This window comes from Melanostigma gelatinosum (assembly GCF_949748355.1).
Source record: "Melanostigma gelatinosum genome assembly, chromosome: 17".
In the NCBI taxonomy this organism is placed as follows: domain Eukaryota; kingdom Metazoa; phylum Chordata; class Actinopteri; order Perciformes; family Zoarcidae; genus Melanostigma; species Melanostigma gelatinosum.
The window spans coordinates 5,040,776-5,324,479 of NC_136650.1; the positions used below are offsets into that span (position 1 = coordinate 5,040,776).

The window sequence follows — 283,704 nt, forward strand, 5'->3', positions numbered from 1 at the left end:
CGTGCCCACTGTTCGCCCACTGACTACACGTATATGATGAAAAATTCCAAAAATCCATATATATCAATGACAATTCCATACAATCAAAAAGATAGAATGTTAGGAAGAATGTAATTTCTAATCAATACTACTTGCTTTTTTTGATCAGAAAAAGTAGATCAAGATTGAGAAACCCGAGCTGCATATCACAGGTAAATAAAAAATGTTCACCTGAGGTCCGATGGAGTTTATGATGTAATCTCTCTCCTCTTCGCTGATTCGACGGTGCGTGCGAGGGTCATTTGATACAAAAGCAAACCAAAAGACCGCCCACAGACAACCAGCACCCCCTGAGAGAGACATAGAGAGAGAGAGAGCGAGAGAGAGAGAGAGAGGGAGAGAGAGCGAGAGAGAGAGAGAGAGGGAGAGACACAGAGAGAGAGAGAGAGAGAGAGAGAGAGAGGGAGAGACACAGAGAGAGAGAGAGAGAGAGAGAGAGACACACACAGAGAGAGAGGGAGAGAGAGAGACACAGAGAGAGAGAGAGAGAGAGAGGGAGAGTCACAGAGAGAGACAGAGAGACAGAGAGAGAGAGAGAGAGAGAGAGAGAGAGAGAGAGAGAGAGAGGGAGAGAGAGAGACACAGAGAGAGAGAGAGAGACACAGAGAGAGACAGAGAGACACAGAGAGAGACAGAGAGACACAGAGAGAGAGAGAGAGAGAGAGAGAGAGGGAGAGAGAGAGAGAGAGAGAGAGAGAGGGAGAGACACAGAGAGAGAGAGAGAGACACACACAGAGAGAGAGAGAGAGAGGGAGAGACACAGAGAGACACAGAGAGAGAGAGAGAGAGAGAGAGAGAGAGAGAGAGAGAGAGAGAGGGAGAGACACAGAGAGACACAGAGAGAGAGAGAGAGAGAGAGAGAGAGAGAGGGAGAGACACAGAGAGAGAGGGAGAGAGAGAGAGAGAGAGACACACACAGAGAGAGCGAGAGAGAGAGAGAGACACACAGAGAGAGCGAAAGAGAGAGAGAGAGACACACAGAGAGAGAGAGAGGGAGTTTCATTGGACATGGTGGTGAAAAATGAAAGGTAAGATGCTAGTTCTTTTAGAGTTGACACTGAATGCCTGATGTCACAACTAAATCAAACTGCTCCATATGTATTGTCCAAAGAGGATTATTTATTATTTTGAAAATACACTCAGAGGAAAAGTAATATTGTCACTGTCATGACACAACGAGATACTGTATAATGCTATAATATCAGGTAGCAAAGTGAGATAAGTAAATCAAATTGTTCTTGTTGAGCAATGCTAAAACATTACCGTTGTTAATGTTAAGATAAGACTTTACTAGCTTTATTTACAAGCTAGTATATAAAGTAGTTAGAATTAGCTCCACCTTTACCAGCTGCAATATTAGAGACGCTTCCACGTGAATGCATCAATAATTATAAACCAGCTAAATATTATGTATGATTCTTCCTACATAATGAGTACTTTAAAAAACTTTTTTTACTTTTGGAATTTTAAGTTTATTTTGATTTCAATATATTTGTACTTTTACTGAAGTAAGATTTTGAATGCAGGACTATTACTTATAACAGAGTATTTCTACACTGTGGTATTACTACTTTTACTTAAATAGGAGATCCGAGTACTTCTTCCTCCACTGCTTTTGTGTCTTAGTATTCTACAAATGACTACAACCGATTTCTGTGTGTTAAATAAAGCAGCTACTATAATTTGATCACATCTAATGCATATTAATCATTCATATCAGATTTTACCTTTTGCACGTTTAAATTTGTTATTATTGTGCAGCGTCTACCACCCTGGCATCTTTTTCTGCGAGAGACTAAGGCCGTGGTTACACTTTTGTCATCCGACCATGTCGAGTCTGAACGCTCCGAGGCTCGCATTAGGATCCGCTCAGCCGGACTACATGCCGAGGTGGCCTGGCTGACTGAGGTATGTGATTGTATTTGGGTTTCCCTCCCTCACCACAGAGGTAGAAGACAGCGGGCCAGCCTAAGGTTTGGCAGATGTAGCCGGTGAGAGGCAGAGCCACAAAGGCCCCAAAATTGCCTCCAGATCCAGACAGGGTCAGCAGGCGAGAGCGCTCCAGAGGAGGAGCCCACCGAGCCCACATGGCCATCATGGCGGGGTACGTCACACCCTGGAGACACAGGCGGTGAGACAGGACGAGAGTGAGACGGAGAGGCAGGCAGCAGCCTGTTTTTTATGGCGATATAGAACGTGGATGTGTAGCAATCAGAGGTTTCAAATGTTTCTTTTGCAGTAATACTTCTGGGATGTAAAATAGAGCGGAAGTGATTAATCTACAACTACAATGATAATCAATTGATCACTTTCTAGACCAAACTATGAATCAAATCACCAAGACAATAACCAGCAGATTCATTTTTAGAAGAAACATTTCTGAACATTCAATGAATACTGTGTAGAAGTAATACAAATGTCAAACTGGTCCGGAGTAGCCTCAATCATAGTCAATCTCACAGATTTATCAGCAAATAAATGTCCAGTACTCTATTATTGCTGTTAAGTTCCTCTGTAAACGCACAACATCGTAAATCATATTCCCCCACAGCCTCCTGCACAACTCAACACAGTCTTACCTCCCCAAAGCCCTCCAACGCTCGCAGTGCAAACAGCCAGTATATGCCCATCTTGGCGGCCAGAGGGGTGAGCATCGTGAGGGCAGCGGTGCCCAGCACACCTGAACCCAGGAAGATACTCCCCCCGTAGTGACCGGACAGGTAGCCGCCGGGGATCTGTGTGAACAGGTAGCCGAAGAAGAAGGCCCCCAGCAGCCAGCCCTGAGTCTCCGAGTCCCACGGGTACTGGGGGATCTGGGACAAGAGGTGTTTTTTGGTAAAAAAGCATTCGGACAGTGTTGACAGGCCACACACATTACCATCTGATGTAAGATGACTTTTCACCAGCTGGAAAAGGTAGATAGAGGTGGTATACAATATGTCTCTGTTAAAAATGTGTAAAAAGGGTCAAAGCGGATAGAATTGAGATCCACTTTCATTTATGGAAAAATTTGGATATTAATCTGAGATCAGGAAAAATGCACATCATTTGATCTTGAAGTCCCTGCATTATTTCCCCTCTGTGGTGTCTCTTATCTATCTTCTTTTAACGCTATTCAGTCCCATAAGCAGAGTATTTCTGACATAACTTACTTTATTTAAAGGAACAAACTGACTGACATGTTATCTTGAAGTGGGTTACTTATCAAAAGAGCTTTGTCCCAAACTACACACATGTAACATGTTGAAGAATCAGTTAATTGGTAAAAATGTATAAACTGTCTGTTACCCCCACAGGTTGCAGGAAAGCATCACTGGTGTTTTCCGACCCCGCCGGCCGTGGACAGGCACTGATTACGGAGCTGTTTTGGGCTGATTCGGTGTTATTCACCATGGCTACCATGGCAACACTGACGTTGACACGGAGACCGTAGACCACCGAGAACCCAAAGAACATGAGGAAGGCCAGGTTGAGGCGAGCCGAGCAGCACTGGGGAGGCACTGTCCACAGAGAATACAAGGACTTTTACATGTAGTCTGGACTGTGTGAATACCATTTCAAATATTTCAGATAACGTTAAGAATGAAGGTTCTATTTTAGAAACACATTCAGTTGTCTGAAAAACACACTGCGAAAACAAAACAAAAAACCTGACCTTTTTAAAATGAATTGTTTCAATTCACTTTTTTGTGCTTTGAAGGACCAGCCTGTGTTCATTAGTGTGTGATCACATGAAACTAAGAATTGCTGTGTTTTCGTTAGCTTAGAATGAGCGTTTCATAACGTCATCTAGCGACGGCCTTTTGCGCTTTTACATTACCTCGAAGGCCACCGTAGTTGCAATCTGCAACCTCACCAATAGATTCCACTAAATCTTACACACTGCTCCTTTAAGGGTAAATACAAAATGATCTTTGTGTACCCTTTAATGTTAAACTGATATCCACTCTCACTCTACTCTACTTTTATTTTCGAGTTTTGTCTCGGACCACTTGAATTAAAATATGCTGAAAGTTTATTATGAATTTTTGCCTCAAATAATCTGCCAACTCCAGTTTTAACAACACAAGAGTCATTTGCATTAGATTGTGTTCATTTGTAAATCTGAGACTAACCATCCTGTTTTCTTTTTTTGCAAACTTACAGTCAAGAAGACCATCTCCTGTTATTCATTTATAAAGCTCTAAAGTTGAAGCTTCCAACCTCCAAATCTCTCCACTGATAATAACTACAGTAAATGATCCACTAACTGTGTAACTTTAGACGTCTGTCATGTACTAACGTTGGCAGAACTGGTTTCAGGTACGATGCAGCTTTTAAATTGAACCGCAAACGGCCCTCAAACTAGAGTCTGGCAATCCTCTGGGAGATGTTAGGTTTTTAATTCCTGTTTATTGTGTAGTTGTTTTCCTTCTATTTTGCTGATTGTGTTTTTATGAATATTTCTTGTTCAGGTATTTTTTGGAAAGGATACCTTAATCTCAATAAGACTGACCAATTAAATAAAGATCAAATAAAAAAGAAAATGATTTTAAAAAATCATAATTGGCAGTCAAGTCTGGCTCTGTTAGTTACAGTCTTAAAAACAAATACTATTGAAAGAACTTTGAACTTGTCTTGAGAGTTTTGGCATGTTTGTAAACCCAAAATCTTGATCTAAATACATTGTTTCTGGCTACAAATATAGCACACACACCAGCATCGTTCTCGATGAGGGGTTCACTGTCCTCGCTCTCGTCCAATGGGGCCGAGTTGATGGAGCAGCCACTTGGTAGCGACATGGCACTCGGCTGACCCGGGAAATATTAAGCCGTAAAATGATGTCACTGAGCCATGGTGTCCCCGAAACCTGCTGGACGGACACAGGTACTGATCAGAAGACATGGAAAAACACAAAGACGAACACGGAGGATGCTAGATCAACACATGACACGGGCATGTATATATAGGAAGACGGCACGACACATCAGCAGATTTTAACAGGAAGCTTGATAACACTGATGCACACAAACACACAGGGACGCTTCCTGATTTCACGAGATGTTGGAAAAGTTTCACCAAACCTGCAATCTGACTGAAGCTGAGAATGGATCCACTTCAGACCGAGGTGGACAGATGATGAAGATAAAGCTCGATGAAACTGTGAACAATCAATAAAAAAGGTCACACAATAACAACAGACTGGTTGTGTTGTTCTTCTTCTATCCTCAGAATATATACTGTGATTGATACACGTCTGTTCACAACTGTTGGTTAAAACTGCAAAATGTACACCATCTTCAACTCTGGGATATTATAACGGGTATTTTCACTGTTTCCTGACATGTTATAGACAAAACAATTATTCAATAATGGAAATAATCGTTAGTTTCAGCTCTAATAGAATGGAAATAATTAGTCAGAGCAATAACTCTTTATATTAAGTGCTATTATACTATATAGAGTGGATTTGTCTCCAGAGGTAATCATTTTTTTTAGCAGAGGATATAACTGCTGAGTCACTGTTCAGAGTTTCACTTCTCACACCTGCTGCTGTGAGTGACGACTCGTGATGTTGCTGGCAGCAGAAAACCTTTTGTACAAACAAATGTAGGAACTGAGAACGATATACTTGTCTGAAGCGTTCCAATATGTTTTCAGGGGCTGGGCCGGGTTCCAAAGGTAAAAAAAAAAAGAGGCAAATATATAGTTTTCAACCAAGGTCTGAGGTCATCACGTCAATAAACAAGCATATCAACTTTCTCCGCTTCCTCTGGTGGTTTGATGGTGACACTGCGCAGTCTCCACTGGAGTATCGGATGAAAGTACATCTGTTTGGAGCTGTATCCTCACCAAGTTGTGCAAATTATGCTTTGAGGAGAACTGCAGATGATAATGTCCAACATTTCCCTCCAGAAGTGACAAATACAGTCAAACATAGTTTTTATGTGGATGACTGCCTGACATCCATGGCATCAGAGGAGGGGGCACTGCAAATGATCAAAGATTTGAATGCTCTCTGTCATAAAGGAGGATTCAATCTTTCAAGATGGATCAGCAACAGCCACACAGTGCTGCTGTCAATAGCTGAGGACAAAATACCAAAAGAAATGGTGGAACTGGATTTGGATACAGACCAACTTCCAATGGAGCGAGCACTAGGACTAGAGTGGTACATTGAAACTGACACGTTCAAGTTCAGGACATCACTACAACAACAGCCAAACACCAGAAGAGGCATTTTGTCAGTGGTCAGCTCACTTTATGCCCCTTTGGGATTTCTAGCCCCATTCAGCATGCCAGCCAAGCTGTTACTGCAGGAGCTTTGTAGGAGAAACTTGGGTTGGGATGACGCTATTCCCCACTCTTTCGCTGAACAATGGTCTAATTGGCTTGAGGACCTGCAAAGGATGTCTGAGTTCAAAGTGGACCGCTGTATTAAGCCCAGAGACTTTGGAGAACCTGCTACAGCACAACTTCACCACTTTTCTGATGCCAGTCAAGTTGGCTATGGAACTGTGTCTTACGTGAGATTGGAAACTGATGATAAAGTACATGTTGCATTTCTATTGGGAAAGGCCAGAGTTGCCCCACTAAAGCAGACCACAATTCCTCAACTGGAACTCACAGCCGCAGTTCTTGCAGTTCGTGTGGATAAAATGCTTCGGAAGGAGTTGCAACTCAAGCTGGAGAAGTCGGTCTTCTGGACGGACAGCACAACAGTCCTTAAGTATATCTCTAGTGAAACCAGACGATTCCACACTTTTGTGGCAAACAGAACCTCTTTCATCAGAGAAGCAGCAGATGTAGATCAGTGGAGATATGTGGGTTCCAAGGATAATCCAGCAGATGAAGCATCAAGAGGAATGAGAGCTGAGGATTTCCTGAAAGGCAGGAGATGGATAAATGGACCTGAGTTTCTCTATCAGTCAAAGGAGTGGCCTAAACTTGATGTGAATCTTGATGTGATGTCTACAGATGACCCAGATGACCTTGAAGCTCTCACACCAAACCACATTCTAATGTTAAAGGGCAAACCAATCATGCCACCAGGACTATTCATTCAAAGTGATCTATACATCAAGAAAAGGTGGAAGCAAGTACAGTACATGGCTGAACTCTTCTGGAAGAGATGGATCTCTCAGTACCTGCCTATGATGCAAGAGAGACAAAAGTGAACAAGGCCAAGAAGAAGCCTCACTACTGGAGACATTGTCCTTGTTGCGGACTCCACAGCTCCAAGAGGATCTTGGATGATGGGGAAAGTTTTGGAGGCAAGACCAGATACAAAGGGGCTGGTGCGGTCTGTGCGACTTCAAACCAGGACCAGCATTCTGGAGAGGCCGGTGACGAAGCTCTGTCTGCTTTTGGAAGCAGCAGACTAAACATCATGGACTGATGTTTTCTCGACCTCTATTTTCTCTCTCTCTCTAATCTTTCTTTTTGTTGTAGGTGTTGTGGCAGCCGGGGTGGGCGAGCCCAGGGAGTAGTGATGGCAGGAAGATACTACAGACGACCAGAGAGAAATGGATTGCACTTTGCACACGCCCCCTTAGTGCCAGCAGGCAATCAGCGCAACAAGGCACACCTGAGAGAGCCGGCCAGGGGAGCTTCATGGGCGGATATAAAAGGAGAAGGAAGATGTGAAGTCGGGGGAAGTAACTTAGGTGAAACCATTCAAGACGGTGAGATATTGTGAGACTACTTAGCCAACGACCCTGGAACGGAAGACTACCCCAACTGGATTGCCCCCGGCTACTGACCCCTGCTTGGAGGAGAACGACGCCCCTGCCCCATCCCTGGACCGTACGAGAATTGCGCCTTGTGTATCAGACCCCGGAACTGCACCTAGACCCTTCTCTTGCTTAACGGACTTGTATTGGCTGTGTGGCTGCTGTGTCGTTTCCAATACCCCAGTAAAGTATTTGATTGCCACGTCTTTAAGTCTCCGTGTCTTTATAAGTATTGCATATTGTCCAGTAACACCCCTGACCACCCCGGGGCTGTTACATTGGTGGAGAATGTGGGCAATCTAACCGGCTTCTGGACAATATCTAATATTTATATTACGCGTCGTATCGACATCAAAATGTCCGCGCCCAACCCTGTGCAGGAGCTTCTCGCAGGTCTCATAGCCAGCAATGCGGAGACTCAGAGGAGGCACGAAGAGGCACTGCAGCTGCAAGTACAAATGCTGCAACTTCAACAGCAAACACAACACCAACACCACCAGCAAATGGAAAAATATATGGAGTTGCAAACCAACCAACAGGAAGTGAAACGACTGGAGCGAGTGAATCCCTCGCGCTTCCTGGTCAAACAAACAGCCAGTGACGAAGTGGAAGCTTTCCTTCTGACTTTCGAAATCACTGCAAAACGTGAACAATGGCCCGAGGAACGGTGGGCAGACTTGATCGCTCCTTTTTTGACGGGCACCGCGCAACGGGCTTACCAAGACCTAGCCAATATTTCACCCGTCACCTACGCAGCACTGAAGGAGGAAGTGCTTCAGCGTAGCGGGGTGACTCTTCTGACAAAAGCGCAGCGATTTCATGAGTGGAATTATGATGCCACCCTCTCTCCAAGAGCGCAACTATATGATATCACGCGGATCACTACCGCCTGGCTGATGTCGGAGCCCCTCTCATTTTCCCCCCTTGATCGGGTAATCATGGATAAATTACTGAGGTCATTACCGTTTGAAGCAAAAAAATTGGCAGGACAAAAAAATCCCCGCAGTCTCGAGGAACTGACTGAGGTAATGGAGGGCTGGCAAGCGGCGCAGGCTCTGGTGCGTGGGGGAAGACCGCCCAAGATGGAAATAGCCACCCGGCCCCGACTGTTGAAACATGGAGATTCCCCACGAGAGCCGGCCATGAGGACCCCTCCCGTGGACACCCCCCAGCGCAGATCCCTGTTAACCCCCGACACCCGCAGGTGTTATGACTGTGGTGAGATGGGACATATTGCCTGGAACTGCCCACAGCGGGGGGACGCCCCCATGCCCACAGCTAGCGAGACTAGTCACCCCTGTGGACTACTGACCACCTGTTGGGCCCAACAGGGCGATTTGGCCCCACTCACCCCAGTACGAGCGAACGGGCATGACGCGACCGCCCTGGTCGACTCCGGCAGCGCCGTCACCCTCGTCCGCCCCGACTTCGTCGAGCTACCCTATCTGAAAAGTACAGTATCAGTCACCTGTATTCACGGGGAGACCAGAGACTACCCCACCGCGATCCTAGAGCTTCACACCACCCAGGGGAAGAGCACCGGACCGGCAGGGGTGGTACCCGACCTACCGGTGGACCTCCTGATCGGAAGGGACTCCACTGTCTTCCCGGGGCTATGGAGAGGCCTGGCCAACGGGAAGAAAGCCCCACCACGAAAACCGCACCGCACGCCAGGAAAGTTGTGTGGGTTCCAGGGGGCCGACCCCCTGAGCTCCACGTCCCCCCTCTCAGAAGGCGCCGCCAGCGCCGCCGTCCGGGCCGCGGAAGCCGCCATTCGTCCAGCCAGGGAGGAGGACCCTCTTCCAGCCCCCGAAGAAAGGGATCCAAGCCAGGCCAGTGAGGACGCCTGGGCTGATTTGTTCCCACTAAACCCCGAGGACCAACCCCTGCCTGCCCCTCTAGCGGGACGCTTCGGGACCGCCCAGCTGGAGGACGCCAACCTCCAAAATGCCCTGCGACAGGTGTCCGTGGTGGACGGCAAACCCATGGATGGGGTAAGACAAATAATTTACCCTCACTTTGCCATTAAAGCTAATTTGTTGTATCAAGTGGTAATGAAGGACGGGGCACCCCTTGAGTTGTTATTGGTGCCCCGCCCTTTTGTGTCGGTGGTGCTCCAGATGGCCCACACCCACCTGTTGGGGGCCCACCTGGGGGTGGAGAAAACCCTGGACAGAATCAAGGCCCGGTTTTACTGGCCCGGGGTGAAAAAAACGGTGGAGGACTACTGCCGGAGCTGTCCTGACTGCCAGCGGGTCGCCCCCCAGCCGCACCATCGCAATCCGCTGATCCCCTTACCCATTATTTCAATTCCCTTCAGTAGGATTGCGATGGATTTGGTGGGACCCCTCCCCAGGTCCAGTAAGGGATTCCAGTACATCTTGGTGGTGCTGGATTACGCCACTCGCTACCCAGAGGCCATTCCCCTTCGGACCATGGCCACCAAAGGTATTGCCAGGGAATTAATGATGTTATTTTCTCGTGTAGGCATCCCGGACGAGATCTTGACTGATCAGGGGACCCCCTTCATGTCAAGAATCATGAGGGACCTGTGCGGGCTAATGAAGGTAAACCAGTTAAGAACGTCGGTATACCACCCGCAGACAGACGGCCTAGTAGAGAGGTTTAATCAGACCCTGAAACGGATGCTCCGGAAAGCCATGGAGGCAGACGGACGTAATTGGGATCAGCTGCTCCCTTTCCTCATGTTCTCCATTCGTGAGGTTCCCCAGGCCTCCACGGGATTTTCCCCCTTCGAGCTGTTGTACGGAAGACGGCCCCGGGGACTCCTCGACCTGGCCAAAGAGGCCTGGGAACACCAGCCATCACCCCACCGTACGCTGGTGGAACACGTGGAAGAGGTAAGAGAGAGAATGGCAACAATTTGGCCGATGGTTCGAGAACACATGGCCGAGGCCCAGACTGCCCAAGCCCGGGTCTACAATAGGGGAACCCAGCCCAGAGAATTTAGCCCGGGGGACCGAGTCCTGGTATTAGTCCCCACATCTGAGTGCAAATTCCTGGCTCGGTGGAATGGACCCTATGAAATAATGGAAAAAATAGGAGAAGTGAACTACAGGGTAAGACAACCAGGGCGACGACATCCAACAAAGGTGTATCACATTAACCTGCTAAAAAAATGGGTGGCCCGTGAGGCCCTATTTTCCCTCTCTCTCTCTTCCCCTCCCACCACAGGAAAGACGGAGGCAGTAGAGGTCCCCATGGGAGAGCAGCTGACCCCCAGCCAAAAGCAAGACCTCCGCGAGCTAGTGGACCGATTCCGGGACGTCTTCTCCCCAGAGCCGGGGTACACCGACCTCATCCACCATCACATACATACCGAACCTGGGAAGAAGGTACGTCTCAGGCCGTATCGGGTGCCAGAAGCCAGGAGGACCGCCATTGAGACAGAGGTACGCAAAATGTTGCAGGCGGACATAATCGAGCCCTCCAGAAGCGAGTGGTGTAGCCCCATCGTCCTCGTCCCCAAACCTGACGGCTCAGTCAGGTTCTGCAATGACTTCCGCCAGCTCAACCAGATCTCCAAATTCGACGCCTACCCGATGCCACGAGTGGACGAGATGATCGAACGGGTAGGGAGTGCCAGATTCATTACCACCCTGGACCTCACGAAGGGCTACTGGCAAGTGGCCTTGGCCCCCGAGGCCAGAGAGAAGACAGCCTTCGCCACCCCCGAGGGGCTGTACCAGTACAAACGGCTCCCCTTCGGTCTCCACGGGGCCCCACCTACCTACCAGAGGCTGATGGACCAAGTCCTTCGGCCCCACCGAGAGTATGCCGCGGCGTACCTAGACGACATCGTCGTACATGGGGAGGAGTGGGGGACCCACCTGCGTCGGGTCGACGCCGTGCTCCGAGCCCTGAGGGGAGCGGGGCTAACAGCTAACCCCAAAAAGTGTCGCCTCGGCCTCCGAGATGCGGATTACCTGGGGTACACCATTGGGCGAGGCTGCGTCAAGCCCCAGGTAGGGAAGGTCGAGGCGATCCGGGAATGGCCCCGCCCCCGCACCAAGAAACAAGTAAGGGCATTTATTGGACTGGCGAGCTATTACAGGCGATTTGTCCCCCACTTTTCCTCCCTTGCAGCTCCCCTGACGGACCTAACAGGAAACCGGCTGCCAGAGCGGATCCAGTGGACAGCAGAGACAGAGGAGGCCTTCGAGAACCTCAAGAGGGTGCTGTGTTCAGAACCAGTGTTGGTGACCCCGGACTTTGAGAAACCGTTGGTGGTCCAGACCGACGCATCAGAGACCGGGGTAGGCGCCGTCCTGGCCCAAGTACAAAATGGTGAGGAACACCCGATAACCTACATCAGCAGAAAACTCTTGCCCAGGGAACAGAAATATTCCACAGTGGAAAAAGAATGCCTAGCCATCAAGTGGGCCCTGGGCGAGCTCAAATATTACTTATTGGGACGAAAGTTCACTCTGGTCACCGACCATGCCCCATTGGTATGGATGTCGAGAAATAAAGAAAATAACGCCCGGGTCACCCGCTGGTTTCTGTCTCTGCAGCCCTATGCCTTCTCTGTCGTCCACAGATCCGGTGCCGCTCACGGAAACGCCGATGCCTTGTCCCGCAGGGACGCCTGGTGTTCCTGGAGCAGTCCTCCCCCCAGGTCAGATTTAAGGGGGGGGGTGTGTGGCAGCCGGGGTGGGCGAGCCCAGGGAGTAGTGATGGCAGGAAGATACTACAGACGACCAGAGAGAAATGGATTGCACTTTGCACACGCCCCCTTAGTGCCAGCAGGCAATCAGCGCAACAAGGCACACCTGAGAGAGCCGGCCAGGGGAGCTTCATGGGCGGATATAAAAGGAGAAGGAAGATGTGAAGTCGGGGGAAGTAACTTAGGTGAAACCATTCAAGACGGTGAGATATTGTGAGACTACTTAGCCAACGACCCTGGAACGGAAGACTACCCCAACTGGATTGCCCCCGGCTACTGACCCCTGCTTGGAGGAGAACGACGCCCCTGCCCCATCCCTGGACCGTACGAGAATTGCGCCTTGTGTATCAGACCCCGGAACTGCACCTAGACCCTTCTCTTGCTTAACGGACTTGTATTGGCTGTGTGGCTGCTGTGTCGTTTCCAATACCCCAGTAAAGTATTTGATTGCCACGTCTTTAAGTCTCCGTGTCTTTATAAGTATTGCATATTGTCCAGTAACACCCCTGACCACCCCGGGGCTGTTACAGTGTCAAGAAGAAGATTAACTTTAGGTCATGTTTATTGTAGGAATAGCTCGTTTGAGAATAATAATTGTGATATTATGCACAATTAGGGGCCGGAATGTTGGAGCTATTTATTTGATATTGTAGTTTGTTATTTCATTTATAAGTAGTATTGTTTAATTATTGTAGATGTTTCATATATTAAGATTATTTTTCTCTTTAATAGTAATTTGTTTAGTTATATTATTTTTTGGGTAATTACTGTGGGCACCTGTTGCTATTTAAACGAGGAGAAAGGTAGGACCAGCATGCACCGGGGTGGGCATATAGTTTTTACCAGCTACACAGGACAGGAGAGACAGCACGACAGAAGTTTGTTTGCTTGTTTTATTGGCTTTATTTAATAAATACACAAAAATGGAATCCTGCTTGGACATTTTACTCTCTTCTGGCTGCGTAAGGATACCGACCACGGTGCATCAGTGGCGTTTGATTATTATTTGTTTAAGTTTGATTTAGCCGACAAATGGCCACTACAAAACAGTTACATGAACCTTTGGTTATCACTACAGCTCATCTGTCTCATCAATCTCAATGATTTTCACATTTCAGGTCAATACATATTGTCTGAGGAACATCAACTACCCAAAACTTTGATCCTAACTTTACCTAATATGCAGCCTAGCTTTGAAACCTCTACAAAACGTATTTGTCAGCACATACAAGGAAAAGAGGAGCGAGTGAGTGACTGTACTTGAAGGACATTTATGTGGATTAATCTAATGATTATTGTCTCAATTAAGCAATTAATCCTTTGGTCTATACCAGGGGTATTCACTTAAAGTTCAGTGAGGTCCAGTTAGAGAGAATTTCCTCATCCAAAGGTCCGGAACACCAAATAATGTCTTAACTTGCTCTATGATTTAGTCCCATGTATATTGAAGTAGCCAACAGTTGTATAACGTCTGTATGTAGTCAACATCTGACTGTCAAATCAAATAAAGAAAGTTCAATTGAATAAAATCTAAACAACATTTATTGTCAGATTTCAAATTGAACTGGAGTAATTATAAATAATATATACTCTAAGAATAAATAAATGTTCTCTTATTTCAAGTAAAATGTAGGCTGAATTAAAAAATAAAATACATATCAGTAAGCTTTTGAAAAATGTGACTCTTAAAATAGTACAATTTTAAGTACTTAAATGAATTTAACTGAACTGTCTTTGCCCTGCAGCTTTAAATTGTGAGGTGTGAAGTGGTCAATCAAAACAGCCACGATATGCATATCATTTTCATCTTCTAACAAGAGAAATGTATGTGCAGGGACTTTTATTGCGGTTATTAAACCACTTGTTTCAGCTCTATTCCTCTCTGTTAACATCATTGTTGGACAGTAAATTAATGTGTTAGGATTCTGATCATTTCGGTCTCTTCGATCGTTTATTTTTTGTACCTTCATTTCGGATGTGAGTGGGTACGTTTGCTCAAAAAATGTGTGCTTTGTCTCGTAGTGGTGCTTCACATTACCGCTTCTAAACTCACTCCATGGTCTCTGAACATATGAGACATACTGGTTTTGAACTGCCTGTAGGAAGAATGAAGATATACGAGTCTGTCCATTCTTGGTTAAAGACTCTCTCTCTGGTCTCTCTGTTCAGATCTCTTCTGGGACTATAATCCCATACAAGGGCTGGGTAACTGCATTGAACAAATCAACAACTGGATGTGCCAGAAGTTTCTTCAATTAAACAAAGATAAAACAGAAGTAATTGTTTTTGGTACCAAGGACGAACAATTGAAAATCACCGCTCAGCTTCAGTCACTGATGTTAAAACCCACAAACCAAGCCAGAAATCTAGGTGTAGTTATGGATTCAGACCTCAACCTGAACAGCCATATCAAGACAATTACAAAATCAGCCTACTATCACCTGAAGAACATATCAAGGATTAGAGGACTTATGTCTCAACAGGATTTGGAAAAACTTGTCCACGCATTTATCTTCAGCAGACTGGACTACTGTAACGGTGTGTTTACAGGTCTCTGTAAAAAGTCCGTCAGAAAGCTGCAGCTGATTCAGAACGCTGCAGCTCGAGTCCTCACTAAGACCAGGAGGGTGGATCACATCACTCCAGTTCTGAGGTCTTTGCACTGGCTTCCTGTCCAACAAAGAATTGACTTTAAAATCCTGCTGTTGGTTTACAAAGCACTGAATGCTTTAGGGCCAAAATACATCTCTGATCTGCTACTACCTTATGAACCATCCCGACCCCTCAGGTCGTCTGGGACCGGTCTACTTTCTGTTCCCAGAGTCAGAACTAAACATGGAGAAGCAGCGTTCAGTTTTTCTGCTCCACATATCTGGAACAAAGTCCCAGAAAGCTGCAGGTCTGCTGAGACCCTCAGCTCATTTAAATCAAGATTGAAGACTTTTCTGTTTGCTGCTGCCTTTAATTGAACCACGTTCAATTCATATATTAATCAATTTCCTGCATTTCTGCATTTTACTACTGAATTTTATTTCTTACAGTTTCTTTAATTGTTTTTAAATCTCCTTTTCTTTTGCCTTATGTTTTGATGCTTTTAATGGTTTTATGTGAAGCACTTTGAATTACCTTGTTGTTGAAATGTGCTTTACAAATAAACTTGCCTTGCCTTCTTAGAGAACACCATGTGAAATAACTTCTCTGACTCACGTACTTCTCCAACTGTTGTCTCTCTCCTGTGTGTGTGCAAATGTCACTGTAGTTGCGCTTATAGGAATACACATACAGTATACGATTTACAACTCATGTAATTGGTCGGTGTGTTTCCTGGACCGCTGAACGAGTGCCGTAAAGGCTGGAAAAGCTGTGCCGGTCGAAATAAAAGCGCTCTATAATATAATAAAAGGCGGTCCGCCTATTAGTAACCCCTGGTCTATACCATTTTGGAAAATAGTGAGAAGTAAAATATCGTTACAGATTAATTTTCTGACTGTCAACTTAATCGATTTTCAAAAGAAATGCTTCGAAAAATGATTTCCTTCTCAAGTTGTTTTCTTATTTCATTGACCTTTTTTTTTTTTTTTTTTACATTTTCTTCTATATGTTTCCGTTAAATTTCAAGTGATTTGAGTGTTTTTCTGGACTTACTCGGTATTGTTACATTTTCTGTGTATTTTAAAGTTGCAAATCTCAGTTTTAAAGATTTGACACAAATAAAGGTTATTATTATTATGACACGTAGCATTTATTTTGGCACATTTTAAAATGTCTTTACTGATTATTTACAGGTCTTTACAGATATCGATACGATGACCGACATATTGAGCATCTCTTATATATTAATTTGGGCTACGTTGCAAGTTTGTCTGTCTGACAAAGCATGTTTTTTAACCATTCCCATGTGACTCATGTCTGCAAGCGAGTGTATGCGTGAGCCTCTCATGAGATCCTCAGAAAAACGTCTGAAGCAATTAATGCATTATGTAACTAAAATGTCCCTTTTCTTTCTCCTTGTCCGGGGTGAACTTGGGATGAAAAGGTCAATTACTGTGGAAACATTTTAAGTTTTCAAGTGGCATTTTTAAGTCCCATTGTCAACACATATCTAAATAAATAAGGGCTTAAACATCCATCCTCTAACAATTACTATGTATCATGGTCGATTAACTGGTAAATGATTTATATTATTAAGATAAACTAAAAGTTACCAGAGCCCAAAGTAATGTTATTAGATTGGTTATATTCAAGCAAACAGCATAACAAATTATGACATGAAACTGAGAAAACTGGTTTGATAATTAGGTCTCGCTACACTAAAGAACACCACAACACTGTCAAATGTGTGTAAATACTGTAAAATCTAATGTACTGTAAATTTAAATATAATAAAACAAGTGGAAATTAAAGTGCGAAATGTCTTTGTCTATAAATGAAAGAAAAACATCAGGAAATACCAAGAGCAACCTGTAATGTATATAAGGCATAACATTATCATTACATTTTAAGCTAGTTTAACAAGAAAATCATCAATTATTGGTGAATGTCTTAGTTAGTATCTGTTATGTGCCGTGTGTATATAACATTAACCCTGTACAGCTCCGTGTTAGCATAAGACCGCACATGACATGACGTCAACCTGAACCTGCTAGGTAAGTACAGTGACGTTGTTATATAACTGCAGCTATACAGCTCAACTAGCTATAACTGGTGTATTCATGTTTAACAACAACTTGTACGGATATTTCCGCAAATACATCTTACCTTGTGAAGATGTTTTAAACCAGACACTTAGTTAAGAAGGCATGAAAGTAAAAATTAATGAAACATGTAACGTAGCATCTAAAATGTCTTTATCTCAGCCGGTGAGGCGAGTTGTGTTGTGTTGAACAGTCACATGAGCAAAGCTTTGCGGAAACGTAGATCTATAAAAGAGTGGACTGCCTTTAGGCTGTCCAGTTAAGACAGCTCATGGTCTATAGATCGACTCTTGGGATGTGACGTTGGAGCACGTGACCAACGCCGGGCCCGCCTTCCTCTCGTGCTCAAGCTTCCGTTAGCTTGTTCTAAAAAATAAATATAAAACAAATAATTTCAAATTTCTTTTCACAGCTGTCCAGTCGTATTTCTTCATTTAAGTGGGCTGTTCGACAAATTAAAGCTAGCCCACAAGGAAGTAATTTCTGGATGCCATCCGCCAAAAAACAAAAAAGAAGAAGAAGAAGGAAGTAATTTCCGGCAGCTGTTTAAATGTGTTGTTATGGCAACGAATGTCCTGTATGTTGAAGCAAACATACAATCCAGCTGACGTCATTGAATCACCAACCACAAGTCAGCCGTTTTAAGGCACCTGTAAATTATACAGGTATCGTCGCAGCCATGGCCCACTACCGAGTGAGTATTTGGTGACATACTTTCTGTAGCTAGCTGTTATTGTTACTAGCTAAATGTTATAGTTGCTGTTGTAAAGCGCTAGCTAGCTAGCTAGCTAGCATAACACCAATGTGCCCCCTGCTTGTTGGGATGAAGCTAACGTTAAAGGCACAAGTGTAGTTATTTAACCACAATTATTTCGCCCGTGGATGAAACCACGAAGCAGTGTTTTGCAAACCTATGTGTAGCCTTCACTCAAAAATATTTGTCTTGTGTTTCAGGCCTCAGAATCGAAGCGAGAACAATTTAGAAGATATCTAGAAAAATCGGGAGTCCTTGACACTATAACCAGCGGTATGTACACAATGCATTGGGAGACCTTATTTTATTAGCATGTAACGCTAATCGTGCAACCAATACAAGGTGTTTAACCCACGCATGCGCTCACTCTCCACCGATATCCCTGCGCTGCTTTATTGCCATTTCATTTGTCTTCTTGCAGTTTTAGTGGCACTTTATGAAGAGAATGACAAACCCGACAACGCACTGGAGTATCCTTTTCTCACGTGGACAGCATTATATAACGTTTAGGGGTAATACACGAGTGTTTCTGTGCCTTTAATGATGAAATCAAGCGGATTAGTTTGGTCAACTATTATGGTACATTTGATGAAATATATAGACCAAATAATATCCAGCTTATTAAAACCAGAAGGCCTTGTGTCTGCTTTGAGTTGAACTTCTTCAGGGTTTCCTCCGGGAACTATCTGAGAAGAGTTGTGGTCCCTGTTGTAATAGTCCTACAGCTAACATGGCAACAGAAATGGGAAAGACTCAAACTTTGCCGTTACAAGCCCCCTTTTCCACATGCACTTTAACCTGTAAATGCAATGGCAGTTCTCCTTGATGGCATACATTTAAGAATAGAAGACTTGGACCTTCCAAGATTTCCAGACAAGGAAGCAATATAATTCCTGGAAAAAGTTTTCAGTGTTTTACAGATTTATCACACAGTCAGTGAATATAAAGCACAGTATTTCCCCTTTGAAAGCATGTAGGTATGTTTGAAATGTCAGCAATACTGCTGGGGAGATACACAGCCAATCAGCTGGAATATGGCTTTTAAAACCTGTAAACAGACGTTGACCTTAACCCCCGGCACAGTTTCATAAAGCTTCAGCTCGATGCGACTGGTCCAGAGTCAGCGGACGCTGAGGCTCTTCGCATGGAGCTGGCTGACCTGCAACAGAAATGCAACATTCTCATGGGGGAGAACAAAGATCTGAGAAACAGGGTGAGATGTTAGTAAAAGTCCACATTTACAGATAACCAGATAACCGTGTTTGAGTGTGCTGCTGCTACTGTGACCTCTAACCTCTGCATTAATATCGTTTTCCAGCTGATACAGTACGAACCATCGCCTGAGGAGGGGCCAGCAGAGTAGAACGGAGGGGTTTTGTCATTGCTTTCTGGGGTAAAAAACAAAAAGAAATATTATTCAATTTTAAGGGTCAACAGTGAATCCAAAATCACTATTTCTTTGTTACGTATCAACAAGGAACTTTTGGTTTGTCATAAATAAAAATAAATGTTCAGCATTTGCAACAGTCCTTCTCTTGATGTCCTACATTTACGATTGTTCCTCTGTTTTCAACCAAAGGATTCTGTTTACATACGCAGCCATTCATCTGAAATAAATACATGAAAAAATAATAATTATATTTTTTTAGACTGGCCTTTCATTTTTAGACATTTTAATTGATATCATCTGTATTACATAAGTAAGAATACAAAAGCAATAATTCAGAGGTTGCTGCTCATGTGCCCAAAGGGAAGGTCTGATAAATGACAGCACATTAAACACCATGTTTTTTTTATTCATGTCACTGTAACAAGGCAAAGATATTTGAGAGACAGCGAGATCCTTCTTGTGGCACTGGCACCTCTGCGTGACTCAACGTCAGTCTGCGTGACTCAGCGTCAGTCTGCGTGACTCAGCGTCAGTCTGCGTGACTCAGCGTCAGTCTGCGTGACTCAGCGTCAGTCTGCGTGACTCAGCGGCAGTCTGCGTGACTCAGCGGCAGTCTGCGTCACTCAGCGGCAGTCTGTGTCAGTGACACAAGCTGCCAGAGAGTGACGCAGGGTGACGCAGGGTGACACAAGCTGCCAGAGGGTGACGCAGAGTGACGCAGGGTGACACAAGCTGCCAGAGAGTGATGCAGGGTGACACAGAGTGACGCAGGGTGACGCAGAGTGACAGAAGCTGCCAGAGGGTGACGCAGGGTGACACAAGCTGCCAGAGAGTGACGCAGGGTGACGCAGAGTGACGCAGGGTGACGCAGAGTGACACAAGCTGCCAGAGGGTGACGCAGGGTGATGCAGAGTGACACAAGCTGCCAGAGGGTGACGCAGAGTGACGCAGAGTGACACAAGCTGCCAGAGAGTGACGCAGGGTGACACAAGCTGCCAGAGAGTGACACAGAGTGACACAAGCTGCCAGAGAGTGATGCAGGGTGACGCAGGGTGCCAGATACGGATGTATTTAATGCAGGTTATTTCATCTGATATTTGATGTTGATGGTTAATTTGCAACCAAGTTGTATACATCATGTATTTACTTGTTATTTGTATGTAATAGAAAAGTGAGCATGTGTAGTTCATGAAGCAATAAATAATGACAATTGAAAAATATAGAGAGATGTTTGGTTCATTCTTTTCAAACACTAAGCCTAATTTACCGAAGTCATTGATTTAATTGTCTCACTTAAATCCTGAATTGACTGGTGAACCAGAAGAAGTTAAAAGGCCAAGATGAGAAGATATAATGTTGGTCAAATACTGTGGTCCAAATAAAATTAATTCAGTTTTATTGGCATTGAGATATAGAGAGTTTGACTAGAATATTCAAACAATTCCGAATCTCACAAGACAAGAGCAAAAACAAGATGAATGTGTTCTCCTTTCTTCGTTGCTGTCATGTAAACTGTCTTGTGACCCCTAAGATTGATCTCTGGAGCTGTAGGTGGATGCAGACTGTCAGAAGTGTTACTATTTTGAAAATGTATCACTGATTGTGTTACTATGGTAACTGAAGCAAGGTCCACTGGAGGCTGTTTAATAATAGAGTGCAGTGATGAGATGAACGTGTTCTACATTTATAATATTAGTAATTTCCTGCCACGTTTTTAATATTTTGTAACACTATATTGAACGTAATTTTCTTTTCTTTCTCGGAACTGAATCACGCTGCAAGCAATCGGTCCATTTTGTAGCCTCAGATGGCTTAATTGTTGCTGAAAGAGCACTCTTAACGTGCATTTATTAATATAGCTGTATAGTAGTAGTGTGATGGCAATAACAACGAAAATAATGATGTGGCCTGCTGTACATGTGTTAAGTAGTAGCCTATGTAACGTAGCCTATAAAACAATCAATACATATAGTAACATATACTAACAATGATAATAATATACTGTGTTGTCAAACTTGTATTCAACTTGTTTATCTGCTTTTTATATGTTGTGCTATATATTGTGATGACTTCCATAACAGGACAACTACGTTTATTTAACACAAGTAGGAAATGGCATTTAACACGCAAGCTATTTAAGTAGAACTTCCACCGTGCTACCGCAATACAGAGTGGACATGCACGGCCAACTGACGTTGTTAATACGGGACCCTAACCTCCATGGAAGGAAAATGTGTGACAATTAAATCAATGACTTCGGTAAATTAGGCTTAGTGTTTGAAAAGAATGAACCAAACATCTCTCTATATTTTTCAATTGTCATTATTTATTGCTTCATGAACTACACATGCTCACTTTTCTATTACATACAAATAACAAGTAAATACATGATGTATACAACTTGGTTGCAAATTAACCATCAACATCAAATATCAGATGAAATAACCTGCATTAAATACATCCGTATCTGGCACCCTGCGTCACTCTCTGTCACCCTGCGTCACTCTGCGTCACTCTCTGTCACCCTGCGTCACTCTCTGGCAGTTTGTGTCACCTACTGACATACATATACATATAAGCAGAGGAAGAGTGAAGCTATTTTCAAACATGTATTTTTGGATTGGACATTTTATGGGTTTTAATTTTAATTTTAATTTTTTATATATATATATATACTTTTAAATGATAATAAAATGGATGATTTATTTTCATTATTTTAGCCGATTGTTGTAAATGACTATAAAATTAATAATTTGGAAAGTGTATTATGTTCCATTTTGTTGCAAAACCAGCAAAATCATACTTAAATAAAATGAATGAGAAACAAAAAAGTACAACGTACTTACTCTAAGGATGCATACAGAGAACAGGGGGCTCCGGTGACTCAACTAAAATCATAAAACTGATTTATGGAAGCTGATCTGTAACAACAATGGGTGTTCTCAGGAAATGTGTCTCCGCCCCCTCAGCTCCGCAGCTTCTTGACGGTTGCCGAACTATGCTCGCCTGCCACAGCTGAATCTTTCCGCTGAGTGACACAGACTGCCGCTGAGTGACGCAGACTGACGCTGAGTGACGCAGAGGTGCCAGTGCCACAAGAAGGATCTCGGCCCTGCACAGATATTTAGCACTTCTCTCCCACGTGACCCATCAGCGTCACTGATTTAAAAGTATCCGGTTGCGTAACCGCACGTTGTGACCTGAAACAACATTATAGATTTGCGGTTCAGTTTTCCATTCCCCCCTAATCATTCAGACAGTCGAATCATTAAATGTCCATCTGAATCTCTGTAACAGACCAGTGTACTAAGACTGAACAGTCCATTGTGGTCTGCTCACCTGGTAAAATCTGAAAAGTGGATGTTGGATTGCAGAGTTATTGGAAATCAAGGTTGCTTCTTTGGAGTCGATAGCATAATCTCCACAGCAACGAGTAACAAAGGCCTTTTGTGCTTGTTTCAATGTCTTTAAAATAACTCTAAATGTGTGAAAAGTGCCCACACCTGGCTAATCAAGAGTTACTGTTGCCATGTCGACGAGCGTACAGTCTGTTTATATCTGCAGATCAGTTGGGGCCCTTCTGCTGCTGCTGCTCACCGCCGACACTCTGCGGTTCGGAGAGGAAGCGATGGGGCTTTTGCTCTCCCGGCTGTGTCGAGACACTGAGCTCAGCTCCCCTGCGGAGTCCGGGCTCTGAGACCTGCTCGGCCTCTTAATGTCTGATTTGGAGAGCATCCTCGCTCTGGGTCCCACGCAGCTGCTGTGCTGCTTCATGCTGTTGTTCCCGTGGTAGGAGTCTCCGCTGTCCGAGCCGTTGCCCTCCACCAGCGTTGAGCAGTTCGACGGTGGACTGACCCTCTGCGACTCCCTCGCAACGCCCGACATCGTTGTGCACGATGAGGCGTCCGCCACGGGGTGGGTGGGGTACTCTGGGCTGGCGCACTCCATGCGCTCACGACGGGGTGAAGACTGCTCCTCCTGTTTGTCCGCAGGAGGGGAACGCGTCTCGCTGCTCGTGTTGTTGGAGTTGCTGTTCTGCTCCGTGGGGCTCGGCACTCCCTCCTTGCCGTCCTTATGGCCGTCCGGCTTTGCGCCAGGGTCCCCTTTTATCGGGACGAAGGCAAAGGAGGCGTTAAGGAGAGGGTAGGTGGGCCCGTTGCCCTGCATCTTCAACAGCAACGTGTATCCACACGGCGCCGTGGGGACCGTGGTCTTGCGACCCACGGACGTGCCTACGCAAACCTGATGCACGACCGAGTTCTTCTTCGACTTGTCGACGTAATACTCGTCGAGGTCGGCCTTCAGGTGCGGGTAGTAGTCCAGGATGCCCGTCTTGAGCTTCTTGAATCCCAGGTGCATGATCTCCAGGAGGCTGAGAAAGAGCGAGAGGCAGGCGATCCCTTGCATGAACACCATGAACACGGTCTTCTCGGTGGGCCTGGAGACGAAGCAGTCGACCACGTTCGGGCACGGCTCCCGCTCACACTTGTAGAGAGGGTGCAGCCGGTGTCCGTAGAGGAAGTACTGACACACCATGAAGCTGACCTCCACCACTGAGCGCGTGATAATGTGGACCAGATAAGTGCACAGCAGAGAGCCCCTGAGCGGAGCCTTGTTGAGCTTCCCCTGCTCCAGCTGCTTCATCTCCTTCTCGATCCTCCGCCGCACCTCCACCAGCTCCGCGTCCACCTCCTCCAGCTCCCGACGGAGAGCCACCTTCTTGCAGTGGCGCTCCTTCTCCAGAGCCCGCAGCTGGTAGATGGCGTGGCCCATGTACACCAGGGAGGGCGAGGACACGAAGATGACCTGGAGCACCCAGTAGCGGATGAGGGAGATGGGGAAGGCCTGGTCGTAGCAGACGTTTCGGCAGCCCGGCTGGTCGGTGTTGCAGATGAAGTCGGACTGCTCGTCGTTCCACACGTCTTCCGCCGCGATGCCCAGCACCAGCATCCGGAATATGAACAGGATGGTCAGCCAGATCTTGCCGACCATGGTGGAGTGGATATGCACCTCCTCCAAGATCCCTCCAAGGAAGTTCCAGTCTCCCATGTTTTACATTGGCAGAGCTGTAACGGATGAGGGAATAAAAATCAAAGTTATGATTGTTGATGAAACCTGATTAAAGACTGGATTTCAGAAGGCGATAATAAGGTTGATATTTGGGAGTTTTAAAAATCTGATGATACAGATGGCAATAAAATGGCTTTAATTAACCATTTGCTCCACAGTGAGTATTTTTTTACACTTGCTACTTTAAGTACTTTTCTGATAGTACTTATGTACTTTTAAGATCAAAGTTTGAATGCAAGACTTGTAACAGAGTATTTCCACACTCTGGTACTAAGATTAAAGATCCAAATACTTCTTCCACCATTGCTGAGCACCTTAACCCCAACCCATCAGACATGAATTAAAATGCTCCAGTACTAATCTTAAATTGTTGCATTAGGCATTTTGTATCATTTTTATGTACACTAACATTCAGCAGCATTTCAATAAAACGATATAAGATATATTGGTAACATTGGGCATCACCAATCATCTCAGAATCAAATACAAATCAATAATTGTAATGATGTTTTTATTAAGAAACAGTTTTTTCCTACAACAAAAGACACAATAAAATGCACCGTATGACGCTGATCTAATTAGCTCACTGTACTAATGTAACAGGATGACTTTAACAAAAAGAGTTAAGTCGACTTACCTTTCATCTTGGATATGAAATGTAACATTAAAGGCCTTTTGGCAACAACGCTGCTGAAAGCAATCCTACAAGCACATCGTTTATCTTCTTTATCCTCTTCTAAAAAGGTCAAACTTTCAACACCGGGAGAGACTTCTCCCTCCACTGTTGGTGAATGCTGGACACTAACAAATGATCCCTGCTGGCTGTGGTTGTTCACAACTTATAGCCTGTGAAAGACAGAAACGATCAATACCACTGCTCTGTTGCCATTTACCTCGCAGCGGTATGAATGGACCGACTGTCAGTTCCTGCCCAGTCATTAGGGGTGAAATGTCGCAATTTATACCAGTTTGCCGCCTGTTTGCGGTTGAACCCTAAAGGACCCTGAACTGGTTTGATCCTCCGCATCACACGGGACAGAAGTGGTGCACTGGGTTTGATAAGAATCTTGTGAAGTGCAAGAACACGCAATATCCTGATTTAAATTCCAACCCTTACATTGAAAGATCATTTAAAAATGCTAGATACTTTCTCATTTACAAAAATATGCTGCAAGACAGCCTTGTTAAACTAATGAGTAGTGTGGTACGAGCTCGCTGCTCTGCGTTGGTTGTTGCGGCTCGAGCTGAACAACTTACATGATTAATCGGTCAAACATTTTTAGAAAATCAATAAATCGTCCTGAAAAAAGTGCAGTGTGTAGGATTTGGCGGCTTCTAGAGGTGAGGTTGCAGATTGCAACCAACTGAAACGTGCTCCCAGGTTCTACGCATGGAGAACTACGGTGGCCGGGAGGCCGACACCGAAACGTGAACGGCACTTTCTAGAGCCAATGTTCGGTTTGTCCGCTCCGGCCTCCTGTAGAAACATTATGCCAGTTTTGTGTAGATATGAGCGGCTCATTGTCAGGTCATGAAAACACGATTCTTATTTTCATGTGATTCTATTCCAAAGAACACACAGATAATAGTATCAGATTCCAGTACTGCCAAGAGATCCCGGCTCAGCTACATCCTTTGTTGGAATTTGTTCCAAACCCTCAAAATCCATCCATCCTTCCTCCGCTTATCCGGGGTCGGGTCGCGGTGGCAGCAGGCTGACCCAGACTTCCCTCTCACCCGCAACATGTCCCAGCTCATTCTGGGGGATCCCGAGGTGTTCCCAGGCCAGCTGGGAGATGTAATCCCTCCAGCGTGTTCTGGGTCTTCCCCGGGGTCTCCTACCAGTTGGGCGTGCCCGGAAAACCTCCAGTGGGAGGCATCCTGATTGGATTTGTAACCATATTAACGGTTACAACATCTTCTATCTGAAATTGAACCGATGTACAGTCTTACCTCCGGGTATTTATCTTCTGGCAGCTCTACTTTAACCAGAACCGTTTAGGGACCAGCTCCATGAGCCACTACACGTCCGATCAGGACATTAGCAGATGGTCTCGCTAACTGGTCTGTTATTATAATAATACGGTATTATTCACATGCAATCTCACAAAATACACTTATCTTCATCGACTAATCGTTTTGGAAAATAGGTTAATAATTTCCACTACAATTTCCTTCTTCAAATTGTTTGCTTTGTCCAAACATAAACAAAAGACTAATTAATCAATTACAAAAATGATCGCACATGTATTTTCTGTCAGTTGACTAATCAATTCATAATCAGTTCAATCAATACATATAAGAGCTTGATCAGTTGTTCCTCCACGCGGAGCCATCAGGTACAAACACAAAGATCAAGGAGCCGGCACCACAGACGTAATGCTGCAATCCAGTGTTGCTTACGCAGTTGGAAAAAACTGCACCCGCCACCCCCTCCGTCACTGATCAGCCTTCACATGTGGCTCATCTGCAGCCCAGCTGTGCTCATATGTACTGTGGAGTAAATGCGGTACTATCCTGGTTCAGTTGGTTCTGAAGTCGTAACTAACCCTGAACTATATTCCAGCTAATCCTGATGAAGGAACTGACATTAAGCCGCCATGCTGCCATTGTACTTGTTTCATCAATGTTTGTTTTTTTTAAACAGAGATCAATGGGGCATGTCCGATTTCATCCATGATTGCTTCTTCACCATGAATCTAATTTAAGTTGTTCCTCCCAGCTACTGATCCATTAAAAGGGAATCAATGTTCCTGGCTGGACTGGTCTGTTTTCCATGCAGATGACTGCAGACTGATTTAACGCTCTCCTTAAACTCCCGAAATAAAGTGACGTTTCTTCATCTTCAGTGGGCCGAGTTGGATCTACAAGCAGAGTTTACAAAGCGAAGTCACACACCTTTTCCTTATACTAATGTTATCCATTTATTACTCAAAATAAGAGTTTTCTTCCTACTAAAGATAGAATATTAGGAGAATAAAACATGCAGTGATGATTCATTCTGGAAAAACAACACAGTTGTGCAAACACCAACAAGAGCATTTTGTTTCTCCTCTCACAACTGAAATTTGGAGAAAGGTTTCCAAAAAATAAAACACCTTTTGGAAAAAACAAAAGAAAAAAGAAATGTAATCATACAGAAAACACCACAAAAATTAAACGGATTAATGTACATTTTTAACAGTTTGTGGTTAAAGTCGCATGTCGACAACATCTTACAGCAGTGTTCCCGTGTGTTTCAGCCTCATTACTCGTATACTTGACACTACTGCTGATCTTCTCCCAACACAGACCACACACTTTACATTCTGTTTTAGGTTTTTCTTCCAGGCAGCCATTGACTCCTTTTCTTAGGATGAAAATCTTTACTTTGTAGTGACTTAAACCTGGAATGTCAAGTCTGATTTTTTTCAATCGTGTATAGTTGCTGGGTAAAGCTGTGCACTTCAAAATCAAAATACTGTCTGCTACTTTGTCAATATGGGTTTTAGAATATTCGTTTGATTTGACATCAAACACACAGAAACGCTGGTTTGGTTCGCTAACAGACTGGATTAAAATACTGAATGTTCTTTTTTTGCAAAAATGGGTGCATAGGGTTTAGAAAACAAAATCCTCAGTAACCGTGTATAAAAAAACACAATTATTCCTGGCCGCCTACCACTGAACACAGAAACCGCTGACTGTTTCATATTTCTAAAATCGGGAAATCTCACCAATACTATTTTATAAAACCAAGCAAAGCACCAGCATCGTTCTTCTTAAAATGGAGCCGCGAAAACAAGCTTTCTACAAATGCTTCAGTGGATGTTACATTCATGTCAAAACAAACATTTCGACAGATGCACCAGCTCTGGTTAATCTGACAAGACGACGGATAGAAAGGGGGCAGCGGGTGCTGTTCTAACGGCCTCCCGACTTGCGTCCGGCCCAGGATCGGGACCGAGAACGGGACCGAGAGCGTGATCTGGATGCGGACCTGGAGCGGGATGGGGTGTGTGTCCGTCGCACTTCTTCCTCGGGGTAATGGGAAGTCGACGCCGGGTTGACGGCTTCTCGCGGAGATGCGGATTTGGAGCGTGACCTCCCTCTGGACCCTCTCCGAGGCCTCTGCCTGTATCTGAAAACACACGATGAGACCACTTAAGACACCGATTGTCTAAACTCCTGGGCACTCACCCGTGTGTCAAATGCTAAGACAATTCGGTGTGTACCCGACACACAATTATCTCAACAATTTCACTCCAACAAGTCTGCCAAAGTGTATTTGTACAGCAATACACACCAAGACGACCAAGATAAACTTCTCTCAGCCAGCGTATTAAATGAATTATGGGAGCGCTGCGTATTTATGCTATGCTACAAAAGCTAGCTGCGTGACGAGGCGCTGAGCGTCTATTCGGCTAAGCGCTGCACGTTTGGCATTTCTTTTATAAGAGTCACTTTTTACCCAGCCATCCAATCACAGTCGAGGAGGGGCGGGACATAGAGCCTACTTCAAAGACGTGATCAAATGTGTTGTATTATGAGTATGTTGTCATCTTCTTGAGAATGTTATATTGTTTACATTGTCCACCTGGTTGCCCCCAACAGATGCAAACCCCCGTCTCCACAGTCAAAGAGAAGCTCTACCTTTCATCCTCGCGGCTCCTGCTTCTCCCTCCATACACCCGTCCACGAGACCTGAAGGCAGACATGAAAAGTTTATTCTCCCCTTTTCAAACTAATATTCATGCACAACAATTGTGAGGAATACGTCTGCTGAAAGTAAAACTCACTCGCGAGGACTCTCGGACCGCCTGCGGTGGCGATCGTGAGAAGGGCTGCGCGATTTGTATCGCTCGTTGCTGCGGCTGCGCGAACGTCTGCGTCTGCCATCTCGATCGTGGTCGTCGTGCCGGGAAGATCTGCTCGGAGATCGTTCCTTCGTCTTCATCTGATTCGGTGCTGAAGAAAAGAAAAAGTGATGAGGATTAGAGCCCTGAGCAGAATGCACAAAACATTCCCACAAGTAACAGTTGTTTTATATTTTTGTGTCTCACTAAATTTGGATTTAAAAGTGCTTTCTGACAGGGTTCACCTCTATAGACGTGAACCATTTCCATGACCAGTTTAGCTGGTGCCTGCAGTCATATATGCACTAGAACAGTGATTCTCAACTGGTGGGTCGCGGACCCGTTTTCAGTGAGTCTTTGCCTGACAAAAAAAAATAAAAATGTTGTGATTTTATTTTGAAGGCCATTTTTTATGCACCGGAATTATTCCAACATTTACGGCACTTGTTCAGCAGTAAAAACACCGACCAATACGTTGTGAATCACATCACGTGATGCAGCTCAGCCACTCAAATATGGGTATTCTGACAAGTTTCCTGACTTGAGTGAGATGTACACGCACTGTGACACACGGGGAGAGACGAGGATACAGAGAGCAGAGCAGGACTGTTGAAGTGAGAGTTGTGAAAGTCAAATCATAGGATGATTTCCAAAATAGAAAAATGTCCAGAGAGACCAGAGTCATTAGACTCTGACTGGACAGACTCAGAGGTGAATTCTTCAAACACTAATTTCTCTTTTCAGAAGATGATAAAAAATATAATATTGTGGATTTATCACTTCACCCTGAATTTAAAGCGGCAGGGCAATTCACTGAAAATAATTTTTCTAAAATGAATTTATGTCATTTATTTTTTTAATCCAGACATTATTTTACTTGAAATGAGAATATTTGTTTATGTATTTCTATGTATTATTTATAATCCATCCAGTTCAATTTGAAAACTGAGAATAATATTTGTTAAAATATAATTGGTGTACTTTCTTTATTTGATTTGACAGTTGTTTACTACACAGAGACGTTACTACCACTAGACTTCTCATACATTCATACACACATTTTTTTTTTTAAACCTTTATTTAACCAGGTAGTCCCATTGAGATTAAACATATCTTTTGCAAGATGTAAGTAACAATACTACATAACATTAAGGAGCAGTTTTAGTTTTTTATGCTTATGTGTTGCTAAGAAGATGGGTCACTCAGACCCCAGAAGATGGGTCACTCAGGTATAGTTCCATCATTGTTCAAAGTCAAAGAATAACTTTGATGTTAGTTGTAATGAATAAATATATTTTAAAATAAAGTACATTTCTCTGGCATTTAGTTTTCTACTGTACCGAAACGTGGCTCCACTGTATCGTACCGAACCCAACCGTGAACTTTGTGAACCATTACACCCCTAATATATACACACACGCGCACACTTTGGGACGTGGCTTGTCATTAAGGAGTGATGGTGCTTTTTACTATGTACTGGCTCTGTGGCACTCTGAGATTAAAAAAAAATAAAAAATGAAAAGTGCGTTACAAATAAAATACATTATTATTATTATTATGGTGGGTCCCACCGCCAGACCAGTTGAGAACCACTGCACTAGAAGATAAGTACCGGTACACACTGCATGGCTGACAATAGCTCCCCTCAGGTGTGCCAGTATGAATACCTAAATGGAACAGGAAACACCTGCAGAATATTTCGCCGGGTGATAATCTTTTATCTTGCTACCACAGCGCGTTGCTGTCAAATTTCATATTATTGTTCATTTAACTCACTTCAACTATAAACACCCTCCATTCCACAGCCTCATCTGACCCAAACACTTGATGACAGCCCGACAGTAATTGGTTGCAAAATTAAATATTAAAAAACGTTTCAACACTTACTCTTTCTGTCACCCTGGGCAAACTGGATTTCAATCTGCCGGCCACAGACCCACTTCCTGTCCAGGCTGTGAAGGGCATCTTCTGCATCACGTACATCCTCAAATATGCTGGCTGGTTAAGGGTTTTTGTTTGCTCGCATTTTTGGTAAGGCCACACAAACTCAAAGAAGGTTTTGATTGTTGTTTTTTTTACTCTCAGAGGGGCGAAGTAGGAAAAGGAAAAAAAAATTTCTGGTAAAAATACATGTACGGTAAGAGGGATTCATCAAACATTTTCTAATTTGTGTGGCCTGATTTAAAGGACAAAACAGTTTATAATGAGCATAGATTACGTATTACTTGATATGGTATAGCAAATTTAAAAAAGCAACAAACAAATACACCTGTAGATTTTTTGTAGAGATAAAAGATGAAGCAAGTTTTTCAAACACATCAAATCATTTTCTGAGGGATCAGGACGACAAATGTATTAACAAATCACAAAACAATTAATATTCGATTTAATTACGTTGATTAAATATGTCATTGATGTCACAGGGAAAGCTGATTTGGTGTCATGTCAGATTTGTGGATTTGTCTTGTGAGGATACAAAATAATTCAGACTTGTTACCTTTGCCCATGCTTGACTTTGAACTTCATCTTGATCTTTACACTCTTTAATCGACTCCCACAGGGACTCAGGTTTCCTGCTCGCCTTTTCCTCTTAAACCTCTTTTCTTTTCCAAATTCTTTGCCGCCATATCCAAGCTTTGTCTCCGTTCCCTTTTCCTCTTCATGCTTTACTTTCTCTTTTCAACCTTTTCCCTCCCTCTGATCCTGAAGGTCTGTGTGACTTGTCTTTACTTCTACTCTACACGGGTCTTTGTTACTCTTTGTGGCCGATTCCACAACTGGATGCTTTTACATTTTCTGAAGCAATAACAGAGAAATAAGTTTGTTAGATATTCAATCAAATTGAGTGCAAGAAAAACACATCACAAAAACACATCTTCTCAGCTGAAAAGAAATTGAAAATGCTTTGTTAGCAGGAGCACACATGCACAGTAAACACTCATTGGGAAAGGATATTGAATGTATGCAAATCCTCTTGATCGACGTGTATAGAAGTCAAGTGGGATGTAGACATCCACTATCGGCCCATAGCGGCCAAACTCACGCCGCAAATCCTCAGGCCTGAACACCGTAAATACAAGTATGACTCAACTGACCATCACGGGCAACTCTACCTACATCATCAACCAGTAGCAGCAGCTGGGAGAGCAGCTGACGAGGGCTAAAAAGGGACAGTTCACCACAAAACACTGTACGAATTATTATTCTGGAGACAGTTCTGTCAAGTTTTGGGGTGAACTGACTCTTTAAGATACGTACACTATTTTGTTCAACATGCAATTTAATGTAAGACGCAATAACTTGACATGAGCAGATGCAGCAGTGTTGGTCAATTTGTTACCACAATGAAGAGAAAATCTTGATGAAGACTCGCACTGACATCATTTTTAAAACATTCATACACACCGCTTAAAATGGACATGAATGTCATTTTTATCATATTACCATTTTTACAAGTTTCCAATTACAATTTTATTATTCCAATTTGTTTTGTTTATTTATAATACCTTTTGGGTAACAACAAAAGCTCTTCATTAAAAGTTACTTTTACAAGCACATTGTAGTAAAGAAATGACTATCACTGACATAAACTAACTCTTGTGTTATTGTTCATAAACCTTTATGAGACCAAGTAACGTTGAGCAGATTATATACTTTACATTAGAGTAGTTTCAAATGCTTTGTGATAACTGATGTATGTCCATGTTTAGTCGGCATTTAAATTACAGCCAATCATTACAAAGCATTTAACCATAACGCTATAATAAGACTCTTACCGTTAACATATAGCACGTCAGAATTAATTAGCTAATTTAAAATAACTGTAACCTGACGTCAGCTCGTCTTGTTATAATTGAAGTACAACCATCTTCAATTATAAGTTCAACTTTATTTACCTGCACATTATGAAAAACAAATCTACTGAAATATTGAATTAGCTGGCTAATGTTGCTACGTTAGCTTATTTTCTAAACATGAAACATGACGGAATAACAATGCAAACAAAGAAACGTTACCAACAAATTAAACCTCAACAAATACGCATTGCTGTTACAGATAGGGTTTTATTTGCAACTATAGGAGCTGCAGCTGCAAAATATTTCAAACATAAAGCGCTTCTGCACGCTGGTTTAACGTAACCTGAGGCTTCTCGGAGGAGGCTAACCTTAGCTGCTAAGCTAATTCAGCTAACGTGAGCTAACGTTAATTTGCGATGCTTGCGTTAGTAGAGGATCAGTGGTTCTCATCGGGTCAGTGTGGACTCACCTGGACTCATCGGAGATGTTTCTGACGAACAAAGACGTGTTTGGGGGCCTCATGTATTTGGCCATAAAGTTACACTCACTCAATAAAGGAAATGTTTTTTAGGAAAGGAGAATCTATAGTGACAATATCTGTTGCGCATGCGCACTTAGAAAGCCTTCTGGTTCTTCCTCTCCAACAAAATCGGGTAATAAATACTCACAGCGCTCTCTGCCGTTTGAGCTCATCACCCGCAGCTTTGGATGAGTTGAATACAAACCAACCATTGATGGTGTTCACATCCTTTACATAAGTGAAGGTAGTATACCACACTGTGAAATACCACACTTCAAGTAAAAGTCCTGCAATAACCCTGAAATGTAGGCCTACTTAGAGTACCCTATCAAAAGTAAAAGTATTCTTTCAAGATATTCCCTGTCAACGTTTCCAATATATCATTGTTTTAATATTACTGCTGCATTAATGTGCAAGTTGAATTTTATTGTTGTAAATGTTTGAGGTTGTGCTATTTCTTATATACTTTATATATACTGTTGGGTGATGTAATAAAAAGCAAACACATTTTCTTCAGGTTTTGATGCATTTTCCAGCTGATCTAAGAATATTTTTAAATATTTTATTTTGCTTAAGAAGTAGGAGAATTATCTCAATTAATATATCCCCCAATTTGGATACATGGTTTTCATTTGTACTTTATTTAAATTTGTACTTAAGTAATGTAGGTTGCACAGTTACATTCCATCAGTGATGGAACATGTTGGTTTATTTCATCATTCAATTTATTCATAAAAGTATTTGAAGCTTTTTTTTAAGGTTTACATTTACTTTCCATCATGTCATTTCCACATGGCTCCCTGCTCGAAGCTGAGAAGTTCTAAGAGGCCCCATCAGCTGCCAGCTGTGGATCAGATGTGTTTGCTCCTGCTGATGAAAGTTACAGGGCCAGCAGTGATAGTCTGGAACAGTGAGGAGGCAGAGACAGAGAGAAAACACAGCACTTTCACATTAATAAAATAAAAAATAACTCACTTATTGTATAGGTTTCTCTCTTGCACTTAATCCCTCGGTGTTACAGCAGTTTTAAAAAATAATTATATCCACTGACCTCAACCATGTCGCCCCCTTGGATCTCACGGACGGAGGTGAACTTTTCAGTCTCAGCAATCAGCTTCCCGTTCTCCTCTCTGACAGTGCACTGACCAAAAACATTGCATGGGACAGAAGAGACATTTTTAAAGACGAAACTCCCTTTAGCCAAGAAAATAAATAAAAAGTGCAAGTTAAACCATCCAAATATGTTTTAAAATGACGCATATATCCCATTAAAGGTCCCATATTGTAAAAAGTGAGATTTTCATGTCTTTTAAAAAAAATAATAGAGCAGGTTTAACTCAGATAGCATCAGCTGACAGGAAGTAAACATGGACCCAAGCTGTTGCCTGCAACACAATTTCATTTAAGCGCGCTAAAACAGAGCGCTTCAGACAGACAGGGAATACGGGTGTGTTCAGACAGACAGTATGAGGAAAATAAAGGGGTTTGTTTCAGCATTAAAGCCTGTAAACGTGTAGAGAAACCAAACACAAGTATGAACTTGAAAAAGAGAACGATGAGTCACCTTTAAAAATGCACAGAAACAGGACCGGAGCCTACATAGACCCTGCATGGAGACACTTTTCAGGGGTCAAATTTTGGCACCATCAGCTGACGTACAACTATCACGTCTTCACTTCTGTGCTCATAATATACAAGAAGAGTTTAAAGGCTTTGATTACCTTCAACTTCCTGCCATCCACAGCAGTCATCTCAGACTCCTTCCCCAGGCTGAATGAGTAGACTTTGGTGCAGATGGGGGTCTTCATCGTGTAGGTGAAGTCTCTGCCGTTCTGCTCGATCACCAGCACCGGTTTGACTTCCTTTCGCATTTTGACAACCATTTCAGGTGCACCTTTAATGCATAATTTAGAAAAAATAAAAGATGCACGCATACATAAACGAATAAATACATTAAATATTCTTACCTACTACTTTTAAGAACTCTTCGAGGTTTTCCTCAGAATAAACTTTCCAGGTGCCGCTGAAGTCCATGTCTGCCGGTGGCGTCGCTTGCCCGAGGATGTTTGTCGTTCTTGTTGTCATAATCCCGTCACACTCAACTGCTGGTTGGCATGCCGGGGACTTCAAACTCCCTGTTATTTGGACTGGGATTTCCACTGAGAGCCAGGATGTGCCGAACAACAGATGTGAAGAAACGTGTGGATGAAATATGCTTTCTTCTTCCAAAAATTCCACAAAATCTCTGAATTTAAGCAATGGCATATTCTTTATTTTACACAGTAATTAAAGCTCTCCTTCGTTTGAGAACGTTTATGACTTTTGTTTTTTTCAAAATAGAAAAATACTTCGACTGGATACCACACAAAAAGCAATACGTTTTAAGGCAAACGTGCAGGCAGCAGAAGCTCAGGCAGTCCAGTGCAGATATGAAAAGGCGATTCACCTCTTTAACCTCAAAGTTACCAGGAACACAGATATGCAGAGCCGTGTCACACAACAAAAATTCACAAACTCCAATACTGCTGGAATGTTACAGAAGCTCACAAAACAGTCCCGGTATGAATCGAGACAAGTGGAGCACATTCTGGACAGAAACAGCTATTTTCTTTCTGCAGAGGCCATCTGTTCATACATCTGTTCATACATCTGTTAATACATCTGTTAATACATCTGTTCATACATCTGTTAATACTGTGCCGCGTCGCAGTCCCTGAGAAAACACCGACCAGTCATGCAGCAATGTTAAACGCTTGTTCACAGACCTCGAACAATATTTGTTACAGTTTCTTCTTGACTTTTAAGGTATTTTAATATTCTTGGAACCCCAGATTTCTGCTTTCTACTTCACCAGGGTAGCCTGATCGATAACAATATAAACATCTGCGAGTTTTAATATCATTTATAATACGTGTAAGAATATTTTTAATATCAGGGCATCAAATGCCTCTAACATCGAACACATCTTTGGTAGTTCTCTGCATCAACGCCTTGTTGCTAAAGACACATCGATGAATCGATATAGCGATAGTAATATCACATCAGGTCGAGTCGTTATGTGCTTTGAGGGAGTAAACTCCACCCATCTGGTGCCTCAAGCTTGTTAAAACAAGTGATCTTCTATTTGATGGAAGTCGGCTTATGACACACAAAAATGCTGACACTCTGCTCACTTCTGGCTGTAATATAATCCTGAAATGGCGAATGGCCAGTGGTGCATGCTTTGGTAATACGTTACATGATAAAAATCCTTATGAACTTCTGGAAAACCGTCAGAAATATCAAGCTTTGCTACATCAGGGGTCTCCACTCATTGGGTGCAACAGACGACATGAGATCCATCCTCTGATTTCAAAAACTGTAAATGCTGTGCTTCATCATGAGAGGTCCTCTTCCTTGTTTGGACCGGGGTCACTGAGGCAGCGTGATAGTTTCAGTTGGTCCTGCTTCTCCTGCTCCTGGTCCGGCACTTTGGCTCCGAGCTTGCCGCTCTGTTTGGGCCTCGGGGGGGATTCGCTCAACAGGCTGACGGCGTCGGGGGGGCTGGGACGCGGCTGAGCCGCCTGGCCTCGGGGACTCTCGCTGTCATCGTAAGTGTAAACCCGGTGTTCTGGTGGATACAGACGCAGTGCGGCGACATATTAGTGATTAAACGGTGTCTACGAGCAGCTGCAAATTCATTAAAAAGTGATTTTTTTTGCAGCAGTTTGGGCTTCAGGGAGTGAGGTTCTTTTGGGATGTTTGGGTGAGTTTGTGTCTCATCGCTTGAACATTTACTCAAGTACTATACTTAAGAACAGTTTTGAGGTACTCGTACTTTACATGAATATTTACATTTTATGCTCCCTGAGAGTCATTAAAGCACTTTTTAAATGAGCGCCACCTTTACCAATAACATTATGATCCAGTAATATAACATATATGCTTTTACAATGTACCTGCATAATGACTACTTTTACTTTTGGTATTTTAAGTATATTTTGATGCTGATACTTTTGTTCTTAAATACTCTGCTAAAGATCTGCAAGGACAGATCTTTAACAGAGTACTTAAACATTGTGGTATTGCTATTTTTACAAAAGTAAAAGGATACTTCTGAATACTACTAATAATTCGTTTTTTTATCAAATCAATTTCAAGATATGTACTGAGCAGGACATTTTACAGTTGAAAAATGTACTTTTCAACGCTGTCCGGTGGACAAACAATGTAATGGCGACACTGTTTTGTTGTCAACTGAGGTGCATTCGTATCAGATCAAAGTATAATCTTGGTTTAGTTGTTATGTCATCACATAAAATCAGCTGTAAACTATTACTTTAACTGTTACTTCTTCTCTTTTTGATTTCACATCCAACACTCTGTTACCCAGAAACACGTTGAGTGAGAGAACATTCATGACTTCACTGTGACTCTAAAGCTGTGTGTACAGGTGGACATCTCCACGAACACCTTTCATCATGCGATGAGATGAAGTCTGACCTGGTTCAAAGCAGACTTTTCTCACTGGCGGTGTTTCCTGGCGGTTTGCAGGAACTGTGAGGTAGTGACTCATCTGTGAATGCGACACAAGCGTTTGTCAGGATTGACTTAATTTCATAACTTAATACCAACTAATATTCAGAATCCTGAAATCAAAGCCAGCATAAATAAGGTTCAAAGAATGAACTCGTATTAGAAAAAGTACTAAATCTATAAATAAGGTCACATACAGCAGCTGAACTCTAGAAACAGACACTCTTCTATCTTGTATTTTCACAGCGGTGTTAAACTCACCCTCCTCTCCATCGCCACACGCTGCTTCCTGAAGCGGACTTCACTCACGTTGTCCTCAAACGGGTCGATGAACAGGTCGTGTCTGCTGTAGGAGCGAAGCTGAGGAGAAAAACAAACAAACATGAAGGACATCACCAGAATACTGACTTTGTGACAACATCAAAACCTGCATGAAAGATGGACCTCAAGTCACATCCACCAACATCATTTCCTACCCTCTGCCGGGTGTTCTGCAGGTTTCCTCGCAGAATCTTTCTGATCTCTTGCTCTCGACTCTTGGAGATGCTCGGGATGGCCCGTCCTCTGGCCGACCCTCTCGGCTGAATGTTTCTGTGGAGACACGCGTCTCATTTTACCGCTGCTGACGACAACACACTTTGGGGGGCTTAACAGAAATGCCCCGAAGTGAGCATCTATACTGTTGGTTTGTAACCTTATTGTCGGTTTGTTTCAATACTTTTCAGAGGTAAGCGTACTAAATCATAAATAAATACATTTAGTTTTTTTCAAAAGTAACGTCTGCATGTTTTCTTTTTGCTCCTGTCATGTTTAATAATCAAAAGATTCTTGGTCCAGTCCAAAATTATTATATTCAGAATAAGCTTTTGTTGCCATGTAGATTTTCATATAAAAGGGATTGGCTTAGTATTTTGGTGCTTTACAACACAGACACTGAAAGAAAAGGAAAAAAGAATTGTAAGTAGTAAAAAATTTGAGTAAGTGCAATGTGCTGAGTTCATGAAATATATTAAGTCAGAGGATATTTTGGTACCATTTGGGACAAAAAATGTCAAAGAAATACAGATAGTCAGTTCTGAGAAGTTCTCTTACCACATGAATAGTCACAACAATGTCTCTCTCTAGAACAAATGTCTTGGTTGTTCAGGTCCGTCAGCACTTTTCTTTGATAGAACCACTCCTAGTCTTCAAACTCAGGACTAAGTGGAGAAACCCAATCAGTCCCCTCACGACGACACTTACTGCATGGAGACGGAGGACAGGAGCGTGGGCAGCTTGGCGGCGCTCCCGCTCTCCACCAGCATCATGGCCTGTTTCATCTCCATCTTGTTGTAGAAGGAGATGAGCTGAGGCTCGGTAGAGCGCTCGCCCGCGATCAGCCACCTCTTCACGTAGGTCTTGTTGAAGCGGCTCAGCCTGAGACCAGCAGAGAAAGCACACGTGCACGCGCGCTTATAGAGGCTTCACTCATCGTCAACAACACAGTGATTCTAACTTCTGTCGCTCAGATTTTTCAGTCTTTCAGTTAATTTCCTTCTATTATCATTTTTCTATTTTACATCCTCAAAACTCAACTAAAACCAGAATTTTGATGCTGCTAAAAGCTCATTTCTTCGTGCCGTTTTCTTATGAAAGACCGTAACAGGGAAGAGACAGAAGAAAGAAAGTCATACTTGTCTTTCCAGTGATGATGTCCATAATGACCACAGATGTCTTCGATTCCCGTGAGGAGGTGATCCAGGAACTGGAGACAAAATGAGTTGTTATATGCTGTTGATGTGCTGCATGGAGTATCTCAATGATGAACAACACACAAATTGAATGTTCCCTCTGTGGAAGGTCGTCAACACTAAAGTGATTGATGATCGACCCCACCTGTGTGTGAATCTCCTCATTAATTGACCCTTTGCCGTCCTTCTTCTTCTTCACGGCCAGAAGCTCCACCAGAGGCCTGATCGTCATTCCCTGGAGACACAAACAGGAAGTCAGGTCATGTTTGTGTTCTATATTGTTCAATGTTTCCTCAAGTTATGTATCGTAATACTGCCTGTCCCACTTACATCAATACAATTTTTCCTAATCCAGTGATTAGTTTTGCTAAAAGACGCGACTCATCTGCGCCGCTCTTCAGCAAATACAAACTTCTAGCAATTTCTAATGTGGACATATGCCGGACTTGTGTATTCATGCGTTACTATGTAAATCTAAATCATGACACGTCTTCCTCAGACTTTCACTCATATTCCACAAGTAGCTGAGGACTTTTATCTTGAGTATTGTTTGACGTCACAGTGGAATACAGAGGACCATCTCTTTGGTGAAGTTTTCGAACACTTCAGGGATTTTATTGTAATGTATCTCAGCTGGTAAACTTAAACTTCTATGTATTTTTTTAATTTTCATCAATTATTGTTTTACTGCTTTACCTTGAAACTTTGATGAATTATTATCATTTTTGATGACTATTGATATCTTATAGGGGGAAGTATCTTCATAAGCCATTTTTGGCAGTTCAAACATTTTTACTGGGTTATTATATACGTGTATATGTGAAAATAAACAAATAAACATATAAATAAAACTTTGTTTTCATGATTTACACTTAAAAAAAAGGAAGTTGCAATTCTATTCAGTTGCCAAGAGATCAATAAAGGTTACTGGTTACTTATAAGAGAGGAAAAAAACAGAATTATTACAAAAAAAAGAAAGAAGAAATCTAATTCCTGGTTGCTTGGTTCAACATTTTCTACAAGTAACTTTATGTCGAATAAAATACTGAAAGGCAAAGGTTTGTCACCTGCACAATGACGGTGAAGAAGATGACGGTGATGATGGCGGTGAGGAACATGCTCTTCATCTTCATCTCGTCGGTCAGCAGGAATCCCAGTGAGAAGGCGATGGCACCTCGCAGGCCACCGTAGGCCAAGATGAACTGGTCCTTTTTAGTCAGCTTGACGATGCGGAATTTATTAATGATATACGTGAGGCCAATGACTCCTGGAGAGCACAACAACATGGTGCAGTTTATAAAGAAGACTACAGTAACACATGTCGTTTTAAAAAAGTGTTGCCCTCAGTGGTGAAGAAACATCGTTGTTTTAGTTATCCGGTTAACTCGGACACAAGTCCCTGTCTGACCGTGTTTTGCTGTGCTCACCCAGCACTCTCGACACCAGACAGAGGACCACGGTGACAATGACGAAGGTCCAGTTCCAGGCGTGAGGACCCGCCACTGTGGAAACACCGAGGAAGATGAAGATGAGCGTCTCGCTCACGCTGCTCCACATCTTCATGAAGTATTTGATGGTGGTGTATGACTTGTGGGAGACGTTGGCCTCCACGTACGGCCGCATTATCACGCCACATGCTATCAACCTGTTAGGGACGGGGAGGGCACACGGAGAGAGTGTCACGGACGACAAGGAGTGAGGTGAAAGGTTTGAAGCTGCATGGAACAGGATTTCTACAATTGTTACGAAGCACGATGTAAAGAGCGATCACTTCTCCACCTGAAGGAGCTGATAAAGCTAAATACTGAGAAATATATGCTCGTCACCCTTTTCATTGCTGAGAGCTAGCTGAGAAGAAGGCTGGTTCTTCTAGTTGAACTGTTCTTGTTTTTCTAACATGCTGTAAATTAGAAATTAGAAAAGAGTCAGGCCACCCGTTTCCCCCGATTCCAGTCTTTATGCTAAGCTAAGCTAACTGGCTGCAGCTTTAGAATTTAACACTCGGATACAATCTCACTCTATGAATGAGTGTAAATGTCAAACTAAGCCTTTTTTTCTTTTCACTGTAGAAGAATAACTATCCCGAACACGCAGGAGGGAATTATCACAAACTCACGACATGATGCCTGACAGGTGGAAGACCTCAGCGGAGAGGTACGCCATGTAGCTGTAGAGGAAAACAAACAGGGGCTCGATGACTCGGGTGTGCGAGGTGAAGCGGGAGGTAAAGGCACCCAGGAGGCCGTAGATGGCTCCCACCAGGATGCCTCCCAGAGACACCACAAAGAAACAGATGACGCCGAGGAAGCCGTCGGCCACGGTCACGGTTCCTGCGTGAGAAAACTCCTCGAACAGGTGATACAGAACCTGAGCAGAGAGAGAGAAACACAATTACTGAGTGTTCTGTGTTTTATTCAAGGTAAAAACTCTTTACAGGTCTCAACGGTGTACTTGTCATCCTAGTGGAGCAGGTCATGTTCTCTTCTTCTTTCCTACCGTCCTTACTACCTCACTTCTTTGCTTCTTCCATTCCTTCCTTCTCTCTTTACTTCCTCCCTTTCTTGTTAAGATAAAGCAGTGGATTTTGTAAGTAAAATCTCAATTGATAATGTAACCAGCAAATCCAACCGTAAGCTGAATGTAGTGGAGAAAGTACAATATTTATCTCTGAAATATAGTGGAGTAGCCTTGAGGTGCATAGTACGTGTACAAGTACCAGCCCCTCCGGACTTCCCTTCACTCACCACGGTGACGGCGTCGTTGAGCAGCGACTCCCCGAACACCAGGATGTACAGCAGCTCGTTGATGTGGATCTCCTCGAACACGGCCAGTACGGCCACGGGGTCCACGGCCGAGACGATGGTGCCGAACAGCAGGCAGGACAGCAGGTCCACGCTGGCCAGCTGGGTGCCTTCGATCTGACACACGCCGTAGATCATCCCGCCGATGAAGAAGGCGTTCCACAGGGTCCCCACCACCGCGAACATCAGGATGGTGCCCATGTTCTCCGTGAAGGCCCGGATGGGCAGGAAGTAGCCGGCATCGAGGATGATGGGAGGCAGCAGGTAGAGGAAGAAGAGCTTGGTGTCGAGGACGGGGGTTTCATCTTGGATGAATTTGATGATGCCGCCCACCAGCAGACCGACGCCGATCAGCAGGCAGCTCTCTGGGACAACGTTCGACACTCGGGGCATCATGTGAAAACCTGCAGACAGAGAAAGATTTGAACATTTTACTTCTGAAAACTAAAAGAGAAAGACAAATTGTTGACTTCTACTCCTTCTCACAAAGCTAAAGCTAAAGCTATTCATCACAGTTCTTAAAATGCTCAGGAGGAGATCTCAGGAGGTCTCTTAAGCTGGATAAGAGTTGCCTGTCAGGATGAGTGTATTCTGTCAAGTTATTACTCAGAAAAGGGAAGCTTTCATCTCTTATTTGCGACTGCTGCTTTCTTGTAAGCTACTATCTCCAATCGCAGAATAAAACGGTTTACAACCACAATTAAATTCATTTCATTATACCTAACTCGGCTCTTTGGAGCATTTTTAAGGGTTATTCTCAAAAGCTTAATTAATTTGGGACCTCAGGAGTTATTTTTCAAATGAGCTGAAACATTTTATCACCGACAAAAAGGCAAAAATGATCTGGCTCCAGCATCACACATTGCTGCTTTTTCTCTGTTTTGTATCATTGCAAAAATGAATAAAGAGTCAAATAAATGCACAAGAACATGTTTCATAACTGAAGTAGTGGTGTCGGTGAATAAATATGCTACAACAGGATGTAACACTCACTGCAGGGCATAAACACACACGCATTACTAGAGTCTACATTTAGTGATACATCACTGCGTGCATGAGAGCAGCCGCTTGAGACGGCCGTAAAAACAAGATCCACTCAGTCAGTTGTGCATCACTGCAACGTGAAATACGTGCTCATGAAATATAAAACGTGTTGCAGCAGCAGGCGAACAAACAGGCCGGAAATATGTGTGTGGGATGAATGTGATGTTTTTAATGTGCATTTCACTGGGAACTCTTCACTATTGGCCTTTATTGGACGTTACTGAAATGAGCAACCGTGGGTGGCAACTAGCAATCATTTTAATTGTTGAGTCATCTGTTTTCGATTCATCCTGCAGTCTATTAAAATGTCAGAAAATAGTGGAAAATGACCATCACAAGTCCCCAGAGCTCAAGTCAACGTCAAATAGATATATTTATACTTTATTTACAATGATTATTGTACAGTGAGGAGCTGAAAATCCTCACATTTCGGAACATAAAACCAGTGTTGTTTGAGTGTTAAATAAAGGGCTGATACAGTCGATTGATGCTGAACAGGACTTTGTGACTGCTCCTTTAGTTTCATATTTGTCTCTCAGCTGAATGAGGCCTTGGGCATTCAGCCTCCCGGTCATGTGACCTTGGGGTCGAGGCTGCTGTCGCGAACGTTTTTTCTGCGGTCAGTGTTCCCGTGTGCGGCCGTCCTCGCCCCCTCCTCTCTGACTCGGCACACTGGGCTGCTTGTTATCGAGCAGTGCATTAGCACAGGAAGTCGGACCGTCCCTCGTGGACAACAGCTGGAGGGAGCAGATAAGACGCCACAGGGCTTCTCTCAGCCAATCAGACTCACCACTACCCGGTGTTTACACACCTAACATGGTGGCATAATACCATAATAAAAGTCTAAATGGATCATTATTTGTGCTTGTAAAATGTGATATTTTGTCAATTTCTTAAACGTTCCTAAAATGTCACAGTCTGGTTGGCGGCTGGTCAAACATGTCATGGGCGGGATCGCTGTAAAAATAGTACAACATAAAACACTATGTATAATTACTCCAAGTAATAAAAAACGATGCACAATAATAATATATGATGAAGTAATTGAGTACAAAAAGACCATTAAAAAAAAGATTTAAATAGTTGGAGTTTATCAACATATAAGGAGTGTTGTGTACGAGCTAAAGTTCAGAGGCCAGCGATGGCTTATAATAAATCTGCACAGAGATACATTTAATCCCTCCAATTAGCCTGAACTGCTGCTATGAAACACCTCTTGCCAGGGCTGAATTTAAACTCTAATCCTTAACATTTGCTTCGTCTACAGACAGGCGCTCACACCATCAGGCTCGTCCTAAAATAAGTTTGTGTGGCACGGAAACACCACTGAAGCAGTTTGTGAAGAAACTCTCAGCACTCTGTTGCGGCCTGCAGAAGGTCTATCCAGTCAGTGATGTGCCTAAGATGACCCTCGGCTTACTAAGGCACATAAAAACACTGCAACCAGACAGTTCTTTCTAACAAGAAAGAACTACTTTTATTTTGTGTATGATAACTGAGCAGCTGGTTGTTTGTATATTCAGTTGAACATCCTCAGTCATTTGTATCACTGCTGTTTTTCTGTATTCACTTGTGTCTGATGTTTTGTTGCAGCTTCTCTCTTGACCTGCATGTCATTTTGTTACACAAATAAACCATTTCACAAACTTTAAATCTGAACCGGTTTTGGAGCCAACAAGCCCCCTTCATTCTATGATGATATGGGAGTATTTGATTACTGTGGCAACAGGAAATCCTTCTCTAATGTGTGTCACATGTGTCACTCACCAAGTTTCATGAGCAGGGCCAGGAGGATCCACAGGGCGATCTCAAAGGGCTTCCTGACGTGGTCGTAGTTGAGGGAGAGGACGGGGAAAGCCTTTTTGTGGGCAGTGGAGTTAGTTTGATGATGGGAGTCCTCTGGTGTCTCTCCGGCTGCATTTCTCCGCGTCTCGTTGTTTCCAACATCACGACTCGCGGAGGCGACGGAGACGAAAACGAGCAACAAAACGCAAATGATCCACGTTAGAGGCGGACCAGTGGAGCTCCTCCGGGCGGGACGGAGCTTAGCCATTTTCGGATGGTTTGACGGCTGAACTGCTGCTCAGCTCTAGATCCAATGAAGATGAAGATAAGGATAGTACGGGAAGCGAGCGTGGTGCGCAACGGAGAAGCGCGCACTTTTACGCACAAACTCCCCGGGCATCTTAAAATGACGCATAGATATAGAAGAACAAATGATGGTTCATTTTGCAAACAAACGCTGCTGTCATCGTTGGGATAAGTTGTTGCCCTAATTGTTTCAGACCCGTTATTCTCTCTTTCAACGAAAGTCTCACAACTTCATCAAGTATCATCACTTCATCAGGCAGAACTCTCTCACGCTTTTATCTCTAACTTTACAGGGCGGCTCATCTGAAGCCGAGCCGGAGAGACAGCGACGTCTGCTGGAGCGGCGGACCACTGCGACCACCAGGCAGCCTCCGAGAGAGAGAGAGAGAGAGAGAGAGAGAGAGAGAGAGAGAGAGAGAGAGAGAGATGTATTTTATTTATCCCCAGGGGGAAATTTGTATGTTACAGCAGCAAGACACACCAAGAAGCAAAGTAGCAGAGTAACCAAAAATATTAAGTATTAGAAAATGCACAATAGAATAACAGAGTAGGACAAATTAAATATCAGAATATAGAAGATAAAACAACAAAACTGCACAGTATATACCATGAAATAGAATAGTGTTAAATTAACTAACTACGTGAAGAACAGTAGTGCAAAAGTCAACCCCAGCAAACAACAGTGAAGCAGTGTGTAGTTATGTGGAGGATGATCTGGCCAGAGGTGATTTGTTGTACAGTCTAATAGCAGAGGGCAGGAATGTTCTCCTGTATCTGTCCTTGTGACAGCGGAGCTGGATCAGTCTGTTGGAGAAAGTGCTCCGCTGTCCCTGTAGTAGATGGTGGAGAGGGTGGTCCGGGTTATCCAATATGGATAATAGTTTCTTCAGTGTCCTCCTCTCCACCACCTCTTCCAGATTGTCTTGTTTGCAGCCAATGATGGAGCCGGCCTCCTTAACTAGTTTGTTAAGTCTGTTGGTGTCTCCGGCTCCAATGCTGCTCCCCCAGCAGACTACAGAAGTACAGTGCACTGGCCACAACAGACTGGTGGAACATCTCCAGCATCTTGCTGCACACGTTGAAGGATCAAAGATTCCTCAAGAAAAAGAGTAGACTCATCCCCTTCTTGTACACAGCGTTGATGTTGGTCTTCCAGTTCAGTCTGCTGTCGATGGAGACACCCAGGTACTTGTACTCCTCCACCATGTCCACATCCTCTCCCAGAACTCTCAGCGGTTGTGGAGCCGTCGTCTTCCTCCTGAAGTCGACCACCATCTCTCTGGTCTTGGTCACGTTCAGACGCAGGTGATTTCTACCGGCCCACTCCACAAAGTCCTCCACTACTGCCCTGTACTCCTCCCGTCCGTCCCTTATACACCCGACCACTGCAGAGTCATCAGAGAATTTATGCAGATGGCATGACCCAGAGGTGTACTGGAAGTCAGTGGTGTACAAGGTGAACAGGAAGGGAGACAGAACAGTTCCCTGTGGGGCTCCAGTATCACTGACCACCCCATCAGACAGCACACGGCCCAGTCGGACAAACTGTGGTCTGCCTGTGAGGTAGTCAGTGATCCAGGAGACGGTGGATGCGTTCACCCCCACCACCCGCAGCTTCTCACTCAGCAGCACTGGTTGGATGGTGTTGAATGCACTGGAGAAATCAAAGAAAGTGATTCTCACAGAGCCACCGGTTCATCCAGGTGCGACTGAGCTCGTTGCAGCAGGTAGATGATGGCATCGTCCACCCCCACACGAGGCTGGTATGCAAACTGCAGAGGGTCCAGTGAGGATTTCACCTGCGGTCAGAGGTGGGCCAAGACCAGCCTCTCCAGCACCTTCATCACATGGGATGTGAGGGCAACCGGCCGGTAGTCATTGAGGACAGATGGTGTCGTCTTTTTTGGTACAGGAACCAGGCACGACGTCTTCCACAGCACCGGGACTTCCTCCTGCTTCAGGCTCAGGTTGAAGAGCTGTTGCAGGACATCAGACAGCTGGATGGTGCAGGTCTTCAGGACCCTGGGGCTGATGCCATCAGGTCCAGCAGCCTTGCCTTGGTGGAGTCTCTCCAGCTGTCTCCTCACCTGGCCAGTCGTCACAGAGAGGGGTAACGTCGGGCTACATGGCTGTGGCGGAAGTACATTTACTCAAGTACTGTGCTTGAACACAAGTACAACATACTTGTACGCTCGTATTTCTGTTTCACATAACATTCATTTCTGCTTCACTACATTTCAGAGGAAAGAATTGTACTTTTTACTGTATTTTATAGCTAAATACGTTTCTTTTCAGATTAAGATTTTACATAAAGTGACTTGTTATGATGTGTTGTTATAGTTTAAACAATCCCAGTTACTACATTAAAGTACCACTCATATGAATATGGCATCCATTATAAGTATCCAATGATATAGTGCTAAACGCGATAGCTTAATGCTAAACGCCGATCTATTGCCTCACAACGGCTCTCAACATGGTGATAGCTGTGCTAGCGGCTAGCTAAATGAGCTAACAGCGCTAAGAGTGCAAACAACGTGCACTGGAAGGCACGCGCAACCGCCAGGCTACTTAAACAAAATCACAAAAAAACACAAACTTAAAGGGACAGTTCACCCCAAAAATCAAAAACCCTGTCGTGCTGTTTATTGATCTAGATTGTTTCGGTGTGAGTTGCGGAGTGTTTTAGATATCAGACGTAGAGATGTCTGCCTTCTCTCCAAGAAAACAGGACACGTTGGCACTCAGCTTGTGAAAATTATATCTGAAAAAGTCAAAGGCAATGTTTCCTTCCACAAATCCTGACCCGGTCACTCAAAACAATCCACAGACATTATATCGGAGAGCAGACATCTCTACGGCCGATATCTCCAACACATTAGCAACTCACACCAAAACAATCTAGATGAATAAATAGCACTATGAGTAGGAGGAGAAATATGTATTCTGGGATGAATTTAAGTTTTTTTTCTCACTTTTAATAGTTCTACTGTAAGTACATTTTGCTGTTAATATTAATTAAAATTGTAGTTACTGATCTGAATACAGTGCTACATACATTGTATGATACACATTTCTTTTGGGATTTAAAGAAAATGTGTTTATTTACATGTTATGTAATTTACATGTTCACACAAAAAAAGCATCAGCTCAGAGGTGCAATATCCATATTCAGTCACCATAGTTCATTCTTACACTGTCATAAGATGCATTTTACACCATATTTTGCAGTTGCAGATGTTTTTTTATTTAAGAATATAGTTTGTTGAATCATGACAAGAGGAGTCTGCTGCATGTTATCCAGAGAGGATCAATCTGTGTCGATCTGCAGCCAGAATAAGGAGTCGATCTGCTCTTCAGTCATGGGTCATCACGACTCTCAAACCTTTCATGAAAAGGGAATCAATGTTTGGATTGTGTTTTACCAAGGGACAATTACTGGCTTCTCACTGGTGTGTCTCTAATTTATAAGGTTGATGAGTTTTTAATTCCTTTTTTTGGGGGGGGGGGGGGAATGAGCTATACTGGTCTCTCTACTGTCCTGACATGATTCTAGTTTTTCTTCTTCAACTTCTCAAATAAAGTAAAGTATAACAAATTGTTGTTTGAAATCGCTTCCAGGTTTAGATGAGTTTAGAATAAACACATGATTCACAGCTTACACATCCTCTTCGTGTCTGTCAGACTCTAGTTGAGAGGATTTAGTAAAACCAACAACAGAGACTGGTTCCCACAGCGCCACAGCTCCTCCTCCAGGCAAACAAATTGTCAGACGGCTGTTAATGTGACACAGAGGAGATTAGACAAGACTGGACCATATTTAATTGTTTTTTGATATAGTTTGTTAGTTATTTGAAAAATACACAGTCTGTTTCTGTTACAACACCACTAAATGTATAAATATCCTCTCACATACAATTTTGGGATTTGAGGATGATAAAAAGAAAGGAAAATATGATAAAGTTATAAAATCCAGGATTTAATGTAATTTTTTAGTTACATTTGTTCCTAAGTATGACACAGCTACCCAATTGGTCTAGTCTTGTTTATCAAACCTGCATTCAGTGATTTCTTTTAGGCCACTTAAAGCAGCAGAATCAAATTATGACATGTCATCATCTTTTAGGTTTATACCTTGAACTTTTTAGGAAATACATTTACATATTTATACATCCAGCAGACAGAGCAACAGGGTCATTCATTTGGAGACGTGTTTGTGTCCACCTGATTAACGTAAGTCCAATATTCATTCTATGAAAACAAGGATATGAGAGCAGTGACAGTGAACCAAAACAGTAAAGTTGCTGTAAAACCAAACAATCTCTGAAAGACTCTGTTGGTTAATCACTACGAGTTACTTCACATTAAATACAGTCAAATTTCTCTTGTCAATATAAGTTATGGTAAATCCTGCTTTGGGCCAGCGCTGCATTGTTATAATAAAGGAACCGACATGTTAAAGAGCCCTTAAGCAAGGCATTAAACTGCTGTTTCCTATAGGAAAGGCTTACTGTAATATGTGTAGTCTAATTAATGTGAAGTAAGTATACAGATCTCATTCTCATCTGAAAATGTATCTCATGATGTCAAAGAACATGTTCACTTTCAACTCGCAGCAAAAGCACTTCCCCCGTCTGAGTTTCATCCACACCAGCAGCTCCATTCAGACTGTGCAGTCTCCCGACTATTTCTGTTTCCCACCAAACTTTTCCACGTGGATGAAGCCTGAGAACCCTCGGGGCTGTTTTAATGTTTTAAAAAACGCTTTAAGAACATATAGAAGTCAGCATGCAGATGTCAAATCTGTGAACATATTTATTTGAGGATTACATCAATTTGGCAAATTTGTTACGATACAAAGTCAATCATTTTGAACGTGTCTTAGTGGTATTTTACATTTACATACATTTCTACTGTACTATAAAATGCAGGAAATAATTACGGCTGCAGGTCAAACTTTAATGCAGAGATCCGTGTTGACAAATGATATGCTCATTCATTGGATTAGAATACAATCACTGGTGAAGTTAAGGGCAAGCTGCACAAGATATGCAGAGTGGGCGAACTACAGGCTCACTTATATTTGCTTATAAATGTTGAGATTGCAAAAAAGGGTAAATAGTTTGACTTCTTGACAAATGCTCCTGCTGGAACTGAACAATGACTCACATTTTTCCTCCTGGGACACTTCAATTTTTCCTTTCAAGCAACACCACAAAACTCATAAACTCTCTCAACCTACAAAACCTCAAACCCCTCTGCGATGTACACAAACAAACACGCTGTCACACGAACCGCCCACAGAGCCACTGATCCCAGGCAGCTGGGTGTTTCAGATCGACTCTCTCTGCCATCTGCCTGGCGCTGTACAGAGACACTCCCATCCCCACCGCCGCCATCGTCATGGCGATGGGATCGATGCGACTGCTCTGTGGCTGCATCCGGACCTCACCTGAGACCTGCCTCTGCACACAGGACGGACAGAAAGATGACAACAGACAGTAGTTAAATACACAGAAGTATGATCAGAGAGCAGTTGAAGTTGTAGTCTGCAACTTTTTTTCCCCAGATGAAAACAAATCTTAACTATCTCAACATCTGCTGCATGAATATTGGACAGATATTCCTCTTCCTCTCAGGATTAATTGCAATAACTTTGGTGACTTTCTATCCAGTGACATCATCGGGTAAATCGTATAATTTGTCCAATACTTTGGTTTTTGACCAAATACCTGCTAAAATAAGGATGTTCCCGTCAGCCTCAGCTGTACTTTGTGTTTAACGCTATTTAGCGAATGCTAGCATGCTAACAGGTTAAAATACAATGGTGAAAATGGTCAACATTACACCTGCTAAACATCAGCATGTTCGCTTCATTGTGAGCATATTAGCATGTTGACGTTAGCATTTAGCTCAAAGCACTACAGCCTCACGGAGCTGCTAGCATGGCTGTGGCTCTTAGTCTTGTTCATATTTGGCACCAAAGGTGGAAATGGTCAACCCCAAATGTTCTGCCCTGAGTGGCATTCAAATTGACAAATAAACAATCATATGTCTTTTTCCTTTGGACATGTCTGCTACTGTGAATTTTCCCGCCTAAATGCCTCCTGTTCATCTGAAACTGTCTGTTCTCTTGTAAATCACTGCGGCATACAGATGTGGTGAGACAGTCAATGTCCGCTCAGCTCAGTACAACGAGTAGTGAGTGACTCTGTACTGTGGAGCCTCACTGTTAATGAAGCAGCTGCATTTAAGGTGCTGCTTCTGACCGCCATTAGTTCTGTCTCATATAAGCGAGTTCGGCATGTTGCTGGTTTCTTATGGCATCATGATGTCCTGGAACTTCTCAGGAACCTGTTATAGCTACTGCGTATAGAATTTATTTAAAAAAAACTCAGACTTTGGCACCCTGTAATGGTGGTGCCAGTATAAGAAAAGTTTCTCTTCCGATCAGCGTTGGACACGAGCTGTGAGGTCGAGTCTGAACAGGTTATATACCCCCCCCCCCGAGACACGCTGCATCAGCTCTCTGTAAAATATTGATTGACTCCCTGAATTCAAAGCATTTAAGAAAGCTATAAAAAGCTATACAAATGTATGAAGATAATCTGTCAAATATGAACACCAAATATGTTTACTTTCACTGAGTGTATTTATTTATTTTTGTGCTACAACATATTTCTCTGTGTGATACATTTGAGTGAACAAGATCTACAGAGACCAGTCAAATGAAACACGGAGACCGAAATAAAAGTGAAGTGCTCCGGGTGGTTGTGACCCACCTGGAGCAGACGGAAGTATCCTGGTGTCAGTCTCCCCAGTCTGATGATCATTTCTGCTGCTGGAGCTTCTCAGACGAACCAACAACCTTCCTGCAGGGACGAAAAAAAATGTCACTACTTCTCCACAAGTTTATGTTTACAGTTGTAGTATTCCAACACTTTTCTTTAGTAGTAAGTATTAAATGTCAGTCTGAACTTTTTGATCTGTGACTCCTCTCAGATGATCAGAGTGAATTTCTCCTCTCAGATCATTTCATGTGAATATATCTCTCAGGATCTCAAGATGTTTAAACTACCAAGTACGGCAGGCTTTGTTGAGTGAAGTCAGTCAAAATGTTCACATATTTTATCTTCTAGTCTGTTCCATTTATCATCTTATGAACCCTGAGATTCATCTTGAGACCCTTCAGGAGGACCTCGACCCCTGAAACCAAGGGACCTAAAGAAGATGTAATGACTGTATATATTTCATCTGTGTGAAATATGAATATGAATAACCCGTCAGTGCCGACAGAAGCCAAATTAGTTATTTGTAACACATTTCTTAAACACAATGAAGTTGTTCAAATCAAGCAACAATATCACTGTCACTGATGAAACTATCAAGTGCTTTAAAAAACTTTAAATGATTGACGATTTAAATTGATTTGATTAAAATGTGACCATAAAACCAAGCTAGAGATTTTTAGGTTGTACCAAAAAAACAAAGAGTTATTCATCAGTCTTTATGTGAGACAAAAGTCTTTCTCATCCTCACCTTCATCAACGGCTCCAGCAGCTCAACGCCCCCGCAGACAGACAGACAGTCAGACAGTCAGCGTGTGAAGCCCCTCAGCAGCTCGAACAAACAGCGGCAGCTTGTCGCACTGAAGAGGGCTCCCGTGTGTCCCTGCTCCTTTGTACAGTGTGAACGTCCCAGTCTGACGGGGGCTCAACACACTCACACACTCACAAAGCTGCATCAAGAGCCGCGGCCTGTCAGAGACCATTTGGTCATCCAGCCGGTAAAATGGTGAGAGCAGAGAGAGAGAGAGAGAGAGAGAGAGAGAGAGAGAGAGAGAGAGAGAGAGAGAGAGAGAGAGAGAGAGAAGAAGAAGAGGAGGCTCTGTGCAGCATGTTGTACGTTTGAAGGAACATGTGTGTTAATGCGCTGCAGTGACTTATGTAACCCAAAAACACTACAGAGAGAACACTTTTCAACAACTGTCCTAAATGGACCTTCTGGGTGCCACAAGCTGCCAAACAGCAGGTAGCCTTTCACAAACGAGGATCAAGCTTCAGTGGAGATAATTAGACTTTATTTCATCTTTAAATGAAATTGATATTTTGCTGTTACATAAGGCCTTAGTTTCCATGATGCCACATTTGACTGTTCAGGGTCTCACTGTTCATGTCGCCCCGTTAGTTATAGATACAATGCTCGTAGGAGAATGAATGCATAGAAAGGTTTTAATGATATGTTTAATCATCTGACTGTTGTGGGAGAAAAAAGGTTTACAAATCAAAACACGTTTCATGTTATCTAAAAAAAACAAGTATGTTGTTTTATTATTACATACATTTTAACAGCTAGTACTGCCACAAAGGCCAGTCAGTTTGTGTGTTTGTCTGTTGAATGGGTGGACTAGACTACAAGCTGCTGATTGTGCACATCAAGTGACCTCATGTCTGCATTTGAGTCAAAAGCAACACTGGGAATGAAACAGAGGCCGTTAGAAATAAACATCTATTCGTTATAAATGTGTGACCGTGCTGCAAAGTTTGGTTTGTGTCGTGTTGGGTGTGCATTCAAGTGTACAAGATAAAATAAATGTGCGATAACAATGTAAAGGGCATGTATGAAACATCAGTCTTTTACAGATACGGTGCTGAAGTATTCTGGGTCCTGACTTGTGGCTCCAACTTGGTCCTGACCCGCAGCCTTGATGGGAGCTCTGGCCAGAATCAGTTTCACTCCTGCGGGCCCCTGAGCGCTTGCTCTCTCTACAGACGTCACCTGCCCGACGACATGCTGAAACACACAGCAAGACATCACGGCACGTGTGAATCATCAGTGAGTGCGTCTCCCAGTTGTCCTGCACAGCTGGTGACTTAAAGGCACAATGAGTAGTGTTGGAGCTATTTATTTGATATTGTATTTTGTTATTTCATTTATAAGTAGTATTGTTTAATTATTGTAGATGTTTCATATGTTAAGATTATTTTTCTCTTTAATAGTAATTTGTTTGTTTCTATTATTTTTTGGGTAATTACTGTGGGCACCTGTTGCTATTTAAACAAGTAGAAAGGTAGGACCAGCATGCACCGGGGTGGGCGTATAGTTTTTACCAGCTACACAGGACAGGAGAGACAGCACGACAGGAGTTTGTTAAGTAGTTTGTTTTCTTGTTTTATTTGATTTATTTAATAAACACACCAAAATTGAATCCTGCTTGGACATTTGACTCTCTTCTGGCTGCGTAAAGATACCGACCACGGTGCATCAGTGGCGTTTGATTATTATTTGTTTAAGTTTGATTTAGCCGACAAATGGCCACTACATAAAGTAAAAACTACGCCCTTGGACTAAAGTAAAAGCTTAGCTCTTGGACTCAAAGGACCGATCCCACCACAGCCACAACTGGTTGGATCGTTTTTGGATTTCGTATGGATGATCAAAGAGGATTGTTTCATTCATCACTCTTGGATTCAATATCAGCGGGACAACTGCTTTGGACCGGATCAACACAGCGCTGAAACATCTCAGAAGAAACGGGTACGTGATACGACTGCCGTATAGGAAGACGGTGAAACGAGTGGAGTTTAAAAGTCTGTATTCACAGTGATGTACGTGCTTCTGGATGTTTAAGCCTGACTGCGTTGAATCGCTACAAATGGACATTGCGCAACACCCGCGCACCACTATCTGCGGCTTTCATTCATTAAAAAGCCCGACTTCAGTGTGTGTGTGTGGTGAATTGGAGGAGCGGCCTGTAAGCGCCTTTGCTGTTTGTTGCTGCACTTTACCTGCATTCACGTCCGACGGATTTGATTGATGTGTGACAAGCAGTTTGGAAGAAGTGTTCAAAATGTCTGACGTTCAGGCGACGGATGTTGAAAGGCCGTCAGCAGGAAGAGACATTAAAATGACTTCTAAAGGCTTGGAGTTCTACACGGAAATGTACCAGCAAAAGAGGACCGCAAAATGCAAACAAGCCAAAAAGTGTTTGAGAAACATAAGTGATTTAATGACTTCCAATAAAAATGTAAATTCAGTGAATGCTGAGCTTTTTACATTCATCAAGTGTTACCAAGATGCAAATGACATGCATACATCTTTTGTGAGCTTACCTTTACCTCAAGATGAAGTTACAAGGCAAAATCTGTACTTCAAAGAAAAAATGACAATGTTCTATGACTTCACTGAAAAGGTAAAAGGCTGGCTGTCTGAAATGGGTTACCCATATGTGCAGCCATATAAAGATTCTCTCGACCACCAAAGTGTTGCAGATGAAATAAACCCTGAAGATAGTGCTTCTAATGTGTTAAGTGTAAAGATGAACTCTGTAAAGACACATTCCCAGCTATCACGGATTTCATCAACATCATCTGCACGCATTAGAGCTGAGGCTGACAAGGCAGCTCTGATGGAGCGCGTTGCTGCTCTAAAAAGGAAACATCTAATCGAAGCTCAGGAGGAAAAGTTGGAGAGGGAAAAGGAAAGGTTGGAGAGGGAAAAGGAAAAGTTGAAGAAAGAAAAGGAACAATTGGAACTTGAAACGGAATTGGCAGCTACAAGTGCAAAGCTTCATGTCTTGGAAATAAATTCATCCCAGCGTGGCTCAAAATGTTCAGACGGAATGAACTCTTATGTTGAAAGGAACAAGTTCAAAGAAGCAAGACTATTAAATCCCCATGCCTACACCTTTGTTCCTGTTGAAAAGGATGTTATTTCTGTGTCTGATCCCATAATGCAACCACAGGTTGTTAGGCCTAAACAAAGGTCAAACACACAAATTGATGAGATGCTCGTAAAGACTGATTCTCCAGGTCAAACGACACAAACTGTGAATGAAAGTCAAGCAGGACTTGTGCAACCTCAACCCCATCAGAATGACATTGTAAATGTGATGCAAAGACAAAATGACATCGCTGCTCTGCTGGTCCAGCAAAATCTGTGCTCTGTCCTGCCTGTAAGAAACATTCCTGTGTTTGATGGAGACCCTCTTCAGTACAGGTCTTTTATCAGAGCTTTTGAAAATGGAGTGGAGGAGAAGACAACTAATTGGAGTGACTGTTTGCACTTTCTCGAACAATACACCAGGGGGCAGCCAAGAGACTTGGTGTGCAGTTGTCAACATCTACCTTCAGATCAGGGATACCACAGAGCCAAAAGTCTTCTCGCAGAGCACTTTGGAAACGAATACAAAATTGCATCTACGTATATGGAAAAGCTTCTCAGCTGGACGCCTGTTAAAAGTGAAGATCTTAAAGCATTGCAATCATTTTCCCTGTTTCTTCGAGGATGCTCAAATCTAACAGAGCAAATGATGCATATGAAGGAACTGGACCTACCATCTAATATGAGGAGCATCATCTTGAAACTTCCTTATAAGTTAAGGGAACGGTGGAGAAATGTTGCTTGTGATCTGCAAGAGCGACGTGGCCGGAGAGCACTGTTTGAGGATCTTGTTGCTTTCATTGAAAAACAAGTCAGAATTGCCTCAGATCCACTTTTTGGCAACATTCAGGACTCACAACCTACCAACTTGAAGGTCTCCAACGTTAGTTACTTGAAGCAAAGGAAAAAAGGAAGCAGCTTTGCCACCAACGTTACTGCAGTGAAAGAAGGAGTCATCACTCAGTACACAGGAAACAAGACGGCTTCCTCTCTTCACAACTGTCTGTTTTGTAAACAAAGTTGTCACTCATTGGATAAATGCTCACAGTTTAAAGTTAAAGGACATCGTGATAAAATTAACTTTATCAAAGAACAGGGTATTTGTTTTGGTTGCCTGAAAGTAGGCCACACAAGCAAAGACTGCAGGAGTCGCTTGGATTGCAATGTGTGTCACCAAAAGCACCCAGGAGTCCTTCACATAGAGTGGCAAGACAAAAGAACAACCTTTCAACAAGCCCAACAGTCTGTGAGCCCTCCAAGTGTCTCAACCACCATGTCTCAAACCTGCGGCCATATCGGGGCTGGTTATGAAGATAATTCCATCTTTTCTATTGTCGCAGTCAAAGTCAAGAGCCAGAGAGGTAACAAAACGGTGCAGACATATGCCTTCTTGGATCCAGGGAGTTCTGGCACATTCTGTACAGAGGACTTGGCAAGAAAACTGAACTTGAAGGGTAAAAGGACTAGTATTCTGCTGAGAACAATGAATCAAAAGAAGATCGTAAATGCACATATTCTGTCAGGCCTTGAAGTGTCTGGTATGAGCACAAACGATTTCATTGAGTTACCTGATGTTTTAACTCAAAGGAGCATGCCTGTTTCTGCACTCAACGTCCCACGGGAGGAGGATCTTGATCAATGGTCTTACCTCAAGGATGTTAAGCTCCACGACATTGACGCAGGTGTTGAGCTACTAATTGGAACTGATGCTCCAAAAGTGATGGAGCCTTGGGAGCTGATAAACAGCCAGGATGAAGGACCTTATGCGGTCAGAACCAGAGTTGGTTGGGTCATTAATGGTCCACTTCGCGGCGAGAGCAGTAGGAGTAAGAGTGGCTGCCCTGCTGTAACAGCCAACCGAATCTCTGTGGAACATCTGCAAGGAATGCTGGTTAAACAGTATAACCATGACTTTAATGAGAGATCATCAGAGGAGCAGATTGAAATGTCCAGAGAAGACATCAAGTTCATGAATGTTATGAGCAACACAACAGTATTAACTGGAAACCATTACTGTATTGACTTACCTTTCAGACAGGAAAATTCTGTCTTGCCTAACAATCGCTGTGTTGCAGAACAGCGCCTCCGAAGCCTGAAAAGAAAATTTGTCAAGAATGTTCCATTTAAGGAGGAATATACCGCATTCCTAAACAACATGATAACTCAAGGATATGCTGAGATGGTACCTGCTGATCAACTCGAACAAAGTGATGGAAAGGTGTGGTATATCCCTCATCATGGAGTCTATCATCCCAGAAAAGGCAAACTAAGAGTTGTTTTTGATTGTGGAGCAACTTTTAAAGGGACATCACTGAACTGCCAGCTCTTGCAGGGACCTGATCTCACTAACACTCTTATTGGAGTCCTCGTCCGATTTAGGCAAGAGCCCGTTGCAGTAATGGCCGACATCCAAGCCATGTTTCATCAAGTTCGTGTCTCAGAAAAGCACATCAACTTTCTCCGCTTCCTCTGGTGGTCTGATGGTGACACTGCGCAGTCTCCACTGGAGTATCGGATGAAAGTACATCTGTTTGGAGCTGTATCCTCACCAAGTTGTGCAAATTATGCTTTGAGGAGAACTGCAGATGATAATGTCCAACATTTCCCTCCAGAAGTGACAAATACAGTCAAACATAATTTTTATGTGGATGACTGCCTGAAATCCATGGCGTCAGAGGAGGAGGCACTGCAAATAATCAAAGATTTGAATGCGCTCTGTCATAAAGGAGGATTCAATCTTTCAAGATGGATCAGCAACAGCCGCACAGTGCTGCTGTCAATCGCTGAGGACAAAAGACCAAAAGAAATGGTGGAACTGGATTTGGATACAGACCAACTTCCAATGGAGCGAGCACTAGGACTAGAGTGGTGCATTGAAACTGACAAGTTCAAGTTCAGGACATCACTACAACAACAGCCAAACACCAGAAGAGGCATTTTGTCAGTGGTCAGCTCACTTTATGACCCTTTGGGATTTCTAGCCCCATTCAGCATGCCAGCCAAGCTGTTACTGCAGGAGCTTTGTAGGAGAAACTTGGGTTGGGATGACACTATTTCCCACTCTTTCGCTGAACAATGGTCTAATTGGCTTGAGGACCTGCAAAGGATGTCTGAGTTCAAAGTGGACCGCTGTATTAAGCCCAGAGACTTTGGAGAACCTGCTACAGCACAACTTCACCACTTTTCTGATGCCAGTCAAGTTGGCTATGGAACTGTGTCTTACGTGAGATTGGAAACTGATGATAAAGTACATGTTGCATTTCTCTTGGGAAAGGCCAGAGTTGCCCCACTAAAGCAGACCACAATTCCTCGACTGGAACTCACGGCCGCAGTTCTTGCAGTTCGTGTGGATAAAATGCTTCGGAAGGAGTTGCAACTCAAGCTGGAGAAGTCAGTCTTCTGGACGGACAGCACAACAGTCCTTAAGTATATCTCTAGTGAAACCAGACGATTCCACACTTTTGTGGCAAACAGAACCTCTTTCATCAGAGAAGCAGCAGATGTAGATCAGTGGAGATATGTGGGTTCCAAGGATAATCCAGCAGATGAAGCATCAAGAGGAATGAGAGCTGAGGATTTCCTGAAAGGCAGGAGATGGATAAGTGGACCTGAGTTTCTCTATCAGTCAAAGAAGGAGTGGCCTAAACTTGATGGGAATCTTGATGTGATTTCTGCAGATGACCCAGAGGTCAAAAGGGACTTAATGGTAAATGCTATCATCAAGGATTTGGAAAATGCCACCAACCACCTGATCTACTATTTTTCATCTTGGACTAGACTAAAAACATCTGTGGCTTGGTTTCTGAAGGTCAAGGAACGTCTCTTGTTATTGGGACAGAAGAGAAAGGAGTTTTGTGCTTCTGCAGGCCTCAGAAAGGACGATCTGAAGAATCGGGAGCATGACGTGGAAAGAAAAGTTCAAAGCTTTAAAGCCACACTCAAAGGACAAAGAATAACACCTGAAGATCTTGCTAAGGCAGAGCAGTCAATCATTCAATATGTACAACGACACAAGTTCAAAGCTGAAATTGCCTCACTGAAAGGATGCTTTAAAAACATCCACAAAGAAAGTCCGCTGTACAAACTAGACCCAGTAATGGATGATGAAATTCTCAGAGTTGGTGGTCGGCTGAGTAAAGCAGCACTGCCAGCAGAATCCAAACATCCAGTTATTTTGTCCAAAGACCTGCATGTATCCACGCTGATTTTGCGCCATATCCATCATCAGCTGGGACATGCTGGAAGAAATCACATGCTGTCAAGGTCACGGCAAAAGTACTGGATCATCAATGCAAATTCCGCTGCCAGGAAAGTCATATCTGACTGTGTTGTTTGTAGACGCAACAGAGGAAAGCTTGGTGAACAGAAGATGGCAGACTTGCCGGAGGAGAGAGTGTTGCCTGATAAAGCTCCTTTTACAAATGTTGGAGTTGACTATTTTGGGCCCATCAATGTTAAAAGAGGAAGAAGTCTTCTGAAGAGATATGGAGTGCTTTTCACCTGTCTTACCAGTCGTGCTGTGCATTTGGAAGTGGCATATACACTAGACACAGACTCCTGTATAAATGCAGTACGAAGGTTCATCTGTAGACGAGGTGCAGTCTCCACTATCAGGTCGGATAATGGCACAAACTTTGTTGGAGCCAACCGGGAGCTGAAGGAAAGTCTGGCTGTTCTGAATCATGACAAAATTCAAAGGGCTTTGGTCCAGGATGGCATAAAATGGAACTTTAACACCCCAGCAGCTTCCCATCAAGGCGGCATCTGGGAGCGCCTGATTCGTTCAGTGAAAGGTGTTCTCACCTCAGTTCTGCAACAGCAAATTCTGGACGATGAAGGGCTCCAGACTATTTTCTGTGAGGTTGAAGCAATTCTAAATGACAGACCCATCACAAAAGTCTCAGATGACCCAGATGACCTTGAAGCTCTCACACCAAACCACATTCTAATGTTAAAAGGCAAACCAATCATGCCACCAGGACTATTCATTCAAAGTGATCTGTACATCAAGAAAAGGTGGAAGCAAGTACAGTACATGGCTGAACTCTTCTGGAAGAGATGGATCTCTGAGTACCTGCCTATAATGCAAGAGAGACAAAAGTGGACAAGGCCAAGAAGAAGCCTCACTACTGGAGATATTGTCCTTGTTGCAGACTCTACAGCTCCAAGAGGATCTTGGATGATGGGAAAAGTTTTGGAGGCAAGACCAGATACAAAGGGGCTGGTGCGGTCTGTGCGACTTCAAACCAGGACCAGCATTCTGGAGAGGCCGGTGACGAAGCTCTGTCTGCTTTTGGAAGCAGCAGACTAAACATCATGGACTGATGTTTTCTCGACCTCTATTTTCTCTCTCTCTAATCTTTCTTTTTGTTGTAGGAGTCAAGAAGAAGATTAACTTTAGGTCATGTTTATTATAGGAATAGCTCGTTTGAGAATAATAATTGTGATATTATGCACAATTAGGGGCTGGAATGTTGGAGCTATTTATTTGATATTGTATTTTGTTATTTCATTTATAAGTAGTATTGTTTAATTATTGTAGATGTTTCATATGTTAAGATTATTTTTCTCTTTAATAGTAATTTGTTTGTTTCTATTATTTTTTGGGTAATTACTGTGGGCACCTGTTGCTATTTAAACAAGTAGAAAGGTAGGACCAGCATGCACCGGGGTGGGCGTATAGTTTTTACCAGCTACACAGGACAGGAGAGACAGCACGACAGGAGTTTGTTAAGTAGTTTGTTTTCTTGTTTTATTTGATTTATTTAATAAACACACCAAAATTGAATCCTGCTTGGACATTTGACTCTCTTCTGGCTGCGTAAAGATACCGACCACGGTGCATCAGTGGCGTTTGATTATTATTTGTTTAAGTTTGATTTAGCCGACAAATGGCCACTACAAGTAGGCTATTCCTAAAAATCAATATGTAGACTCATGCAAAAAACACTTGTGAACCACTAGAAGTGTGTGGCGGTATCTGTATTTGAGCTGGCTTGTTTGTTTTTTTGTGTCTCTGACCACATGCCAGAATGTAAACACACATCCAAGATGAACCTCCCGGAATGGCGGACACAGCGTAAAAAAATGCAAAATATATCCAGACTAAATGCCAAGCGGACAAAGCTCGTTACAAAACGAGTTTGTATCTGGGGTCGGCTTCAACTCGCTGGAGAGCACCGAAAACCCTGGTTGAGCCGGGGACAGATCCTCCTCGTTGCTCCTCTAAGAGTTTGTAGGTACATCTGAACTGATTATACTGCCAGGAGTTATTTTAAAAAGTACTATTTTTTACAGTCTCAGTATAATTATGTATACTCCCTCAAGTGTTGAGTTATATGGCTTTCAAAACAGTTTCTGGCTCTTTTTGTGAACCAGACACAAGAAATGTCCTCAAATTACACCGCAAGACATTTTGATAAAGAATTTGATTTCCAAACCTTAAAATTCAAATGTCAAAGCAGTAGTATAATACCTATTGCCTTCTTTCTAAATGTATCCTCTGCTTCTCTGCTGTTATCAGCGAGCGTATTAGGGACACTTTACAGCTACATTTCTTTTTCTGTCTGTAACTCGAGGCAAGATGAGTGTCGGTCTTGTATTATTACAGTTTTCCCTGTTTGCCAGTGAAAGTCAGAAAACTTGGTTCAACCACCTTGCTGCACTGCAGGTTGTATCTCCTAAAGCTGTTACTGACTGTGGGCAGTACAACACTAATATTTAATGTTGTGTGTCAGTGAGAGACCTCTGTTGGATGGACCGCAGCATCCTGGTATTTCTCCCTCTGTGCTTTCACTTCCTGTACAAAAAAACAACAACATAGTTTTTCAAATTGATTCTTTGCCACATGAGTGATGACTTATATCTGCGGATGTTCAAAGATAAAAACCTTCAGGATGTCATTGTTTGAAGTCTTGGAAACGTAGCGGTCCCATGACTTGGCTATGAGCTCCCGCTGCTTCCAATGAGACTTAATCTGCAACACAAGGACAGCAAAAAAAAAGGTGTGAGTGCAACTGATGAACAAAAAAGAGATGTCTGCTGTGTCAAGTTCCAGAGACTTACTTTTAGTATCAATATTCACCAATTTAGATTGACAAGAAAGCGTTATGGCTGCACTCTGTCTAAAATATGCATAAAATGCTCATGAAAAAGCAACCTACTCACAGACACTTGTGGGGATACATTTGTCAGAAGTTTGTGCAATAGTTCATGAGAGAAAAACAACATATCTACACCAACACGTCGACTCTAGAAACACGTTTTGCGTGCTTTTATTCAAAGAAAATATCCTTATTCAGCTGACATTCACAAACTTTCTACTCTTTGCGATTAGTGAATTAAACTCTCAGCACCTCGGTGTACATGAGCTCCTCCTCGCCGATGTCCTCCTTCCGCTGTTGCTTCAGGATGCTGTTCTGTTCCGCCGCGACCCTCCTCGCCGTGTCCTCTGCAGCCTTACAGATGGTACTCAGGGCCTCCTCGTCGGGGGTGATCGGCCTCACGCCGTCCGAACTCAGCTCCCTGCGGATCTCGTCCCACACCTCCCCGACCTACAGCACCGCGACACACGCCCCAAAGCTCATCATGTTCCTGTGTCTGAAACACAAGCCTTTGCTCGCTGTTTGCGATCATTTTAGAGTTTAAATATACATCTTACATATCATAAAAAATCAAAGCCTGTACGATGAGAATTTTGACACATCTTATTTCTCCAATTATTCTAATAGTGTAAAAATGACACAATCCTGTTGAAACCTGGTGACAACACGACTAGTTTCATATCCGGCACATTTTCTTTGCTCAACAAGCAGCAGCTCCACCTTGAAGTCCAGGTATCTCCTGACGATGCTCAAGGCCGCATAATCTTTCCTGGACAATCCAGGAAGGTCTTGAAAACCTTCAAAAGTGACAAGTGATGATTTTTCACAGCATAGTTTTAGAAGTTCAGCACATATTGCTGTATGCAAATTTACTGTAGCTCGAATTTTACTTTCCTGGATTAAGGTAATTGACAAGTGAGATGATCATGTGCTGACCTTGCATGTCAAAACCACATCTGTGTAGTACTAACAGATTGATCTAGATCCAAACTTACAGACAGTGTGGCTACATATTTGGCTGTATAATGTGACTTAGACTCCAGCTTCAAGGCAACATGATATAAAAAGCATTATCTACACATTTACAGATGTTGATGCGATGTTACAGTACGTGACACTGTGTTTACTGCTTGAATTCTTTCAGAACTTTCTAATCTTTACCAAGTTTGCAGAAGATGGAGTAAATCTTTAACCGCAGGTTCTCTGACACCTCCAGCACTGCTGCACTCGGTATGTTAGCAGGAAATGACAGCTGGGAGTCCTCCTGATGGTACTGACTGATGATGGGTCTCTGGGGGTCTTAAAGTCAAAAAGTGAAAAAGCATAAAATAAGATACAAGGGAAAGATGTATAAATATGAGCCACTGCAGCTTCCATTAACGTAGAAGTTTTATCAGACAGGATTCAAAGTGGGATTATTGTTTAATCCTTTGATTAGTGGTTGTCCGGCTCCGAATCAACAGTTTTTGACACTTAGCACTTTGTCCTTCAGTCATATGAAAAGTTCGACTGGCTCAGAGAATAAGTTGAAAGGTGTTCCTTATTAATGGGCTTCCGTTTACTCTAACCAACAGGTCCGTCTAGATACACGTCACTGACATACTTCAGAGATGTACATGCATATACTTCCTCAAGTCTTGTCACTGACTCGTTGTTGTTAAAGGTCTCGTTGCAGACTGACCTGCGATCCCTCCGTCTTGGTTTCGGCTGACTTTCAGCTCCTCCTCCTCGTCCCTCCACAGCTGCAGCAGGAATCTGGAAGCGGTGTGACCGCCGGCGTCCCTCCAGCTCAGGATGTGAGACAGAGTGTTCGGGTTGTCACATAACTCCAGCAGGGTGGCGAGGACGTTGCAGTGTACGCATCTGGGGCTCGACTGTTGGGGAGAGAGAGAGCGAGAGAGCGAGAGACGCCCAAACAGTTTCATATCAGTTCTTTACATTTAGGTGTTTATGGACACACAAATACAACGATAACTTCAGTTGGAAGTCAATCATCCACTTACACGGAGTAAGTCCAACAGAAGACACGCCCCCTCTTTAGCCAAAAAGTAATCTTCTGTGGTGTAGCAGCCCACAATACAGGACCTGATGGGATACACACAAACTTTCTCAACAGTGGGGAATCAGCGAGTCCTTTCCTTCCTGTTTGTCTACCAAAATCTCCAAAATTAAATTTTACTATATTTACACTACAAGTGTCTCAGACTGTTCAGAAAACCATACAACGTAAAAGCCAAAAGCGTGTAAAGGGAATAATGATGATATATTGTTAGAGTGTGGAGATGAGAGTACAGCATGTTCTTAACCTTAATTTAGTTTATTCCATTGAAGAGGAAGTTAATACATATTCCTCTGGCTTAAGTTTGAATTGAAGAAAATGATCAACAACATTCATTCCCTCTTTTTAATGAAGTTCATCTTTGTGTAAAAAAAAATTAAAATAAACAAGAAAAGTTGAGGTTTAGCTGCACTGACCGCACGCAGTCCACTGTTGAGAGGATGAGCGTGTTGTGTCCCAGACCGCTGTAGAACTCGTCGCAGCCTTTCTTCAGGAAGTGAATCGCCATCTCTACGACCTCTGACCCAAACAGCTCCTGTGGTGCGACAAAACAGGACCGCTAAGAGGAGATACTGTATGTCACGAAGCTGAAGCTGAAAGTGTGATGTTCTAATCCAGTGGCGGCTGGTCAATAGAGGGCCATGGGGCATGGCCCCACCATGAGCCACACAAAAACAATCTATATATATAATTATAATAATCATAAATTATACAAATTGTCAACATTTGTGTTTTTGAACTATGGAATGTACCCAGTAATGTGTGCAAAATATGATATCTACGCAAAATATATGCTTTTCCTGCTCGTCCTCTCCGCCTGTGTGCTCTCTGCTCGTGCTCTCTGTCTGTGTGCACGACACTCTGAGAACGCGCAGCTTGGGGGCCTGATCGTTTTGGCCCAAAAGAGACGGGTCTATGAAGCAGTTTAGCCAATTGCTGATTCAAGATATAATAATCCTTTATTTTATATAGCGCTTTTCTAAGTACTCAAAGATGCTTTTACAAGGATCCATGCACACCATTCGCCCAGTCATACCGGTGATGGTAAGCTACGTCTGTAGCCACAGCTGCCCTGGGGCAGACTGACGGAAGCGTGGCAACTAATTTGTGCACAACGGCCCCTCCGACCAACACCAAGGATTCACTCGCATTCACACCAAGCATTCACCATTCATTCCTTGCGTGTTTTTCCGAGGTGGGGGAAACCGGAGTGCCCGGAGGAAACCCACGCGGCCACGGCTGAGAACATGCAAACTCAACACAGGTTGTACCAGGAATCGAAACCAGAAACCTTGACTGGGAAGCGAACCCAGTACCTTCTTACTGTGAGGCAGTGATCTTAACCACTCTGCCACCGTGCCGCCCATATAAATGAGTGACATACAATTTAGCCAATCAGCGCCCTCAAATAGATTCAGCTTGGGGCCAGAACGATCAGGCCCCCCTCGCTGCGCGTTCTCGTCAGGAGAAGTCTCTACAGGCGCCCGCGCCAGCGCCAGCACTCCTCCTCCAAGACCCGTTTGAGAGGAGAACTTTGAGGAGATTCTGCAGCCAAAGAGCTGATATCAGATCAGCCTGACCTCACAATCAGACAGCAGACTCGCGGGAAAGGGAAGCAGTACATGCGAAGCTTCTGTACTAGCTGAACACCAGACAGGTTTGGCTAGCTGCATGACGTCATGCTAATCATTTATTTAGCTTTTTAAAACAACGGGGACGGATCCAGCACGGACAGTTACAGGAGTGAGGGATGAGGAGGTAAGGAAACATGAGAACACCAGGGTAGGGAGTGAGGGATGAGGAGGTAAGGAAACATGAGAACACCAGGGTAGGGAGTGAGGGATGAGGAGGTAAGGAAACATGAGAACACCAGGGTAGGGAGTGAGGGATGAGGAGGTAAGGAAACATGAGAACACCAGGGTAGGGAGTGAGGGATGAGGAGGTAAGGAAACATGAGAACACCAGGGTAGGGAGTGAGGGATGAGGAGGTAAGGAAACATGAGAACACCAGGGTAGGGAGTGAGTGATGAGGAGGTAAGGAAACATGAGAACACCAGGGTAGGGAGTGAGGGATGAGGAGGTAAGGAAACACGAGAACACCAGGACACACATGGAGAACTCTGTCAAGCTACATATTAGACAAAGTGAACATCTTTTCTTCTACATAGTTGTCCTCAGTCTCATCTGCTTAACTTGGTCATGGAGGCATCAACATGTAATAGAGATGTTAAATTAACAGTGAAAACTCATCATAGCTTAATTTAACATCAGTATTCATAATTACACTTCATGTTTACTTCTCCTGATCTTTACCTCCTATAACAAGGTCCATAGGGACATCTCAATAAATGAACATGTTATATTATATTATATAAGTGTTATTTACTGATTGTTTTTGTGTTGGAATACATGTTAAATATTTAACTGCCAAGTAATAATGCGTGTTTGATACTTACATTTTTTTTGCATTAAATCATACTGGGATGCTGAAATTGATAAGATGGCCCGACCTAGAACATGTTCCACCAGCCGCCACTGTTCTAATCTGAGCATGACATGACATCTAGCTGAGAAATATAAACACAAAGAAAGTAAAAATCCCATTGGTGTTTTCACTTGAAGCACAAATGAAAACATATATTTATTAATGTGTTTGTTAAAGCAGCTAAGTTTAGATCTTAAGAACAAAAACTTGCCCTCTTGTCCATCTTTCAAACGGATTTGAAAGTCACACAGTGGCTTTAAGTTGAACTAGTTGTCTCAAAGTGACTTGTGTAATTCTACAGGTTAGTTACAAAGTGCTTTTATCAGCTTTACCTTTCTGTACATGTCGTTCTCACACAGCGCTGAAAGTATCAGTTGAATATCTGACTTGATCTCCAGGGTGAGTACGTCCTCCTCGTCAGGACTCACTTCCATCTGCATCAAAATCCCTGAGAAAATACGACGGATAGTCTGTGTTGACTACGCTGATTAAAAGGGCCAGTGTGTAGGATTTCAAAAGATCTATCAGCAGACATTAAATATGATATTTATAACTATGTTATATAAATAAAATAACTAGCCCAGAACGGAGGAACCACACACTGGTTCTAGAGAGGGTCTTTTGTGTTTTTACGTTACTTATAGGCCACCGTAGTTCTTGGACACACTTGTGAAACTGCGGTAACGTGAGCCGACGAGTGCAAAACCGCATTACCTCCAGCTGCCGTCTGACTTCCGATTGCTCCTAAAGTAGTGTTCTTACAATAATGATGGCCTCTGATCAAGATGAACGGCGTTGCACTTGGCGGCTCACGTTGCCTGAAGTGGGAACAATTCTAAAGTCTTGGAAAGGGAGGAGTGAGTGGAGGGGTGTTCAGTTGGTTGCAATCTGCTACCACGCCGCTAGATGCCACCAAAATCCTATAACACTGTCCCTTTAAGTTAAATGTTTCTGCTGATGTTGTGCACGTTTTGATTGAATCTACCCAAGAACTGGTTGATGGTTCCTTGATCACAAAAGTCCTGGTTGACCGAGTCTTCTCCTAAAGACGTTACAGATCTCAGCACCCTGACACAATGTCGCATCTGAGCCTTCATGCTGCCTCTTCGTCCTCCGTCATGGGAGCCGTGACCCTGACCAAAGAAAGCATCTGGAGAAAAAAAATATAACAAGTGTACCGTTATGTCACGAAAAAAGGGCGAATACACCCAAATGATTAACTCTGCAGGTGCAAACATTGTCAAGGGGTTATAGTGTCTGTTGTCAGTTGACCTATAAATACTTGCAAAAACACAATAATATATAATTCATTTTTTTTAAAACCTGTTGCATTTTAGCTTTAAGCTGATCCACAACGTCTCAGAGTGAGAGAGAAGGGGCCTCAGTGTTTTGATCAAGGCCACCCTGACAGTACACGTGAACATTGTGTTTGACCTTTGACCTTGCAGATACAGGACAGGACTTCCTCTGGCCTCTTGTTCGTCTCTCCACGCGTCTTCTGCAGCGTCCTCACCTTGAGCAACGCAGCGGTCCAGCAGGAGCAGCAGACACGTGCTCCCCTTATGCGTCGTGTAGTCGGCCAACATGAGCGGAGCGATGGTGCAGACGGTGGCCAGCGCTTGCAGCTGGAGCTCCTTCTGCTGCACCGAGGACCACTGAAGCGACGCTGACCGGCGCTGAGACGAGGCAGCGGGCGGCTTCACGAGCGTCAGCAGAGCCAGCATAACACTTTCCTCTTTATAGAGCTATAGGAGAAGAAAACATGTAGGGTGTTCAAAATGTCACCTTTGGACTGAGACAATACTGACTGTGTGTGGCACTGACCTGCAGAGCAGCAAAGTCCTTCGACATCAAAACCAACAGATTCAAAAGCAACTTCTTCATTTTCAGGTCTTCGTTATTGTAGGCGAGCTTGAGGTTGCGGACCAAAGGGTTGGAACTTTTCACTAAATCATAAAGGAAGCAATTATGTTATCGTAAAAAAGGCTACTGTACTCATGAATATTCATATTGTAGAAATGAAATGTCGAAGGAAAGAGTGGCCTCACGCTCTGGAAACGTGGCCAAAACCACGAGCTGTTTGGCAAATAAACTCTCCTGAAAATTAGAAACACAATGTCAAGCAACCTGTAGTGGCACATTTCACACATCTTCTAAATGTGCTGGGCAGTTATGAGTCTATGAATATGATCTTACAATAACTTATCCCGTACTCACAATAAGCAGAGAACTAGGACTTTCTGCGATGAGAGTTGTGATCACAAGCAGATCGTTTCTGAGTTGGAGGTCAGAGTTACGGGAGCCGTTCATCAGCTGCTGAAGAAACGCTTCTTTCAGAGAACTAAGTTACAAATAAAAAGAAAGTAAGAAGTCTCATATCTATTTGTACTGAATGAGCACAAACCTGCCTCATGTAAATTCCTCTAGACGGTTGTTGATCAATTTATCCCTTGTTCATCGCTTGCCACATTCTTAGCTTTTTAATTATACATTTTTATCATTTTGTCTGCGCAAATACATCATGGCATTTTTCTTTGAATTTTGAAAGTTCAACTGTAGCCCTATAATAAGTCTATAATAAACTGTGTACCCAAAAAACGACACTCAGACCCGTAAGGATAAATGTGTACCTATTCAAACCACAATGTATTTTATTATATCAGGCTTTCAATCTTGAGACCCGGATTCGAAATTGCACTTCCTTACTATATTCCACCAGATAGAGATATTTTCTCATGTTTCCCTATGGGGCAAACACATGCTACTTTCTTAGTTTCCACTAGGGGCATTGCTGCTGTTGTTGTTATGGAGCACTGCAGAGTTTGATGCAATCAGAATCAACGTTATTGCTAATCATTGACATATTCCAGAAAGTGAAAAAAAAAATCCCCACAGCATTTAGTAGACAGAAAATAATTACATTTTGTGGGGTGGCATGTAACAGTGGCATGATGTAAACAAAATGGCAATTCTGTAAATGAATAAATATTTGGTCGTTATGATCAGGACTGACGTTGGTTAACATTTTTAACTCAGTAAAAGTGGAAAATAACATTAATATATCATTTTTTCGATGACTTTTTGACACATACATTTTTGTGCTTGAATGACACCGTAGCAACTTCTTTTACAGATATGCGGAATGGATAAGAAGATGAAGTAAACAAAAGGTAATTCAATGAAATGAACTCTACAAGCACACACTGTCCTCATCAGCCACATATGGAAACAGGAGACACGTACATGACACACTCCATGCTGCTGAGCTGAGCAGTGACCTCCTTGCTGCCTCTCTCCAGCAGGTTCCAGAGGATTTCGGAGGAGCAGAACAGGACCCGGCCGGACGGGTCGGGTTCGTTCATGTGGAGACAGATCGTCTCTGCTCCTCGTGCATTCAGTATTAACGCACAGTTCATATCTGTGTTTGTAAAATGAAATGCGATTAATGTGAGTGATGATAAAACAACCCATTGACCTGCTGACATTGACACGAGGACACTTAAAATCACAGTTTTGATTGTTTGTCTGATTGTTATTTGGTCATGAGATGACGTATGCGCTTGAGAGCTGCTACTTTATCTAATGAACGAGGCTGGATTGACATGTCTGACTGATCCCCTCCTCCACAGAGTAAAAGCACTCACTGACCAGAGGACCTGGAGAGGATCTGAAGTGTCTGCAGGAGCTGCAGTTTGATGGCGGGCTGGTTCTCCAGAGCGGCCAGGGAGAGGAGCAACGTCTGAGCCAGCTCACTGCGCTCCAGCAGCTGCAGCCTGTAGCCTGGAGAGGTTGGCTGAAGCCCTGCAGAGACAGATTTTATTTTTAAAGATAATGACAATAAAATAAATGACCTGATGAAGAAGCAAACTCAAGAGAAGAGGAGAGAAAATTACAAATACGAAAAACGAAAAGAAGGGCATCTTAACAGGAAATTGGGGGTATACAAGTACAACACTGATAACAAAAAGTGATAGAAAATTTACAAAACCATAATATTTGGACAAAATTAGGACATAAGACTGGTAGAATAGCAGTTTTAGTGGAAAACAAAGAATAACCTACAGAAAAATATATTCAAAAGAATATAAAAAATACAGCCAACTGATTTCATGACCAGTTCATAACAACAGCCTTTTGATGTATCAGTAAGACTGAAGAAGAAGAAGAAGAAGAAGAAGAAGAAGAAGAAGAAGAAGAAGAAGAAGAAGAAGAAGAAGAAGAAGAAGAAGAAGAAGAAGAAGAAGAAGAAAGAGAGGGGTAAAACATGAAAGAAAGAGAGAACGAAAAGGAAAGTAAGAAAAGAAACAAAGGCACAAGCATGCCACAACAGAAGTCATGAGAAAACCTCACTCAGTGAAAGTCTAGAAAATCGGTTGCCAGAGGGGAAAGTCCGAGGCTTTGGCTTTGCAAGACGGTCAGTACCGTCAATCAGCTGTTTAGGAGCCACACAGCTGTAGAATGATTTCACAGACTCAACCGTCTGCTGTCTCACTTCAGCATGGGACACCCTCATCAGACAGCCTGCCAACAGAAACACTGTCAGAGCCACTCGTCATCACCTCTCCTGTCCGGAGAAACTGGACCCAATCAGTCTTGAGCAATGTAAAGGAAAAATGTAACTAAACACAAAAATAACAAAATATAATAATACGGATAATAAGGACTTTGTTATAGCTTAGCATTAAAAAGATTCGGCCGCTGCATTTCAAGCCCCTCCAGCATGTGAACCGAAACACTGCATTACCACACAAAGGTCATTTAAAGATGTTCACTGTGATGATCTATCGTAAAGAGTAAGCCCGGTGATATTTGACATGTATTTTTTTGTCAACAAATCTCTTTGTTATAAATACTCACCAAAATGTGTATTTATCCGCCACTGAAAACAGTCCTACCAGAAGCTACAGTGATGAGCTGTTTTAGGAAATTACTTATTTTTTTAAATTCTCTGTAACTTCGTGACTTGCTTCTGAATATTTATATCTTTAGAAGGAACCAATGGGCTTGGGGCTGTGTGCCACGGACGCTCTTTCTGCGAGTGTCCTTAAGTCTTGAGTCTCTTCATGGGATTTTTTAACAGTAAGAAAAAAACATAACACCGCCAGTCTTATCCTTTAAGTTTCAAGTCTACAAATTCATTTTCATACCATATTGAAAGAATGACAATGAGTGGCTGCTAGGAGGTAAACAAATGACTTTGAAAATTGAAAATTGCAATTAAATATATAACTATGAAATGACTTGATCGTGATCTGTGTACCCATGTGAGAGAGGAACTCTATGACGTCCTGAGCGTAGTTCAGCTCATCGGATGCTTTCTCCTTCAGGAAGGGAAGCCTGAGAGGAAGCAAAACTACATGTTGCTGTTCAGAGTCAGACGATGTCACACAAAACAAACATCAGTCTTTTCCACGTAGGCTTGATATATCGGAGTTTCTTACCTACAAATATGAAGTGCCTCACACAGAATGGGCACATATTCCGGGTGATCCGTCACTTTCTCGGCACAGATGTTGAGTATTTTGGCGATGCATGTCAGCTCCTTCAAGAGCTTGAAATAAGTTAAGAAGATGTAACACTTTGGCAAAACGTATTTGTAGATAAATCCCAGTGAGGGAGGGGACGTGATGGGACAAAGATTCATCATGATAACCGGGGTTATTTCTGAACACGGAAAATGCTGACAGACAGCGATACAGCAGCAAATTAGAGCCTTGGGAACACCATTTGTCTTTGTGTTCAGGTTGCATGAGAGGAAAATCTATTTCCATCTTTGTACCAGGGGACAGTAATGAGGACGGTTTGACAATCGGCTGCAGTGTGTGACAAATGAGAGAGCTTTATTTTGGAAGAGATAGACTCTTCTAAGAGAAGTCTGCATTATCAGAAGTGTCTATCAGAAGACTGGATCCAGAACAAAGGATACAAAGCCAATTTGGCTTCTCTTCAGTAGCTTCTTCAGGACAAAGAGGTGCCTCTCCTTCAAGTTAGCCTTTAGTAAAAAGAAAAACAGAATGTACAGTATGATTACATATGACATAACATAAATCTGAAAAAAAGTCGGATAACATTCAAGTTAAACTTACTGTCAAAGGATCTTCAAGAAGACGGATCACCTTACCGAGTTCAAGACTTTTAACACCGACCTGTTGAGAAATTACAGTTTAGGTCTAAGTTCACACTGTCTTCTGTCTTCTTTGGCGGCAGACATACTTGAACACAAGGTTGTCACAATAAATAATAATGTGTATTCTAAAGATGTTTTTTTGCATCAAAATGTCCAAACGTGAAAATGTGGTTGCATGTCTCAGTCTCTTTTTAAGCCAAAGTAATTGTACTCTGGAAAAATCATAATCAATTATAATATTTAGTTAAGTTCAATGCATTTTATTTCCAAACCCTTACTCCATTATAGAAGTAAGAGGTAAACTATTGTCCATAGCATATGAATAAGTATTTCATATCAAACATTTTGTGATGCTTTAAACCTTATTATAATAACCCAATTCAAAGCTATGGCAATACAGGTCATATTTGAAATTGCAACAGGTCATCACCACACTTCTATGTCAATATGTGATTTTTGTGATTACTAAATGTGATACTAAATGTGATAATACATCATATATCACAACATTATTAAACATGAGTTATATCAGATTAACTGTATATAATGGATACAGACAAATCAGCATGGCTGAATCAACTCACTCGGGGGCCGTAGGCCAAAAATAAGTCCCCGTCCTCTCACTGCACTGTAAATTGACCCTGTTGCCTCTAATTACCCATCAAGTACAGTGCACACATCAGACTACACATGGCATCACATGGCCTCTAATCCCCAAACCAACCCATACTCCCATGAGCCACGGCTACCTGGCCACGGAGTTGCTGTCTGCTGATTACTTTGAGAAAATAAAGTAACTAAACATTTTTGGGGAATATACACTATGTGAGCCTAAACTGAAATAATAAAGAAGCAATCTCAAAGTTTTCTATTTAATTGAATGACTGACAGCCACCATCTATCACTGAAGGAGGTAACACAATGGTGATGGAGCCTATGGCCCACTGATGAAAGTATTGCAATATTTGAATATTTGCAGTATTATGAACTGTTACAGCTTTTCTCCACTGTGTGCACTCGGATATTCAACTATGCACTCAATTCTACATTGCGCTTAGTTTAGCAGCCTGGAGTCTTTTAGTAGATGCATGGGCTTCAACATTTTAGAATTGTGTTCATAGTTCCATTCTGTGTGTGTATCGAGAAAACTGTAAGTTTTGTCACCAGAGACATTCATTTCATGATAGTGCAAATACCGGTATATATATATATATATATATATATTACAAATCTTTCATCAGTAAGCTATGGGCTCAATCACCATTGCGTTACCTCGTTTGGATATAGTGGCTTAACAGACATTTTTTTAAGTCTTTGAGATTGCTACTTCAAGACTAGTCTTGGCTTGAGACTGGTTTTAGAAGGTCATGTTAGTCTAGCCCAATTAAGCCGATCAAGGTAGGCAAGTTCGCCACCTCTCCCCTGTTAGCCTGAGGTGAGAGCTTTGTTGCTAAGCAAAAACATTGTATTACTTTAAGCTACATTTTTGATAACTATTTCAACAGTTTACATAGACTGTAACACTATATAAGAATAATGTTTATCAATTACCTTTAGCTTCAGTTGACCACTTCAATTGTTTATCCATTACTTTTTCCATAACTATTTATATCTGTTACTTGTAGTTGTTTTAAGCTAACCTTTTTAACTATTTAAGCATTACTTTTTGCTTTGAGCTATCTATTTCAAATGAGTATCCATAACTTGTTTGGATTATTGAACGATATTCTGAACACTAAATTGTTTCTGAACATCTTGAACAATTCAAACCAACATGTATTTGTGCCGTTTTACCGTCTTTGTTATTTTCAACTAAACTCGGTGTCGCTGTTGCATCTTCTGACAGAGCACCTTTTTAAAAGTGAGTTTTAATTGTGGCAGAGTATCGTTATATTGTAGCATTAAGTGAAATACCTTAATACTTCTTCCACCACAATATATGCGTATTAACTGAGAACCAGCGTTACATGAAATACTACATGAAATACTTCATATAACCTCGAATGAGTTACAGTAACTGTTTACCTCTGGAATATGTTGCTTCTTATCCGATGCTCTTGGTCTGATTCCAGGAAAGTCCAGTTTTCTTCTGTGCACATGTTTGCCTGAATCCATTTCCAAAATGTATTGTTGCTTTAAATACTCACTTTAAACATTCTCGGTTCATGTGAACGTTGCTTCGTCCAAGTTTACTTTCTAACCTCGGTATAAAACAACGAGCTACCTTTAACGGAAAACTGACCTGAACCCCGAGTTGGTTTCTAGTAACAAAACTGATAAAATGAAATAAAGAACGTCAGTCCTCCATCACCTGTCTGCTCCTTTTACGTTGCTCGAGTCTGACGGCGCAACGTTACTACAGTTGCCGTGGTTACCGTGTAGGACGGCGAGCAGCGGAGCGCAAAACTAATCCTAAAACATAACGCCCATTTCCTCTAAAACAGGAAGTGGTATTCCCGCAACAACAACGCATTGATTTCCCCCCACAACAATAAAAGAGGTGACGAATACTAATAATTTAAGAAAGCGTCTCAGAAGCTCACATTAGCGGAGAAATAGCCACCGTGTTTTTGAAGAAACACCGCGGCCAGCCATGCTGTCGGACGCAGGTCAGTGCTCGTAGCGCTCTGCTACGCATTGCTAAATGCTAAACGTGACAAGTGGACATCGTTTGGCTGGTTTAAATAGCTTGCTAATGTGTCGCCACCTTTGCTGTGTTTACTATCAATATAATCTCGTGCTTCATTCACTATGGTCAATTCGTAATTAGTTCCGTTCCTGTTATCCGTCAGAAAGAGCCCTTATCAGTCGTAATAAAGGCCCCATTTGACCTGAGCTGCACTGCATTGTCCACTGTTGAATATGTACATTGTTGCCACCAATGTTTTAGACTATCCTGGGAATGGCGCCGGGAATGCTCGACGAGCAAGGAAGAGGAGCTCCGGGGAGTCCCCGGGGGACGGGCAGACCCTGCGCTCCTCTGGGAGGCAGATCAATGTGCGGGTGAAGCGCACCAACAACCCTCCACCTGGACAGGTAAACTGCAGCGAGCATGCTCAACCGACTGTCTGTCTGCCAAACACAGCCGTGTCTCACTTGTTCCCCCTCTTTTTGTGCCAATTTAGTTTATGCCCGACCGATCTTGAGTTTGTGTGGCTGATGGTGATATTTACCAATATATGAGCCGATATATATGCAGTTGTATGTTCTTTAATCGACAGTATAGACACAGAGAGTGACACAGTGTAAGGTCTGGCCGGATTTAACCCGGTGATTTTGTGTTTCACATGGTAAACGTCTCAGCCCTTCGGCCACAGTGTCATAAGAAAACACGTTTGATAAATAAGGTTTTTAAAGAATTATGACCCAGATACCTACTAATAACGTGAAGGTCTGTAAAGTTAAAAAATGAATAAATGAATAAAGTTGAGTGAGATGACTTTCTCCACACTCTCTTTCTAGAACAAAAGAAAAGCCACAGACACCGAGGAGGAAGACGACCAGTCTGAGAAGAAGTACAGGAAGTGCGAAAAGGCTGGATGCTCTGCCACGTACCCAGTTTGTTTTGCAAGTGCATCTGACAGGTAGCATGTTTCTCTGTATAATAGAAATCACATCTCAACTCAGTTGCTCCTTTTTTAGACACAGACTGAATTCTTCTGTCTCTCCTCAGGTGTGCTAAAAACGGATACACCTCTCGCTGGTACCATCTGTCATGCGGTGAGCATTTTTGCAACGAATGTTTTGATCACTACTACAGAAGGTAATGTTGACAGAACAACTACTCGCATAACATCAATGAACAAAGTGACCCTGAAACTGCCGTTGCATCGAGGCCATAACATTAACTTGTTTCCCCTCCTTTGGCAGTCACAAAGATGGCTACGAGATCTTTGCTTTATGGAAGAAGGTGTGGACTAGTAACGGGAAAAGCGAGCCCAGTCTTAAAGCTTTCATGGCAGATCAGCAGCTACCATTCTGGGTCAGTTCAGACGGCCTCCCTGGTTCCCGTTAACCAGTTGAACCCGGTTATCCATGTCGGTAAACACAGTGATGGTCATTGGGATGTGTTCCTTTCAGGTTCAATGTACTAAACCGGACTGTAGAAAGTGGCGTCAGCTGACCAAGGAGATCCAACTCACCGCTTCCCTCGCAGCCACGTACCGCTGTGGAATGAAGTTCAACAACATCAAGGTAAATAATAATCAACAGGCCACTCACAAGCATCATTTCTTAAAAAATAATAATAATATTATGTCTCTGCCTGCAGAGTGAGGGACCGGACCAGTGCTGCCAACCAGAGGACTTGGTAATCTGCTGATCTGTGTTTTGTTGTCACAAAATCAAATGCAGCTTGTAATGATTTTTACCAAAAAAAACTACATCCAGTGTGCGTGCTCCACTGAACAATACAGCCTCTTTAACCCCATGCCGTGTCGTTCTCACAGAGGGTGGCCGAGGTGTCTGACAGCTGGTGGCATTCCATGTTGATCTTGCCGCCGTTGTTCAAAGACAGTCCCGCCGGCCCGTTCCTCGCCTCCTACTACCCTGACTGCGTGGGGATGAGTCCGTCAGGCGCCGCCAGCAACCCGTCTCTGTCTGAGCTCAGGGCGGATCACTGCAGGGCCGTCCCGCCGCAAAGTAAGTCTGCGGCTGTGAGAGGAAGAATGGAACGTTCCTGCTGGAAATTGGTCATCCTCCTATTTAGAGATATCAGTCTGAAGCATGTAGTAACCATTGTTTTTCGCCTCAGTTCCAGGCTTGTGTCCGTACTTCCAGCCCTTCTACCAGCCCAATGAGTGTGGGAAGGCTCTGTGCGTTCGGCCGGATATGATGGAGCTGGATGAGCTTTACGAGTTCCCAGAGTTTTCCCGTGATCCCACCATGTATTTGGCTTTGCGCAACCTCATTCTGGCCTCCTGGCACAAGAACTGCAAGGTACGCTGCAGACACCAGTGACTTGTATGTTGTCACCTGTTTTCGGTTTGTAAATAGCTGGTTGTGGAGGAATATAGGACTCTACAGACAAACGGCTTCTTTGTTTTTTCTTAAAGGAGGTGCTGACTTCCCAGAAGTGTGCCGTGCACATCATCGCCCGGGGGCTGGTGCGTGTGCGCTGCGTGCAGGAGATGGACCGGGTGCTCCACTTCATGACCAGGAAGGGCCTCATCAACACAGGCGTGCTGGCAGTGAAGGGGCCCCTGCTCCCCGAAAGACACTGCTCTGTGAGTGTCCTCATCCTTACAGCGCACATCTCATGTCAAAGCTTTTTTTCTCTCATAAATTCGGTTAAGACTTAGAGTCACATTTATCATCTTTGCAGAGGAACGTTATCGTCATCGGCTCCGGGGCTTCAGGGCTGGCTGCTGCACGGCAGCTGCAAAACTTTGGCACTCAGGTAAGTGTGGTTAGCTCTTCTCTGACCTCCTGTCCCCCCCCCCCCCCCCACCCCTGTACCCTTCCTGTTCGCTCGTCACAGTGCTGTTTGCACTCTTTGTTGTCATCGGTTCACAGGTGGTGGTGCTCGAGGCGAGGGAGAGAATCGGAGGCCGCGTGTGGGACGATACATCTCTGGGGGTCACCGTAGGCCGAGGAGCTCAAATCGTCAATGGCTGCGTAAACAACCCCATCGCCCTCATGTGTGAACAGGTAAGAGACGTCTGGGGGAGGAAAAAAAAAAGAATCTTCATATGTGCACTGTGGGCTTTTCGTTTGAGCTCTTCGCTCGTCTGTTGCAGATGGGCATCAAGATGCACAAACTGGGGGAGCGGTGTGACCTCTTTCAGGAGGGGGGGCAGGTTACCGACCCGGCCATCGACAAGCGCATGGACTTCCACTTCAACGCCATCCTGGACGTGGTGTCTGAATGGAGGAAGGACAAGTCACAGAGCCAGGACACACCGCTGAGAGGTGCTGGGGTGTTGTACCCGAACTCTCAGCAAAAACGATTTCATAAATAATAAAAAAACAACAAGAGTGGTCAGCTTTAAGAGATATTTCATGTATCGGTGTTTATCTCCACAGAAAAGGTCCAGGAGGTGAAGAAGAACTTCCTTCAGGAGTCTGGAATCCAGTTCAGTGAGCTGGAAGAGAAGGTGCTTCAGTTTCACCTCAGCAACCTGGAGTACGCCTGTGGAAGCACGTTGGACCAGGTGTGGAAAAGTCACACTAAAGGAATTCTGGATTTTTCTCTTTGTTATAATCGACTGAAGAGTCTGTTGCCATTACATTTTACAAAATCCATGCTGGTTTACTGCTATGAATACATCCTACACGTCTGCCTGTAGAATCAGTGAACATTAACCAAAGAAGATAACAACATTGTAAGTGTTTGTGTGTTTGAAGTGGGGAGTTATTGTCTTTTTTATTGTTGCATAAAGGGAACTCTAGATTCTGCATTCTGCACATCTAGTTTGTGTGGGTTTTGGTATTGTGTTTTCACAGGAATTGCGATGGAAATGTTACATTTATTTGATTTTAGGTTTCGGCAAGATCTTGGGACCACAATGAGTTCTTTGCCCAGTTCTCAGGAGACCACACGTTACTCACCAAGGGCTACTCCGCTTTGCTCCACAAACTGGCCGAGGGCCTCGACATCCGCACAAAGTGCCCGGTTTGTAATTCAATCTATTACAGTCGGCTGCTGCTTTTACCATTCTTACTATACGTTGAATGCTGCATCGATAAATCTCAATGTTAAAAGTCAGGTGGTGTAATTTTTCTTTTCTTTTTTCAAACCCAGGTTCAGGCCGTTGATTACTCGGGTGATGTCGTCAAAGTTACCGCCTCCAACGGGTCCCAGTGGACAGCACAGAAGGTAAACACACCTTGATAAATGTTATAAAAAGTATATAATATGAATCATTTCAAGATGTTATCCAAGAAAACATATGATTTCAGAGACTGTTGCATGTGTTCAATGCTGATTAACACGGTGTCATGTTACTCTTTTAGGTTCTTGTTACTGTCCCATTGACTTTGCTCCAGAAGAACTTGATTCAGTTCCACCCAGCGCTTCCTGAAAGGAAAATGAAAGCAATCCACAGTCTAGGAGCCGGCATCATAGAGAAGGTAATAACTGTTTTAATGTGTATTTGGGATTCATGGTTGTAGATGAGCACAGGATGTTGGCAAATTAATTTTTACATTTAGTTATAAGGCAAATCTAACAACAGTGGCCTGCTGATTCGAAAAGTTGCTTTCGTGTAGATTCTTAGGAATAATATTTAAAAACGTCTTCCAGATCGCTCTCCAGTTCCCGTACCGATTCTGGGACAACAAGATCCAAGGGGCAGACTACTTTGGTCACATTCCACCAGGTCCCGACAAGAGAGGCATGTTCAGTGTCTTCTATGACTTGGAGCCACAGGTCTGTGTTGTCTCCTTATTATTCACCCTGCAAGACAATATCGCACCGCTCAGAAAACATATTTTATATTCTCTGTCAGATACCTGTTCCTACCAGGGAAAATAGGTTTGAATTATAATGTTAGACTTGTGTGTGTGTAGGGGAAGCAGGCTGTCCTCATGTCTGTTATCACTGGGGATGCTGTGCCTGCTGTCCGGGACATGGAGGACAAGGAGGTGGTGTACGAGTGCATGAAGGTGCTGCGTGAGCTTTTCAAAGAGCAGGTAATGCCGTCACTTTTGATGTGCAACCCTGTCACATTCAGCTGAAGCGTGACTGACATTTACTGATGCTTCTTCTTCTTATTATTATTATTCCATTCGGGGTAACTGATGAACAGTAAGACCAACAGTGAAAGTGCCGGTAACTGTTAGTTAAGCATGAAACGGCCCCTTTCAGCAAGAATAGTCCCATGAAATTCAGTTCAGGAGCTAAATGTCACTTTCCACATTCATTGAGACCCTTGAAAAGTGAAGGGCTTTTATAGACATGCGGCAACACAAGGACATCGTTTGTAACTTACTACTTTGCTACTCTGATGTTTGAATGGTTGTTAAAAAAAGAGAAGTAAACCTCCAGCCATAGGCTACAAAGGCACCGGCCAGGAACTATAATCCAGGAACTAAACTTAGACTCTCGTTCCTTCAGTCGAAACGCATGTAAAGTCACAGTTCCTAAAAAAAATTCTAAAATTCACTGCACATTTTCTCTCAACAACCAAAATACACTGATTCCCTGTTATAGTTCAGATTTACTTGTATTGTTTGTGGGTTTTTCTCATTACTGTTGTTAATTGCTGTCCGTCATCCCGATAGGACGTCCCAGAGCCGCTGCATTTCTTCGTCACACATTGGAGCAAAGACAAGTGGTCCCAGATGTCCTACAGCTTTGTGAAGACGGGGGGAAGTGGAGAGGCCTACGACATCCTCGCTGAAGACGTGCAGGGAAAAGTGTTCTTTGCCGGAGAGGTGACGCTGATTTGACCTTATTTTTTTTTTATTTTATTTTTTTTACAACCAAATGTGTCTAGATATGGCTAATTATTTGAGATTTATTTGCTTTTGACATTATTGGAAAGTTTTGGACTTTCCCCCACTGCATTTCCCATATCAACAGGCCTCTTCACAGCAGACTGAGCAAGAACAGCACAGGTGTTCTAATGACATTAATGATGGCTCTGTTCTATTCAAGTGTCTTTATCAACCACAACTGTGGCAGTGAGCCAGCATGCACAATACCAGGAACCTGAGACCAAAGCAGCTAAATGGAAATAAGGCATTCATGTTATTTACACCTGTGTTTTGTAACATTTCAGAATGAAATGGACACAATTGAAACTAAAGTTTAAAATAGAGGTTTGACAAAATAATCTGAACTCAAGTTCCACATACAGTGCTAGCTTGTTTCCAACGGGGAGATAATGGTGATTAATGAGATTTAAAAACCTAGTAAGTGGCCCTTGAGTGAAGATTATTTTCTGAAACTGAATTACTACTGTTTTACATTAGTTGTTTTTTTTGTCACCAGGCCACCAACAGACACTTCCCTCAGACTGTGACGGGGGCCTACCTGAGTGGGGTCAGAGAGGCCAGCAAGATGGCTGCCATGTGAACTCTGTCGGCCCCCCAGCACTCTAAAACACCAGCACGGACACACGGGTCGCACTGAGCAACAGACCGCTAAACAACTCTGACTGCGTTAAACCCGAATTGCTCCACTTGAAATGATATTTCGCTGTACTGTGATGTGTGTGTGATCAGGTCAAGTAGGGCTTCTTAGGGCCTGACATTTTTAACACAAGAGAAATGTTAATTCTGAGTTTAATGCATGTATGTTGCACTTCTGTGATGGAAGTGGTCAGAACATGTCATTTTGAGAGGTTGGGGTTGCATGAAACATTGGTAAACTCTTATCGTTTAATCATGAATTAAGTCAAATTGAATCTCCAGGGATTATGTTTCTCGAGATTACATCATAATACATTTTAAAAGTTTTCTTTGGGAGTTAGCTACCAATGTTTTATACGGCTTTAATGAATTTGCATTATGTGAGATGTATTAGATATACAGTAGGAGTACTTCTGTGATAGCACTTTTGATTTAAAAAATAAGAGTAGTTCATGTGTAGGAAAGGTTGGACAGTGAGTATGATCAGAGGATTGTCCCACTACTGTCTCAGGGATGTGATCAAGACAGCAACACCCAGCAGGAAATGATGGAAGAAAATAATGATTGTGAATGGGTACTTCTGGAAAAAATAATAATGAAACCAACCTAAGAATAACTTTCATTAGCTCCTGAAGGTTTGATTCATGTTGACTAATGACGCTTTTCCTCCAGGTCCTCATATCTCTGGATCTCTACATCGAGATGATCACTTCCTGTTTGTCCAGCATTACAGTGCTTGAGTATTTATCTTCTATGTGTGTAATAAACGGAGCTATCAACTGCCATACTGACCGCTTTCACTTGTGGATGAAGGTTTGGCTCCTCGAATTGTTTTTGTTATGTATGTCAACCTATTCTGTAAAGTCAACTTGATTGACTTATGACTCTCCAGTACTGTTATGACTGAAGATATGAATGGAGCGGTAACAAGTAGTCAATCAATTAGTGGATTTGTTGAAAATGAACCAGCGACAATTTAGACAATGGAATCTTTTTGGGCCTTTTTCTTCTCATTTAAGTTTGTGTCCATGACTTTGAGTGGCCCGGAATATAAAACAGATCGAAGTGAACTTGACACTCCTGAAAACTTTGTAATGTTACTTTTGTTAAATACAAATGCAGCTACTAAACTGTATTGCTAATTGCCTGAATGTGTTGAGTCAGCAGCAATTTTCACAGTAGAAAACAGTTTTAAAAACGAGGTACGTCTCAGATTAACGTAAGAAAATTCACACGTTAAAATCGGAGAGGTATTTATTTCAAATTCCTGACCGTGAGATTGTTTTGTCAACTGCTGTTTTCAAGGTAAAAGTGAACTTCAAAAGAAAATGTGAAATGCCTTTGATGGAAAGAAGGAACTTGACTTTCTTCATACGTTTACATTGACTTTAACCAGCAGTGGAAGTACAGTGGCTTTATTTTAGAGTGAGAGGAAAACATTACAGAGAATACTTGCAATAACTTGAATGAAGAAATACTTGGTCTATGTACAGTAGACTCTTTCTGTTGCTAAATGCTCAGAAGTTGTGGATGACGATGGACTCCCTGTGCTGGGGGCAGACGACCTCGTCAATGTAGAGACAGTTGGCCTTCATATCGATGCTTTCCTGCAGCTCCAGCTGGCAGCGAACCAGAGCCCTCTGCTCCTCGTCTGACTGGGCCGCTGCCTCGTGCAGTCTGAGTGAGCAGAGAAAAAGAGACCTGTCCTGAACGGATGCATCTCTAAACATCCACCAACACAGGGAGGAAACTATTTATGAAACTGGAATCTAGGAAATCCACCTGGTGGTACTTTCTGTGCGTTTCAAAATAACGTTTTCTACTGCTACTCCTTTAATTATACTGTCATACATGCATTCTTACAAACTTGAATTGTTTTATTTCTATATATTTTTGTGTAAACTAGCAGATGCAATGGCTGTGTGTCCACACTGGCATCATTAAACCTCTTGAAAACATGTCTTGCTTTGTCCCTCTACATCAGAGGAGAGTGTGTCCTGGCTTTACGTGATGATGTGAGCGGTGAGCTGCTGGACCTCGGCGAGGAGGTGGGACTGTGCCGCATCATGGCACCGCTCTTTGCCGGGCCTCTGGTGGCGCAAAGCCAGCCGGGCCTGGACCAGACTCAGACCTTGCTCGCTCTCTGCGATGGCCACTCGCAGATTCTCCCCGATCCTCTGCTGGCTGTCAAACTCAGACAAAATCTAGAGGGGATGGAGGCGTCCCGCCAGGGTCAACCAGTGTTTACAAAGCTTAATTTCAAACAATAGCACATTATTACTCAATGAAAGGATAATAACTAGCCAATAATATCCTTATATAATAAATGTTCGTTAAAAAGCAATGCTGACCTGATAAATGAAACCAAATCTTTGTTTACTCACTCCCTCTCACATATACACCATACACTCATCGGCCCTACCTTGGCCAGCTGATCCTCCATCTGGCTCTTGCCAGACTTGATCTCCAGGACGCTCAGCTGGAGGGCTGCCGCTGTGGCCTGGACCTGCCTCTGTATGTCGGAGGCAGTCTGCTCCAGGAGAGACTCCACCAGGGAACGCAGTGACAGAGAGTTGGCCAGCTGCTGCTCCGCTTTGGCCATGTTGATGTCCGAGATGTTCTGCCACTGCTTTGATGTCACTGCCATGCTGAGAGAGAAAGAGAGAGAGAGGGAGACCTGGAACTAACAAAACGTCCCTTTTTCTTCCCAGATCTGCGGGTCAGAATCTCAAATCGACACGATAGTTCACCTCTGCGGAACAAGTTTGGTGTTGGACCTCTGCAGGTTGTTGATGGAATGGTGGGTCATCAAGGCACAGGAGTTGTCAATGCACTGAGCCTCAAATTTCTCCTTCAGATCCTTCTCCAGCTGGTACTTGGCGGATCGGTTCAGTCTGGAACACAAAAAGACATGTTTTGTCTTGCTTTTACTGGCAACTTTATATACTGATTTGATATTATTTCCAGGTTTCAAGTCATTAAAATCACTATAAAAGTTAGAAAATCCAAAGCATTCTTTTGAGATCCCCTTCATAGATCATAGCCAGTCCATCTTTCTTACCTTATCTGCTCAGTGATCTGCTCCGCTACACTCAGCAGAAGGGAAGCCACTCCCTCAATGGCCTTCGTCTCCTTCAGCAGCTCTCTCTCCACCTTGTCATGTAGCCTCTCAGAGGGGGGACGTTTCCTTCTGCAGGACGCAGGACAAAAACCTCTCTCACACTCATAATGCAGCTGCAAGTTGTTGTTTTTATATGTAGGCTTCTTAGTCGGAGAAAGTGGTGCGGAAAGATGGACTTCAAGACACTGAAAGCTAACAAAAGCTAACAAAAGCTGCCAAATCTAAAAATAAAAACATTATAGATTTTTCTTCCGATTGTTCGAGATCCTCACCTCTCCTCCAGACAGACCACGGTGACTTTCAGAGGCTCTTCGCAGGCCTTCAGGGCTTTTGCCACTCTGCTCTGCAACGCTTCGAGGACATCAATTTCCACAATAATCTCCTCCAACTTCAGCTCCAAACCCTTCTTCACAAACTGGACGTCTCCGAGCCGCTGATCTGAACAGCGGGAGAAGAAACCCGACAGGTCACCCATGTGGTCTTTGCAACATCATCCTTTTAACACATCTGTATTCCCCCACTCACCTAGTCGCTTGCCGTCATCATTTGGCATGCGTTTGCATGCTTTGTCAGTTTCCAGCATTAGCCTCGTGCATTCTGCTCTGAAGAGCTCCGAGCGGTTCCGCATAACCTCAAAATCCACAAGATTGGGTCCAGCACCCTGCTGGGGAATGTGGTCCGGGACAGACATTACTCTCCACTGGGGGTCACTGTCAGCATGGGCTGGTAGGAAGAACATAAATGAAGAAATGGTTAGAAATGTGGCTGCCTCATGGTGAAAGAGACCTCAACCACATGTACCAGAGAGATACTATACAGGTTTCACTGAACATCCACGCATCATTTATGTTAGAAATGACAGAAATGAATAGGAGCACTAGAAAACACCCAGTGCAAACACGTTGCTGAACGGAAAAAGCATTGGACATTGAAAACATTGCAAAATGGCATTTGAGAAGCCCATTAATCTCCAGATAATATAATATGGATTTATTTAAGGCTAAGGTAGTGGCATTACCAACACTAGAGTCTTTGTCTTTTCATTTGTAGCATGCCGTAAATATAGACTACGAACTTAAAAGCAATGAGTTTATTCTTAAGTTTCAGACACAACTACTTGAAGATGAAATTAACATAGCTGCTGTATTGTAAACAAAATTAAAATATATTGCAATTAGTGTCTATAATGTTGAAGCTCGGATTTCTGAAAGATCTAATTGGTTACAGGTGTTTCAGGTGCATTGTGGGTGCAGGTGAGTAATAGGTTTGAGTGTGGTAATCCAATCAAGCTTTGAACTGTAGATTATATCCAATTATATTGCCTTTTATTCAGCGTTAAATATGTATTCTATGTTCTTTCTGTGGGTGAAGGCGGCTACCTTTCATTGATGTAAAATGTCAATGATGCTAAGCTAAGCTAAATGTAAGCTTGTAATGTTGGCTAGTTATGGAGCAACGCTATTTGTACTGTTAGGCTACCGTTACATGAGTTCACCGAAACTTTTCTTATCACTAATAGTCGATAAAATCGAACACCGAAACATTTCTCAAGTTTTCAGGAAACCAATGGCACATACCTCGTTACTGGTGGATGAAAAACAGCCAAACGTATCGATCAGCATCGACGTCGTTTACGTCTCAAATGTAAATTGAACGAAACAAATAGTTACTGCGGCAACGAAACAACATGGCGGACAGTCGGTAGTCTGTTCTGATGACCTCCAGTGGAGGAGGAAGTATTCAGATAAACACTAAACCACACCAACTACTCTGCTGTGAGTGAAAGTGTATACCAACTACTACTAAGGGAAAAAGTGACATTTAATTTAACGTTAATTGGTGATTAAAGAAGGCATTGGAGCCCCCAAAGTCCCTTAAAATATTTGATTTAATAAATACAATCTTTAACAAATACCATATTAAAGCACTTCATAGTGAATAAAAATAAATTTACCGACACTTACCGAGTCTGGCTGATTACAGCTCTGCGTGGGTGGCGCTGGCAGGAATTACATGAGAAATCTATTTTCTTGGGACATATAAATAATAATGGCCACTTTTGTAAGAATATTAAAGTTGTGGTATTTCCAACCCTAACAATATTGAGACACATCTAATAAGCCAAATATAATTACAAACATATTTGCATGCAAGTGTAGAGTGACTCAAGATTTCATATAGCAGAGGAAAATGCAAAAACGTCCTAATAGAAAACCTAAAAGAAATTAGCTCTAATATATAAAATCTTCCCCCCCCCCCCCCCCCCATAGTCCCTCTTTGTTGGATTTTAAAGGAAATATCAGACATAAAAATTGTATTTAAAGCATAATAAGCTGGATAAACAAATTCTTGGCACCAAATGGCAACATCAGGAGATCAGCTTTGTAATCAACTCATTCACACTTTTATTTTCCAAAATTAAAAACCTAATAGTCACTACATGGCCTTTTGCAGAGGGACAGATACTGGTGAGACTTGCATGGCAGCACCAGAGGGAAATACTTCAGGTAAGACCCGGGGAAGGAGGGAACGGTCAGTCTCAGAAGCGACTAACGCGTCGATAGAGAGGGGTGTCAGTCAGGCACTTCCCACATCTCAAAATAAGGCATCCAGATGAAGAGAATGATGGAGACATAGCAACAGAAAGAAGCAGCGTCCACTTCCCTTTGAATGAAAGCTCAGATGTTGTTTCTATTGTCCTGGGTTGTTCAATCAATCAGGATTTAAATGGGAGACGCATGTCACATTCAAACCAAACAATCCATAAATATCCAGTGTGTGAAGAAACTCTACACTTCACACCTGACATCTGTCGCAGGTGTGCTGCAGAGCTTCAAATATATTCACTGGCTGACAGTTATCCCCAGGAATTATAGTTATGAACTGAGGTGGGAGATCTTTACTTTACTTACCCACTTCCCTTTTACAGAGCTTAAAAAACAATCTCTCTCTGCCTCCGTACAGTGAACACACAGGCCTCACACATCAGCTCTCCCCTCATGAAATACATGACAGTAACATTAACGCATGGCTGAATTAACTACAGTACAGTGATCATTACTTATGGCATATTTCAACAAGGCCCTTTCACGTTGATTTTACTCAAACTATGTGTAGGCCAAAACCAATGTGCTCCGCTGTGTTTCAATTTACAGCTTCACCATCTACACCAGGATGTGGGAGGCACCAGTGATTAGACATTTTCCCTCCTCCTCTGTGTTACATGGTGCATATGACATGGAGGGCGGAGCCGGGCTCAGTGGAGTCTCAGCGGGCGGAGGAGGGAGCTGCCATCAGTACTGGAAGGAGATGACGGAGTTCACTTTGTACACGTGGTACGATCGGTTCCAGAAGACCCGCGTGAAGTAGTTTGTGTAGGGCGAGTAGTTCATCTTTATCTCGTGGCAGAATCTCCCGTGCTTGGAGAAAGAGTAAATATCCCCTTTGTCATAAACCACCTGAATGAACGCAAAGGATATGGGACATTAATGAGAATATTAATTGTATAATTTTGTAAAAACAGATACTTTCCAAGAAAGCTTTTGCAGAGCACTTCCATAATACACAAGCTTCTGTTACAATCAATCATGATGGGAAATACACATTTACTTTCTTGCCGACAGTTAGATGAGAAGGTTTTTGTACGCATTAAAGAAACGAGATACGAAGCGAAACTAAATTGTTAGACAGAGCCAGGCTTTCTTTATGCTAAGCTAGGCTAACTGGCCGACAGTGGTAGTTTCATATTTACCGCAGACATGAAAGGTGGAATCAACTCTTCCATCTAACTCCCAGATAATAAGCAGACGGTTGCAAGTGCTGTATCTTAGCTGCTCCCGTGGTATTATTCCCACTGTATGTAATGAGTTAGAGCGCCACAAAACGCCACAAAAACAGAATTAGCACTTTGCTTCCGTGAATGAAAACCTCACGATTTTGTTACAGTTTTACATTGGAGTCTCTGAACACTTGGTCCGACAGAAAATCATTCAAAACCTACTTTGATAAACCTAAACATCTTGATTTTCAACATGCACCATTTAAAAAAGACATTACTGGACGCACAGATACAGCTTGTGCTGAACGAGTGTTGACTCACGTGTCCATTGGCGATGTCCAGCAGGTCTTTGATCAGACAGCCTTTATTGAGACTAAGCTCGTTACAAATAGACTCCTCGATGATCACGTAGTTTGCCTTCTGAGAGGTCAGAATCTTGTAGATGTCCTCTGCAGACCTCATTGAATACACCTGGTAAGTCTACAAGGAGATGAATAAAAGGATATTAACAAATAAATTTAAAAAACTGTGTTCGCTAGTTCAACTAATCTGTGAGGAGGAAAATCTAAATATGTTTTGTCTTTTTTGTGTGTTTACGGGCATTTTGATGCCTTAATACACGGTGTCTTCAATGGACTCCGAAGCTGATTTAGTGAGAGACTTAGGATGCCTCAGTGTTCTACTGAACGACTAAGAAGGTCTTTCGTTCCAGCAGCAGTCCGATACCTTTAGAGGTTTTTATCTTTCTGATGTCGATCATGTTTTATATGGCATTGTCTGGTGTTATTTATCCTTTGTAATATGTTTTTGTCTGCTGTGTACTGTGTTGTTGTGGACTGTGTCGCCTGTATGAGTTTTTGGGTGGCAAAAGAGTTTCCCCACTGGGGATTAATAAAGTTTTCTAATCTACTTTAATTAGAGACCCAGCAGTATAGAGATGAGAGACAATTATAACTTAAAATATCACATTACTACAATACATTTTGGAGGAACATTACAACGGATTCAATCTGTTCCATGAATCACCTCTCTACAACCCAAGGACCGGAGATATCTCCCTTTGCTTAAAACTGACCGTACCGTCCTAAGTTGTGTTTTTCAATTACTTTCCAGTACCAGGAGGAGTCTCCTTTGTTTTTCCTGAAGAAAAGAAATCTTTCCTCTCACTCACGTCTTCAGTCCTCCTCAGCAGGTCGATGTCTGAGTAAAGCGGTAAACTGGTCACAGCTGAACCTGAACACAACTTCACCGTTCCCAACAGCTGAGGGCTTCCTGCAAAGACTGCCGCCACGGGAGCCTGTGACCTGGAGGGCCAGAAGAAAACGTGATGTGCCACAATGAAGACTTTAAAGGATATCTGTGAAACTACAGAAAGGTCGGGTGACCCACTTGATCCAGCTGATCAGCTCGACTGTATCGGGATCGTAAAACTCCTGCACGTCCGACAACTCTGCTAAGACGCGAGGGCAGTACTGCAGGGCAGAAGAGAAGATGTTATGTGTCTGTAAATGTCCAACATAAAGAGCTTCACAAGATGAAGAGCTGAAATATCTCACCTCCCTCCATAAACTGAAACCAATGATAGTAGGAACCGCTGTGCTCAGGATCATAGACTGGAGAGTAGAACGACAATTAACACCTTAAAGTCCAAGTGATTCGGCATTTATAATAAGTGATGGGATTAGGCTCTTCTGCAACTGTATCTAATAATAATCACAATATTAACTTAAAATTCCCTTTTGAGTGAATTTGACGGGAAAATATGCATTTACTTTTTTCATTTAAAGAGCACGTTTGCTGTGAAAAGTGAACCTGAGGCCACTCACCAGTACTACCGGGTGGATGGACTTCAGTTTGAGCCACTTAAACACAGTCATCCAGAGGTCTGGAGAACACACGCCGAACGCTGTAAACATGCAGACGTACGGGGTCCATAAATACTTCATCCTGCGGGGAAAAAACAACACAGTCGACGTCTAGTTGTGCCAAAACTGAGCAGAAACAAACAATTCATCAATGCTTCATATAGATACATATTGACAATCCAAATTCTAAACCGCATGTTTACGCTGATGAACGTACCCATCAAACAGCAGGGCCAGGCCTCCGAATAGCAACGTGTGAAAAACATGATAGATGACCTCCGGCTGCTCCCCTATTCGCCCGTCTTCAAGTCTGAGGTTCGTTTTCATTGGCTGGCCACTGTATCAGAGTAAGAATGCTTTCAGCATCATTTACATCAAGAACCATGATAGAAGCCCTTCACAGCAGAACTCCAAGCTGTGATCACCAGCTCTGTCTAATATAACCTGAAAAAGACACCAAGGAGTAATGCCATGTGCATAGACTATATGGTATATAAGGTATTTGTGGACGGCCATTATGAAGCCTCCAGTTCAGCGTTTTGGCGGTCACCATCTTGGCTTTTAGGAACCAGTGAACGGAAGTGACCATATTTGGACTGCGGAGGAGTGATGTGACGCTGTATACAGCTCTGGTAGTGACCTGTCAATCACCATGTAGCCCCACCCTAAAGCATACTCTGCTTTGTGGTCTGTTTGACTCTAAATGGACCATAATTTACTAAATGAACATCATGCTGTATTGAAGAAGACTTGAGAGATTGAGACCATAAACTCATGTTTACTGAGGTAATAAATCAAGAGAGAAGTAGAGTCATTTTCTCATAGACTTCTCGACCAGAGGAGACGCCCCCTGGTGGTCAGTAGAGAGAATGCATTGGCTCCACTTTTCAGAATCTGAGGTTGCCGCCTGGTTATGCATCGTGTTTGCTTTCTAACCTGAGTCTTCTGTAAATGGTCTCCAGGGTGGACAGCAGACACACAGTGAGCACCAGCAAGTAGAAGGGAAGCACTGAGGCCTGCGTCAGTCGTAGAAATAAGTCCTGACCGGGTGTCTGGAAACTCTCTTGGCACAGGAGGAAGTTGGTGATAAAGTCACTGCCATAAAAGAAAAACAACATTGAGATAAGATTATACGGACATACTGACTAATATGGATGTTGTTTGAAAAAAGGTAACACACCATGCCACCACTGTGCAATAGCCTGCATTGTAAAAGCTAACTTTTAATGCAACAGCTGTGACTCACGTTGTCATGTTGAGCCCAAATTTTACTTCAAGGAATTTCAGAATGAAGTCACTCTCACTTACAGGTGTAAGTTTCTGTGAATGAAAAACAGGGCTGATTACCCGACAGTCATCATGGAATACATAACTAAGGGAGACAGCTGATCCATGTTCTTGTCCTCGATTATACCTTGACCAGATAACTGAAGGTGATCCCAGTGGTGAAGACGAGGTAGAAGTGGAGGAAGAGCTTCATGACCCTTGCCACAAGAGGTCCCATCTTCATCTTTTGCTGCATTAGGAATACAGCAAACAGCAACAGATGGTGTTATTCTATGTTAAAACGCAGAAAGTCATACATTTTTTATGATAAAATCCAGAAAGAAATTCTTGTATAATCTAGTTTCAATGATGAATCAGTTGTCACTGATGATTATCTGTTAACCAATGACGTAACAAATCGTGTGAGCAGTAAAGCTCACTCATCTTGGATTCTATGCCAGTTCAAACAAACACCTGTGATGTGGAATTCCACTGAGCTCTGACATGAGGGAGCAGCTAACTCTACCTGGAAGTACCTCGCGAGCACTGAGCCAATCAGGAGGCTGAGCAGAGGCGAGCTGAGCAGGGCCGGGTTCTGAAACTGGAACAAGTAGGCCAGGAACAGAGCGCCGAGGTAAGCTTTGTGAATGTCGGCATTCTTAACATCGCAGAGGGAAGTAGGATGGAGGGAAAGAGAGAAGAGGGAAAGGAAAAAGTACAATGTCAGGATCTCAACATATTGAACATACAGGTGTATTTCAGTTACATTTGTTCTTGAAGAATATTTCAGCTCATTATAACTAAAAACAACTGTATTTTGTTTTTTTCCACATTTATAAAACACTGGTCAAACGTTTAGGATGAATTCATGTTTAGAATATATGAATAATAAATGCATCAATCAAAAGCTTGAACAAATAAATTTCCTCAGTCCACAAAACGTGTTGTTTTTAACTATATAGAGCAAAAAAAGCTTAAATGTAGTTTGACATTTTGGGAAAGTTATTCTGACACTGTCTGAAGGAAACAGAATTGAGCACCTCTAAAGCTCAGTGATGAACACATTATCTCTCAGTTGCTTCCTCACACAAAAAGCAGAGTGTAAAAAATGACTATGTGTGGTTTCATGTGCAACACTATTATTCTTGATTAGCTGCGATGACGGATCCTCACCTTACGCGCTGGCACCAGGTCAAAAGAGTCCAGTAAGAGAAGACAGAGGCCTTGGATGAAGAGCACATAGTGGCTGTGCTCCCAGACCAGGAGGAAGATGAAGGTGGTGGCACTCAGGGTGAGGTAGCAGCACATCTACGGAGGAATGCAGTTCATCAGTGTATCAGTGTATGCAAACGCTAACTTGGAAACAGTAGAGGGTTATATATAAAACTCGTTTCGTGAGAGGCTCACCTCGGTGGCAGAGCTGATGTTATTACTCAGGAATCCAGTCAAAGCTGCAACCTGGCAAGAGAAGTAAGGCAGAGCCCAGTTGTCCCGCAGAGGGATAGCGTAGTCCACTTTGGTTGTATCCGGTCTGAGGAAGAAATGACATGAGTAGAGTGGACAAGTCCCCATAAAACTGAAGGAAAACAAGTGAAACAGGAGAGTACTATAATGGTTCACCACTTAAATTTGTCTTAACAGCGGCGAGTGTCCCATTTTTAAGTCTGCTCTGTGACCAGAAAGTCAGAGCGACAGGGAGAAAAATGGACAGAAAGGATGATCTGATAAAGTCCACAAGAGAGGGCGGCAACTTTACCGTGCGGACTGACTTTGACGGCAGGGTTCCTCTCACCTGTTGATCACATACCAGGACACGGTCAACATGCCGGCCACCCAGGTGCCGCTCATCACCCAGCTACACACGAACAGGGCGGTGACATAGACGGCCTGCAGTCCGAAAACCGCTCCGACGTAGAAGTAGATCGGCTCCACAAAATCCTGAAGGGAGAGACAGAAACGGAAAGCTGCCACCACAGACGAGGCCAAAATCATATGAGCAAGAAGATATACACACTATGTGTACGGTTTGCTTTAAATGGCTGTAGAGGGACTATGTCAATGCCAGAAATCGTGTACCTAATGACGGTGTGATTATTAGGTGACCAGCCCTAGGAGGCATTTTACATGATAAACCACTGAATCTGACAAAAGATACATATGCAAACTGACTTTGGCAGTACCACAGTACAAACTGATGCAAAGCAGCTAACGGTCAACTGTTTTCTGTCTCACTATGCAACAAATCTCTGGCTGAAAGGCCTTCGGGCCTATGACATCGGTCTGCCAGTGTTTCTCTGCTTTGATACAGGGTTTAGTACTGGTTTAGCACCTTTGTTCTTAGAAAGAAAATACTCATGCACGCTTCCATTGTATGCATTATCTGATAAAAATACGACACAAATATGTTGTAACATGGTCAAAACTGACAATGGTTTTATTTAATGTAATTTAAAAGGAGCTATAGGTGACATTCAGAACATAAATATACTGTAGCTGCAAACAGCTATTTGCTATGTAAAGATATAGTGGAGTAATGGAGTCCTGAACAGAAACAAAGATGACTGTCGGCCCTCCTCTTTCTTCCCCTCCCTCCATTCGTGTCCCACTGGCAAGCTAATCCCCGCCACGCCTACATTTAGTTGATAGCCTCTTTAACTTCAATCAGATGCTCACCTGGCTGCCTGTGACTCTGTATATGAAGCTCGTGATGAGCTCTGGATACAGTGACAAACGCTCCACTGCGTTGATGGTCTGACCCGAAACGGTCCGGTTATCTAGCATCAGCTCATAAAACCCTGGAAACCCAAACCACATCAGCACAGACTTGATTGACAAGGATAGGGTGATATTATTAGCCTCTAAAGTTAAGTTAGTGTTCGTTTCAAAGTTGTATTTAGTTAAACATTTTCTTTCCTTAATAAGAAGCTCAAAGGACACCCGTACCTCTCTCAAAGGACGGTGCCGTCAGCATGTGCTTGTAGTAGTAATAGTAGAGCCCGCTGCCTCCCTGGAAGGTGATTTCTCGCTCAACCTCCTGAGAGACACGTTAGAGAATTTTAGAATTGAAATGTTTATGGCAGCCACGTGTCAGCAGACTCATGACAAACACGGTGTCACCCACCTGTCTGATGGAAAACCAGAACTTCCTGTCATGATACAAAGACATATACGTGGCATAAAGCACCCCACAGGCAACTGCTGCCAGGCATCCGAAGAACAGCCTCGCAAGGCGCTGCAGTAAACCCGCTGCGGAGCAGAAATATGACAATGAACATCACAACAATACTTTAGTAAGCTATAATGATAAGTGTGTATTTAAAAAGGAAAAAATATTCATATCCTGCCACGCCATCATCAAAGGTTTATCGAGTCAGTGAAGAAACTAGTGTCTGTTTTTGTTTTAAATCACCATTATCTCCGGCAGGAGAATCATGCGCTCAGTCGCGTGTACGTGTGCGTCTGTGAGTGTGCACCTCTGTGGCTGTCCACGGTTAACCTCTCCTGCTGCAGCAGGCTGCTTAATATTTTGGTTGCCCGGTTATGGCTGCATGCTCAAGGAGCTCTCGTGGTTACGGTGACTCACACTTTCTCAAAACACCTTTCATTACCTGTTTTATACTGCCATTGACTGCCTGCCTGCCGACTCCTCACTCACTACTCTTAACCGGCCGGTAGGGGCAGTTAGACGGAGGGTTAGCCAATAGTTTGTTGTATTCATTCAATCACACAGTACAGAAGTGGTTGCTGCAAACTATTAAGTGCAAGATCAGTGTAGGGGACTTACATGCAGAAGAGCACTTGGATCTTTTGACAGAGGACTCGGGTCGGTTTGATTCGTCCTGTTTCTGCTCAGCATCCTCTTCTTTCACTTCACCCTCATCTTTCTGCTGCTCGTCATCTCCATCTCCACCTACGGACGCGCTCCCATCATCCACTGCGTCCAGCGGCTCTCTAGCCTCTGGTCAGGTGTAAACACAGATCATGGTTTAACTTTTAGCTTTGTGACAGCATATTACAGGTCAGACGTGTTTCTATGGGCAAATTAACTGATGTTAATGCATGTTTTTTTGCACAGGAAGCGACCGTGTGTTTGGTTAGCAAACCGCTAAGTTAGCTTAACTTACGTGTAGTCTCCAACTCGAGCTCATTTTGGCGCTCGTCCTCTTCCTTTTCTCCCTCCGAAGAGTCTGTTTTTCGACATCGTAACTCGGTCATGACGAAATTAAATTAGAGGAGTCGTCTGACGTGTGGCGACAGCAGCATGCTAGCTAACAAGCGGCTAGCTCTCAACCCAAAACTCCGCTTTGAGGTGAACTAGGCAGGTGACAAGCCGAGCTCTTCGCTTCCCTCTTTTTAGCGCAACTTCTCTTGTTTCAAGTTGTAAACTAGCGGTTGAAGTTTCGGTGTTTGCGGTGTTAACTGTGTGCAGCGCTACAGGCAGCTGCTGGGATGTGACATAGCGGAAGTTCCGGATGCGGACAGGTACAGAAACCAACGAAGAAGAGAGAAGACCAAACTTTACTGCAGAAGAAAACTGTCAAATGTTCAATATTCTTGTGTTTTATTGTTTTGAAAATTATTATTAATTTAGCTTAATGAGGAACAAAATATATAAGTAAATAATTGTAAATTTAACATATTTGGGGAAAACAATCGAATTGGCCCCTAAAGGTTGTGACGGACATATTTAGTATTTTTGAAGATAAAATTATTTGTTGATTAATCGGGAAAAAAAAAATCCTTTACATTGATTAACAATAAAAAACAAGTTTCAACTCTTTTTTTAGTGACGTTAAATATTAAATCTTAACATGATAACCGACTTGCCTGTAAAGTACAATCAAATCCTAACTGGAGAAAGTGTGCAACTGATGTCCGGTTGTTTCAAGTTGAGAGCTGATAATCCAGAGTAAAAATGAAGAATAAAAGACCCTGATTCACGGCTGAAGAGCTGCTGAAAGGCCTCCTGAGACAGTAATACAAGTGACTTAATATTCAATCTCACTAGACTGAAAATGACCAGACAAGAATAAAGAAAACGTGTGGGTGGGTGGCAAATAGAGACCGACTTATCTGTTATGAATGTCACAGTGAAAGCAGTTTAATCCAACACAAGAGAATGTCCCTGCGGCATGCTAAGAGTACACTTCATATGGAAGCAGAGATGTAACTTAATATCAATGAGCGGTAAATTATTTTCTTTTTTCAAAAACATTAAACATACCTGCAAACTCATGAGGGGTGAAAAAGGTGACTAGCCCGAAACCCTGTCGGCAGGGGGTTGGGGGGGGTTTGCGCTCCAAGAATCCGGAACATAACGTAATTTAAACTTTAACGGAGGGAAATAAAGACGCTGTAGACATCTGAACGCTGATTGGCCACGACGTCGCATTTTCTCCTCGTCTCACTCCAATCTGAGAAATGCTGGCCTAGTTGACCCCCCCCCCCCCCCCTGAAAAAAACCCTTCACGTGTATGATATATTTTGATTCAAAACGGCGAATTTCGCCGAAAAGCGACAACTTTGCAGGTATGATTAAAGGAGAGGAGGAGACGGGCTATGCAAACAACAGGCACACAAAAGTGAAATAACATCAAAGACTGTGCATAAAATGTTTTGGGAAACTACAAAAACTGGTCCCAAACTTAAAAACGAGAGTAAAAATATCAACACCTTAAATGAATATGTATGCACTGTATATAAAAGACACTTAACATGAACACTAAGTGTAATTGTTTTTTCAAGAGGCGCCTCTCTGAGGGATTTACTCTTTAGGAAGTCCTTTAAACTTGTAACTACTAAGTGCTTTGAAGTTGGCCGTCCAGCTGGAAGGTTGCTGCCTATTCTTCTTCAGGTGATTCCTCAGACTCCTCCCTCGACGTCGTCTTGTCAATCTGTGTTTCTGTGTCAGAGTGCAAGAGCTATGTTACTCTTTATTTATAGGCTCTATTACAGCAGCAATAATGACTCGGTTATGTGTTCAGTACCTTTCCTGGTTTTGTTCAGGCTCCCTGCGTCCCCAGCATCTTCAACATCACACCTCTCTAGTATAATGTTCAGGATTTTGGTCACTTGTGGGTGTTTAGCTGCCTTGGTTGAAGTTTCATCGTCTGAACTGTTCCTTGAAGACTCTGAAAAATGATTCATGAAACACAAATACATGATAGAGAGTAAGCAAATGCTTTGAATATTTGTTTGTCCGGTGAAGGGTTTTGTATCTGATCTACCACAGTTGCTTTTCCTTTCTGTCACCTAGCCAACACTGGCTGGGCCGGAGTCCTTACCTGACTCAGATGTCTTTCTTGGCTTTTTGGGAGTTGCGTTTTTCTTCTTCTTCTTCTTCTTCGGAGGTGAAGCCTTCGGAGGTGAAGCCTTCGGAGGTGAAGCCTTCGGTTTATTTTGCGATCGTTTGTCTGTGCGTTTCTTTTTCACCATATTAATCAAGGGTTCGTCATCTGAACTTTCATCGGAGAGTCCTGCAAAACAACAGTGACAGGAGCAAGGACTTGAAAAAAATCCTCTTCAAAATGATAAGTTTTGTTCATCGTCATGATTGCTGCTACGGTACCGTGTCTCTTTCTTGACGCAGTTGCTTTCTTTGTGTTTTTCTTCTCTGGCTTCTTCTTCTTGGCAACGAGCTTCACCAAGGGCACGTCCTTGTAGTCTTCGTCGTCATCGTCATCATCATCATCATCATCATCATCATCATCTGAGCAGCTGTCTGAGGATGAAGGGTCTTTCAAAATCGGAGTAGTTAGTACTAAAATGAGATTATTCTCTCTAGTCGCTGTGATAAAAGTGCTGCCTACCTTTTCGTGATTTGTCTTTAGGTTTAGTTTTCTTGCTGTTTGCTGCATTACTTTGCTCTTTAGGAGTCTGCGTCTTCTTCCTCGTCACTGCTGCCAGCGGTACATCATCCGAGCTGCCACTGGAAGCCTCTGCATATTTAACTAGAACAAAACAAGGATTTTATATACAAGTGCTATGAGAAAAAAATCATTTCAGATGACTTTTGGTTATCCCATTGGAACACCTACCCTTTACCCTCCCTGCGTTCCTTTTGGATTTTATTACCGGCAGAGTGCCAGAGGCCTTTCGCTTCGGGTAAATGTTCTTGCGGAGTTCACTCAAAGGCTCATCGTCCGAGCTATTATCGTCATCCAGCGATTCTGCGTCAGAAATGGAAGTCAAGAAAATAAGCATCTGCTGCAGAGCACAGCAACTTTCCGTTGATGCTGCATATCCAAGGAGATGAAATCCTCTCACCTTTTTTCTTTGAATTGACAGTTTTCTTTGGACGCCCTCTGGAAGTCTTCTTTGCAGCTTTAGAGGACGTTTTGGCAATTTTTACGAGTGGCTCATCATCGGAGCTATCTTCTGAGTTCATATCTGAAACAGTTGCATATATCGAAAGATTTAAAGCCATGCATTACAGACAAAACAAAAAACACAGCTGAAATATGGTTGATGATGTGGTAATATAACCACCTGTTTTCTTGTCATTTGTGCCATTAGACCTGATTGACTTGTTGCCTTTTTTCTCCGTTTTTTTAGCTGGTGCAGTTTTCCTTTTTATCAAAGGCTCGTCATCTGAAGAGTCACCCGAAGCTACAACAGGAGAAGATGTAAACAAACAAAATTCAGTGCCTTTTGCTTTTGATTGTCACAAATATTGTTTCCGTTTGATTTGATGTCCTCACCACTTTTGTCCTTTGCTGAGTTAGTGCTGGATCTGTGCCCGTTTCCACGTGACTGTCTCCCCTCCCTGCGTGGCTTCTTCAGGAGCTTTGAGAGAGGCACTTCATCATCAGAGCAGGAGCCGCTGTTTCCTAATCAGAGACAGGATGGGATGAATACCATGAATTACATCTCAAGTTTGGCCTGCTAAAATGATCATTAAAGTTCGACAGTACATTCAGACCCATTAAACTCCCCATTTTCTAGTTTGCATATCCTGATTTTACTTTAAGTATTTTCCAGTACCTGGAGCCAACTCATCAGTTGTCTCAGCAATGTTGAACAATTGTAGTTAACTACACTTTTAACTGATAATGAATGATCGTAAACTTGGCATGCAAAGTTTTTTTTCTTTGGCAAATCAAGTAAATCATGTAAAATTGTTTCCCCAGTGTTATTGTCCATCTACAGAGGAATTAAGTCATTTTTTTATTCATACTTAAAAACTGGACGTCTATAAAGGCCAGGCACGTTTGTGAATGTTAGATTATGTTTATGATGCGATTACTTTCATGGCATTTGCATCGACATTATAGATTGATAGGAAATAGAATGACAAGCTTCAAGGTTACAAGGTTCATGGGTGGAGTCAAACCAGTTATGTCACATGTACACAGTACCATTTAGGCATCCATATATATAACGTAACGATGGCCTGCCTCGGTCGGCGCTAGCTGCTATTGGCCTGTCTCGAACGATTCCGTCGTGACGCCCTTTCCGGTCATTACGCTGTCATTTTCTTCGGCGATCGCCAACCAAACGTAAATAATATTAATTCATACATATCAAATAATCTATGTGTCAAATTTCATGAATATATATGGACGTTTATATGTCTAAATACTATAGGAAAGTGACTTTGATGAGAGAAAGCAGAAAGAACGCTCGGGCGACGCTAAAACAGCTGAAACGGAAATTAAGGAGCTTTTATTGCATCATTTGGAGTTGTTGAAGCGTGATATCTTATTGTGAAGGACAGAACTACGGTCCCGGATGTGTTGACAGCATTGATGGTCATTTTTGCGACCCTGGAACAAGCGAATATCCCCGAAAAACCAGCAGCAGCCAGTGTTTACAACGAGGATAGAAGTTCGTACGGATTAGGCCAAGAGCAGTGCACGGCTAATTCACCGGTGTTAGCATCGTTTTAACGACTCTGGTAAAGGCAAAGCTAACTGTAATAATTACAACAACATTTCGTTTGAAAGGTACGAAGTTTAACTTCAGTTTAACACCATTAAATCAACTGAAAACATTACACGATCATTTTTATCAACATTGTAAGTGAATTGTATTGAAACATTAGCTAAAAACTGTCTGGTTTGGGGTACAACTCCGTTATGTGAATACCATTGAGATATCAGATATGTGGCCAATGTTCTCCACTAGTTACTAACTTCAACAGTAAAGACTGAAGTTGATCTACTAGCAAGTTTATTAGCATTAGTCAAAAAACTATGAGGGGCAGCTCCAATAACTCCAAAATGTATCTGCTTTTTAAATAATACTTTTAATAAACCTCGTAATAAAAGCGTACTCAGTATGCAGAATAGAACTTTACCTGCATAAGAACAGAGCAGCATTTATATGTTGGAGCTGGTTGACTTTTAGCTACTTTTATATACTGTGGGATCAGTGGCGGCTGGTCAATAGAGGGCCATGGGGCATGGCCCCACCATGAGCCACACAAAAATAAAAAAATAAAATTATAATAATCATAAATTATACAAATTGTCAATATTTGTGTTTTTGAACTATGGAATGTACCCAGTAATGTGTGTAAAATATGATATCTGCGCAAAATATATGCTTTTCCTGCTCGTCCTCTCCCCCTGTGTGCTCTCTGCTCGTGCTCTCTGTCTGTGTGCACGACACTCTGAGAACGCGCAGCTTGGGGGGCCTGATCGTTTTGGCCCAAAAGAGACGGGTCTATGAAGCAGTTTAGCCAATTGCTGATTCAAGATATAAATGAGTGACATACAATTTAGCCAATCAGCGCCCTCAAATAGATTCAGAGTGGGGCCAGAACGATCAGGCCCCCCTCGCTGCACGTTCTCGTCAGGAGAAGTCTCTACAGGTAACTTGGTCATGGAGGCATCAACATGTAATAGAGATGTTAAATTAACAGTGAAAACTCATCATAGCTAAATTTAACATCAGTATTCATAATTACACTTCATGTTTACTTCTCCTGATCTTTACCTCCTATAACAAGGTCCATAGGGGCATCTCAATAAATAAACATGTTATATTATATTATATAAGTGTTATTTACTGATTGTTTTCGTGTTGGAATACATGTTAAATATTTAACTGCCAAGTAATAATGCGTGTTTGATACTTACATTTTTTTTGCATTAAATCATACTGGGATGTTTGCTGAAATTGATAGGATGGCCCGACCTAGAAAATCTTCCACCAGCCGCCACTGTGTGGGATGCTTAATCTATATGTAGTATATTTTAGAAGCTCGTTATGTGTTTTTCTTTTTACGTGAAATTAGTCATTTCAGATGAATGTGGTGGGGCATAGTATGTAAATATTAAAGAATATTAAAGTAAGTCGATGATTTGATCAATGTAACATCCCCCATTTTAACTGTTCTGACAGATGTTAGCAGCACGGGTGTCAATGCTTTGTGTCCAAGTTGTAAATAAGCTAACTTGGCTACAACGCAGCCCGATAACATGGCTGCCTTCTCAGCTATAATTAAAAACAACATTGTTACTCTAACTACCTGGGGAGTCGTGTGCCACATCAGCTGTGCTGCAGTCCATCTTGTTGTTAAGTACAAGTTAGCCAACGCTCTTCATCAAAATCGCGCCAAGATGGTGGTACCGTGGTTAGCTTCTTCTTTCAGCTAGCGCTAAGTTCGCAGTTTGTTGGTTGTTGTTGTCACCAACTGTTAAGCCTTCTGGTGCGCGAACGTTACACTCCCTGTGTCCCAGAGGGTGATAAAACAAGTTGTCTAGAAACCAGTTTCTCCCGTCATAACTGGAAATATGTCACGTTTGGTTTGTTTTCTTCCGTTTCTGTTTCGGAAAGAAGGGCGAGTGTTGATGACGTTTCTTCTTCTTTGAATTGTATGGTGGCATGAAACCGTGAAGCTGCATACCGCCGCCTACTGTATCGGAGTGTTTAGTATGACATATCCCAGCAACTATTTAAAAAAAAAAACTTGGATATTGTTGAGAATAAAACTCAGGTTGAAGAGAAAACTCAGGTGAACAGACTTAGGTCGAGGCGTTTAGCTCAATTCAAGCAATAAGGTTTATTTGTAACAGAAGTATTATGTCCAGCAGTTAAACGTGCACGGACCTATAAAAGTTCACTCTGTAGGAGCGAATGAAAAGCTAAAAAGGCTCTTAGACAGAGTGCGCATGCGTTTATGTATAGGTCCTCCTTTTGGAGCCTATTGGTTAAAGCAAAGTTGGAGGCGGATCTGTTTCTAGCGTTCAAATGGCCTGATGGAGACTGGGCATCTCCGCCCACACTGGCTCACGTCCGGATCCCGCCTTTTCTGGAACGTCAGTGTGTGTGAAATGTTGATGTAACAGCATATTGTTATGTTTGGCCGACTAGATAAGCTAGGCGCTAGATATGCTCTAGTCTAACGAGCAGACTTATAAACGCACTGTTACAACTCCTTCATAGTGTCATATTGCTTTTCAGAGAATTATGATGATAAGTTCATCGTAGATGCAAAAGTATACTTATGTACAATATGTTATGTTGAACATTGTTGCTCCTGAATGGATCACAGCCAACCCAATTATGTTCAACACAGCTCATGTCCTTGGTCATGGTGCCACAGCACTTAAAAGAATAAACTTCATCATTCTCAAAATTCTGACCCTTTGTTTTTTAGTAACAGCATTTACTTGTACTTTTACTTTCAATGAACAGGTTATGATGTTCATTTAATGTTCAGGTTATGATGTACATTTAATATCAGAAAATTACTTTTGACACTTAAGTACTTTTGTACTTAAGTACAATAAATATCAGATACTTTAAGACTTTTACTCAAGTAGTATTCTGACTTTTTACTTTTACTGGAGTAGTTTTCCAGTAAGGTATCTTTACTTTTACTCAAGTATGGCTTTTGAGTACTTTATACACCACTGACTATAGGCATAATGCACTATAAACTGTTATGTTAGACACGCAGAAGAAAAGGATAGAATCAGTTCTGCAAACATACATTGGGCAAATACCCTTTTCAAAAGTTCAACACAATGAGTAGCCGTTCTAGAGCTTTTAAGATTTACTTTCAATCTCAATTTGTAAACTAACATGGAGGAAAAATACTTTTTAGTGCACAGAAGACAACTGGGGAAGAAAGTGTAATCAAATCAAAAGCTCCAAAACAGTCAGTGAATTGACCTTGTGGTGAGATTGTTTTGTTAATTGCTGCTTCCAATGTTTCAAATAAACTTCTAATAGTTTATAGGTGTATACGTGACATGTATGTACTTTATTCTGTCATTTTTGCAGGCTGAACAACATGGACTTGGTATATGGACCATTGGGCCTGGGTGTCGTAGCAGGACTGGGCTGTGGGCTCCTGCTTGGTTGGCACCTTCGGGCTCGCCTGGGCCCGACATCCAAAAGACTGATTACGGCGATGGGGAACGGCTCTGGTGAAGCAACAGTGATGGGAGAAGGAGGCGAGTTCAAGATGATACTGGTGGTCCGAAATGACCTGAAGATGGGTAAAGGGAAGGTCGCTGCCCAGTGCTCCCATGCTGCTGTGTCGGCTTACAAGCAGGTTCAGCGCAGGAACCCTGAGCTCCTCAAACAGTGGGAGTACTGCGGCCAGCCCAAGGTGGTGGTGAAGGCCCCCGATGAGGACACTCTGATCGACCTGCTGGGTCATGCCAAAGAAGTGGGGCTTCCCATCAGCCTGATTCAGGACGCAGGAAGGACTCAAATCGCCCCCGGATCACGCACCGTGCTGGGTATCGGTCCCGGCCCAGCTGATCTGATTGACAAAGTCACTGGACACTTGAAGCTCTACTAGTTTGGGCTACCATGAGTTTATATTTTTATAAAATAATTTACTCAAATACATGTTAAACTACTTTGATTTTTGTTGTGCAGTGTTGGGCACTTACAGTCATCATTTTTGTTGACTCTTGAATACCAGTAATGGCTTGGTGTATTACTCTCAGATACTTGTGACAGCGGCAAAAACATCACAAACACTGGTCATGTTCAGTCCACCTATGTCTGAAGACATGATGCTCAGAGCAAACGGATGGGTATTGTTGATCAGAATCCCAGCACAATAAAATAAAAAACACTTCATTGCAGACATTTTGACTTGACAAAGCAGGAAAAACCAATGGCTGTGAGCTGGTATGTAAGATAGCAGTGCCCCGACTAATAAATGAAATGTTGATACCTTTGCTAATCTGCAATACACGAGTGTCCCAAAATCTCTTTATACAAGTAAAGACGAATCCTAATCCCACGAAATGAATTCAGAAATTGTCAGTTATATTGCAAAGCTTTCATCAAATACAATGGAGGTCACTGAAATGAAGTTCGACTTGATAGTTTGCAGTAGAGCTGGTTACATCAGTGTCATCAATATTGATATTCGACTGGATGGCATTTGTATTTAATAAAATCAAAGTATCTAAATATGTTTTCTAGTCTTAGACGCTGCAGTCCAGTTGACCATGCTGATATAATTTGTTCCAGATAATCCTATCCATGTAGTCTTATTGTACATCTACTGAACAATATTAAATTACAATCTTCCAGCTGTTTTGAGAAATAAAAAATGTTACGAATGACTAACTCGCCTTTCTAGTCTGCGTTACTCCTAGCACCCATTGATTTGTATCACCAGAAGGTGCTAGTACTACATCCTTGCGCATAAAGTGAGCCAATGCTGCTGTTTAACTGACCCGAGCATAAGAAGATAGACATCACACAAGGTAGACCAATTAAGAGGACCATGTTGCAAGTCATTTCAACACTACAGTAAAATGGCATCCAGCTGAATAAAGAGCTCTCGAACAGTCTCCATGAATGAGACGAAAGTCATTATTCCAAGTGCGAGTAATAAACGTTTCTACAATATCAAACTGGAACACAAACTACAGCATCTCATTCAGCTGCACATTACAGCTGATGGTCTCACAGCTCAGTATTTATCATTCCCATCAGAAGCATAACATCATGGCCCTTTAGTTAGGCTGAATGTGCAGCTATGTCAGTGGATGTAGTGTAAATGTAACTCGCAGCTTCACTCCTGCACAGTACAAGTAAGACACAATCAGACCGTTCTTGACAAACAAGAAGCCTTTATTTTTAAGTGGAAAACAAAACCGCTGTTTCATTCGTTAGGATCCTGATTATGCACAAAGTATCTCAAGTGCACAATTTAAATCCAAGGTAATTTAGATAATATAAGTTCAAAGGAGTTAATGACTGATTTCCTGTATATACGCAAGCCTTTGATAAAAACTTCAAATTACCACAAGTCCTGTGATACGGTTTCTGAATTAGAGGAGCGGGTCAACTGAAGAGGTCAAAAGATAACCCTCAACAGGACACGAAGGAGAATAAAGTTTGAAAAATCGCTCCTGCACACTAACAGTGAATGATATCCAGCAGAAACAAACCACAGCAGTAAGAGGGGGCATGTTAGTCAAACGGGTCTGCAGTCCCTCCTGAGGTGGCATGGTCCCACATTAGAGCAGTATTTAAAGCACATGGAAATATCGTCTGAACACAAATTTGTTTGGAGAGTCCTGCATAGGCTTTGCAGGGAAGAATCTAACTTTCCTGTAAATCGTATGTAAAATACTCTTGTGTTTTCAGTGTGGGGACATGACTGGTACAACGCAGTGTTTCAGGATTGTGGTGACGGAAGCGGCGGTCTCATGTTCAAATATAGAAGAACACAATAGCGTTTTTTTTGTGTCTGAATATACAATAATTAAATGCATTTTACAGTCGGACAGAAGAAGCTGCTCACACACACGCATCAAGAGGAAGAGGTTCCACATTAATTTTCTTTTCACTACAGAGTGCAAATCAGATGCTTCACAACAAACCTTTTTTTTCTTCTTTTTTTTTAACTGAGAAGACTGCTCACAAGCCCCCCATTGTACATAAACCCTTTCCCATTCAAATAAAATAAGACAAAAGAAAAATGGATCAAGTCAATACGGAATGTAAGAAAATTTATCTTTGTGATTCAATCTTTTTCTTTGACAACATAAATAAAAATGAGTTCTTCATGACAGTTTAAAAAGGGGTGAGAAAAAAAGGGGGTTGTCTGTGTTATTCCCGGTGGGGGGGGGGGGGGGGGGGGCAGAGAGAGACACTAATGGTCTGGTGAAGGACTGAGGGATGGCTGGTTGCTCCAGACTGCATGTGGAGAGAAGGGGGCGGGGTCTTTACATGCCGTAGCCAAAGCCTGGCTGAGCTGCTGGCTGACTGTATCCTGCAGGCGCCTGGTAGCCGTAAGGTTGCTGAGGGACCACCGGTACGCTGGGGCCCGCTGTCAGCATCAACTGGGGCGTGCCTGCAAGAAACACACACAGGTAAGTTTCCAACATGTAACTGGTCTGTTTTATTCTAACCAGAGCCAGTGGAAGATGTTTTTGAAGCAAAATTTAACATTGGTCTCTATGGAGCAGAAAGTTGGTTTTATTCTCAATTAACGGCTTCTGTGTGAAATGTGGAAATCTGTGGGATTCCACAGTCATTTTTCTACGAAAGGACAAGATTAGCTACTTCTACATCCAGAAATTATGCATGAAGAGTGAAGATCTTAGTGAAAGTCTATAATGCTATTACTCTCTCTTTCTTTCTTCTCGCTCTCTCTCACTCATTCTTTCTTCTCCCTCTATCTCTCTGTGTGTCTCTCTCTCATACAGTCTTTCAGGTCTTAGGGATCCACCCCCCCACCCACACACACTACTACTACTATTACTACTACTACTACTACTGTGATGTTAAATACTACGACCAATACTACAGCTATTACTATGACTACTGATACTACGTCTTCTACTACTTCTTCTAATTTCTAATACTTCAACTACTAATAATACTTCTACTACAACTACAACTTCTACTACAAATATCACTACTACTAGTACTTATTCTAATGCTACTAATACTTCTACTAATAATACTTATACTACAACTTATACTACTACAAATATCACCACTGATGAATTTTTTTAAGCCTCAGAAACTGTTCAAATATCAAAATGTTCAGCTCTTTCAGGAGAGGTGTGATATGACTTTTCATATTTGTAATCTTTAAACTCTTTGAATTATTAAGCTTTTTGCAATTCGTTTTTGAATTGGATATCTATTTTCAGCAATGTTTTTGCCATCAATTTCAGTTTTCAGCATTCCAACGCATTTTCAGCAGGAAATGCTTTTTCTAGTACTAATTATAATCAACACGATTGTTTTGATGTAATGTTGTAAAGAAGATAACACTTTATTGATTACTTGGTGAAATTAACAAGCAGCACAGCAGATAACGTATATATCTCTCTCTCTCTCTCTCTCTAATAACCTCTGTTTATGTGTGTCAGACATTATGATTATGTCACTTTAAAACATATTGGCTGTGCATAAAAACAAAAGACATAACACACATGTGACAACACATTGGTGGGCATCACACTCACAACATGTTCTCTTTGTGCTAATCACTATATGGGCCTTGACAGGTTGCACGCTCCAGTCTGAGACATTAAAGTGCTCACTATTCCCACTCCAGCGACAGCGACGCCAGCAGACACTACTGCGTTCAGTAGACCTTTGGCACAGCGAAACCACCGACTGGTCTGAGTCTCAGCAGCTGGAGCTGGCAAGACGCTTCCTTCAGACTTGACATCATTGTCATGCTGAGCCCCCTTTAGATCCTGCTCAAGGTCATTGATTTTGGCCGACTTGACTTCATTGTCATCCTTAGAACATTATTAGCCTTGCAGTTCTCTCCTGAACGCTTCGTCTTGAAAAGAAGGATTTCACATCCTGCTTCGCTCTTCACGTCCTGCTAGCATTCTCTGGAGTACAGTGCCTTCTAGTGGCTTTAGTGGCAACATCATTGTTCCCACTAGGTCTGTTACTTAGAAAACTATTGCTGGAATAAACAAGTGTGCTCACTTTAAAACATATTGGCTGTGCATAAAAACAAAAGACATAACACACATGTGACAACACATTGGTGGGCATCACACTCACAACATGTTCTCTTTGTGCTAATCACTATATGGGCCTTGACAGGTTGCACGCTCCAGTCTGAGACATTAAAGTGCTCACTATTCCCACTCCAGCGATAGCGACGCCAGCAGACACTACTGCGTTCAGTAGACCTTTGGCACAGCGAAACCACCGACTGGTCTGAGTCTCAGCAGCTGGAGCTGGCAAGACGCTTCCTTCAGACTTGACATCATTGTCATGCTGAGCCCCCTTTAGCTCCTGCTCAAGGTCATTGATTTTGGCCGACTTGACATCATTGTCATCCTTAGCTCCCTTTAGCTGCTGCTTAAGGTCATTGATTTTGGCCCACTTGACATCATTGTCATCCTTAGCTCCATTTAGCTCCTGCTCAAGGCCTTTGATTTTGGCTGACTTGACATCATTGCCATGTTTAGCTCCCTTTAGCTGCTGCTTGCGGTCATTGATTTTGGCCGACTTGACATCAATGTCATGCTTAGCTCCATTTAGCTCCTGCTCAAGGTCATTGATTTTGGCCGACTTGACATCATTGTCATCATTAGCTCCCTTTAGCTCCTGCTCAAGGTCATTGATTTTGGCCGACTTGACATCATTGTCATCCTTAGCTCCCTTTAGCTCCTGCTCAAGGTCATTGATTTTGGCCGACTTGACATCATTGTCATCCTTAGCTCCATTTAGCTCCTGCTCAAGGTCATTGATTTTGGCCGACTTGACATCATTGTCATCCTTAGCTCCATTTAGCTCCTGCTCAAGGCCTTTGATTTTGGCTGACTTGACATCATTGCCATGTTTAGCTCCCTTTAGCTGCTGCTTGCGGTCATTGATTTTGGCCGACTTGACATCAATGTCATGCTTAGCTCCATTTAGCTCCTGCTCAAGGTCATTGATTTTGGCCGACTTGACATCATTGTCATCATTAGCTCCCTTTAGCTCCTGCTCAAGGTCATTGATTTTGGTCGACTTGACATCAATGTCATGTTTAGCTCCCTTTAGCTCCTGCTCAAGGTCATTGATTTTGGCCGACTTGACATCAATGTCATGTTTAGCTCCCTTTAGCTGCCGCTTGCGGTCATTGATTTTGGCCAAATTGACATCATTGCCATGCTTAGCTACCTGCAGCTGGTACTCAAGGTGGTTGATTTTGTCCGACATGACATATTTGTCATGGTCATGCTCCTTTAGAAGCTGCCGACATTCATTCAGTACGGCCGATGTGACATCATTGTCATCCTTAGCTCTCTGCTCTGCTCCCTTTAGCTGCTGCTCAAGGTCTTTAATTTTGGCCCACATGCCATCAATTTCATGGTCATGCTCCTTTTGAAGCTGCCAACGGTCATTCAGTATGGCCGATTTGAAATCATTGTCGTGCTTAGCTCCCTTTAGCTTCGGCTGAAACTCATGAATTCGGGTCGACAGGTCATCATCGTACCGCTGATTCAACCCTTGACACTCCATACGTGGATTCATTTTAGCCGGATTCATATTTATTTATTCAAATAAGGAAGTTATAATTGCCTGTACTGGTGTCTCTGGAAAGTTGCTTCCACTGTAGGCTGCTGGTGTCTTGAAACTTCTCAATAACAAACAATTGGACAAAAAACATCTGAGGTAGGTGGGTTATATAGTTTCTTTGCCTTTCATCTCTTTTCCACGTCATAGCGTTCTAGAGTCTGTTTCTGAACTGACGTCATTTGCGTTCGATCTTGACGAATCATGTGTGACGTCATACTATGCGCCAGCTGTGGCCGTTTGGAGACCGAATGCGTCACCGTGGCTGCGACGAAGCGGTCCCATTTAGAAGACTCCTTCCAATGTATAAATACAGAAAAGAATAAAAGTATGATTAACGTATGTTAGTGAGGTATGCGATCCGAACCGCATTCTTAAGCACGATTAGTCAAGTCGGGGAGCCAGACTGAAGCAACCGATTCCTAGCAAATCATCCCTGTGGATGGCATCCCTCTTCACTTGATTCTAGCCGAGGTTTCAAGACAGTTTGGTCCATATATTGGAGGGAGAAGGACGACAAGGAGGCGAACTGTTGCTGCGCCTGCACAGCTTCATTCGTACACTCACTCTTTCTGTTGCATTCAACACACATGTCCATATCCGCTAGAAGGGCGCCTCTTTCTATCTCTAAGATGGAGCAGGCAGTTGAAACTAGTTCTCTGTAAGACTATGTGACATTTAACTGGGGTGTTGAACACGGGGGAGATTATGCGAAATCGCGATGCCTCTAAACAGTTTAGCCCTGGTTATCAGGAGATATGACAAGTCGCACATAAGGTTGAACCGGTTAAACAGACCTGCGTCTGTTGTCAAGAAACCCTCCGTTGCCCTGAAGTGTACGGAGGAACACATACACACATACATCACACACACACACACACACCCCCACCACCTCAGGCGGGCTCCTCAGTTCAAGGGAAGTCCAAGGGTTGAGCCAGCAAAATTACACAAAGAACGGCCATGAAGGGGTGGGGGCCAAATTGCACGCACAAGGCCACCAGGAGGCCTGGGGGAGTTTGAGGAAGAGACCTCGTTAATCATTAGTCTAGAGAAGAAAGAAGGGAAAATCCCAGACGAAGTTACAAAGACAGAGTCAGCAGTTCCAGGAAAAAACTATAGGGCGGTCAGATCAGTAGATTAGCCTGGGGGTAGGCCTAAATAACCTGCCCTTGACAGTGGCGGCATTAAGTCTGCTGGGGAGCTCATATCGACACACAGAGAGACCCGGCTTTCTGAAAAATACGCTGATGCAAGGTTTTTTTTGCCTAAATCAATCAAATGATGTTGGAAATTCTGTTTGAAGATGTGATTGATGTGAAGGGTAAGAATACGCTTGAAGCGAGCGAACCAGCCCGTATTGGTATAAATAAGAGCCGTTTGTAACAGCAAGGCAGAAGTGTGGGGGAGACCAGAGGGTACGGTTGGTTAATGCTGAAATCTTTTCTCAGAAAGATTAAAACTCTGTCTGTAGACTGCTTTGAAGGGGTTTTAATACTTAGGTGATTTTTTCGTATATTTTTTAGTTAACACTTTTTCTCTGTATTTTGGACCAAGAGATTACACTTTGATTTGAATACAAATAAATAAAAACGAATTGGTACTTTTCGACCGACTCCATTTCTTCAAATTTCCAGAGAAGCCATAAAAGAGGTGGTCACACCTCACCGGACCTCCCACTGCCCCTGAGGTAAGTTTGAGCGACATCCAGCTCGGCACACTACTGATGGCATTCCTGACATGCTCCGAACATCCTAATACTTATTCGAATTATTTTCGCTTTAAACTAAGAGAAGTCCTCCGGGAGAGACCAGCTTGCGTTTGAAAGAGCTTTATATCTGTTTGGGCTCTCAAGCAGGATCTTATCAATTACGAAAGGATTAAGAAAAATCTAAACAAAAGAAATAAAAGAGACAAAATAAATACTGGACTCTTATAAAACCAAATAATCGTCCGAGCGACAGACTACACTGTCTATGTGAGTGGCTGCGGGTCACGTCAGATAAGACAGTAAGCCAGCTTTGGACCGGGCTGGTGGTCAAATAATTAAAGAATATTCGGTACAATATTATAACCCGGTAAAGATCAATCTTAGGGTACAGCAGTGCGCGAGGCAAACCAGGGAGGATTGGGGAACCTTTTCTTCTCCCCATATCTCCCGCCCGGTCAGATGTGAAAATCATATAGGGTACGGAGGAAAAATCTATCCTCTCCTTCTAGCCAAATCTTAAGGCAAATAGGGGTTCACACAGGGATGGGCCCAGATCCACCGGGCACGCGTCACGTGGAGTCTGGGTCCCTCTAGTGTATCGCAAGGGTTGATACACTGCTGGCAGAGCCTTCTGCCTTCTGGGCATCAATGTTGGTACGAAGATAACTCTGCTCAATCTTTCATGCGTTTCACATGAAAGGCCTCCTATTTGCTTATTACTAACTATTTCCAGATGAATTGAAAATATTTACATAAGGAATCTAGTTTTAATAACCCAAATAGAAATAATAAAAAATAAAAAAAAATTAATAATTATTAATTAATTAATTTTTCAAATTTTTATTATCGAATCAAAAAACGTGAGGGGTCACCCCCCAGAAATCACGTAACAGGGGCAAAGGCTATCCTTCAGAGTTCTGAGACTTTCCACCTTGTTCAGGCCCGCCTGGAGTTTTTTACCTTCTTGCACTAGAACTCACATATCCGCGTATAAGCTGTGTATGTGAATGTATATTTTATTTACAATATAAAGTATTGTACTAAAGTATTTAATGTACTTGTACTCCACTTGAGCATTTCCATTTTATCCAAATGTCCACTAGGTTACTCAACTACATTTGGTTACTCAACTACATTTGTCGAACAGATTAAGTCACTTTTCAGTTTGCAATGTTTCATACGTTTCCTGCCCGGTGAAAAGCATGTATCACCATGATCATGTTTGCTTTTTAAAAGCCATTCAAAAGTGATAGATTAATTTAAACCCTATAGGGTTAATTTAATTTAATTTAAACCATATAGGGTGAGGGTTTAAATTAAGGTGTAAGGTAGTGATGTTACGAGATGTGCCGACGCTTCGAAGCGTGTGTCGAGTAATGGAGGGGGCGTTTCCTTGAAGCGCGTATCGAGGCTTGCTTCATTTAGGGGAGGAGCCAAAAATGATGACGTCCGAAGCCTCGCTGCCCGGCTGTACCACGTGACTGCTTCGGGAAGTGGTTCAGATTTTGCCGAGAGGTTTGACAGCAATATAAACCACTCAGGCTCCATTCAAAATGTGGGTTGTTGGTGGAGAGTTGTGAGTTTGGATAGTTTGGATGGCGTTTATATAGTTTGGAGAGTTTAGAGAGAGATAGTTTGGATCGCGTTTATATAGTTTGGAGAGTTTAGAGAGAGATAGTTTGGATCGCGTTTATATAGTTTGGAGAGTTTAGAGAGAGATAGTTTGGATCGCGTTTATATAGTTTGGAGAGTTTAGAGAGAGATAGTTTGGAGAGTGAGGAGAGTGAGGAGAGAAGGATAGGTGATAAGATGGAGCCAGCTAGGAAGAGGAGGATTTCCCCTGTGTGGGAACACTTTGATTTGATAACTCCTAATAAGGTAAGCTAAATCTAACTCTATTTCAGACACATTAGGTTTGCTTATCAAGAACTGTATTTTTCACAGTTTCTTATTTTATTCAAAGGTGAGGTGTTTATTGTGCTCCAAGGAGTTGGGGTACAATAACAACACCTCATCCATGCTAAGGCATCACCGTGCCTTGCATGAGAATAAGGAGGAAACTGGAGCTTCACCTAGCCATGGTAAGTCATTACAATATTACAAATGTACCATCACAATTTTTCCCTGTTCACTTTTGTTTATTGTGCAAATAAAGACAGGTAACAGACACTGTATTTATTCTCTTTTAACCAGCCACCAAAAAACAAAAGCTGGATGAAGCCCTCGTCTCCATGATAGTGAAGGACACACAGCCCTTCAGTATTGTGGATGATGTTGGATTCAGGGCATTTGTGTCCAAACTGGATCCCGATTTAAAGTAATAGGATTTTTCAGCCAAACAAAAGCCACCGAAGCAATAAAACGACTGACCTCCGAGGGTGCCACCATTATACGGTCAAAACAAAGCAGAGAGGAAATCCCCCAGGCTTCCACCTCTCATGATGTCACAGGAGGTAATCTATTATTTTACATTTTGAGATTGATTATTCCGATGAGAACACTTAGTAACATGATCTGTGGTTTCCTCTTAGGTAGCAAACTGTGGCATCGTTTAGACACCAGCGTCATGGAGGCACGGAAGACTCAAAATGTAACAGCAGATGCCACTGTGGAGGTCCAGCGCTACCTTTCCGAGCCAAATATAAGCAGGCTGGAAAAGCCTCTGGAGTACTGGGAGAGGCAAAAATTCCTATATGCAAATTTATATAGACTTGCTCTTGCGTTTTTGTGCACGCCAGCATCTTCTGTACCCTGTGAAAGGGTGTTTTCAAAGGCCGGAGAGGTTGTGTCAAAAAAAAGGAATCGTTTAAAACCAAACACTGTTGAGAAACTGTTATTTCTGAATAAAAATGAATAAAATGTCCCGTGTCCTGTACATCACTGTCCAAGTTACACAAGCATATTCAGTCCCCTCTTCCTAGTTCCACAAGCACTTTCACTGTCCTCTGCCTGCTTAAGCCCATGCCATTTTCCTAAAGTGACATAATAACATCAGTACACAACCTGCCATATCATGATACTACCATTTTGGGAAAATGTACACACACAGAACACATTAAAAAAATATTTTATTATGCACATATGTCATAATTTATGTACAGAAATGATTTGGTCATACATTTTTGTAATTCCGTCATTCCCAACAGCCATAACAGACACAAAAATTCAATGCATCACATTATGTGGTTCAGATACAGCTGCCTGTGATTATACACTTGGCCAGTAGGTGGTATCGTGTGCACATGAAGCTTCGAGTAATGAACCCTTTCTCGAACCAATTGGCTGAAGTGTTGCGATGCCTCATGAGGCTTCATCTCGCCATCACTAGTGTAAGGATTTTAACTCTTTAAATTTCATTCATGTGACTAATTGGTTGAAAAGGATTGCGTTTCTGTTCATTTTGTACCATTTGATGATCATCGAAAAAGTTTGTAAAGAAAACTTTTTTCTGATCTTTTCTGAACATCTGAAGCCCCGGTGTTAGGTAAAAGTCTGTTCCCCCGTCAAACTGTGCTTCCCTCCTGTTAAAATGAGAACCCCACCCACCCACGATGGTTAGGGTGAGTTGGTTCAGGTTTTTGTAGGTGGAAACAAATGTCGACGGGGATACAGTATTCGACACAACACAGGCACCAATAATGAATATATTAAACACGCTCAAAATATAAATATGCGCAGACATTGCGCACTCTGTGTCTCCCTGACAACGAAGCGGAACCGGAAATATCGCGGCGAGTTGTCGAAGCGCAGAATGAATAATGTGAGAGTCGAACTGTTCGTGTAGCTGTTCCAGCCTTTCATTTTGAGATTTTTTTGTGTACATTTAGCTCAAATATCTTCTACCTATTCATTTTGGCCTGTTAAGGTAAGCTGGCCGGTCCCTCTCAGTCCAGGCCGGATTGTAGAATATAGCTAGTTAGCTTAGAATATCAGCCCAAAACAACGGAAGCTCTGCAAGCAACAGAGAATGGGTGGAAGGGATGCGCTTGGTTTAAATACTTGCACCTCCGAGCCACGTTGGTTCAGTCATGTTCCCACTCATCTTGTGGACAATTTGAAAACTCCACCCTCTCGGGACTAAACGTTAATCAGACTAAACCTCCCCTGGCCACTACGGAAAATGTAACTATCATTGATTAGTAGCTAACTAACTGCTTTCACCATCCAACATCAGTAACGTTAGCTACCTAGCTGTGTTTCATAGCGTTAGTGTCTGTGGGAGGTCGTTTCTGTAAACACTTTATTTATTTATTTATTTATTTATATATATATATATATATATATATATATATAAAAATCCAGGACATATACTCAATCTGGCCATGTGTTTTCAATAAGGAAACGTTTTTTATTTTTACAAATCAAATGTGCCTCACCTTAATGTAAATATGTATACCCCCCATTACAATAAATATTAGCAGCAAAATGTAATTTTTTTTATTAAACTATGAAAAGTCACCCTGATCATAATCATAATCAGGGTTATGGCCAAGCAGGTTTTCAAATACACAAGATGAGATTCAACTTTATTCATCCAGAGGGAAATTATTGTGCAGCAGTTGAAGTACGTAGTATGATAAGCACTAATATATAGGCCTGGAGTACAATTTAGAAATAAACGTAGTGTCATAAATGGATCTCGTTAACAGTAAGGTGCAAATTCATAACACACATGCCAAAAAGATAACGATTTTACGGTGAGGATCCCGAATAATCAGGTCGATGGTGAGGTGCAAGTGAACAGAGCTGAACAGGACAGAACTGAAAAAATGGAGCCTCCTCAGCACCTCATGTCTTAGCTGTCCGCGGGCGTTTGGTAGATTAAGATGAATATGCTTCAGTGAACGGTCACAATAAGCAATAAATGTAGTTAATGAAAATAAAACATACTTCCAGTTTAGAATCTTAAATATATAAAATAATGTATATTCAAAATACGTAAAATACATATTCACTGTAATTTTCTCAGACTTGACGACAGCATTACTGTTTACGTTACAGTCAGCTGCGTTTAGAAGCTCAGTGTTATTCCCCCTGATGAGTAAACTGATCCTGCATGATAACATGATAACTGTCCTTTTGTTCGCTACATGTCACTGTATGTTTTGCTGCCATACAACTCTAATATAGTCAGAAAAATTCCTTATAACTCTCACTACTGATCACTGTGATGCCTCAAAAGATATAAACAAACGTTCAAATCTTCCTCGCTGTTCACCAGGGGAGGATGAGTTCGGAGACGGTGGACTGGGTGGGGGCCGTGGTCGGCAGTCGGCCCAGCACGCCTCTGCAGACATCCTGGTTTGAGTTCCTCCTGGACAGCAGCCTGCTGGAGAAACAGCTGCAGAAGTCCAACTCAGGTCACTAGCAGTTATGCGATTTCTCGTGGTGGATTTGTAGTGGTCTCTTCATCAAGTAAACCCAGAGCCAACAAAATGTCAAGGATAGCTCAGTGAATACTGATTCTCGTTCAAGATTTTTTGTCATAATTTGGTGTTCATGGCGTAAAGATGCTTTGTTGTATCCCAAATCCTTTGCTTATTATGAATATGTAATAAATAATCTCCCGAAAAGAGATCCTGATGAGGATTAATCTTAATGAAAAGTGGGTTCACTATAAAAAGATAAATCACAACAAATAATTGCAAAATAGTTTCTAGCATGTAGTACATTTCTAAAAGGACCAAAAAGCATTGAAAGGTTGGATGTATTTGTCCGGTCAGTATCTCGAGCGGACACCTTAAATCAGGGGGTGCTTCTAACTGTAAAGTATCATAATTTTGACTGTCAATCTCATCTTTTTGACTTTTAATCTGAGTTTTTTGACTTTCAATCTCATAATTTTGACTTTCAATCTCATAATTTTGACTGTCAATCTCATCTTTTTGACTTTCAATCTCATCATTTTGACTTTTAATCTGATTTTTTTGACTTTCACTCTCATAATTTTGACTTTCAATCTCATAATTTTGACTGTCAATCTCATCTTTTTGACTTTCAATCTCATCTTTTTGACTTTCAATCTCATCTTTTTGACTTTCAATCTCATCTTTTTGACTTTCAATCTCATAATTTTGACTTTCAATCTCATTTTTTTGACTTTCAATCTCATCTTTTTGACTTTCAATCTCATCTTTTTGACTTTCAATCTCATAATTTTGACTTTCAATCTCATAATTTTGATTTTCAATCTCATCTTTTTGACTTTCAATCTCATAATTTTGATTTTCAATCTCATCTTTTTGACTTTCAATCTCATAATTTTGACTTTCAATCTCATAATTTTGACTTTCAATCTCATAATTTTGACTGTCAATCTCATAATTTTGACTGTCAATCGCATCATTTTTACTTTCAATCTCATCTTTTTGACTTTCTATCTCATAATTTAGACTATGGAGATATTTTTATTGTTTGTTTTTTTTGCCTTGTTTTTGGCGGATTCGCGGGTCGTAGCGGGCCGGATGCGGGCCTAAATGGACTGTTCTCACTGATGCATTGATGCGTCTCCACAGACCCTGCACCGGTGCACCTGATCGTCCAGTTCCTAGAGCAGGCGTCCAAGCCCTCCGTCAACGAGCAGAACCAAGTGCAGCCTCCGCCTGACAACCGCAGGAACCGCACCCTGAAGCTGCTGGCACTGGAAGTAGCCGCCCACATGAAGTGGGATCTGGATGCTCTCGAGAAAGGGTGAGTGTGTGTTTGTGGGAAAGGCTCTTTAAACTTACAATGCGGCGGATGCCAGGGGAACTTTAAAACTTGTCCACCTTGCATTTATGGGAGAGGTTTCAGGGTTGCAGAGATGTGTGCAATCCTTCACTTTAGTGAAAGTCTGTTATTGTCGACCTCTAGTGATGATTCATCCTTCTTCCCGACCCAGCTTGACCATTCCCGTATTAAATATGCTACTGAACGAGCTCCTGTGTGTGAGCAAAGTGCCACCAGGGGTGAAACATGTGGACCTGGAGCTGTCCACTCTGCCTCCGACCACGGCCATGGCTGTCATCATATACAACCGCTGGTGAGTGAGATCCACAAGGAAAACACTCACAGACGCACTGGCTGAAATGATTATATTAGACACAGTGTTAAATGTTGATTGAAAAGAAGAAACTGCTCGAATAGAAAGAAGTTGAACAATTCTTTGTGTCCGTTTCTTCTTGTGTCATTCAAAGGGCCATCAGAACCATCGTGCTGAGCAGCTTTCCAGAGAAGCAGACCAAACCGGGACCTCACCAGATGAACATGTAAGTTCTGCTCCTTCCGTACTGTTAACACACTCCGGGTCTTTCTCATTTTTCAGATTTTGTGTGAAATACTGATGTATCCTTTCCAGGAGGGAACACAAAACGAATAAAAGGGGCGTGACACACAGCTATAACGATCTAGAACCACGGCTGGACTCTACAAATGTAACAGTTCCGTTTTGTATTCATAAATTGTATTCATGGTAGATGATCAGATGTGCGATCAAACTTCACAGTTTGTGTAGCTCCTCATAAGTCTCTGTTCTAACCACATTTCTGAACGACATACACCTGATGCTTATGCTTCCAAACTGAATGTAGGCTACATCCAATGCGACTGCTTTGACCCTGACATGATGTTTACAGGTGCAAACAGCTGCGGATGTCAAATTATTATGTCAACAAGAACGTTCTCTTAAATTCAGCACTAATTAGCTGTATTTCATGTCGTGGTATAGACGGACAGGACTGTGTTTGTGTGTGTATATAATCAGTCATATATCATATGTCACTATTTGTATAGTACTTTTAATACAAACATCTGTAGAGCTTCACACGATGGAACATATGAAGTCTTTATTACATATAGCCCATGTGTGTGTTAAATATAGAATGCGTGGCATCCGATCGTTCTTGTCACATTATCCCACGTTGTGAGTTGAATTAACAGTGAATATATTAGTAATGAACACCTGCATGCTCATCTGACAGGGATCATGAAATACAGCGGCATAACTGAACGATGGACTCAGCTGTCTCATTTGTTCAATGCCTGTTGCCTCGACTCCTCCGCTCGCATCTCCCATGGGTGGGATTAAGACGCAAGGCGAGGGAAGGAATCGAGGAGGCACAGAATGGGGAAGTGAGAAAGATGTCTGATGTGGGTCCAGCTAAAGATGTTTACAGAACAAGTAAAGTGAAACATCCAGGCCCCGTTTCACATAGTTTAAAAAGTAGAAATCTAGCTTTTAATGGCATCAAAAGAGTGAGTTCTTGTCTTGTGGCCTCTCGTAGGTTAAGCATTGTGCAGCAGGAGAAGGAGATGACTGACAACATCCTTACTGTGGTGAGTACGAAGTGGAAATCCTTGAAAACGCTGATGTATATGTATATAATCATGCTATACACATTTCCGTATGCCTGATAGTTTGTGGTTTTGTGAAGTCTGTCTAAGGAATTGTCTTTCTTCTCGTATCACGTCACACCCTCAGCTGAAGGAGCAGGCAACCGACTCCATCAGTGTCCTGGAAGGAGCTGTGCAGCTGAAGAAAGACTTCTACGTCCACACCCTGAGGACTCTGGATCTGCTGGCCGCCGACGCCGCTGCCAACGGAGAGACGGAGTCCTCCACCGCAGGGCTTCGCATCAGCGCGGATGAGCTGCACTGTCAGGTCAGTGGACGGCACAGTGTTTGTTTTGGATTTAGAGCATAATTCATTCCGATTACATACAATACGATGCACTTTATTGGTTTCTCCAGGGAGCAACTCGAGAAAAAAACAGCATACTTTCATATTGAATCTACAGAGAAAACGTGGAAATGAAGGTTGCGACTCCAACTGTAGTTTCAGTCAAACGTAACGAATCCTAAATTGGTCTTTTGGTGTTTCAGGTGCATTATGATTTGGGAGGTATTTTCTTCCAGCAAGGCTGCACAGACCAGACGGCCTACAAGAAGGCCCGGGATCACTTCAGACAGACAAAGGAACTGTTAACAAAGGTAGATTTACTTGTTTATTACTCAACTATATCCAGGTTCTTCTTCTTTTAGTTCTGTAATGATCTCAGTCGTTCTTTTTCTTTACAGCTGGACTCGACTGTCCATGTGCACCTGGATGGGAAACGTCTGGCGGGCTACTGGAACGCCTGCAGAGCTTTGACCGAAGACTGCGACCCCTCCGACTCCCAGAACACGCCCTACAATCAGATCAACAGCCTGATCCGGGCGCAAAGCTACCAGGTCAGAGCCGACGCTGCAGGGACTAGTAGGAGACGTGTCGTGCTCATTTTCACGTCCATACTTGTATTTTTGTGTCTCACACCTGGGACTACTGAATGCGTAATGTGGCATGTGGTAAGCTGAAGGTACATGAGAGATGTTTGACTGAGTGGTGAGGGTGAGTATTCAGCGCTGCACATCATGCGTCGTGCTTTATATGATGTGTTCCTCTCTCCGACAGGCTGTCATCGAACTCTTCGTCAAAGACAACGTGTGCCGCAGTTTGCCGAACAACTTCAGGCGGTCTGTCCTCAGGGAGTTCCTGTACAAAGTCCAACAAGGGTGAGAGCACAGTGTGATCCGAAATCAAGACGAAATCAAACAGCTGGCAGTGTGATAAAGCCTATAGATAGATATCATATGTATTGAAAACGTTTTCTTTGCTTAGTTTATAGTGCAGTTTTTTTTCATCGGCATATCTAACAACACATATCGTTTGGGACAGGGAATCGAGCCTGGATGAGGTTTGCTACAAGCTGTGCGTTTGCAACGCCGTCCGAGACGCTTTGGAAGGGGAAGTCCTCAGTGTGCGTTTCCAGCAGCTGCTCCTCAAGCCCAGCAAAAGGATGGTGGACTTCATTTTAGAGGTGCTGCTCTCTCACTCTCTTGTGTCTCAAATAGTTGCGTGTCATTTCAGTGAGTAATGTGGTATAAGCTGTGCCGAGGTTTGAGGAGTACGACGTGTGTCTGGGACGGACCTGAATTCTTCTCACCGTGAATAAATGCAACTGAAAGCTGCTGCACATTTGTTACCAAAACTCTTTGTCCTGCAGGTGTGCACACTTTCTCTGGAGAAGGACCGTCTGCCTGAGACATCCAGAAGAAACATGGCCACGTTCATGAAGTGAGAGAGAGCAGAGTTTAAATTATTACACACTGATGTGTGAGCTGCAGTAACTTCAACTTGTATTTAGTCTGAAGAAGTAGCAGAACCTACAGCTGGTAGGCTCTGGTAACATACCCTCGTCTTTTAAATGAGAGCGTTCTTCTCTTGCAGGACTCTGTGTGAAACCCTGGAGGAGCTGCCGCTGCTGTTCGTGGTGTCCGCTCACAAGCTCTTCATGGAGCTGTTGAAAGAGGACGAGAGGAAGGTCCTGGTGGAGCAGCTGAGGAAGAGATCGACCACGATCAACCTCAGCGCCAAGCCTCTGCCTTCTTTCTATGACATTCCAGGTACAGCACTGGGATGTTTTAAAATGAGTTTGTACATGACATCCAGGTTATCCGTTTGTGTGTTTGTGTGTTAAACTTCCTCCCTCCACAGCGTCAGCGAGTGTGAACATCGGGCAGCTGGAGCAGCAGCTCATCCTCCTGCTGGAGCCGCGCAGGATCCGACAGATCCTCCTCGAGCTCCACGGCATGGCCGAAAGACCTTTCTGGAGGGTCAACAGCAAGGTCAGAGGTCGTTTATGTGATAGATTTCTATAATAAGACCTCTATTAATGGTAATAAACACGATGAACACATTGCTTACTTACTGTGGAAAACATTATTCATTGTCAGCTATAGTGAAATATGAACTGAAATAATTCAAATACCGCTTTCTGTTTGTGTGCACAGTGGGAAGTTCCTCCAGACTACGTCAACGTGATCCTCGGCATTAAAGACAACCTGACAAAGGACCTGGTTTACATCCTCATGGCCAAAGGACTCCACTGCATATCAATAAAGGTGTGCTTACACCATCGGGGCTCGCTTACTTTTCTGGGTTCATAATTATGCGTCACAATGGAAAAAGTAAATATGTCCGGTGAAGAATATTGGAATAAGCTTTACTGACAGTATTAAGAACCCCAAATGGCTTGCCACGAATATATAACGTGCCCTGGTACAAGGACGTCAGCAGGTTGTACATCAGCTCACAATGCTGAATACCCGTTTCCTGTCGTCTCAGGACTTTGCCCACGCCCGGCAGCTTTTCTCAGCCTGCCTGGAGCTCGTCACCGAGTTCTCCCCGAAGCTGAGGCAGGTGATGCTGAACGAGATGCTGCTGCTGGAGGTCCGCGCGCACGAGGCGATGGCGGCCGAGGGCAGCAAGGAGCGACCGCCCCCCGACCTGGTCAGCAGGGTCAGAGGGTACCTGGAGATGAGGATCCACGGTGAGGATATGGAAGTACTCCGGGGAGTTGTTCATCCACCTGTAGTTTGTTTTTAAATGTTCAGAGCTGTGGTAAATCTTGCCACTGGTGCTGCAGGCTTGGAATACTTGAATGCACTCTGATATTATATGTGAGCAGCATCACAACCTGCTCTTCTGTAGATTAATACCACAGTGGAATAAGAGATCATTTATGAAGTTTGGACATTTTAGAAAAAAAAAGTTTTCTTGCCTCCAGATCTGCCGCTGCGTCAGGTGGTAGGAGAGGAGTGTGTCGCCTTCCTGTTGAACTGGAGGGAGAACGATTACCTGACTCTGCAGGTGCCACCATCTCTGGTCATGAACAACCCGTACATCAAGGTAAAGAAAGGTCTCACTGCCTCATTGTAGCAGGTATGGACGCTGTCATTCTCTCTTACACTTGATGTCTTCTGCGATTTTAATGCTATTGTATTCATGTTTCCTCTAACTTCCCTGTGCTACTGTAAGGCTCTGTATGCTCTTTCATGGTACAAGTGGTGTGCTCACTGAATTTATTAACATCCTAAAAGTTCATTATTCAGTTGCAATAATACGCGAGATAGGGTCTAAACTACCATAAATTTGCACATGCAGGCAGATATACATATACATCTTGAATTAAAGATGTTGACGTTGAAATTAAGTTAAATTGACCCCCCCCCTCCCCCTCCCCCTCCTCCTCCTCCTCCTCCGTGTCCGACAGCTCGGTCAGCTCCTGGCGTCAACATGCAAAGAGCTCCCGGGTCCTAAAGAGTGTCGGCGCACGGCCAAGGAGCTGTGGGAAATAGTGGTGCAGATCTGCAGTGTGTCCATCCAGCACAAGAGGAACAACGACGGCAGAGTGGGCCTCATCAAACACAGAGAGTCCTCCATGGGCATCCTGTACCGGTACGCCATCAAACATCCCTCTCCTACTTCAGACTTTAGAATAATGCAGAGATAGTTATACGCTGTATACACACACGCACGCACGCACACACACACACACACACACACACACACACACACACACACACACACACACACAGGCGAAAGAATCATGCTCATCCTGGTGTGTTTTCATTTTCTAACCCATATAGGAGCAAATTCATCACTTTCATCAAGAAACTCAGAGTAAGTATTCAATAGACTAACCCTAATCCCATAGTGGATGTATGACATTTACATTGGATGAGGTGCTATTGATGCAAAAGTAACGAGCTTCATGATGCGTGTCACAGGAGCCGTTGGTGCTGACGACCCTCATCTCACTGTTCGTGAGGCTCAACAGCATAGTGCGGGTAGGTCTTTAATTTGAGCCGTTACATTGTTGAATTTTGCACACTGATTGCTAAAGTGTGCCATCACTGTGTAGAGTCTCAAATAGGCTGTGTGGTGGGAGGAATAACCCACAGCACAACCAGGGGGAGAAATGGCTTTAATGTTGCTGAAAGTGCACACATACCACAGCTTGATTGTAGGTTTTGCTGCCGTTTCAGTCGGTACACGTAAAGTAGTTCTCTGCTTCTGATTCTCACAATCTGCTTGTCTCTCTCTCTCTCTCTCGCTCTCTCTATAGGACGATATCGTAAATGAAGTGACGGCAGAACATCTCACCATCTGGCCGTCTGCTCTTCCAACGTAAGAAACATTTTGGTGAAAAGATTTCTCAAACAAAGCCAGTAAAAGTGACGATGGTGTGTGTGTGTGTGTGTGTGTGAGACAGCATACAGGCCGTGGACGTTGAAGCTGTGGCTGTGACGGTCAAAGAGCTGGTGTCCTACGCCCTCACCCTGAATCCTAACAACCAGTCGTGGCTCATCACACAGGCGGATATCTACTTTGGTGAGAAACGCTCCAGCAACCTTTTGCTTTTCTTCAGTGACATCTGCTGCAGAACTGAATTGAAGTTCCTGCTCCTTAAATGCTCACCAATGGATTTAAGCTAAAAAAGCAGTAAAGCTAAACTGGCGAGTGTGTCAGAGTTTCCCAGACGTCTGTTGGACTGAAGCCTTCTTGTTCGCCTCTTTGTTTGTTTTTTGCAGTGACCAATCAATACTCCGCTGCACTGAACCTTTACCTCCAGGCCGGAGCCGTGTGCTCGGACTTCTTCACCAAAGCCGTCCCCCCTGACGTCTACAGCGACCAGGTAGATCACACGGGAAGCACTGCGCCTGCTTTCTCCCCGCAGGCTTTGATCAAATCCAGAGCAATTGAAGAGTCGAATAATTACAAAAAGAATACAACACAACGCATACTCTATGAGCGAATTACAATGATGTAAACCGATAGAAACGTAACATGCGTTAGTCCACTGTAGAATGAATCAATCGTCTCAGAACACTGACTGTTGTCTGCAGGTCCTGAAGAGGATGATCAAGTGCTGTTCAATGATGAACTGCCACACACAGGTCAGAGGTCCATGCAGCCCCGACAGTGAAGTAGTTTAATTGGTTAACAGTTTGATTCCTGCAGCCGTGCCTCTGAAAATGTCAAAGTAACCTGAAGAAATCCCTCTCAGACTTTATTACACTTTCATGTCAAATGTTTGTTTCCACACGCTGCAGTCACAGAATCAGAACATAGTACATTGTGTTAGCGCACCGATTTCTTTTTCCGTATTCAACTAGTTTGTCTCTCGTCCTCATTAGGTTGCCGTTCTCTGTCAGTTCCTCCGAGAGGTGGACTACATGACGGCGTTTAAAGCTCTTCAAGAACAGAACAGGTACGTCATGACACGGTCGAACCAGCAGCACTACTCTGAACGTCTCTTACATCTTTTCCTTCTTCCACCACAGTCACGATGCCATGGACTCGTTCTACGACTACATCTGGGACGTCACCATCCTGGAATATCTCACACGTATCCTTTCTTTGAGTTGATGGAGACAAACACAGACCGTCAGAGAACTGGCTTGTATTGTAACGGGGTGTGACTTATACTAGAGCTCTTTAAAAAAAACATCAACATCTGTGTCCCTCCTTGACTGGGCCTTTAGATATTCACCACAAACGGGGCGAGACGGAGAAGAGACAAATAGCGGTAAGCAGAGGAAACCTGCTGAGTTGCATCTCTGTCTTTCTGAAAAACGTCTTTTCATCATTGTGTGATGCATTTCAGATTGTCCACTGGGTTTAAGTGCTGTGTGTCATGTTTCCAGCTCTTTTAAAACACGTTTTTTCCTTCAAATTATCTGAAAAATGTAAAAAAAATTCACCAAATGTGTTTTTAGTATTCACTAGACAGAGCATTCATTTGGCGAGGTTAAACACTTCGGCCTGAAATTGGATCTAAAATGGAGTTTTAGATAGAGACGGTAGTTTTGTGACCATAATTCAACATCGTCAGTTTAAAATGCTGTTCGAGGATTTATGTGCGCCAGACATAAATCTCAAAATCTAACCTTTATATCTTCTAAGTCTACCCTTACAGAGAGGCTGCTTTAACTTCCCGACTCTTTCCCCAGATAAAAGCGATCGGACAGACGGAGCTGAACACCAGTAACCCAGAGGAAGTGCTGCAGCTGGCTGCTCAGAAGAGGAAGAAGAGATTCCTGCAGGCGATGGCCAAACTCTATTTCTAGGAGACATGTCCGCTGTCCAGACTTTTGGGGGGGTGGGGATGTATATTTTATTTTGTGGTATAAAATAAATACAGTTGCTCAAATGTACATTTGTAATCATTAAAAAAAAGAAACTCATCACTGACTCTCCACAGCCCTGAGTTACACAACAAATAGCTCGGTAAAGATTACTGAGCAACACTGAAGCGCACGCCCTTTATTAAGCCGGGGCTTTCTGCCGCATGGCTTTCATCAGGGGTCATACTCAGTGTTCACACATGAGCCGACAGGCCTAAGCAGTGTTTCAAAAGGTTTTAATCGGTTGACTAGGACCATATTTAATATGCTACAGGAGTAAACGATTGCACATCACTTTCAGTAATATCACATTTCCTAGAAATGACATTTGACACTTTTTAAAAACATTCTCCTTTTCTTAAAAGCACCCAGTTGCTAAAAAAAAGAAAAAGCTAAAAAAAAAAAAAGAGCTTTTGCCGAGATTTAAGTCTTTTAAATATTCTGAATAATGTAGTCAGCGAAAAAATGTCACATCAGCAGGTGTGAACTCCCATCCAGACTCAGTGTTCCAGTAAAAGTCTTCCTTTCTTCCCTGTTTCCAGTTCACAAGGCTCGTGTCCGTGGGACCTTCACTTCCTGTGTCCTCTTTGCTCACAGCAGAGTCTTCCTCTTGTGGTTCAGTGTGTGCACGTCTTCTCTGTGCTGTTGGGAGGAGTGAGGAACTGGTTATCCTCCTTTTGACTGACATCCTAAAAGAAAAGAAACGGGTTGAAAATCAGAAACCAATGAGATAGCGTTGATTGATATTTAATGAAGTATATATTATGGCAGTTTTTTTGGGGGCTTGAGCTTCGACGTTAAATGATTCAGCTCAATAACTAAATCGCTCCTAAATCTGTTTTGGTTCTTTCTCCATCCTCGTGTGTACGAAGCGTAAACCGCACAAAGAGAGCAGATCACAACATCTTTAAAATGAGTTTGGTTTTACACTTTAATACGTGCAATTATAATCTATTTTACACTAAAGGTTTTCATATTGGTGAGTAAAATGTAACCAAATAAGGACCAGGGCTGTAACAATAGTGGAACATATCCATCCTAGTTTAACTGAGCCAAAGGTCTCATCTTGCAAAGTCTGACCAACAGACTAAAACCAGTCCTCACTTTACGATCATTTAAACCAGGACTTCATCGTATTTAAGTAGCTGAAAACTAGTTTTTGTTCCATTTGCTTTAACAATGACTTAACAGAATCAGTTTTAGCTTTTCCGGCAACTATGTTGATCAACCGATCAAAATTAAACTGTTATTGTTACCGACTTATTCAATCAAGAGCAGGGACTACTGTTTTAAGGACGTATTGTTTCACAATTTTGAAACATTTGAGATGAATTTGAAATGAGGGATGCGCTCACACTTGCTGATAACATTTAGCTCTAGTCCCAAAGAGGGTCGAATGCACTTAGCAACAGCCCAACAGGAAAAACAATACCAACCAGCATGGTCATGTACTGCGTGTGCGTCTGGACGTCGTGTCTCTCTTCTTCCTTTATTCCCGCAAAATCCTTCAGCGGCGCTCTGCCGAGCCAGTTCGCCGACTCCACAAAGGGGGCCATCCAGTCGACACACAGCTGGACGGCGTCTCCCGACAGACCTGAGCGCAGAAAGTCACACTGCGGTTAAAGGCCGTGATGTCTTTGACAAGGGGTCAGCCAGCGCGTCGACGTTACGGATACAACGTTGACTGAAATATTTCCCGGATTACTTCTCACAGTGCCAGAAATAAACATAGCGACTCAGCTCTTTCTGATCCAATTTTCCTCCTGCTATCAGGCTCCAAAACTTTCCCATTTCCATTTCTATAAACGTAACAATCCCAAATCTTACCTGACACTTTCTCAGCCGTTTCCCTTTGAATGAAATGACTCAGGACGGCGGCAGCCAACACTCTATACTCAAAGTCCAGAGAGTTTATGTTGAGGATACACAGGTCTAAAAGCTGGACAAGGAAAGAATGAGATGAGAAAGAGCTCCGATGCCACAGGTCATGGCAGCATGTTCTTACAACAGAATGAAACCCAATAGCCCAGCCCGACAAAAAAGGGTTTGTGAGAAGTTACATTTTGACCATTTTTAAGTCGCGAGGTTTGCGTCGAACAACGTGAAATCCAAACACCTACCCGTGTCATCTGTACGTAAGCGTCCTGTGGAAACTGCGGCTCCAGCAGGTCAGAGTCGCCGCTCATCGACGCCACCTGGAAGTAAAGCTTCAGCCAAGAGACGGCCGTTTCGGGACAAAGGTTCCACCTCAACGCCTGCGTAACAAGCACAGAGTTATTAGAATTATGCATAAAACCAAAGCAGGTTATTAAAAAGAAGAATAATAATGAGACAAAACGTGGTCCTGCTGGTAATCGCATTACCTTCAAAATGATTAACTCCATCTGAAGGATCTCCTCTTCGTAGTAGGTCCCTGCAGTCATGTAGGCCATCTGTGAGAGCTTCGGAGGACAGGCTTCCTACAAGGCAACAAAAGAGCAGCCGTACCCATCAGAAATGTGTGCACTGCTGTCATCAGACTCATTAAATACCTCAGGATCAACGGGTCCGTTTACCCCATTATAAATAACGGCTTCTCAACTGGCTGTTTTGCACCAAACAGGCAAAATGTGGAACGTCTACATGCAATCTGATTTTGGGTTCTCCTCACAGTGCTGCGGTTAAATTTAGTTTGAAGGATTTGTGGGAAAGGAAACCCGATTGTGTTCCTTACCTCCATCTTTGATGCTATGAAGAGACATGTTATCCCAATGAGCTGCAGCATGCCCTTTTCAATGTTGTCCTGCGTCAGCATGAAGCGGTCAAAGTAGTCCTGAGCCAGGTAGAAGGTCTGCCGGTGGAGAGTGTAGGCCTCGCTCACCTGGCGAAACGACAACGTAAAGAAATGTTGGTAAATCTGTTCTGATGGGGGATCTCAATACAAGTTATGATTTTTGCAGTTTTCAGTTGATTTGATAAAAGAATAAAAAATATTTAGTTGGCCTGATGTTTAAAGTGAATTTAGTGTTATTATAATAAACACTGCTTGTGTCAAATACCCAAAACATGGCGGATGAATAAAGGTCAAACTCACTTACTTGGTTAGTTTTGTACGTTGCTATTTTAAGCATTTACAACAATGAGACTCTTACAATAAAAATGAGGACCGCCACTGTTTCACACAAAGTTGTACCATCATGGACGAATACCCAGAAATGAGAGAAGCAAAGATAAATGTTTAAGTCAAACAGGTGTGCGTTTGTTTATCGAGATTCATTTACTCCAGTTGAAGCACGTCGGCGGCATAAATCTGAGATGCAGTTGATGACGCACCTCAATTAACCAGTCGAGGAGTATTGATCTCATCGTGGGTTGTATTGACGGGTGTTCCTGCATGAAGCTCTTGCTGTGTCTGTAATTATGCTCCCGGCCGAGCATCTTCACCCACACATCTTCAGGAGATCCCCATCTGTAACACGCACACAAATAGAGCCGCAACAATCAGTCACATGAAAATACATCAGCAACTATTTGGATCATTATTAAAGTACAAACGACAAATATTTGATTGTCCCAGCTTCTGGAATGTGAGAATTCTGGTGTTTTGTTTCATCTTACGTTGTAGTAAATTGTACATATTTGGGTTCTGGGCGACTACATCATGAAACGGTCAGGGAGAGGATATCAGATAACTGAGTCACACCACGGCTGAATGATAAATACCCAAGATGAGGCAGAGGCGACGGGCGCACTAAAGAATCTGTGGAAGTGGGAGCTTCATCACAGTCGGCCCAGACTCTCTTCTCAGCAGTCTCAATGAGGACGGACGGCTTGGCGACACCTTTAAGTACCAGCTGGTTCTGAAAACGGAGAGCAAGCCGAAGCATGTATAAGCAAAGAGCGATGGACAGCACAGGATAGGCACTTGGGTTTGTTTACGTTTTGGCGAGAGGCTCTTTGCGACATTATTCCATGATTGTTTTTTTGTTCATTCCGATGGTACTACTTGCACTTCGTTTTACTGTAAGAACACTGTGCACACATTTATTAAGTGATATATTTTGTGCCCTTAATACAAAACTTACCCAACACTGCACATCCACTCACTGCTTGCTCTATATGCACTCTCACATGCCCATACATAACACTCGGTGTCGGTACTTTATCCATAGTCCTTCCACTGTCACAGCGTATACACTCATACATTACCTCCCGGCTGTTTATTCTCTGTTTATTGTCTACTGTTAGTACTACTTGTACAACATACTATGTTCCTACTGCTGACCTTAGCATATTCATACACACTGTTAATACTAATATATACATACATACAGACATACATGTATTCATAAACCCTACTGTTTAATCCACTTCCTATGTTGTATTCTGTTCACTACCTGTGCAGTGACAGGAAAGTTGAATCTAATCTAATTCGATCAATAAAAGATGAACATACCTTCTCACACTGCAGCTTTGACAGGGGCTGGACCTTTTTTCTGTTGCCTTGCTGAAGGAAGAAAAAGAAGAAACGTATGTCAGACCTTGTAGAATATGATTGTCGTGTAATGACTTATTAAAGATGTGCTGTGTCCTCTTCCTTACCTTGCTTACTCTGCCTCTCTGCCCTGGAGCATTTTCACATCTTCTCTGCAGGCGAACGCTGCAAAGACACCAAAGTCAAGTCAACACGGAGCTAGAGATTTCACAATCTCCAGATTCAAACAACAAGTCACAGGGCAGGACAAAGAGGTCATTTACCTTCGTCTAGACATGTTTGCTGCAGCTTCTGTCTGGAAAAAACAGAGAAATAAAAGTCGGTGTTTGCTAACAACATAACCAGGAAGTTATGGCCCTCAGATGGAAAGGGTAGCAGCCAGCTGCAGCTATCTTTCACACAACATACTTTCATTACAAACCACGCCCGATGAAAACACAAAAAAACACATTGTTTCAGGGATTAGACCTAATCATACGCGCCAACATCATTAATGAGCGCGTAATATGAACGCTAGCCACCACGCGCGAAACAAAAGGTTGCTGCTGAAACGTCAATCTAAAGACACTTTATATCAACTCTAGGTATCTTCCTGTATATTTCTCAGGATCCTGCAGTTGTTTGAGATAAAACGACCGTGAACAGCACAAAGAGACATGCAGCAAAAGCCCCCCAAAAAGCTTCAGCTGCTCCCTTCATGCAACAACACAAAGGCCCAGGGAGGACATCTTGTGCATAGTTCCACGAATAAAATTATATGAATTCAACACTAACCGAAGACCAGACTATGCTCATTTTTTAAACAATTCATCCGTTGTTGTTTCTTTTGGCATTGCTGTGCAACGAAGTAGTTTAATCATGATTCAGGTAATCATGCGACTTTACCGACAGAAACCAGGAACAGACTGCAAAGAACTCGGAAACTAGTTTCTAATACTTGGGTCTCAGATCGGAAGCTATTACCAGGATAAAATTAGCTATCTTTGAAGCTATCTTGCTAAACGCAACCACTCGGACTACAAGCTCTACAACGACCGACTTAACAAACATATATCAGCAAAACAACAAACTGCTGCTGCTGTGACTGAATCATACGGTTACACACCTGCAAACAAACCAGCTACTTGAGTGAGAATGATTCCGAACTGTAGAGGTGAAACTACGGAGCTAAAGAGACTAGCTAAATCTACAGGAGCACTACCGTGATCAGCTTACCCTCCTCGGTTCCGAGCTCAAATTAAAATGATGTCCAGTTGGCGCTGGCGCCAACAAATGAACGTTTGCGACACATTGCGCATGTGTACAAATACTCCCAACCCAAAACCATTCAACCGGAGGTTTAAAGAGGTTCACCTTAAATGTACAGGCGAGTAGCTTTAAGATAAGTGTTTGTATTATTTTCTTTTATCGTCTCTTTGCTTTAGTCTCAACCTCCTTAACGCATCGAGTAGAGTTTGTTCTTAAACACGAACTAAACCAGCAACTAACGCTACGTAAAGAAACCGTCCGAGCCGACTGCTCATTACCAACTCAGATGTTTTGTTTTAGTATTATTAAGTCTTAAATTCAATAGCAAAGTTATAGAAAAACAACATCTTACATTCACTTCGTCCTTTTCTTTTTGTTTCTGTCAGTTGTATTTTCCGGTCGGCTGTGATGGGCGGAGCTACATAACAGCACAGCCAATAGGAGAGCGAGTTGACTCGAGCGCGTGCGCCCGGACCAGGATGTAAACAAAGCAGGCAGCTGTCAGAGCTGTCAGTTAGGGAAGTCGAAACAGAGCTGCTCTCCTCCTCAGTTATACAGCTTTTAAAACTGAATCATGTTTGTTCAAAAGTCACAACACAGACTTTATATACCGTACATCTCCTCTGCAGAAATATATACAAATATATTCATTTTTATTTAATACAGATGCAAATATGTTTATGCAGATACATGTTTTTTTCCAGAAAAATATACTATGTTTTGTCATTTAAATAAAACAAGAAATATAAACCCGTCCGTTAACAGACTAATCAGTTTTACCATGAGATGGTACTCAACATTTTGGCAATAAATGTGCACCACCACGGACTGGAGGTTTTGTCGCCCCCCTCTGGTGAAATGCAGGTATATAAAACAAGATTCAACTTTATTCATCCCGTGGGAAATTGCTGTCCAGCAGTTGCAATACAAAGTTGGAACTTAAGAGTGCAAATATAAAGAGTGCAAATATAAAGAGTGCAAATATAAAAAGTGGAAGATAACAATATTGTGCAAATAACGTGCAAATCCGAAATGTATACAATATAATGCCATATACTACATACTTCATGTGAAACCTTTTGTAGCTCAAATTATTTTCTTTATATCCTAGCACTGTAGTATGATTCCCTGACTGTTTACATGACATCACGTATTATGCTGATCATATAATTTAGTTATACATTCATCATCAAACACACAAGAGAATATTTAGCATCATTAAAATTCATTTTTATGTCATATTACCTACAAAAACATCTGTACACCATAAGTAATTTCAATATAACTATAACTATAAATACTGCCCTATGATCCCTCTGAAGATAAATTATCAGCACAATGTGCTTATTGTGTAATAGGCTTCAGCATCATGAATATGGTTGAGTCCTGATAATTTATCAGTGACAAAGCAGCGGGCTTCACTTCCTGTGATGATGCCCTGTGGTAAATGGGAAGTTCTGTCTATCAAATACAGAGGGAACACGAGAGGAAGCCGCACTTAGTGTCAACTGGCTCAGCATAAAAGAGACAATAGAAGCTGTTTCCCGCTCTCTGTCGACAACATGAAGCTGGTTTTAATTGTGCAACTGAGCTGTCTGTGTCAAGGTATTGTATACAGTTTTATACATTCATAAACTTGATATGTAAAAATGATTCACAAACTGTTAGTTCTGCTCTGAGGTATGGAGTGAAACCGTCTGTAACAGCGACGTTAGATTTATTTTGGGTATATGAAATTATATTTATATTTAATATGATTTTTCCTAATGTGTTAACACTAGCAGCGCATAAACATGTTACAATTTAGTCATAAACAACTGAAATATGTAGTAAGTGAAAGTTGTTGTCGCAGAGGCTGGTATTGTCTCTTTTCAAAAACCTTTTTTTTCTGATTTGTGTCACGAGTTGCACTATACATTTGACATGGACAAAGAAACACACTGCAAACTACACAAAACTAAAGTATTGTGAAGTTGGCTTTTCCTTATTTTGTGTATTTCAGAAGAAAAGCAGTAGGTTCTGTACATATCTTTGGTCCATTTATATTTGCTCTTATTTATTTCTTTGTACGTTTGAAGTCTACAAAAGTCTTAGAAAATGTTTTGAAGTAAAATAAGAGATGGTGTGGAGGTTCAAATTATTCAAAAAAGATTAAAACTGAAACAGATTGATTTTGAATTTAATTTTTTATATTTCACTTGTTAAATCCTAATTTTCAACCATTTTTTATGGCAGCCTTAGGAGCATGCTAAATTGTATTTCACTACACATACAGTTTATTTTGAAAAACTAAAACTAGGGCCCTCTTTTTGTCGAAACTCTACACACAAAAACAGACATACAAAAACAAAAACATCTTGCATCTCTTGGAAACACTTCATTCAAAACGATATAAACACACAAAACACCAAAAAAATTGTTTTTCCCCCACATGCCAACTGCACACGTATGTGCTAAATATAAAACAAAGTCATCCAGAGTCTTTGGCATTTTCATTTGTAGCACGCTGTAAATAAAAATGATGAACACAAATGCAATGTGTTTTTTTTATTCTCATATACTCTTAACAGTGTCAGACACAATTACTAACTGAAGATACTGTACACTATACAGTATATTGGAATTGCATTCCTCTAACTCTTCTATTGATGTGCACAACAAAGAGCAAACCCTGTATCTTATGGATAGTGTTTTATACCTCTCATTTCAAAGTGATCTAATTTTACAGATGTGCATTCTGGGTGCAGGTGATTGATAACTGAGACTTGTATTTCAGTGGCAGGGCATGTGTGTGTGACAAATAAACCTGTGAATCATTTCAACCTATTGGTGCTTCAGATTCAGTCACAGGGAGTGGAAAACATAAAGTTAAGTATTGAAAGAAGAAGAAGATAAATGTGGAAGATCCCACACACCGGAGATAATATATTGGTGATCTGGTCTCGGACCTCTTACCATATTGCACTCCATCCACTTGCTGAAAGACAAAAGTCAGACATTTGGTCAAGCGGTTATTCATCAAAGGTCCTGTGGTAAACACATGGTGTGTGGCTATTACAGGCTTGATGCTCACATTGATACTGACAGTGAAAGGTAATGAGTCTTTTCCCATCTGCATTTCAGCGTTGCAAAACTCATCCACTCAAATAGAGCGTGCTGATGTCCGGGTGACAAGAGGGAGAACACAAGAGGAAAACAACAGTAAGCTACATTTTTCTGTCTCTCTCTGACACAAACAAACAAACACAGTTATAAATAATTGTTTGTAACACTTTTTTGTCCACAACCAAAATAAACACTTAATGCAAAGAGAATATAAATATTCTTCTTCTTATTGTCACAGGATGTGGGTTAACCTGCTTGTGAAACGCATCATGTCGGTGAACTTTGCAGATGCAAATCAAACTTGGGGTTATAGCAAAGCTGTCTCTCCCACGCATGCAACTCAGCAAGCGAGCTTTGCTGCTGGTCGTTGCTGTGCAGCTGCACACCCTCAGTCACACATTTCTGTGGCAGAAACCTTTCAGTCCAATACACTTTACATTCAGAGTCAAGAACAACACAGAGTCCCTGTCTGGTAATTCGAGTTCTCTGTTGAAGTAGCCGGGCAGGCCGCGCGTGCTTTACGCGCATGGTAGTTAGTGCACGCCCCGCGGCCTACCCCACTGGCTAGCTTCGGAGCGGCCACTTTACACTGGTCTCACACGGCGGTTACAGATGATAAAGAAGCGATAAAACCGTCCCAACCAGCTCCAACCGGACGGCGTCGCGGAAGCATAGCAGCCACCCTCCGGTTCCCCCTCAAGTAAAACACTGTTCGCGCTGCCAGAACTTTGCCCTTGTTTGCACTGTTAGCAACGTTAGCCGGTTAGCCACCTGCTCAGCCATTGCCATATTTAGAGCCGTTGACAGATTTAAAGATTACAATAAATATGAAGGTAAGTGTGACAGTAAAAATGAACAAAATTGTGTGGGGGAGAGAGAGGGCTGTGTAAACTAGGTTCTGGCCAGAATCACACCAGCGCCATTGTTGGTGAGACCTGTGTGTGTCAACCACTGAGCCACCAGAAAATAATATACAATGTTGTAAATGTATTACAACTGAGAATCACATTTGGAAAATCTCACTCACAAACTGTTGCTAAATGAATGCAGATAGTATTAAACAGTATGTTTGAATTAGCCAGGTTCATTACAACCTTACACCATCAGTAATTGGGCCAAAAGTACTCAGGCACATAGACTATTACATTTTCAAATTGTGAATAGTTTATAGAATATTTAGATGTTTCATTACTGTCAGTAAAAGGAAATGGTAGAAATGTATCTATTTATCTATAAGCAATTAACATAATACATTTTACATGGAAAATAAACCCTCTGCTACTGAGAGCGTATTTTATATTCAAAAACCCGAGCAACAGTATTGTAGATTTGGCAATGTGTTTCAAAGGAAATACTTCAGCTTCTTTAGGTAAAGAAGTTGTCTTTGATTTGAAGTTTTAATGTGTATCATTTTCATTTGGAAAACCCTTTTTTCCAACAACAAATACCTTCAAGTGTTACATACACAGATGTTGCGGAAGTTAAAACTAATTTGAAAGATTAGAATGAAGAGAATTAGATCGCGGTGGGCTCAGGATGTGGTCTCCTTCCACCCACACTGCTCTGATCCACGAGAATAAACTTGAAATAATTGACATTTGGTCAAATGGTTGCTCTTTAAACGAGAAACTTCTCGATCAGTACATGTGGTTCGATGTGTTTAATGTGGTGTGTTGGGTGGCCTGTGTGGAGGTCACTGCCAGTGAAAGTAACTACCCGGCCAATCCTGCATACACCATCCTGGTGCTGGAATAACAAGAAAACCAAACGTGCATTAATACGCAGTTGAAAACAGTTCTCAACAAATGCACTATTTCCTCCTGTTTGAGTAAAGTTTCCGAAAAAACTACAGTGCCCAGCTGTTTTGGGAAATAACTAAGCTTTTAAAGAAACAAAACTATACATTTGTGACACATTGTTAAAGATGTTACGTCTGTAGAAGACAGACAGAGGAGGGAAGTCTGAAAGTATTGAGAAACTGACCACAATAAGAGAACAATCATTTCTACTTTTGAGTTTTACTGGAATAATCACCACATCAGTCATTTTGTGTTTCTGCTTCTGTGTCCTCAGGTGACCCTTACATTCACAAACTTGCTGGTAAATGCCGCTTTACGCTGAGGATGCGTGGAAACAGAAGCAGTGATGTGGCGGCATTGTCAGCGGACTCTACAGATGTGCTCGTTGAACAGATGTGTCAGGATCTGGACTGCGGCAGCATCTATCATGTGAACAAAACCAAATCACCTTCCAATGCCACCTGCTTTCGCGACTGTTTGTACCGAGACGGTCGTTTGCGGAACTGTTCACAGAGTGGAGGCGCTAACTGCATCCTGATTGCTGAAGCAATTTGTGGTAAGAGTTTTGTAATTTATATTTTTAATTTAATAGTATATGTTATGCAGATTATAGGATTGTGATCAAAATAATCTTGATTTTTATTTTCCATTATAAAAAAATATCGTTACATTTACTTGTGAATTCAGCTATGTAGGCCTATTTTTTTTTTTTAAGTTCTTTAGTCCACTATACTTGGCAAACCTGTTACACATTACTTTACTTTTATACTCCACTTTATTTTGGAAGCCAATATTCTACTTTTTACTTCACTACATTTATTTATACAAATGAATACAAAATATAATTCAACTAATAAATGATGATGTAATATTTTGTATTACACTACACCAGTGGTTCTGAACTGGTCTGGCTGCGGGACCCACCATCACCCATTAATGACAAGCCGGGACCCACTACCCAAATTATCTATATATATATAATACATATAATTTCAAGAAGTCTAGTAGTAGTAACGTCTCTGTGTAGTAAACAACTGTCAAATCAAATAAAGAAAGTACACATCAAATGTATTTTAACAAATATTAATCTAATTTTTCAAATTTAACTGGATGAATTATAAATAATACATAGAAATACATAAATAAATGTTCTTCTCATTTAAAGTAAAATAACGGCTGGATTAAAAAATAAATTACGAAACAAAATTCTATTTAGAAAAATAATTTTCACTGAATTGTCCTGCAGCTTTAAACTCAGTCCATTCAGGATGAAATGAAAAAGCCACAATATTATATTTTTCTCATCTTCTAAAAAGAGAAATTAGTATTTGAAGAATGTCCAGTCAGAGTCTAATGACACTGGTCTCTCTGGCCATTTCTCTCTTTTGGAGATCGTCCTATGATTTGACTTTCACGACTCACACCTCAATAAACAGTCCTGCTCTGCTCATATATCCTCGTCTCTCCCAGTGTGTCACGGTGTGTGTACATCTCACTCAAGTCAGGGAACTTGTCAGAATACTCATATTCGATTGGCTGAGCTTCATCACGTGATGTGTTGGTCGGTGTTTTTCCTGCACCGCTGAACAAGTCCCGTAAATGCTGGAATAATTCCGCTACATAAAAAAATGCCCTTCAAAATAAAATCACAATTCTTTTTATTTTTTTTGTCAGGCAAAGGCCCGCGACCCACTGAAAACGGGTCCGTGGCCCACTTTTGGGTCACGACCCACCAGTTGAGAATCACTGCACTACACAACAGCAGTGTTGTAGTCAAGCCCACCCAACCCGAGAGTTCCACACAATACACTGCATAATACTGTATATCATTTAAATAATTAGACCGTTCTGCATAGTGATTGCTTTTACTTTTGGTATAGCGTATGTACTTTCACTTAAGTAACATTTTGAATAGATGACTTTTACTTGTATTACTACAGTATTTTTTATACTGTACTTTTACTTTCCTTTTACTGCTAAGAAAACGATCTGACACTACTTCTTTCACCACTGCAAAAGAGTGTGTTCTTATGTGTGCCTATAAGACCCCCTAGACATAATAACATAAATCGGCTAAATAAATAAAGCCTCTCTCGGTTATCAGTCCAGGCAGATGCTATTCTAATGCAAGTAGTGAATCAATCAATCTATTTTCTATTGATTCCTGCATTGATGAGGCTACTAATGGCCCTTTAAATTGATAAACTGATAGACTGATGGACTGATAAAAGATAGATAAATGTACTTATTTTAGAAGAATTTCAATTCAGTCTCTCTACTTTTGTTCAATTGCTTTAAATCTTGTCAAATAAAGTGCCATAAAACTATTTCCCAGGCTTCCTCAGCCCTTCATCATAAACAGTAGCAGAAGTTGACAGCATGATCTTGTCCTCCTTCAGGCCACCAGGCTGTGCGGCTGGCAGGAGGGGAAGACCGCTGTGCTGGGCGGGTGGAGCTGTGGAGAGACGGGAGGTGGGGCACCGTGTGCGATGACCAGTGGGACCTGCGAGACGCTGACGTGGTGTGCGGCCAGCTCGGCTGCGGTTACGCCCTCAGTGTGACGGGACAGGGCGGCTCCTTCCCCCCGGGCAGAGGACCGGTCCACCTGGACGAGCTGAAGTGTACCGGTAGAGAGGAGAACCTGTGGGCCTGTCCGGCCGCACAGGACGACCCCGACTGCGGACACAAAGAGGACGCTGGGGTCGTATGCTCAGGTCGAGTTAAAAAATAATTCTCATACAGAAAAATACAATTATAATGAGAAAGTTACTAGCTTCCTGTGGTTGAACACTTCAAGGTTGACCTTGGATGGAAACTTAAAAAAGTCCATGCACAACAGAACCAAGAGTGCACAGCCATGCTAGCAGCTCTGTGAGGCTGTTCTTGGGCATAGAGGTGCTTTGAGCTAATGGCCAACACCAGCGTTTAGCAAGCAACGCTATAGCTAACACTAATGTTTACCATGTTCAACATCTCAGTGTAAGGTAAGCATCCTAACATTTGCTAATCAGCACTGACCACCACGTGAGACTGAGAGTTTGTGTCTGCAGAGATGAGAGCAGTCAGACTGACGGGAGGTCTGGACCGTTGCTCTGGTAAAGTGGAGGTCCACCGCAATGGCAGCTGGGGTACTGTGTGTGATAACTGCTGGAACAAGAACATGGCCTCCATGGTGTGCTCCATGCTGCGGTGCGGTGCCGAGCTGCAGAAGTTCACCCAATTTCGTCCTTCTCTCGCCCTCAACGACGGGCCGCTGTGGTACTATCAATGCCATCCAAACATGCAGAGTCTGTGGCAGTGCACGGAGTTCGTCAACCATATGCAGCTGTGCAAGACCTCAAAGGCATCTGGGGTCATCTGTAATGGTGAGTGACGCAGTGTTTGTTCACGAGGTACGTTTTCTCCAACATCAACAATAACACAGGTTTTGTTGAATCGGCTTCGTATAAGGCAGCAAGACCTGATGTCTTGGCTTAGACACAGTAATACACAGGGAACGGCAGATGTGAAAGCGACATTACATTTATCATTTACTTTTCTGCTTGTACAGGAATCAAAAGCAGCTGTCAACATGTGTTTTATTAATTTAATACAAATTATTTCCTTTTGTAACCAGCCAATTTAGAGCTCTTGTGTAAAATGATATTCTCATTTCAATATTTGACTTTTTTGTCAATCAATAAATAGCTGGTGATTTACAGATGCCTCTTAAATTATGTTTTCATCAAAGCTAAATTCCAAGATTGACACATTTATGGTGTAAAATCCAAAAATAATGAATTTAGTCAGTACCCCTGTAGGTTCAGTATTCACAGAATCATATCGTTCGAATAGAACTATGTAAATGGCACTCTGAGATTTAAAAAAAAAAATGAAAAGTGCGTTACAAATAAAATACATTATTATTATTATTAAATTCATGTTGAGCTCATTCTGCGTATATGTAAATAAAACAGGTGAATCATTTCTTCTCTTGATTTGTCCGCTCATATCCAGATTGTGTTGAACTTAAAATATGATGTTGTTGTCCTGCAGGTTCCCTCGGGTTTCCTGCAGCCACCACAGCCACCACAGCCACCACAACTAATGCGACTGTATTGACCAGGTGGACGACTGGTAAATATTTGATCTTTTTATCTTATTTAAAATAGACAGATGTCACATGATGTTAATAAATGTTACTTAAAATATCCTTTCACCTATTTAGGAGGATAAGTAGGACAACGCAATATGTCTCAGTGTGACGTTCAGACAAACACTTATGTGACTCTTACATAAACCGCCAGAAAGAACAAGAATGATGTGTGTCTTCTTTTTTTCTTTGTGTTAATGCCGAAAGGAGCAACCTCAGTCGTTGGTGCTGAAGGCTTCCACTTACGGCTTCCAGAGCTCATCGGCACCATCGCTCTGGCTCTTCTCCTCGTGGTTCTCGTCACAAACTCGGTGCTGTGCTGCCATTACAGAAGACGACACGGTCGGTTCTCCTCCCTTGTTGTGTTACTACAGTGTTACTACTCTTTACTACTCTTTACTACAGTCACGTTGTGATTTTTAATTTCTCTACACGTGATTTACAATCATTCCTAGAATGTCGAGGATAAGTTGTGAGCTAAATCAGTGAAATCATATACGGGATTTGATTATTATGTGGCCTCAGTTCCAGATATCTTGTTGTCTTCATGAGATTGAAGTAAATGGTTGCACAACGTTTCTTCAGTATACTTTCTAATGCTACAGACATTTCTACCTTCATTTCCTTCATTTGGGTGGTAGAATAGTTCTTTTTCTTTTTTAAATCAATTCTGAATGCCTTTATATTTTCTTCAATCTTTTTTCATTTGTAATTGTACACATATTATATATACAACTTTATATAAACAAAATTAGCAGTTTATTGGCTTTTCTGTGGGAAAAAACCCAGATACAGACGCATACTATTATTCAAAGAAGAGTATTTTTTTGTCTTAAAAAAGTCTTAGAGGATCCTAAATCTCCACGACAAACAACAACAGACCGTATTAATGTTTCTCAAAGCACAGCACATCTACCGGTAATTTGACCCCATCTCTTCAGTATTCTTCTGACCCGACAGCACCAGTTAGAGAAGCCAACACTTGGCTTCATCCTTGGTTACTGTGTCCACAGCTGTCTTGCTCCAGCAGACTCGCAACAGCTCACGACCGACCTCCGAACATCATCACAACAGCTACCAAGGTGCCGTCGACCTCGTTAAGGTCACTCCCAACCCACTGCAAACAGAAGGTCAGTGGCTGAACATTTGATAAATACGACCAATAAAAGACTATCCCTTGGATACGAACACAACTTAGACATTTCTTTCTTAATACCGTACACATATATATGTATTTATATAGATGCATCGTAGTGAGAAAGTCATTTCACCAAGTCCTGTTTTTGTTGTGTGTTTGTCTCAAAAAGTCCCCTCCAATCCCAGGTATTTTTGGACCCAGCTTAGTAGCGTTGACAGCACGTCAGTAGATACAGACTATGAGCAGTATGAGCCAAGCAATGAGCCGTCTGTCCCTTTATCAACCTTTCGGAGTGAGATACTTTCTTTTATTTCCTTTTGTATTCATCCCTGTGTGCTGCTCTGTCTTCGCCTCTGTTAAGATCTTCTCTCGCTGTGTTGCTGCATTTTGCAGTTGAAGCTGCTCTGCCCTGTGCGTGTGTGTGTGTGCGTGTGTGTGCGCGCAGTCTTTGCAGATCAATGTTTGCTGTTTGCACCGATTGTTTGCAGGATGGCTTGTGATTAAAACGTGTGCATCGTTTGGTATCCAGATTCTCAGCGGTACAGAGCCGACGTGAACCCTTTGATGAGGCCCTCAGGTCTCGACAGCCTCTGCGAGGAACGTGAGTCACTGTTCGTCTGCAAGGATGCCACAGAAACACAGCAACACTTTGCAGATCTCAAATACACACAGTCATACCTGATCAGCAGTAGGGAAGAGGATTTAGACACGGAGAGGGAGTTTTTATAATGACTGCGACTTTCTGAACCTATTATTCGTGTTTTTTTATTTTGATGTATTATGAACATAATTTACCTTTCACATAGTCATTTATTTACATGTTTCCTATATTTCTTTATGCTTATATATGATAGTAATAGTAACCAACTTTCCCCTGAGGATGAATAATTTGTTTCATGAATCTGATTTTCGTTCAATTGAACCTTTTATTTAACAGGAAATCAAAGAAATATTTTGAGTTGATATTGGTTTGTTTTGGTTTTTATAACACACACGAAATATTCACAAACACACACACAAAGAAAAGAAGTGACAATTGAATGATGCCACACATATTTAACTATAGCAAATACAGTAGTACTCATTACACAAAAAGTTAGATTTTTACTAAAATAATTAGGAAATGAATCCACCTCTCTTTCAAATAAAAAGTATTTATATCTGTTTTCAAAAGTTGTAATAGGTCCTAACTTTGTCTCACATTATCTGGGGAGCTGTTTCAACTGTGCCTTAATATACCTATTTTATACTTATGGACTCCAATAAGCTCAAACTCCTGTTAATATGTCAGTGTCGGACAATGTAAGAAACGTTTTGTTTCTGTTTTAGTCAGCAAAAATGTATTTAACCTCTGGGCATTGTTTTAACCATAGAGCTAAATTATCCCTTTCAATCATTTTATTATTTTTTTTTTTATTATGATTATTAGTGTTATATTCAAATTTTTATTTTCCAGCTCCTGAACCCACAGAGGAAGCGATGGGAGTCTTTACGGGCTGCAATGGCGGCCCCGCAGAGGCTCCATATGCCAGAGTGTCAAAGATCTCAGTGGACTCATTCGGCACCTCCAGCACCTCCTCTGGGGAATGCTACGAAAACACAGACAACGGCTACGTCCTGGTCACCCCAGGTCAGTCCCATTCATGCTTCCCTTCAACTAAGTTACCATGAAAAAACAACTAAGGGACTGTGTTCAACATTCTAAATAGTGGCTAGAATATTCACACCTTTATTATGTCTGCCATTAATGTCACACTACAGGAGTAGTGGCTTTGAGTGGCATTGAGATGAGAAGATCAATACCTCATGTCTGTATGCAAAATATCAAGCTACAGCTAGCAGGTGTATTTTGTTAACTATGGACAGAACCAGGCCAGCTGTTTCCCCCTGTTTACATATACAGCATATGTATATACTGTATATATTACTATACGCTACGCTACATGCTAAGCTGAGCTAACTGGCGGCGAACTGTTGCTTCATATTTGCATACATGACATGAGGTCCGTGCCAGTCATCTCTTGTAACTCTTCCCTGGAAAGTTAATTAACTGAACTATTCCTTCAAGATTTACATTACTACTAGTAGTCATTTTGTATTGATACTAATTTAGATTTTTAAATGTAAGATTCATCTTTTTGTACATGCAGTCCTTCCCTAAACTAAATCTGTGGGTGTTTGCAGCGTAGAGTCAAGAAAAACACACCCATGACTTAGAGGTGGGAGGATGTGAAAGTAGAAAGCCAACCTGAAACTGTTCAAAAGCTTTCACAAGATAGATGACACAGAAGATGTATTCCCTGTGTGCGCTCACAAATGACAGATTCAGGACCTGCCCAGTCATCTGTCGTCAACCATGCCTTTGACCCTTCAAAGCTCGTCGACAGCAAAGGTCAACTTTACCCGGCGAAAACGACCGACCTGCAGAGTTCAAGTAAATGTCACCAAACAGATATTACGCTTGTGTAAAAATGAGACCTGTAACATTTGCTGATCGCTGTCATTGTGTAATCATCAGGTGACGAAGACGACGGCCCCGTCTACTCTCCCGTGAGCCCCGACCAAGACTCTCCATCTGAGGACGACTACGACGACATCGGCACGTCTCAGTAACCAGAGGAGGTAACTCAAGAGACTAGAGAGTGCGGGACTGGAGCTGAGAACTGCACAGAGAGGAAGCGTGTACTGTAAGCACCTGTTTTGAGGGACGAAACCCAATGACTAGCTGCGGTTTCCTGTGAACCGCATTAATATGTTTAACGTACAGGTGTTGAGACTCGATGTGTGATTGACCCACTGCAGGTATCACAAAAACATACTGGTGCCTTTTTTGCCAGTCGCCAGCACAAACTGTTTTGAAAGCCCTGGAATGGTGCATTCAATGATGCTCAGACATCTGACAGTCAGATGCCATTGACAGTTGGCTATGAAAGGCATTTCTGTCCTAAATCTAAAACCCTGGAGAAAAAAACGAGAAGCAAATGTGGCTGTTGTGAAAAGGATGATGTGCGATTGGCATTGCCATGCAAATATAATTTAGCAAAAACAAATTCAACAAAATGTTCACTGTGACGCACCAACGACCACCAGGACGGTAGGACATCAAACTGAGAAGTTAAGGCATATTTAGCTATTCTGTGAATGTAGTGGCAACTGTAACATATGTATGTTTTTTATTTTTAATATTTAACAAATTGTGTATGTAACTAATAACTAGTATGTGTTCAATCAATGTGCTAATGTTTGCTTTGTATTTTCCTGTAGAGATCAGTACATTCAAACTGTAGAGTTCCTACGTGATCTCTAGAACTGTGACGTGCACTACATGGCCAAAAGTATGCGGACATCCGAACATTCCACCCATATGTGATTGTTGAACGTGTCATTCTAAAACGATGGGCTTTGTTCTGCTGCTGCAACAGCCTCCACTCTTCTAGGGAGGTGTACTACAAGATTTTAGAACCTGGCTGCAGGAATTTGATCCCATTCAGCATCCAGCACCAAGAGCGTTCATGTTGAAAAAGGTAGAAAGTCGTCTTCAAAAGCACAAGAATATACAACTGTTTGCAGTCGTATGAACGTTTCCCAACAACTACAATAAATGACCCCAGGCCAAATGCACACAACAGTAAGTGTCCTTATACTTTTGGCCATATAGTGTGTTTAAATAATGTTTGCAACACATCATCCGGGTAAAAGTGTGATCAAACTATTGAATCCTACCACAAGGTGGCACTATGAGCTTGTAGGTTTTGGGGTTTTTTTCTGACTGGAATAAAACCCTCTCATATAAACTACAAACACAAACAAACTTGTAATGCCATCAAATATTTGCCAAATAAATGTTATCCAGGCTGTGACACTTTTATTCAAATACATATGTGTGCTAAGCGAGGGAGAAGTTGAAAACAACGCTGTGTGAAAACGTTTCTGAAGGGGAACTCTGGATCCTGATCAGGGGCCAACATAAACCGTCAGCGCGGTTTGAAACCAGACCTGGCACGGCTCTTCTCGGTCCATTACGTCTGCAGCAGCTGCGGAGCATCAACGCTTCCCCCTGATCCAAAGTGATGCCTTGAATCAAAGTGATGTCTTGTTTTTGTCGAGGCAAATATGACAAACTGCTCTCGAAAGCACCTGTGCAACTTTGAATAGGGGGCGGGGGCGATGAATGCAACAGATGAGCGTGGATTGGCTCGGCTAACGTGAGAATCAGGGAGTGATGATGCATTAGGCTGATAACCCAGCAGAATTGGGTGTTTTTTGACTGGAAGGTATTTGACACAGGAGGATGAGTGTGTGTGTCGGGGTGTGCGGAGGGGAGGATGGGGGGAGAAAAGGAGGAGGTGGACGGAGAAGCCGGCAGCGATAACGCGTGTCTGAGAGAACCGTGTATTGCACTCAAATTTAGTCCAGAGCTCTGCGTCGAGATAAACTGGCGAATTAACGACCAGATCTTATGAAACTCAATCTCTTTCACATGCCGGAGAATCCAGCACACTCTCACACACACACACACACACACACACACACACACACACACACACACACACACACACACACACACACACACACACACACACACACACACACACACACACACACACCACAGAGATTCCATCTAAAACTATGCAGCCTGATATATTACAGATCCTCATCCGACAGTTTGCTTTTGTTTTATTCTGCTCTGAGAGATCGATTTACAGGCCTGATTAACATCAAGGGGAAAGAAATGTAGCACACCAGTATTGCAAGTCGCTTGTAGTATTTGAGGGATTAGAAGATCCACCCTCTGTTTTTACTTTGTTCATTAAATCAGTTACAACAACGGATTACGGCTCCATAAATCCGTAAATTGCTTAAAGTGTCCCGACAACAGATCCTCCCCGAGTTTAAACTTTTGAACTCAGTTTGATGCTGGAGGCCTGGAGACGACAGTACCTGCCTGCAAACAGTATGAGTGGCACAAGCTGGAATCACAGCTGCAGCAGCTTTGAGTTAGGACTCTCTTTGAGACAAAATGAAAAATGTAATCATTAAAAAATAATGTAAAGAGTATTACAACAACAAGAGTTTGGCCAGCTAGTTTTTGGGGCTTTTTAGCGCAGGAAGTTAGTTGATAACCACGTCTTACACTCTGGTAGAGCTGTTAAACGGGCCGCTTACCCCAAAATCATAAATACTGTTCATATTATCATCCTTGTTGAATATGTTTTGAGCTGTTTCATGTAGGAACTATTTCTTTCAACCATAGTTCCTACACAAAACTGCTCACAACAAGTGATCTGAGTCTGTGCATTATCTTGAGTAACCCGGTCATGATTTCTGGAGTTTTTTTCAAATGTATTTTCTTTGCACTTTGAGCAGATCGATAAACAAACAGCAGATAAGAGGGGACAAAGTATTTCTGATTTTGAGTTGAACTGTCCTCTTAACGTTCCTATCAATGTTCAATACTGAGCTTTGGATCTCATTTCTTGAATCAATGTTTTGACTGTATTTCATTTCCTTCAGTGATTTTTATGACCTCATTATGGATAACAGGCGCTTGTGTATGGGCAACAATATTTGCCTGAAAGCTCCAGAACCAAATTAGTGAACCTTAAATTCTGAATATTTTATGACAATATGCAGTCCCCGGGTCAACAATGACCCTCCATGCTCAAATAATATTACAGTGTGAATGAAATCACTATGATGTAAAAAGGGTCGTGAACCCACAGAGAACAGGTAAGTTTTCTGGTTCCATGTTCAGTCTCATCTCGCTCATCAACCTGGTTTCAAGCCGGAGCAAGCCGCAGTTTCCTGCAAACAACCTTTCCCACTGTCCACCACCTGCCCAGCACCAACAGCCGACTAATATAAAGAGCTGGTGAACATAGCGGAGCATTTAGCAGCTAAAGAGACCGATATCTCCCTCAGGACAACAGGAGAGAATATTGGATTTATGTTAATGGCTCCAAATGAATGATTATGTCGCTCTGTTACTGCTGAATGTATAAATAAGCAGCTGTTTGCTAACAAGTTCATCATATATCATCTTGAAACGTGAATATGTCACTGCTGTGGGTTTGTCAACTTTTTTTTCTGCCCCCTAATGACCCCAAAAAAATCCTGATTCCTGCAGCTTCTGAAGAGTTTCTTAAAATATCAAGTGGTCATTTCATGGCTTCATTGTTATCTGCTTCAAAGCCCACCGGTCTCATCTTTTTATGTTGAGTTTGCTGGTCTTGAAAACTGCAAAAACGGACTTGACTGACCTTGTTTGTTTTGCTCCTGACTTGGCTTTTGTATTGGCACTGCTCTTTGATTGCCAGGGACATGTTGCAGGATGGACTGCAGCCAGTGAAATGCAGTGAGGTCATTCGTTTAGGTAGAGCCCCAGATGGTTAGAGACCCGGGCGAAAAATCCACTTCAGCTTATTAATCAAAGCTTTTCCCTTCGGCCTAGAAATGGCAACGATTTATACTACTGCCATTGAATTCACTATAATTCCTTTTCTCCTGATTAGTCACTCTCACAGTGAATCAGTCTGTAGCTTGGCTGTAAACGACATTACAGCCTGCTGGGCTGAAGGATTGGGTGCGCTTGCGAGCCCCGGTAATAGTGTTGATTACTCCTCACTCATTAGGTTGCTTTCACTGCCGCCACTAAGCCCTCATCAGGAGGTTTTTGGCTGAGCGGCCGGGCAGGGGCCCTGATCCAATTCACCTTTAAAGTTCAGTGGACCTGTCTGGTTGCCACGGGTCAGTGCATCGCTCTCCATGCTGTACACTCCCAGAGAGGCCCTCGTTACCTCATTTCCTGTTACTACTGTACCAGACAAGCATTTGAATCCCATGGTTTGGTCGTGTAAAGTTCGCAATCTTTGTCACAGACGGTATTTTAAAATTCTGGAATAAAACCTTTGGAAAATGAAGGTAATAATTGGTCATGATTATCAGTGCTACGGTGGCCCTGTGGTGAAAAATAGAAAGCACAACTAGAATTCACAGAAAATACGACTTCACAGAAAACACAACTAATCAGAAAGTGCAACATTTTAGAAAACCCAAAAAATATATATGTATACTGTATATATATATATTTAGAAATATGTTAACAAATCAGAAAATGCACATTCTAGAAAACATGAACAAAAAGTACATTTAGTTTATGATGGACAGAACAAACAAAGTTTTTGGAAAAATTCTGGGGCTGCACCTAACAATTATTTTATTGTCAATTCATCTGATACTTTCCTGATTAGCTGATTCATTCAATCAGCGATGACATTAATAACAAAATAGAAAGCACAACAATTCAGAGAACACACATCAACAAATTAGAAAGTGAAACATTTCAGAAAAAAACAAACAAATCAGACAAACACAATATTAATACATATATATATATATATATATATATATATATATATATGTATATATATATATATATATATATATATATATATATATATATATATATATATATATATATATATATATATATATATATATATATCAGAAGATCCAACAGCATTTTAGAAAATAAATGAACAAAAAGCTATTTTTGTTTATGATGAACAGAACCAAATTCATATCAGACTTCTTCCATATAGTATTGCTGACCAAACCTTGATTCTTTCACTCTCTAAAAAAATCATTTGATTGAATATTGACCCATTTTGGATGAATAGATAAGCATCGAAAACTAATCCTGTTTAAAAAGAGCTAGAGTAGATTTGAACAGTTTGCAACAATTGCAACCATGCCATATTTTAATGTGGGTAAATTATCTAACAATTATCCAACCATGGGTACAGGGTGAAATTAACCCATTATTATGTGATTGCCAAACTGCCCCGATGATGTTCTGAGGAAATCAGTGTTTTCTATTTCGCTAATGTGTTCCATCCAATGTTGTGTTTTTCACCTCAGGGCCACCGTACGGTTAACACAAGACACATTTATTAGTCTGTATAAAGAAACAAATCCCAACTTGAAAGCTGGCCGTGGCAGTGCAGCGTTTAGCTCATTAACCTTTTTTTTCCCTTCTTCTTCTTCTTCTTAGCACCTCGCTGCAGTTAACAGTCTGTGGCCTCTTCCCCACCAAGACACATTCATGTAGCTGCCAATCAGGTCAATGCTGCAATTAAGCTGCTTTAAACTTGTTCAGTGGTGCCTGGAGGCCAAAATACTTCCGTTTGAGTGTCAATGGGAGCCTGCGGTGGTCAACGCTGCATTGATGGGAGCCTACAATGTGTCTAGTTAGTGTAAGTAGTATGGTCAGCGGGTCAAAAGGGCAACGTGACTGACGACTGAGGATGTGCGGCAGTTTCCAGCTGTCCGAGACATGATTCACAGTGGTCCTGCCACTTCGTCTGGTTTCTTCTTCACTTTGCCCGACGCTCAAATTTTTTCTCAAGCAAGTTAAGAATTTATGGACACATTTCCTTGTTTGTCTCCGACCAGATGGACGGAGGTTTATGAGTGTGCGGTGCATGTCGGACGGCGGCATCTCGCACTGAGCACCGGTCAGTCAGGACAGGCGTCATCAATCTTAATCTCCAGTGAATGGCAGATTGGCTGCCATAAACCGGGCCTGATTGCCGTGTGCCGTTCCCTTCGGAAGAGCTTTCAGGCCGAGGGAGGCATGGAAACAAAACCCCGCAGACTGTGCCACATTGCAGGATGGTTTACTGTACGCATATTGGACAAGCTTCGTCTATTTATTATCCATGTCGATCGAATGACGATCCTGTAAACATTTGTGAAGCAACAACAGGTTTCAGATGGATGGTTAATAATGAGAGAGTAATGAAAAACAACGCAATATATACAAATGAAGTACTCTCTGAACCAGGGCTGTAGCCAGGATTTAGCCACGGCCAGAGCAACCCTTTCGGTGTCTAAACACAGCCTTTGATTAAAGGCAAAGCCGTGACACCAGGTCATCATTTTACAACACTGAGCATTTCCACAATAGGCCCTTTTCACAGCAGACGCAGCAAGAAAAGCACAGGTGTAAATAATCACGTTAAAAATGGCTCCTTCCATTAAATATCCAAGCAAAGCCACGGCAGTGAGTGAGCACGCAGGATACCAGAGCCCTGGAACTGGCTCATATGGAATGCAGCCGTCATTTATGTTATTTATTCCACCTGTGCTTTTCCTGCTTACTACTGTGAAAAGTGTTTGTCCTTAATTAACTGATGTGCAGAAATGTACTTTGGTGGTCTGCAACAGTCAGCCAGAACCAAATGGAAGTTGGGTCCCCACTCCCCACATTGGAGCAATAGGTAATCTTGCAGACGACTGGTGTTAGTGGGAAGGTGTACGTGTGTACAGAGTGGATGATGAAGATGGATGGGTGATGATCAGGTGACTTGGGAATGGTGGGAATCGATAATCATGGGATGTGTTGCGAAAAAGTGATCTTTGTCTTTAATGAACGCAAGTAAAGCTAAAATTAGTTTTTGCAACTCGTCATGACTGAATTATTTTGACAGATATGGAATATTGGCACCCAATGACTTATGGTAAACCCTGAATTTTAATTTTGTCCAATATTTTGGTTTATTCGTTGATATCCGCAAAACTGATGACATTCCCAATAGCCTCGGCTGTTCTTTGTGGTATCGCAAGTGCAGATTATATCCGCTAAACTATGATGTACCTGCTCGATATCAGCAGTGTGTGCAGCCATCGATATTTTGACTTGATATGATGTTGTGTTTTATCAACATATTCTGTGAAAAGATGAAAAGGGCACATTTCTAATCACCAAATGCCATTTTAGAAGATGGATTATTCTTCAAAGCTAATGGTTAATTATTGTTGATAAATGCGCACTGTCTCCAGTGACTATAAGAATAATAGTATATTTATAATAATTCATTACCCCCAAGCTAGAATTCCTCCCACTATCGAGAACCGAACAACACCGCTCTGGTTCAGTGTGGGTTGCTGCCGCTGTAACATTAACACACACACAGAAAAAGGTTTGGCGCAGACATCACATCAGGCCAGGTGAGGGGCCTCACTGTGGGTATGAGTCATCTGTGTTGTCATGGCTACGCAGCATCGTCATTTGTTTGTGCGCTCCAGGCGAGCTCATTAATTACAGAGTCAATCTGGGACAGCCTTAACAAATCATGTTCCGTAAACGTGAATGGCAGACGTTCGAGCCAAACAGAGTTCTCATTCACAGGACCTCAGGCTCTTCATGCAGAGGTGGAAGATTTCCCCTCAGCTGCAGCGGCGGAAGAGGAGCAGTACAAAGTGGAGGAGTAGGAGGTGTAGAAGCAAAGAAAGGCAGCAGAAATGTTGGTCTTTACAGGTAACTGTATAGCTGATGATGAAATTAGCCTTCGGACACTTGGACTTTCTATCTGCAGTTGTATGCACTTTTTCTTGACTTGAAATCTTGAAATTACTTTCTGTGGATGTCAAAGAGGGAAATTTGAACCACATGCATAAGATTGAGAGGCATTTTATTACCGCCATAAAAAAAAAATCAATTTTGGTAATTTCACAATAAAATATTTGGTTGCAAATATAAATAGTGTGTATGTTATATTTAAATGTACAGAATGTATGTTGTGGTCATATCTTTTATTTTTCCACTGTTATTATTATCGTTTTTAAACTCGCTGAACATAATGTACTTTTTAATAATATATTTACTTTTATTTGTAATATTATACAAATATGGGGGGGGGGGGGGGGGCAAATGAATAATTGTTTTAACTTTCTGACAATATAACAATTCTGTTTAACTTTTTATTTATTTTATTATCATTTTATTTCGGACAATGTGGGAAGAAATCAATGACATAGCTCTGCAATGAACTGTATTCATTGTTGGTTAATTTGCAGATTCTTTTTTTATATTTAATTTGCTGTATGATAAAACCAAGTTTTATTTAAAATTTTAGCTTGAATCCGTTATTAAAAAAGTTACCAATTAATATTATTTTTAACGTCAAATCTGTTAATCAGCTCTAGTATTGAATTACTCGTAAAATTGTAAATATTATTGCATTTCTTTGCTTCCATAGAGGTGATCAGTTTATTCTTTATCACAGTTCTATGACGCGTGTTGTTTTTCAGATTTGAATGAGGTCACTGCAAGATTGATAGCATGGCATGGTAGGTGATGGTGAGTGAGCTCGGCCAGTTTAGAGACGAGGAACGGTGTGTGTGTGTCTGTGTGTGTGTGTGTGTGTGTGTGTGTGTGTGTGTGTGTCTGGTCAGCCGCTCCATGCCACGAGCTTAACCTCTGGATTCTTCACATTCCAGCCCAAAGTCAGGCACAAGTCTCGCCGCTGGTCCGTTTAAGGTGATTGACGTTATTTGCTACCATTAGGCACTACTATGTAATTGACCTTTGACCCCTCACAAGCGACCTGTTGAAACAGCTTGAAACCAGATCGTCTAATCTCCATGGGAAAAGCCCTCAATCGAGACTTGGGGCTCTAAAAGCAATCAACACCTAAAGGTGAAAGAGGGGAGCCGGGGTCACTGCTACCAGATCGCTCTGATCCAGTCGGGGGGGCGATGATGATTATTTTGTTCTGACTCACCGAGCCGCACACAAAATATCACTTACCTATTGTTGTTATTGAGACAGTCCATACTGTAAGAGCGTGATCAAGGACTGCAGCTGAACTAGCTTTGTCAAATTTAAGAAGTAGTAACAAATTGACAAAATAAAAGAATGAAAATAAATATTGCCACGTTTTAACTAAACTTCACTAGAAGATACAAACTAAATGTAACTTGTTACATTTTACAAAAAACATTTAGATTAACCTTTTCCTCATTTCAATGAAAGGAGAACAAAACAAATACATCTAAATACAAGTGTATCCTTCCCAAATTAATTTACAGGAATTTCAATACTATCACCACACAACAACTAAATCAAATGTTTTGAAGTGAGGTGATCCTTTTATTTCACCTTTAAGACACCAAACAGACACGAAAAAGGGGCTCCTTTTCATGCAAAATAAACTACAAAATACAAGTAAATTATTTTGAACTCAAAGTGGGCAACTTTAAATCCTGATGACATGCACTACGTGTGCAAATGTAAGTGCAACTTGCTGCGTAAAAGCGGACCTTCCTCTGGATGTTATGGTCAGTCTGTGAGGTGTACTCTGTTCTCAGATTTATAAAGTGAAAAAAATAACAGGCGGACCTACAATCTTATTTTCTAATCCCCAACAAAAAGCAACTGCCTTCAGAAGGACAACGTTTCATTCTTCGCGGTGGCACGGTAACGAGAATATTTCAGAACACCTCCACACGTTGCATTTTTGTCCGCAGAGCCTCAGCATGTGACTCCGGGCCGCTTCTAAAATCCACTTTGGTCAAGTTCTTACCCGCTGGACGTGATGCAGTCTGACAGTTTGGGGGGGATTACTGGAGGTTTTGACGACAAGACATTGTTACGAATGATATTGATCAAAGTTCACTTTAATCCTGTTAATTAAAGCAAAGAATAACACTGAGCAAATCCACCACTTAAAAGAGAGGCTGGATGGGAGATTTTGATCTTGTAATTGTCCGTTAATGCTTCGAGTTTGTGACTCGGCCTCAGAAAACTGCCGCTGCTGCTTCCAGGCTACAGAAATGTACGATTGACCACCTTAACAAGGCCTGAAGAGCGAAGGAGCGGGAGTGAACCTGCTTTATTAGATGAATGCACACGTGGTGGGAGGTCCGTCTGACTTGTTGTTAATGCCCATAAACGCTGACCTCTCCCATGCCATGTGCTTCCCAAATCCAGATATGAAAAGTGGCTTATGGATCAAAACAGGCTTTCATCACTGCGCTCACACCGATAAAGGCAGAGAGAGAGAGGACGAACAATAGTACAGTTCAGTAGGATCATAACGTCGAACACACTGTGCAGTGTTATTCATTACACATATGGAGGAAATGAATGGCTGCAATGTCAGAGAAAAAGTTATAAAAACCACAATGTGCATATGAAATAAATAAATCAATGTGCACTTGAATCAATCAACAAGTTTACTGCACAAGAACTCACTTATTTAGGTGGAAACTTCTCCACACAGTTCTGCAGTATTTAATGTATGATAAGGAAATGATACGATAAGTTCAAAAATGTTGAACAGATCAACAAAGTATTTGTTAAAGTTGGCCTCAAACTAGCAGCTATCTTCATTGTCACTTCATCTGGAGATTCATTTCCTGATTAAATGATGAATCAAAAGTCCAAACAGTCCAAACAGATATTTATTTTGCGATCATATAAAACTATCAATCCTCACATTTGAGAAGTTGGAACCAGATTTGCTTGAAAAGATGAGCTGCGCCGGAGTAAGCATTGATTCCTCTTCACGGATCGAAGATACTCGCAGCTATTGCACAACAGATCGTCCCAAAAATGATATTATTTCTAGATAGTATTCTGCTTCATTACAATAGAATAGTCATTTTGTAGATATTGTGTATTATTCATCATCTAACACATTCTGTAAATCTATGTATTTCCTGAATATTGCACATTTATTTTAGCTTTGACCTTTGACATCTGTGCTGCTTTCTTACTGTTGCAGCTACTCTACCTCACTTCGGGGCATTTCTGTTAAATACATGAACTTTTGAGGTGAAAATGTTCATTTGAACACATTTGTGCTTCTGTTCTGCTCCTCCACATTCACCCCGTCTTCCTTTTCACTGCTGCGTTTTCCTTTTTCTGTGTGCAGATAAAACCCAGAGCCAGCAGTTTACACAACGTACAATGCTCCTCTATCACGTCTGTGACGTGTCAAATATTTCCTCTTGAAGCTACCACACGTTTCCTCAAACTGCTTAAGAGCCATAATTGGAAACAGACAGCTTGTGTACCTCTGAGTCACAGTAGCCTGAAATATGTTTAAATCTTTATTATTGTCTTTCATTCCGGGCGACTGACGGTTGTTTTTAGTCTTTAATCAAACTGCTCTGGGGAACGTTGCGCCGGAGCAGTTTGGTAAATGTTGATGGGATGGATCTTTCACCCCTCAATCATGCTGCAAGCTTCAGTTTAAACCAAATGTTTGTGTATGTTGTCCTTAAAGTATGCATGGGAAAGTGGCCCCGCGGCCGCCTCTGAGTGAACGCTCCCTGTGAATAAATGCATGAATTTATGACTCCGTGTGTGTGTGTGTGTGTGTGTGTGTGTGTGTGTGTGTGTGTGTGTGTGTGTGTGTGTGTGTGTGTGTGTGTGTGTGTGGTATAGCAGTGGGGCTTTTCCGTCTTGTCAATGGAAAACATTAGTGTCATGCCCCCCCCCCCCCTCCCTTGTTTAATTCAGTCCATCAACACTTCCTCCTTCAGCCTGTTAGTGTCACACTGCATTTCCTCTCCGGCCTCAACTCGGAGCGACTCTCCACAATCGGCCCCGGTTCAGGTTTCCCTCAAACGGCAAAGGGCTTCAAAGTCAATAACTGCTTTTTTGATTTTTATTGACCCAAAGACTCGGCTCCCAGAGTTCTATTTCTAAAATGGTGGAGGCGCCATTTTGTTTCCGAGATTGTCAACACAAAAATCGACGATTTGATCCCCTCAAACAAAAATAACGGTGTTTTCATGTGTTAACACATTCCACACCTATTTCGAAGAAGAAAGTCCAGTATTAACATATAATTATTGTTTGACACCAGAAACTGTGAGTGGCCTCACAATCTGAGTTTTTCTAATAGCTAGCTTAAATGCTGAACATTCTTTAGCTTAATATTTAGCTTAATATTCTTAATTTAACGTAATTAAACGCACGTTTTGTACTGAAATGGCCTTTTATGGAGTCAAGGAACATTAATAAACACATTTGGCATGAAATTTAAAAAAAAATAAAAATGTTCTGGTCTGGTCTGCCCACCGGGGCCGGGGTCCACTGGAAGCCATTATATCCAACACGTATTGTTTGCTGTAGGTATTCAACTCAGTTCGCCAACAGTTTGTTTTGGAGGTGATCAGATGTCTGAGAGCTCAATCTTGTAGGTGCAGCATAAACTTCAAGTGCAACTCAGAAACGCCGGTTTTTGATGACGTCACTATTATGCGGCCACGCCCCCTCCACTAACGCAGGCATGCGTGTGTGAGAGAGATTATATTTCACAGTAAATTGTGTAAATGTAAATAGTTTGGACTGTGTGTGTGTTTACAATAGGTGTTTCCATAAATCCGTGATGTGTGTGATGATCTGTGATGATAAACTTCACATCTTGACCCAGAGCATACATACACGGTTCAACCAAGAATGAAACATGTCAGCAGTTTCATTTGTGTTGTTGTTGATTTAGATATAACATACTGAATAGAAAGGCAGTAGACATGAACTAAACTAAACTTGAATCACTGCATGCTTCCATCGACATCATGCAAAGATTGCACAATCCATGAAACCCAAATTTATCAACCTGGAAAATAAACGAATGCTCTTCAGCAAAAACCCTCCTGTCTTCATTTCATCCTCTGGGTTTCTCTTTTCAAACCAGTGCAGTTGATGAAGAACACAGTTCAGTACAACATGGACGGCCCAACGTACAGGGCAACAGTATGTGTATCAAGGCTGCATTGTTTCCAGTATAATAGATGTATATGCACATGTATATTATCCACTATAATGACTTTCATGCCTACTTGCTGTTAAATCATGCTGCTGTATGTACAAATGTCCCTAAACCTGAAGGATTACATGTGTTCTGATGTGTGAAGTAGATAAGGTTGTGCAGACATAGTACTGCAAGATCTTAAATAAACCCTGTCTGGGTCCACCTTCAGGACACAATTCACTTTTTTTTTTTGTTTATTTTTTTGCAGAGTGGTATCCAAGAATAGCAATGTTTCTTTTCCCTTCATTTTTCATCCTTCAATGTTTTTTGTTTAATGATCATCACCTCTTTACTGCCAGCATGGCAATTACACACGCCAAAACGTGGGTCCCTGCCATTAATTCAGGCGCTAGTAACAACATGGTTGCTGCAAAATATCCACAGTGAAATATGTGCGTCTTGTAACCTCAAACTAATTTATTTTATTTGGTCCGCTGCATGACAAACCACTTTACAGATAAAACTACATGACCCACAAATCACAATGTTATGATGACACTAACATGACTTTGGTTTTTAGGTCCATTAACTGTCAGACATTTACGTTCACTGACGTTAACGTTACATCGCTTTCATTCAGGCTCATAACAATATTGATCCGTTAAGGGATCTATATCGTGACAAATCTATATCCGACAATATAGTGAGAATCCAGTATTATTCAGACTCACTCAAATGAACTTCTGATGTTTGGACTTCAAAATGAATGTGATTCCTTGAACCACTGCCAATCTAGTCGTGTTTGACTGTCTGTTTAAATCAGTGGAGCTGCGATCTTTGTATGCAATGGCCTGTAGAAAGACAGTGATTTGTATTACTGTGTGAGTTGATGTCTATATTTAAATTGTAAATTTAAGCAATGAAATGGATCCAAGAACCTCACAGCCAAGAAATCATCTGACACATAATCCCTCGCAAAAGAGAAAACTGTCAGACCTATCTGGGTTTTACGCAAGATTTAGACGGAGCCAGGCTAGCCGTTTCCCTCTGTTCCCAGACATTATGCTAAGCTAAGCTAACTGCCTGTATAGAGTCATATTTACTGCACAGGCGAACAGTACCGGTCGCTCCGCCAGACAACAAATGAGCGTATTTCCCACAATGTCAACCTTTTGCTTTAAGAGAATCTTGGGAAATTAAGTGATTTAATTTATCCTGTAATTACCACCTGTGGCCACAGAGGCCAAAGTTATGAACTCTGGCTATAATTGACGCTCAAACAAAAATTTATTAACAAGAATGTATCAGATCACATCATTGTGCCATTTAAATTCCCCTCTGTGGAGTTTTAGCAGGATTAAAACAAAGAAGCTTCAGCGTGTCTGGTGTGGAAAAGTGAAGAAAGAACAGACAATCTGTAGGTAATCAACTGCCCAATGGCTGCCTGTGATCTTTTTGGGGAAATCGACTCACTAATGGCTCCCCCTGTGTCTTGTGTCATTTCCTTTTGATGTGATCGGCCAGTGATGATCAGTGATCTGGCTGCATGTAGTAAAGAGCTCTCAGCAGGCACTTTTAATTACCGGGGGGACTGATTTTGGCTGTGGAGCCCACCCCGTCTGGTTTTTATTTCCAACTGCAGACTGACTGTAAAACAACACTACCAGCGCTGTCACCCAAAACCAAAACTGCTCATGTACAAAAGCAGCCGGGGCCCTGATTATCATTCTGTGTCGGGCATGTGAGCGACAGTTGCTCTGTTTTTACTTACAACCCCTTCCCTCCCTCCCGCTTTCCCTCCCTTCCTCTTCCTCATTTCCTTTAAGTATCTTTCTGCGCACATAAAAAAAACAAAGGCTGATGTCAAGTGCACACGCTACATGCTCTATCTCAGACAAATCAGAGCCAGGTGTGTCCGTATGAGAGAGTTCATATTAGAGAGATATTGCAAACATCTGCATGTTCTGCGTGTCCTCATCATTTAGATCCCTGTGTGACAGTAAAAGGCTGCAGAGAGGAGAAGAGGGGAACACCCGCTAGAAAGCAACTCTGCCCGGTTTGTTCTGCAGCCAAAAGGCCTGTCTGATGGGGCACGCGCACACGCACACACACACACACACACACACACACACACACACACACACACACACACACACACACACACACACACACACACACACATTCCCGTTTCCATCACTTTAGAGGACATTTCATTGACTTGCATTTGTTTCCTGTAGACTTACCTAACCATAACTAGTACTAATCCTAACCTTGAACGAGGTCTTCAATCTGAAATGTTACCATTTACGTTATGGGGACTTGCATTTTGTCCACAAAAGGAAGGTGACTGTGTCAACAGATTTAAGTCCCCACACACACATCCCAACCCCTGTTTTTCCCCCAATTTCATGGCTTTCCTCTCACTTTCTTTCTATCAAATTATCACCATTGGTATCACTTTCATTACAGAGTTATTTTATCCCATATAGGATGGCCCCAAGTTAGAAAAGGAAAGGCAAAAGTGCCCTCTTGGGTGCTCCCATGGTAGATCAAATATGATAAAGTGCCCTGTAGGGTGCCCACCGTGGAGAAAACGCGATGCCATACAGGCCGCCCTACATGCTAGAAAACTTGGCTCCCACATGCAGCTCGAGCCCTTTTGAAAAATAAATTATCTCCTGACAACAGCAACAGTCCACCACTATGTCAGGGTTAGAGTGGCTCCACCTACAATGTTTGATGGATGCTGTTTGTTGCATCATGGGAAATGTAGGATCCAGTGTTTTTAGAACCTCACATGTAGTAGGGACTAAGAGTCAGGATGTCTCGGACATTGCAGCTTTGGTTTTCAGTTCTTTTTTAGCTCTATGGATGGCAATGTTGGTAAGACAGTCGGTTCCACCACATTGGTCCGAACTGAAATAGCTCAACTACTATTGGATGCATGTACAGACATTCATTGTCCCTGGAGGATGAATCATTGGGACTTTTGGTGATCTTCTGACTTTTTCTCCAAAGCCCCATGACTCATTAGCAACAAACAACTATTGGATTGATTGTCATGCAGTTTGCTACAAACATTTAGGATGAATGGTTACAATTTTGCAATCCCTTATCTTTTCCATTTCGTCGAACACTTTGGTTTATGACCAAATACCTGCAAACTATAGTGACAATTTACTTTGTGTTAAGGGCTAAATAGCAAATGTTAGCATGCTAAAACGCTAAACTAAGTGATCATGGCAAACATTATACCTGCTAAATGTTAGCATGTTAGCATTGCCATTGTGAGCATGCTAGCATGCGGGCGTTAGTATTTAGCTCAAGGCACTTGCACTTTTACAATTGTCTTTCTCTTTTACTCTTCCTGTCTTTCTGTATTTTGCACATTTACATGGATACATATACATGCTAAATTGATCAGTTTCTATCCTCGCATCAGGTTTAAGTTGGTTTGTGGAGAAGGTCGTTGTAGGCATCAGCTTTCAACATATTCGGGTTTAAAGAACATTTAATTCGTGTTATTGAGATGGATTTCTTGTCAAACAGTTTGCTTCAATTATTGCTAAACTCCAGGGAAGTGGTATGGCAAGTAGTGTTGTTTCTACAGTTGTTTGTGATTTGGAAGAACTTGCTATTGGACTGCACTCCCAAGTTAAGCATGAAATACTGACTGGAAATAAACAAACCAGTACTTTTGATCCAAATCAAAAGACAGATATGAGGACATTTGCGACAGAAGTTATTTTAAAACGCATTCATTGACTCACTTCCATTCAGAATCTGTGTCAAGTAAGAAACACCCCTTTGCTTTTTGGTGACGTTGTGTCAGCAGGAAACCCTAACTGGACTTTGCTGCTGCTTTAACTGCAGATAATCAACATCACATTTTCTCCAATGGTAACACTGGCTTGTGTGATTTGTTTGGGTTTTACAGAATAAAAAAGATATCTACGTAAACTTTCTTGTAATTTATAAGCTCTTCGACAGACAAAGGTGCGTTTGTAGTTAAGTTGTGTTCACGCTGCTTGGATATTTATTTCTGAGTGAATAGAAAGATAGAATGCTAGTTTGTTTTAATGATTGATTGTACTTGTTCAGTGTTAGGTCTTGTGGGCCAACACATTTAAACGTATATAAACACAGATGGTAAAGAGATTTGTGTTCTTTCAGGTGAATGTGGAAGCAGTTTCAGTACTGGTGAAACATTCATGGCAGAGTTGCAGTGCATACATTAGTACGTGGTAAACACTTCAACATAATGTAATAAAACAACACTCTGAATGTTAGTAATTCAAGGGATTCAGTTAACCCACTACCCGGGTCAGAAAAAGGACAAGCAGGAGGACAACACACATGGCTTTTCACTGAAGATTAAGTGAAAAAAATATATATGTTCATTGGGGTTTAAAGTATGGATGAGGGGAAAATATTGCGTTGGGATAAACAACAGCTCTAAATCAAACTGAGGAGGAGTAGGAGGAGGAGGAGGAGGAGGAGGAGGAGGAGGAGGGTCGTCGTCACCACCAGTCAAATCCAAACTGCACACTAACTGTTTGTAATGAATTGATTAAATACACTTACACATGGCAACATATAGGCCAAAATCATTTGATGAGTTCCAAAATTGCTGCAATGGCAGACATTGGGAAACTCAGCTGGTACAGATTACAACAGATCAGGAGCAGCGGTGCAACCAGCTGCAGGGACGTCTTGGAAAACACTTGTCACGTTTACAATGGCAGTGAATTCGGCATCACGCTTTAATTGATGTCCATTCGGTACATTGTGTGTAAAGTATTTGTACACAATGTGAGGGGCACAGTGACAGATCTGTACGTGTCACTCATCATCTGTGATGTTATAGAACGTCACCACGACAAAGACACAAAGCCAAACCCTGAGAGGGCTTCTGTTGTTCCAAGTGACTTTCTAGAAGCCGCTGTTTGTCAGCAGCAGTGACCCAAAGAGAGTACTCTGCTGTCTGACCTCCTCCTCCAGCACTTTGCTCTCTCACTCAACTGTGTAATCCCTCTTCTATTCTGAGTCCACATCAGTCAGCACACAGGCAGAGGGAGCTCCGAACATCTCTTAAAGTTCAACCAGGTCTGAGTGAAATGTCGAGAAAATCAAAGCGCAAGAGTAAAGTGCAGCTCAGTTACAATAGCCCCATTTCATTTATTATGCGCAAAAAATATGTAGAGCCCAAAGTTTTCACTGCTGAAATCAGCAAATGGCCTGTTATGCTCTGTACCTGTAGGGTCCAGTATTACATGACTACTATGTCACTGCACATTATTTTTTATGTTTAATTGTCGTTCTTTTTGCCCAAATTTGGACAAAGCGTGGTTGAATTAACACTGTCTTCTCAATCCCAGGCTACTTTTACAGTTTACACAGACGTTTCTATTATTTTGTCCACCCTATTTATATCAAGCAGGGTTGAATGAACAGCAGAAGCTCCTCTCTGTTTCACAGCAGCAAAAGATACATCCCCCAAAAACATTGTTTTCTTAATAAAGGTCACATTCCTTACAGGCCTTTTGTATTCGACTGCATCAGCTGTAACTCGGTGGAACGAACAAACTAGCATGTGACTCTATGATTTACTCTCATTGTCCAGACGACACATCTAACAAAGACCCCTACAAAGACTTCATAAGTTGCATCTAAAGTAGCCGAGGTGATGAATAGTAAAATAAAATGTTCTGCAGCATTTCCGTGACTATATTTCAACATTTATTTCGGACCTGATTGAGATTTGGTCGTTTTAATGTCGAAACATTGACCAACGTCTAAAAAGTTAAATCCCATTTAGCCCAGTTTTAAACTAGACATCTAAAAAAATCAAAGTGTACTGAAAATCACAGACAGCTAAACCCTGCAGCAAAGACAACAAATACGAAGTCCCTAAAGTTTTCTTAACAAACAGAGCGCGTTAACAAGCCACTTCCCTCGTATGTCTGTCAGAGGGCTTTGAGCCACTCGAGAGGATTTCCACTCTGCGTTTACAAGAGCAAACACAGAGGTCAAGACGACAAGGCATCACTTTTGCCGGCGACTAAAAGCAAACAAAAGAGACGCGTGTTGGAATTACATGGAGTGAATACTTCAGAGGAAGGCTTTCTCTCTGTCTGCCGTGGCTGCCTTGATATTTCTTGGACACGCATCACATGTTGTAAACTATCTCGTTCCAGATCTCGGCCTCTGAGCTCACTCCTGATCCTTTCTTTTCCTCTTGACTGCACTCTGGACATGTGCGAAACATTTAACATCACAGAAAAACTCAGCTAGAAAGCAGAAAAACATGAGCTCCCAGTCAGCCGCCCCCCCCCCCCCCCCCTCTCTCTATGATGACTGTTGAATCCTGCACCCAAAAAACGTTTCTCCATCCAGTAGCAAATCTGCCACAGTGCAGGAACGCCTCCATAGAGACGGAACATTCCGGTCTTTTGTCCTCCGCTGGCTGTTCAGAGCAGCTGCTTCAAACCGGCCGCCCCTTTTTTATATCTCACCTTGTTGTTTGTGGGGGAATGGCAGCGCGGCCCTCAGAGGGCATCACACGCATTCCTTCCCCCTCCCGTCCTGATTGCCGCCCTTCTCTCAGGGGACGTGCACGTTGTTTAATGTCCACAGCCCACGGAGACAATGCCCCACTTGACCTTTGACCCCAGTGAGGAAAAGGCAGGCTTAACCTGATGTTGAGATCCTCGACCGCCATTGTCTGTGGGGCAGGGGACCCAGTATGGCTCTAGACTGGAGGGGGGGGGGGGGGGGATCATTCACTACATCTGCACACCAATTTGTTTGTCACATATTGCCCCCCCCCGACCTCCAACACACACAGAACCACAGCCCACCCAGGGAAGATGGCGCTCTTGTCTGCTGACCCTGTTTTCACCCTGCAAACTGTCACTCACCCCGCTATTCACTTCAACACCAGAGACGACAACTAATGAGTCTGTAAGCTCCTGACCGCTTGTTTGTATTGATCAATAGCCGGTCAAGGTGCACTGTACCTTTAACAACAAAAGGTTGACAGTCCTCACTTTCAGCATTATAAGATGTCTGGCCAATGGCACGGATAAGAGATACTTTCCACCTTCTTAGAGGGATAGTTTGACATTTTGGGAAATATGCTTTGTCATGTTTTTGCTGAGAGAGCAGTTGGTCGGTTAGATTAGCTTAGCATAAAGACTGGAAACAGCTTAGCCTGGCTCTGTCCAAAGGTAACGAAAACACCCGAGCACCTCTGAAGTTGAACACGTTATATTTCTCCACTAAGAGTAAAAACAACAATAGATGCTGGACAGTTGTTCTTTTTTAAAACTGGGAGCATGAACTTCACCGGTGAGCACACTTTTTGTATGAATGATGCATGAGTTTGTTTTGATGTGTTTTTTTTCATGCTGCAGACCAAATTTCAAGCAGGAATAAAGTTAGATAATTTAAAGGTACAGTCCACCAAATATTCAGATTCATTTGACATTATAGAAACTGTTGTCTTGATTGATCTGCAATTTGGACTAAAAAGAGTGAAATTAAGAGTTTGACTTTGACACAATAACATTGAAAACAAGCACCATAGCTAATATTAGCATTAGCAGTGATAAATTGCATGAATGACAAAAAAAGTGAGTAAATTCTACAACAAGATTTTAAGTTCAAGACATTTTAATGTGCCTGTTACTCTACACATCTTACACAGTTTATAAGAATAGATTAATTTGGTTAAACAATTGTACTGATAATTTTACTGTGTGAAAATACATTATCAACAAATGTTCCGCTTTAACAAGGTTGGATGCAGGAGAGCAAAGAGATGACACTGAAATATCCATTCATCTTACTGACAGTCATTATCAATCAGTATAATATATTATTTTCAGATTCCAGTAAATAATGCAAAACAAAATATAAGAGGCTAAAATGTGCTACTAATGTTTTAAACAACAGTATAGCCTAAAAAAGAGAGTTCAACAAACAAATACAATTATTTAGTTTGGTGAATAATTATTTCTTATGTATATATACAACAACAACACTGATAATACCACAGTACTTCACAGTCTGTGACCAGAACATAGCTGTCACGTTCCGTTGCCAAAACATTGCCCATATGTGTTTGTTTGAACCTGAACATCCAGATGTGTGACTCATGCCGTCTGGAAGTTGTATCGGAAGAAAGTGAACAATAAAAAAAGAAATGAAATAACTTATTCATAGAACATAAATTAATTTTTCCAAATATTTACACATGGTACCTCTGAACATCAGTGCATCGCAGACAAAGTTATGTATCTTCTCAACAAAAAAAGTAAACTGTCGAGAAACCCTGCCCTGTTTTTTTGGTGAAAAGTACTGTCGGTGGTTTAATGTGATTCTAAAAAAAGAAGAAAAAAAAGAAAAAGGGAGTTCACATTCTCTCCAGCACTCGAGGACGTTCCCTGAGTCGTAGGCCATGTCAAGTGCTGAAAATCTGCTTTTTAATCCTGGCAAAGATGTCACTTAATACGTCCATTGTAGGAGAAATGTTTACCTGAACTTTGTCTTTCAGTTTCTATAATAGTAGAAGAAGAGACGGGCTAAAAAAGTGTTGTCTTAGATTGAAACGGATTGACTGTTTTTGATCATAAGAATCTTGTAATAAATTTGGACACAAAGTTATCACGGAAGATGACATTGTTGGGCTGCTTTGACGGTCGGGGGACTTCATATTTTTTAGGTTTAAGTTGTGTACTCTGGTGTACATTGTACCAGGATTATTTGTACTACTTTTGAAAATGAACTTCAGTCTGAATCACATATATTAAATGTTCCTATTTACATGTATGTAACTCTTCATAGTTGTTTTTTTACTGGCAGTACATATAAGTTAATCATAGTGCCTGTGTCCCAAGGGCCAAACAGTTGGGGGTAAAATGATTTAAAAAAGTGACAGCAATTTTTTCATAATTTCACAGGAGTAAAATATGAACTTTCCTTAAATGGGGGGTATTTAATGTGTCTCTTTTTAAAGAAATGGTTCAACATTTTTGGAAATGATTTGCTTTCTTGCTGAGAGTGAGAAGAGAAGATCGATATCACAGTTGTGTCTGGACTGTGACTAAGAAGCTGCAGCCTGGAGGCGGTTATCTTAGCTTAGCATAAAGAGTGGAAACAGGGGGAAATGGCTAGCCTGGGTCTGTCCAATGGTAACTCAATCCACCTATCAGCAACTCTAAATCCCATTCATGAACATGTTATATCTTGTTTGTTTCATCAGTAAAAACGGAGGTTTAAAAATGATAGGTTTTGTGCAAGATTTTATGCTAAGCTAAGTTAACCAGCTGCTGCCTGTAGCTTCATATTTAGCATACAGACAGGTGAGTGGTATCAATCTTCTCATCTAACCATCTACATGAAAGGGAATAAGTGAATTCGCCAAAATGTTGAACTCTTGTTTTTAACTTTTTCTTGATTTGGTGACAGAAACGACATAGAGTTTCCAACATGTTTATCTTATTGTATATTCATGAATATGCAGTCACTGTAGTGATTTTGCGGCAAGAACGTACAGAAAAAATAAGAGAACAAACGTCTGAGGTATTAAACTTGTTGGGTGCATGGTTGGGAAAAGCATCGCTACATTTTCCTTATTTCAGGTGCAGCCTCGTCACCACACGGACTGTAATGCTGTTCGATTCCCACTAACCAGAGACCCTGACGAACAAGGAAGCGGTCAAGGTGAAGCATTACTACCTACAGCCACAAGACTCGACCACCATGTCCTCGTACTGTTTGTAGACCACATTGTTTCCTGAGTCGATGTAGAGGATGCTGATGGGGCTGAGCTTGGACGGGGCGCAGCAGCTGGGCGGCATGTTGCTGGGGTTCATTGAATTCATCAGAGTCTGGATGATGGCGTGGTTGGTGGGCTCCAGGTGGGAGCGCAGGGGGAAGTCGCACACCCCCTCGCAGTGGTACGCTTCATAATCCAGGGGGGCGATGATCCAGTCATCCCAGCCCAGGTCTCTGAAGTTAACATGCAGCGGCTTCTTGCTGCACCGGGATTTGGACTTCTTGCCGTGTCGCTTCCCGTGGTGGGTCTTGGACGTGGCAGTCCTCCTTCTCCTGCTGGCTTTGGCACCAGGGCCCCTTTCTTTGGCCTTCCTCTCCAGACCCAGCAACGCTCTCCCCCCTCTCCTCTCACTGAAGAGGGTCTGCCTCTTCTTAGACCTGGTGAACACCACCAAAATGGCCTTCTTCTGCTGGGGCCTGCCGTGCCTGTGAAAACCCAGATGGTGCAGGTCCAGCTCTCTCTCCGGGTTGTCCAGCATGACCCTGAGCTCCAGGCAGAAGTGCTTGCCCTGTCTCAGGTGCTGCTGCTCTTTGAATATTTCCCACACGTCTAACACTTCCCACTTCGGCCTCTGGGAGTCCTGCAAGTCCAGCGTTTTGGAGTCGAGCAGCTGTCGGTCGTGGCAGGAGAGGAGCTGGACGTCGACGGGCTCTGTTTCAAATATCCTGAAATTCCCAGACACTTTGGTGTATATCCTGAGCTCAGCTCCCAGCACCTCCGCCTTTTTGGACAGTGTTGAGACGTCGAACAGATACTGCTGTCTCCTCAGAGGGAGGAGTGGGAGGTCATCTGTGGAAAGCATTAAAGCAAGCGGGGTCAGACGCATTCTCACGGGGACGATGTGCATACCACAGAGATGTGGAATCTGACAGGAAAAATTCCACTATTGTCTGCACCGAATTAATGTGGGAGACAAAGTATGAGTCAGAGTGTTCAATCAATCCTACCTGCACGCACGCAATTTTACACACACACACACACACACACACACACACACACACACACACACACACACACACACACACACACACACACAGAGTTGTGTTTCCATCACTTTGGAGTACATTACATTGACTTCCATTCATTTTCTGGAGATTTATCCTAACCACCACTTTCCTAACCCGAACCTAAACTAATCCTAACCTTAAACCAAGTCTTCGCCCTAAAATGTAAGGATTTACGTTATGGGGACTTGCATCTTGTCCCCAAAAGTAAAAAATGTATGTCCCCACAACATGAGTAATACGAACACACGCGCCCGCGCTGTAAAGCCTCCACATACCTTGTCCACTGTCCACAAAACTCGCGATGGTGTTCGCAGCTTTGGAGGAGCGAAAGAAGCTGGCGTTGAGTCCCAGTCTCTCCGCTGTAGAAAATGTCTTGTAAATAGACAGCATGTAGTCGTGCGGCTCAACGGAGTCTTTAGAAGTCGCTTTATTGTTTCTGTCGACCGCCAGCGGCGCGTAAAACTCCTTGAAATATTTAGAGGCTTCTTGTCCATCAAAGATCCTCGACACCTTGCTGCTCTTCGGGGCCGCTGGAGGGGAAATAGCGAGAGCGTGAGAGCCGGGGGTTCCCCAAACAAACAGCAGAGCCCCGCAGAGGGAAGCGACGTAATAGAGATCCATCCTCTGGTCTCGTCCCGAATCAGAGCCGGAGCCTGAGCTGTGGTCGGGGAGGGGTGTGGGGGACCACGGGCAAAGCCGGAGCTGAACTCTACATCCACTCCGCAGCAAGTGGCTGCTGCGCAAAAGTGCGCACAGCGCCGGAGGACGGGCGGTGCAAAAGTAAAAAACAGTAAAAAAGTAAGGAGGAGGGGGGGGGGGACACGCCCACATTGTGTTGTTAACGTTAAATGGAGGGCGCAAATTAAGGCTGTAAAACGAATTGTTCCTCCGTCGGCCGTCACCTCCCTCCCCGGGGAGGCAGATGTGCGCTGCAGATGTGCGCTGCAGATGTGCGCTGAAAGGACGCTCTTCAACTTCTGCATTTGTGGACGCTCACAAAACCTGTCTTTTTAAAAACCAAAATGGCTTTTTTTTGTTCTCAGTTTTAGAAGTGTTTCTCTGTTCAAGCAGGACTCGTTATGCCACTGCAACTGTGCGTCAGTTGAGGATGAATTGAGGATATACCACGGGGTCTCCCGCCCTCTAGTGAGGCGCAGACATATCGCCCTGCTGCTGCCACACAGGTGGAACCACTCAGCCAATCAGCTCCCTTCAGCACCATGGACAGAGTCTTCACTCGGCATTAGAAAAAGGACCGGATTAATAAAGAAAAACACGGATGCAATGAAGATGTGTAATCAATGACAAATAGAATTTATTGAAAAGAGAATATAGTTTTTTTTAAAGCAGCAAAAACATCTAAACTTCATATCTCCATGTTGTTACAGAGTGGCGTTAAGCACCGATTGCACATGTTTTACAAGAGGAAATCTATATCTGGATCCTACACCCTGAGAATAACCATATCAAACACACATTTAGACATAATACAACAAAGGAAAGAAACACAGTCTTTGCAGAGGGGAGGGGTGGGTGCTTTGGCTTTTTACCTTGGTCAACTATGAGTTTTGAAAAACCATAAATCCGTATTCTTTTGTTTAATTCTTAGTGAAAAATTTAACCCGGAAAAAGAAAAGCCAGCTATGTGCACTATATTTACATATATTTTTAAATTCAGCAGACTTGTTTGCCAAGGTGTTGAGGTATCCTTCATAAAAACCCTCTCAGCTTCACAGAACTATCTAGCAAATGGGGACGCAGTCCGAGCAGCAGGCCACAGCGTAGATGACGCTGACCAGACACAGACTGCCGGCAGACACGGCGGTGCTGGAGCTGAAGACGCTGTTGTCGGGGGTGCACTGCGGCCCGCCTGTGGACGGGGGCGTCTGGGTGTTCGGATTGTTTTTGACAGAGAAGGCGCGAGACTTGGTGCCCCACTCCTTCAGGGTGAAGACCATGGTCAGGTTCTCACCTGCAGGGAGAGAGTCATTATTGTGGTGATTTGCGTTGCATGTTTCTTTTAATGGCTGCTTGCTCAGCGAGGATGCACCACAGTGAATATTAATGATCTGTCATAATGTAACAGTCCATAACACAAAGAGTCAGTTTACAATCAAATAAAACAAAGAAAATATGCAAATCCTCATGTTTGAGAAACTGGAATCAGAGAATATTTTTGCTTTAAAAACAACCAAACGATTATTTCTCTGTCAATTGACTAATTATTTTCGCTCTATATGCTGAAAAGCTTGATTTCCTCTCAGGGGGGAAGACAGTTAATAAAGGTAAAATTAAAATGAGGAACAAAAACCGTCAAGAATCTAGCGATTTTTGTAGGACTGATCTTTAAAAGTTTGACGCAGACGTACCGCTGTTCTGAATGGAAAGGTCGGTGAAGTTTGCCCAGCAGGTGCTGAACAGGATGGTGGTGTTTCCCTCCAGTCCGCCGACGCTGCTCCCACTGGCGTCCTTCAGGCTGACTGTGACAGCGAGAGTCGTCACTCCCACAGAGACACAGTTACCCTGCGGACAACGGCACAAAAGAAGCGTCTACTTTAACACGGTGGTGACTCTTCTTGCTGTGAGTCTCCTTCACTTTTCCAGAGATTAGGCTGCCATCCTATAATGTTTTATTTCTGGTGTCAGCTCAAACCTGATCCCAATAAAATGGTGAGTGAGAATCATATTCTGTGTACATTTAATCAATCAAGTTTTTCCAATAAAGGAAATATGGTTTCCTACAGCTAAGAAGGCCTTGTAAGCAGCTTCTGAGATGGCTCTAGTTGAGGAAAATTCAGATTCATCAGCAGCTGTGCGGTGCCTCACCTGCTCGTCCACAGCCATCAGACTGGGCTGCTGGTGCAGAGGACCCACAAACTCCCCGGCTATCGGCTCCTCGATCAGCAGCAGTTCGCTCACGCTGGACACGTAGTTCACCGTCGGCTCTTCCCTCGTCACTTCTTCCATGGCCTCCTGAGATTTCAAAGCAGAAACCACGAACCAGTGAGCACTCGCGTAAAGCTGATATTGTTTGTGTAGTTTTTACTATGCAGATGTTGTCATGGTGAAATCTGGACAGTCACCTCATTCCAGCTGGGGTCAGATGACGGAGGAGGAGGAGGGATGATGCCCATCGAGGAGACGTTGAAGCCGATGGACTGACTGAGGTTTCCGGAAACGGCTGCCTGACCCAAATCATCAGCGATGTTCTTCAACTGCACGAAGTCCTCCTCATCTGAGAAGACGAAAGGGAAAGCTGTGACAAAACATCCTGGATTTCTCAGCCAGTGTTCTCATATTAGACATTGAAACAGGCTATAAAAACTAATGTCAACACGGAAATGAGACTTATTCTCCCACCAACCGTTGGTGGTGTTGGTGGTTTGCTGGACCGGAGGTTTCTTGATCTCCACCTCCACCCTCAAGCCCGTGGATCTCTTCCTGCGCCGCGCGCCTCCATCCTCCCGGATGATGTTGGTGATTCGGATCATGTTTGGGGGAACTTTGAGGAACGCAGCGAGGTTCTGAATCAGGCGGTCTCCGAAGAACTCTTCCTCGGTCACGGCGGGCAGCTCGAAGGAGAGGAAGAGAACCGGGGCGGTTCGGATCTCCACCGGTTGGGAGCCTTTCACCGCGACCCTCAGCATCTTGTAATCCTGGTCGAAGTAGTTGGTGCCCAGAGTGGCGTTCAGCTGGGGGTCGTACTGACCTGGAGGGATAAAAGACAGATGAACAGATTGCTGAATGAAATAAGATTTTGTCAAATTCAAAGGCCCATGATCTAGCCTCCTCCACATATGTGATTACGCCTACAGCAAAAAGACACTGGACATGGCTACCTTGCTTGTAAAGCAGGAGTACCTGGATAGATGGGCTTCTTCAGGGTGTAGTCGGTGTTAGCAGAGTTCCACAGGACGTTAGTTGGAGCAACCAGATTGTTGTCAACGTACACGTCCAACCGCTGCGGCTTTGAGTAGAAGACTGACACTATGATGCTCTGCACAATCAAAAAGCAACCGGTGTCTTAGTGAAAAGTGACAAAGGACCAGAAGACTTCTGTTTTTAAATTCAAGAGCTCAGGAGGTCACATTGAATGAATTCTGCAACGGAAAATGTAGCTGTTGACAAAAATCTAATATTCTGACCTCAGATGGATCAGCGTTGAGCATCATGAGGCGAAGTTTCTGCGGGCTGACGCTGGTGAAGAAGACGTCGAAGGAGCGACCGGTGGCCACGATGCTGTGGAAGAGAGACACTCTCTTCTGGCAGGTGTAACCCGAGCACCAACCGTGATCCTGAGGACCTGGATGCAAAGACACACAACCGAATCTAAGACTTTCTCTTGTTGTTTTATTAACTCATTTTTGAGAGACCATTGTGATTCTTTTGGGTTTTAATTATTCCAGAACTATAGGACGCAACCCACCGTTGATCAGATCCAAAAAGCCGTCTCCGAGCACAGCGACGGGGGACAGACGCCTAGTCTCTGTGTCAAAGTCCAGACTCTCAATCGCCAGCATCCTGTAGTTCAGCCCGAAGCACTTGTAGCTCTGCCAGGAACTCATGTACGTGCAGCCTTCCCTGATCACACCTGAGGAAAGAAGCAACGCAACATTTTGTAAAACAAGTTGTATTTTGTGACGCACCTGTCAGCAGAACACAGGACAGTAAAGGAATCATTTCATTTTACTTTTCCTCATCTTTCACAATAAAACTTGTGACTCTCTGCAGAATGTTCACCGAGCTTGAAACCAATAAGTGAATGTATTCATTTGAGTTTGGAGTGCTAATACTGAACCTTGAATTTAAAGAAAATCAGTTTGTGGAATAAGGCACATTATGGGACTGAATGCAGTGGCTTGAATATGGATGATTGAATGCATGATTACTTCATTATTTTTGCCTATAGCTCCCAGTTCAGTTATATTCAAAAGTTGGGAATTAAAAAAGCAAATAAGCAGAGATTTATTAAAAGACGCTCATACATACGTGGAGCGATCACGCCTGTTTCACTTGTTCGCTGAAACTTGTATTTCATTGTGTTACTTCTTTACCAGCTACGATGGCATGTTACCATTGAAGGTAAAACTCTTGTTTTTTCATGGAGCCGGTAATATTCTGGGAAAAAACTCTGAGATTATAAAGTCATAAATTTGCAAGAAAAAACTAAATCTCGGAGAACTTCTGAGATAAAACTTGGAAACCACAGATATCACCGTTAAACGCTGCGGTAACGTGAGCTGCCGAGTGCAATGTACATTATGCATCTACGTATCTTGCAGGACCTTTAGGCGTAACAACATTCAGACTAAATTCTGCACTGTCAGAGAATATTCAAGTATTTCCTCATAAAGTATTTGATGGTAAATTTACGACTTTATATCTCGGAATATCACCCTCCTCTCCCAGGTCCGTGATTTGTTCATTTCTACCTCCGATGGTCCTAATACGCCGTCATAGCCAGCTACTTCAGTCTTAAATTCTTTTTTTTTTATTCGTACCGAAGTACTTTTCCCTCCATTAATCGAGTCACCTTTGTGTGGAGCGATCTGGTCCACAGGGATGCGGCTGCCGTTGGGGAAAGTGAGCATGACTTTGGGGATGCGGTAGTCGCCCAGCCCTCTCCTGGGATCACCTCCCCACTCGTACTCGGACTGAGGCACCACAGCTCCCACTGCGCCCAGGAACGAACCGTCCAAGTCCTTCAGCAGGCTCTTCTTCTTCGCATCGCAGTCCATGTCCACGCAGTCAGCTGGGTTCGCTTTTCTGAGGCACAAAAACATCTCGTTACCCATTTCATGTGATCATGTGCAAAACAGCAGAAAGTTAAAATCAAAATCCTATACCAACTGTTTAGTGTTCACAAACATTGTTTTTGTCAGTTCAAGCAGCAGCACTTAATCCATTTGACTGAGATGAGCTGCCAAGTGACAGAAGACTTACTCAGAAGAGTAAAAGGAAGCGGGAAAATAAAAACATCTGAATGTCAACATATCATTTTTACAACTTTGAAGACATTGTTAGATTATTGTTTATGCCTGGTGTCTGTTGATGTGCAATGATTTACCCAACGTCAGGCCTGTGGATGAAGACTTTGGCCTCCTCTGTGCTGTCTATCAGCGTTATGCCTGAAACCTGCACAGGGTGCTGCAGGTCCTCGTTGATGGGGTTGGTGATAAACATGAAGTTGGTCTCGCTAGAGCAGACCGCTTTGAAACCGACGAACGTCGTGTCTGGGAAGGTAGGAAGAGAAAAGAGGAATATGCTCTTCTGTAAATCGTTGTGAAGATTGTTTTTGATGGCAAACATCACAACTAGAGCCTGAACTCACCCGTGACTTTCATCAGTCCTTTGATGGCGTTGTAGTTCATGTTCACATGATGGACCTTCTTTGGAGCAGTGTTGTGGCTAGAAGCAAAAGTCGGCCAACAGATTCCAGATCTGCCACCTGTACAGAGAGGAATGAGTCACAAACCCTGGATTCTCTTAAGTTAAACCAGCCTGCATTTATAACACATTTGTAATTATGTTCAAATTCTTGTTTGGTTAAATGAAAAATGACGAAATTAGAACCTCTCTTTCAATTCATTCAAGATCTTTAAGTCGAGGTTTCAATTTTTCTAAGTCTAAATCTTAGAGTTATCAGCAAAAATGTGAGTTAGTCCAATTTAACTTGAATGATTAAAATGTGTTATCCTATTTAGGCAAATCCCAAAATATTTAAGGCCTATTTAAAGACTGTTGCAACTCTTTGTTCCAGTTTTCTCCGGCTGAGAATGTCACGGTATCCTGGGACGAATAGAGACGCTCTACTTTGCGGCAGTGATACGAGGTGTTTTGGCAGCATCAGCTGTACCTGTGAGAGGTCTTGGGGCTCGGTGGGCGTCGCTGTTGACCAGGTTAAAGTCACTGCTGGGCAGAGTGGCTGAACAGTTGAAGCTCGGGCTGCTGCCAACAATCAAGGCATTCTGGGGAAAAAGACGAGCAGGAGGAATGTGACAGCTGTCAACTAAGTGATATGTGATAAATATGAGAGGAAAGGGAAAACGAACAATGAGTGAATCACCTGAACGTGTACGGTTTTATCGGCGTACGTGTGGGAGAGAGAAGGGGGAGCATAGACGAGAGGCATGACGCCCATCCCGTTGTCCACCAGGGTCACGTTGGAAACGATAACACTCATGATGGTCTGTCAGGGTGAGAGGAAGAGGGAGATGAGGACGGTGATCATTTCTTGTCAATCATCCATGCAGATTGAGCTTTTAATGGTTTCCTCATGATCCCTCAACTCAAATTAAGCACATGGATGAAGGTGTCAGAAGGAGCAGAAGTTCTAAAGTATTGGAACCTGAAAGTAGACGCCGTAGTCAAAGCTCCTCCAGACGAAGAAGCCCTGGATGAGGCTGCAGCCGGGCAGACCGTCTTTGTTCAGATAGACTCCGAACAGACCGCCGTGAGCCTCGTTGTGGATCCACTTCTCATTCTCGTTCAAGTAACCTGCAGAAATCCCGGAGGAGAACAAAAAAAGCTTTAAGGGTATCGGTTCTGGATCTTTCTCCACAGTCTCAGTAAATGTCGGGCCGGCTTTAATTTCGATCGTTTCCGTTACCTGGACACGGTTCACCGTCGATGCGATAAGCGACTCTCTCGTAACCTGCCACAATGTTATGCTGCAGCACCACATTTGTCCCCTCATTGACCTGAAAACAAAGAAACAGTACAGTACAGAAATGCAGCGACAGATTTTTTCATAGTGTCAGCTGTTTTTGTTGTACTCTTGAGAGTTCGGACCTCGATGGCAGCGTTCCAGGCGTAGTTGAAGGGCTCCTCTCTGTCCTGATACGAGCCAGGCCACAGCGTCATCATCACCAGGTTCCTCCTCACTGTTATCTTGTCGCCCCAAATCCTGATACCTGCACACAGGGACACATCTCAAGACTTTAGTGCTGAGGAAAATCCTTTCGCTGTTAAACTTGAATTCAGTTTGGACAATCTGGCCACCTCTTGCACACGACGCCCCCAAATTTGGAGTCTCTCGGGCTAAGGGGGGGGGGGGTTGCAAATACCCATATTGATAGGGAATATTTTAATCTTTAATTTTATTATTTTCTCTGCATTTGACCCATCCCTGTATATAGGGAGCAGTGGGCTGGCAATGACAGGCGCCCGGGGAGCCGGGGGTTCAGTGTATTGCTCAGGTACACTACGACACGTGACACGTCCCAGTCGAGGATTGAACCGTTGACCTTCCGGTTACCAGACGACCCTCTTAACCCTTAACCCCCCAAACATTTTATATACCGGATTAAACAGCAACGTATGGGCAACACTATCATGTAAGTCACTTTTTACACACTCCAAATACAACTATACACTACTAATATAAGCAACTGCAAAATGTGGCATAAAACTGCTACACTGCTAATCCACACATCGCCTAGCATTAGCATTCGACGCAGAACGCATAAATGCCTTCGGTTTTTCTCTCCGTGAAACGACTACAAAGCTGTGAGTGAACAACGGCAACACAACAGTTCCCTTCACCGGAAAAAATCATTGGTTTTTGCTTACCTTTATGAAGAAATCATAAAAATAACGGCGAAAATGATCCGGTTCAAAGCTAGAAACATTGTTGGCAACAACATCCTGTCTGTTTCTGATCTGTTTCCTGTAGAAGGGGGGTCAATCTAACTTGTGGGACCCGTGGGTGTGTGGTCAGACTTTTGGCGAATGGAATTTTACGCTCAGGGATGCGCGGCACTCTTTGCATCTTTACTCGCTGAAAATTCTGTCAATCAACACCCGGCTTTGACGCCTGCCTCATTGACTGAAATCGACCGATGATAGGCTGAGCTAGAGCCCCATATACACACAGCAACTGAGAAAATCCTATGGATGAGAGCCACAAACGGGCTCTGAGAGGACCCTGGCTCTCAAAATGATTCCAAACGGCTGTATTTGGATGTATTGAATAATATGAGTCATAGAAAAAGTGAAATATATAGTTCTATAGCATATAAAAGTACAATGTAAGAGCTGCATTATTTCAAAAACATAATATCAATAAATGCTTTTTTTTTCAGGCGAACCTGAATATTTTCAATTTCAGCTGTGTAATATCTTCATGTACTATATTAACCAGCAACATATTCACAATATTTACCCATCTGAACAATCTCACAAGTGGTATCTGATTATAGCATCAACAATTATTAAAATAGACCTTGTAGTTACAGAATTGTGGTCTCTTTAGTATGGGTATGCCAGAGCAGAGGCCTACTAATAGGGCTAGAGTTTAAAAGGTTTTAATGAATCATTTTGACTGCGTATTGACATCAACGTGTTTACCTTCCCCCACAGTGCGGTGGACGACGTTATCGTCAACGTTCAGACCCTCTGTCCCGAAGACCCCGATGGCTGGGGAGAAGCCGTCATGGAAAGCGCAACCCTGAATGTACGAGTCTTCTTCTGAAACCTTTCAACACAGAACAATTGAACAGATCGTTTTTACTGTTGCAGTAAACTACAACAAGGGTAAGCAGCATCTATTGGTCATGTGAACCCCTGCTGAATGTTACAGGAGATGAAATATAAGTTCAGCTCTGTCATGTTAGACGATGTAGACTAAATACTTTCTGAGTTATTATTTCTGGACACATTTTTAAAAATTGTTATGTTGAAAAAAAGGTTTTCTAACATACTATTTTTATTCTACTGTATTTAAATCGGACTACTACAAGATCGGTCCAATCAATCTCCATCTTCATCCATTTCTCCAACATGCTGGAATCTACTGCTCAATATGTGATTATTAGAAATGTGTCTAAAATCTAGATTTATTTATTCGTTCATTTTCAGGTTTTAACATCCAATTAAGAGGACTCTTCATAGCACCTTGAGCGAACACATTTTTAAATGCACGTGTCGTCCAGTTTAAAGTTGGATTTAATATGCATGTGGTCCTGTAGTCCTAAAACTTTAGTGTGTGTCTGTGTGTGTTTGTATGTATGTATGTATGTCTGTATGTATGTATGTGTGGGTGTGTATGTGTGTATGTGTGTATGTATGTATGTATGTGTGTGTGTGTATGTGTGTATGTATGTATGTATGTATGTGTGGGTGTGTATGTGTGTATGTGTGTATGTATGTATGTGTGTGTGTATGTGTGTATGTATGTATGTATGTATGTATGTATGTGTATGTGTGTGTATGTGTGTATGTGTGTATGTATGTCTGTATGTATGTATGTGTGGGTGTGTATGTGTGTATGTGTGTATGTATGTATGTATGTGTGTGTGTGTGTATGTATGTATGTATGTATGTGTGGGTGTGTATGTGTGTATGTGTGTATGTATGTATGTATGTATGTATGTATGTGTGTGTGTGTATGTGTGTATGTATGTATGTATGTATGTGTGTGTGTATGTGTGTATGTATGTATGTATGTATGTGTGTGTATGTGTGTATGTATGTATGTATGTATGTGTGGGTGTGTATGTGTGTATGTGTGTATGTATGTATGTGTGTGTGTATGTGTGTATGTATGTATGTATGTATGTATGTATGTGTATGTGTGTGTATGTGTGTATGTATGTATGTATGTCTGTATGTATGTATGTGTGGGTGTGTATGTGTGTATGTGTGTATGTATGTATGTATGTGTGTGTGTGTGTATGTATGTATGTATGTATGTGTGGGTGTGTATGTGTGTATGTGTGTATGTATGTATGTATGTATGTATGTGTGTGTGTGTATGTGTGTATGTATGTATGTATGTATGTATGTGTACGTGTGTGTATGTGTGTATGTGTGTATGTATGTATGTATGTATGTATGTGTGTGTGTGTATGTGTGTGTGTGCGCGCTGCTGTACCTCTCCCAGGTTGAGGAAGGCCACAGAGTAACGAGGGTCGGTGTAGTCGGTCCAGCCTTCCTGACCAGAGCGGAAGAACTCCACGTTCCTGATCTGAGCCTTGCCTGTAAAACATCAAACAACGAGGTGGTGAATGTGTTTGAATGTAAACTAGAAAGGGGCTCTTCATGGATCACAACAGATCAGGTACACAATGGATCTGCAGATCCTCTGGCTCAAAATGAGACCAAACTTCTCAACTGTCTACCTCTTGTGGCAGCCGGGGTGGGCGAGCCCAGGGAGTAGTGATGGCAGGAAGATACTACAGACTACCCGAGAGAAATGGATTGCACTTTGCACACGCTCCCTTAGTGCCAGCAGGCAATCAGCGCAACAAGGCACACCTGAGAGAGCCGGCCAGTGGAGCTTCATGGGCGGATATAAAAGGAGAAGGAAGATGTGAAGTCGAGAGAGTAACTTAGGTGAAACCCTTCAAGACGGTGAGATATTGTGAGACTACTTAGCAACCGACCCTGGAACGGAAGACTACCCCAACTGGATTGCCCCCGGCTACTGACCCCTGCTTGGAGGAGAACGACGCCCCTGCCCAATCCCTGGACCGTACGAGAATTGCGCCTTGTGTATCAGACCCCGGAACTGCACCTAGACCCTTCTCTTGCTTAACGGACTTGTATTGGCTGTGTGGCTGCTGTGTCGTTACCAATACCCCAGTAAAGTATTTGATTGCCACGTCTTTAAGTCTCCGTGTCTTTATAAGTATTGCATATTGTCCAGTAACACCCCTGACCACCCCGGGGGCTGTTACATTGGTGGAGAATGTGGGCAGACTAACCGGCTTCTGGACAATATCTAATATTTATATTACGCGTCGTATCGACATCAAAATGTCCGCGCCCAACCCTGTGCAGGAGCTTCTCGCAGGTCTCATAGCCAGCAATGCGGAGACTCAGAGGAGGCACGAAGAGGCAATGCAGATGCAAGTACAAATGCTGCAACTTCAACAGCAAACACAACACCAACACCACCAGCAAATGGAAAAATATATGGATTTGCAAACCAACCAACAGGAAGTGAAACGACTGGAGCGAGTGAATCCCTCGCGCTTCCTGGTTAAACAAACAGCCAGTGACGAAGTGGAAGCTTTCCTTCTGACTTTCGAAATCACTGCAAAACGTGAACAATGGCCCGAGGAACGGTGGGCAGACTTGATCGCTCCTTTTTTGACGGGCACCGCGCAACGGGCTTACCAAGACCTAGCCAATATTTCACCCGTCACCTACGCAGCACTGAAGGAGGAAGTGCTTCAGCGTAGCGGGGTGACTCTTCTGACAAAAGCGCAGCGATTTCATGAGTGGAATTATGATGCCACCCTCTCTCCAAGAGCGCAACTGTATGATATCACGCGGATCACTACCGCCTGGCTGATGTCGGAGCCCCTCTCATTTTCCCCCCTTGATCGGGTAATCATGGATAAGTTACTGAGGTCATTACCGTTTGAAGCAAAAAAATTGGCAGGACAAAAAAATCCCCGCAGTCTCGAGGAACTGACTGAGGTAATGGAGGGCTGGCAAGCGGCGCAGGCTCTGGTGCGTGGGGGAAGACCGCCCAAGATGGAAATATCCACCCGGCCCCGACTGTTGAAACATGGAGATTCCCCACGAGAGCCGGCCATGAGGACCCCTCCCGTGGAAACCCCCCAGCGCAGATCCCTGTTAACCCCCGACACCCGCAGGTGTTATGACTGTGGTGAGATGGGACATATTGCCTGGAACTGCCCACAGCGGGGGGACGCCCCCATGCCCACAGCTAGCGAGACTAGTCACCCCTGTGGACTACTGACCACCTGTTGGGCCCAACAGGGCGATTCGGCCCCACTCACCCCAGTACGAGCGAACGGGCGTGACGCGGCCGCCCTGGTCGACTCCGGCAGCGCCGTCACCCTCGTCCGCCCCGACTTCGTCGAGCTACCCTACCTGAAAAGTACAGTATCAGTCACCTGTATTCACGGGGAGACCAGAGACTACCCCACCGCGATCCTAGAGCTTCACACCACCCAGGGGAAGAGCACCGGACCGGCAGGGGTGGTACCCGACCTACCGGTGGACCTCCTGATCGGAAGGGACTCCACTGTCTTCCCGGGGCTATGGAGAGGCCTGGCCAACGGGAAGAAAGCCCCACCACGAAAACCACACCGCACGCCAGGAAAGTTGTGTGGGTTTCAGGGGGCCGACCCCCTGAGCTCCACGTCCCCCCTCTCAGAAGGCGCCGCCAGCGCCGCCGTCCGGGCCGCGGAAGCCGCCATTCGTCCAGCCAGGGAGGAGGACCCTCTTCCAGCCCCCGAAGAAAGGGATCCAAGCCAGGCCAGTGAGGACGCCTGGGCTGATTTGTTCCCACTAAACCCCGAGGACCAACCCCTGCCTGCCCCTCTAGCGGGACGCTTCGGGACCGCCCAGCTGGAGGACGCCAACCTCCAAAATGCCCTGCGACAGGTGTCCGTGGTGGACGGCAAACCCATGGATGGGGTAAGACAAATAATTTACCCTCACTTTGCCATTAAAGCTAATTTGTTGTATCAAGTGGTAATGAAGGACGGGGCACCCCTTGAGTTGTTATTGGTGCCCCGCCCTTTTGTGTCGGTGGTGCTCCAGATGGCCCACACCCACCTGTTGGGGGCCCACCTGGGGGTGGAGAAAACCCTGGAAAGAATCAAGGCCCGGTTTTACTGGCCCGGGGTGAAAAAAACGGTGGAGGACTACTGCCGGAGCTGTCCTGACTGCCAGCGGGTCGCCCCCCAGCCGCACCATCGCAATCCGCTGATCCCCTTACCCATTATTTCAATTCCCTTCAGTAGGATTGCGATGGATTTGGTGGGACCCCTCCCAAGGTCCAGTAAGGGATTCCAGTACATCTTGGTGGTGCTGGATTACGCCACTCGCTACCCAGAGGCCATTCCCCTTCGGACCATGGCCACCAAAGGTATTGCCAGGGAATTAATGATGTTATTTTCTCGTGTAGGCATCCCGGACGAGATCTTGACTGATCAGGGGACCCCCTTCATGTCAAGAATCATGAGGGACCTGTGCGGGCTAATGAAGGTAAACCAGTTAAGAACGTCGGTATACCACCCGCAGACAGACGGCCTAGTAGAGAGGTTTAATCAGACCCTGAAACGGATGCTCCGGAAAGCCATGGAGGCAGACGGACGTAATTGGGATCAGCTGCTCCCTTTCCTCATGTTCTCCATTCGTGAGGTTCCCCAGGCCTCCACGGGATTTTCCCCCTTCGAGCTGTTGTACGGAAGACGGCCCCGGGGACTCCTCGACCTGGCCAAAGAGGCCTGGGAACACCAGCCATCACCCCACCGTACGCTGGTGGAACACGTGGAAGAGGTAAGAGAGAGAATGGCAACAATTTGGCCGATGGTTCGAGAACACATGGCCGAGGCCCAGACTGCCCAAGCCCGGGTCTACAATAGGGGAACCCAGCCCAGAGAATTTAGCCCGGGGGACCGCGTCCTGGTATTAGTCCCCACATCTGAGTGCAAATTCCTGGCTCGGTGGAATGGACCCTATGAAATAATGGAAAAAATAGGAGAAGTGAACTACAGGGTAAGACAACCAGGGCGACGACATCCAACAAAGGTGTATCACATTAACCTGCTAAAAAAATGGGTGGCCCGTGAGGCCCTATTTTCCCTCTCTCTCTCTTCCCCTCCCACCACAGGAAAGACGGAGGCAGTAGAGGTCCCCATGGGAGAGCAGCTGACCCCCAGCCAAAAGCAAGACCTCCGCGAGCTAGTGGACCGATTCCGGGACGTCTTCTCCCCAGAGCCGGGGTACACCGACCTCATCCACCATCACATACATACCGAACCTGGGAAGAAGGTACGTCTCAGGCCGTATCGGGTGCCAGAAGCCAGGAGGACCGCCATTGAGACAGAGGTACGCAAAATGTTGCAGGCGGACATAATCGAGCCCTCCAGAAGCGATTGGTGTAGCCCCATCGTCCTCGTCCCCAAACCTGACGGCTCAGTCAGGTTCTGCAATGACTTCCGCCAGCTCAACCAGATCTCCAAATTCGACGCCTACCCGATGCCACGAGTGGACGAGATGATCGAACGGGTAGGGAGTGCCAGATTCATTACCACCCTGGACCTCACGAAGGGCTACTGGCAAGTGGCCTTGGCCCCCGAGGCCAGAGAGAAGACAGCCTTCGCCACCCCCGAGGGGCTGTACCAGTACAAACGGCTCCCCTTCGGTCTACACGGGGCCCCACCTACCTACCAGAGGCTGATGGACCAAGTCCTTCGGCCCCACCGAGAGTATGCCGCGGCGTACCTAGACGACATCGTCGTACATGGGGAGGAGTGGGGGACCCACCTGCGTCGGGTCGACGCCGTGCTCCGAGCCCTGAGGGGAGCGGGGCTAACAGCTAACCCCAAAAAGTGTCGCCTCGGCCTCCGAGATGCGGATTACCTGGGGTACACCATTGGGCGAGGTTGCGTCAAGCCCCAGGTAGGGAAGGTCGAGGCGATCCGGGAATGGCCCCGCCCCCTCACCAAGAAACAAGTAAGGGCATTTATTGGACTGGCGAGCTATTACAGGCGATTTGTCCCCCACTTTTCCTCCCTTGCAGCTCCCCTGACGGACCTAACAGGAAACCGGCTGCCAGAGCGGATCCAGTGGACAGCAGAGACAGAGGAGGCCTTCGAGAACCTCAAGAGGGTGCTGTGTTCAGAACCAGTGTTGGTGACCCCGGACTTTGAGAAACCGTTGGTGGTCCAGACCGACGCATCAGAGACCGGGGTAGGCGCCGTCCTGGCCCAAGTACAAAATGGTGAGGAACACCCGATAACATACATCAGCAGAAAACTCTTGCCCAGGGAACAGAAATATTCCACAGTGGAAAAAGAATGCCTAGCCATCAAGTGGGCCCTGGGCGAGCTCAAATATTACTTATTGGGACGAAAGTTCACTCTGGTCACCGACCATGCCCCATTGGTATGGATGTCGAGAAATAAAGAAAATAACGCCCGGGTCACCCGCTGGTTTCTGTCTCTGCAGCCCTATGCCTTCTCTGTCGTCCACAGATCCGGTGCCGCTCACGGAAACGCCGATGCCTTGTCCCGCAGGGACGCCTGGTGTTCCTGGAGCAGTCCTCCCCCCAGGTCAGATTTAAGGGGGGGGGTGTGTGGCAGCCGGGGTGGGCGAGCCCAGGGAGTAGTGATGGCAGGAAGATACTACAGACTACCAGAGAGAAATGGATTGCACTTTGCACACGCTCCCTTAGTGCCAGCAGGCAATCAGCGCAACAAGGCACACCTGAGAGAGCCGGCCAGTGGAGCTTCATGGGCGGATATAAAAGGAGAAGGAAGATGTGAAGTCGAGAGAGTAACTTAGGTGAAACCATTCAAGACGGTGAGATATTGTGAGACTACTTAGCAACCGACCCTGGAACGGAAGACTACCCCAACTGGATTGCCCCCGGCTACTGACCCCTGCTTGGAGGAGAACGACGCCCCTGCCCAATCCCTGGACCGTACGAGAATTGCGCCTTGTGTATCAGACCCCGGAACTGCACCTAGACCCTTCTCTTGCTTAACGGACTTGTATTGGCTGTGTGGCTGCTGTGTCGTTACCAATACCCCAGTAAAGTATTTGATTGCCACGTCTTTAAGTCTCCGTGTCTTTATAAGTATTGCATATTGTCCAGTAACACCCCTGACCACCCCGGGGGCTGTTACACTCTCTAGACATCTATGCGCTTCATCATGTTGACACAAGGAATAAAAACACTATCAAATTATAAATAACTTAATATAAGAACATGGCTGATGATTTATGGCTCCTAGATGCGTCTTATATAAAACAATAAATGCGTTTTAGCAGATGTTGGGAACGTAAAGGAGCGTGTTTGGGTTATCAGCATTTAAGAAACTGAATTCTTGACATCAATAGAATTATTAATGTATGTAACAATTATTAATGATTATTAATAACAACGGGGCACCACCCTGCGAACAGGGACCAATAACCAAACGATAAAACTAAGTCTCATAATTAGTAGTCACTCATAATGTCAATAGTCTGCGTATGACTATACATTCAGTGACAGTGAAGGGTTAAGTTCGAGCACAGGCTACTACATACAGTTTCATTACACACATATGCACAAGTAATCACAGACGACTGCTCCTTAAAGTATAACAGACTTTATTAAATCAAAATAATAAATGATCAGATCAATTAATATTGCAACCAACAAACGCTATCATACAATTTTATATGCCTAATACCTACAGTCAAATGAATAAAATGGAGGAGGATGTATGTATGTAAGTATGTGTGTGTGTGTGGGTGAGGATGTATGTATGCAAGTGTGTGTGTGTGAGTATGTGTGTGAAGGGGGAGGAGCCTTGAGGAACTACAGCTAAACACTACCACTAGATGGCGGAGTCGAGTGACTTAGACAAAATGGCGGAGATGTGGCTGTATGTAATCACGTGTGCCGATGCCTGACTATGTGTGTGTAAGTTAGGAGAGAGAGAGAGAGAAGAGAGAGAGGGGGGGGGGGGGGGTCACCCCTGCTGCGGTGTCTTCGATGATGAGAAAGAAACAGGAGGGGAAAATCGACCTGAATCAACTCTGTTGCGATGTTATAAGGAGCATGAGTATCATGCATAAGTATACCGTTGTCATCTTTGAACTACCGGCAGCTTATGCAGTGATAAGCCACGACTCTCAGCTCACTCACAGAGTCGAGTTAATGAAGGGAGAAATGCCACACGAAGTGGAATAAAATGAATGAAAATAATCCCCAAATAAAATCAGATCCTTATCACTGCGGTGAGATGAGCATATTGTTTTGTTGTCACATCTCTCAAGTAATAATACAAACTCTGCATCCACTCGCAGCGACTGATCGAATGCAGACAGTTACAGCAGTTCAACACACAAATACAGCGGAGCTTCGGCGTCCGCGCTGATTACGCAATACCTTGATATCGCGCGACAGTAACTTCTCACAACAAAATACGGGAATATCAACCATAAATGAATAACCTGAATTGAACGTAGGTTATATTAAGCTAAGCTATGCCCAGACGCCATGAACTCTTACTTTGTAGAAGCTTCGGAACCAAGGAAAGAGTGTTCGAGGAAGAATTGTCCGTTTCCTCGAGAAGAAGGGGGGCTGCTTTTCGCATGGCTTTTGCTGGTGCGGCTTCGGGCCGTCGTGGCGTGAGCTCGCTCTGGAGCAAACGCAGACGTGATCTGTCTCGCTGCAGAGAGGACAGTTTTAACTTCGGCTGAGGCGTCGTGGTCCGTACGTACCTCCCGGTAATCGTCGGAGAAAGAGTGAGGCTTAGCGTCTTCCTTCGCCGGAATATGTGCACAAAAAGAAAAAGCGGAGAAACGGATCGCGGAAGTGATCCGTTCTCGCGGGGTAAGGGCCTTACTCAGAATGGAGCACTGTCTGTTTCGTCCAGCGAAATGGCATGTGACCTGTCAGGGTTTGAGGAGGATTGAAGGCCGCGGCTTCCTCGTGGGCCGTCGGCTGCCAGCGTCGTGCTGGAGGGGAAAGCTGAATCTTCTGTGGCCTGGACAAGTCCGGCGCGAAGAGGCAGAATATCGCTGTGTTGGTGCTTATAAACGGGTCGGCACAAGCAGCGGGGGGCGCTGGCTTGGCCAATGAAGGATCCGCCTCAGCGGTGGCCGGAGGTGGAGGTGCGGTCATCTCGAGGGGGCAAGGATCAGACCTCAGGTCAGAGTGTGTGAGGAAGGAAAGCATGTGAGGAGCTCAGCCAGCCAGGAGGTGGCGCCAGACCCCAACACAGATAAAACTGGTAGTGGGTTTGACGTAAATTTTTTTTATTAACAATAAGATCCTCGGTTTGTGCTGGGTTACAGATGCAAAGACGTTTCAAGGTTTCAAAAAAAGAAAATGGCAAAAGACATTAAGCCCATTCCATCATCAGTGTTCCTTCCAAACAGAAAACAACTCAAAGTCGAACTACAGATTGACCGGTTGAATCTACCAGGAAATGAACCGCTTTATATCACCCTGAGAGGCACAAAGGTCTGAACTCTAGTTTAGTGATGATGTTAAAGCTGATTACCACGTCCAGTCTGTCAGAATATAAACCCCATCATATACTCTACTTACCTTTGTAGTCGACTCCAGCCCAGGAGTAGCTGCCCACTAAAAGTCTGGCTCCGAATGACTCCGACATCATCTCCGGATACTCCTCACCGATGATCTTAATGTTCCTGGTCACGAGGCCGACATCAGCCGCCAGAGTGTAGGAGAGCGGCGTACCTGAGACGGAGTGAGTCTCACCTGAAGACGGAGAGAGAGACTGAGGTCAGTATCGTCCATCTGACACACTCCGGAAAGTGCTATGAAAACCATTTAAGGGGATTTAAGTAACACAATAAAAAAAGCACACCACAATATTATACACCTATAGTATCTGGAAACAAAAGTTCAAATCAGATCCATCACATCAACTTTCATTCAATGGCAAATGTAACAACTTGTATAAGGTGACAACAAGCTGAATATCTCGTGAGACACATTAGCAACACGGATATTAAATCAAATATTAATGTCACAAGTTATTGCAGTGGGTTTAACACCATTTTGCAGCTCTGGAACATTTTCTGTGTCTACAGAGACGCTGAACTGACCGATGTGAGTGTGGGTCAACGGCTGGTTCAGGGTCAGGACGTGGCCGTCTGTTGACACGGCGGTGATCTGGAGTTTTTCTGTCTCCCACGCGTTGTAGCTGGTGGTGGAGATGACGACCTCGTCTCCAACCTGCACACAAGCCGACATGTCAACAGGTGGCTGAATACTAGCTTTCGCAGTAGTTGTACTAGGTTTTACTCTAAACTTAGTACAGACAGTTTGGATCTTTTTTTGAAGTGGGGTTGTGTGAGGTACTCATCCATAGTCAGTGATGGCAGTCGGCACGCGCCCAGTTTGGAGAAACAGACTGGAGTACTGTTACGGGACTTTAGTGTTTTAAAGGGTTAGTTCGGATTCACCAAACAATAACACTAACCGACTAACCGACTGAGGCAGCGGTAGACCAGCATCTCCTGTGTTCTGGGAGGTAAAATTACATTTTTTGTCAAAGGGGTCTGGTGACTGTGAAGAGAGCTTAGATAACGGCATCTGTTCCCTGTCAGACAGGTCTGTCTGATGGCAAGCTAAAGCGGTAAAAATATTCTTGAAATGACAACTTAAACTGACATTGATTTTTTTTTAGGTCTAAAATACGTCCACAGCTGTACATTGCTTTGCTCCCGTGCTGGTGCTCCTGTCTGTTTCTCCAAACTCCATCTACTGTTGGTAATACTCTTAAAATGGATAAATATCTTATACAAGCACACTTGAAAAACATCCGAACAATCCTTTTTGTCTCACAAACACAAAGGGACACGTAAAAAGAAAGCACTCTGACCTGCCAGTCGACAGACTGCGACAGGTTCAGAGTATTGGATCCAGCGTCTGCCGTGGCGGCCAGTTTGGTGTGGTAAACGTTGCGAGGTTGTCCATAGAGTTCCAGTGTACCGAACACACCTGTGGTACAACAACACACACACACTGAGTCAGTCTTCAAACACTTGACACCGTGTACTGAGTACGTCATTAAATTGAAGATTCACAACAGAGCATCAAAAGCTCAGTCATCTGTTTCATGGAGCACAGTCATAGCATTACAAGTTCACACAATCTGAAAAAGTTCGGACTAAAAATGTATAACTTCATTTCAGTATATAAAAAAAAAATAAAAAAGCGAGTATGTAGTTATGTTTACAACATACAAATTACAGCAGAATATTCCACATATTGCAAATATATTATTAAATATATTACACAATATGTCACAAATATATCTATAATATGTGGAAAATATATGTGAGAAATACACGACAACTTTGAGTTGTTTCTGATGCGTTTTCTTACCCAGGACTTTGGAGCCCTGGTTGGGCCCGTTAGGCAGAGGCCAGTCCGGCATGCGGTGGTTCCCTCTCAGTTTGATGTGCAGCTGACCTCTGAACGGCTCGTTGTCCCACCCTGCAATCAGCCTGCCGCCCTGAAACAGCACGAGACGCCAACATCACCTCACTAAACATACCAATCAAACTGCGTGGGTGGTACTGTGAGTATCTGACTCTTTGCAGAGTATTTTTATACTGCAGTATTGCTACTTTTACATAAGCAAACGGTACTACACCAATACTGAATGCTGACTAGTTTGAAGTATGATGATATTAAGACATAAACTGACATCCAGCAACACAACAAGCAGAAGATGGAGATGACTGATCACACTGACCTGGATGGAGATGTAGACGGCGTCCAGCACCACCGTGCTGTACTCAGGTGCAGCACGAGCCTGTCTTGAGGGCGAGCTGTTCATATTGTCGGGGATCTCCAGAACTCCGATGACCGTCAGCTTGTTGAGGGGAGGAGTGTCACTGTCCAACACGACCCACTTCCCTGTGGGGATACAGAGGTATTATAATACAACAGTATACAATCACAAAATCTGGTTATTGTGTATTTACACACTGTGACACTGTGAACATAAAGAATCATTTTATTTTGTTTTCTTCCAGCCGCTACCTGATGGGATGACCACATCGGAGCCCTCTGTAGGTGCAGTGAAGTTGTTTTCAGGGGAACTTTTCCAGAAAGAGGCATTAGACCACCGGCTAGACAGAAACACGCACAAGAACTTTTAGCGGAAGGAAACCAGAGTAAACATGAGAACTATTCTCAGTTTTATAAATTACATATATTGTGAACACATGCTGCTTTTAAAACATATGTAGCCCTGGGAGGCACATGGAGGGGGAAACAAATCAAAGGTTAAACATTTTTTACTTTTAAGAGATCTCACCGAAGAATTTGCAAAAGTAATCCTTTCCTTTCCCTCCTCCATGTCCCTTCCGATTTAAGTTTTATTTTTCTTGTAAAAAGTGGAAGAGATCTAATACAACAATAAAATAAGATTCAAAATGTTTTTAGATATTTAAATTAAAAACAAGTAATATATTTAGATCTGACTGCAAAATAAGTTTTTTAGGATTCGCTTATAGACTAATATGTCTTTATAAGTTTGACATTTTTTCAGATAAACTGTCAAACACTTAATTCAAGTTTTCAAAATCACCTCGACCAACCACAACAAAATACTGCATAATAATGCATCAGTGAAAATAACCCTATAAACACGGTGACAACAACATGCATACTCCTACATTTAATACTTGAAGTACATTTTCTTCCTGGTCATGAATATCATGGTGCATTGGGGGAGGGTTAAACGTACATGAAGTCGTCAGGCCGGTGGGTGGGTAAGGGGGCGAGTGTGGCTGGAGGTGGTGGCGTTGGTTGGATGCAGTTGGGGTAGAAGCAGTGGGAGACCCTGAAGTTGACCGCAGAGTCCGTCATAGAGCGGTCCACGCTGTCGCGACGCCTGCGCTGGTTTGTTTTCCCAGATACTGCAGACACAACAAGATGGCAAATGGATGAAGGCGAATGACTAAGTTCACCGAATGTGTTGCTGAATGTTTTCGTGCGATTGAAGGGTAAATAATCTCGAAGGACAAAGATGTCAATTTAGACCAATAACAATAACAGCTGGTAGAATTAATGGTGATAATTAGTGTAGTTTGTGCCAACTTTTAAAGGAGATATATTATGCTCATTTTCAGGTTCTTACATGTATTTTGGGTTTCTGCTAGAACATGTTTACATCCTTTAAAGTTCAAACAACACATTATTTTTCTCATACTCTCTGAATACACCTGTTTTCACCCCCTTTCTAAATCGCTCTGTTTCAGACAGCCCAGGCGACATTTTGTTTTGTCTGACCAACAGTCCCAAACCCAAAGATATTCAATTTACAATGATATATATTTCATATTTAATATTTAAGAAGCTACAACCTTTCAATGTTTGCGTAATAAACAACTTAAAAACAATCATCAAAGTTAGCAAGAGATCTGGATCAAAGTGTGTCTAACCGATGTAGTAGAGGTTGTTGGAGCTGTCGTTGAAGTACCAGTCTCCGTTGTTGTTGTCACTGAAGCTCAGCGGCGTCGACGAGCCGTTCCTCTCATCGATGATCCTGAATCTGTCTGGACTCTGGGTCAAGTTGTGGTTGATGATCACGAATTGATCCGACTGTGAGAGGGGAAAGGTACAGGCAAAAAAACACATCAGTATACTGTAAATAGGTAGAAAGCTATTTACAGCATCGTCCTGTCATATCACAGCATGTGTCGGGTCTATCACGTACGCTGAAGCCGTAGAATTTTGCAGCGTAAGTGATGTTGGTGATGTGATCCACATCGTTGAAGTACCAGTTGTATGTTTTTCCAGAGGGCAGCATGGCCATCCAGCCGAGCAGATGAGTCATTCTCTTCTTCAGATAGGGAATCGCACTGCTGCCTGTAATTAAAAACAACTTGTATATATATATATACTCTCATACTATTTTACAGCAGATACGTTTATACATTTTAATCTCCGATTTAGCATTTAAAAGCTGTTTTTTTTTAAGTCACACTTTAATGTAGTCGTACTTAAATGAAAGCACAAATGTTTATTCTTATATAATATTTGTCAACAATTATAACTTCTCCTATGAGAATATATTTTTAGTGCTGGGCAACGATTACAATTTTTAATTGCGATTAATCACATGACTTTTTTGCAATTAATCGTATTGTTATGGGCAAAATTCAAAAATGAATTCAAAAGTAGGGTATTGCGCACTTTTATTTAAAAAGTACTGCTATATGAACAAAAGTGCAATAATATTTGGTTTGCAAACACTAAACTAATAAGGTTATTTTTAACAGCATTCCCTTTACACAGTAGCAGTTCAAATACAGTTGTATTTCATCCTTACTGACCGCCAGAGGCAGTGCCGAGGTAACAGGTGACTTTGTTGATATAAATATTCGACCTGCACATGCGCGAGACAGAAGATATCCAGTGTTAAGCACTGCCTCTGGCAGTCATCCAGGATTCATAGAACCATAGTTACATTCGTATCTTTCGTTATAATGATTCTGATAATAGATATTCAGCCGGTGTTCACAACTTTATTTTCATGTGTGTAATTGATGCAATTTGAAATATACACCTTGAAAACTGCAAACCTTATCATATCATGTTTTTTTGTTTGTTAAATTCTCAGTAGCAATCACTAAATGATATGCTAATTATACATATTCCAAAAAAAAAAACACTTCAAAAACTCAAAAAAATGAATTTAAATGAATAATTTCCTTTTGCTTTTTTTGGTATTTTGGTCAGAGACCTATGCAACGCGGATTACCGTAATATGTGTGGTATTTGTTACAAATGTACATTGGTACATAGAGCAGGGGTCTCAAACTCATTTTCACTCCGGGCCACATCAGCATGATGGTCGCCCACAAAGGGCCGGTTGTAAATGTAACTACTCGTAACTCTCTGCATTCACAGTTTAAAGTAGTCTTCAATGTACTCACAATACATTTCCATGTTAAATGTACAGTAACCAGCCAAAGAGCTGCTTCTAACTGTTTAAGTATCTCATAATTTTGACTTTCAATCGCATCATTTTGACTGTCAATCTCATCTTTTTGACTTTCAATCGCATAATTTTGACTTTCAATCGCATAATTCTGACTGTCAATCTCATCATTTTGACTGTCAATCTCATAATTTTGATTTTCAATCTCATAATTTTGACTTTCAATCTCATCTTTTTGACTTTCAATCTCATCTTTTTGACTTTCTATCTCATCTTTTTGACTTTCTATCTCATAAATTTGACTTTCTATCTCAGAATTATGACTTTCTATCATAGTTATGACTTTCTATCTAATAACTTCGACTTTCTATCTCATAATTTCGACTATGGGGATACTTTTTTTATTATTAGTCTAATTTAAAAAAAGAAAAAAAAGAAAAAATATTTTACCCTTTGGCGGATTCGCGGGCCACGTAAAATGACGTGGCGGGCCGGATTCAGCCCGCGGGCCGGGAGTTTGAGACCCCTGACATAGAGAGTGATAAGAAGCTGTACATGGAGGGACTTAGGGGGAATGTAGGTGAAGGAAACAGGAAGAGATGCCACACAAACAGCTGTTCACCGCTCGCTGCAACCGGTCAGCCGGCTGGTTCTTGTGTCAAAAATGTGTTCTTGTGTTATTCATTATCTGTTTATACATCACACTTAAATATATAAATATGAATATATAGTTACATTGTTTGTGTTATATGCTACTTATAACTTCTGTTTTTATTATCTTTTTTGTTTCTGCAGTAACAAACATTTCCATGACAGCGATCTACTGCACTTCCCACTAATCACCAGTATAGGTCAATACAGATTTACATATGACTTTCTGCATTCTCAACAACAAACTGACATGAAAAAGTGATTTGTCTGTGTGTTTTAGTACCATGGGAGTTGGTTAAGATGACGTCCTTGGCCTTCAGAGAGGCCGGCGACGGGTTGTTGAATGACAAGCGATGGAAGTTGACGGTGTGGTCGCACACGGCACCCGGGAAGCCCACGCTCCACTCGTCACTCTGGGAGCAGTGAGCGGGGTCGAGCAGGGGGCTCATGGGCACCACTTTGTGGTTGATGTTTCCTGAAAACAAGGAATTGTGGTTCAGTCGGATGCAGGGACGGAGGACAAGCCCACCTGAGCTGCATTAACCGGAATTTTAAAAACTGGTATTTGCAGTTTTATGATGCGGCCGGATATGTTGGTTAAATGAGCTGTTTTACGTCTTATTGACTGACTTAAAACAGAACAAAAAATGAAAGATAGAAATTTGAACCATTGTCTTCAGTAGGAACCAATAGGCTTTGGACTGAGTGCTACAATCAAGGTAAGGAATTATGTTTGGTTTTGGCTATTTGATGGCTATAAGAAATATACTTTAACAACAGTTTTCTGAAAATGGATTGAGGGACTGATTAAAGAAGTAGTTTGGAAAGGTTATACAACATTGAGTACCTGTGAGGGAGCCATCAGTGTCCACCAGCTGCACCTCATGCTCCCACCTGAAGCTGGCCTTGTTGGGGGAGTTGAAGTACTGGTTCCCACGAAACCTGACAGCCCAGCCACCACAGCGATCCGCACACGTCCCCAAGATCGCGGCCACCCCGATGGCTGCGCAAGAGCTATGGTTGAAGTTGATGAACTTGGTGTTGAGGACACTCAGGCCATCGTCCAGCGGCGCAATGACACCTCGGTGGGTGCAGTAGTTATCTCCCAGTCCGAGCTCGGCCACGTGGCCCACGATGGTGCAGTTGGATATCGTCGCCCCCCCTCCCTCACCGTAGCCCTGCACGGCCCACTGCAGGATGCGCTTGGCTTCGATACCGGCTTTCTCGTTGTTGACCATGGTGAAGTCAAGAAATTGCACGGCGCCCACGTTGACCCACTCGGCGCCTTTCTCACAGTTCCAGGTGGTGAGGGAACGGAAGACAGCGGGCTCGGGGGTTATGGAGCGGCAGACTCCGTCCTTCATGGGGAAGAAGTCCGTGAAGATCCAGAGGCCGAACCAGCCCTGGGAGTGCGCGGTGTTGTTGTAAAACTCACCGAGGGGAACCCTCTTCTGGCAGATGTTAGGGTCGTAGGACGGGCCGTCGGGGTGCTCGTGCATGCGGTACCAGAAGCCGAAGTGGGTGCCCCCCGCGGCGACGTTGTGGCGGATGATGTTGTTGGGATTGGTGACCCAGTAGGCGGCGGGCGTGACGTCGTCATTCAGCAGGCTGGTGCTTTGTTTGACGAACACGGCCAGGTTGTACTGCAGGATGTTCCCCGTCTCGATGCCATCCTCGATGAAGAAGGCCCCGCCCATGATGTCGTAGATGACGTTGTGCTCCACCAACAGGTTGTGGGTGTTGTGGATGGTCACGGCCCTGTTGAAGGTCCGGTGGATACTACAACCCCGCACGTATGACTTGTAGTCGATGTCTCCCATCAGATGCCAGTGGATGGGATAACGTCCCAGCCTGAAGGCCTGTCCTGCATAGTAGACCTAAAAGAGCACAACGTTTAGCATTTCAATTTGTGTGATTTGTCTCAGTAATCTGATCAACATGATTAGATGCAAAGAATAAAATACGTTACAGCGGAGAAAGCTTGAAGCGTCTCACCTCAACATTTTCCAGTCTGCCTATTGCGAGATTCTTATTTGGTGTGGGTGCGTGGAACATGATGCAGCCTCCAAACTGGTCGCTGCCGGTCTCCTCTCCAAACCTTCCTTGGAAACAGGTTTGGGTGCTGAATTCACCTGCAGCACAGGGACAGAAAGATGTTTATCCATACATGTAGGTGAATCTGAAGTAGTTGTCAGTTTGAATATATTTGACTGCACAGCAACGTTATGTCTCTTCTTTACTTTTACACAGCGGTTTGGGTCAAATCAAATCAGACAAGTTGAAACACAGTACCTGTGTTGAAGCCGTCGGGGCAGGCTTCGATCGTTTCGTCCCAGTCTTGGTGTTCGGAGCCTCGCACCACGATGTTCCTGGTGAGGAGACCCACCTCGGCTCGGCCCTCAAACACTGTACCGTCGGGCAGCGTGACGGTCACCCCGAGGTGAGTGTACTTGAGCGGTTCTGTCAGGGTTATGGTCCTGCCCTCGGTCGACACGGCGGCGATCCTCATCTGCTCGTTCTCTCTCTGGCTGTGCCTGAAAAACGGAAATACATGATTTCTACTTGCGGCTCCATGACATTGTTTTATTTGTGTCAATGCATAGAATATACAGTAAATATGACTGGACCTCCCTAAAAGAAAAGGGTCTTAGTATTCAATGTGTCAAACCACCCACCTGTGGCTTTTGTGTTTATTTATGGGTTACAACAAACTCCCAAAAAGATTTTGGAACATTTTTGTCTTCACTCAATGTTGACACAATTATAAAATTTGCCGTTTTAACTTTTAATCATTGTGTTTTTCTGCTTCGACCACATGCATGAATTGGAGACTGCACCTGTGGCCGGTGGATACGATGACAATTTCATCTCCAGCTTTCCACGTCACCGCCTTCATCAGAGTCAGTGTGACGGAGCCGCTGGCTGCCGTCTGGGCCAGGTGGGTCCAGGGGACAGGAACTGGGATGCCTGGAGGAACAGGTTGTCAACAATGACTTGCACCCGAGGAGGGCAGGTGAGGTGTCACTCATAATGACATCCATAATCCCTTAAGGACACACGACTCAAATGACTCTGTCAGTTTAGCATTACGTGACATGCAATCATGGGTTTTTAGGAATATTTGGGTCACGACTATTTCACTTCTCTGTTGCTGCTGGCGGTGGAAGTATTCTGATAGTTTTAAGACATACAGCAAATTATTTAATCTCACTAGAAAAGGTGTTGGTAGGCAGATTATTTTCTTTGAACAGAGCTAGGCTAGCTGATTTGTGCTAAGCTAAGCTAACTGTCTGCTGGCTGTAGTTTCATATTTAGCTGTTTGAATGTGTATGTTTCATACCGTGCAGGTCCAGTACTCCCTCTCTGACACCCAGCGTCTTGGCTCCATAAACAGGTATTTCAGGTGAGCGCAGGTTTCCATGGAGCGTGATGATGGCTTTGTGCTGGAATGGCGCCCCCTCCTGGCCGATCTGGAGCAGTCCACCGTCCGTGATCAGGATGTTTTCTGCCTGCAGCTCGATGTCCGCCTCATCAAACACCAACGCGCCTCCTGAGGACAAAGAAACAGTACGTTTCAAACCCAAGACTGGTGGCAACAACAAAACATTGACAAGATTTACATGAGGTCCGAAACGAGGACTTTTTTTAATGTTAATATATCATCTTTTTGGCACTAGTTCCACTAAACTAATACTGAATTCAGAAAATGCTTGTTTGTGTCCTTAAACTTTGCAACAAAAAAATTGTATATAAAATATATTTCACTTCTTAAAAAGTCTTGAGTGGCTCAATTTTCTTTGTCACAGGAAATTATCCATACATTATCTTTAACCGCTTATCCTGTTCAGGGTCGCGGGGGTGCTGGAGCCAATCCCAGCTGACATTTGACGAAGGCATAGGTCGCCAGACTATCTCAGTGCTGACACTTGGAGACATGCAACCATTCATGCTAACCTGCAAACCTATGCTGACACAGGGAGAACAAAAGCACTTGACACAGAAGGGCCGTCCAGCCCGGGCCCTTCTTGCTCTGAGGTGACAGTGCTAGCCACTACACCACCGTGCAGCCCACATGTAATCGTATGAGCTACTATTGCAGTGACATATAACCGTCGGTTCCTTCAAACACACAATGTATGTAGTTAAACATGTCCAAAACAGCCAGGATCAAGACCTATGTGTACCTTGAATGAGGAGCATTTTCAGCACAGGGGTGCTGGTGTCCAGCAGGATGGTCTGGCCTTTAGTGATGACGGCAAACGAGCCCTTCTCAGGTGGAGACAGACCGCCCCACGTGAACCTGGACGACCACACGTCCACGTAGAAGAAGTCCGCGTTATCCTGAAGAAAGAGGCGAAGAACAAACATGTGTGATAGAGACATGAGTCTCATCATATAAGGAACCGTGTTGTGCGTCAGGTCGGGGGACGTGATCTCACCGTCTTGGCGATGCCTCGGTCTCCGATGCTGAGTCTGGCTTTGGTTTCCTGAGACTGTCGCTGAGAGTTGGTCACACAGATGACGTGTGTGCTGTTGGTGGACTGAACGTCACACACGGAGCCCGCCACGGTCACGTTGACTTCATTTATGTCGGTGCTGTGGGCGGGAAAGTAGATCCATAAATGAATTGATTATATATACATATACATTTTACTGTGACATACACATATGTGTATAAAAGATACAACAACATACTTTACCTTAACATGATAACCCTGTGTACTATAATGTACCATACCTCAGTTAAATCGCACATGTATGGTAAGAATTTATATAATTTTAAAGGATGATATAATACAATAGCATGCTGGATAGCAATGATTGTAAAATAATAAAATATAACTTACTTTAACATACTATATCATGCTACAATATATATAGTTTATATGCCATACTAAAACATTGTAATATACCACGTAGTTTACCCTATATTATCATACAAAATAATATTATTTTACATTAAACTGTCATAGTATAATTTAACATTACAATTAATGATATACTATAATTAAATAGAATAGAGGGGAATATTTATATTTATGTGTTACGATGGTGTCTTGTTATATAAAACTATATGATATAATGTTTAACATAATTATGAATATATTTTTCTGCTCTTCATCACAATATGCTTTTAATGGGCTGTATGTGCAGATAGAACTGTACATTGAAGCTTTATTCTTGGCACTATTTATAAACGAATTGTATTAAAAGTATTGTTTTCGTATCGTTAAATTTCTAAAATCACTTTGTGGCAAAAACAAGAGAAGGTCTTTGCATTAAACCCAATGAAAGCAAAGACGTCCCCTGGGACACATTGTGTAACGTGAGTGAGCGCCTGATTGTTAACCAGCGGTCCGTAACCCGGGGGTGTGTCTCTCCATTGTGCTCTGTTCCTTCACTGCACCTGAAACCAGAGCCGGTGATTGTGAGCCGCGTGCCTCCGGCGGTGCCTCCTCTGCGCGGAGAGACCTCGGTGATCACCGGCGTCAGCTGAGATTTGTAGGCGTAGCCGTCTGATATGTTGACGGCGTCCAGCTGGTTGATGACGGCGACCACACAGCTCACCTGCGACTGAGTGTCTGAGAGCAGACGGGACAGCAGGACAGACGACAACAAAAGGGACAGCAAGAATCGAGATGCTTAAAGATAACAAGCAGCCTTCAGATGTCTTATCGGCCGTGACAAGTTCTTTTCTGACACAACATGCCCCTGATTGCATTGACATTGTCTCCTGCCATGAAAGGCTGTCAACATTCCTCTTAGTCCAGCTTAATGAGTCGAGAACTAAAAATATAGTGAACCGGCAGGAACACATTCTTTCCAAAAGAAAAACTTGAAAACCCTTCAACCCCTTAAGATGGAAAGCTGTTGATGAGAACAAGCAAACTGTAAAATAACTGATACAAATGTGGGTTTTTTTGGGACGTATAAAAGCGTAAGTTTGGTTTCAGAAATCAAGATGAAATTGGTCACTGTGCTTCCCGTAATAATGTCAGTAAATAAATAAATAAATACTTTGTACATCTCTTACTGCACCAACCCTACTAAGAAGCCCTCCACTATCCTGGTGAAGTAAAGGACGCTGAACTAAACTTACCGTTGATGGACGGAGACTGGCAGTACAGACGGGACGATGTGGAACCCTCTCGGCGAACTTCACACTCCTCCCCGCAGATCGTCACACTGGAGGTGTGCGGGTCGAACCCAGAACCCTCCACCGACAGCAGAGCGCCGCCGCCATAACTTCCTGAGTCACGGATGAGGGAGGAAGAATTGATCAATATCAGACTTGAATTGTGAGGAAGAAAAGAGAACGAGGAGTACGAGGATGAAGACAAACACAATTCAAATGTACACACAGGCACACAAACAAGAAATGGATTGGAATGGATACCCTCGTTGGGCTGCACGCTGCTCAGCGTCAGTTCGTGCGTGAACATGACATCCGACTGGGCGTGACCTTTGACCTGGTGGTGCAGATCGACTGGGTACGCCCCCCCCGGGTTGTCTCCCGCAGTGCAGTGAATCTGCGTGTCAGAGACGGTGGACAGGACACAGGGGACGTGGTTTATGGTGACGGAGACGTGCCGGGAGTCGTTGCCAAATCCTGAGCCGGTCAGCGTGACTGTCGCGCCGCTCGGCCCTGTGGGACATAAACCCAGGGGAAGGTTATCATTGACATTGGTGAACACATACGGTAAACACACACAAATGCTCAGACGGATCCACTGATGTATGTGATACTTTAATTATGATGGCTTCATTGTTTTTATCAAAATTGGCGGATGCAGAGGACCGTAGTTACCAGAGCTGGGGCTGATGGAGCTGATGACGGGAGTGTGGGCTGCGGAGTAGGTGAAGTTGAGCGGAGGGTACCGCACCGAGAAGACCTGGATGTCGGCGGTCACCGGCCCCTCGCCGCGAGGAGGCGTCAGGCAGCGGAGCAGGCCAGCCGTCACCTCCTGAACCTCGCAGGGCGAGCCACCGACCGTCACGCTGGTGTTCCCTGGAGCGAATCCGTTTCCGGTGAAGACAAGAGGGGTCCCTCCAGCCAGGCTGCCCACGTCCGGGTTGAGGGTGGCTCGGGCACGGCTGCTCAGGGTGGCGGAACCGGATGCAAGGCCCTTGCTTCTCACAATCACTCTGACTGGGTGTTCTCCCGCGGGGAGGGAGTTTCCCATCAGCGTAATGTTGCCGTCAGTCACGGCGGTGACCCCCAGCTCAGAGGTGCCGGCAAAGACCGCCACGTTGTCCACGCTGCTGCCAAAGCCTGAGCCGGCGATGGTGACGGTGGTCGGGTCGCTGATGCTGTCGGGTGAAATACTGGAGAGCGTGGGAGTGACAGAAGAAGAGTACTTGAAGGAGCAGTTTGAATGACAGGAACTTAGGATCCTGCCCGCGTGGAAGACGACATCACCGGCCTGCGGCTGAGAGGGAGCGGTGTCGCAGGTGATGTGAGTGTAATTGAGTGACACAACAGAGCACGGCTGGCCGGCCACAGTCACCTGTCCTCCGGAGAAGCCGGATCCGCGGACGAGGAGCCGCGTGTGGCCGTTGGGGCTGCCGACGGGGGGCGAGACGGAGTCGACCGCCGGCAGAACCACAAAGCGGCGGCCGAGCTCGTTCTGCACGGTGATGATGGCGCTGCCCAGGTTGTTGACTCTGACGGCTACGGGGAGAGCGACGCCGATGGGAAGTTGGCTGTCGCCGCCGAGCCGACAGTTGATCTCAGAGTGAGAGCTGTTGATCACCTGGCAGGGCTGATCTCCCACCGTCACCTACAGGACACACAGACGCCAGAGTCAGACAGGTGAGGAAAACTCTCAGCAGCACAAAGATGATTTAACATTTCAATCCATTTGAGATTTAAATCCATTGAGATAGATAAGGCCGTAAAATTCTCCTGCTAACCTCATTAGCGCAGGCGGTGTCGCTGAAGGCTGTGCCCTCAATGTGGATGACCTGGTGGTATGATCCCTGGTTGGGAGAGATGGAGTGGACTGTGGGGGTGGAGCAGGCGGAGGCACTGAAGGAAATGCAGCCTGAGGTCACATTGGTCTCCGGGCACTGTGGGGAGGCGACGCACTGCGGGGCTGCTCTGGAGACGCGACGAGAACCTGAAGGGAGGGACAGTTTGATCTGTTGAATTGTTTTTAATTTGACTCAGACCTCATTTGGCTTGATGTTGAGTTTCCTGTCTATCTTTAAATATCAAAAGATAAACGTCATTCCCCTGATCTGACTTGATTTACATCCTCTTACGTGAAATACTAATAATTACACCCGTACTTTTTTATTTTACTTGGTACCTTCAGTCTGTTCGGGACTCTTTTTGGCCCGATCTAAAAAAATAAAGTAGGTGGAGACATACATAGGTGGGGAGGAGTGGAGTAAAAGCAGCTACTTCTCTAAATAGCTGATAAAATGGATGCTGAGTAATTTGTGCTTTTGTTTTAAATGATTTCTATGACTGTATTATATTGATGTTTATATGTTTTCATTAGGTGCATTAGTGTACAAATGGCATATTAGTAGCATATACATCTCCTTCCACTGCCTCCCTAACTACAGGGTCACAATGATAATAAGTCATGGGACTTCTATCCTGATGAATTTTTAATACATCAAATAAGATCACGTTCTTAAGGAGCTCCCCGAGTATTATTTGTACTTTCACTGGAGAGCTGCAGACTGAGAACATCTCATCCACATCTATAAGTTTACCTCCGGTCACATGTCTGGCCTCCATGCCTCCCACGCTGACAGAGACCCTGCTTCTCCTCTCCGCCCGGGCCTCGGCTTTCACGACTCCCTGCAGGCTCCTGCGGTTGGCGTCGTCTATGTAGCCGCTGCTGTAGTAATACACACCGGGCGCAGTGAAGCGGTAGGAGAAAAACCCTGAGGGGGAGTGAGAGAGTTGATAAGTACTGTACCGTAGAGGACATCGAATCATAATGAAGCATTCTTGGACATGGTGTGCATTCGCCTCGACACATTCCTCACCTCACATATCACAACATTACAACATCGCAGACACAACACGATTTTCATTTGAATGAGATCACGTTGATGTATTAATTAAGTGCAGCTGCAGCAGAATTTATGGGAAATGAACTAGAACTGAACCATCGATGTCCTTTTTCTTAATCCACTAAGAAAAGAGTGAACACAGACCAACGGCCCATATTGCAATTCAAGAAAGTATGAGCTGCAATTACAGCTGTTATTATTATTATTGTATTTTTCTTTACATCCAGGCTTAAAAATCCCAAATGAAGCACTGTATATCATGTGTGACTGATTTTCTTTTGTTGTTTGCAATGTATTTATTGTTTATTTATTTGACGGGGACAGTGCACAGCTTCTTAGCCGTACCACAGATAAGCTCATTTACATCGGTATTCCCTGGGCAGGAAACAGAGAATAACATCTCTGTTTGGAGTCATAATGCTCTTTTTGAGCTCTCTTCTTGGATAGTTCTTGCTTGAAAAAGAGATTTTAATATCACTTTTATCTGATTAATCAAAGGAAAAGAAGAAGAGGGAACAAACACAAAGCCTCATAACTAAATAGAGCTTCCCTGGCACACTGATGGTATCGAACAGTAAAATCAGGGTAGGTGACTCCGTATTCTACCTTTGGGTGTCTTGGTGTCTCCGCTGTAGAGTGGTCCCCCATCGTGGATGGTTTCACTCGGGCTGGAAACACTAACGACCCCGTAAACGTCTTTCTGGAAGGCCGGTGCCTCCCAGCGCCACAATACTGTGTCTCCGACAAACACCGTCAGTGGGGCGGGATTCCACGCATACCCCTGTCCATAAGCTGGAACACACAAACAACAAATGTAAAGTCTGACAGACAAAATAACACACGGGAAAGGTTTCGTTGTCTGAGATCAAGCAACATGTTATCAAAATTCCTTGCGAGTGCAATTCTAAATGTGGCTAATTATGAAAACCTGGAGGTGGAACAGGTTTTGAAACACACAGCTTCGTTGCTTGCAGCAGCTTTGGGAAACGTGATCCTCTTTCTGTTGTGTTCTGTTTTAGTCAACTCAGATTTAATTTGACACCTACAGAAAGGATCGAAACGTTAACCTACTGCTGTGGGATCCCTGGTTGGTGACGACGTGAGTCTTCTCCTCCGACTGCAACACACACTGCAGTTCCTTCTCTGAGGCGGCCTTCACTTCACACTCAACTCCTCCTGTCACATCGCAAACCAACACAAAACGTGTGTGAGAACACATACGGAACCTGAAGCGGTCACATTATCGTGCAGCTTTTCCCCCCCTCAACCATTCATTTGATATCCAGTTCCACAGATGGAATCTTGTTGTTAAACACTGACATTGTTGAATGGTTTTTGGTGGGGACTGTTGGCGTGGTAATAAGTCAGTTTGATATAGTCGGGTCTCATTTCGCTTACCGGCGGAGACTTTGTTGTCCGAGGTATTGTTGCTGAAACCAGACCCAGACACAGTCAGCATGGTTCCTCCCATCAAGGAGCCGATTTGTGGGGAGATGCTGTAGATTTCCAGGACGTATTCAATGGTGGTGTTCACACCATTGCTATGAAACAAAAACAAAAAGTTCAATTAAGTCCCAAAATGAGACTCAAACTTGTGATGATAACATCACAAGTTTGAGTTTTAGCGCTGTAGTTTTTGGATTTGGGAGAGAGTTGTTCACGTTCACTAATGTTCTTTGGCTGTCTTGGACAATAGGAATAACATGTATGATTTTTGCAAATGGACGTAGTTCCCTTTTAATGTTTCCCCACGTAAAAAACAACTGCTACACATGAAGTCATTTACATGAACTACGTTTTTTGTTTCGTCTCCAAGCATGCTGTACATACTGTTAGAATTTTGTGTTAAAAAATCCCAAAACATCACGGGACATTTCTAACAACATGACGCCTGAACGTTTTTGATAAAATCCTTATCTTCAGATCTACTCTGTACCCTTAAGCATTGTGCAACAAAAGCTCTCTTCACGCCTTTCTGGCCTGCATGAAATAATTCGCAGCTGCCGATACGACATTCTCTCATATGGTGCGTAACGGATGAACTGTTGCCCGGGTGAAACGATCTTTCACGGTTGCTCTACCTCGTCTGTGGGTTGCCATTGTTTCCAAGCTGTACATCCACCTTGTGCGTGCCAGGCGGCAGCACGGGGAGACGACATGTGATGATTGTGGTCGTCCACTGCACCGTCACACACTCCTTCCCGCCCACGAACACGACGCTGTCGTTGTCTCGGCCTCCCAGGTTCGAGCCCTGGATGGTGAGAACCTCATGTCCTACACAAAAGGCATCAAGAAAAGAGAAGAGAAACGTCAACAGATCTCTTCCAGGTCGGAGCTTCTGTCACTCAAGTGCCAAGATAATTAGCACTTGTCTTCTGCTAAAGTGAGCACCACTGGTTATCCGACACGTATATAATTGGACTGGTACATCATGTTCCTCAACAACAGGATGCTGACTGTTAGTAACCTGTTGTGAATCATCTGGTTTCAGAGTACAGCATAATGTTCCCAACAATCAAGAAGTAATACAAAACATATTGTCTTCCTGGAACTAATTCACTTATGACAAATGTACAGTGCCTTTAGATAACTAGTGACTTGTTTTGCGAGAGAGTAAAAAGGCGTGGCATTGAAACACAATGAATACACATGAAATCTTTTTCTTTTCGTCAACAAAGAGAAACCCGAGCACGTATGTCTGTTTCATTCACTAGAGCGATAGTATTACTGTTGACCTTTCAGGACAAAACAAATCCTCCCCATTAAACCTCTCGTCTGGGTTTTGCCCATCTCAGTAACTCGTTATCATAATCGTACCTCACTGAGTGGTATACAAATGCATGAATACAGTTCATAAAGGCCTCACAAACTCACCAATCACAGTGGTAGTGCTGGGACTCAGGCCTGAGATCCGGGCTGTCAGGTTGTTATCGTAGGTGAAGGATCTGCCGGCTGTCTGACTCATGTTTCCCACCATCACGGTGACGGTCTGTGATCCTGCAGTCCCCTGAAATAAGTAATGTCAGCATTTATTTATTAAGAAACAAGTCAAATAAGTGCCTTATTCAGAGCTCAGGCTCTTTGCAAGGCTGGAAAATGACATGTCTAAATAATTTGTCAACAAAACTTGCTTTCAAACGAAACTTTGTATTATAACAACGGCAACAGTGCTTGTATGTGCCGACATATAAGAGTGTATAGTGTGTGCTGACTCTTTGAGTTGATGCAGGAAAATGTTTCTCCCTCATAAACAGCAGTTTGTACACTTACTGCTGGCGTTCTGCATTTCAGCTCAGCATCACTGGCATGAACCACGGTGCACTCGTCACTGCCGACCGTAACCGTGGTGTTCTGGCTGAAGCCGAAACCTGTCACCGTCAGCAGAGTGTCTCCTGGGGAAAAAACATATAAGAAGATAATGTTATACACTATCGTATTCCAGAGAAAGTGATTCTGCTTTTGATTTTCTGATAAATAATAACACGTGTACAGATAGGTTTGCGTAAAGTCTGACCTGCCACGCTTCCAGAGAGCGGGGAGAAAGAGGAAACAATGAGCTTGTAGGTGAAGTGGAAGATGTTGCCTCCCGAGGAGCGTGCATCACCCAGAGAGGGGAAGCTCACCAACACGGGGTAAGTACCCGCGCTGGAGCTGCCGAGTCTGCACACCCGAGTGGTCGCTGAAATACCATTGTCAAAATGTGGTTTAACTCCTTTCATTAGATAATAAACAGCCGACTCATTTTAATGACAGGATCCAGTGTTCACTCCTAAAATCTTCTTTCACTCACCGGTAATCTGTTCAACGTGGCACCGGGTCTTTCCCACAAGGATGGAGGCGTTTTCACTGCTGAAGTCAGTCCCAGTGACAGTCAAAAGAGTCCCCACACCATTAGATCCTGAAAGAGTCAGCGATACAGAACCCTCACCACCATCGCCATGTTTTACATGAAGCATACGTACACAAAAGCTCACAATTCACTAAATCTTGACAGGATTGTTGTCAGTTTTTTTCTGCACTTGAAAATGCAATATATAGCATACTGTTTTGGTATTGAATGTTTTACACATAAAATTATTTAAACCTTCGAAATACAAGAACGCCAATTAGATATATATTAAGCCTTAAAAATCAATCGATAAGCAATAATGCTTCATGTTGAATGAATCAATAACATTTCAGAGACAGGACACCTTGAGATGGGCTGATTCCAGTCACAACTGGAGTCTTGTCCTCAGACCATTCATATCCACAGTCGCCAGAACACTTTGAGGGAATGCCGTTGATGTAAACCTCCACCTGCAAACACGGAAAATCAGAAAATGTTGAGTTCAGGACCAAGTTTCACCACATAAAAAAAGACCCACTGGGCTGGGATAACCACTAACACAGGGGCCTATGGTTGTGTTTCCCCCAGAACATTTTGATTTCCTGCATTCTGCTGAATGTCTTTATTTATTCTACGGAAATCACAAAACTCAGGCGCCAAGTGACAAATAAGTCTGAGACCTGACTTATAAGCGCTAACACAGCGATATTCTGTCTCTTCGCCCTGGACCTCAGTCCTGGCTACATGAAGATCCAGCAGCCTCTCCCCCCCCAGCATCACGCTGGCCACGCAGGCCACGAGGAAGCCGCGGCCTTCAACCCTCCTCAAACCCTGACAGGTCACAAGCCATTTCGCTGGTCGAAACAAACGTTCTATTCTGAGTAAGGCCCTTACCCCGCTGGGACGAATCCCTTCCGCGATCCGTTCCCCGCTTTTTCTTTTTGTGTACACATTCCGGCAGAAGGATCACGACTAAGCCTCACTCCTCTACTGACCGATGATTCCCGGTAGGATGCACGGACCACGTCTCCTCAACCGAAGTTAAACTGTCCTCTCTGCAGCGAGTACAGATCGGACCTGCGTTTGCTCACACGAGCCACGCCACGACGGACCGAAAACAGCGGCAGCTCAAACGCCGCGCTGAGAAGCAGCCCCCCTTCCTCTCGAGGAAAAAGGACAACTCTTCCACGAACACTCTTCCCTTGCTCCGAAGCATCTCAAAGTAAGAGTTCATGGCGTCTGGGCATAGCTTAGCTTAATATAACCTACGTTCAATTCAGGTTATTCATTTATGGTTGATATTCCCGTATTTTGTTGTGAGAAGGTATTGCGTGATCAGCGCGGACGCCGAAGTTCCGCTGTATTGTGTATTTAACTGCTGTAACTGTCTGCATTAGATCAGTCGCTGTGAGTGGATGCAGAGTTTGTGTATTATTACTTGAGAGATGTGACAACAAAACAATACGCTCATCTCACCGCAGTGATAAAGGTCTGTTTTGTTTGGGGATTGTTTTCATTCATTTTATTTCACTTCGTGTGGCATTTCTCTCTTCCTTGAATCGACTCTGTGGGTGAAGTGTGGAATCGCGGCTATCGTGCATAAGTGTCGTCAGTTCGCGACGCGACAACGGCAGCTTGTGTAAGATATGATCAGCGACCCTTATTCTCACTACAACGCGACACAGCAGCTTTGATTCCTCTCCCTGCCTCTTTTTATTCCTCTTGTTTTCCGTAACTTACATACACATAGAGCTCCGGCTGATTGTGGGTGAACCCCCGCCTATTGTCCCAACGCACGTGATGCATCGGCACACGTGATTACATATAGCCACATCTCTGCCATTTTGTCCGCCATTTTGGTTGTAGTTTGTAGCTGTAGTTCCTTAGTTCCTTGTATGTATGCAAGTATGTGTGTGTGTGAGAAGGGAGGACCCTTCTCACACACACACATACTTGCATACATACATCCTCACCTAGATACACACACACACACACATACTTACATACAAACATCCTCATCCATTTTATTCATTTGACTGTAGGTATTAGGCATATAAAATTGTATGATAGCGTTTGTTGGTTGCAATATTAATTGATTTGATCATTTATTATTCTGATTTAATAAACTCTGTTATACTTTAAGGAGCAGTCGTCTGTGATTACTTGTGCATATGTATTTGATAAGACTGTATGTAGTAGCCCTGTGTATGAACTTAACCCTTCACTGTCACTGAATGTGTAGTCATACGCAGACTATTGACATTGTGAGTGACTACTAATTATGAGACTTAGTTTTATCGTTTGGTTATTGGTCCCTGTTCGCAGGGTGGTGCCCCGTTGTTATTAATAATCATTAATAATTGTTACATACATTAATAATTCTATTGATGTCAAGAATTCAGTTTCTTAAATGCTGATAACCCAAACACGCTCCTTTACGTTCCCAACACCATACAATAGAATATTAGAGGTCTTTAGCTGTCAGTCACTTCAGTACAAAGCAATTATTCAGTAGCATGCAATCATTTGATTCTATCCTGCCTGGAGGCACCTTATGTACAGATGCAGCTGCATAGTGCACCGCTACCAACAGAACCAGGACTAGTTCTGCAGACTTCATGGTAAGACACAACACACTTAACCAGCAGTGACCAAAACACACATTTGATCGACAGATGATGCTGAAACCCCAAACCAGATGTGCCCGAGGCTTTTTGAATCACGGTTGTACCTGTGGTTTGGTTTCCCGGACACGGAAGTAATCTCCTGTCAGGCTTCGCGTCAACAGACCTCCTTTCTTCTTCTCATGAGCAAAAACACCTGCGTTTTGGCCGGCGAGCGACGAGCCGACAACCTGCAATGACAATAAATCAGCGTTCAGAAAAAATATATGTAGATGTAGATGAAATTAGAGACACAAAAACTAAACAGAGCAATTCTCACCAATCAGCAAACAATAATGGTCATCGTCAAGATGAGAGCATTTTGAAATGATATCAGAGGGAATATTAACCATATCTGGCTCGCATTATGAGAATGAATTTCAGAATGAAGTTTGGTAGTGAAGAACATAATTCAACACACATATCTGATGAATATCTGTATGATATTACGGCTGCTACAGCTACTACTTCTGCAAATACAATCTTGATGATTGAAGATAACTTGTTAGTAACAAATAGATAACATTTTTGGGCAATGCATCGATATTAAAGTAATAACATCGAACAATTAGCATTTAAATAAATCACCAAAGATCTAAAAACACACAAAAAAAGGCAAATCTACCAAAACAATGACTAGAGAAGAGTGTGACCTGGATCAGAGGCTGGTCTCCGGGTCTGGTGAGCCACTCGACCCTCCACTTGGGGTCTCTGCAGCTTCCCTGCCTCTTGACGCTGACCTCACCCATCCCCGCGATTCCCTGTAGAGCGTACTTCAGGTCCTCCTCGCTGATGTCCACCGACAGACCTGAGAACAAGCACCGGCTGTGTAAACACACACTCCCTTGCAAAAGCAACTATTACGTATCTCATAGAAGCAGGCAGTGATGGGATTCAAGTACATCTACTCAAGTACTGTACTTGGGTACAATTTTGAGGTACTTGTACTTTACTCTCATCTTCTTCTACACCTTCAGCTCGGCCTCCGTAGATCTCCACGTCGAAGGTGCCGTTCAGAGGAGGGGTGGCTCTGTGAGGGCGAGTGATGCTGATGGTGGCTGCTCCGTCCCGGAACTCAGCCGTGTCCTCGCTGCGGTTGGACATCTGTGGAAGTGGAGAGGGAACAAAGGAGGATTAAAAAGACACAAGCTGATTCTGACGTCACGTGCTGTACGTCTGGAAGGAAACCGGTATTTCTGTCCAAAGTTGTATCCTTGATGTCATTTGTCTTTCTCTGTACGGAGGATTAATATGTGGAACTCATTTTTATAGTGTAATTGTATTTTCTCTTGTTCAGTGTATTTGTATATCTAAGGCCAGGCATAGAAAACTAGCTTAGGCTTTAAGTACTGTGGTACATTATGTAGCACTGCTCCCTGCTATACACTCACATTTATAATAATAAACTATATAATAAATTAGCTTAGTTAAAAAAACACCTGTATTTGATATATAACTTAACCCCACTTAAGTTTTTTTTAAATCATTACACAAACTGCCGAATGAAGCAACGACGGCTTAACGTCAGATTTAGATGAAGTAACGGACACTGCACCCTGTAGTCACACTTTTCCGTACCAGCCCTGATACACAGTTGTCAGTTAATCTGTTGACGATGACTGAACAGCAAGCGGAGGCGTGAGACACACACAGGATCACTGTGACGCCTCTCTGTACTCTTTAAGTCATATCACATGGCCGTGGGCTGTATTCATGAGTCACACTGCTGAAGATGACACCTGGCTTTCCTTGTGTTTGCTGTTTCAGAGAAACGCTATCGGGATAAATCACACTATTTAGCTCACGCTCGTATCGCCCTTTTTTGTCTGTGTTAACGGCACAGCGGCTCAGAGTTCAGCACAGTTGCATCGCAGCAGAAAGGTTTGACTTCTAGAACTCAAGCCTTCTTTTGTGAAACGCAAGCCAGGCAGATTCACCCCGACTGAAGTAGAGGGGAAATCCCCATCTTCTCTTGTAGCTCAACACATAACGTCGAGAAGTTTGGATCTCAACAGCGATAAAAACATTTCTTTTCATGTGTGCGTTTGTGACAATTTGGAAAACTAATACTGTCCTGTTCGGGGGGAAAATCTTGAGGCTCAAGTGAGGAGGTTGATGTTTTGGGGAGTGTCTGACTAACTGTCAGGTGGCTGCCCCTTTCTTACTCCACTTCAGCTTCACCCCAAGCTCCACACTCCCAGATTTAGGTTTCCTGGGTCTAAATATTAAGATGAACGGACAGCACATCTGTGTTTTCCCGCAGTCTACACTGCTGCCCAAAGAACGAATACACAGCAGAAGAATGAGTCTTTAAGATGACACTGTTACATAAATTCAACATATCCGTTACCTGCAGGAAGCCAACGCCTAGCAGCGGGAACCCGAAGGCACAACCGACTGGTGTGGCTTTGATCTCGTAGCTGATCTGTGAAGCGGTCGACGTGTCTTTGGCAACAGCGATCACCTCGAAGGACCGGCCAGAGCTCTCAAAGGGCGGAGGCCTCCTCCTGTGGGGAACGGCTGGAAGAAAACAACGCACAGAAATATATTGAATGCAAAGAAACGTATTCCGAAAAACAACATGCAGGAAAGACTATCAGGAATATAATCTGATTGCACTTCCAAACTTTGACATCCAACCCCAAATCAAAACTGCAATTAAGCTGCGTACCGCTTTCATCATTTGTGGCGGGATACTTCCCGATGTGAACAGCGTCCACGTAGAAATCCCCCCCGTCTTTGTAGAGGTAAAACTCCTGCAGATCGTAATTGCTTCCAATGTATTCCGTCTGCAGGGAGCTCTGCAGGTCCATGCATTTGTAACTCCATCTGTCGAGAGATAACTATGTCTAGAAGCCGTGACTTTGCTGAGAAGTTTGCACATAACTGAGAAAATAAAAGTGGCGTTTACTGACTTGTGCCCCTTCGTGAAGATAGTGCTGATCTTTGCGGTCTCAGTCTGGGTTTTGCCTTGGCTAAGGTAAGTGAACTTCATTCCAACTTCATCCTTCAACATCCCCTTGTATGCAAAGCAAAGCTGCACGGGGAAGAGTAAAAAGAATAGTAGAGATCGACAACCTTTAGTACATGTATCAACCACTTTCTTGATTGCATCCATTTGTTTTCATTTACAGTATGAATTCTACCCGTCTGTACAATAAATGAAGCGACTGTGTGTTTTACCGTGGGATGCTTGTCCAATGAGACCGATCTGTAGCTGCCACCAGACTCTTTGGTGTAAGTGTCCTTGAAGAGGACCTCGGCGTTCTTCAGCGACCACAGGCCGCAGAAAGCAGTGTTTTTCACCGGAGTGCCTTCTTCAGCACTGTTGAACTGGTGGGTGCAAGAAAACAGAAACCCGTAAGAACCCCAAATCAAATACTCTGCAAGGATTTAACATCCCTGAGCCGATTCACAGAAGTAAAAGGAGCACGAAAAATAGCTGAAACTCGTAGGGTGTGAACTCAAGGTGCGAATGCTTGTCACATTTCTCCAAATAAGTTTGTTTTCTCTCTCACTTTAAAACAAACGCACCGTTGATTTGTCCCCACTTACCTGAGAGTTGTCACTTTCAAAGTCGTTGAAGTATTTCACATCCGTCCCTTCGGAGGTCAGGACCTCAGCGGGACACTCAGCTTTCATCGTGTCCTCCAGAGCCGACTGCACCTGTTCACGATGGCACAAGCCGGACGTTAATATTGTTTCTACACAGTACAGGCAACAACCTCAGTCCAAAAAAGAGAATCGATTTTGACAAATTGTTTTGGAAATTAAATGAGATCTTATTTAGTCATTATCTCAAGGAGTAATGAGGCTTGTAGATGCTGACAGAGAGACACTCAACACACTTCAGACTCGGTTGCATTGAAGGCAATGGGCTTGGTGGGGATTCCCCCCCAGAGCAGAGTGAAGGTCTGCATGCTGCTTATCCCCTTTGTAACCTCGGCAATGGTGACGTTGGTGTCGAAGCCAAAAACTTCCCAGTGAAGAGGTTTGAAATCCCCTGCAGTCAAAGAAAAAAGTAGTTTATAGTATTAAGGTCAGCTACACAAATGCATGTGAAAGATGTGTAACAACCACCAACTACTTTTCTGTCTCTTCATACCTCTGTCAGAATCGAATGTGACCAGGTAGTTCGATCCTCGGCTGTCGACCTGTTTGGTGACCTGGACCGTGTCGGGTTTGATGGTCCAAAGGCTGTTCAACGATGCCTCCACCACATCAGCCGAGGCTGTAACTGGGATCGGTCCTTAAAAATCAGAACAAACACGAAGCTTGTGAACAAACATAACGGCTGGACATACTGCACTGTGGATTTATTGGAGTAGAGCAACAGGTTGAGGGTTTTCCTTTCGTGGCTACCAATGCTAAACATGTATGCAGTCGCGTGCCATTACGAATCATACCATGGCGAAGGCATGACCCGCCCTACTCTGCCTCTGATTGGCTCGTGTTCGTTTCCATCGTTGGTTGGGGCGGTAAGATTTCGGCATGACGAGTATGATTGGTGAGGGTTGGTAAGAATATCACTGTAGAGTAGGGCGGGTCATAGCTTTTCGTCACATTGTGTTTCGTAATATCACTGCAATCGGGATATTTTAAGTTTTCAACGTGCAAGAAACCAATTCAACAATTTATTTCTTAAAGGAATCAATTGTACAACACATTACCTGTCTTTGCGTCTCCGTAGCCCAGGCTGAAGAAGGTGCTCCCACAAAGATGGCTGGCACAGCCGCTGCTGACGGTGACCTTCTGGACCTCTTTGACTGCGGCGACATTGCTGGGCCAGGAGTCAAAGGTCACCACCTGGGTAACAGTGAGAAGGAGAGCATGTGAGGTACAGAAGAGAGAAAAGGGTGTTTTTGTTGTACCCACCTTACCTCAACCTGTTATATTCACTTCTTCCTCATTTGCAACATTCTCCAAAACGACTTTTAACAAATCCCGCAGATTTGTTAAACGTCGTAAACAATGGTGCAAACAGTAATGCTAGCTGGCTGTACTGCTGTGGCTACAGACATCGGTGTCTGTGGCTCCAAAAAAAGCCAGAAACAACCAGAAATAATAAGACCTAACCTCTGAGAGGACTGACTGAAACCAGTTCATGCTAAATTGTCATTAGCTCCTTTCAACAGAAATGTTTAAAGGGGGATTTTAAAGAACATCCACGTGTATCTCAGTTTATTACTCAGTAATGACAAAAGGAAACTGTGAAAATGTAAAATACAGTTAATTTATGTTTATTTCACTGTTAAAATGAATAGTTTGACATTTTGGGAAATATGCTGTACTCACAGATCCATACTGCGCTAGCTTAGCATAAAGACTGGAGCAGTGACTTCCTTGGACACAGCCAGCTAGCTTTCCCCTCTGTTTTACGGCCTTTATGCTAAGCTAAGCTGCCGATCGATCTTCATAAGGAAACAAGGAAACATCTAACCATTCCTTTAAAGGGAAGCTGAGAAGATAAACTTGATGTGCTGTGTTTAACAGAAGCTACAGGTACGTACCTGTTCCTCATCGAACACGTCATATTTAGCCACGATATTCTGAACCTCATTGACTGCGTCGTCCGTCTGGTCTTTTGTAAAGGGACTCTCCTCTTGGAACAAGGCAACGTTGACACTCGCACCACCGGCATATTGTTGATGCAGAATTTCCATGTAGTAGCTACAGAAAAAAGAATGTTTTTAAGTGATGAGATACGGTGTGCTATGAATTAATGATTGGTCATTTTTTTAAAGAGGTAATAAGAGCCATTAGAATCATGTACTTACTAATTTCCTTGCTTTAGAGGCAGTACTGTAGACTTTTGAGATTCCATTTTCGTGAAATCGGAGACATACCTTGTCTGGTACGCAACTTTAACCTAAAGTTAAAGGGGAGATATGAATATTTCATCACAACATAATCTTTGATTGCTTCATAGGAGGATTTCTTTTGATGATAACAGTAGGTGTGCTTCACCTTGTCTTCTGGGCGGCTGGAGTTGCTCAGGTAGAGCTCACATCGGTCGTCACAGTGCAGGTACATGGTGTAGTTGGCGCTGGCTGGTGGGACAAAGAAGCCTCTGGATCGTGAGCTGAAATAATTGTGTTCCTTCGAATAGACGCGGGGCATGGAGTCGACCCACTCCGCCCAGTATCCAGTCGTGTTCTCATTGTAGCTCTGAATGTCAGTCAGGTATCTGGGTCTTGTCTCGTTCCACACCTCCATCTTCAAGCCTCTTCCACCTGGATTTAGAGGAGGTGCATGCGACGAAATGGGAAATAAATGATGGTGCATCAAAGTCAGAGCTCAGCAGATTATTAATCAACAAGCGAACCAACAGAAAATGAAAACAGGAACAGTTGGATCATCTGTTTTCAGTCTTTTTTCAGGGAAAACAACACTAAAGATTCACTGATTTCAGCTGCTCCAATGTGTGATTGTGCTGTTGACATATATGATAGTGAACTGAATATCTCTGGGTTTTTGTTGGTCCGACAAAATGAAACATGTGGAGACACCACTTTCTCTGAAATTATATTGGAAATCTTTCACTATTTTCTGACATTTTATAGACAAAGAAGTTAATCCATGAATCGAAGAAATAATCAGCAGGACATTGGCGTGTTAAACTTAATGTTAGTTGCATCTCTTATTCAACAGATGGGTGTCAAGCTGTGTAGCCATTAGACAGCAGAAATGGCCACACAAGGACCAAGGTACCTTTTTGGCTTCTTTTGCAATTCTTTGCAGAATCCAACGTGACCGGATGCCTGTTTGAGCGCTCTTTTGCATGCTGCATACTTCAAATGAAAACCTTTGAATCACCTGAGCGCTGTTCTGAAACTCATCTTACTCTTGAAATGATATAAAAGGCGAGCAGCTAAGTTGACTGAAGTTTATCTTGTTTTAGAAATCCAAAACCGGCGTCTGTATTAGCTGTTCACAGCAGCTCTACGAAAGGTCTTACGTGTGATGTATGATCAAAAATATGTGCTCTAGTCACAGTCAGAGTCAGATAACAGGTTATCTCAGGGTAGGAAATTTACATCTTTTTAGGGGGCAATTTTTGCCCCCACTGACTGAAATCCAGGGGCATTTAAAAAAAATTGGGGGCACTTTTTGAGACTTGTGAAATAACATTTAACCTTTGTTCAAAATAATAAATATAGTTATTTAGGCTTACAGTATATGAGCAATTGTCATAAAATGGCAATAAGACTATTAGGCAGTAGTCTACAGATTCAAAGTGTTTTCTTAGGTTTTTTTGTGTATTTTCCCTTGAACTCACGAGATGCAGGTAGCATGTTTTATACTTAATGTGAATATAATTCATTTAATCTAATTCCCATTATGCAACATGTATACTTTGTTGGCATCTTATTCTGAAGACCGGCTATTCGTCTGAAGAAACCGGATGTCTCACGTTAAACTTTCCGCTAGCTTTCAAAGTCCTTCGCTCGCCCCCGATCTGCACCGTTTGAATGCGTTTACCGTGAATTTCAGCATATAGGTGCACTACAATGTAAGTGTCTGCCGAGTTGACTGCAGTCTCGCAGTCACAGGTCTGTTGAAGAAGCGCTCCATTTATTTATTTGTTTAGAAAGTTCCGTTCTTCATGCACACGCAACATCAGTCAAGGCGAAAATCAAAACCATTCTATAGCAACTGGACCGGGTCATATAGGCTACGATGTTTTTGACAAGTTCATTAAATTAGCATTATTATTAGAGGAAATTATGGTGGCATTTTTTGCCCCCCTCCTAGTGATATCAGGGGCAAAATTATATTTCTTCGGGGCATTTTTGCCCTTTGCCCTCGTGTATTTCCGACGCTGGGTTATCTGTTCACAGTACTCCGCACATCAAAGCGCTCCATTCTGTCACAACTGTGATGAGAGATGGAGTTGTCAACTGGTGTTCATGCTTTGTTCGGACAATGACACAGCACAACGGCGGAATGAATGTGGGTTAGCGTCGCGGCCAAAAGACAAATGGAGGAGGCGGGTCCTCACCTGGGTAGACTGTCATGTTGTTCATCTCGTGCTCGGCGGTCCTGCATGTGATTCTGTCATCGGACACAGTCTGGATTTCACAAGGCAGGCCTGAAGAAAACAAAATAAAATCACGGGAACAGTGAAAATATTCTTATTATCTGCTCATATCCTTGTTACTACCTCATTCATGTACCTTGGTCGCATTGATCCATTTCTTCCTTATTACAATTTGAATACAAACCTGGTGATGAATATGATGTGAAAAGGCTTTGTGTACTGTCAGTTGCGTCTCTGAGGTTTCACAAGACTATTGTTTCTACCGCACGACAACCCTGCTGTTTACTTCTGTTTGCGGTGAAAAGGATTATCACCATCGCACGACTTGAGGCCGCACCAACGGATCAGGTTTTGTTTTGGCTCAGATGCATCTATGCAACACTTTGCACCGCGTGACAACAATATCAGAAAAGTCGGCATGTTGTTGGAAACCGGCCACGGCTGATTACCTCCAACATGAACTCGTGCTGGCCGGTCAGTTTGGTCAAAGAAGCGGCCGTAGATGGTCAACAGGGTTCCGCCCATGACACTGCCCGCCGACGGCGAGACTCCTGTCACCTCTGAACAGGAGACACGACACATTTCACTGTAGTAAGAATAAATACGACACAGGAAGTACTTTGTTGTGAACATCTTTGTGTGTATCGTACCTGCAAAGGTCTGAAACATGGAGAGCTTGCCCAAAGCTGAAACACCGAACAGCTTCCTGTCCGATAAACTCCTAAAGATATGAAAGAAATGAATCCATATTCTCACAGTTGTTCGTACAATAAAATTGGTGTTGAGTAAAACAATCAATGGCCAAGAAGTCAAACTTAAGGAGCTGTTTCTATCTCAATATCCGCGCAGGTTGAATCAAACCTAGAGGTCTTTCTGAAACCATGAAGGTATTTCAATCTTAGCTGACGTGACAAAGAAAAGACTTTCTGTAACAATGCTTTACCTTCCAAATTCATCATCTAGAATGTAAGTCAAGTTGTGATGCCCTGTTGGAAATACAAGATAATTATTAAAGGACAGTTTATACAGTCTCAAAATAGACCTTTTTATTTTTTAAGGCGAGATCCAAACTACACATGTATGTGTTTATTTCACTACTTTGTCTGCTTGCGTCTGTAGATTTCTCCTAAATTCACCAAAAATGACCATTAGATAATGCCTCATTTGCATATTTAAACACAAGATATCAGAAGAAAAAATTATTTTCCGAATGTAAAAAACCAACTGGGTAAGTTTCATGGTGATATCTATTAGTACAAGTAGTGTCCCCCCTTAAATATGATATGTATTCAGAGCGTCTGTAATCGAGAACAAAACCAGCTTACCGACGTACGTCCCCGTCATCTTGCAGCTCATGTGTCCCCACTGAGAAGACTCGGAGTCCAGTCGTAGGTTATATCTTCAGGAAATATTTGACAAACTTGTAACAGTGTTTAAATAGTTTCTTCCGTCAGTTTTATTTAACATAACCTTGTCACAGTTCAGCTCCACACCCTCCTCACTCTACCTCACCCCCTCCTTCACCTGTTCACTCACCTGCCTCTGATCATTAATCAAGCCCCTATATAGACTCCTGCCTCCCAGACACACATTGTTCTTCGGTTTTCAATGCTAGACTCTCCAGCACGCTCTCACGGATTGATCTCCTGTTACCAACCCTGCCTGCCCCTGTTCGACCCGCCTTGCGGGTTTTTCATAAAAGCCAAAGATCCCTGGAATGTTGTGTGTTGCATTTGGGTCTGTATACAACCGGTTACAAACCGCATCCCACAAAAGACTTCTCGGCTGTGAGACCCGCCTCGACTTGAATGTGTGTGTTTGTTGTCCATAGAGTAGCAGTCTACATCTACTGCGGACAAACTACTTACAGTTCGTCTGACTCCGGTTTGAGCAGCTCGCATGGCATCCCTCCCATGTAGGCTCTGCAACAAACAAGACTGTATTCACTGACCGCTCACTAGACTGGTGTCTAGTTTACATTTCAAAGTATACATCTTCATGTTTGAAAGGTAGTTGAGCAGATAAACTTCTTTTGTAACTTGTAAAACATGTGAGTTTTGGTTGGGATCATTTCCACTGTTTTTATTATGTGATTATGGTATTTTAGCATCTACCGGTGGGTCACTCTGCCTTCTTTTATTCAACATTAACAGGATGCCACCATAAAGCGGCCGTAAAAAATGGCCCTTGTTTAAAGACTGGAGCGCTTGGGTGAGACAAAATGCTTTACTTTTTATTTTCATACCTCAGAAACCTGACGTTGAGGCCGTTGGAGCTCTTGTCTGTGTTGCTCCCGTACACATCGGTGAAGATCAGTCCTCGTATTGTCACCAAGCTGCCTGTGGGGGTTTTGGAGGTGGGTTTTAATATAAAGTTGAGTGGATGAACTCAGCCTGAGAACTGTAGAAGTAAAGAACTGTGTACCTGGGGGCCCGCTGGCTGGATACAGAGAGTGTATAGTAGGCGTGCGATACCGAACAGACTGGGAAACGTTGGAATGAAGGAAAAGAAAAAACCGTTAGGATCCGAAACATGACTGCAAAGTCAGTCAACTTGACCGTGAAGGGCGGGCTCCCTGTTGCGTCGGCTGCAAACTTACTTGGAAGCTGCATTGGTATGCTTTCAGCGTGCCTCTGCACACACTGGCATCAGGAATGGGAACACCGTCCACGCTGACTCGGGCCGTGTATTTACCATACGGCATGGCTCTGTGATGGACGGATGAGTCGTTTTAGAGATGCATGCATGACGTATACTCACTTAAAAGCCGCCTTCAGCCTAGAAGCTACCTGGTGTAACACGTGATCCGGCTGCCGTGCGTCGAGTCTCTCTCCACATCACAGGGGACTGACAGGGTGTCGGACACCAGGAGCACACGGTTGCCAAAATTGTCATCTTTTGGATTCAGCTGGAACTGATTCTCCTGGGAAAAACCTGCATACGGGTTCATGTAAAATGTTTGTTTGTTTTTCTGGATAACAGAGTCAACAAGCAGAGGGGATCCTAATCCGGAAAACATAAGACAGCATGGCCAGTGAGCACCAACCCGGATTTCATTGTTTATTTCTAGTTAAACTGGATGGAATTGGGTCTGAACATCTAAGACCTATTTTCTTTTCAACCAGCTAAAATGTGGTTACAATATCAACATGTCACAAAACACCAATTTGTTTTAAAATATTGATGGTTTGTTAAGTTGTCGGTTGAAAGACACGATATTGGTTACTTTGAACGTATTTATCCAAAGTCGTATTACGCTGGTCGGTGAAATATGGTCGACACAAAGACGTGATTTCAACGCATTTAATGTTTCATATAAAATGTCATACATATGGAACTATAGACTATAGACCACATGTGTCAAACTCAAGGCCCGTGGGCCGAATCCGGCCCGCCACGTCATTTTATGTGGCCCGCGAATCCGCCAGCAAAAAAAAAATTAAAATAAAAAAAGATTAAAACTAAAATTTCTTTTTTGGAAAAATAATTAAAAGTTAGACTTGATAATAAAAGTATCCCCATGGTCGAAATCATGAGATAGCATGTTGTCTGTGTACCGACATTAAAACTATCACAACAGGTGGACAGGAGAGGCAACAGCCCGAAAAGAGGTTTTCCAACGATTGAAAAAGATCGACAAATAATCCCAAAATGTCCACGAAGAGAACAATTGATGCAGAGGGAATAAAATGTAATGAAAGATGGGAAAGCGAATACATGTTTGTGCTTCAAGGAGAACAACGGGTCCGTCTTCTGTGTTATGAGGCGTGTCGGTGATGAAGGATACAATTCACGTCGGCATTTTGACACCAAACACGGAGCTAAATTTAGCCTCCAAGAAAAACATCAAACTGTCCAAGAATTAAAAGGCAGAATGCAATCACAGCAAAATATATTTACACAGCTACAGCCCAGTGCATGCTGAAGGTATGTGAGCAGAGCTCCGACCAGGTTGTATATAAAGAACATTGTTAGTTATATTTATATTGTTGCTTAATAAATACAAATTAATTGTTGTCTGTCACTTGGTCTTTGTCCTGTAACAGGACCTTTATTTTTTCCTCACAGTGGCGGAAACGGGCTTCCATAGTAACGTCTCTTACCGCTTCCTGTAATCATGAGTCTTGTTGCTCCATTTGAGCTGCCTCGATGTGGAGTTACGTAGTCAACACGTTGAGCACCTGAAATACACATTAAATAATATAATTATATTTATTAATGATACATAGTACCCCCCTCCCCCCCCCCCCCCTTTCAGTGTAGTGGGCGAGCAGTGGCAGTTAAGAAAAAATGTCCGCATCTAAAAAGGCGCTAACAAGACCGACGGAACTCCATTTTTAAAAAGAAAGAGCAAATTTTATGAACTTCTATAAATATGGTACTTTGTGACCGGTTACTCACTGCAGCAGCACCAGAAGGAGAGGATGAAAGCCACCGTCTTCATCTGGGAATACATCGCGGAGATTTCCGAGGTATCACGGCTGCTTCACCCGCAGTGTGCTATGGTGTCGCCCTTAGTTACGTTTAACACCAAAAGTACCGTTATAGTCGGTACAGTCCTCCACGTGAGGCAGAACTGGGCGTATTTCAAGGCTCTTTTGATAGATACATTTGATGAGTAACAGGGAAGTGAAACTCCCCAGAACACGCCCAAAGTGGTCATACACACTCAGAAAAATTAATCATGGCATAGTTTATCATTAAGTATTTGAAACCATTTAATTTTATTTAAATACTTATATTTATAAAATATAACTTTTCAAATTCCTTAAAATCAGCATAAATCAGTGAATTGTGAATACAATTAAATTGAAACAGTTAAAACGTATGTATATGGTATGAATATGCTTTGCCGGGAAACATTCAAGATTGGTTCAGAAGCGGAAGTGACTCAGGATTTCAGTCGGCCATTTTACCTCAGCGCAACCTGCAGCCTGGATTGTAACAGGTAAATTACATCTGCTCTCATCTGATATAATCTTCCCGTTAGTGTTTGCACATGTTTTATGAGTGCAGTTGATATTGTGTCACACCATTATTGATACATTGAGTGTCAAATCCGTTAATTCTAACATTGCAAACATTTTAGTCCCGTGAGCTAGCTAGCTTACTTGCACGTGTTGTAACACGTATATCAACTAACGTTTTACATTAGCCAACATCCGACGTATTACTAATTAAAACGATTCAGTCATTAAAATTAGGCGACGGACTTTTGCGCAAATGGGGCTATAACGTTAAACGGCACTTTATTAAAACGGACACTTGACGTTAAATGTTAACGGCTAACTGTTAGGTTAACACCAATTATACAGCCCACAGTTACTCTGAAATGGAGACATAGAAATGCTTTGTGTGTCGCCGAAATTGGTAACGGAGCTAACTTGTAGACTGATATTCGAGTGATAACGTGTTTTACGTGTCCTGCTGTACATCTTGTCTGACTTTTGGTCAGGTTGAGGTTTTTAGTTGACGTATAACATGTAACGTAAGGGTAAGTAACATCCCATAACTGTAACGTTATATTTCTCTGCTACCCGGTGGGTCTGGGGAGCACAATGACGCCATAATATGTTTTACATATGTTTTTTACATTATGTTTTACATGTTATGTAAAACATAATGTGCACCATTAAGTGAAATGGCTTCTGTCAAAAGCAAAATGACACTGTTTACAGTGTGGATTATATGCAAAACATAGCAACATTTATCATGTTTTTGCCACTTCTGTGAAACACCACTGTCAGATTGATGTAGGCTACATGTAAAATGCAAAAAGAAAACTAAGTTACAGCAATAAATACTGCATAACTTTATGCTTTATATATATATATATGCATATATATGTATATATATATATACATATACATATATATATATACATGTATATATATACACATGTATATATATGTACACATGTATATATATATACACATGTATATATATATATGTGTATATATATATATATATATCGAAAATCGTCGTAAGTGCTTTGTATGAAAACAGAACAAATAGACAGCACAAATGTACAACTAAACAGACACCCATACACAAATACACATACAAGTACACTTACTTACTCAGTTGAGGATGAATTGAGGATATACCACGGGGTCTCCCGCCCTCTAGTGAGGCGCAGACATATCGCCCTGCTGCTGCCACACCACAAAGCCAATCAGCTCCCTTCAGCACCATGGACAGAGTCTTCACTCGGCATTAGAAAAAGGACCGGATTAATAAAGAAAAACACGGATGCAATGAAGATGTGTAATCAATGACAAATAGAATTTATTGAAAAGAGAATATAGTTTTTTTTAAAGCAACAAAAACATCTAAACTTCATATCTCCATGTTGTTACAGAGTGGCGTTAAGCACCGATTGCACATGTTTTACAAGAGGAAATCTATATCTGGATCCTACACCCTGAGAATAACCATATCAAACACACATTTAGACATAATACAACAAAGGAAAGAAACACAGTCTTTGCAGAGGGGAGGGGTGGGTGCTTTGGCTTTTTACCTTGGTCAACTATGAGTTTTGAAAAACCATAAATCCGTATTCTTTTGTTTAATTCTTAGTGAAAAATTTAGCCCGGAAAAAGAAAAGCCAGCTATGTGCACTATATATTTACATATATTTTTAAATTCAGCAGACTTGTTTGCCAAGGTGTTGAGGTATCCTTCATAAAAACCCTCTCAGCTTCACAGAACTATCTAGCAAATGGGGACGCAGTCCGAGCAGCAGGCCACAGCGTAGATGACGCTGACCAGACACAGACTGCCGGCAGACACGGCGGTGCTGGAGCTGAAGACGCTGTTGTCGGGGGTGCACTGCGGCCCGCCTGTGGACGGGGGCGTCTGGGTGGTCGGATTGTTTTTGACAGAGAAGGCGCGAGACTTGGTGCCCCACTCCTTCAGGGTGAAGACCATGGTCAGGTTCTCACCTGCAGGGAGAGAGTCATTATTGTGGTGATTTGCGTTGCATGTTTCTTTTAATGGCTGCTTGCTCAGCGAGGATGCACCACAGTGAATATTAATGATCTGTCATAATGTAACAGTCCATAACACAAAGAGTCAGTTTACAATCAAATAAAACAAAGAAAATATGCAAATCCTCATGTTTGAGAAACTGGAATCAGAGAATATTTTTGCTTTAAAAACAACCAAACGATTATTTCTCTGTCAATTGACTAATTATTTTCGCTCTATATGCTGAAAAGCTTGATTTCCTCTCAGGGGGGAAGACAGTTAATAAAGGTAAAATTAAAATGAGGAACAAAAACCGTCAAGAATCTAGCGATTTTTGTAGGACTGATCTTTAAAAGTTTGACGCAGACGTACCGCTGTTCTGAATGGAAAGGTCGGTGAAGTTTGCCCAGCAGGTGCTGAACAGGATGGTGGTGTTTCCCTCCAGTCCGCCGACGCTGCTCCCACTGGCGTCCTTCAGGCTGACTGTGACAGCGAGAGTGGTCACTCCCATAGAGACACAGTTACCCTGCGGACAACGGCACAAAAGAAGCATCTACTTTAACACGGTGGTGACTCTTCTTGCTGTGAGTCTCCTTCACTTTTCCAGAGATTAGGCTGCCATCCTATAATGTTTTATTTCTGGTGTCAGCTCAAACCTGATCCCAATAAAATGGTGAGTGAGAATCATATTCTGTGTACATTTAATCAATCAAGTTTTTCCAATAAAGGAAATATGGTTTCCTACAGCTAAGAAGGCCTTGTAAGCAGCTTCTGAGATGGCTCTAGTTGAGGAAAATTCAGATTCATCAGCAGCTGTGCGGTGCCTCACCTGCTCGTCCACAGCCATCAGACTGGGCTGCTGGTGCAGAGGACCCACAAACTCCCCGGCTATCGGCTCCTCGATCAGCAGCAGTTCGCTCACGCTGGACACGTAGTTCACCGTCGGCTCTTCCCTCGTCACTTCTTCCATGGCCTCCTGAGATTTCAAAGCAGAAACCACGAACCAGTGAGCACTCGCGTAAAGCTGATATTGTTTGTGTAGTTTTTACTATGCAGATGTTGTCATGGTGAAATCTGGACAGTCACCTCATTCCAGCTGGGGTCAGATGACGGAGGAGGAGGAGGGATGATGCCCATCGAGGAGACGTTGAAGCCGATGGACTGACTGAGGTTTCCGGAAACGGCTGCCTGACCCAGATCATCAGCGATGTTCTTCAACTGCACGAAGTCCTCCTCATCTGAGAAGACGAAAGGGAAAGCTGTGACAAAACATCCTGGATTTCTCAGCCAGTGTTCTCATATTAGACATTGAAACAGGCTATAAAAACTAATGTCAACACGGAAATGAGACTTATTCTCCCACCAACCGTTGGTGGTGTTGGTGGTTTGCTGGACCGGAGGTTTCTTGATCTCCACCTCCACCCTCAAGCCTGTGGATCTCTTCCTGCGCCGCGCGCCTCCATCCTCCCGGATGATGTTGGTGATTCGGATCATGTTTGGGGGAACTTTGAGGAACGCAGCGAGGTTCTGAATCAGGCGGTCTCCGAAGAACTCTTCCTCGGTCACGGCGGGCAGCTCGAAGGAGAGGAAGAGAACCGGGGAGGTTCGGATCTCCACCGGTTGGGAGCCTTTCACCGCGACCCTCAGCATCTTGTAATCCTGGTCGAAGTAGTTGGTGCCCAGAGTGGCGTTCAGCTGGGGGTCGTACTGACCTGGAGGGATAAAAGACAGATGAACAGATTGCTGAATGAAATAAGATTTTGTCAAATTCAAAGGCCCGTGATCTAGCCTCCTCCACATATGTGATTACGCCTACAGCAAAAAGACACTGGACATGGCTACCTTGCTTGTAAAGCAGGAGTACCTGGATAGATGGGCTTCTTCAGGGTGTAGTCGGTGTTAGCAGAGTTCCACAGGACGTTAGTTGGAGCAACCAGATTGTTGTCAACGTACACGTCCAACCGCTGCGGCTTTGAGTAGAAGACTGACACTATGATGCTCTGCACAATCAAAAAGCAACCGGTGTCTTAGTGAAAAGTGACAAAGGACCAGAAGACTTCTGTTTTTAAATTCAAGAGCTCAGGAGGTCACATTGAATGAATTCTGCAACGGAAAATGTAGCTATTGACGAAAATCTAATATTCTGACCTCAGATGGATCAGCGTTGAGCATCATGAGGCGAAGTTTCTGAGGGCTGACGCTGGTGAAGAAGACGTCGAAGGAGCGACCGGTGGCCACGATGTTGTGGAAGAGAGACACTCTCTTCTGGCAGGTGTAACCCGAGCACCAACCGTGATCCTGAGGACCTGGATGCAAAGACACACAACCGAATCTAAGACTTTCTCTCGCAGATGTGTTGTCTGCAGAGGTTTATTCATTTGAAGTTTAACTGTGTCAGTAGAGTCTGATTGAGAATCTTGTGTCAATAAAGTTATGACGCTCTGCAGCTTTAGGAATGATTACGGACAATTTCAACACATCATTTAGCAACAACCACAGAGCACAGCAACACCATACAAGGTATTGATGTGTTATTCATGATGACATGCTGAACAGACATCAATCAAACTCTTGCTGTAGCGTCAGTGTTAATCATCACCAGTTTCCATCATTGTCTTGTCTGTGCTGTTTTCACTTGAATCCCCATGTCCTTCAACACTCCTACAGAGCATAGAGTTACATCACTTCCTGTATGAACAAACCCTAACTAACCCCTCCACAAACCAGCTGACATTTGTTTTCAGGTGTGTAATGAGCATCGCAGGCTCTCAGAGGTGCTAATGTGGCTTAAAAGGGCCTTATTATTATCACAGTAATATAACGTCTGTAAGCCATCCCTCCTCTCACCGCATGTTTACATAAAGACGGCCTGGAGCTTTGCAGTATTGCTGAGTTGACATATTACAGATGTTGGAGGAGGCCTTCATTGCTGGTGGTAAAGATGCTTTTACTGGTGACCATCACCTTACTGTGTCCTCAGGCCTATGAAGGGTATATTTGATTCATTTTCTATGTCTCTTTCTCCTTTTATTTTTCTTTGAAATGTGAAGCAGTTTCCCAGTAATGAAATGTGCTCTATAGATAAAGTGGCCTTTCCTTTGTTAACTAATTTACATCTCCTCACAATACTGACAGGTGCCTCCGGGTTAGAAAGAATTGTTGTGCTTTCTCACAGCGGAGCCCCTTGAGGCCTTTGTGTTAAGAAGATAATGGCAGCTCTGCTATTCTTTCTTTTCTTTTGCTCAAACCATCAATCATGTTGTTAGACAAGAAAAGATGAGGAAGACAGATTAATGTACTGGAGGGCAACTTCTGTTGTATCCATAATGTATTATTATATTGTATACGGTAATATAAAATCCAGATTATCATTACAAGAAGGACAAACATATGACATTTGGATAGGGGGTTTACTTTGACCACTTACAGCACGGGATCAGAGTGTAAATTGACTGTGCATTAGTGAGACTTTAGGGAAACTATGCAGTGGTGGTCAGGCAAACATGATCACTTACTGTTACAACATATAGAAACTAGCAAGTGATTCTGGTGTAAAAGCTTTGACAAACGTACAAAAAGTACAGAAATCCCATCTTATGACTAGTGAAGCATTTGCAGTATGTGAGAACATCTTTGGCTGTTTATTCTGGGGTTAACTTCAGGATCTCTACTGTAACAGACAGCCAGATGTTCCAGTGTAAGCACAAGTGGTTTTCCTCTGAAAGTTGATTATTTTGTCCAATGCCTTCCATTCGTTATTTCAAAACAAATTATTTCCATCATGAATAATTCAGTTTGTCAGTCGATAAAATGTCCAAATAAAAGAAAGACACAGCGGCCAAAACAAATCAAATTTTTAAAGGAAAATCTCCCAATAGTGTTGAAGTACTGTGTCCCAATTGAATGCGTACTGCATGCAACAGTAAGCACTTTGTAAGAGCAGCATGCACTCAAAGTAAGTAGAACATTTGGACTGCAGTCTTTATGCATTTTAATTATCCTGGAAACTGATGTCAGAGGATGTGGCCGAAACTCCATATTAATTGACTTCAATTAAGATTAAATATGACAATTAACTTAACCGCCAATGAATAAAGCCGTTTAAATATGGGGGAAAGTAAAAATTGACTTTGGGCCGACTGGGCGAGTGAAAAAAGCAAATGAAGGTTGAACCCTGAAGCCTCCTGTATGCAGACACAACCACCAGCTCTCACACCGCCCACGCACCAAACTAAAAATAGTCCAAAAAGTATAATTACCCCCCCCGGTCAATGTCAGTGTTCTCTAAAGCCTGCACGCTCATATGACAAATTCTTTCCATGAAGTCTGGAAACTTGGGAAAAAAAAAAAAAAAGTTCTAGATATGTTGTCCGTGGGTTCAGACGGTGATGTAAGACGTGTGATCATGAACTTCCTCCGAGTGATGCTAAAGAAAACACAATTACTGAAAAGGCAAATTGCACAACGGCAGCAGCATGAGCTCAGTGCACGAGGTGTTTGATGTGCAAGATGTTCTTTGTCTTCAGGAAGCAATTTTTAAATGACGCAACAATTAAGCTCTCTGTAATGACAATGATGAGAGTAGTTTCCAAACAAAGGTCTTCTGACGTAGTGTCCTGAAGAATCTCCATAACCAAGTAGGAGAGGCAGACAATGACATTTCTGTCTATTCAGTCTATTTTATTTTAAAACACATATTACTTACCATGTGGTAGGTTGAAAAACAAATGAAAGGGGTCAGCATTTTTTTTGGGGGGGGGGGGGGGGGGGGTTTGAACAAGGACATCAAGTCAAACGGGTCAAAGAAAAAGTCAGGACCCCCAATGACCAAAAATAGGCATGACTTTATTTGTTTTATTCTTTTTTTTTCCAAAACTGCTGCACAACAAACTAAAATCAATATGAAAACACACGATACAAAATAAACAGAAAATAACACTCGAGCGTCGCTCACAATGAGAACAAACATCAGTTTGGGATTTTAATTGTGAGTAAAAGTCCAGATGATGAACCGTCCCATTCACAAGGTCGCGTGTTGAGCTAGAAACGCTCGGATTCTCTGCAGCAGCTCTTTCTTCACACTGTCCGGGACGAGTGCTGCATCGGAGGGAGAAGGAGCAGTAACGCACACTATGATCACTACACCGATGTTGTTGACTGCATTATAAAAGGCATGTCTGCTGATCCATTTCAGGAAACTGCAGTTCAGAACAGCAGCACCATGAATCACAGCCACTAGATGACTCGTAGATTACCACAGTCTCTACACAGGTCAACAATGTGCCATCTATGTTTACAGCATTTGTGTCTGTGAAGCTTGGATTGAAAGACATTGGCATGCTGTGTTAGTACGTGATAATGATCTCAGCAACTATTGTGCAATTGTAACAAAAAAGATTAGAGATGGTAAAAATGAAATACGTAGATATACATCTTACATAGTTTTTAACTGACGCACTGCGCTCATCAACTTTTATTGAGTATTAAGAATCTCGTGTTCAGAAACATGCCAGATGCAAACTAGCAAGATGTGGAGCCAAAAGCAATTTACAGATGACCAAGGACATTATATATTTATTTTTTAAATCTTTTAAAATGTAGTTTGAACATTGAAATAAAAAAAAATTGTCGTCAGTACTTTAACCTATTTAAATATCCAGTTATCCCCAATGCCCCCCTCATATAGTAGCTGTAAGGTTAGGTATTTTAAGTTTAGATTTTGAAATTAAGCTTTTTTCATTTTTTCTAAGTTTAAGGAAATTTTTTTCAGTTATGTTTCACTCAGTTTTTTTTCAAGTTTAAGTTTTCAGTTCAGGTTTTAGATAATCAAAGTCCGTTTTTCTCGCAGTATTGTGTAAATGTTCTGCATTCACTTGTTTAAAGCATCATGTTCACAAATGCTGAAATATTCCACGTTTCTTACGGCTGCACCAAATGGAAATATCTTGCATTTGTTTATGAGGACTACTGTATTAAGTACCTTATATTAACTTACTTTAAAGTCCACGTTCATACATGTATCGTGTTCGAGTTGTTTTAACGTGACATCTCATTGAATGTCTCTGTGTGTGGGATGAATACAACTTATCACATCTATACGTGATGTTATGAGCATTTCAAATAAAGTTCTGTGGCTTTAGCCAAAGTTTGACTGTGCAGTAGGAGTTTCTATACACCACCCCACATTAAGCTCATGAATAACAGAACTCATCCTGGTTATTATCTGTACTTCTTCCACCCCCTGCTGTTGCGTTTGCATTTAAAGATCCGTACCTCTGCCTTTTGGTGTGACTTCTGTGACCAGGTCCTCCACGGTGACGTGCTCCAGACCCTTTTCTTTGATCACATCTGCACAAAACAAACCGATCAGTAACGCCAGGTTCACAGACGCCCCGTTACACACAGAGACACTCGCACAACATACCTTTGCAGTGTGCTTTCAGCTGATCCTTCCATCCGCACTCCACCAGCTTTGCCCTGAGCAATTCCTTCAAGCTGCGGACACACATTTGTATTCAGTTGACATGAATAACAAACCCGTTGTCTCTAAAACAATTCCACGACCACAAATCCCTGAAGAGTAAAGCTCGACTCACCGCTCCCGTTCCCCCATTTCTATCAGCTTCTGGTTTATTGCAGCCCTCATCTGGGAGTCTTTGCTCATGATCTGTTTAAATCACACACAAACAGCAGACGTTTCCGTTTGGATTCAACGATTTCAGGAGAATGTAACGTTAGCTACTAAAAAAACGTTTTATTTTGCTCGCTATTAGACGTTACCTTTCTTTTGTCGAGATGGATCAGCTGGCGGAACACACGGTTCCTTCACATAAACGTTCCGTCTAAAAACGTTAAAAGCGCAAAGGTTCCGCTTTGGCGGCGCTAAATTCGCCACAAACCGACAACGTCATTGGTAAAAAAAAAAAAAGAGGTCATGTATTGCACTTTATCTCCGCACGAATGCGTCTTCGTTGGGACGGCTAAATGTATTAAAACATGTATTGAAAACCCTTTGAGAGAAAATACAAGAACTCAAACTCCCATGAGCGCACGAGCAGCACATGTCCGCTGTACAAATGTCTCCGGGTGCGCACACAACAGGAAACGTGTGACTTCCACAGCATCTTTTGCTTCCCACCAACTTGTGGACAAGCCTGTCACATTTACAAAGACATGGCTGCGTCGAATTATACCTTGAAGGTCAACAGAGAGCTGTTGGACCCCAGCTTTGAAAGTTACAGGTTATCTCTGGACGCCATACCAACGTACTGCGTTGAGCTGGATGCTGGTGAGAGAAACTAACTTGCAGCACAGTTAGCAGGAGTGCTAGCCTAGCACTGATACCCCACTGAAAGCTCTAATTCATCACACCTATCACAGCTGTAAGCTAACACGAGTAACGGGCTGAGTTGTTTTGATTAGCATGTTGCTAATAATGGAAAACGTGCTTTTGTTAAGCCAAGTAATGACGCTGAAAGCTGCTCCAGCTGTCGCCCAGTGGCTAAAGGGGGTGGACAAACTTTTTAAAATTGTGGGCCATAGATAGAAAGTAAATAAGGACTCGCGGGCTAAACAATAGTGAATGCCTAGTTTTCAACCAGTGACAAAAAAGTGAGAAACAAAGTCGGTGGTTCTGGACGAGAAAACCTCTCGTGCAATAGAAAATTAAACTAATCAGTTTGACTTTACTCTGGTTACTGGTGTGCCCACATATTACAAACACATTTATGTATCTGCTGTTGTAATTTAGGTTAGTTTCATACTTTTAAACTCTCGTACGTGCGTGGCCTAAATGCCCACTTAAAGCACTATGATGGGTTAGGGTTAGTGTAAATAAGTCAAGTTAAAACAGGCAGAAATTGCCAAATATCTGTGTTGCTTTTTGGGCCATTTGAACAGATTATAATGCAAATGTGAGTCTAATATTCTGTAATATATTGGTTTCTGTGCCAAGTTTAAGACAGACAGAGAGATAGCTATTAATATATTGAATAACAATCAACGGACCGTGTTTGGCCCGGGGGCCATAGTTGGGCCACCCCAGATTTAAGTGGCTTCTAACAAAAAAAAGGAGTAATTTAACATAATTTGCATTCACTGCAGATTATAGTGATGACAACAATGTTTTGATAGTATACAAACTCAACTAACGTTAGCTGTCTACTGAAAGCATTGCTAGTCAGTGAGGAATTTCTATTGTCTACAATGTGGGAAATGTCCTTTAGGTTCAGTGCACGGCATTGAAAACAGCACAAGATAAGGAAATGCAGTTGGGAAATCTACTTAGAAAACAGCGAGGAGCCGGTGGCAAGATTTAGTTTGTGGAGGAGGCGGAGGAGGCTATACATCAACTTTTTAAATTGCATTTGGCAGGAATGATTTGCTTTTACTCGTCTACAACGGCTCACTGAGAGGTGTGGAGTGCCAATAGTATATAAAACACACAGAAAATACCAAAGTGATGAAGGTCTAGTTAAGAAATCAGTCAGAACATGAAAGTAAAGGTACAAGTAGACAATGAAAGACTGTTGTTTTCCACTCATTTGGCCACAGCAGCAGACATGCATTTCCATGAGTCCTAATACAATGTAGGAACAAACAAGTTTTTGGACATGCTTCTCTTATTAAGCTGCTTTTTTTCTGTTTTTAATTAGTTGTATTTAGTCACATACTAAAATGATCAGCAATGCCAGTGTCACAATCTGTCACAGATTAGTCATGACCCTAGTGTTGACGAACTCTGAGATTAAACGCATGTTGATCCAGGGGTCCACTGTGTTTTTAGTAAAAACATTGAAATGTGCATTTTTATGCCTTGTTTAACATTTCTGCTTCCCCGCCTCTCCTGCAGCTGTGGAGGAAGTGAAGCTGAAGGACACTCACTACACCCTGGAACACATGCGTGCTTTTGGCATGTACAACTACCTCCACCTGGACCCGTGGTATGAAGACAGCGTTCTGTTTGTGGACTGCAAAGGACGGGTTCTCGGCCTCACCGTCACCTTGGTAAGCTTCTACCTCCTCCTGCTTTTTCTGGCAAGTCCTTGTTCCTTAATGGTTGTGATTCTGATGTTGTGACAGCTGAATTGCTGGTGGACTTTAATGCACCTGACACACCAGCAGGTGGTGACCAACTACCTGTGTAATAGCAGCATCAGCCCACGATGCATTTCTGATGTGATCTCAGGAGAAAATCACGTTTTCAAATGTTTTACAAGCTGTTCTCTTGTTGAAGATGCACAACTAGAGACACGTAGAGAGGCAGTGAGAGCCTCAGTATTCACGGGGAAAGTTTTTATCCCGTCTTCTGTCCGTCGTATGAATCAGCACGGAAGCTAAAGTTTTGGATGAGTCCTTGTGTGATTACGTAATTGACTTATGGTACCGATCCAGGTCCGTTACCCAAAACCAAGATAATAAGACGATGAGCAAAATTAGCCCAGAGACCTTTTCAGCAGAGACTTCTTTTATGTCCAAGACATCATTGACTGTGATTAGAGATAATTGGTGGCCTGAATGCTGATCATCAGGCTGTAATCCTGGGAGACAGTATTTCTGGCTTTCAGTGGCATCATTAAATCTGCCTTTTATGAAAATATGTTGCTCAAATTCTAATTACAATCATCACATGGTAATTACCGTCCCTCACGAGCCTTTTCATTTGCACACAGACGGTCACTACACCCTAATGGTCTCAAAGGTGCGTCGTGCTTTAGGTATCGATATAATACGCAGTGTCACGCTCCATGGCAACAACGGGGCAACCGCTGCACGGTCCTTATGAAACACTGCTAGTTCACGCAAGGAGTAATTGAAGCTCACGCGGTGGCATATCTATCTAACACTAATGAGCATCTGAATTACATGTGAGGCCGAGTCACATGGGCGGGCCACATGACAGTTTCGTCTCTCTTTGATGAGTTACACGTTGTTTTTTACGTTATTCAGCTCTCATGTTCAGGATATTGTCACCTGGCTCTTGAGCAGGACGAATACTCTGGACCTCATGTTCTGCTGTGTGTCTTTGTATCGGATGTTAATAACAGAATGTTGTTATGGGATGAAAATGCCCCTTTCAGCATGAGAGCAGTGACCTTTGTGTTCCTCCGTAGTTCGCCGCTTTGATTAAGTGCGTCTGTGAGTCATCACTGCACTGCTTAAAGAATGCAGTTCGATAGTTCAGTAGCAGTGAGAACATTATTCAACCACGCTTTCCCCTCATTTTAGGGACAAAATGGATTTTGTTTCCGATGCTTTTCTCCACCACTAGTGCTGAATCAATTAGCGATGGGCACACAATGACACGGCTACTTGTTTGATAACTGAGTCACCTTTCAAGCAAAGAAAGGCAACATTTTTCATTCTGATTCCCTCTTCATCTGCTGCTTGTCTTCGTCATATACGACAGTAAATGTTGGATTTTGGACTGTTGGTCTAACAAAACAAATTTTTTACTATTTAATGACATTTTACACACCAAAGGAATCATTTCATATAATGTAATGTAATGTAATATTTAATCAAGAAAACAGGGTTTGACAGTGAGAGTTACCAAAAGCCCAACAACCACTTTTAAAAGTGAGTGTTGAGCCCTGGAAAGTACTTGTTAGTTTATTTGAATGTATCCCAGGTGACAGAATGAATCACACAGATTGATGTGGTCACCGCTACATCCGTCTGTGTCATGGATGCAGTGCTGACCGATGTGTTGTGAATCCAGGACACGGCCCTGGGGAAGCCCAGAGAGGTCTACCGTATCACCGCTGACTCCAGCCACAGCGAGCATCGTCTCTGTGCGTCCCTCAGCCTCACCTCCGCGACCTGGGCAGCTCTCTCCGACGGCGCCGGCCGACTCTTCCTCCTCCGCACCGGCAAGAGGGCAGACAGCTCCCATACCAAGTGGGAAGTAAGTATAACTGCTGGCTTTACCGCTTCAAGTAATACACAAAGATGTCTTCTAACTTCTGTGTTTTCCATAATGTAGGCCTCTCCGATAGGACATGAAGTGTATCAGTTGCAAGCACTAGTAATAAAAACCATCAGATTCTAATGTGAGAGTAAAGGGGCAGGAGCTACTCATGGCCCTTTATTGACCTCTATTGGTGAATGAGTGGAAGTGCAGCAACAGACTGAAGGTGCTACTTTGCAAGCTGTATGTTAAAGAGGAAGTATGTCACCATGCACGACTGTAACAACAAAGCTGCTATGTATCCTGCCTTTTACGCTCAACACCACCATGTTGTATGTGTTCATCTTGTAATGTCACTTGACCGTTCATACGTTCACAACTGTTCACAATGCGTCCGGGCTTGTAATGTCTGGAAAGTGAGTGGCCAAAGCCAGTTAGTCGGGGCTGCACAGTATATCCCTTTATCATCGTCAGTGCGAAGTCAACCTGCGCAATAAACACATCGCAAAAGAATATGCGATATGCACTCAGGGACTTTTTGAGTTGGTTGAAAACAGCACCTTAAAAATGTGTTCAATAAAACAATGTAGAAAATAACAAAACAAAAAGCAATTTGTGTTGTTTTAGCAGAATACTGAAAACAGCAGAAAGGCAGAACTGAGTACACTTAAATATCTATTTTAATATTTGTATCGTGATATTCAACAACGTGATCGCATATTTTGTGTTATCGCACAGGAGCAGTATTACTAGTAATAAAGAGAGGTGATTAATTATGACCATGACGAATACGTTTGTCTCCGCCAGCAGGCACTTTTGATGGTGACGGGCCATGTTTGATTTTTGTGTCGTCCCTAAAACTCATAAATTAGTTGAAGGATGAGGCTAGAGATAATTCAGATGTTACTGATCTTATTATAAAGTTCTGTATCTGAAGCCCGATGAAGCGTATTCCTCTGAGCCTTCGTCTGTGGTTACACTTGTTGTGTCAATGAGACTTTTAGATCAGAGTTGAGCTGCGGTTGCGTATGTGTGTCCACACGTGACACTTCAATGCCACCTGCCTGATCAGATATATGTTTTGTGGTCAAAGGAGCCGCTGTAAAACGGTGAATTAACACATTTCCCAAATATTCTTCACAATAACCGTTTCCTGTTATTTTTGCTCCGTACTCGTCCTCCCTGCAGTGTTGGTAGACCTGTTTTATTGAAGCATGCCGCCAACAAAGCTTTGCTAATCCTGTGATTAACCCATTTTTCAATGAATTCTTCACAATACAATTATATTATTTTGTCAATTAAAATATTTCATTTTGAAGCAGCAAAATCAGGAATTGTCGCGTTTTCATCATCAGAAACACAACAGGACTCAAACAGCAGGGCTCAGCTGTTTTCCAGCTCCGGTGTTCCTCCTCCCGTCCCTTTGCTCTCCCCGGGAGAGGAATTCCAGCATTGGAGGAAGATGATGGAGAACTCCGTTTGATAAATTGGCCCGATTGTACCCACATGCTGTCTGCACCTCACGGACATCCGACCTCAATGCGAGCCACACAGGCCACCGTGGCATGTGGTCTGGCTGGTCGGATCAATGCGAGCAAGATCCGATATCGGAGCGTACAGACATGACAGTGAATGAGTCGAGGCCTGATCGGATGACAAAAGTCCCATTAAAGAGACGTGTAACCACCAAAATCTATTCAAACACATCACTGAGCCACACTGTTACACTTGGGGATCATTATGATGAACAATATGACTCTATCCTACCCACTGAAATGTGTATTAATCCCTGGCTGACAATAGTCCCCAACTAATGCATTAATTACTCCTGATTGAGGAGCGTTTAGTTAACGTGGAGGGAAGTCAGAAAGTAGTCTGCGCTAACGTACAGAATATCACCATTCCTGCTTTTTCTTTAACCTGGTATGCATGATATAGTTTTATTGTAGAGAATAAATATTGAGTAGTTGACAAAACAGTATGCTGTATTTCAAGGTAGAAATGTCAATATAAACAACAGCATTATCTATCAATATCAGAATTAACGAAACAGGGTTTACACTCTTTATGACTCCTGTTTAGAAATTCAGGGAGTGCATAGCCCTTAAATGATGACGTGTCCTGTTATACAGCATCTACACTTGCTGTTATGCAAATTCAGGCTTTAAAACCAGTTAAAGCTGGTTTTAATGAGAGCTCTTTGATAAGATTAGTCTTTGTGCACTTTATCCCGTAAACAGGCTGCAGTTGGGATTTGGCTTCAAATGAGAGTTCCCCATCAGAACAAGCACACTTGATGTTATTCTGAAAGCAGAGTTCAAGAGTGGAATTTGTAATGAAGAGTCGAGCCCTCGAGTCAGTCCAATGTTCTAATTTTAAGTCTCAGCGCTCGGGGATCTTTCCCCGTAGTTTGTGCGCGTGTACCGGTAATAAACGCACTCATAAAGCAGATATTTGTTATGCAGTCACACTGAAGTCTGCCGTCTCCGCATCACAGCGCCTTCTTGCATGGTAGCCGCTGCCGTCAGTTGTATGAATGAGTGAATGGCTATCTAGCGTAGTGGTCTGAAGCCTATAAAAGTCCTTTCACCATTTACTAAGTCCACATGTGTAGCTGCTGACAATAATTAGTTTCTAAAGAAACCAACATCTAACCAAATATACTTTTGACTGAAAGTAGTTTTTAGAGTGTGGGCCGAATGTAAAAGTATATCTCGTTCTACATTTTGGCAACATATTTGCTTATAAGCACAATTTAGTTTGTCTTGGATATTCTCCTAGAAACCCTGATATCCACAATGTAGTCCACAACTACAGCATAGACTACAAATAGAAGTTTACCTTTAAAGAAGGTTATGCATCCAGTATTTGGCTTGCTGGACACATCTCTGTCGGCCCTTTACTCTATAGCGCCTCCTTGAGGGTCAAAGCTCAAAGTAGAGGTTCAAAGTGTGAGAAGCATCGTTTGCATCTGAAGAACTTGTTTCTTTGTGTTGGAATTGTATTTCTCGCTCAGGTGCCTCTGGGCCGTCAGTTCCATTTATCTATTATCTGCAGGTAGTGCTCTCTCCGAGAGGTTACCCAGCTCATTTCCTGGTCAAATTAGCTCGGCACAATTTCTGGTGACATTGTAAACAATCATCACACACACATTAAATGTGTATCGTTTGCTGTGTGAAATAGCACCTCAGACCTGTCCCCCTGAAGATAAACGTTTCATTTCATTGTTTTAGGTGAGGTGGCCTGACATGGTGATCTATTGTGCTGAATAGCAGGCTTATAAAATGTAGTTCTCCTTCACCGAATTGACCCAGATTACACACTTGCATGAACTGTATTTACTTATATGAAAACTTAAAGCTGAGAGATTTTGCCCGCTCTCCACTGTGTCTCGTTAAAGTGATTGTATTTGTTGATTCTGTGCCCGTAGCCACTGTTCAGCGAGGATATGGGGGAGCCTTTCACTGTCCTCCACAGCATCTCGCATGTCCAGGAGGGAGTCCACACCATGGAGGTCCTGCTGCTCCGCATCCAGAAAGACCCGCAGGAAAGCAAAGGCAGTGGATACTCCGTGTCTCTCGAGTGGATCACAGTCGCCAACACCGCAGGCCATGGTGGGTGGTTCACTGGCCTATCATCATTTCAGTAATTGAGCATGAAGTCAAATGAGACAAGACGAGCATGTATTAGCATAATTAGGTCTGAATTAAGAGCTACATTTGAAGGCTGTTATTTTGTTTTCATGTTCATCTTCACAACATTAACACCCAGCAGACGACAGGATTCTTTGTTAATCAAGCCATACTAGCAAGTTAGTCACGCTCTGCCATTACTGCGCTGTAATTATTATGTGCCGGATGAGATTAGTGTACTCTAAAGCAAACATTGGCAAGAAGAGGCTTCATTATAGTGCTTGGCACACATTGAGAAAGAAAGACACTGACTAATGATTGAAAGATTGGAAAAAGAAAAAACCAGGAGCAGCCTTTGGGGAGTCCCTTCCTCATTAAGTTGGATTTAAAGATGCAGCCCTTTGATATCTGCGAGCTGTAGAATAATCTGTTTACTGTCTCAATGTTTGACTAAATCTATATTTTGTCAATGAGCTTTACAATTCTTCCTGAACATCATTGGCGAGGGGAACGGTATTCTCCAAAATAATGTTTTAATGCAAAGTATCAGCAGTATTAAAGAGAAGGGACAGGTCAGATGATTGAAGGGAGTTTGTGTGAGGTGTTTATCCATAGTCCGTGTGAGGACGACCAACACTCCCCCAGACAGTAGAAACAGACAGGAAGTACCAGCGCGGGAGCAAAGTAATGTACTGCAGCAGCAAAACCTGTGTTTGAGACGCCGAAATAAATCTATGACAATATATGCTTCTGCTATATTTAGAATATTTTCACCACTTAACCTCGCTATCAGACAGCATTTACCAGATGAATGTTATGTTATTTATGAAAACAGTTCGTTATCATCATAACTGAAGTTGGTTAAAAGATTTAACTGTTGATAAAACCTGTCACAGACATGATCTAAATGTTTCTGAAGGTCTTTAATCTGATCGTCAAAACAATTCATTTGAAGTTTAAAAGATGATTTAAAAATAATCATTAGTTTCAGCCTGAATCTCCTTGAGTGTTTCTGCAGTATAGAGTCGATACTTTAATATAACTGTTGCTATGCTGTAATAAGCAACCAGTTGATTGACTTCAAAGTTTTGTTCTGTGTGAGATATTGTAGTAATCAGTGGACACCCGATGGTGGTTAGAAGGAAGAGGGGGGAGCACTTTAGTTTAAATACAAAAAATACTAATATACATATATATATATATATATATATATATCAATGCACCTTTGTATCATGCAGGGCCGGAGAAGAAGTACGAGCTGAAGAAGACGAGGGTCCTCAGGGGGAAGTCGGTGCCCCACTACGCAGCGGTGGAGCCGCAGGGGAAGGGGCTGATGGTGGCCTCCGAGAAAGCGTTTGCCTTCACACACGTGGACGGTCGCCCTGTGGAGGTGCCTGACCCAGAGCCCATGGAGGTGGAGAAGACAGGTGGGTCAGAGGTGCTGCTGAGAAATCTGCCAGCATTTCATCAATGCCACTACCTGTTATGTTCTGTGTTAGAGACCCTCGCTCTGCCATATTATTGCTTTGTAAAGTTGTTATGGTGCTGTGTTCCCGATTTACACATTCAGCTGACAGGCTGGGCAATATAGAAACTGATATCGCTTTCAGAAAAACAATGACATACGCAAATTATTGTCCATAAAAAGCTGGAGAGAGACGCTCATATTTTCAAGCTTTATTGAAGATTTATTGAAAATGTTCATATTCAAACGATGAATATTAATAATGTAAAAATGAATAAAACTTGCGTGTAATAGTCCACTGATTTCACCTTCTCTTCCTCTCTCTCTCAAACAAACACACACACAGTCTCTGTAAATATCTCCGTCCTCAGTCCAAAAGTAAAACTTTATTGAAAAAGTATAGATTCACAAAAAATGAAAGAACTATGTATTCTACTTCTATCCAAATTTGTAGGTGTTTAGCCACAATCCGTTTCAGACCCTGCCTCAAGATTTTGTTCAGAGAATTCAGAAAAGGTCGTGATATCACATCACAGTCTTTAAACAGTCGACTCATGTTTCAGACATGGTTCGGCATTGATCATAATTTTAGCGAGAAAGTGCCATAAAACCTGCCAAAGAGCAAACCAGTCTGTCTGTAAAACTGTTGAAACAAAGTGAAATGCAAACATCATCTGGACTCTGAGCTGTTGGCCGGCACATGATATCACCACACCACTCACTTCTTGGCATTTCTGTGATGAGACGGTTTCCGGTTGATATTCATCATGCAGTTGCTTCTGGTTGTTTTCAGTCGAGCAACGTTCGCTTCTTCCGCTCATTACCTTTAAAAGGCACGCACTGACCAGCTGGGTTGTAGCCATGGGAACGCTTGAGCAGGCAGGGGTCTCTGTCAGATCTGGTAATCTGTCTGCGAGTACTCGGATACATTTCCAGGCCATTTATTGCTGCTCGTACGTTTGACGTTTGTCTGACAAAGCCACACCATAATCTGTCTTCAGATCAGCCGTGGTCATAAAGAAACAGGGATTTATGTATAGGTCTACTATTGATACATATTTTTCATTCATATAAATGCTATATAGTTGATTAATCGATGAACTCTTTTCTCTTACAATGTCAAAAATAATGATAATTGCGTAACCTGAGCCCAAAATGAACAATCAAAGTAACACATTCTCACACTTTAGAGACTGGAATGATTTTACATTCTTGCCGAGCCATAGATGAGAAGATTGATATTTATGGAAACGAAGCAGAGAAAAGCTCTGATTACTGCACACACAGAGGGAGAGTGACTTCCCTCTCTGCTGATGTAGACTCCAATGTATCTTTACATAGAACAAATTAGTTTGCCGCTATGTTAATGCTCTGAATATCGTATAGAGCAGCGGTTCCCAAACTTTTTAGGCCGCGCACCCCCTTCTACATCCCGACCGGGTTCGCGCACCCCCCCCCCCCCCCCCCTTAATAAAAAAAAAAAAAAAAAAAGCAACAGAGCCTTTTAAGCCTTCATAGCCGCATAAGAATCGGACCAATGAGAGAACAGTTTGCTCGCGCGTGCATTTGTTTACAAGATTTAGTCCGCTGTTAAATGTTGCAGTGTGAACACAAACCGAACAAAGGAGCAACTGCAACAAAGCAAACAAACTGAAGGTGTGAAAACGCCCTGAAACACTGCAACAAAGTTTCAATAACTTTCAGTGACACAAGGCGTCACTTTTAAAGAGCAATACGGCTGCGAGGACACACGCACAGGCTCAGAGGCAGATTATCACATTTCATTTACAATTAATGAGCGACTAATAAAGCCAGGATGTCTTCGGACAAAGCATCGATGCGGCGACACAGTGTTGTTGGACACCGGGATCATGTCCAACTTTTTTGCTTCTTTCTCCCCAATCATACATTCCACCATCTCTCTGGCAGCTGGCGAGCTCACGTCTTCAGTGATTGTGTGCGGTAGCCCCTTTCTCGCTATTCTGTAACCAGATATGAAGCCCGTAGTGCGTCATTTATAGACCAACACATGAATGAGACTCCAGTTGTTTTTGGCTGTTTTGTAACTCCTCCGATTTCGATATAAAGAATGTAAGGGGCTTTTGACTTGCACTGGCATGCTTGGTGTTCAGGTGGCGACGTAAATAAGAGCTTCAGACTGTTAGCCAGAACCTCACTGCACACCACGCATGCGGCTTTGGGGAATCTGCGTTGCCAATCCAAGTGAAGCCCAGACACAGATACTTTTCATCATATTTCCTCTTTTTTTCCCAGTCTGATGCTCACTCTCGTTTCCTCTTTTTTCACCTTGACTCCGCGATGGGCCGATGTGCTCCCGATTTGTCTGTGCTATCCCTTCCTCCTTTTCCGTCTCCTCCGTCTCATCTTCCTCTGACTCTGGCTCGATTTCTTCTCCCGGTCTCTCCCCAACGCACCTCTCGGTTCCCCTCGCCTCCGATTCCTCTCTCTCTCTCTGTCCCTCTCCTCTTATACGACTGATAGCTTCAGATGTCCCACCTGACAGTTTTTAAATTAAAATTACATTTTTTTTTTATATTTAATATTATTACACCATCAGACCGCCATTACACTTTTCCTCTCGCGCACCCCCTAGAGGCAGCTCGCGCACCCCCAGGGGTGCGCGCACCCCACTTTGGGAATCCCTGGTATAGAGAACCTTTTAAATTCACAAAACATCCTGTTTTTGAGCTAAAACCAAATGTGCATATCCAACTGGCTTTCCTTCCTTTTCCTGCTTCCGCACTCTGTTCTACTCACAACATCAAAACAAACAGACAACCTCTTCTTCAAAAGATTAAAAAAAACACTGTGTGTGTGTGTTGATGGTGCAGAAGCAGAATAATGGAAGCTTTTTAGCCAATCCTTTTATCAGCGCTCTCCCTTTCTCCTTTTGGAGTGGAAGAAGTGGATTAGGTGTCAAGAGGGGAGGCATCTTCAAAGAGGCGTGAAAGTGATGAGAGAGGAGTTGCAAAGGTGGGAGGAGAGACGGAGGTCACTTAATGGTGCGCTGATGGAGACGAGGTGCACATGTGAATGTATTATAGATACTGAAGAGAGAAAGCGTCCTAATGAGTGGCTGGAGAAGTCTCTGAAACCAAAACACTACCTATGTCCGTGGGTCACTGATGTAAGGGATGTCAGTGGACAGTGAGGTGCTAGGTTGGTGTTATATGTGTCTTTTCATCAGTTTGGCCGAACAGAGAAGTTCAAATGATGAACACTGCAGAGGAAAGGAAACAAATGGGGACTGAAATGAAAGATTTGGCAGCTCCCCTCTCCCCTTCTCATCAGTTTCTTTGTTGATTCAGTCGGCAACAACAAAAGGTGATAATGAACACGTCTGTTCCTCGCGGCCCTGCCAGATACGGAGCAGGTCTGTTGGTTCGGAGCATCATAATTGGACCAATTTCAGTGCTCAGTCTTTGCCAGTAATCACAGAGTGAGTGTGGACTGCCACAGTTCTGGCTCAGAGTTTTCTCTACGGGAGTGATGTATATGAGGAGACTGGCACCGGGTCGTCTGTGTACGGATCAGAGGATTCAGTTTAATCAAGTGGTCATAAGATACATCTGAAGGCATAATGAAGTGATGCACACATTTGTATTCATATTTAGTACTTTTCTCCATTCTGTACTTTATTTAGTTTTTACTACGATTATATCTCTTTGAACCTCAAAACAGTTTAAATGACAGAATAAATGTGCAGTAAAATGGACAATATCTGCATTTGGAAAGTAGAGAAGAGTTGCATCAAAGTACAATTAACAGCAAATACTCAGATAAAGTACCTCAAAATACATGGGTAAATGTACTTTGCTACTTTCCACCACTATTAATAGTATTACACTATTAGATTTGACCGCTCACAGCGGTGCCTACTAATGCATATCATGGTGAAGGGGGATGAATGGTATGCGCCTGTCTGGTTTCTCAGTATTTCTGCATTACCGTAAGTTTGGAATGTTGTTTTATTTCCCAGCTGGTGGACTGTTCAGTGATGGGTCGCAGCTGCATCACAGAGAGGAGGAAGCTTTCCACCCGTATCGGGAGAATAACGTATGAATCTCCCTTCTGATCGCTAACGGATGAAAAGCTTCGAAGGGACTTCATTTTAGAACTATTTGTCGGTGAACAACCTCTTGACTCCTTCTCGAAAAAGCGATTCAAGCTGCAAGGTTTTTTCCGATCAGATTTTGCGATGGGATTGTTGTCTCCATTTATGATTATGTACTTGGCAGGCAAAGTCATTTTGTCAAGCATCTGTGGACTGTTAAGAGAGAGGTTAAAGAGGGACACAAGGCTGCTTTTCGTACATTTTCCAACAAGGCTCTGAACAAAAATGGCCGCCTCATTCTGGGTACATATTCGCTATCACCACCGCCAGCAGTATTTAAAAGGCAACTCTCTCTGTGACGACTTTATAGCGCACAGCACGGTATAGGTGTTGTCACTGACTACTAATACAAGGATTCAGTTATGGATCACAGCATGAACGCAGGCCAGTGGAGGTGCTGAGTCAGAGGCAACAGAAGAAATTGGCTTCTTAACGATGTGGGCGACGGTGAGAGCAGATCCGTTCCGAGATCCGAGAAAAAGCGGCTGTCATGATTGCCTGAACTAATTCAGTGTTTTAATAAACTCATTACTATAAGTTATTACACTGTAGCTACAACATTCACGTCTAGAAGGTACTTGGACACAAAAAACAGTTTCTTCCTGTCTGCAGTTGCCCGGGACCCCCACTGACTCGGACACTTACTTACAGTTACACACCGTTGCACAACACTTCACACTCACATACTTGTTTTAACGTACCGTACTCTTAATTCGTCTGTTTGTTTATCATATTTTATTGTAAATTTTCACATTTTCTTACTTTTTACTATTATTGTCGCGCCCCAATCGGCTCGCCAAATTCCTAGTATGTGAAACCTACTTTGCAATAATATATTGCAATAATATATATATATATATATATATATATATATATTTATTAATATATTTATTTATTTATTTATATATTTATATATATATATTTATTTATATATTTATATTTATATACACCAGATTTTTGTATTTAAGTAAGAGCAGTTGCACGTTAGAAGAAGCCTGGTTTAGCCTATCAATGTTGGGCAATGACGTTGAGCTGGGTTGAACTCCAAAAGCAGCTAACGTGTTCCTTAGCCGGTGGCCTAATGTTGCACTAAATTTGATTGAGATCTGTGAGCAGGGTTTTGAGGCACGATTCTCACCAGCAGATCAACACGACTAAAACCTCTCGGATCCACTGTTGGCCGAGCTGTCGGTTGTTATCTGGAAAGAATGATTTGAAGTGAATGAATGCAAATAGCACAACAAAATGTAGGTTGACGACATATTTCTGCACAACACTGCAGGTTAAAATGTCAAATTGTGGAGCGTTGGCTTAATAGCTTCACTGTGAGCTCGGCTCTCGTAGTCCCCTTTGCGGGATGATAATTCATTTTTTATAATAGTCTCATCTGCAGTGTCGCTGAATATTCAGAAGTAATTCCCCTCAACTCCTGCACTGTATCAGATGTTTTATGCATGAGTCTAACCACTGGCACAGGGCCGTCATTAACGTGAGCACCATTACGTTTCTCTCTCCCAGATCCAATTTACTTCTGGCAGCAGACGGCGGAGGACGTCACGGCGTGCGTGCGCATGCCCGAGGGTGTCGCCAAAGAGGAGGTGCAGTTCAGGCTGACGGCAGACCGCATCAGGCTCGGGGTTCAGGGCTTCCCTTCGATACTGGAGGGCCACCTGCACTCGCCTGTAGACCCAGAGGCCAGCGCCTGGATCATCAAGGATGACAAAAGGTGTGCAGAGTTTGATTTCTGTATTTTCAGGAGCACAAACAGCCGTGACACCGGAAACCCCGTGGTACGTCATTACAGCGGTGTTTCGTGTTCATGGAAATTTGGGCACAAACGTTCACTCTTGCTGCGTTCCAAATCGCATACTGCAGGTGCCCTTACAAAGTACGTACTGTTGCATGCGGTATGGATTCAAGTGTCTTAAAACCCGCATTTTCTCTAACGGCCAGCAGCGAGCGATTCTTTCGGTTGCAAAAAGAAGTCAGGTTGTATAGAAGTCTATGAGAAAATGACTCTACTTCTCTCTTGATTTATTACCTCAGTAAACATTGTAAACATGAGTTTATGGTTTCAAGTGTTCTTCAACACAGCATGATGTTCATTTAGTAAACTATGATCCATTTAGAGTCAAACAGACCATAAAGCAGGGTATGCTTTAGGGCGGGGCTACACGGTGATTGACAGGTCGCTGGCCCTACCAAAGCCGCATACGGCGTCTCTACGTCACTCCTTCACATGCCAAATATGGTCACTTCTGTTCATCGGTTGCTAAAAAGAGAACTTTGCGACGCCGTAATCCAAGATTGCAACGGCCAAATCGCCGAACTCAAGGCTTCAAAACAGCAGTCCACAAACCAATGGGTGACTACGTGCACTTAACTCCATACAGCCTATGATTAGGACATGCTAAACCATTATCTCGGCACACTAAATAGTATGCTAGTTATGCTTTTGGAAAACAGTATTGGATTCAAGGATGAAGTGACTAGAATATGTTTTTGGCCATAACTCAAGCATTCATACGCTTCAAACTATGACATTTTCACACGAACAGGATAAAATGATGAAGTGGTGACATTTTGGACAGACGTGGACGTAAACTTTTTTCTTGAGGCTGTAATTCTAGTTTAAAGTATTGCTTCTGAATAAGGGGAACAGGGAGCCACAACCACCAACTCCAAGGAACAGTTTCCATCCCGGTCTTGTTTATTCTCCCGTGTGTTCACAACCTCGTATAAAAACCATAACTCTCACATACTGTATGTTATCTGCACCCCATGAATCTCAGCAGAGAATTGTTTCACATTCGGATGAATGAGTAGAATATTGACTGTGCAGTAATCATGCACTATTACAGAGACGTGTTATGAGCTTGGATCCTGAGTGTGAGAAGTGTCACTATTGTACTGTATTTAAGGCTGTAGAATAGTACAAGGAAGTCCTGGAGTTGCCTTCAGTCCCACTCACACGTGAGTCGATACGCCTGCGTTGGTGTCGCGTCATGACGCTGGAATTTCTAACTTAAATACAATACCTTGAACAATATCGATATTCACTTCCATTTTCAAGAGCACAGGGAAGAATTTACACACATTCATTCAAAATGTCACGTTTTTATGAAAAGATAAATGTAACATGATGACGCCGACCTTCCTTCTCTCGTCTATTGAACACCTGATTCAGGGGGACGCGTTGTCCTGGTTGCAGAACAGTTCCACAGCGAAATAAAAGAAAAAGGACACGGTACTTTTCATAAGCATCGGATCTATTCATCCAGTAGTCGATATGAGTTGAGTCATATCCTCCACTTTAAGACCTTTCATCTGAAAAAGGAGAAACGGGAAACGGAGACTGGAGAGCGCTCTCCAGTCTCGAGCGTGCGAGCGAGAGTATGCCTGCGTCTGTTACTCGTGTGCAGAAAGAAAAATCTAAAAATAATGTTCAGATAAGGAACTGTGATGCGGACATGAGTGTTTTATCCAGCACCTTTTTATTTCATTAGAATTATTCAAGTTTATCCCTGCTTGCGTATCAAAGATATATTGTGCTGACATTTGGTGCTTTGTTGTGGATAACGCCTTACAGTGGTACAGTGGCCTTTTCTCTTTGAATGCTGTTTGGGTGCAGCTAAAGAGATGCCCTTTTAAGCTGTGAATAATTAAGAAAATCACACATTCACACTGGCTGTTTGTTTCTACATCAAAGGACATTATGGTAGCCAATGTAGAATAGAGGGTTTGATTAGTTTGCTTGGTGTGTGTGTGTGTGTGTGTGTGTGTGTGTGTGTGTGTGTGTGTGTGTGTGTGTGTGTGTGTGTGTGTGTGTGTGTGTGTGTGTGTGTGTGTGTGTGTGTGTGTGTGTGTGTGTGTGTGTGTGTGGGGAGACTGGATGTCCTTCTACAATGTAAATACCTAAAACACTCATAGTTTGTATTGTGCATGTTTCTCCATACTAATGGTTATTCTCTTTGTAGACAGACAGCTGTTCCCCATCCTGCTTTATTTTGTAGGGAGCTGAATTAAGAAGTTGCCCTGTGTGTCTCTTCCATATCTTGTCACTGTTTGCCCAAATACAGACCCGGTTTCAAGACGTACAGCAGCACGTCAGATTATAAATGATTGCATTTGAGGGTCTGTGTTGGTATTCTTAGATAGAGGCTACAACATGTGAGCAACCTGTCCTGTTGAAGTAGCAGGTTGACGTTTGTTACGCCTTAAAGATTCCCTTAAAGCTCCCCTTAAAGCTCCCCTTAAAGATTCCCTTAAAGATCCCCTTAAAGATTCCCTTAAAGCTCCCCTTAAAGATTCCCTTGAAGATCCCCTTGATGCTGATGATTGGAGATTACCATCCGTGAAGTCGAGTTGAGGGCTCCGCTTGTAACCAGGCTAACAAACTCATAACCTTCGTTTGCGCTATTTATAGCTTGATTACCTGCAAATGCTGAAAGCTGAACCAAACTAAATCTGATCAAGGATTTAACACCAGATCCAGGTCTGATGAAAACTAGTTCCAAGGCTCACCGTCGCGTTCCTGGACCATTTTGAGTCCAACATGAAGCACAAGAAGGAGCAACGGGATGAACGCTTTCATTTGAACACATGTTTAGAGACAGTAGACTGCCAGTGCTTTCACATGGCGAGTTTGGGGATTTCAGAGTCTGGACTTCTGTGCCCAGCGGAGATAAAACTTTTCAAAACAAAAGTTGCTTTATAAGAAGATGGAAGACAAAATATAAGACATGAAAAACAACAACATGCATAAGCCATTAAGGAAAAGTTACAGTTATTTCAAAATCATTATCCGGCTGGATGATACAGTTAACTTGAATAGATTTCATGAATTATTACTTAGTTTGTGTTCTGATTTTTGACACTTCACACTTCTAATAGTTTGCACATGTGCTGTACTGTGATGCAGTTCCAACGGTACATTCAGCGGACCATAATGCATTGGAGACATTATACATGACACATTCAGTACCAGAAAAGCAGCAACACACAGTTCATTATGCTCTCCTTGCTTGATGGCAAATGGTGCATTACTACTGAATGTACTCGGAACCTGTGACCAACAAAGGGAGATGTGAGATTAAATATTTCGGGGGAGAACGCACATATGCAAACGTATCATGTGAAAAGAAAATGAATTCTAATTCATTCATTATATGACTCGAACCCATAAAGACGGGTCTTCATTACGATCATTTAGAATTAATGAACTGGCTCACGTGTCCTTGTGTTTAGCCAAGTGTATCGATTTCAAGTGTAGAAAGACATAATAACATTATACCGACTCCACAGCTGCAACCGATGAGCGTTTCATCTGAAATGTTTGTGTCGACGGCAAATAATGTAACTGAGAGCCAGTTGTCAAAATTAGCCACGTAGAAACAGGGATTGATGGCTACATTTATTTGATTTTTATACCTTACAAGAAAGGCGTAATCTGACAATTAACTCGTTGTTTGGTCCAATCACAACATCCTTGAGCTCAATGGGACTCATTAAATGGCTGAACTGTCCAAAACCCAAAATGTTTTGATTGAAAAGCAGCAAGTTTTCACATTTTGGAACCTAGAACTATCACAATAACTTCTACAAAGAATGAGGTTTTCTTGGACTCTCACTGAGGATTGGCCACAGACCTGTCAGCCTGAATAGCTCCTCAAGTTCTCCTCTGACCCTTTTCTCATCAAAGCTGCGTTTTAGCCCACTAGACGGCTGCTGGTTGGTTGTTTACTGGTTGATTGCATCATTCTCATTCCACGTACGCCGTTAGCTCTGCGGTTCATAAGAATCATGCTCTCGGGCAATTTCTGAAAGTGTTGAAGGTTACAAAAGCTTTTGGCAAATCAGTACGTGAGCTTTCCGGCGCTTTACGTCTGGCAAACTTCAGCTTTATCATTTACATATATACGACTCATTGATCGGCAGCCCTTTGAAGGAGAAGGGGCATGTTTCTATTTGTGTTGGCGCTCATGTGGATGTGTCCTCAGCCTGGAGGTGACCCTGCAGAAGCGCAGTGAGGGGCCGCTGTGGTCGGAGCTGGTGACGGGGGACAAGAGAGGGGAGTACGTGGTGAGCGACGAGCAAGCTGCCCTCATCCACGAGAGACTGACGTTCCTCACCTCTGAAGACTTGGTAGGCTCACGCTGGTAACTCACATGCTACATGTTATGGACGTTCTCTTTTATCTGTGCCCTCATTGAAGTAAATACTGTGCTAAAGGTGCCTCCCATGCATTAAAAAATACCCCAAACTTTACAGAGTTACTCCACTGGGGAGCAGGAATCGGCTTTCCCATCTTTATGGCATTCTGTTGATTCTCTGATAAACACATTAATCGTGACAGATGATGGAAAATTATAATTATTTCTGTGGAGACTGAAAGACCAAACAAAAGAGACGAGACGTTTTCTTTTTACATTTTTTGTTGAGTATTTGAGTGAAATTGAATAATGTTTTCCCTAAATCTATAATTTAATAGCAACTATCAAATTCAGCATAAAGCTGTATTTTACAGGTTTGTAATTTAAATTCGATACGTTCAATGGATGCAATTTGATGTATTATAAAGGAATGTCTTCCAAAGAACTCTTTAATTTAAACCCAAATATATATTAATTAGCTATCCATCTATTATTGGTAACCATATTCTTTCTTATTAATGGGCTTGCTTGTTGACACATTTTAAACTTTGCATCTTCAGCTCACCTGAAACTTCATAAATACATTTACATATTTCATTCTTGGAAATGTTTTGAAGAAATTATTCTGAAATTGCGCACCCCAAATACAAAGCGTTATCAAATTCAGTTATGGATAAAATCCACAAATTCTACTATCCATGTTTTATTTAATATCAATATGTATTGTGATATCGTCCATTTTGTAACGGACGGCGGCGGGCCTGATCGACATACTGTCATCAAGAGTGGAACTACAAAACCTAATGAAACATGTCATGCTAGCTTGTCAGGAAGACGGCTGCATCACACTCCAAAGTTAAGCCAAATTTTGGTCGGCTAAAAACTGGCATGTTGATTTTTGAAGGGGTTCCTTGACCTCTCACCTCAAGACACCGTGGGTCTCGCCTTTACAGACATGTCCACGTCGTGCTCATCCCATGCAGTTTGGGGGCAAAAACCAAGCAGTTTTTTGCATGCAGTGTAAATGTGTTATTTCCCCCTTTTCTAAAAAGCGCTCGCCGTCCAATCGCCTAAAAAAGGCATTTCTCACAGAAATGTCAAAAGTATTTAAAATCACAGCATGAATTGTTTTTGGTGTTCCTCAAGGTCTCGGTGTCTTATTGTGATATTTTGGGGAGTTTTTTGAGCGTTTCTATCAATTCTCCAGTGGTAAAAAAAAAATGGTTGCTTGGAAAATAACTTCTTCAAAGAATCAACTGTCAAAACAGCTGCCGATTCATTTTTCTGTTGATCAACTAATTGATTGATCGACTAATCGTAGAGGCTCCAAACACATCTTAATACATAACATCTAAGTAAAGATTCAAGAAGTGCGCGTCCTGTAAAACCTCCATCTTATCACAAACTAAGGCTGCGATGATGTTGGCAGATCATATTAGTGGTATGTTGATGTGACTTTAGTCTCAATGTCAGTACAAAAACGTATTGTTGAAGGACTAAGCACAGATTTCTACTTGTAATGTTCCAGGTTGTTTTGGGCTCTCTTTCTTCATTTCGTCTTCTGCTACTTCAAACACGTCTGCCACTAAATTTCATTTGGCGCCAAATCTGTCAAACAAATCGTATCAACCCAAAAATAGATGCGACGACTTATGAGACATGAGTCTCCCCAGTATATATCGTCATAGCGCCCAGCTCTGTTGATGAATGTCTGGTTAAATAGGTGCTGCTAAATCAATCAGCAGAATGTGTTTGAAATATTCCTCTTGAAGCACAGCGTCGGCTTGGGTTTGTTTTTCTCGTGACCTCGTGACGGTTCTTATTTCAGTCCATTCTTCTAGCTTTTGGCATCCCCCCCCCCCCCTCTGCGGCATCTCATCCCTCTCGTCCGTTCCTTTCTTTCAGCTCCTCTGAGCCCTCCACTGTCTGACGTCTTGTAAACATCGTCACACCCGGTCACCTGAGTCGCCCTCAGTCTCACGTACGACTGCAATTTTAGCCACATCCTGTCCCGCCCTCACCCTTCATTAGTATCATCTGGGTCCACTCGAAGCCCTCAGTGCAAATCGAGCCTTTTTACATGTTAATAAATGCAAAACAAGTGTAACCATGGCCTCTTGTCTTGTTTTCCTGTTCCTCTTTTATTATCTAGAATGGCAACCCTGACGGGGACAAGCCCCCTTGTAACTCTCAGGAGCTGGAGGACTGTGATGGGTTCCCAGAAGACGGCTCCAGTCTCACACACTTTGACGGAGAATCACTCAAGCCCACTCAGGTGGTGAGTATCGTCTCTCCTTCACTAGCAAACGCTTTAATGCTCCAATCCTTTCGAGCCTTCATGTTGAAAATGTTCACTCATTTCTGTCGGCTCCTTCCAACCTTCATTGCTCTCACGTAGACGGTCGGCTGATGCTCACCGCCTTTATAAGAGCACGTTCTTATTCAGCCCTGCCCCCGGTGAGCAAGCCAGCTCGGCCGTGCCTTTTAACAAGCCACTTGACCAGAGAGCTCTGCAAAGAAGAAACGGGCACACCTGATCACGGCTCCAGAGAATTCAGGGATCACCAGGGAAGAGATGTTTTTATAATTCATCCTCAGGGGAACATGAGTCACTGTCCCAAATTTCATGGCAATCCGTCCAATAGACATTTTCCTCAAAACCACAAATGTGAACCTCATGGTGGCGCTAGATGAAAAGTCATTGGATCAGCATCCTCTGGACACCGTGGATATCTAAATCAAAAAAAGGAACCAGTCCCTTATTTGTTGAGACGTTTCAGTCTCGACCAAAGTGGTGGATGGACTAACAGACATGGTCATCGTTAGATTCACGCTGCTAGCACGGTTAAAGAGCACGTACCATCTGAAGACAACCAGAGGATGTTGTCTGGTTTGACGAATGGGTTCGTGTGTGTTTTTGTGAAATGGACATATTCTCAAGGTAGCAGATAGAGGACTTGTCTTTTCCATTATGAAACGAGGCGCAAGTTGAATGAGACACTTGTTTTTATCAGCAGTAGCCTTCAGTCGGAGCTGTGCTATGAAGGAGCTTTGCGGGCATTAAATCCGGAATGCTGCACAGTGAAGCCTTGTATTATTTGTCATCTTATAACTTGTCTGAAGCGTTGGGAGGCTTTTGCTCAACAAATTGTCCTTCTCTTCCATTGTTTGTCCCAGGGTGACAAACAAGCGTCACATGTTAGTCTTTCTTGAACACAAGGTGATCTATTTCAGTTTAGAGAAAACAGGCTCACGGTTGATAAGGAAAACATGGATTAATAGTTCCTTTGACTTCTAAAAATCTAGTGAAATCTAGTGTTTCACTCATATTCCTACTGAGAAAGTGACATCAAATAAGTACAATATGTCTATCGATGTCCTCCGCACCCGGGACAGCACACACACACACACACACACACACCTACACACACAATAGACGGAGCTATTTGTCTGAGAATAACTAACAATGATTACGAATTAATGTTAATGAATAATGTGGAATTACTTTGACTTTTTTCATATACTTTTCAAGGTTTTTGGCATAAAGCATATATTCTAAAGAATAGCTATGCATTTGAGTCCTGTTTTGGATGCCGATAACCATGGCAACAGTCCAAGCCTTTGTAATGGCATCATCATTTTTTCAAACGATACCCAGCCCTCATGCGAACGCACATGTTCTAGTCCGTTTACATTTACAGATACAAGTCACGTTCACGAGTCTCTTGACTTTATACGAGACGCATGTTCCCTGCAACTGTGTGATATACGAGCGGTCGATTAAAGGCCCAGGAGCAGATTTACAGATCACATGTATGTGTGCATCGGGTTTCATGAGTTCCACAACTTGACATTTGTTTGTGAATACTTATGCTGCTGTGTTAACGCCATAGAAACCCTGGAATGCGCAAAGCAGATATGTAGCAGTTTGAAAAAGCTCTATTCATTTGTGGATATTAGTGTATGTCCATCACTGATGCCCCTCTCTCAGTTCCTCTTGTTTCAGTTGCATAAAATGATTTACGGTTAACAATTCCCCAATGGCGAAAACTCTCACAGCAGTCAGAAATAAACCCTTTCAGTCTGTAATGAAAGGCTAATGTGTATTGAAGGTGCCGTGTTTCTGCCCGGGCTGGGATGAAGGCCTTGTGTGAATACAATGTTTCTCCCTCCATTTACTCTCCAAACTGCTGCCCTTAAATACGGTTGTGTGTGTGTGTGTGTGTGTGTGTGTGTGTGTGTGTGTGTGTGTGTGTGTGTGTGTGTGTGTGTGTGTGTGTGTGTGTGTGTGTGTGTGTGTGTGTGTGTGTGTGTGTGTGTGTGTGTGTGTGTGCGCGCATCTGTATCTCACACAGGGAGCCTTACCTTTTCTATTCAACTCTTCCCTCCCTCATTGTATCAGCCTTAATGCTTCAGTCACTCGTCTGCCCACCAGGACATCTGCTGACCTTTTATTTTATTTCAGTTTTTTTATATAGAGCCTTTCAGCTTGAAATTGTGGCACCTTTGTAGATGTGCCTCTCTTTGGTTCTGATTGCGGTGGAAAAGACTGAGAATGTTTTCTTTATGTGCATTCCCTAGAAGGAGCCTGAATCATATCCGCTCGGCGTCTCTGTAACACCTTTCACAATGGAGGCGATCTGTACATCTGGTGACTGTATTTAGTGCAGGCTTTGACGCTTTCTTTCAAAAACAAGATTTAGGAGACTTTGAAAATGTACAGTTTCCTACAATCACTGATAACACCATAGAAACTCAAATAACAGAGATATTGTATGTTTGAAAGCAGAAAATGCAGGTATTACTTGATATGATGTGCGTTAGGGCCCCTTTCTTTAACTATTTACAGCCACTCTAGCGGCGTCAATCCGTCACTTTGGTCCGGACTGACTTATCAAGAACTATTGAATGGGTTGCCAGTGTTTCCCACAGGATGTTGTGGGTGGACCTCGGAAGAAATATGTGTACATTTTAAAGGCTAGATATATGAGGAACATTGTGCACTTGTAAAGGATTTAGTACTCTTGTTTCAGCAGCGGCGGAATACAACGATGTACATTTACTCAATTACTGCATCTAAGGACAATATTGAGGTGCTTGTAGCCTTTACAGAGCGTTTAAAATTGATGCTACTTTGTACTCCTACTCCACCACACCTCAGAGGGAAAGGTTGTACTTCAACTGTACTACTTTTATTTTACTATATTAGTTACTAGTTAGGCTACTTTTCAGATTTACATTTCATTTAAAATATAAATTGACTGAACTTTGGTGCAGACTTTTTATCTGGCATCGTTAAATTAAATCAAAGTAAATTTTCTGCATTTTGTCTTGTGACCAAAAACATGCAAAACAAATGACACTCCAATCAGCCTCTGCTGTACTTTGTGTCTCGTGTTGTTTTTAGCACGCTAACACAATAAACTATGATCATGATAATTATTACCTGCTCAAAATCAGCATGTTGCTGTTGTCTTTGTTAGCATGCTGCCGTTAGCTTTGAATGAAATTTGATATCCAAGAGACATCAAGGGATGAGGGGAAGTCATTTATTTTGTATTAATGATCTGTGTTCTCGAATGATATGTGTTCAGTGTCTCGGGCAGTAGGGAGGCCAAATAAACAACGATTGGTCCTCTGGCTGTGAAGGCGAGTGAGCAGCAGCCTTACAGGAACATGACTGAAGCAATGGTGATGACAGATAGTTGGCATTTCAGCCGTCATTACAGACATCTGGCCTCTGTTTACAGATACATTTGCTTTCAGTGCCAACCCCTCACTTCCTGCACTCCAAACATGAAGCCTATAAACCCTCTGACAAAAAGAACAGAACATTCACCAGAAGCTTTCTTCAGACTGAGGACCGGCAATTCATTCTGAGCATTTGTCCATAAAGAGTCCAACTGTAGTACTTCACACATCACTCATGCAACCCATACAACAATACAATGTATAGCATCTTGACAAAACAATTCTCAGCAGAAGATTTTAACCACATCTCGTGGCCATAGAATTTAGTGTGATAAATAGGGTTGTTTCTAAAGTTTTTAAAAAGTTAAACTAAAAGTCAAAAATTGAGCACAATTTAATCTCCAAGATTAAACATCGTCCCAAAACATTTTCAACAACCAAATCTTATTTTAAATGCAGCTGAAATCTCCTCCTTTAGCACAGTTAGCAATGCTCCTCACAAACCCAGTGTGTGGTGTGATATTTGATGAAACGCCATCGAGGGACGATAGCGTCTCGTTGCAGAGCTCCGGGCTCGGGCTCCTCTGCCGCTGGGGCCTGTGTCCATCACGTTTCGGTGTCGCTTATGTAATTGGTATCCTAGCGTGCAAATTTGAGCCGTTGAGCTAGCTGGTGTTTGCCCGCTTCACTAGGTCACTTTTCTTATTACGTAACATACGTGCTAGCTGGCTAGCTAGTTTGAGTCGGTATGCTGCAGCTGATGAGTTCAGCTCAGGGGAGACGTTAGAGTGATGGGGAGCCTTGCGGGCACCTGGGCAGTACCCTGGAGGTGGTCCACACGTACCGGTCCGTACTGTCCACCCAAATAGTTGGCTTCTGCCAATTTAAGACAATGTCTCAGCTCACAAAATAAAATATGTTTTCTAAAAAGGGGACTTGTATAAGAGATGCACTACAGTACTATATTAATTGCAAATCAAGGAACTATACAGAAAGATATCACAATAGACTCGCGCAAACTGTGTGCTTGAAGGAGCTAAAATGGCAAATGTGTTCACCCCATTCTGTCTCTGCCATGTCGATGCATTACAAACATTTAACAGTCTTTCAGTACGCAGGGGAAACACCTGAGAGGGTTCTCACTGTGGCGGGTCATCAAATCCGACCAATCCAGCGGCTCCTTTTATTCAATAGCATATCTTGATTTTGCAGGTAACACAGGAATTAGCATGAATTTAGAGTCTTGAATCGGAGAGTTTAATCCGCTGCTGGCAGTGAAATCCTCCTCATTCAACAACTGCTTTGTAAAAGAAACAACGGCAGAGCAGAAGAGTTCGAATCCGATGACGGTTTTATCGCGGTTTTGATTCTTGTGATTCTCTTTGCGTTTAGGAGGCTGTTGGGAAAAGGTTCGCTCTAAAAGAATGAGGTAAAGGCTTCATGATTGGATTTACTTATTTTTAAGAATGTGACCGTTGGCAAGCAGCAGAAGATCAGAGGAAATAGTTTCCATTTTCCAGCACCCAGACCAGGCAGAGGTAGAGCATTATATTAGTCATTCAATCACAATGCTCAGCCACTGCTTTAAATGTCTTTTGAGTCGGAGAAGGAAAACTAAAGAAGTGTGTTTTTCTAGTTTCTTTATATATAGTTTCATCTAGTTTTTTTATATCTGGCTAATGTGGCAGAGAGTTAGGTCTGCTGCCAAAAGTTCCAAATATTTCAATCAAACAATAACTGGAGTACATAGCCACGCCCACTCTCGCATCAATATCGATGGATAAGAGCTGAAAATGTTGTTTCAGTGTTAGATATTGGCTGAGATGTCTCTAGATTTTCTGAGGGTATGAAAGCTCATCCATACGATTGTCTTTTCATTACATCTCATTAAATCTCCTTTTCTTTTGCCTTATGTTTTGATGCTTTTAATGGTTTTATGTGAAGCACTTTGAATTACCTTGTTGTTGAAATGTGCTATACAAATAAACTTGCCTTGCCTTACATCGCAGACTGTTTGTGTGTCAAGTAGATCATAACACTTGGATCAGCACAAACAAAAAGGGAGAAAATAAAACCGAGATCCCTGATCATCAGTGATGATTCATATTGTTGTTTGACTATAGCAGCTGGTGTACACGGCTCCATCCTAAAAATCATTTGAATCGCTTTGTCTGCAAACCATAAAAAATTCTAAATGTTGTCCTTTAACTTTACAAATCTTGTCATGAGTAGTTTTAGTGATGTATTATAAGCTGCTTAGAGCTCATAAATCATCTCTAATATATATTCATGTTGTGAAAACATCATGATAACATTTCCCTCTGCCCAGTACTCATTTTCACTGAACGGAGCCTGAACTCATCATAATGTAACTGAACGGAACCGTGGTCCCCGTTGTTTTCAATGAAACATTATCAGAGATCGGCAACTAGAAAAGAATAAATCATGTCCTGATCACATATTCTACTGAATATTGGCGGATGATGATAGTCAGTAAAACTATATTTCACACTGTGATGGTTAACGTTACATTGTGTAGTAAAATGTTTCATCTTGATCTTTATTTATTTTTAATATTTGGAATGTCTACCTGAAGATATAAAACCAATGCGTTTGAGCATCAGGGTAAAGTAACTAAATCAATGCATTATACCCCCCCACACACACACATGGGAAACAAGTGAGTGTCTGTATTGTCTTGTGCGGCACAGTAAGACCTCATGGAGGTGTGGTAGAAAGTAGTTCTACCACACCTCCATGAGGTCTTACTGTGCCGCACAACCAATTGTTGTTTTTACTGTCAGTCCACTGTCTCACACGCAGGCCGGACTAAAGCACGAGCGAACGTCTGTCGCGTGTTCAAAATCGAAGTGGCACAAAAATGAGTTTTTAGAGTGGCGGGGTGATGACTTGCTAGAAAGGCTTGTCATTGCCCGCAACCATCAACCAGCTAAATATGTGCTGGTTGATGCTGAATTTTCAATGCCTGTCAAGTGTGTATTGAGTCGAGGACGGCGCCGGCTGACGGGCTCTGAGACACGTTTGGCAGTCGTATTCACAGGATGTGGGTTGACTCCGAGTGAGGGATCGGTGAGAGCCGGCAGATGTCGAGGAGCGACTATGTCACAGCGGCGGTCAGTTTCTCTCCAAAACAATTGGAGTTGAACAGGAATAGCTTGGAACCACACCTGTGCAATTACATCAAGCACATCCATCAGAGCGGAGTGAATGTTGGGCAAATACATGGACGTTTATGGCTGCTATCAAACTACTCGGTGCTCTTTCACACATAATGACCCACGCTGAATTTCAAATGTATTTACAAAACGTATCGATGGTTAAGGAAGGAAGTAAAGATTAAAAGAAAGAAGGGAGGGATAAAGGAAGGAAACAAACAGACAGAATGAAAGAAGGAAGGAAGAAGACAAAGTCGTGAAGAGGAAAGGAAGGAAGGATACAAACAAAGACAGTAGGAAGGAAAAAAGAAATTAAGGAAGAAGAAAAGGTAGTCAACAAAAAAGGGAAAGAAGGAAGAAAGTAAAGAAAGAAAGGTAGTAAATAAAGAATTAAAGGAAGGAAGGAAAGAAACAAAACAATACAGAAGGAAGGGAAAAAGAAAGGAAAGAAGCAAACAAGGAAAGATGGAAAGAAGTAAGGAAATATAGAGGGTGGGAAAGGATGGAAGGAAGGAAAATAAAAATGGATGTCAAACCAATATGTGTGCGGTCACACAATAAGTCGCATAAGAACATCAATCCGTCACACCATGTGATTGAAGAAATCGTCACTAATTTGTAAACTGTGTGTCTCCAGGTGAATCTGGGCAGCCATCAGTACCTGTTCACCGTGGACGTGAACCCCTCTGAAATGCCGTGTTTCTGCCTCAGACACGACGTGGACGCTCTAGTGTGGCAGCCTCGTCCCGACCAGCCCAGTGACATGTGGGAGCACGTCGCCACGTTCAACGCCTTGGGTAAGAGCTTCCGCTAAAACCACCTGTTCTGATGCCTCCACTGAGGCATCTTTACATTGTATCTGCAGCAACAACCCCCGAAGTACAGATTATACCTTTTAGACCCAACGTGTCAATTGTGTTGTTTTTTTTTTGTCTATTCAAATTCAAAACGCCTAAAAGGTTTAAAATGTTGGCAAAGATATTCCATCACTCCGGCTTTAGGTGTTCTGTCAAATACCTCGGTGAAGTTTGATCAAACATTTGGCAGAATAGAAAATGTTGTGCATACCGTACAAATCACAGTAAGACACGGAATAGTAGTATTTAGTGTTTGAATGGAGGCTTGTGGAGATATGTTAATTTGCCTCTTTTAATTTCCATTTCTGATGAGCCATCATAACTGGAGTTGAATTATTCATTCTCACAGCTGTTAGCTTTGTTTACAGCCGCCGTCATGCTGCTGAGGTGCAGCAGTGGGTGGACGACAGAACGGCGGCAGTGAAACTGCAGTAAGCTACAACAGTGACTTCACTGACGCTCAGAGAAATATATGGAAACTGGGTCACTTCTGCATATAAAGAGGTCTGGATCATAAGAACTTCACTGCTTTATATTGTGCCTCTTAGCCAAGACACTGACGGATGTGTTTAGACCGTTGTTTTAATTGAACTCCACATCTCAAGTGAAATACTCGCCTATGAGCATGTTTCTAGAGAAGGTCTCTTTCAATCTCCATCTTCATTTATCCACTCGTCTATCTCTCCTCAACCGCAGCACCGAGAACACGTTTGATTTCAATTTTTCCTGCTTTGACAGGTACGACGTCCTCATTTGTCTTTTTGAGCACCGCAGAGTTTTACCAATCTGCACATCTCTGTTTGGAATCCATCCAGTTTGAGGTTGCAGACCTCAAACTGGATGAACACGCGCTTTTTAACATCAAAATCAGGCTTGTTAAGGTGCAATATATGTTTCCACATTAGTGAAATTGAATCATCATTTAGTGGATCACTCAAGTTTGGATATTCTTGGATAGAAAATATATGGTCTGCACTGTTGAAACTAATGTTATGTCTGTGTATATAAAGCTCAGGTGGTGTATTTATATATTTATGGAGCGTAATAATGAGTTTGGTATTGGTCGAGCTGGTCGAAGCTCCATCAGGCAACAGTACTTTATAAAACTAGTCATTTCATGCTAAATGACAACGTTGAGCAGCTGTATTATTATCGAAACACCCTGGTGCCAGATGGAAACATCTCAGCACACAGGAAGTAGCTCATCAGATTTTAAGAGCGAAAGATAACTCGTTTTTCCAGCAGCGACGGACGGAGACCTCCGTCAAACAAAAGCTCAGGTCAGCAGCAATGTTGTTGATTCAGTTTCTCTCCATCAACTAATTGAATCATCAGCTAATTGGTTTAGCGCTAATTGTTTCAGCTGTATTGATACGTTACATCGATGGAGTTCTTTTCAGTACGAACACTCGCACACATCCTGTCTTTCTCCATTGTGCTCTGAGAAACGGTGAAGTTTTACGTGACCGGTGTGGTGAGCCGGTCTCATTTGATTGGATGACTTATTTGTAAACGGTTCAGGGTTGGTCATATTTCTGCTATTTCAATCTCCCATGGACACAGGATTAAAACTGGGAAAATGTATTTTTCATTTCACTGGGTCTTTAAGACCATTTCTTATTTTTTATTAAGCTTTTTAATACTTCAAATCTTCTCTTCCCTGTGCTCCAAAAACAGGAGAAATGATCTGTCAGCACGGTATCCCTTCTGTTTTAAACACACAATCATCTCTAAACCGCAGAGACGGGGCTGTGGGGCCCTAAAGGCTACAGAAGTTAGTTTCTTACTGGGAGCTTCATCCAACTTCAGTCCCGAGACGGGCAGGATAACTCGAGGTGGCAGCGTCGTTAAGCAAGTCCTTAGACCCCAACACGGAATAAATTCATTGATTACTAATCGTACGCATACCTGATCAATCTTTTATTCCCTTGGGAGCATGTGTACACACATGGGGAAAGAACATGGTGCCACTCAACCAAGACTCTAAAAAATACCATATTTGCAGAAAGATAACCAAAATAAAATATTGAATAATATGTTTGAAAAAGTGGCGGTTGGAATATATTCGAGGACTAGACAGTTTGTTGCATGTTGTTCACAACATCAGTGTTTTTTTTAAACGTAAAGACACATTCTGGGATGTTTTTAGCCTAATGGTTGAGATGCTAACTTTCTTCAGGACCGTTTTTTAAAATGTCTATTTCCGAGTGAGTCGGTGCTAAAAGTGTTTCGGAAGCGCAGTTCAATCTACTGGAGATTCAGACGCTTCTCGTTCCGTGGAGGAAATGAATTCAGGAGCGAAACCAGGTGGAAAGTGTCTCTACGACGTCTTTACTGCAGAAACAAACAAGAGCCCGACAGGCGAGAGCAGGTCTGTGACCGATAGACCAGCTACACTTGATGCCTTTGATGTTTTATTTGATCTTTTTACAGTTTTATAATCGGGGTAGTTTTAATATTCGGGCCAGAACGCTACATCTCTTCTACAAACGATTACTCCATCTGGATTCTTAACCCTGGTGGCTGTAGAGGAAGTACATTATTACTCTATTACTACTTTACCAGTGTGAGCATGTCTCTGATCTCACCGTCCTGTCTTCCACAGGCTACGTCCAGGCGTCCAAACGGGATAAAAAGTTTGCGACCTGCGCCCCGAACTTCTCCTACGCCACGCTGGGCGAGTGTCTCCGCCGGGCCTTCATCTACCGACAGCCGGCGCCGGTGGAGACCGTCCTCTTCAATCGGAAGCAGGGCCGCCAGGTGGGACAGGTCGCCAAGCAGCAGGTGGCCAGCCTGGACTCGGATAAGCCGATCCTGGGCTTCAGAGCGACCAACGAGAGGCTGTACGCCCTGACCTCCGGCCACCTCTTTGTTCTAAAGGTCAACAATAACTAGATTTTGGGACTCTTGTTCGTTTTAACTGTTCATCTCCCCCCCCTCTCAGAGAACTGAAGATCTGTCATCTGCTACATCTTTTGTATTTCTTTTAATTCGTCATGTGTACATTTGAGCTGTCTGTAATGACGTTTTTTGTCACCTCCTACAAGTCGTCCAAAATGTGTGATTCAAAATGTGTGCGATTCAAAAAGTGTGCGATTCAAAAAGTAAATACTCGTGTTCATAGTAATAAACTAGAGCTGAATGTCTCCAGGGTAAGAAAATGATTCTTATGAGTCAATAATAATCATTTCCTTGAGTGTTTAAATTCAGCGAGTGCCAAATGAATCTCATGTGATGATACAGGACGTTTCCTAAATCTCACATATGTGGTGCCCCGTTAATGCTCACTGCATTATTACTGCGTTATGTGTAACGCCATGAATTCCAACTCGCCGAGGAAATCCCTCTCCTTTGCTCGATTTACCACCGTCACTGTGAAAGTATGAGATATAAATTTCCATAAAACATGTTGCACAGATCACGCCTGGCTCCCGGCGCATTAGCCTCAATCTCAGACGGATCAGAGGGATTTGGAGCCTAAAATCTCAGGAGGCCTAAAGATTCAAACGTGTCTGAAAGCTTTTCTTTTTGGTGGAGCTGAAATGTTGCACTTCTCATACATGCTTGGAGTAGTTGCTTCCACTGTAGAGGACGTCTGATGCGTTAATCCTCTGTGATATTAAACTAATGTACGTGTGACCCAAAGAAGACCACTCAATCGACGAGATGGGAAAGATTCAAGAGAGACACGAATGGACTTGGAAAGTTATGGGGAAAAGGATGGTCCACTTCTGCTCTCAGAAAAATATTTTCTTTGATTGCAACCCAGGACAAAGGCGAGAGAGACACAAGACTGGGGACGAGCGTCTTCGCGGGATTACATTTCGGAAAAGGCAAGTGGCTTCAACACGCCAGAGCGAGAAACGGATCCATAGCCGTGTCTTCATGTGCGGCTGGAGGCAACAACCTGCGTTCACTGTGTGGTAGAAACCTGCTCATCTTCAGAAACGATAGGAGAACTGCTCCCACCAATGTATTGATCAAGCTTGAAATTGGCAGTGTTGCGTGAACTGGAACAACCAAGGAACCGTGGATCAATGGTCTTCATCGGGACAGGCAATTTTCTGAAGACGATCCGCCGTTTGTGTCCTCGGCCCCCCGAGGGTTTCTGTAATCACCCTTTTCTTCTTTCTCTCCCATTGTATTGCTCAAGAAAATCCTTTTTACTCTGTTTTCATTTAATTATTGCTGCGTAATTAAGTTAGACTCCACCGCTTGCTTTGACTAGCTGGCCTGTCGGAGCCGCTCACGTCTCCGGGGACGGCCTCTGTCTTCACTCGGACACACAGAACAAGAGTATCGAGCCATCTGACCACGGAGAACGGAGTAATGGAAGACGCTCGCCGCCTGCGTTTCCCCAAACCTCCGTATTGCCGGTTTCAGGTCAACACCACATGCCTTTTGGAAGGAGGGCTCCCTCAGAGTGAGTCTCATTGGCTGCAGGGTCACGAGACCTGATCTGGCTCTGAATTAACGTCATCTTTCCTGGGACGACGTCGACGTGCAGCTGGCTCCTGTTTCACCGCCCGCGTTTGAGTTTTCAACAATGCCGTGTAATGCAGAATAAGATACTGTAACTGAGGCATGAATCATGATCCCATAAGGGAGATGGGAGGCTTAATGCAGCTCGCAAAGGTAACCTGAGTCACGTGACATTCGATGAAATAAAAATGCAACTTTATTAAGTTGATTAAATGGAATCTATTTCATTTTATAAGTGAGTTTATTTGAGTTGGATGTCTCCGACTTGTTGCTTATTTTAAAGCACATTGCAGAAAATATCTGGTCGAGCAGTTTGCCGAGCAGACTGTGTATTCTCTGCAGTACAGACGGTTTGTTGGCAGAGAGAGAGGGAAGTGTTGTCTCAGCAGAGAATAGGACTCAGAAGGCTTAACAATAGCAGCCGTATAGATACACTGCCACCAAGGGCCCCGTTGCCATGGCTCCGTGGTGGTCTAGTGCCTGGTTTTGGTTCCTGTTAAGGAAACGCTGAGGCGACACGTGACGCCTCGCATGCCGATTTCTGGACGGGGTGTTAATAGATTTGTGTCATTCTTCCCCGTTGCCATGGCTGCGACTCATATTTTTGTACATTCTTGACGACAATGCAACGATCAGTGCGTCGTACAGTTCAGGCTCCTTGGTAGAGATTGTATTTCCCTCTTCATTGTGTTTATATTCACATGCATTGACAACCATGCAATGGAACATTGAATTGCAGCCGTGTTTGAAAGGTGCATTGACTTCTGAAGCCCCTGTAGACTTGTTCAGGAGTTTTTAATTGCATTATTTTCTGTATTTAGACCAACATATAAAATCAGTTGTGCCAATTTACTGTATATTTTCAGGCTATAGGGTACAAACCAGACCTAGTCGGTGCTTGTCCCCTGATTAATAAATCAAACAAAGCATTTAATATGACACACATGACTACTAGATGTTTAACCAGGGCTTCATCCAGCTGGGCTTTCAGGCCACATATCTCCCTCTGCATCAGTTCCTTCTCATATTGTTATCAACTAATTGCTTCCTACCAAATATCATTAAGGTCTTCTGCTGCAGCCCCCTGTATTGATCCAGTTGTCGTTGGAATGCGTTCGGTCAGTGATTAGCTTGTAAAGCACAAAGAGCTGGTGTGGAGTCACCACAGGATGATGCCATGAGTTTGAGCAGGTTTTTGTGTCGCAACATGTAGATAATCATAACCTGGTTTCAGAAACCTGTTTGTGATTTGGATCCACTGGTCCAACACCCCCGATCGGCTAAATACACAGTAGCAGAATCAGTACCAGGAGAGAAAAAGGTGATTGGTGTGTTCCTTAAAGAAACGGTGATGATGTTTTATGGTATCTCCCCCCCAGCAGAGAGAGTGCAGGGGCAGTATATGTTGGTCCAGAGTGCCTGACCCCCCCGGTTTGTGCGAGTTAGACTCTACGGCCCAGTGCTGATAAATCCACGGCGCTGTCAGTGGTGCTGAAGTAACAGCAGTCCAGCCCTGCGTCCTGGGCCCTTGGGGAAAAAAAACCAGAACAATTGGCACCTTTTTTAAATGATTATTAAGCGATTAAAGCAAACAAACCCACACAGTTCTCCAGCCGGAGGGTCGTGGAGACAAATCGTTATTGAGTTGATTGCACATTCTTCGGTAATGAATAGAGATCCTCCCCGATGGGATCGGTAGATGGAGGGAGAGTAGTTGCGTGTTATGGATGGTATAACTGCATACCGTCGCTCCACAGGCGCTGAATGTTACGGCACCGTGGAAAGTGGCAAACTCTCGAAACAAGGCAGATAAGACAGGCTTTCAAACAGCCTTCACGCAGCTTTATGTTGCCAATGTTTGAATTCACTCAAATTATATATTGTTTAAGAGTGATTACAGAAGATTTATCGTTCACTGTCAACTTACACGAGGTGTGTATTGGAGCAATGTCATTTTTAAGAGTTAAATTTTCCCAGGATTTTGAGTTTATTTGCTTTCTTGTTGAGAATTAGATGAGGATTGATGCCACTGTGGGGTTAATATTAGCTTAGCTTAGAGTAGTCCGTGGTACAAAGACTATAACCACAACGTGTCATTTTTACACTTCGTTCTTGTGTTTGTGTCATAAAACGTGTGTAAGAAAGTGAGCTTTAAAGGTGCTGGTAGGTGGATTTAGTTACTTCTGGACAGAAGCCTTTTCCCCCACCTATAGTCCAGTCTTTATGCTAAGCTAAGCTAACCAGATGCTGGCGGTAACCTCACATTTGCTGTACAGACATGTGATATATTGATCTTCTTATCTAACTCTCGGCTAGCAGACAAATACGCATGTTCACCAAAATGTCAAACCACTTTAAGCTGTAAGCTGGAGGAGTGAAAACAGAAGTTTTTTGTTTTTTTTAAGGTAGGTTCTGAAGAATTGTATTCATTTGTCAGTTTGTCTTCTAGCAGGACCTGTCACATTACACATTGTCTTTTGATCCATTGTTAATCTAAAAATATTGATTATATCAGCTTTAGAGGATAAAAAGCTGGTGATATTCCGTCTCTTTCAAAGCTACAAAATACGTGATTTCATCTTCTCAAAATGAAAAGTATTTCCCTAAAAACGCTGCCAACTGTAGTTTTTAGTCCCCAGGTTTGCAATGGAATATCTTCATCTGTGGACGAATTTGGGGCTGTGGTGAGTATTTTTGGCAACAGGAGGGTGAAAGTACGATGGACTCAAAATAAACTCCAGTGCCCACAGTCATGGCAGAGAAGGATGGCATGTCACACAGTGTGTTATATAACAGAGTAACAGCACACATCAGTCATGGTAGTGAAGGATGAATTCATTGTTTTTGGTCTTTTTCGCAACAAATGAACCAACACAGAATATTTCCAGTCTTATCCTTGAAATATACGCAGCATCATAAATCCTCAGTCGAGGGCATTGGGTTTCTCTGCCGTAGCTGCATGAAATGATAAAAACCTGTAGTTTAGGAGGGAAAGTGACTCTTCTTTATACAGCCACTCACCTTTTCTTCCACGTGTAATTATTCATAGAAGCTGAGGCTGCTCTCGTGTTGCAGTGGAACTGTAATTACCCCCCTCGTCGTTGTTGCTGTCTCTGTCATAACGAACATTACACTCCCGCTATCACAGAACATCCCTCTTTCTTTTTGTGCTGAAACTTTTATTTCAGAGTTAATGAGCCAGAAAGTTTCTTAGCTCTATACCTCTCTGATTATATCTGAATAAATGTTCCTCTCTGCTCATCCCTCCCTCATTTTCTTCTTTCTTTGTATCCATCTTGCCCTCTTGTACTCTATTTCTCTTTCAGCTTCACTCTCCCTCCATCAGTTTCCACCTTTGCACCTCTTCTCTTTTGACACTTGATTTAGATAAGTTCAGCCTACTTCATTTGTTATATAACTGCCAGAGGGGCAGTGATGTCATTCATCTAATTCAAGGGCTGCAGCCGGCAGCCCGTCTGCTAATTGTAGCCTGTCATAAATGAACATCATTTAAAGTGGTAATCTGCAGGTTTTTATGATTTTGATTAATTACTGTGGTGTTTCTGCTCGGCAATTGCCAGCCAGAAATCCCCTGTCAATCACAATCAAACAGTGTTGGTGGCACAGCTGTGTCTTTTATTGTGTGTGTGTTTTTTAAGGTGGGTGGGGGGGGGGGGGGGGGGGCTGGCAACATTATTAAACATTATTTACACTCCAGAGAAAACGCATGAAGCCTTTTGAAATTCCACTCGTGCGGTTTAGACCTGGCGACGGCTGTAAATGAGCAGTTAACTGAAACTGCTCCCAGGCTGAGTTTAGTTGGCGCTCGGTAGAATTTGCATTTATTGGTGAGTAGTGCCGTGTTTATTCTCTTAGGATTAATGTGGGAAGGCTCTCCATTTGAATGTGGATGAGTGTTCGTGGTACGTCTAATTTAAAGCGATGGATGGGAGCTGCGGTTTGACAAATTTACATGCAAAACATTCGTACACTTTAATTCGGTCAAAGGAGCTGTCGGTCAACTGAAACACAATGAATATGATTTGATGCCTCTGTTGAAAAAATGAAGCAAAAAATAATAGAAGCACTACATTTTAGTGTTCACAGCAATGAGTATATATAGAATCACGTTTATTATTCTTTAATTAAAGCACTAATCTATTTCTTATTTTTTTTTTGCCAATTGAGCAGCATTGCAACCATCTGTCAACCCACCACTGACTTATTACCTTTGTGTTAGAAAACAGTCGCCTATAACTCATTCCAGCAGATTGTAGTTGTGTTTCTGGACAGCTTAAGAATTTAAGTCCAATATTCTGTTTTGGTCTCCACCCACTCCTGAGGGAGATATCGGCCTTTTTAGCTGCTGTGGAAGTTTGAGTCTGTTCCACAGCGAGGAGGCCAGAGCACATGCCCGGCTGCTGTTCAGTGGACACGCTGCAATAAGAAATCTACCAAAACTGGTTTACAATTAAAAGGAATTTAATCCCACTGATGCAAGTACAGTATTTACAGTGAAGTACACTATTTCCATGAAATATTAAATCAATAAAACCCTGTTTGCAAAAAACTCAACTCAGCTCCTCAGGTATAAAACCCGTCCGTCCTCTGAGAGCCATCACACGAGAGAGAAAAAGACTTGAAATTAACCCACCCACATCCGTTCGAAACACCTCCTCTTCCGTTTATCCCAATTCCTATTGGCTAACTTCCAGGAGTGTATTCTCCTGTCTGTCTGTCCCTGAGTTTACAAACACATTCAATGACCGTCAGTTATGGTTTAATCCCTCTGTGATAAACATTCCATATAATAGATAAGACTTTGCAACTTTTGGCAAAAGCTTCATGTCTCAAATTCTCCATCTAGCTACTAATCCTAAAACACTTTATGCTTATCTTAATTATGCATTTCCAAAACACTTATGATTATGACCAATTATGAATTCTTAAACATGAATCATTGAACACTTTTATTATAGCTACTAAACACACAGTTCTATGCTCAAATTTCTTACACTGCTAAATGCTTCACTATATCTTTGGAAAACCACCCAATTTTATCCGCCTTGCTTTCAAACTTGAGGCAAACTGCACAATACATAGTAGTTGGAGTTTCACCCACATCTTCTCAAGCCTCCAGCTAAACTCTGCTTCAGCAGGTTGTGCCTGTGGAGCCGGGATGTGAACACAATGGGCATCAAATGTGATTTAAAAAAAAAAAAATGTAATGGATTCAAGCAGACGTCGAGCTCACGGCGTTGTTGTGCTATTGAGTTCATCGTGATTTAATACTGCTAATGTCAAAACCGTTCATCTGCATTTGCCATTGGCCCACTGTTCCCGCCTCATCAACGGGTATCAAAACAGGAAGGACGAGGTAAAGTGTTAAAGCCCGCCTCTTGCGTGATTTGATTGGCTGCCTATGGCCAAGGGCCATCGGGTTGAATTTAACTTTTTTAAATTGAAAGAACATGTCATGTCTTTTTTTTACAAAGTCTTACTTTGTCTTTGAGTCACTTTTACTCTCCGGTTCGACTAAATAAGTGTGGCTCTTGGTGGCTGTTAGGACTCTTTTTTGATCCACTGAATGTCCAAGAAAGTCATTTGACTGCAGGAACTTGTCCTTTTTGAATCTTCTCCCTCCTGTTCTTTGACTAAAGCGCATCCTGCCAAGTGTGGGTGGTGAGTGAGGAGATGTTATGAGCAGAAGGAACAGTTGATTGCAATATTTTTTATCAAACATCTTGGACGCTTATGTCATCAGTTTAATTTCGAATAGAAAAGAGATTCACGCCCCCAAATGTGCATTTCTTTACACAAAAGAACAAAAAATCATTTACAACACTTCCAAGAACAACTTTATTGTGGAACATGAAGATAAAATGCACAAATTAGCAATTTCTAGACGACAATCAAACATACTCACAGGATTACATTATTCTACAAAAGCAAGTCCAAGGTAGCAGCTTCCAACGTGTTCATCACAGAATCCTATTTATGTTTTAATTTACCCAATAACAAAAGCAGGAGTGGCATTCAAAATATACAGATAACTTCTCTGAGCAAACAGAGGAGTTAACATAAATAACAATCACTTTAAATACACAGGGAACACACACGAGTGCATGACTCTACTGTCGCTCAAGGCATTTACAGTATTGGTACAATCATGAAGCAGAAGCTGCCGCATTTCCCACATACAGCGGCGATTGAACCGTTTCAGAGCGAGAGCTTCATCTTCCGCTGTCCAATTACATCCCCCCCTGTGGCAGACCGCGCTCACAGATTCACAAACAGCCGCTGATGTGGCCACGCAACTCCAGCATGTCGAAACATCACACGTTCACCGGCAAAGCTTGTTAAATCCACAGTTCACACACGATACAAAACATTCACTTCACTTTGTATCAACTTCAACACTGGTGCTGAGATGGAACTCCTAGTGCTGCAGCTGGAATATATCCACATGTTATTTATGTTACACCAAGTCTCTGTAAAGCTATATACAGTCTTTTACATTGTACAGCATTGAGGTTTACAACCACCTCTGCTGCTCAAACACAAAAAATGTTTTCTAAGTTATGAGAGAATCAAAGACTAATCATTCAAGGGTGAAAGAGGTAAATATTGTATTAAGGGATTATAAGTGCCAACTAATTCTGTATTCAAATGTGTCACAAGTTTATAAACATGTATAACTGTTAGAAAACTGAGAGTCATCAATAATTGGTCTCGGCTTTGTGACGTAATAAATGAAGCCCTTAACGGCAGTGAAAGTCTCGTTTTCACTTTTCTCACCCCGCTGCAGTGATGTAGAAGTGTTCTCGGGGCTGTGTCGGCACACTGTGACATCACGGTGGGGCTGTGTCGGCACACTGTGACATCACGGTGGGGCTGTGTCGGCACACTGTGACATCACCGTGGGGCTGTGTCGGCACACTGTGACATCACGGTGGGGCTGTGTCGGCACACTGTGACATCACGGTGGGGCTGTGTCGGCACACTGTGACATCACCGTGGGGCTGTGTCGGCACACTGTGACATCACGGTGGAGCTGTGTCGGCACACTGTGACATCACGGTGGAGCTGTGTCGGCACACTGTGACATCACCGTGGGGCTGTGTCGGCACACTGTGACATCACGGTGGGGCTGTGTCGGCACACTGTGACATCACCGTGGGGCTGTGTCGGCACACTGTGACATCACGGTGGGGCTGTGTCTGCACACTGTGACATCACCGGTGGGGCTGTGTCGGCACACTGTGACATCACGGTGGGTGTGGTTGCTGTTGAAGCTTTCAACCAGAGAGGGCAGTAAAAACGCTGCTTTTCAGCCTGGTGTTAAGTTTGTCTCCAGTACAATATGAATTCATATTAATAAGTCGTAAATAGAAGGATTGTATTGTATATTCTCTGCATGTTAGCACTTGGAGGGTCATTATCTCTTTGGAAGGATTGTTACGATTGGGCAGTTCGTGACTCGTAGTTTGTCTCGTTCATCAAAGAGTTCTAATATTTGTACGTCGGCTTACAACAACCCAGCTGTGTCCATCTCATCCACACCTGCAGTACCACTTTGGTTTTGATCAGATTCTGGCGTCGGCACAGGAAAGTGACGTCCCTATTCTTAATGCCAAGTGGTTTTTCCTCTGCTGATATCAATTCAATAAAATTACAACGGTAGATTGCACGCACGCACCGTTTCCTGTAAATCCCTCGGTGCATAGAGAAACTCTGACCCTAACAGTGAATGATGACTGAACGCAGATCCATTGAATGGCAACTGCTGAAAACACGTCTGCTATAAATAGTGTTAAACGGGGTTTGATATTATGAACATTTTAAAAAGACAAATCAAGTTTTGCTGGAGTAAACATCTACCAAAGGGACACCTGGCAACCTAAAGGTTGTCCGACTACATTACTGGTCTGTAAAGCAATTAGTGACAAGTTATAAATCCATTATAAAGTATGCCTTATTAAAAACAGGTATAGATGCTGTGGGAGCTAAAATGACACAATAAACATCATTATGGCACTTTTTGAATTCATATGTACTTCTGCTTCCCCATCTCGACAAACCATCAAGAGATCTTTGCAAGGACACAAACCCCCTGGCCTCCAGAACACACTCGGCACAGTCTGTCTTGGTTTTCACATTGCGTTCCGAGGACTCACCCTTCGCAATGAAAAATAGAGCGTTATGTCCGTGAAGGTTCAGGCATGACTCACCCTTTAATAGGCTGTCTGCCCTGAAAACATCAGGGTGCCAAACAGTTATTAAAGCTGCTTTTTTTGTGTGAAAATAAACTTTTTTTCTCAGCCTAAAATCCCCAAAGTCTGTACAATGCTGAGGAATACGACGCAGCCTGAATTCCACTCTTGGAAAACGTTGAATCAGAAGATGAGGAATGAAATCCGCTCTCCCGAGCCGGACTCGTTGGCGTTATTCTTCTAGTTTCTAGTTTGATCGTGGCATCGACACCAGTGGGCATGGTGTTTCTGTTCACATTTAGGTTTTCGTTGACTCACACGGTTCATCACGTTGGCAGGTCCGACATGAGATAACAGCTGCGAATAACAGAGCGCTTATCTGTTGTCGTTTGTTGCTTTACAATGTCCGGGATCATTCTCGGCCCTTGTGGATCGGAGCCTCTCATTACGCATCAGTGGCTGTGATCTATGTTTACATGTCCATCCAAAGCAGCCCGGCTTTGAAAAGGTCAGCAGGCACTCAGGAAACAACATTCCCACTCAGCAGAATCCATCCAAGCGACATTTTCAAACTCCATAATCGTCGATTGGCCCACCTGAAATCGTCCGTCTGGCCTTGAACAAACCTCAAGTGTTGCTGAAATCCACCTTCCTGTACGCACAGGGGTCCGGGAACATCATCTTCTGGTCCGACAGCAACTCGTCCGTGACGGTGAGCTCCTCCAGCTCGGTGGTGAAGTGGTCGGCGCTCTCCACCATCGACGTGTCCTTGACCGCGCTGTACGTGAGGGCCACGCTGTAGGCGGCGGGCTTGTCCGAGCCTTTCCTCCCGCAGCGGCAGATCTTGCGGAAGGCGGCGCGGAACTTCTGCGACATGGCGTTGTAGATGACCGGGTTGATGGCGCTGTTGAGGTAGACACAGACGCGGCAGAAGAGCAGGAACCAGCTGTCCAGGTAGGCACGGTCCAGGAAAGAGTTGACCACCACCAGAGTGCGGTACGGCATCCAGAGCGCGGCGAACAGCATCACCACCACGGCCAGCATCTTGGTCACCTGGAGTTAGGCAACAAGGATTAATACGAGAACAGATGCTGCAGTAAAACACCCCGAGGAGTCTATGGCGGATGAATAAATACTGTTGAGGCCTTAACACGGAGGAACAAGCTTTAAAAGGTTTTCCAACTTCTTTCTCTTAATGAAGTTGATTTCATGATTCATAAAGAGCCAATTTCTTATGTTGACAATGAGGAAGTTCTGGCCATTTGTAAATGGTAAATGGACTTATCAGTGATTAAGCATATGGTTATTTCTCTTTGGACTCTTAGATGCTTACTTCAGACCTGTTTGATAGCGATAAACTGAAACACATTTCATTTGATTGATGACAATATCACTTTGTTTAGCCCTGATATTCATATCTTGCTTTAGCCTGCTGGCTTTGAGGCTACGTTTGCTAGCACCTGAAGACACGTGACACATTTTGGTCTCCCATCGCCGTTCTCAGTAGAACCAAATTCAAACCTTCGTCATATTTGTCTCAATTTAGCTGGTTTGGGGCTCTGCGCCACTTGGGCGATGTGGACTGGCTCCAATGTTTCGCCATGCTAGCCAGCTAGCTAGATGGCTAATGAGCCAAGCTAAATAGCAGCAGGACCGGCCGGTGAGTGAAGTGACTGATTCATAATCGGTTGACGTGTCACAATCCGTTTTTATTTATCCGCCGCTTTTACGTTTGAAAGGCATGACTGCTCTGCAGATGTGCTCAGTTTGTCGGTTTTGACAGATTTGGGTTTAATCTACACAGTAAATTGTCTCGACACATGATTAAATCGAGACGTGACATTGAAACCTCGACATACATAATACCCAGCAATCATATACCTGTATCAAAAACACCAAAGAAAAGAAGAAATAATTCATTTTAATAAATTACTTTCTTTACAGTTCATATAATAAGCATATGGTTTTGTTGTAGATATACTGACAATTTTACCCCCCAAAAAAACAAACCATGATGGAGATGGGTTTGCCTTTTTGCAAGAAGCACAAGCATCTTTAAACCCTTGTGTTGAAGGGTACTTCTGTGGCATCCATCTGAATCATAAGGACGTTTTTTTCAACACTGTGTTGGGAGGCTTGCTCTCATTTATTTAGTTACTTACAGTGGTGCAGGAAGTACAGCACTCAGGTGGTGTACTTACATTTGTGTAGAAATACCCAACTGTAAAAAAAAAAGTGTGCTGAAAAAATGCCCCTTTGAGACGGAGCCTACTTTGATACATTGTATGACTGTATGATTTTAGTAATGCAGTATTAGTGATACATCCATGTGTGAGCGGCATTTATTGCACTGAATGTACTTTGATACATTTCCAGTCGCACCATTATCAGATTTTTTATTCCGTTTTTTTTGAAGACATAAGCACGCGCCACCCACCTGTCTGCGCGAGGTCGCGGTGGAGCTGGAGTGGCGCGAGTTTTTGCAGCTGGTCCTCTTGTTGTTGGCGCCGTCGTTCGGTCCGTTCTTCTTCTTCTTGTCTTTGGGGTTGGAGGGCAGCGGGTTGAGGAAGAGGATCCGGGCGATGAGGCCGTACAGCACCGCGGAGAGCAGCAGCGGCACCACGAAGAACACGCCGAAGTCGAAGAAGTAAACGGGCAGGTAGAACTTCCTAGGCACCCTGTAGCCGCACACGACGATGGTGACGTTGTCGTACACCAGCTGCTCGATGTCCGACAGGTAGAACCAAATCACGCAGTACAGGCAGGTGAACGCCCACACGAACAAGATTATCTTTTTGGCTCGGGACAGCGTGCACAGGAACTGCGCTTTAATCGGATGGCAGATGGCGATGTACCGCTCTATGGTGAACGCGGTGATGGAGCACGAGGACGCGTTGATCCCGAGATACTGGAAGTAGGTGATGCAGAGGCACCCGTAGTGGCCGAACACCCACGACCCGAAGAGGCTGTCGGTGATCGCCGGTATACCGGCCGCGGTCAGCACCATCAGATCGGCCACCGCCAGACTCACCAGGTAGCAGTTGGTCGGAGTCCTCATGTGTTTGGTCGTGAGCACCACCAGCACCACCATCACGTTGCCGACTAACCCAAACGCGCAGATCACGAGGAGCAGTACGCTGCTGATCACTTTGAACTGGAGGCTGTAGTCCGTCCACAACCCTAAAGTGCCGTTGAGCCCCGGAGCTGCCGCTGTAAAGTTTTCCATCTCGACGCTCGAGCTCCAAAACTCTGCGGGGTTTGGTGCCTCCTGAAGCGCCAGACCGGTTTTTACGCGCGGCGCGGTGGATCCGGGGTCAACGCTGAGAAAAGTGGGGATTTCTTTTGGGGGAAAAGTGGTTATCGGTCGTAAAAGAAGAGAATAGCAAAAAACAAAACTCACAACTGCACACAGTCGCGTGCTGCACGTGAAAGCATCATAATGTGACAAAGAGCCGCTCGGACTTATTCTCCGCGCTCGTGCTGTGCGTAAAGAAAAAAGATCGATGCGTCGCCGAGTTCCTGTCAGAACAAACTGCGTCCGTCGCCCAGATGGCGGGTTGGTTTTGAAGCATTGCTCATGGCACGGGCTCTCATTACGCATGCGAGGGGATTAGCCCATCATGACATTTTTGGCCACCATGGACTACAATGTACCAACATATGTATGTGTGTTCTGCTGGGATTAGTTCATTACTCACAGAAGGCTGCAGACATCAGTGTGAGTGATGTTTTTATAAAGATGATTTCAACGAGTAATTCTGTCTCTGGACCACAGTGAGAGAGTTTAACCCTGAAAATCAGAACTCACTTTGTAAGATTTGTGCAGATTCATTGCAGTATTGACGACCAGCTCAACAGGCTGCCACTTTAATAAGAAAATAATCAGCATTATGGAATGAACTGCAGTCTAAAAACATGGTTCTATATGCATCCCTTCAGGTGAAGGTAGCGGTTTCACATTTTTATAGCGGGTGCTCTTATTTTGGAAGACGCTGGAGTGGCTTGTTCACACTAGCAGGATTGCATTCACAGAAGGTTAAGAAGTGTCGTTAGGTCCTGAGTAATGTTGTACAATATGAATGTCTTAATCCTTCCTTGGAATATGTCCAAGTTACAGATGATGGATGGATCCTTGGCATCGATCTAGGAGGAAAATGCTGACCAGTCTTTAAGCAAAGTGTCGATACATCGTCACTATAAATGTGTTTTTCCCCCTTTTCCAGTTTCAATTAAGATCATAGAGATTTTGGACACCCAAAACAAGTCTTTATATCAAATGATCCCATTAAATGTTCATCGTTTCTTTAACATCTTACTCTCAATATGAAGAAAACACTACATTCTGCAGTCAAATTCATAAAATACTGACCATATACAACTGTTAGAAGTACACGAATATAACTCTGACTAAGATTTAAAAAAGAGGGTTTAGATTCAAGGAAGACAGTTTGTTTTACATTTTATTGTTTCACACTCAGTCCTCCATGCTGCAACACCTTCTGTCCCCGGTTTCACCGTCACATCACGTCTTTACGGTACCTCACTTTGAAGCACCGAGTAAAACATATTTAGTTACCACTAGAAAGTCCTCCTTGCCCAAAATGTGAGCCGCGTGCTGACATTGATTAAAGCACTGAAGGGACTTTCAGCTGATTCAGTATTTAAAAAAAAGATCTGTGAAGTTGAAAGAAATAAACAGCGCTCGCCAGCATGAAAAGCACAAAAACAAACACAGCGCAGCTCTGCAGCGACCTGCATTAGCCGCCGTGCTGTCCAACATGGGAGTGTGTTCTCTCTGCACACCACACTGTGGAGGTGGCGAAGCTCTCCTCCACACCAACTGTGCACGCGCTCCCACAGAACAGAGCTCATCACACCAACACACTGTGTTCACGGCCGTCGTGCTGCGAGCACTGAAGCTGCTATAGAGCCGTCCATCCTGGGCAACAACAGGTGGACAACAGGTATTACATCATGATGACGCCCACCCCATTTTTTCTCTCCCATGATTCCCATTATCGCTCAGCTGTGAAGGAAGAGTGAAGTTAGATACCATTCTGCTGTGATTAATAGGCGGCTTTGTTTGTTAGCAGCAGTGTTTTGTTTTTCTAAATTGATTTACATTAAGGTCTAAGAAGCTGTTTTTGTGGACAGCAAATGCTCCAAAAGAAGGGGAGTAAAAAACAAGTCAGGAACACATGTCACCATGAAACTTCCCAAGTTAATAACATACATTAAGACCGTTACTTTAATAGTTTTCTAAAATGTTATGTATACATTTACGAGCCCTATCTCCTAAAAATGACGTTCCCCCGAAACTAAAATGCATTCTCAATTACCTTTGACCATAAACGTATTTTCTCCCTGAAACATATTTTCTCCCTGATTACGTTTGTGTTTGACGCATTACAAATACGTTTCTAATCAACATATCTTTGCCATACTCTGCTCTTTATGATTTTTCTGTGATCTGCCTTGCCTTTATTTACTAACCCTAACACTGTCCTTACTCTTACTCTCACCATAACCACGTCCCCCCCGTGCGTGGATCAGCGCATTTCTGCCGGAGACAGGCGGCGTGTTGCGCTAGTATTCTGACCGCATAATAGGGAGGAGAGCGGGAAAAAGGTTCGTGTTAAAATGTTGATTTGAAACGTGTTTTGTATTCCGTCAAACACAAACATAATCAGGGAGAAAATAGGTTTATGGTCAAACGTAATTGAGAATGCATTTTAGATTCGGGAGAACGTCATTTTTAGGGTCGACATTTACAGAACACAAATCTGAGCATTTGATGAAGCCAGTTCCTTTTGTCACTCCGTCAATCAGAAAATACTGTCAACGGCCATAAAACAAAACTAATTCTCCATGCTTTTGGTAATAGAATTAAGACAATATTGTTTTGTATTACAAGTTTTCTGAAATATTATGGTTAAATATGCAAATGAGGCATTATCTAATGGCAACTTTTGGTGAATTTAGGAGAAATCTACAGTCGCAAACACGCAAAGTGGTACAACATGCTGAAATCAATGCCAATTTATCAGAGACTCGTCATTATTGTTGTTACAGTTCAATAGTACCGTCATATGCAGCTCCTGTTGCTCGAGTATCAAATCACAGCAGCAGCATTAAGCATAAAAAGCGGTGGAAAGGGAGTGAGAGAGTTTTACTGCCACCCAAAGGACACAAACCCAAAGAGCAATTCTGCCGTCATTCCAGGGCAGTGTGGAGGCGAGGAGATGCCCACAGACACGCGCTCTATGATCTCGTTGAGAAGAGTTGTGAATAGTTATTCAGACAGCAGCTCCTCAAACGTGACTTCAGAGATAGTGTTTGCTCTTCATATCGCGTTAGAAGAGACATGAAGACAGACTGCACTGTCCAAACTGAGATGTGAAAAATAAATATATATATATATATATATGTGTAGCATTGGTAACTAGAAAATTCCGCAGGACATTTTGACAGTGGCTGCTACTGCCCGAAGACCTCGCAATATATATACACGCCGATATTGCCGGTATATGTTTTCAAACACACAGAGCATGTGGTGTACACCACATGCTCTGTGTGTTTCACTGTGGAGAATACAATGGTTGTATTGCCTTGTTTTATTACCATTGCAACAGGAAATGAAGCAATGAATGACAGAACGAATGTTTTTAAAAATGTATGATCATGTATCATGCATAACGACACCCAACCCACTGACAAGTAACCACAAATTCATACAAGGCAGGACCAGAGTGCACGGGCGAAACCTGCACTTTACATTTGTGTAAATAGTCTGATGGCAGATGTCTGCCATCAGTGTGTGAATGTAAGGAAACATGAGAACACCAGGGTAGGGAGTGAGAGATGAGGAGGTAAGGAAACATGAGAACACCAGGGTAGGGAGTGAGGGATGAGGAGGTAAGGAAACATGAGAACACCAGAGTGGGGAGTGAGGGATGAGGAGGTAAGGAAACATGAGAACACCAGGGTAGGGAGTGAGGGATGAGGAGGTAAGGAAACATGAGAACACCAGGACACACATGGAGAACTCTGTCAAGCTACATATTAGACAAAGTGAACATCTTTTCTTCTACATAGCTGTCCTCAGTCTCATCTGCTGAACTTGGTCATGGAGGCATCAACATGTAATAGAGATGTTAAATTAACAGTGAAAACTCATCATAGCTTAATTTAACATCAGTATTCATAATTACACTTCATGTTTACTTCTCCTCATCTTTACCTCCTATAACAAGGTCCATAGGGGCATCTCAATAAATATACATGTTATATTATATTATATATATATATATATATAGATATATTTATAAACTGTGTACCTAAATATCTATATATGTGTGTTTTTATATTATACTGAATATTATTATGTGATATATATATGTATATATATATAAAACTGTTTTTGTGTTGGAATAAATGTTAAATATTTAACTGCAAAGTAGTGCGTGTTTGATACTGTAATTAGTTTGCATTAAATCATACTGGGATGTTTGGTGAGATTGATAGGATGGCCCTAGAGAATTTTCCACCAGCCGTCACTGTACAATACACAACCCCCCCCCCCCCCCCCCTTAAAAATCAAATAATGCGAACAGCCAAACAAAACATAAAACAATACATCTGAATTGAGCACCAAGGGTGTGCAGTGTGAACGCAGTGTTACTCTTCCATAATACTGGAGGACTTGATCGAAAAACAGGAAGGCAGCATCAACCAACCTCCAAAAACTGAACCCTTGTTGTGTTTGGTCTGTCAAACTGCAGCCTCCGACTCTGTAATGCAGGAGTTTTTTTTCCTGTGGCGTATAAATGAGATTCTGTCAGATTAACATTTAGAAAGACGGACAGAAACAGAGGAGAACAAATGTGCATTGAGCTGTGCCTGGTTTCAACCTGAAGCCAGCAGGGGGAACACGTGTCACCACAGAGGCTGGTCACGATGCCCACAGACCATTTACCTTGACAAGAACAGAACAGTCAGTGTGTCTGCTGCGCTGCACGCACATTCAACACAAGGTAGGGCTGATAGAAATGAGAAATTATCAAAGCAAAAAACGCAGAGGAAAGATTATGATATCCTCTAAGGTACTTGATGAATATGGATCGTCGGAGCCTGACGATATTGTGCACCATTTATGCCCACAACATTGATACCAGCACGCTTGTATTTCTTCCCCCAAACCATAAAAGGTGTCAGTCCCTTTTGAGTTACCCTGCTGCTACACTGTGCACACAGCAACGGAACACGTGAGCTTGCTGTTCAGTAAATCAATGCATAATTATTTGTTGGAGAAAAAAAAAAAAGATTGCTTTTTCTGTTATGCATAATAACTCACCAAGCACAGTACTTCAAAACGTGAAATGACCTCTGACCGCTCTGATTCACTGAGTCGGTGGCAGGTCATTTTAAAGGAAGTCGGTGCGAGTCGACTGAGAGAGACACACACACACACACGCACACACGCACACACAGCGTGACGCAAGGTCGGTCATAAACAAGACGAGCCTGACCTCCCTCTAGTGATGGTTAAGTACACTGTGGTCCGGTCCATAACCTGGGCTGACAGAAAGCATCACTCCTGCTCATTGCTGCATACATGATGAGAAAGCGTCTTGCAGGGATTCCTTTCACATAGATTCAAGATTTCAATCTGCTCGCGTACAGCATTGCATTTGTGACACCATTTT

The 283,704-nt window shown here is 43.0% G+C and overlaps 22 protein-coding genes across 29 annotated transcripts in view; 7 read left to right on the forward strand and 15 right to left on the reverse strand.

Annotated features, from left to right (window-relative positions):
- Positions 1–17,298, reverse strand: part of LOC306791720 (sialin) — a 21,258-nt gene extending 3,960 nt beyond the window's left edge. Inside the window, exons 1-7 of the mRNA XM_079288586.1 lie at positions 17,197–17,298; positions 5,103–5,179; positions 4,736–4,888; positions 3,328–3,539; positions 2,619–2,852; positions 1,981–2,155; positions 211–329 (exon numbers count right to left, since the gene is read on the reverse strand). Of these exons, the coding sequence (XP_079144712.1) occupies positions 211–329; positions 1,981–2,155; positions 2,619–2,852; positions 3,328–3,539; positions 4,736–4,820 (825 nt within the window). The 5' untranslated portion in view covers positions 4,821–4,888; positions 5,103–5,179; positions 17,197–17,298. The remainder of the gene's footprint in view (positions 1–210; positions 330–1,980; positions 2,156–2,618; positions 2,853–3,327; positions 3,540–4,735; positions 4,889–5,102; positions 5,180–17,196) is intronic.
- Positions 17,299–17,677: 379 nt separating this feature from the next.
- On the forward strand, positions 17,678–20,486 carry mycbp (MYC binding protein). The gene is made up of 5 exons (XM_079288628.1): positions 17,678–17,826; positions 18,087–18,159; positions 18,308–18,356; positions 18,970–19,099; positions 19,205–20,486. The coding sequence occupies exons 1-5, from the start codon at positions 17,812–17,814 to the stop codon at positions 19,247–19,249; spliced, it is 312 nt and encodes a 103-aa protein (XP_079144754.1). The 5' UTR covers positions 17,678–17,811; the 3' UTR covers positions 19,250–20,486.
- Positions 20,487–22,828: 2,342 nt separating this feature from the next.
- gja9b (gap junction protein alpha 9b) lies at positions 22,829–24,325 on the reverse strand (the record flags this gene model as incomplete). Its single annotated transcript, XM_079288590.1, has 1 exon — positions 22,829–24,325. The coding sequence occupies one exon, from the start codon at positions 24,323–24,325 to the stop codon at positions 22,829–22,831; it is 1,497 nt and encodes a 498-aa protein (XP_079144716.1).
- Positions 24,326–27,245: 2,920 nt separating this feature from the next.
- srsf10b (serine and arginine rich splicing factor 10b) lies at positions 27,246–33,585 on the reverse strand. Its single transcript, XM_079288057.1, has 6 exons — positions 33,448–33,585; positions 32,135–32,241; positions 31,069–31,170; positions 29,125–29,293; positions 28,979–29,029; positions 27,246–28,466 (listed from the first exon to the last, which is right to left on the reverse strand). Exons 1-6 carry the CDS (start codon positions 33,510–33,512, stop codon positions 28,250–28,252), a joined length of 711 nt encoding a protein of 236 aa, XP_079144183.1. The 5' UTR covers positions 33,513–33,585; the 3' UTR covers positions 27,246–28,249.
- Positions 33,586–34,349: 764 nt separating this feature from the next.
- Positions 34,350–35,532, reverse strand: fabp10b (fatty acid binding protein 10b, liver basic; the record flags this gene model as incomplete). Its single annotated transcript, XM_079287740.1, has 4 exons — positions 34,350–34,400; positions 34,550–34,639; positions 35,220–35,392; positions 35,466–35,532. 4 exons carry the CDS (start codon positions 35,530–35,532, stop codon positions 34,350–34,352), a joined length of 381 nt encoding a protein of 126 aa, XP_079143866.1.
- Positions 35,533–35,765: 233 nt separating this feature from the next.
- slc9a1b (solute carrier family 9 member A1b) lies at positions 35,766–45,872 on the reverse strand. Its single transcript, XM_079288331.1, has 12 exons — positions 45,356–45,872; positions 42,488–42,948; positions 41,860–42,110; positions 41,171–41,388; positions 40,811–41,010; positions 39,889–39,978; positions 39,687–39,757; positions 39,256–39,429; positions 38,490–38,604; positions 38,275–38,373; positions 37,981–38,053; positions 35,766–37,108 (listed from the first exon to the last, which is right to left on the reverse strand). The coding sequence occupies exons 1-12, from the start codon at positions 45,639–45,641 to the stop codon at positions 36,876–36,878; spliced, it is 2,271 nt and encodes a 756-aa protein (XP_079144457.1). The 5' UTR covers positions 45,642–45,872; the 3' UTR covers positions 35,766–36,875.
- Positions 45,873–54,307: 8,435 nt separating this feature from the next.
- Positions 54,308–76,261, reverse strand: cfap69 (cilia and flagella associated protein 69; the record flags this gene model as incomplete). Its single annotated transcript, XM_079287742.1, has 23 exons — positions 76,141–76,261; positions 74,075–74,134; positions 73,915–73,980; positions 73,430–73,539; positions 73,249–73,325; positions 72,411–72,509; positions 71,637–71,789; positions 71,232–71,406; positions 70,206–70,329; positions 70,037–70,085; positions 69,813–69,934; positions 69,502–69,733; positions 68,974–69,138; positions 68,321–68,436; positions 65,920–66,038; positions 65,448–65,529; positions 65,126–65,318; positions 64,606–64,743; positions 64,165–64,241; positions 63,697–63,894; positions 63,231–63,317; positions 63,087–63,140; positions 54,308–54,472 (listed from the first exon to the last, which is right to left on the reverse strand). Exons 1-23 carry the CDS (start codon positions 76,228–76,230, stop codon positions 54,308–54,310), a joined length of 2,751 nt encoding a protein of 916 aa, XP_079143868.1. The 5' UTR covers positions 76,231–76,261.
- A 308-nt stretch (positions 76,262–76,569) lies between these two features.
- Positions 76,570–83,975, forward strand: kdm1b (lysine demethylase 1B). Of its 2 annotated transcripts, XM_079287491.1 has the most exons (21): positions 76,570–76,724; positions 77,006–77,151; positions 77,578–77,699; positions 77,789–77,878; positions 77,986–78,097; positions 78,196–78,309; positions 78,386–78,424; positions 78,564–78,756; positions 78,869–79,053; positions 79,170–79,340; positions 79,439–79,513; positions 79,630–79,764; positions 79,854–80,025; positions 80,140–80,267; positions 80,597–80,728; positions 80,858–80,932; positions 81,070–81,186; positions 81,359–81,484; positions 81,625–81,747; positions 82,339–82,491; positions 83,051–83,975. In XM_079287491.1, exons 1-21 carry the CDS (start codon positions 76,709–76,711, stop codon positions 83,132–83,134), a joined length of 2,508 nt encoding a protein of 835 aa, XP_079143617.1. In that variant the 5' UTR covers positions 76,570–76,708; the 3' UTR covers positions 83,135–83,975. The 2 variants fall into 2 exon arrangements, with proteins under 2 accessions (XP_079143617.1, XP_079143618.1); XM_079287492.1 differs by lacking the exons at positions 76,570–76,724; positions 77,006–77,151 and having other exon boundaries at positions 77,628–77,699; positions 77,789–77,835.
- A 732-nt stretch (positions 83,976–84,707) lies between these two features.
- tekt1 (tektin 1) lies at positions 84,708–87,002 on the reverse strand (the record flags this gene model as incomplete). The annotated part of the gene is made up of 7 exons (XM_079287467.1): positions 84,708–84,867; positions 85,198–85,394; positions 85,613–85,838; positions 85,941–86,084; positions 86,252–86,380; positions 86,584–86,749; positions 86,837–87,002. 7 exons carry the CDS (start codon positions 87,000–87,002, stop codon positions 84,708–84,710), a joined length of 1,188 nt encoding a protein of 395 aa, XP_079143593.1.
- A 1,701-nt stretch (positions 87,003–88,703) lies between these two features.
- Positions 88,704–97,656, reverse strand: LOC306791301 (putative C-mannosyltransferase DPY19L4). 2 transcript variants are annotated; one of them, XM_079287951.1, is made up of 19 exons: positions 97,345–97,656; positions 97,005–97,178; positions 96,342–96,466; positions 96,164–96,254; positions 95,894–96,015; positions 95,013–95,158; positions 94,628–94,751; positions 94,394–94,528; positions 93,747–93,878; positions 93,369–93,470; positions 93,201–93,274; positions 92,891–93,049; positions 92,172–92,291; positions 91,916–92,036; positions 91,646–91,702; positions 91,479–91,561; positions 91,261–91,393; positions 90,411–90,569; positions 88,704–89,769 (listed from the first exon to the last, which is right to left on the reverse strand). In XM_079287951.1, exons 1-19 carry the CDS (start codon positions 97,433–97,435, stop codon positions 89,605–89,607), a joined length of 2,313 nt encoding a protein of 770 aa, XP_079144077.1. In that variant the 5' UTR covers positions 97,436–97,656; the 3' UTR covers positions 88,704–89,604. The 2 variants fall into 2 exon arrangements, with proteins under 2 accessions (XP_079144077.1, XP_079144078.1); XM_079287952.1 differs by lacking the exon at positions 90,411–90,569.
- Positions 97,657–98,693: 1,037 nt separating this feature from the next.
- LOC306791034 (uncharacterized protein) lies at positions 98,694–104,013 on the reverse strand. 2 transcript variants are annotated; one of them, XM_079287639.1, is made up of 10 exons: positions 103,695–104,013; positions 100,921–101,049; positions 100,709–100,828; positions 100,487–100,609; positions 100,258–100,389; positions 100,030–100,170; positions 99,789–99,941; positions 99,505–99,696; positions 99,208–99,351; positions 98,694–99,122 (listed from the first exon to the last, which is right to left on the reverse strand). In XM_079287639.1, exons 1-10 carry the CDS (start codon positions 103,732–103,734, stop codon positions 99,061–99,063), a joined length of 1,236 nt encoding a protein of 411 aa, XP_079143765.1. In that variant the 5' UTR covers positions 103,735–104,013; the 3' UTR covers positions 98,694–99,060. The 2 variants fall into 2 exon arrangements, with proteins under 2 accessions (XP_079143765.1, XP_079143764.1); XM_079287638.1 differs by having other exon boundaries at positions 99,789–99,956.
- A 1,447-nt stretch (positions 104,014–105,460) lies between these two features.
- LOC306791359 (peptidyl-tRNA hydrolase 2, mitochondrial-like) lies at positions 105,461–106,015 on the forward strand. Its single transcript, XM_079288025.1, has one exon. The coding sequence runs from the start codon at positions 105,465–105,467 to the stop codon at positions 105,978–105,980; it is 516 nt and encodes a 171-aa protein (XP_079144151.1). The 5' UTR covers positions 105,461–105,464; the 3' UTR covers positions 105,981–106,015.
- An 11,145-nt stretch (positions 106,016–117,160) lies between these two features.
- ints8 (integrator complex subunit 8) lies at positions 117,161–128,411 on the forward strand. Of its 3 annotated transcripts, XM_079288742.1 has the most exons (28): positions 117,161–117,267; positions 118,624–118,762; positions 119,918–120,092; positions 120,283–120,423; positions 120,578–120,649; positions 121,664–121,715; positions 121,861–122,040; positions 122,262–122,369; positions 122,457–122,609; positions 122,830–122,930; positions 123,094–123,235; positions 123,422–123,492; positions 123,646–123,821; positions 123,913–124,043; positions 124,209–124,319; positions 124,543–124,747; positions 124,985–125,106; positions 125,471–125,655; positions 125,847–125,880; positions 125,988–126,047; positions 126,326–126,387; positions 126,473–126,591; positions 126,792–126,895; positions 127,107–127,157; positions 127,398–127,471; positions 127,545–127,609; positions 127,746–127,789; positions 128,214–128,411. In XM_079288742.1, exons 2-28 carry the CDS (start codon positions 118,630–118,632, stop codon positions 128,328–128,330), a joined length of 2,988 nt encoding a protein of 995 aa, XP_079144868.1. In that variant the 5' UTR covers positions 117,161–117,267; positions 118,624–118,629; the 3' UTR covers positions 128,331–128,411. The 3 variants fall into 3 exon arrangements, 2 of the variants coding, with proteins under 2 accessions (XP_079144868.1, XP_079144869.1); XR_013772776.1 differs by lacking the exon at positions 128,214–128,411 and having other exon boundaries at positions 127,107–127,182; positions 127,746–127,790; XM_079288743.1 differs by lacking the exons at positions 117,161–117,267; positions 118,624–118,762; positions 119,918–120,092; positions 120,283–120,423; positions 120,578–120,649 and adding an exon at positions 121,522–121,560.
- Positions 128,412–128,559: 148 nt separating this feature from the next.
- Positions 128,560–134,093, reverse strand: LOC306791844 (G1/S-specific cyclin-E2-like). Of its 2 annotated transcripts, none has more exons than XM_079288747.1 (12): positions 133,967–134,093; positions 133,125–133,152; positions 132,969–133,026; positions 132,823–132,873; positions 132,090–132,226; positions 131,700–131,835; positions 131,101–131,247; positions 130,751–130,846; positions 130,508–130,642; positions 130,215–130,326; positions 129,824–129,981; positions 128,560–129,076 (listed from the first exon to the last, which is right to left on the reverse strand). In XM_079288747.1, the coding sequence occupies exons 2-12, from the start codon at positions 133,136–133,138 to the stop codon at positions 129,005–129,007; spliced, it is 1,116 nt and encodes a 371-aa protein (XP_079144873.1). In that variant the 5' UTR covers positions 133,139–133,152; positions 133,967–134,093; the 3' UTR covers positions 128,560–129,004. The 2 variants fall into 2 exon arrangements, with proteins under 2 accessions (XP_079144873.1, XP_079144872.1); XM_079288746.1 differs by having other exon boundaries at positions 128,561–129,076; positions 133,125–133,156; positions 133,967–134,072.
- Positions 134,094–135,639: 1,546 nt separating this feature from the next.
- On the forward strand, positions 135,640–146,939 carry LOC306791117 (T-cell differentiation antigen CD6-like). The gene is made up of 13 exons (XM_079287743.1): positions 135,640–135,714; positions 137,233–137,310; positions 139,288–139,569; positions 141,413–141,727; positions 142,064–142,378; positions 143,049–143,129; positions 143,353–143,487; positions 144,159–144,275; positions 144,453–144,575; positions 144,813–144,884; positions 145,740–145,913; positions 146,607–146,717; positions 146,802–146,939. The coding sequence occupies exons 1-13, from the start codon at positions 135,672–135,674 to the stop codon at positions 146,894–146,896; spliced, it is 1,941 nt and encodes a 646-aa protein (XP_079143869.1). The 5' UTR covers positions 135,640–135,671; the 3' UTR covers positions 146,897–146,939.
- Positions 146,940–169,571: 22,632 nt separating this feature from the next.
- On the reverse strand, positions 169,572–171,904 carry gdf6b (growth differentiation factor 6b; the record flags this gene model as incomplete). The annotated part of the gene is made up of 3 exons (XM_079287744.1): positions 169,572–170,464; positions 170,958–171,335; positions 171,808–171,904. The coding sequence occupies 3 exons, from the start codon at positions 171,902–171,904 to the stop codon at positions 169,572–169,574; spliced, it is 1,368 nt and encodes a 455-aa protein (XP_079143870.1).
- A 520-nt stretch (positions 171,905–172,424) lies between these two features.
- On the reverse strand, positions 172,425–223,771 carry LOC306791119 (fibrocystin-L-like; the record flags this gene model as incomplete). The annotated part of the gene is made up of 76 exons (XM_079287745.1): positions 172,425–172,654; positions 173,052–173,205; positions 173,509–173,655; positions 173,766–173,917; positions 174,047–174,391; positions 174,544–174,679; positions 174,828–174,985; positions 175,109–175,273; positions 176,216–176,448; positions 176,750–176,915; positions 177,014–177,130; positions 177,539–177,650; positions 177,749–177,871; positions 178,031–178,179; positions 178,292–178,382; positions 178,474–178,595; positions 180,031–180,157; positions 181,556–181,659; positions 189,719–189,892; positions 190,243–190,372; positions 191,022–191,140; positions 191,528–191,657; positions 191,901–192,064; positions 192,191–192,279; positions 192,900–193,071; positions 193,597–193,756; positions 193,872–194,023; positions 196,033–196,224; positions 196,597–197,626; positions 197,745–197,881; positions 198,042–198,283; positions 198,587–198,716; positions 199,090–199,299; positions 199,934–200,090; positions 200,189–200,345; positions 201,157–201,331; positions 201,850–201,999; positions 202,147–202,395; positions 202,558–203,530; positions 203,664–203,869; positions 204,477–204,650; positions 205,389–205,574; positions 205,854–205,958; positions 206,181–206,323; positions 206,864–207,056; positions 207,657–207,789; positions 208,053–208,174; positions 208,297–208,461; positions 208,573–208,680; positions 208,976–209,081; positions 211,343–211,465; positions 211,928–212,082; positions 212,246–212,378; positions 213,625–213,794; positions 213,946–214,103; positions 214,190–214,311; positions 214,458–214,607; positions 214,830–214,940; positions 215,123–215,277; positions 215,380–215,523; positions 215,945–216,080; positions 216,785–216,944; positions 217,052–217,143; positions 217,242–217,507; positions 219,277–219,366; positions 219,765–219,875; positions 219,966–220,036; positions 220,259–220,301; positions 220,641–220,714; positions 221,184–221,237; positions 221,561–221,654; positions 221,740–221,797; positions 221,915–222,023; positions 222,105–222,249; positions 223,419–223,496; positions 223,717–223,771. 76 exons carry the CDS (start codon positions 223,769–223,771, stop codon positions 172,425–172,427), a joined length of 12,621 nt encoding a protein of 4,206 aa, XP_079143871.1.
- Positions 181,749–186,868, forward strand: LOC306791683 (uncharacterized protein; the record flags this gene model as incomplete). The annotated part of the gene is made up of 3 exons (XM_079288525.1): positions 181,749–181,823; positions 183,415–186,391; positions 186,645–186,868. The coding sequence occupies 3 exons, from the start codon at positions 181,749–181,751 to the stop codon at positions 186,731–186,733; spliced, it is 3,141 nt and encodes a 1,046-aa protein (XP_079144651.1). The 3' UTR covers positions 186,734–186,868.
- Positions 223,772–225,762: 1,991 nt separating the features above from the next.
- Positions 225,763–227,789, reverse strand: LOC306791045 (fibrocystin-L-like). The gene is made up of 5 exons (XM_079287650.1): positions 227,655–227,789; positions 227,374–227,525; positions 227,117–227,263; positions 226,660–226,813; positions 225,763–226,262 (listed from the first exon to the last, which is right to left on the reverse strand). The coding sequence occupies exons 1-5, from the start codon at positions 227,779–227,781 to the stop codon at positions 226,033–226,035; spliced, it is 810 nt and encodes a 269-aa protein (XP_079143776.1). The 5' UTR covers positions 227,782–227,789; the 3' UTR covers positions 225,763–226,032.
- A 3,318-nt stretch (positions 227,790–231,107) lies between these two features.
- LOC306791756 (transcription and mRNA export factor ENY2-2-like) lies at positions 231,108–233,121 on the reverse strand. Its single transcript, XM_079288627.1, has 5 exons — positions 233,068–233,121; positions 232,884–232,954; positions 232,712–232,782; positions 232,561–232,635; positions 231,108–231,384 (listed from the first exon to the last, which is right to left on the reverse strand). Exons 2-5 carry the CDS (start codon positions 232,949–232,951, stop codon positions 231,308–231,310), a joined length of 291 nt encoding a protein of 96 aa, XP_079144753.1. The 5' UTR covers positions 232,952–232,954; positions 233,068–233,121; the 3' UTR covers positions 231,108–231,307.
- A 278-nt stretch (positions 233,122–233,399) lies between these two features.
- nudcd1 (NudC domain containing 1) lies at positions 233,400–265,684 on the forward strand. 2 transcript variants are annotated; one of them, XM_079288141.1, is made up of 10 exons: positions 233,400–233,575; positions 235,139–235,293; positions 237,008–237,193; positions 240,627–240,810; positions 242,067–242,255; positions 247,947–248,154; positions 252,428–252,572; positions 254,733–254,855; positions 262,085–262,244; positions 264,910–265,684. In XM_079288141.1, the coding sequence occupies exons 1-10, from the start codon at positions 233,461–233,463 to the stop codon at positions 265,197–265,199; spliced, it is 1,755 nt and encodes a 584-aa protein (XP_079144267.1). In that variant the 5' UTR covers positions 233,400–233,460; the 3' UTR covers positions 265,200–265,684. The 2 variants fall into 2 exon arrangements, with proteins under 2 accessions (XP_079144267.1, XP_079144266.1); XM_079288140.1 differs by having other exon boundaries at positions 254,733–254,858; positions 264,910–265,679.
- A 9,942-nt stretch (positions 265,685–275,626) lies between these two features.
- trhrb (thyrotropin-releasing hormone receptor b) lies at positions 275,627–278,225 on the reverse strand (the record flags this gene model as incomplete). Its single annotated transcript, XM_079287746.1, has 2 exons — positions 275,627–276,052; positions 277,437–278,225. 2 exons carry the CDS (start codon positions 278,223–278,225, stop codon positions 275,627–275,629), a joined length of 1,215 nt encoding a protein of 404 aa, XP_079143872.1.
- Between the last annotated feature and the right edge of the window lie 5,479 nt (positions 278,226–283,704).

Bases quoted from the DNA above. Each gene is read 5' to 3' on its own strand.
- mycbp (XM_079288628.1), top strand. The intron at 18,357-18,969 runs GTATCCTTTTCT...CCCCCGGCACAG, and splicing joins AAACCCGACAACGCACTGGA to TTTCATAAAGCTTCAGCTCG. The intron at 19,100-19,204 runs GTGAGATGTTAG...ATCGTTTTCCAG, and splicing joins ACAAAGATCTGAGAAACAGG to CTGATACAGTACGAACCATC.
- srsf10b (XM_079288057.1), bottom strand. From the start codon at position 33,512: ATGGCCAAATACATGAGGCCCCCAAACACGTCTTTGTTCGTCAGAAAC. The intron at 29,294-31,068 runs GTAAGTGTTGAA...TCTTTTCTTCAG, and splicing joins TGCCCAGGGTGACAGAAAGA to CACCGAATCAGATGAAGACG. The intron at 29,030-29,124 runs GTGAGTTTTACT...GTCTGCCTTCAG, and splicing joins CGGTCCGAGAGTCCTCGCGA to GTCTCGTGGACGGGTGTATG.
- slc9a1b (XM_079288331.1), bottom strand. From the start codon at position 45,641: ATGGCTAAGCTCCGTCCCGCCCGGAGGAGCTCCACTGGTCCGCCTCTA. The intron at 41,389-41,859 runs GTGAGTTTGTGA...CGTCCCTAACAG, and splicing joins CACCTGTCAGGCATCATGTC to GTTGATAGCATGTGGCGTGA. The intron at 39,758-39,888 runs GTGGGGTCGATC...TTTTGTCTCCAG, and splicing joins ATGAGGAGATTCACACACAG to TTCCTGGATCACCTCCTCAC.
- kdm1b (XM_079287491.1), top strand. The intron at 79,054-79,169 runs GTACGCTGCAGA...TTTTTCTTAAAG, and splicing joins CCTGGCACAAGAACTGCAAG to GAGGTGCTGACTTCCCAGAA. The intron at 80,933-81,069 runs GTAAACACACCT...TTACTCTTTTAG, and splicing joins CCCAGTGGACAGCACAGAAG to GTTCTTGTTACTGTCCCATT.
- LOC306791301 (XM_079287951.1), bottom strand. From the start codon at position 97,435: ATGACCGAGTTACGATGTCGAAAAACAGACTCTTCGGAGGGAGAAAAG. The intron at 93,879-94,393 runs GTGAGGATCCGT...TGCGATGTTAAG, and splicing joins ACCTGGTGCCAGCGCGTAAG to AATGCCGACATTCACAAAGC. The intron at 90,570-91,260 runs GTGAGTGAGAGG...ATCTCCTTGTAG, and splicing joins TGCTGAGGAGGACTGAAGAC to ACTTACCAGGTGTATTCAAT.
- LOC306791034 (XM_079287638.1), bottom strand. From the start codon at position 103,734: ATGGACTGCAGCACAGCTGATGTGGCACACGACTCCCCAG. The intron at 100,171-100,257 runs GTAGGTGTTCCA...GTTTTGTTCTAG, and splicing joins GAACGCAGGGAGGGTAAAGG to TTAAATATGCAGAGGCTTCC. The intron at 99,697-99,788 runs GTACCGTAGCAG...GTTGTTTTGCAG, and splicing joins TGCGTCAAGAAAGAGACACG to GACTCTCCGATGAAAGTTCA.
- LOC306791359 (XM_079288025.1), top strand. From the start codon at position 105,465: ATGGACTTGGTATATGGACCATTGGGCCTGGGTGTCGTAGCAGGACTG.
- ints8 (XM_079288742.1), top strand. From the start codon at position 118,630: ATGAGTTCGGAGACGGTGGACTGGGTGGGGGCCGTGGTCGGCAGTCGG. The intron at 120,424-120,577 runs GTGAGTGAGATC...TGTCATTCAAAG, and splicing joins GTCATCATATACAACCGCTG to GGCCATCAGAACCATCGTGC. The intron at 122,041-122,261 runs GTCAGTGGACGG...TTGGTGTTTCAG, and splicing joins CGGATGAGCTGCACTGTCAG to GTGCATTATGATTTGGGAGG.
- LOC306791844 (XM_079288747.1), bottom strand. The intron at 131,836-132,089 runs GTATTTATCATT...TGCGTGTTACAG, and splicing joins TCGCCTCTGCCTCATCTTGG to ATGGGGATCTCCTGAAGATG. The intron at 129,077-129,823 runs GTTGGTATTGTT...CTTTTCTTTTAG, and splicing joins CGCAGTACATGACCATGCTG to GATGTCAGTCAAAAGGAGGA.
- LOC306791117 (XM_079287743.1), top strand. From the start codon at position 135,672: ATGAAGCTGGTTTTAATTGTGCAACTGAGCTGTCTGTGTCAAG. The intron at 143,488-144,158 runs GTCGGTTCTCCT...CTGTGTCCACAG, and splicing joins CCATTACAGAAGACGACACG to CTGTCTTGCTCCAGCAGACT. The intron at 144,276-144,452 runs GTCAGTGGCTGA...TGTCTCAAAAAG, and splicing joins CAACCCACTGCAAACAGAAG to TCCCCTCCAATCCCAGGTAT.
- LOC306791045 (XM_079287650.1), bottom strand. From the start codon at position 227,781: ATGATCCGAATCACCAACATCATCCGGGAGGATGGAGGCGCGCGGCGC. The intron at 227,264-227,373 runs GTGACTGTCCAG...TTGAAATCTCAG, and splicing joins CTGACCCCAGCTGGAATGAG to GAGGCCATGGAAGAAGTGAC. The intron at 226,814-227,116 runs GTGAGGCACCGC...CGTTGTCCGCAG, and splicing joins TGATGGCTGTGGACGAGCAG to GGTAACTGTGTCTCTATGGG.
- LOC306791756 (XM_079288627.1), bottom strand. From the start codon at position 232,951: ATGAGCAAAGACTCCCAGATGAGGGCTGCAATAAACCAGAAGCTGATA. The intron at 232,783-232,883 runs GTGAGTCGAGCT...GTGTGTCCGCAG, and splicing joins GAAATGGGGGAACGGGAGCG to CTTGAAGGAATTGCTCAGGG. The intron at 231,385-232,560 runs GTACGGATCTTT...CCTCCGATGCAG, and splicing joins AGTCACACCAAAAGGCAGAG to CACTCGTCCCGGACAGTGTG.
- nudcd1 (XM_079288140.1), top strand. From the start codon at position 233,461: ATGGCTGCGTCGAATTATACCTTGAAGGTCAACAGAGAGCTGTTGGAC. The intron at 233,576-235,138 runs GTGAGAGAAACT...CCTCTCCTGCAG, and splicing joins CTGCGTTGAGCTGGATGCTG to CTGTGGAGGAAGTGAAGCTG. The intron at 237,194-240,626 runs GTAAGTATAACT...CTGTGCCCGTAG, and splicing joins GCTCCCATACCAAGTGGGAA to CCACTGTTCAGCGAGGATAT.